This window comes from Aptenodytes patagonicus, chromosome 3 (genome assembly GCF_965638725.1).
Source record: "Aptenodytes patagonicus chromosome 3, bAptPat1.pri.cur, whole genome shotgun sequence".
Lineage (NCBI taxonomy): Eukaryota > Metazoa > Chordata > Aves > Sphenisciformes > Spheniscidae > Aptenodytes > Aptenodytes patagonicus.
The window spans coordinates 8,286,636-8,535,670 of NC_134951.1; the positions used below are offsets into that span (position 1 = coordinate 8,286,636).

The following is a 249,035-nucleotide window of genomic DNA, read 5'->3' on the forward strand; positions in this document are numbered from 1 at the left end:
TAGAGTTCACACATTTTTCATCTTACCCACTTCTCAGTGCCCAGCCTGGATCACCAAACAGAGGAATTTATTTATTGTTAAGCTACTGAACTAAACAAGCTAATGCAGCAGATATAATTTAACAACTAAAATCATAGACATTCTATATAAGCTAGGAAATGGTTTCTCGCACATTCAATCAAAGTTGCAGCATTTGCAATCTGGTAACTTGCTGAAAATTGCTGTTAGCTCTTAATAAGACCTGGGGGAACTGAGTAATTTGCTATGTTGATTCACATGCATTAAGTAGAGGGACAATAATTCTCTTGTAATAGAAGCTGTGATTTAGCAGATAAGAGCAGAATCAAGTAGGTAGACGAGTCTGAACCTGCACATCAGTTTTATATCCTCATCTTTCATGGCCACTTTGGATGCTCAATACCTTTTACTGTGAAATCACATTCATTTAGACCCTGCATATGTGTCTCAGTGCCTGCCTTTAAGCACTGGAGTTTGATGATTTTTAATTTTGCTTGGCATCATTTCACTGCAGCGGTGGTTTCCATGTTTTGGACCTCTGGTTGTCCAGGATGGTTTCTGGGGGGTGTTGTCATGACGCACAGCGCAGAGCAACAGCTTTTTATTCCCCGTGGGCTGTGGATAATCCACATTTATGCACCTGAGAGCAGGCTTTTCTCTCGACCGGCTGCTATTCTGCAAGCTGCTCAGGAGCCATCTACTACATGGGCCACAGTGCATTTCCACGAGCGGCAGTGCTGGAGGATTTTCTATTTGGACATGCCTGCCAGGGAACCACTGGAGAAGGATGGCAAAGATGGTAACTCAGAGGCAGAAAGTGCTGTTACAGCAGGCACACGAACACGAAATGTGGAAAAGCTCTTGGGGGTTGCACAGACCCTGGCGGTGCCACCAGCGGGGACCAGCCGAGTTCGGCAGTGAGTGAAAGGAACCATGTCGGTGCACGGTCAAAGCCACGCTAACAGATGTGCTGCTTCCTGCAGCCAAAAAGTCAGACACCTTGGGCCAATTTCCTCTTTTTTCTTTATTTTTTTTAAATAAAGGAGGCAAAACACAGTCACTTGTGATCAGCTTGACATGACAGCCCAGGAAACAGAGTGCTTGCCCTTTCCCATCTTTCTAGCCCTGATAGTCAAACGTGGAAATGGATTTCCAGAGTGGTACCTTGTTTCCTTGGCCATGAGCAAGCAACGTACCATAGGCTCCCTCTTGGAAATAAGGAAGAAGAGCTCCAGCCATGAGTTACATTATCCAAAGAATGTAGTGAATTTGGGCAGGGCTACACAACCCATAACTTCTCCAGGGCTTGTACAGCATACTGGTCCTATTTGGTAGCCTTTCACACGCTGGCAGAGCTCATTACAGACCTCCTTGTCTAGTATGTCCCCAAAGCCACCAACAGGCTGCCAGAGGAGCACAGTTAGATATGGCTACTGCATGTGGTATACATTAGCAAATAGGGTGTTTTGGATCCAGCTAGAACCCCTGTGGCTCCTTAATATTGAATTTGCTGTGGCGAGAGCAAAAAACAGATGGTTTTATTCATCATGCAGTCTGTCTTCTGCAGTAGAGCCTTTAACAGCTCAAGCAGAAACGCTGGATCTTTCAGGCACCTGAGGGAATTGTCAAACCCCAGATCCAGCCCTTATCACTCACCCTGCTCACTTCCTATGTGCTACAGCCCATTAACACCACTCCTCTCCAGACCTCAGCACGTTCAGCTCCATAGCGGCAATGAGCTACACAGCCAGCTCCACCACTTTCCCTTATTGCACCACCATCTGCTAAATGCCTCACCTAAAAGATTATGCAATTCAAAAGCCAAAAATAACTTATTTCCCTGCTCTTTAGGGTTTTACGGTTGGCTGATGCAGAGCAAAGCCTGGGACCGAGGGACAGAGTGCAGATTAAACTGAATTTAGGCAACAATTATTCCTTTCCTCTGCAGAAGAGCCACACAGGGAGGGACTATATTTTCTCACCTTTGTCTGGCTTGCACTCTCATTCCAAGGGAGGAGAGAGAATGTATGGGTGCCTCAGCAGACCTCGGGAAGCAAGTTGTTATTTTTTTCATTTCAATCACAGTTCATACAACCCTGGAGTGAATGAGCTGCTACCTGAGGGGTCACAGCCTCCATGCAGCCATGTGTTTTCAGCTGCTTGGCCAAATGTCTTCTTGCTTCTAAAATATTTGCAAGTGTTCTCAGAGTGAGAAAAGGGACTTTTAAAAAATCATTGCAAGATGTGAACCGCCGGTTCAACAGCGTCTACAGAACTGTCTTCTTAGCAGCTCTCAAACGCTAAAGGAGACATGGGCAGCCTCCAAGGAAATCCTTGGCTGAGGACATTCAATAGAAGATGATTCCTCTTTCAGAACTGAACTGAAACCTCAGGAGAAGGTGGAGCAGCTGAAAAGACATTTTTCTCTAGCAAAATCTCTCGCAATTTCCTTTTATTTTTTTTTCAGTCCCTTCTGGGCTGAAAATACAATGCTCTAAATTCCATAATGGAATAGAAATTACCCAAGTTGTTCCCCTTTGAACAGCTTTGAAGCTAATAATACTCTCTGATACACTTCACATCAGTAACACAGAAGCATTTCATATGGGGTTTTGTTTTCTTTACTCCTCACTTCACTGGCACCCAACCAATGAAAAATCATGCAGGAAAACATGGGAAACACTAACAGGAAAATGGAAGCAAAACCCTCAAATCAAACACATCAGTAATAATTCAAAATAAAGGCAACATTTAAAAAAAACTAACTGGATTTCAGGACATTCTTCAAACATGATTGTACTGTTTCTTAATACTGGTAATTCTTCAGACAGCTTCAGGAGGATTTAATAGGAAATTACCTTCCTGAAGAGCATGTGTTCATATGACATGTAAGACAGTTGCTTGTAACAAATATCCATCTTAGAACTCCTGGCACATTTAGCTTATTTAAGGGCATCTGAATTCAGCTGGGGGAATGAGATGTGGCTCCAATGTTATTTTACTAATGATTTACTATGAGTTTGCTCAGGTTGCTTAGATACTTAGAAACTGGGAACCACATACACAGAGACACCCACCTCCACAGATGCCCTCAAACCCTGAGGCCAAGATAGAAAAGGACCTTCTACATAGTGCATTTTTTGCATGCCCTAAACTTTTCCATATGTGGCTGCATACAAGTTAGTTGTCATCTAAGAACTGTTAGCTAGAAACTAGAATAACAGCCACAAAAATAGTGTTGAAAAAGCCCTTAAGGGTTTTGCACGCCACTAAAACACATGAAGCACAAGAGCCACCAGCTGTGTTTGGAAACAAAAGCTTGCTGCTACTCTGGCCATCCCAGACAGGTGGTCCAGTGGTTTGCAATAAGATGAGTCTTAAAAGCTCTGAAGAGCTGCAGTTGCACAGCTAGCAAGTCAGAGGACCCCAGACCCTGTCCATCCACAGCCTGCTACCAAGTTGCTTTAAAACTGCAGAGGCTGTCAATCAGAAGCTTGAGGGTTATAAGTGACCTCAAGGTGACTGGAAGCAACATGTCACCAAGATTAACAAGACAGCAGGTACATTGATATTGGCCTCCGACATGTTGAATTGTCTATACAAAGGAGGGCTCCAGCCTGCCCTCAGTCCCTGACTTCTCCATTGGCCTCACTGCCTACGAGATGGCTTGCGTTCAGGCTCAAGTATGGCATATGCTGACTGCAGAGAAATAAGGACGCTGGAGGAGAGTACCCTGAGCTTGAACCCAAACCCCCAGCAGGGCAATGGCTTACAAAGCCAGGTCTGGTCTTGTCTGAGAGACCACCTGGAGCCTCCATGCTGCATGTAACCACTCCTTCTCTGCCCTGCTCCCTGCCTTATGTGCAAGCATTGCCACCACCAAGTTCTTCTCCAAAAACGGAAGAGCAGCAACATCCAGCAGCAACATCCAGCATGGAAAACTGGGTATTCACCCAATAATCCCCAGTGACTACCCAATTTCTACCTGAACTTGCAGTCAGAATAACAAGTTTGTCCAAAATACTTTCTTCCCCTTCACACCCAAACACCATTTTTAAAAGGTCTAGGAAGGCAATGGTGGATGAAAAGCTGGACATGAGCCAGCAATGTGCGCTCGCAGCCCAGAAGGCCAGTCGTATCCTGAGCTGCATCCAAAGCAGCGTGGCCAGCAGGTCGAGGGAGGGGATTCTGCCCCTCTACTCTGCTCTGCTGAGACCCCACCTGCAGTCCTGCGTCCAGCTCTGGAGCCCTCAGCAGAAGACAGACACGGACCTGTTGGAGTGTGTCCAGAGGAGGGCCACGAAAATGATCAGGGGGATGGAACACCTCTCCTCTGAAGAAAGGCTGAGAGTTGGGGTTGTTCAACCTAGAGAAGAGAAGGCTTCAGGGAGACCTTCTTGCAGCCTCTCAGTACTTAAAGGGGGCTTCTAAAAAAGATGGGGACAAACTTTTTGACAGGGCCTGTTGCGACAAGACAAGGGGGAATGGCTTTAAACTAAAGGGGGGTAGATTGAGACTAGATCTAAGGAAGACAGTTTTTAGGCTGAGGGTGGTGAAGCACTGGCACAGGTTGCCCCGAGAGGTGGTGGATGCCCCATCCCTGGAAACATTCCAGGTCAGGTTGGACGGGGCTGTGAGCAACCTGCTCTAGTTGCAGATGTCCCTGCCCACGGCAGGGGGGTTGGACTAGATGACCTTTAGAGGTCCCTTCCAACCCAAACTATTCTATGATTCTATGAATGCTACTAGCTGGACACTTTAGAAAGCAAATGAAATAAAATGGGACACTGAATTGTTTCAATAAAGGAGGCGATTCCAGCTTGCCTTTTGCTTGGGACCACTTCAACCCTTCAGTTTGTTTTTATCCTGAACACTTGTCCTCAAAGACAGCAGAGAGACCAGCCCTTCCCCAGGGGTTTCATCCAAACCAGAGCCTGGCAGCGTTCCTCCTCCAGATCGGCAGCCCTCCTACACGATGCCTTGAGAAACAGCTGCTTTTTCACAGGCCAACTCATGTCATGACCCTTCCCATATACATTTGTGCTCTTTGCTAAAAATACCACGGTCCCTTTCAACTCACGTGCCCTACTGGGGGAAGGAGCACCATGCACCAGCCCCCATGCTGTAGCAGGGGGTGCTGGCCAAGCCAAGAGGACAGCACAGTATGTGCTTTGATGGCCAGCAGCTCTGGGCTGGATGAAGGAGAAAGGCAGTTCTCCCCCTTGGCTCTTCTTCCCTTCCTTCATGCTACTACGTTGCTTTAATCCACTCCTCCTGGCACTATTTGTAACCATGATGCCAAGTCCTGAGGTTTTTTTCCCAGTGTTTCAAAGGACATTGCCAGTTCCACTCTTTGAAGAGCACCAGGAGGATACGGGGTGACAACCGCAGCTCCTGCAATGGGGGCAACTCTGCAATTTCCTTGCAAATTTACAAACCTGTGATTACTTGAAAACTTTCAAACAGACCTACAGCTGCAAAGGGGCAAGGCTGCCGTTTCTTCTCTCCTCGTTCCGCCACTCTTCTCCTCAGTCCTGGGGATCTCTTCAGGCTCCGTAAGACCTAGTGTAAGTGATAAGGTTTCCAGTACAGGGTCTGGGAAGGGTGGGAGCTTTGAAAGAGACTTCAAAAAGTCTACAAGTTAGACGTGGAGTCGCATGACTTAGTCATAAGAAATACTGAGCCTTTCTGGAGGGTCCCTCACCACCAGCCTGTAATAGTGGGAAGAAGGAGCATCATCTACCTGGCACAGACTCAGTGTCATGCTGGAGGGGCTGTAAGTGTCGTCCACCTTCCGACCTCTCACCAGGGCCTCTCACCACAGCAGACGTGGCTCTGCTGTCTGCTTCCTTCGCTGCAGCTGCAGCTGGCATGGCCTGCCCCTCGAGAGCTGTTCCCAGAGACAGAAAAATAATTAATGAAGAGAGAAAGCATCCCCTGAACTGGAAAACCTGACTAGAATCATCAAAGCTGGCTCCTTTGTTGGGTCCGGAGGTGGGTGTAACGTGCTGTGGGTATAACGTGTTTGGTAAAGCACCAATGCAAACACCAAGGGCCTTGAATTCATAGGCTTTGGGAGGACAGCTGGGGTTTTCTCAAGCTTCCTCAGTGGGTGCTGGTGTTTGGAAAGCAGCTGGTTACAGGAGCACTGGCACCCAGACTGGACATGGTGCCCACACATCTGCAAAAATGTGGGACATCAAAGATGGTGCATGTAGGGGGTGGCTACTTGTCCACCCCTTGGAGAAGGAATGACAGCCAAGTTAGCCTGGTCCCGGGTGGGTTAAAGAACAGATCAGCTCCTTACAGGAGCAGAGGGAATTAGGAAAACTTCTGAGAGAGAAAAGCAATAAACCCCAGTGAAACAGGCTGAGTTGCAGGCCTTTTAAAGACTGACTCAGCCAGCGTCTAGCAATTCTGGGTAAGACTCCATGCTATAAAGAGTTCCTAAGTGGAGGTGCTGAGTGATTGCTTTATTGTTTCTTACAAACCTTGCTGTGAAATCCCTGTAAATATGTTTATGAGCTTGTTGGGGCGGCTTCCCCGCTGCTGACTGTACTGTAAATAAACATGCATGCCTTTGATTCACGGAAGTTCATCTTCTGGACTCCATTATGGTCCCTGGCTCTGCTTCCAGTTCAGATGTGGGGCCCCTCCTGCCCCGGCTCACAAGGAGCATGACATTTCTGCTCTCCAGTGAATAACTAGAAGAATCAGTGCACATGTTTAGGATTACACATCCCCATATGGCAGCCTCGTTTGCCTCCCCTTCCCTTCTACTTCCCCCCAGAAGAGCTCTGTGAACCCCACCACCTCTGAAAAAGCAGCCTGTGGAAAGGCCACCAGGTCTGGAGACAGCTTGCATGTGCTGTCCTCCTTCCTCCCATGTGGCAAGGACATTTGGACATGACCCTCTGAGCTTGGGTGGGCAACGCAAGATTTGGGGGATGCATGTTGCCTGCATCCAAGGCAGATGTTTGCAAGCATGTGGTGCATCTACATTTGAGGGCAACCTCAAGAAATTGTATGTATTTTGGCTTCCACCCTGCAGTTTGCTCGGAGCAACCCATGCCACAGCAGTGTGACCGAGGCCAGCTGACGAGGCCAGCTGACAAGTCTGCCGCCCCATGCTGTCTGCCCTGTGCTCCTGCACAGCCAACCTGTCTCTGTACCATCACAGCCTTGTGTTCAAAGCAAGTTGAATTTGCTGCTGTTTGACCCTAAAAAACAGGATTTTGTGATGCCGGCAATGTTCAGGCACTGCTGAATGAGTGGCCAAGACATCTGTGCAAAGGGGGTTCAACACAGGGAGGGACAAGTCCTCTGCAGCCATCCCAGTGCAAGCTGTTCAGCTCTCAGGGAAGAATTCTCCAAATCCCAACACAAACCTGAAGACAGATAATTTTTACACATACTTGCGAGTTTCCTGCCATTCCAGTGTGTCTGTATAAACAAATGGTCCCAGCACACTGGACATACCCGTGAACTTCAGTGAAACCTCCACTGAGGCATCCTCCTGTCTCTAACCAAACCAGCCCCCAGCCAGGACTTCTTCAATATCAGATGGTGTGGCACTAAACCTGGATTCCTAACTACAATATAAAAAACCCCAAACCTTAAGCTGAAGAAAACATCTCAGAAATGCAACAGCAGCAAAGGGAGATTTTATCAGTTTCTCTGCTTCCACCCACTCCCCTATTATGGAGTTAAAATATGGGGTTGGTCCAGGAAACAATATACATCAAAATAAAAGAACCAGGATATTTGCCTATCAGCATAAACCAAACGAGAGACACACCAAACATCACAAAGAATCCTGAAAGCAAGGAAACATCTTGTGCACTCAGCAAGTAAAAGCTCCTATTTTGTGTAATGCCTTGCAGCCCAACTGTGATCTGAAATGTTTGAAGCATAACTTAATAAATTGTCATAGGCATAAACAGGAGAGCAGGGAGATATTTCTTAGCTGGCTTTTGAAATTAAACAGATTCAGTGCTGCAGGACAACAGCTCCAGAGGACGAAACACTGAACAGAAGTTTCTCGCAGGGAAAAAAAAGGACTTGCTTCTAAGCAAGGACCTTGAGGAGGTTTAGTATTATAAAAGGCTGAAGCCAAGTAGGGGTGAAAGGTTTAAGCTGATATGCACCTGCGTATCAGCATGCCTGTGTCTGAGCATCTGTGGCAACGAGTTTGTGTACACAGAGAAGTGGGTCTTAAACAAACAGCAGACAGTGACCCTGTAATTAGGGCACTGGGCCAGGACTCTGTAGGCTAGCTCAGGTCAGGGCATATTTCAGCACATTATTTTCTATAACACCTAGGCACTGAATTTCCACACATGCCAGTGGGGAATCGGGTGTTGGTTTTCAAGTAGGAATGTGGGTCTCCAGCTTTTTGAGTCCTCCCAGGCATTTGGATCCTTTGTATTCAGCCTGTGGGTCTCCCTTCCCTATCTACAGGACAGGAATAATAGTCCCCCAGTTCTCCTGCCTGCCTTGACTATTTAGGTTGCTAGTGTCACTAGGTGGAGATTGTCTCCCACTACAGGGTCCTATTCAGACCACGCAGTAGTAGAATAAACTGAGGACCCAGGAGCATTGTGCCAGTGACCCCCATAGCTGCCAGACCCCTTCTTTGCCCAGGCAAGGAGAAAACTAATCAGGATACCAGCCTGGCACCAATAGCAGCTGGATCTCATTTGGACCACCTACACATTGCAAGGATAAGGAAACTGTCTCCAATTATTTTCCAAAAAACAGTCAGAAGAAACCTATCAACAGATCTCCCTAATTTCTGCCTCTGCAAAAATGTCTATTTTCTTCCTCCTTTTTTTTTTAATCTCCATTTTTCATTCGTGGTTTTCAACTAAACATCAAGCATAATCGAGTCAGATGAGTGATGAAGAGGAGAGGTCTGCTGCTTGATGATTTAGTTTAATGGTTTGACCTTGGGGTCTCAGACTGGAATCTACAACACAAAAAGTTCCCATCTATTCCCAGCTGTTTGTGAAGACCTCCAGGGAGGAACAGAGCAGGAGGAGAACTCCCAAGAAAACGGAAAAGCTGATAGGGCATTTCTGAGATATGTTTGCAGAGACATCCTGGGAAACCAGCAGGATTTGTCCAGTCTGGCAATTTGCAGTGCCAATGAACATTTTTCCAAAGCAGGCATCCAGAGTATTTTTCCTGATATGTTCACTTCTTACATCTCTGGCTCAGCCTGCCTCCAAACACTCATATTTTTTGGAGAAACTAGATCCTGCTCTGAACTCTCTGGTGTAGTCCCATCCTTAATTTTAACTCCTAGTTATCTGGACTTTGCAACTTTAGGGAAAGGGAAATTAAGAGGATTTCCCTTTCCCAGCATGTGGATGTCAATTGATCCCAGAAACAATTCAGATTTACTGCTCCCATTTGATGGCTCATGGGAAAGGAATTGGCTTCATAGCAGTAAGTCAAAGACGGGAAGACACAGTTGCCTGAGCAATGTGACTGATGGCCACAGACAGAAATACTTTCCTCACTGTTTTGCAGGTCAATTGCTGCACCTTAGACCTTAAACAAACATATGGTGACTGACCTTCGGATGCTGATCTGGAGCCTCGCCTTTCATCTCTCTCCACTGTTCAAGTTTTCCTCTCTCTATTCTCATCCAAGCCATTGCAAATATTCCTCTTTTCTTTTTGTCCTCCCCTTGCTTTGGCTCAGCCAGGCCTGAAGACTCAAGACAGGAATCATTCAGCGTAATTCTACACCCTGTGTTATGCAGATAGTCAAGTGAATCACCTAGTGGCCCCTTCTGGCTTGAAAATCTCTTCAGGTTAAATCTGTAACGGTAATGCTAATGTAGACATTTTGCAGATGCTTATTTCAGGATATGCATGTTTGCAATTTGCTTTGTTTGGTATCTAGGAATAATTCAGTTCCCAAACCAGCACTGACAGCCACATTTGTTCATTTATTGGCAATAGCTTAATTCAGTTTAAAACAAACTTAGCAATTCTTGTCCATTTTATTTTAATATGTATTACTTATTCATGCAGGCCCTAGAAATGGGAGCTTTGGACAAGCACATTGCATTCTTAGCATGTCTGAACATTAGCTTTTAAATAAGTTGGTTAAAGCATATTAGCTAGTAAGGAAATTTTTAGTTCTTCTCCCCTAGTCTACAGGACTTGAGTCTCAAGAGAAGCCAGACCAGTACTGCTAACCAATATGAAATTTACCTCAAAAAACAATAAATCAGATAGCTCTTCCAACTATGCAAGACATTTTGTCATGATGTTAAGCTCTTGCAAATGTTATCTGTTCCAGAAGACGGTCATCCAGAATCAGATCTAAAATAGTCTGGGTTTGAGTGCCCATTCTCAGCTCAACAGGATTACGTGCCTTGCAGGATTTGCTCTGATTGCAAAAATTAAGCTTTAAGTAGGTTATGAATTTACGTGATTCACAGCTCCTTTAAGTGGAGGTGATTCGTCTCCCTTCTGCCAAAAACATCTCCAAAAGATCCGGTGCCAGGCCATCCTCATAACTGAACACAAAATCAACCCCAAAAAAGAGGGAGCAGGGAAGGAGAGAGACATAAATGTCCAGTTAATCCAAACACTGCTTTATCCCTCAATCCAGATGCTTAAAAGATTTAACAAGGGGAGAGCTGCCATGTAGCCTGCACATATGTGCTAGAGAATGGTTAATGTGCCCTAAAGTTTGATAATCTGAATAAAAATGGATTTGAGAAGTTGATTTGGATTAACTTGATCTGCTTTTTAGTGAAAAGATTTGGAATCCTAAACAAGCAGCTTAGCCATGATTAACTCATTTAAACACTTTCACAGCTAAATGTATTCCCAATGCCCCAAACTGTAGGAGCTTTACCCGTTGGGTATTAAGCTGAACCTCATCTGGGGGTTCTCCTGCCCTTCTCCATGTCTGCTCATTCAGCAGATGGCTCCTCATCATATGACCTCTTTCCCTCGTTTCACTGTGAGGGGCTGAAGAAATCAAGATGTGGGAATTTCTCCCCATCCATTCCCATCTGGTTGTGATTTCCTCCCCCTATTGTCTGGTGGTAAAAAAATGTGATCCGAGTCACACTCAATTTGCCAGGTCGCTGAAGAAGCCCAAGGATGGAAAGTCAGCCATGAAGCTGCTGTCTTAGACTGACATGCAAGTCCTTCAAGGGGAAGGGGGGCCTGGGTCCACCTCTCTGGTTAGAGACTACCCAGTAATAAGAACTAGTTCTTGAATTATATTTGAACACCCTGAGCAGTTCTGCTGCTTTCTCCTTGCATCTGGAGCTGTCAGGACTCATTGTCTATGCCTACACATGTAAACTAAACGAAACAGGGACATGGGCCCAAAAAGTGTCACGCAACCATCCACACTGTTATATTATTTGCATCCCCCTTGGCACTGGTCTGACCTAGGCCAACTTGCAGTGCACGGGCACAACTTACAGGTTAGCACAGGGCCCCATAGGCAATTTGGGTGCAGCCATCCCAATTTGGGGATTAGAGGGATTAATATAAGCATAAATTGCACAAATTGGCCTCAGAGCCAAAGACGGCTCCTCACCCATTTTATTTGCTAGTATAGATGGATGCTAATGGCAAACTAAGAATACAACAAGATGGTTCAGGAGTTCCTTGATGTGACAGAGATGCTGAGGAGGGGGCAGTGGTGTTGGTGAGGGGCAGTCAGTGCTGCTGGGAAGCCAGGGAAAGGTGGCTTTGCCACAAAGAAAGGATCTGCCTGCAGAAAACTCATTTTACACCATAGGTTGCAGTTCATGCCTGTTGTTTTGGGATAAGGAACAAGGCTATTTGCTCACAGGTAACGCAGAAGAGGCTAACACTGAGAGCTGAGAAGTCCTGCAAAGGTGAAATATTTTCTGTCCATTAGATAAAATGAGCTATGAATTTCCAGTGCCAGAGCTCATCAGAAGTAGTGTTTCCCATAACTTTTTTTTTTTCCCATAAAAGACTGATTTTTTTAATCTCCACAGGAATGTTCTGGGGTTTTGTTTTGTCTTGTTTTGTTTCTTTCCCAAAGGAGAGGGAAGATCTGTTTTCAGGACTAAAAGCACCTGGAAATAAAATGCGTGATTTATACTAGACCTTAAAAATTTATGCTTTGGCTCTTTGCATTTCTTGAGGCTTACTGGTGAAAACTGGCATTTTATGTCCAGACGCAGCCTATTACTGGGCAGATGTCTAACCTTAAACTGCTTCTCTGCGCAGACACACAAGCTGTGCTTTCTCATCCAGACACTTTTGCTTTAATTCTTTTTTGGCTTTACTGCTTTTTTTACAGCTTTTCCTCATTTTTTTTAAATTAAAAAAAAAATCATTTTTTAAAATCAAATGCATAAAATATGAACCAAAACAAAGTCTTGTGAAGAGAGCATAGTCTGAGCCTCTCCGGCAGGATTAAGCTGCCCTTAGCACTAAATGGCAAAGTCTTGCTCCAACAGCTCAGACAAGACAAAGTACGGAGAAAACCAAATCTAATTAGAAATGTAGCTTCGTTTACTCAAAATGAATCATGTCATTTATGTAGAAACTCCATGTTGCTACACCAGCCTGATGATTCAGTGCAACAACTATTGCTAAAATATTAATGTAAATGCAGCATTTGTCAAAGGCATTGGATTCACTGTCATCTGGGGTAACAGGCTACCAAATGTGATGCAAAGGGGGTCAAGAGCTGCAGAGAGAAGTAGGTTCCTACTCTGAACATTTAACTCTGCTGCAGTCCTCAGGATCCACCAGGGCTGTCTCTGAACCACCTCCATCCAAAGTTGTCCAGAGCCTCAAATTTCCCTCACTGGCCCTAAGCAAAACCACTGAGACATTACATTGCCTTCCAGTACTTGGATCGGGGGCAAACCAGACCTTCAAGTCTCTGAAGCACATAGGTCCAAGAGAGACATTCCCCTACTTACTCATGTTGCCACCATGAAGCACATGGGAAACACATTGTTCCAGATCCCACAGGCCAAAGGGACCAAAGTACTGGGTTACAAGGATGGGAAAAGTCATGAGTGTCCCCTAATAGCTGGTACTATCCATGTTCTTGTGTCAGCTACATTGTGCCACTGTTTCTGCTATACTGAAAGCTCAGTTTACGAACATAGATGCGTAAGAAGAAAAGAATATTACACCCCACTAGTTTAGGATATGAACCTGGGACGTGGGATGAGGGGTATCTGGTTATCAAAGCTATGAGAGAATAAGCATGGATATATGGGCAGAAGACCTTTCATGGAGAAGACCTAGAGACACTTGCCCTAGAGGACCCTACAGTACTCAGGATCTCCCTTCTGTGTGGATAGACTCACAACCAAGCCAAGTGAGAACTGGAAAAATGTTCCTATATCAAGGGTGAATACTTTAACTGCTAACGTCTTCTTGGATGGACTTGAGCCAAAGCTGCACATGTCCTTTCACAGAGCCTGGCTACAAAATCAGCCCTGATGGCCAATAGCCTTATTGCTGCAGGCCTCAGGATGTAGTCATGGGCAGCATCAAGGTTGAGGTAACTTGCCTCCTGTATTCCTCAATGACACTGTGTGGCAACTGAGCAGAGGATCTTGATGGTGCCCAGAAAAGTCCTCAGAGAACAATCAATCTATTCTGCCTTAGATACCTATTGCAAGATGAGCTGAATCACCTTCCAGAGGTTCTGACTTCTATATGTTGACGTAGCCAGCAAAGACTAACTCACACTTAAACATTTTATTCTCGGCCTTATAACTTAGGGCAGATGGGTCCCACCCTTAGGTGCGCCATGTCTAATAATTAGACATTTTCTTCACAATACTCTGCTGAGCTTGGATAAATATCCAAATATCCAATACTTGGATAAAATATCCAAAGACCATAGTGCCTATTGTTCTCCAAAAATACACACCTTTGTCCTGACACCTCCAAGACGCCCAGATCCCCAACTCTCGCCTGAAACCCAGCAACAGCTTTAACCATGCATTCCCTTATTTTATCAGTGGAACCTGAGTCAGTATATTTTCTGAGCTTACCTACCACATTGGGCCTTCTATAAAACCCGGCCCAAGGCACTAGCTAATATTACCTAGTACCTGCATACCTATCCACAAGATGGGTGGTTTGTTTTCAAAGCCTCATTCTGCTTGCTTGGGAGTGATATCTCAGTTGTCCACATCTCTTAGGCCACCTCATACAGTGGTCTCACGACAGTGGGTTGTGTCTAGTAGTGCCTTGTGTTTGTTCTTATGTGAAAGGAGGTTGTAGCGAGGTGGGTGTTGGTCTCTTCTCCCAAGTAACAAGCGATAGGATGAGAGGAAATGGCCTCAAGTTGTGCCAGGCGAGGTTTAGATTGGATGTAAGGAAAAATTTCTTCCCTGAAAGTGTTGTTAAGCATTGGACCAGACTGCCCAGGGAAGTGGTTGTGTCCCCATCCCTGGAGGTATTTAAAAGACGTGTAGATGTGGTGCTTAGGGACATGGTTTAGTGGTGGACTTGGCAGTGTTACATTTATGGTTGGACTCGATGATCTTAAAGGTCTTTTCCAGCCTAAATGATTCCATGATTCTATGATTCTGTGGTTGGCACACACATGCACGTAGCATGGTGCAACAGGGAAAGCACCACAGCAACTAGCTGCTTTTGAGTCTGAGGCCTTGCTAGATGGTGCCACAGTCTGCCCCACACCAAATATGGGGCAGGCCAATCCTCGGAGTATATAAATTGTGTTTTGAACATGAAGTCCTAGAGCAAGTAAGAGATGAGGAGGCAATGTTGCAGATGGATATTGTATTGGAGACCTAGACTTCTACTCAGGGCTGTGAATTTACCTAGGTTATATAAGTTAGCTAAGAGTTAGGCATTGCAATGCCTAAAGCATGTTGTGGGCACATCTTCTAGACCCTTCACAAGAAAGGAATGGGAAAAACAATGAAAACTTTCCAACGCTCTGCTTCAAGCCAAAGCTTAATCTTGACGCACTCTGACTGAATAGTTATAGAGTGAGAGTAACTCTGTGGTAAATTATTTTCCCTGTACCAGCTCAATTTCAAGGTTATTATTCAGAGCACTTCACTTCTTTCAGCCTAAGCAAAAGCACTGATCTCTTTACTAGTGCCCATGATTCCTTAGTTCTGTTTTTACGCTTCTGCCTTTAAAAGATTTTTTTATCCCCAAAGCTCAAGATGAGCATTATAAATTGCTTGCTGCACACAAGGAAATGAGCACTAAGTTGTGTACATGGCTTTGCCTTTGGAAAAGCTGGAACAGAGTTTATGAGAAAACTCTCAGGAAACCAGCCTACTTAATGATGACCATGCCATGTTTTTCTGGTTGTGATTAACACCGGAGAGCTGACATCGCTTAGCTCAAATGGTGTTTTCGGCACAGACCTGGGAAGGATCCAAAGCTTCTTTTTGTTAATTTGTCAGAGTGGATTAATTTTTCAGCAGCCCATTACCGGAATGCAGCCTGCCCAGCTTCAAGCTTCGTTGTGAGAAGCCAGTGATTCTGAGCTGACAGCAGTCGTGGACAGAGCCCAGATGTGGTACAGAGCTGCAGGAACGTACCAATGACATCTGGAGATCAGCTTGCTGCTCGCGAGTGAGACTTGGAGGACATGTTTCAGCCAGAGCCTATCTACTTCCACAACCAAGCAATCAGTTCCCAAACGAATCACAACTGCTGGGTCTCGAATAATATCTGTCCTTGCCTTGCAGCTCTAATGGGACACCAGGAAAGAGAACATACAGCATAGCTGTTATTTCAAGCACTGCATACCAACCCTGAAATATTCCACTAAACAGTCTCCTGTTTAGCACTGTCTCTTTCACTTAACACCAGTAAGAACATCTGATCAGGATCAAGTCCCAGGAACTAGAGGTGACCAAGAAGAATCCAAACTTTGCATTATTGAGATAATGAAGGACAAAGGTATCAAAATAAATGTTTGTTATCTCCAGCTACCCAAAGGTTGCTATAGTCAGAGACCACTATCCTCCCGTTTGTACGCACTGGTGGGGTGCTAGTCACATCCCTGCTTCCTGCCTCCTGTCTGCAAAGCCACAAGTGAGTCTAACAGACCCGTACTGTCATTCTGTACGTGAGGTATCTGAGAAAACGAGGTCTGCTACAGACATAGAGCTGGGTTTCTCCTTAGCAAAACCAGAACATTATACTTTTCACTGCTGCAGGTTCAGTGATTGCCATGGAGTTTTAGCTGATTTCATTGATGCATTTATTGGCTACTTTCTCTCTTGTACAACCTAAATCAGCATAACTCTACTGAAGTCAGTGCTATTGCATCTTATAATAGACCGATGCAGAAGCTTCTCTATAGTTCATTTGTTTTTAATTACCGAATCAATTGCAAGAACCTTCTTCACCTCTTATGTACATATTCACAAAACAGATGAAACATCAACAACTAAAAATCATGTAATGTATAAAACCAGCATGAAGTGAAAATCAGACCCTTTTCCATCTGTTCTCCTGTTGTTCTTTATTCAAAAGAAAGATCTACTGCATACGCATCTGCTTTACCTGAATGAAGAAGCACTTGCATACATCAGCATATATGTTGGGAGTGTTAAGCTTGAAATTCATGAGCAAATGGCAATGACAATTGAATGAACAATGACAAAAGAGTCACTGGGAAGACTGAAATGTTAAACATGGGGGCAGATGGCTAGACCAGCAGCTAAGTCCTGATTTAGGTATACTTTTTTTCTATAAATGCAGGGTCACATTCTCAAAAGCTGCAGCTTTATGTGGCCAAAAACTGCCCCTTACAAACCTCAGCAGTCTTTGTGAGAAGAGAGTTGTTGTTCGATGCTGCCCCAAAGGATGCTGAGGCACATAGTCCTGCTCCACCAGAACTGCTCTACCCAAAATAACTGTTGCTCTTGAATTTTGGTGCTAAACTCTTTCTTGCTAAACTTTGCAGCCTTCCAATGCTGAATACAAAATTTTTAAGTACAGTTTATATAAAAATGCAAAAATTCTATAAGATTCTTTGAGGTGGATCCCCATAAACTAAAATTAATATATTATTGTCATTGAAGGCACAGTCCCCATTTTCCAAAGGAGTGCCTAATCATTAGGATAAAGGTCTGAGTGCGTTCATTTGTGTGTGCTTCTGTGTACGTACGTATACATATACACGCATCTCTTAATGTGCTTCCAGTTTTCCGGCTGAAGTTTTCCTTTCTGCATGGGATAACAAAGTACCCTCTGGGCCAGAAACCAAGATCTTGAAAATTTTTCTTAGTTTTGTGAATGAAAGGCTCAAGCAGTTATAGGAAGAGCTGGGTTGTGTTCTTCAGACCCCTACAGCTTCAATATTAATTTATCACCTCAGCTCTCACTCAGAAAAGGAAGAGCAAATGCCAGGCTGTGGGCACTAGCAAAGGCTGGCCTGCATCTGAGATGCTGAACTCTTCAGTGCTAGAAATATTCGTATGTAAAAAGACAGAAGGAGTAACTTCTATAGAGGTGATCAAGGTAAGGACTTTGGAGATGAAAGGCACCAAAAACTTCCTTAATTCTCAGGGACATCTTTCTAACATAAGTCACAAAATAATTCATAGGCTGCAAAATCATGGACACTCATTAGTTTCAAGGCACAGTGCGTAGTTGCACTGTGCACTGTGTCATGTTTATAAAGCATCTTTGCCACAGGCCCAATGATGGCTCAAAATACACATCACCATTAAGCTCTTTTGCCTTTGCAGTTATAAGTCAACAAAGGACAATGTACCCTTTGAAACAGAATGAATACACTGATAGAAGGTCAACAAAGAAATTATTTTTATTGCTATGGCTATCCTATGAATAAAAGCAAAGATAAAATATGACACTAGAACCACATGGCATATGGAATTGAGGCTGAAAGATGAAAAAATTCACAACCAAGGAAACCTTGCCTTCAGAAGTTTGCAATTATAAATCACGTTGCAAAGGCTTCTCTCTCAGAAGAGATAGTTGGTTCTGAGACAAATGACTAAAGCAATATTTAGTGTCCTGCATTGAGCTAATCAGTGCAAGCCTTTTCCTCAGACCTTGAGTTCATCAATATTTCATACATACAAATGGAAGCTCTACCAGCTTTCTAAACTGGTTTTGCCCTAAGTAGTTTTATTTTACACAAGAGTGCACCTGTCCTTCTGTTTATCCCATAGGGTCAGCAACAGATTCAGATCTCTGCACAGAAATGTCATTCTTCCACATCATCAACATGTTCAGGAAATAGCTCACACACACAAGGGGAATTTGGTTAGAGACTTCTTGAAATGTCTTCAGATTTCTTCCTATATGAGCACTAGACAACGCTTTTCCACCTAAACAAAATTGGGAAAAACATCTCCTTGATGAAATATATAAAGGCCATGTTTAGATGACCCAAAAGGGACCTATCTTAAGCCTCATGATTGCTCCACTCCACTGACTTTAAACTAAGTATCTCACTACCTCCTTGTATCTAGACATTCTTGTACCCTGGACATCTAAAGGAGTGTTGTGATACGACACACACCTCTTTGGATGGTGGTCGAGCACTGTACACAATACTATTGCATGGTAACCATGTTATTAATGATGATACCGTTCACTGAGGGACTTGAAGGTGGATGTCACCCTTCATTCTGGCTTTTTCTTAGTGTCTGAGCGCCTGATCCCAACAGCCTGGAGGGCTTTTGCAGAGGTTGGTGGGAAGGGGATGCATCCTTACTAACAAACTACCTCTGCCAGATCATGAATCTTCACAGGAGAAGAATTGCTGGAGAGGCCTCAACCTCTGAGTGATGGCTGAGAAAGCGCCACACACACATCAGCTTCTCCCCCTCCCTCCTTCCCCTCTCTCCCTCTTCTCTCAGCCCCAAGACATGCTTTGAATACAAAATGTCTTTTTTTCCCCTCAGAGCTACATGAATGCTAGCTGCAAACCCTGGCAAGCACTCGCCAGACTGACAAGACCCAGGTCCCATCAAGAGCCCCCAGTGAACACACCAACATGATGTCAAGAAGGTGAAACCAGGACTTTCAGCTCCTCAACCTCTTAAGTAAAAGGAAAATCTCCAGCGACTACTTCTACAGTAAGCCAGTTTCCTTTAATTGGGCCAGCTAGCTACTGCTCAGGGGCAAAAGTGTCACCCCATGGGCAGAACCACCAGCTAGAAGAGGGTGTTGAATAGCTCTGTGCCATTGCTGGGTTGCTCTGCTACCAGTATGTGGGCCATAGCACGCCCCTGCATGGAGCTGAAGGCAGTGTATTGCCTGTGGGAGAGGGTCTCAGTGCCATTCATCATATGGTTAGCAGGAGCTGTTCGGACCGTCTAATATCATTTCTGTACCACATATGTCAAGGCCTTCTCTGAATTTCCATCTGATCTAGAATGAAGTATGCCATTCAGAAACCTCCTACTCTGATTAAAAAATTCCCCAGTCACATAGAAACCATCCGTGCTAATTTCTTCCAATCCCAAATTATTGCTGTTATTGAAAAAGTCTGTTTAGACTTTAAAGTCCTGGCTTTAGCTTCAGCTTCATTGACTTTTGGTTAGTAGAATTAGCCTAGAAGTTTTCAGCAAAAAATTTCTTTGTTTAAAAACAAAAAGGCAGATTTGTGGGAAAGGGTGAGTTGTGATGGGGTTTCTCAACTCATCCCTGTTAGGCAATTTTAGATTGAAACATTCCAGATTACCAGTCAAAAACTATGGTTTTTTCTGGCACTTTAACAACTTGATATAAACTAGAAATGGTCCAAATCAAAATGGCACATTCAGAAATTATTTACTCCTTCATCCTTTCACTGGAAGAGGTCTGCGTGGGTGTATGAGACATAAACATTGACTGCTGTCACTGCTGCTTTTGCTTTTGAGTGGCAATTTCCAATAAGGAAGTAAATATAATTAGTTCACATTCAAATGGCACTTTTCTATCATGGAAAACTGAGTATATTTTATAGCCAGTGTATAAATATGCCTGTGGTAAATCGCTTCCCATAGTGAACTGAATTGGCCATACAGCACCAGCCACGCTAAGCTGTTTACAAGAAGAAATGAGATATCTCTTTTGTGGAAGAAACAGACAACTTATTCCGCACGAGAAAAAGTTTTCACTGTTGAAAGTGGGTCATGTTCTGTAAATAAAACTTTTAAGGCTTGGGCTTTCATCCAAAAGGACCACGTAGCCTACTGGAGACTGTGTCATGACTTACATCCTCCAGACAAACCAGCCTCCAGAAGGACTACAGCTGGGAGGGATTTTGGAAAGCCTTGAGGCTGGGGAGAGGGACCGAGGGAGTGGGGTGCTTGCAGTCAAGGGACTCTGTTTCCCAAACCTCTTGTTCCTGACGCCTTCTTCTCTCCTCTCCTCTCCTCTCCATCAGGAACCCCAGATGATGACCACATCTACGTCCCCCCAGCCTTCCCATGCTGCTGCCTGTCCCATGACTGCAGTCAGCCCTTTTCCTCCTATGCAGGTCCCCCCATGCAGGGAAAGTCGGGATCCTGCCACCAGGGAGGAGGCAGAGCTGGAGGTGGGAAGGCAATCTCAGAGGGAGCAGGAGGTTTTCTCTCCTGGATGTCCCCCACGTGTGGGGCAGGAAGGGACATAGGGTGAGTAGACAGATGTGTTTGGGGCAGGAGGGAGTCACCAAGGAGCAGTAGCCCATTCCCTGGTGGACCCCAGCGCTCAGCAAGTGAGCTGGGAAGAGGCTCAGTTTCACCAGCCTCATCCCTTCTTGTGCTGGTGGTGTTTGTCTTCCCCTGGTCCACAAGGCAATCTGCTAAGGGATCCAGCATCACCGGTACTGTAAACCCTGACATAGATCCAGATAGCGAAGCCTGCTGACATGCTGCTGTAGAGGAAGCATCAGGGGAGTCTCAAAAGTATGCCAAGATTGTGGGTGGCACCTTTCAGGGTCTTGTCAGACAGCATTCAACCTTCCCTCCCAGGAAAAGCATCCTCTGGAAGTGCTGTCTGGTGAGCTCCTTAGTCTTCAGGCTGCTCATTAGCAATCACTTTTTCTTGTTTTTTAGTCAGTTCTCAGAAGCAAACTTCTCATTGCCAGATCACTTCCAGTTTCAGAAGAAAAATCCTGCACTGGTTTTGGATGCAAAGTCACCGGTTCTGACTCACATTGGTTTGCTTGACCCCTCTTGAACTTTTTCTCTTAAATTGTCCTTTTAAAAGATGCCAGAAATACACAGATGCTTTACTGATACTGTAATCACATTGGAACTTGGACACCTAGGGCAGCTATGGGCTGAAACAGCAACACTCACAGATACTGTTGGGTCTGTTACTTTGGAGCAGTGCAGTGCGATTTCCAGAAAGGAAAGAAATTCATACAAAGAACAGTTCAGAAAAAGCATTGGATACCTCTGAGCTCTGCTGTTCCTGGGTGGTCTAGAGGCTCCAAAAACGCAGGAGCTAGAGAAAGGAGGACTACTTCTATCCCTTCTAGACAATTTGTTTAAACAAAAGTCCCCTTACACCAAGAATGAGGCAAGGACCATTCCACATAAAAGGGGATTTTAAAGACCTTTGCAAGAAATGTACAAATTACTGGCTTTTTAAAAGCCAAAGGATGTTTTTCAAGCATGGCACCGCATCCCTAGAAAAGCGCTGTGGCGAGCTTGTGTTTCACTCACGATACAGAATAACATCAGACTCCAAACACAACCAGAAAATAAACAAGTCAAGTCAGTGCCCTGCCAGAAACTGTAAAGAAAGATGCCTTTTCACTTAGATGTCCCATTTCAGGGTTTTTTAATGCCACTTTCCATCACATCATTACAGCTTATATTTCTTCATGAAGTCATAATAGAATGGGAAAGGTGTTTTCTCATAGCTCAAAGAAAGAAATTTGACTTTGTTCCCATCTGCTGTCACTATTTGTCCTCAGAAAGTGTTTGCTACAAAAACATAAGCCGCTTATGCAGGAGAAATGATTGAAGTTTTCAGGAGGTGCCAAAGTGGCAATGTCTGCATTTGGCAAAGGATGCAAAGCCTTTGCAGAAATAGGTCCCCCTCAAGACTGCATTTGCCCTGTTCAAGTTCAGCCTCAACATAAGGATTTGCTTTCCTTCACAGTCACCCAGCTTTGCTCAGAACAATGTCCTTCAACAGGAAAAAATTCCAAAACCAGGTTTTGATTTTTCCCTTCCAGCCCCCAATCCATGTGTTGTTCAATAGGAAAATGGCAGATGAACTAATGAAAGCCAAGATGCATTCCAGTGCCATGAGAAATGTGGAGTTTCCTCAGCAGTTAGTGGAAAACAGGTAGCACAGGTCCCCAGCCAGCTAGGGGAAATAGAGGGGGAGAGATCAGCCACAGGGCTGTGGTCTGCCACAATTTACAGTCCTGGCCATAGCTGGGCAATCTAAGAGGGGAAACAGGAGGAGAACTCGAAGAGATTACTCAGCAAGGAAGGGATGTAGGAGGGACTGGGACATCTCAAAGAAAAACGTTTCCAAAGAATGATGGATTGGGCATTATCACAACGTCATACCCGCCCCCTTCATTCATCAGAAGTCCCTCTAGAAAGATAGCTGATAAGAAAACATGACACATTCTTTGGAGAACTCACTTTTTAAATTAATTTCTTTAAATTGAAAAAAAAAAATCCCCAACTGAATATTTTTTAGACACTCTCTTATTGTAGAATGGAAAAACATAAAACATGCTTGAGTTTGCTTAGGTCTTGGGAGGGGATGCTGAGGCTTTAGTTTTACCAATTTATTTTGTCATTGGTATGGAAGGGAAAAAGAGAAAGCAGGTGAAACAAAACATAAAATCAGGTAGTAATTTTCTTGAATTAAAAATGCATCCATATTTTGAAATGTTTTTTGGATGATTCTGACAGTACTGAGTGGTTTGGGAAGCAACCATGTGTTTACAAACATACAAGTGCACTGTGAAGCCATCACTGACACATGCATGTAGATGGGTAACTTACCACCAGTTTATTCCCACACCCCAAATCAATGACTTCTCTGGCACTGAAAAATCAGATTGTCCCTCAGGAACTGGTCCCAGAAGAGCAGGCCAGCAAGTCTTGCCATTTTTTACAGGTTGTAGTAACAGTGATGGAAATCACAGATGCCTGGCCATGCTCATGGTCTTGACCATAGTGCCCCAGTACTGTGTCAACAGCCTTTTGCCAGCAGAGGGTGGCTCCATTCCCTTGGTTCTTGTTGAAGCTTCAGCACTAGGGAACCTTGTTTGGTGAGGACAGGCCTGGCAGCAGGAGTCCCCTGTCCCCTATCCCCAACCTGCCAAGGGCTCTGATCAGAGGTTTGGTGTGGAGCACGTTGGTCCAGCACCTCCTCTTCTTCTGGGGACCTTCCTGAGCTGCCCACTTGTGTGCAGACAGAGGGAAAAGAGAATCAGTGTTGACATCCATCAAATAGGCCTCTGAAGCGGTGCTGGCCGTATTTCCAGGCATTTGACTGAGGAAGGTATCTTATACCTCCACTCAGCAAGCAGACACCTCCCAAGGGAAATCATGGGCCAGTTGCACTCTTCTAGCCTTGAGGACAAAACCAAGTCCACCCATCCTTCTGGAGAGGCCCACATGGGAACTGGTAGGCTTTCATGATATCAGCAAGTGTCCACCAGAGTGCATTTCCCAGAGCATCCATCGCATGTGCATCTCTGAGCAGCTTTCAGGTGGTCATGGTTCAGCCAGCACATAACTCCCAGTGACGTTGCACCAGCGACCCAGGGCTCCCTGATGCAATACTCCAAATGGTGACAATTATACCACTGTTGCTGGAACAGGTCCATTCAGTGGTGGGTAACTGAAAATCCCCGAAGCAACTGATTTGCTTGCATACTACTAAACCACCACATCCACTCAGAGTGAGGGAGCACCTTCAGACCAGGGCTGTAGCAAATGCACACTTACTGCAACATAAAGGTGAACTGCAGTGTAATGAACCAAAACCATTGCTGTCTTTTTGGTGAATTATGCTTAACTGTGACAGTCCTTGAGAAAACCACAGAAACAGACTAATAGACAAAGAGAAAAGAGAGGAAATTACGTGAAGGGGCAAGCTGCACCAATTCTAATGAGTGGACAAGGAAAGGCAAGCAACACTGAGATTTTGGGGGGGGGGTATCTAAGGACACTAGAAGCTCAGATCGGATTATTAAAACTTCACTATGATGGAGACCTTAGTAATGATTGCGAGCAGAAGGATTTCTGGGCCAGTCTAAAATGATTAATTGCTCATGATGCCTCCAGAAACTCAAGAGAGCCCATGCAGCACAAGAGGAAATTCAGATTCCCCACAGCACCATGAGCATATGCTTTACATCCTGACAGTACAACGGCTAAGCAAGCTTGCTTTATTTGTGTAGCCCCTGGGGTGCTGGGAAAGATGGCAGGCAAGGGGTTAATGGTGGCACTGCGGTTTCTGGAAGGGAAAGGCACGCCTCATTAACTGGCTGGAATTCATCGAGCATATGAACACCAGGGTGGACATGGGAAAGGCAGCAAACTCCGTATTACCGAGATTTTCAGGGTACATTGAACACAGGTCTGCAAAAGAGGTCAGTGCCGATGGACCAGATGATAGCAGGAGGTGAAAACGGCCCTGAGTAGTCAAGGGCGAGGGGGAGCGAGTAGGAGAGCATAGCGGGTATCTAACCGGAACATCTTACCTCTCTGCAGTTTCTCCATACACATCTGTGACTTCTGTAACCAGCCCCATCTGTCCCACCAGAGAAGAGGATAACGAATGTGCAGCTGACTCTTCAAAAGTCTGACCCATCATTTCCACGTGTTCAGCTTCTCCCAGGAGAAGGACCCTTAATTTCCCAACCCATCACATTCATTTACAAAGCTAACATGGTACAAGTTATCAAACCGTAATTGAATGACTCTGTGGTTACTGATCAAAGTATCCTGTAATTTGTAGAAGTGTGAAAGTGTCCAGGTATGTAGCACAGGCACTTCACTTCCCGAGCTCACCTGCCACTAGCCTGCAGCCCAGCAGACAGCAGTCAGCAACAGCAATGTTCTCTCCTTTAAATGCAGTATCATGTGGTTCCCCTTATTACCAACTGGCCAAGCAACTCGGAGTCCGGGATTGTTCTGTTTCCTCTGTTATAAAATTATAAAAGCAAACTGAGGCATAAAGAATAGATTCACATGGAAAATGACCTCAGCATCTTTTTATCCAAAAAGTCATTGATTAGGAAATTTATTCATGAAACAGGAAAAGTTGATTTCAACTCCTTTATCTGTCTTGGGGAATTTGTATAGTGTTATTCTGGAAACAATATCTCACTTTAATGTAAAAAATTAAATGAGCATGGAAGTAAGAGAGCAGAGCTCTACGAGTATTTAAATGCTTCATACGACACGGTGAGTACAACACAAAAGACTGAAACCAGACAAGTTCAAAGCTTTGTGTGCTTAAGATACTCTTTTGTGGGGTGAGAAATACGGATTTGACCCCTCCCGCAGTGAATCCAGCTCTTCTATAATCCAGGTGAGTGGTTTTGCTCCATTGGTTTATAGAGTTAAAGGCAAACCACCAACTCCTGCCCCACGAATCCTGACTGTGTTTTTTTCCCCCAGACAAACTATTCAGCACTTTTGGGACAAATCCAGAAATAGTTACAGAATGACTTAAAGTCGTTCACTTACAGTAGCTCAAAGGATTTTATTTTTTCTTTAAGTCAAAGCCTTTTTAGAAATGCATGGCTCTGAGACAAAAGGAGCTAGACGGCACATAAAAGTATTGCATGTGCTGTGAAGACGGTGAGTCTACTTTTGTTACATCTTGTTACCTAGGGCAAGGCTGAGCTGGGCTTGTCTGCTCAACTCCGAAAAGCAACGTGCGCAACCCGCTCCTTTCTCTTCCAAGCTTCGGCTGGAAGATTTACAGCAGCACTAGCAATGCTAAGGGGGGGTTGTTCACCCATTTGTAACTGGGGTTCAGATGCGATTTACATTTGAAGCAGATATTTTAATCCTTCAGTTGCACATGAGGTACACTCAGACATATCACATACATAAATCCATTCATTTATAGCATTTTTATAATCAGTTCTGCAGTCTATCTCCCAGGACACAGGACTCTAAATCTGAAAATTTGCTGTGCCTTAATCACCAAGGTTGAGGGACTGTATCTTGCTATAGGGGAAAACACACGGCCAACAAAACTGATCCCACTGACCTCATCCTGTCATTTTGCTCCTCGACATCCCTCAGCAGAGCGCATTCAACATTCCAGCTAAAGCACAGCACCTGGCAATGCATCCAGGGTTCGGGACCTGCCTCCTGCTTTATTTCTAAATATCAGCTGCAAAATTACATCCCAGGTCAATAGTGAGCCTTTCCATTTGAACCTTCATGGGCCCAGGAACAGGAGTCGCCCTGCAGTACTAGTATTGCCTTCCCAGGTGAAGCCACCTCTCGCTGGCTGGCCTCATCTCTGACATTACCAGTACCACCAGTTGCAGTTACTCAACTTCGCTCTCACTCTGTAAGAGCCAGGAGAAGCAGTTGTGGGCACTTCAAATGCAGCTTTCCTCAGCCAGAGGAGTCCCACAGTGACCCCAAAGAGCGCCAAGAAGGCCCTTGGTGTCAGGGGGCTGTCCCACCATGCAGCTGTTTGGCACAGCACATGAACAGCCCCACTCTAATGTCCTCAGTCATCTTGTGGGCAGGTCCACCCATGTTCATCTCTCCTTGAGGCTAAGGGAAAGCTTGGGCATTTAGAGCTTTTGGTCATTATTTGCTTTGCTGGTATTTTGTGAACTTTAAAGACATAAGCATATCTAAGTGACAGAGGAGCAGATCCCAAAGCCATGTGGGCTAAAGCAGTGTCGTGCAGACTTGAAAAACACCAAGTTTTATGGCTGAAGTGATCTGAACCGGTGCTTGGGAGTGACTGACTAATAAGCACCTAGATAGCGAGTAGGGTGGTCATATCCCATTGAACACTCCATGGGACAACTGAAGGAGCACTAAAATATATTTCACCTTTTTTCCATGTATTTTTTGGTTTATTTCACATTTGCTTCTGGCCCAGGTATGATTTGGGCCTGGGGGACAGACTCAAAGCATCATGAAATCACTGGGACTCTTTCCATTGATGCAGGTGGGCTTTGGTATGGTCCCTGGAGAATCAACACATTGCTCAGCTGCTCCTGCCCATGTGCGCCACAGAAGTGGACTGATGGGCTACAGCCAAAGGAAGAAGTGCCTCCAGGTTCCTGCATGCAGAAGACGTCAGCTTTGATTTCCTGCAGAGGTGTGCTGCTCTTCCAAAGCATCTCCGTTGAGCAACACCTATGCCAAAAGTGAGGGTGCAAATTCAAATGTATTGAAGCAAACCAGAGTTTATTTAGCATTTATTACCCATTCTGTTGTCATATGTGGCTGCTTCTGTCTCCATTTTCCTCTGGTAAACATAGACCTTTTATTTTTTTAATTTTTTTTAATAAAATATATAAAACATTGTGCATTGCTATCCATAGGAAAACTGTAGTTTAACAACAAAAAAAAGAATAAGGCACATTCCTGTGCAGCATCTTCAAATATATATATATATATATTTAAAACAAAACAAAAAGAAAACCCTTTTCAACCTCTTTGAGGTTGTTAACTTCTCACCAGTCACTGACACATCTCTTATATTACCATAATTTCACTGTTGGAGGTGGGTTGGGTTGTGTTTGACAGGGGCCAGCAGGGAGAACAGACTCAAAAAAATAATAGGATTTTATCCCTGAGGTGTCAGTAAAAAAAAAAAAATGTTCCCATTGAAAAGGAAGATGAAAAGACAGCCATAAATAACTGAATACACTATGGCAAACATCCAAGCACCGAGATGATTTCACAATGGAAGAATCCCCCTCCCCCCCATCCCCCAGTTCTTAACAAGTCATATTTGCTGTTGGGTTTTAATTAGGTTAATCTCATGGCTTCTGAAGTCACAAGACAATCGATCAGGACACACCTCCCCCTCCCTTCCCAAATCATCTTTCCAGATTTGTCATTTTGTTCACAATTCTCCCACAGTCCTCAGGAAAGAGAAACCAAAAAATCCTAAATGAACAGCAAAACCTGGACAATTTCTCTCCCCAGCCAAGAGGGGAGCACTCATACTGCAGCATGCCAAATTCCATGTCCCACATGGGAGGACTATAATTGTCACCTTCCTGCCTGCTACTAAGAAGTGAAGTTGGCAGCCACCTCTGTTGTAACCAGAAAGCGTCCGTGAAGAGGGGTGATAGCAATATGTCAGGGAGAAGGAGACGGGGAAAGCTTTCTTGCTGTCCATGCACACTGCTCCAGGTAGCACACCTGAAAGGAAAAGGGGAGACACCCACATAATATTCCTTCCCTCCCTCTCCTCTATCATGTGTGCAGGAGCCCCAGGGTGCAGGGCAGGACGGTTGGACTCCCCATCGCTTAGTAGTAACGGTTGAGGCTCCTGGTCCCTGGGATGTCCGGCTGGCCGTTCATCCAGATCTCCCGGATGATGCGCTCACGCTCCTCCAGCCGCTGAGCTCGCTCCAGCTCCTCGGCCGAAGTGAAGACGTTCATGTTCAAAGTCCTCTCGAACCTGCGGTGCCTGCGGGCAGACAGGTCCGAAGTGGTGTCTGAATCATCATCGCTGTCGCTGCTGTCGCTGTCGCTCTCCCGCTCCCGAGGAGGTTTTTTCGCAGAGGAGCGTTTGCAGTCAGTTCGGCAGGACACCCTTAGCACCAGGGCCAGCAGGGTCAAGACGAGTCCAATGCACACTCCGGAGACAAAATACAGAGCAGCCCGCTCGGGGTTTTCTGAAAGGGGAAAGAAAATGATTCTCGAGAACAACCCTTAAAAGAACAAAATACACACAACTCCTCTGTGCACATACCAGCCACGCTCTCCGGAGGGGCAGTTTCTAATGGTTGCTTTTACTTCCAAGCCCTCCTTTGCCTCCTCTCCCCAAGGAAATCAGGAAGGGGAATTTAAACGGTGGATTTGCTGCCAAGGCATTTGCCCACACGCAGAATGTGGGTTCGCTGCAGTTGTGTCTTGGAGTTGTCTGGAAGGGGAAGGAGCAGCCTGCAGAATTAAATGCTAATTCTAGTAGCTGCATGAGCAGGGTTGACACCAGGGTGATGCACACCCAGCAGCAGCTAAGTGCATCTCTCTGTCGCATCCATTATCATCATACGAGGAATAAAGATGACTTACAAAGCTCTCTGTGCTGTGGCCCAGCTGAAACGGGAAGCCTTGCAGCATGGAAGAATGCATATTATTTATTCATAGGTTTCATTTGCTTATCTAAGGCAAGTGTGCTGGCTTTCCGCCCAGACCACCAAAATGTATACCTGTGCTACACAAGCATAGCTGGAGTCAGTGCACTAACAGGATGAATCCTGCATAGCCACATTTCAGAGGTGATATAACAAGACTCCAAAGGATCCACAATGCCTTTTAAACTAGGTCATCTTGTTTATTTACTACCTTTTTTTTTTTTTTGGTTCATGGGACTACTTAGAAGTGTAATTATGATAAATGTTGTTACTGCAGTTCCCCTGGGCTGAATCATCTCGGCATATTCCAGGTTTAGAGGTACACTGAATGGGTGAAGGTGAACCGAGCAGAAGTGTCAAGGCCAGCTCTACTCCGCTGTGTCTGCTGGGAGTCCTGAGTTCCAGGATGGAGTCAGTTCCTCAGATGAGTCTTATTCCCTTGAATCCAGTGATGGAGCTGTAACAGTTCCCATCAGCTGAGAGCCTGACATTCAGCCCCGAAAGATCTCTGTAACAAAAAGGCTACACTCTACCTTCACTTCCCGCCACTGTGCTTTTAGAAACTGCCCTCTCCAGCTGACGCTTTTCCTTAAAGCAAAATTTGCAGAAGATTAACTGGAAACCATTTGGAGATATTCAAAACTCAACAGGACAAGACCCTGCTTTAGGGGTCTTTCAAAGCTGGATCTAAATTTGAAGTTAGCCATGTTCTGAGTAGGGGGCTGGACCAGGTGACCCCTGGAGGCCTATTCCAGCCTAAATTATTCTCTGATTCTGTGGTCAGAGCCCAAACACTGACTTGTGCACTCTTCAAGGCAACACATAGTTCAATGCCTGGAGATGCTTGTGGAACAGTTACAGAGACGAAACACCTTTGTGCTCTTCACTTCTCTCCCAAACGAATCTCAAAGGTGACTGACAAGCCAAGGTGGAGGAAGATGTCATGATAGTCTGAAAATTGGCTAATAAAACATGAGACTGTTGCTCGAGTGGTTGGTGCGGATGGCATGGGGAAAAAAACAGGCTGAAGAGAGACTACCAAAAAAGAGAAAACTGCAGCAGATGCATTCAACAAGTCCAAAAAAAGAAAGAGAGAAATGCAGCAGTAGTTGGAAAGTCAAGTGAGACCAAAGCCAGAGGTTTTAAGCTAAGATATTTTGACAAGAGTGAGACAGCAAAAATCCAAAGGTAAAAGAGAAGATACCAGAGCAGGCATGAAGGATGTGCCAATGGCTCTTGTAGCAGTCTGGCTGAGTGAAATTCTGGCTCCAATGAAACTAATGGCAACTCTGAACTCAAGGGGCTGAACTCAAATTAAAACTGCAGCCCTGTTGGTGCAGTAGCAAAGCTGCAGCCCATCTGGTAATGTGTGAACAGTAAAGAAGTGGCCTAAATTTCAGAGATTTGAAAACCTCAGGAAAAGTAGAATCACCACCCGATAGCACTTTTACCTCCGTGTGCAATATAACTCAGGACAGTAATTGTATAACTCCCTTTGTAAGTGGGCCTAAGGAGGGCTCTGAGGACACCCAGAGTGTGGGAATGTGAGAAGAACAAACGAGCAGGACTGATCTGTTTGCATTGGAAGACACTTGGTCCAGTCTGCCTCCGCTCCGCCTGGCTGACAGGATGCCAGGCACACTTTCCTGAGCACCATGTTCCTGCACACACATGGGCTTGATTTGGTTGCATTAGTTCCACTGCTCACTCTTTTAAAGCAACTCATTAAAAAAACATAGATTGGAGCCTGAGAGGCAGACACATGTGGTTTTTCTTCCCCCGTTTTTGTCCATGTCCTGCTTTTCCTTTCTCCTTCACATTCCTTTTTCCATGCTACTGCATCCAGCTCATGAGCAAGCTGCACCTCGATTGCTACTTAAGCAACCATTTTTCATCCCCTGCTTGTGCTTGTATGTATAGCCCTTCATGCAGTGCAATGGCTGTAATTGAATCTTTGGGCTCCAGTGGCATTTATAAGCTCCTACAGCTACTCTGTCAACATCTGAGACACTGTCTGGACTTCCTTACTGAGCTGTAACCCTACATTCAACTGCAATCGTAGCATTTATCATACGTACAATCCACTCGCACAGCAACATCTCTATTTTTCATAGCAGAAAGAGCAACTTAAGCTGAAAACCACAGGCTCTGCTTTTTCTCAGTTGAAGTAGCCAAGTCAGCAATAGCCTAGATTTGGGGGTTTGTCAGTTGATTAGTGATTTTGAGATCCTCTCCCACTGCATGTTCTACCTGCAAAGACCAAAAAGGGGCATCCTCTTCAGCAAATGGCTGCTCAGCATCTTCCAAAAACTCAAAGGTGGTTCAGATTCATCATACCAACACTGAAGCTCCTCAAAACACTCATTATATTTGAAAAAAGCTCTTCAGAAGTGTATGGACATCAGTAGCAGGAGTTAACATAATTTTGATATGCATTTGTCTGTGTGTGTACACCCATTAACACATGGATTTTGACCAGCGTAGCTTTTTCTTCCACTTCTGTGGATGACAGCTCAGAGCTATGTTTTCCTCCTAAACTTCTAGCAGGACCCAGTTGCTGTCAATCTCTTTAGCTGGGGTTACCTTTCCCCTTCCTGGTATTTCTCTTTCTGGACTGAAAGCATTGATGAAAACGTCACTGATTCAAGCCTGAATTTAATCCATGCAGACAAAAGATATATGCTCTTTATAACCCTCTATACAAAAGCCACCATTTTCAAGGCACTCAAACTGGCCAAAAATTAGAAACACATTTTATTTTGTTTTTCCAGCCAAACCAGCAGCAATTACAGAGCCTGTTTCCTGAGGGCTAACAATCTGCTGGGAGCATCAGCCCAGACTGCCATTAATTCCCCAGGAAATGCCCCAGGCCAAGGTTGTTATTGCTATTATAATAAATTGTTTCAATAAATAAAAAACAATCTAGGCATTAACGCTGCTGGCTTCCTGTGATGGCTTCATGCATTCAGAAACCCTAGTGGGGAGGAAAATTTCAGAGGGCCCCAGTAAAAGGTTCAGCATTAAGCATGGCCAGACAAACAGTAGGAGCAATATCTTCTAGGGAATTTACAGTTAGCCCCACAGGCTGCTGAAATCCCCTGGTAGAACAGAGAAAGCTCTCCAGGAGCCCCTTATTAATAAGGCTCAGGCCAAGCAGTCTAAAAGTTGGAATGATGTCCCCCGGGTTGTTTTTTGGAAGCCCCTTGTTAATAACTTGGCAGCAAATCTTTGCTTGTGGAAGAAGAATAAAACAGGGATTTGTGGAGGTTTCCCTCCAACTACTTCAGCCTGAATGCAACGACAAAACTGGAGTAAGTCCCCTGTCCAAAAGGAGGCACTGAAAGTTCTCTGATACAATTTGAATGTTTAATATTTATATAACCATCAGGGACAGTTTTGGTCTTGCTAGTGGACTGTGACTGCAAAGACAGTTCCAGCTGTCACTGAGACTGCTGAAGTCTTTCCAAACACTCAGACCAGGTTTTGGAACAGGTCCATGACAAATAACAGGTCTGAGGTTTGTAGGCAGAGATTGCACCTAATTAAAAACCTAATCCTATAAAGAAAATCAGCTTTCAAAATAAGGGCATCTCTGAGTCTTTTGCAAGACTGAACCCTAAATAATATTTATATGTTTGATCAGCTGATAAATTCACTCCTCACTGACATTGTTCACTCTTTCTCCCTATTTCTGAAGAAACGTTGTTTTCAAGATTCTGGAAGCTGGGATAAGACTAACACCTAACTGCCTTTGATACTCCTAACCATGATGATAGCTGTAAACAGATTTGATGGTGAAAACTAAGACTCCTGCAAAGAGGCTTTGCTTCCTGCTGTGCTGTGATTTTTCACTCCCCAGTTGTCAATAGGAACGTTCCCAACTTTTATATGGGAACATCAGTCAAAAAGATGGTGGAAATGAGCACAGAGGCTTTCGCTAATATTGGCACTTCTCCCTTCTGTGCACTGCAAGACTCTACATGTGCGAGTGACGGAGCCTGCAGACTCTTCATCTGCAGCTGCCCACCCAAACCTGCCATTTTGTGCAGAAAATGTGAACACCATTGAGCGCAGAGGGGATCCCACTGATTCATGGATGCTCTCCCCAGGCTAAGGGACACCCCACTGCCAGGAGGCAGGAAAAGTAGTAGAGTGGATTGTCCTTTCAAGCACGCACTTTACCCATGAAATACCAAGTGCCTGTAGCTTCTTTTTCCTGGAGTGGGTCTGAGGGTATACACCAGCCTCTACCCCAACAGAAAAAACATCTTTATATGTTGCCCCTGCCTATTTACAATTTTCTCTTGCAAAGTCCTATTTTGAGCCAACTCATCAGCACAGGGAAGCCCTGAATATAGCACTTTCAGTCTGCAGAGTTTACCTGAGGGACGTTTTTAGTGTCATGAAACAGAGCAGCTCTTGCACTAATGTTTCTCTTTGGCACCAAGGCTGTGGTCAGGAGCGGTGGGAAGATGTGTCAACCAGCGCCATCCCTCCCTGACCACCCGATACCCTGCCCTCTCCTGAGCCACTATAATGGCTCCTCTATGGACATCAACAGCTGCTGTGGCTTAAGCTGCCTTCAGAGCCCCAAACTCAGGCAAGCACAAAACTTTCCAACTGTTCTGCTGCTCAAAATCTGCAATATGAAGAAGGATGGCTTTGCAGTGCTCTAGTTTTATGCAAATTCTATTTGTGCCCTGTGACACAGCTTGTCTTTGAACTCATAATCTAAAACCTCTCCCTATTCATGTATAACAAAATAAATCATGCCAAATCCATCCTTTCTGCTAAAAGCAGAGGGCTAAATTACGTGCAGCAGATAAAGATGGTTTAGGGCATCTGCAGTTTCAATCCATGGGGCAGCCATCAATTATTTTTGTAATAATTAACAAACTGAATATATATATCATTGAGACACAAACCCATCTAACAGCCATCGTTAAGTACACTGGAAAACACGAGCAACAAGCTCCTGAATTCATCACTGGAAACCAAAGTCGTGAGGTCTGAGTTTTACCTATTCGACATCCAGTGGATGTGAACACATCACAAGGAGACCACATAATGGGAGGGCAAGCAAATCCCACAGCAACAAGACAGTTAAAGCCATCCCTATTTATTATTTGTGCTACAGTAAAATCTAGAGGCTCCTGCCAAGACTGACACCTTGTGAAGGGGATGAATCGAGGCCTTGTGCCCTACAAAACGAATGCAGGGTCAAAGAGTTCTGCTGTGGTCAATAGAAGCAAAGTCCATGGGACATTGCCAGCAGCCCTGAATCACAGTCCCAACTGTCCCCAACTATAAATCCTACAACCTTCTGCTGCCCATTACTGTTCAGATGGGGAAAATAGTATTAACAGCATTTTATTTTATAGTAAGGTTGGGAATGCAGGTATTTTCATGTCAAAAAATGGCAGCTGTAGGTAAGAGAGATTGAAAAGTGTGATGGACAGAAGACTTCTTTAAAGTTTGCTTTTTCTAATCTTTCCTTAGAGAAGCCCATGCAAGAAAAAATATATCCTACTCAGCTATCTTGTGAAGAGCACTACTAGTTCCACTTAAGCTGCCTGCTTCTTAAAAGTGTCACAAAAAGATGGATCCTGACACCGTCATTGGACGTGTAGAAGGGCAGAACTTTGGATTCATCATTCATGGTCCTTTTAGAAGAACCCTCCACTAAATGTGCAGAAACACTCTTACTAATCTACTCAGTGATTCCAAAATGCAAAGCCCAAGTTAGTTGTTTCAAATCCAAATACTTGTCTGTAGCAGCATGGTGGTATCTCAACAAGAGCAAGAGCATGGCACCAAAACTGCATTAGTATTTAATGAATTAGCAAGACTGAATGGCACACAGACATGACAAACTAGCTCACAAATACTGTAATTTTAGTTATATAGACCTCAGTGCTCCAGAATAGCATAATTGCATTACAGTGGTGCTAGCAGACTGGCCACAGTACACAGAATTATTAACAGCATGTAGTAAAAGAGCAACACATTAATATTACTAGTAAGGTAATACTGCTTGGCAATAAGCATTGCAAGGTAATAAGGATACAAACATTTCATTAAACAAATGGAGAACACCCATAAGAAAAAAGTGACCACAAACAGTATGTTCTGCCTCAGGAGGCTAGTTACAGAGAAACCAGGGCCCTCCTTCTGGGGAAAGCAGCAGAGATTGGCCTAAAGTATGCTGAATTAGTGCATCTGGTGCTATTCAGCCAGTGCTCCTCCTTTTTTTGGGTTAGGTCCTCCAACTCTGTAGGCAATCCCTACTGCTGACAAGGTACCTCATGCAGTTGTGGGATGGGAAATATTTGCACTATATCACCTGCCTCTACTGTACTTTTTGCTACCAATGGTATTGAGCCCAAGCACTCAGTAGGGCACACAATCTTTATTTCAACTTTTAAAGTGAATCTTATTAGAAGACTGCTCCTCTGTTACTTGAAAGATACATGTGGGTGAAAGATAAACTGTGATCCAAGGAAATCTTACTCTAAACTAGATTTAAATATACAATTAAGCAGACTCTCAAGCTACTTCATCTTCACACTTCTACTGAAGATAAGCCAAATTCTCTTAAGCAGGGTAATGATCTGAGTGCTGCTTATTTTTAAAATTACAGGACAAGAAGCTTGCCTCCCTAATGAGCCAGACTTTGATCTCCAGGAAAATGGAGCATTAGGAATAATACCACATGTAAGATTACATTGTATTTAACTCCAGATGAGAGCAAATCCAGCAGAAAGCAGAGCACAATAAACCCTGTTATATACTGTCTGCTAGAGCTGCCCTGGTCAGGACTTTCAAGAGAGAATTTGCTGAGAGACAAATGAAAAATATAAACAGTTCAAAGAGGCAGATTTAGCCCTAGGTGACTGTGAAATGCAGGCTCAGTTGAGGGTCTGCAAAGAGCTTGTGAGAGCCCAGAGAGATGGCAGACGCAAGACCTACCTGTGATAAAAGCATATGCTGCTAGGATGTTGCTGAGCAGTGCCATCCCTGTGCTAACGCCCACGGGCTCCATGCTGCTGTTGAGCACCGGCGGTTGTGTCTCATCCACAGGAAGCAGGAAGGGGATGTTGTCTAGAGGGTAGAAGGTGGCCGATCTCCCTTTCTTCTTCTCTGCTTTGAAACAGAAAGGGAATGAGGAACGAGGCACATGTCCCAGCCCTACCCTGCCCTATCCCAACCAGGTCAGCATCTGCATTCAGAAATCTGGAGCCGCTCAACAGCAAGCCACCCAAATTTGCCCCTTTTTAGGGGGGCAACTAAACCTTCTCAGGTAGCTTCAGCTGAGCACATACCCTGTCTGCATCCAGGCAGCATCTTCACTTCCCCATCCCCTGTTCTTTCATGTCAACACTTAGACACACCCACCTACGCTACAGCAAATACATAATCAGGTTTCTTTTCTCTTATGTAAATCAAAGGAGCCTTTATCAACAGTGGGTTCAGCTAAGCTTGTCATAAGGACTGGAAAACACAGGCAGAGCTGGCAACCCTCTGTCGGTGTCGCACTGTAGTCATCCATCCACACCTGGCAAACAGACGTGCTTTCTCTCCAGCCTTTGCAGGGAAGGGCAGACCTGAGTTTATGACTTCCTTCAGAAGCCCGCTCGTATTGTGTTTCACCCAGACGCCATTTCCCCTTTGGAGAGGTGAGTGAACATGGGTTAATGATTTGATTTTATTTGTTGAAGACTGGGGATAAGGAGGCAGCTAATTCCAGGAGGCTCAAAGAGACCCTTTCAGACCTTATCAGCTCGCTGCTGAGTGCTCCCTGCACCTTGATCTGCAGGCAGACTCCCCCACTAGTCACAAAACACTAATTGTTTTAAACACATGAAAAAGTCGGTGCACAGGATCCAGATCCATCATCCCTGCAATTGTTTAACTGTAGCTATTACAATTTTTCAGGCTCCCTTCCCTTGGTGTCTGGTTGTGGCCAAACGCAAGCAACGCACTGTAAAATCACAGACTTGCACCTGGCTTCCACTTATCTGCAGGTATTAAATGCAGGAAACTGTCAGGTCCATCTCCAATAATGCCATCAGTGCCATGCAAGCAAAGGCACTCTGACAGCAGCCACGACGCGAGATGGTCTGTGTTCGCTGGCTGCCTGATCTGTCTCCTTTCCCTGCAAACCCAGCAGCGTGAGACGTCACGTTCAGCTTCCCACTGTGCATGCCAGGAAGCGGCTCAGCCCAGGGAAGCAGTAACAGAAATTGAGGGGTGCCAAAGAGAACAGGTAATACTGGATGGAGAGGGACTGAGTGCATGAATGTGCATGCAGCGATGCCAGCTCCTAATCTGCCTCGGAGGAGAAGCAGCGGGGATGGATGTCCAGGTGTCGCTGTAAGGGATCAGCCCCAAGGAATGCGGGCACAGTTGTATCTCTGCCACTGAATAGCTGCATGGCCTTGGGAAAGCCACATGTTACAAGCTACCAAGGTGTTAATGACTGGCCCTGAAGCAAAGTTTTTAAACATGGGTGCCTGGGTGGCAGATCCAACAGGGAAAAACATCCCAAGAACCTCTTGCTTTAGGAGAACAGAGATCACCGAAGATCAGTTGTACAAATAGAGGCACTGGGGCACAGAGGGTCAAGGGCACATTCAGCAGGAAATCAATAGCAAAGTTTTGGAAAACCTTTTCATGCAGATGTAGGCACCAACGTGCCCTCTAATCTTTATTCTCCCTGTCTGGTAAATCTACGTCTGTACAAGTGGCTGGATTTTTCTCTACCACTGTTCCTGCAAAGAAATCCATGGAAGCAGGGTAAATTTTTCATTTCTAAAAACTGAACCTAAAAACTGGATACTTCAGAGCATCTCAAGTAGCACTATGCATCTAAACTGAGGCAACTGAATCCTGCAATTAGTTGACAGATCCTAGAAAGTCATCCAGCTCTTCCCGTAGCAGACACTAAAAGCTTGATGTATTTGCTCATACACAGACATCTAAGACACCCCAGGGTCAGGAGGACATCCACGCAGAGATGGCAGGTATGAGAAGGGATGTCAGGGAAACTATCACCCTTCTAGGGCAGCATCTAGAAGCCAGGTGAACACCCCAGGTCATCTCAAATGACACATTTATATGGGGGTAAATGAATCCTGCCTGAGATGTCTACATACTGAGGTCTGGCTCTGAACTACTTAATCTAAAATCCCTTTACAATCAATCACAATGAAGAGCACCACCAGCATATAATCTCATATATACTTCATAACTATATATCTCATCGTAAAGAGGACTGCTGAGTTAGGTGGCTCCAGGTTCGTGCTACGTCTTTGAGAGTTTTCCGCAACTCTGCATTAAAGTCCAGTTAATGTGGCTGGACTGCAGCTGCACAGAGCTGGTAGGATACGAACCTGGGGCCTCTGTGCCATGCGCTCTCGCATGTCCAGTTCTGGGGTAGCGACAACCCACTTGCCCCTCGCTGTCGATACCTTCACTGGATCTCACTAGGACTGAGGTTTAAATTATACGTGCAGTGGGGGCTTCCATGTGCATGTGCTAGATCAGCCAGGAAAGGCTCAGATGGACACTTCTGTTGGGGCATCCCTTGTAAACCATGCTGTGCAATATGGTGTATTTAGGAGACAGAGTGAGGCGTAACTCCTCTCATGTGAGATGTAAGAAGAATCTTTTTTTTCACTTCTGACTTGTCCAAAGAACAGATGCAATCTAACAAGTTTTTAAATGAATACTCGTCTGCATACATTATACTCCAACAAAGAGCACCACAAAACCACAGAACTGGTTTTGACATCTGCAGGATTGTACAAGCACAGACAGGGAAGACAGAAAATGACTGGAGTTATGCAGGAGGGAAAAAAAACCCAAACAAACACAATTTCACAAGGGCCATGTGTTGCTACGCTATGCGGTTCCCTGCTCTGCCATTCATTCCAGGATCATACTAAAAGACATCCCCTTTCCTTCTTGCTAGCTTTGAAGACCTTGTCTATGCCTAACCAGCTCACCTACTACTGGTTTTCTCTTCACCACCCTTACTTAGCTGTTCCCAGTCACTCGAACTGTTTCCCTGTGACTTTACACCAAAGCTGAGCAAAATTATTTCAGCTAGCAGTAAATTTGCCCAACACCAGAGTATAAGCATAGGAGAGGTTATTCATGATACCAGGCTGACTTTAGCAAATAGTTTTAATAAAAGAAATAAAACGGGAAGGGAGATTACAGAAATGTCCAAATATTTCCTTTTGCTATTTTCAAAACATTCTTTTAGCTTTTAATTTCAAAATGACATCTTTGTTTGAAAAGTGGTGCATATTTTAAAAATGAATGAATAAACAATGTGAAAACTAAACAAAAGGTGTCATTTGTAGAAGTGAAATGTTTAGATGAATGAAAATGAGTTCAGGATTTTTTTTTCTTGCTTAAAAGAATCACCAGGATCACAAAATTTATTCTGGCCTAACTCAAAATTCTTTTCCTTGACAATTTTTCAGTAAGGTCTCCAAACTGACAAATCTGTTATTGCTGACTCTTAATTACCTGTGGATTGACTATCCAAGCTGTGGATTAACTTTGATAGGAGTGTAGACAGAGACAAGGTAGCTCTGCCCATACCCGCCCTAGAGCTGAATCTCTGGGAGCACAGGCTGGGAATTTCAGAAGTAATGTCACATACCATCTCCTGCGTGTTGGGAAACACAATGCAAAACCACCGACTAACCCAATACGTGCTCACCTGTGCTTTTCCTTTATGCATACACCATCCCTTCCTCCTACTCACCTATCCCTATAGATAGCTAAGATTTGACTTCATTCATATCTCTTGACTTTGCATTTTATGAAAATAGCATCATATTTCAAAGCTCAGTTGAAAACTTCTCTGTCCCCTGTGAGGCAGATCTACTGTCTCCACCCTGTTTTTTTTTCTTTGCCCCTATTAGAAGGGCCTGCAAAGTATTTCTGTGATGAGTTTTGACATGCATGGCCATGACTGCTATTTCAAGAAACCCGGTGTGAGTTTCACAGTTCACTTCAGTCTGTCACTCATCACGCCTTGAAGCTTCTCTTTCTGACTGTGACATGGATGGGATTTGGGACCAATATAAAAACCCAGATAAGGGGACATAGAAGGGAACAGTTACCACAACACAGTTAGGTTTGGGCCAACGTCGCAATAGTCATAGCTACCTGGGAGAGCTCTCCCTATGTTGGAAGGAGAGACATCAGAAAGGAACGCGCCGTCCCCTATAACATTGGGATCAAACACTCTTGGCCGCAGTGGAAAATGTGGCTTCTGAAAGCCTTGGTAATTGGTTGGTCTTGGCTGAGTTTCATGCAGAAGCTTCTTGGGAACTGAAAGAGAGGAGTAAGAAGAGCACAGTTGTTAGAGTGAGTTATTTCAGCTGGTCAGAACAAGAATTATCACATTATGCTATGGGCTCAGCTGATACTTAATTATACCATGTGCAGACCAAACAGACACTCATTTACCACTATGATGAATGCTCTCCAAATGCCAGCACAGAGACATTCAATGAGAGAATGCTGGAAACTATAAAGTGATTAAGATATTGTTTATTTACAATTAAGCTTTGAGACGAGACTAAGGATCAGATTCAAACATCTTATTTAGACACCCATCTTAGAAACTGAAATGCCTAGTCAGCCAGGCTTTGGCCGCAGCCCTAAGCTTCAGAGTACTCCAGCTAGACACCTCTGCTCCTACCATGACAGTAGGCTGGGCAGGATGCCCCATAACAATGGGGACTATAGGGTATGCCTGAATCACTGCCTCTCTCCAGCCATCAAGTTGCTGGCTCAGGACTGCACATCAGAAGTTTCTGTCCACTCCGGATTCACAAAACCAGCCTCTGGAGGATGCTCTTCACGTGAAATCATAAAGCTTAAATCATCCAGCACAGAAGTAAAAAAAACCACCTGTAAGAAACCCTCCCCACCCTGTGAGTTCCAAAATACACTGTTCCCCATTGGGCTTTAGGTTTTAAGTAAGCTGGGAAAGGCCCATTCTCCATTCCCACCATCCTGAGAAGGAGGGTGAAGACTCAGCTAATCCCTACTGCGCTCTGTGTTTCGTCAGCCACAGCGTTAGCAATACACAGATGAGATGATAGGTTAATATGTGACAGTTTTGTCAGGACATCTATGGTTTCTTCTTTGGACCAAAGCATGCCTTAGTAAGAAGAGTATTTTCTCCTCCTTGATGTTGCAAGGCCAGCTCTTCAGCTGTACATCCAGGTAAAGAAATCAAAGTCGGTGTATCATCTACCTCAGTGTACACCCACTGAAGGTGAATCCACACAGTAAATTCACTAATTTGCTCTGTAGGGACAAAGCAGCCTGTCATTTACAGAGCTGAACCTGTTCTCTGCCTCAGCCACAGCCAACACCTGCGGCTATTTCAGAGCAAAGTGCTTTTCCATACAAAGAGAAGAAACACATATACAGGCCGTTCTGCTCAGAAATTAGAGGAATAGAGTGATGAAAGACAAAAATAAAGAAATTAAAATTTCTGGAGGAGAAAGATGTATTTTCCCCGTCAGTGACTGTTTACTAATATATACATAAAAGCACCATTTTGTCCCTGCAGACAACCAAGACTTTAGTGTGTTAAAGACACAGACTGTTGAGAACTAGGCACAAGTTCACTAGACCCACAGAAACTCCAAAAGAAGATTTCTGGGATGCTCAGCTCTCCTTTCTCCAAGTCTGACGGCAACTGCCTCTCTCATCCCAAGCAGGCTGGCACCTCCTAGTGCCTCAGTTTCCCCACTGCTCCGCTGCCGATCATGCTCTCTCTCATCTCCACTCTTCACAGGGGTGTGAAGAAGCGTAATTAAAAATGCAAAGCACTTTGAGATCCTTGGCACAAGCATGAAGGAGGACTTGGAAAGAGTGCAACCCTGGAACAGAAAGGAAATTCCTGCCTGCCCCCTGCAGCTAATGAGCTGCCAAGCTGGAGCATGAGATTTAATCACGCCCATTAAATTTGCGTGCATAACTACAAATATTACTGGTGGGGGAAGTGATCCAACCACCTTGTTTACATTGTGTTCGACTTACTGTCTTTGCTGAGGCAAAGAAAATTGTAACTCTATTTACCGACTGACCTCCTATATTAGGCTGCCAAGATATCAGCACTGAAGTTCTCGCATTATTAGTAGAGTCATGCTAGGTCAGGAAACAGACATAAAAACCCCACAGCTTCAGAATATCAAAGAGTTAGCACAGCAGTTCTAGTGAAACCTGAACTGGCAACTGTCCTCTGATGGGAAGGCAGCAAAAGAAACACATCCCCCGTTAGGAACTAGACAGAAGCAAGAGGCATACCTGTGCCAGAGAAATATCAGAAAGTCTGGGGAGGAGGTGGGTAGAAGAGAGATCATCCTGCAAACCACACAGTCAGGGAGAACTGCAATTCTGGGTGCCTAATTTAAGCAACCAAAGGGACCTGACATTCGGAGGGCATAGGGCTCAGCACCCTCCAAAAATAAAGACCTCTTCTGCTGTATCTCAGGCTGAGGACCTAAAAGGCATTTGAAAGACACAAGTCAGTTTTCCCTTACACACTTTTCATCCAAACTGCATCCCAGTAACCTGTTGATATGCACCCAATGAAGAAAATTAAGCAAAAGGAACATAGAGACTAATTTTTAGCTGATTTTTTGCTAGTCTTTCAGAGTCTGTTTCAGACTGACTCTTCTTAATAAACATCTCCTTTCACCTCCCAGTATTCATGGCCATCCCTGGGGCAGAACACAGGCTGGGTGGAGCTGCATCTTTCTTTGAAAAGGTGACACCAACAGACACTTAAACCATTGAGCCAAGTGGGGGAAAGAAACACTATCTTTTCCTAAGCACTATGAATGCTACCTGTGGGACTGGAAGAGGAGTCAGGGCAAAGCAAAACATTGCTAAGTCAGTCAGCAACTGGTCAACAGCATCCCAAGGAAGAGTGGAGATGGAGGGAAATATTCATAGAGACTATCTATTGTCACAGCACCTTAATGGGATAGGGTTCTGCTGTTATCCCTTTGGGATGGCTGGGGAAGGAAGATGACTGCCAAATAGGCATTTGGTACTTAAAAATGCAGGTGGCTATGAAGAGAGATTCCCAAAAGCAGGTGTGTGATTAACATCCATGATTAGTATGCACTTTGGTACTTTCAAAAATCCTAAGCGGTGCTTGTCTTCATTTCAGCAACTAAACCCCTTTAAAACTCTGGAAGCAATTTAGTACAACACAGGATGTCTACAGCACATGAACCTTGGACTTTTCCATTTCAAGGGACCATTTTTCTCTGTGGACTCCATAAACATCTTGAGGACATGTGGTGGGTTGACCCTGGCTGGACGCCAGGTGCCCCCCAAAGCCGCTCTGTCACTCCCCTCCTCAGCTGGACAGGGGAGAGAAAATATGACAAAAGGCTCGTGGGTCGAGGTAAGGACAGGGAGAGATCACTCACCAATTACCGTCACGGGCAAAACAGACTGGGAAGATTAATTTAATTTATTACCAATCAAATCAGAGTAGGATAATGAGAAGTAGAACCAAACCTTAAAACACCTTCCCGCCACCCCTCCCTTCTTCCCGGGCTTAACTTTACTCCCGAGTTCTCTACCTCCTCCCTCCCAGCGGTGCAGGGGGACGGGGAATGGGGGTTGCGGTCAGTTCATCACATGTTGTTTCTGCCGCTCCTTCCTCCTCAAGGGGAGGACTCCTCACACTCTTCCCCTGCTCCAGAGTGGGGTCCCTCCCACAGGAGACAGTCCTCCACAAAATTGTCCAACGTGAGTCCTTCCCATGGGCTACAGTTCTTCATGAACTGCTCCAGCGTGGGTCCCTTCCACGGGGTGCAGTCCTTCAGGAACAGACTGCTCCAGCGTGGGTCCCCCACGGGGTCACAAGTCCTGCCAGCAAACCTGCTCCAGCATGGGCTCCTCTCTCCACGGGTCCACAGGTCCTGTCAGGAGCCTGCTCCAGCATGGGCTTTCCATGGGGTCACAGCCTCCTTCAGGCACCCACCTGCTCCGGCGTGGGGTCCTCCATCAGCTGCAGGTGGATATCTGCTCCACCATGGACCTCCATGGGCTGTAGGGGGACAGCCTGCCTCACCATGGTCTTCACCACGGGCCGCAGGGGAATCTCTGCTCCAGTGGCTGGAGCACCTCCTCCTCCTCCTTCTTCACTGACCTTGGTGTCTGCAGAGTTGTTCCTCTCACATACTCTCACTCCTCTCTCCGGCTGCAGTTGCTGTTGTGCAGCAACTTTTTCCCCTTTTTAAATATGTTATCCCAGAGGCGCTACCACCGTTGCTGACTGGCTCGGCCTCAGCCAGCAGCGGGTCCATCTTGGAGCCGGCTGGCATTGGCTCTGTTGGACATGGGGGGAAGCTTCTAGCAGCTTCTCACAGAAGCCACCCCTGTAGCCCCTCTGCTACCAAAACCTTGCCACGCAAACCCAATACAGGACATTTTGCCAGGAACGGCCTATCTTGGCAAAGAGTGACGGCACACAGCAAGTCTGTTCTTTTTCTAGTTTATACAACGCTAAACCAATACACAGCTTAGACAGATAGCTTGATTTAGAAAGACAGTAAAATGGAAAGGCTTTCTCAAGTGCAAAACACCTCAAAATTTCCAGTTAGCTTCTGTGTGGCAGCCAACTCCACAAGAAAGATTAAACATTTGGTTCCTTTGAAATACCCTCTTTAAATTCTCCAGAGGGAGTGCATCTGACACAAAGCATGGCATGAACTGAAGCAAGGTGTGAAGAAAAGTTATTTATGATTAAAACCACCAGAAATAAAGTACCTGGGATTTTAGTCTTATCTCAGCATTAAGCACAGAAATCCTGGCAGAGAAGGGTTGAGACTTGGCCTGCTCCATTCAGTCAAGTGGAGAAGTTAAAGCACGTCAGTCAGCAGAACAAGTGATATATGTGGACAAGCGGGGAAGATATAGGGCCCTCAATCAAAGCGTTAATACACCTTATCATCAGGAGCCCTGCACCTTAAAATGCACAAGAGAAATGAGCTGGGATCATCTGGAAGAGAGGAGATGAGTTGCTCTGGGCATCTCTGGGGACCTTCGGTCTCTCAGGGGGTAGCAGTCAGCATTGAGATGTGGGTATTTGTCCAAATGGTAAAATTCTCTGGTAACTTGGGCCGGGCAGCTGAGCAGTGCAGGCAGAGGTGTAACTTTCAGGATGGCAAGCCATGCTCTGTCACCCACCTTGGGGTCCAATTCAGTCATCACCGCATGGACCTCACGTGAGCCAGGACTCGATCTGGAGAGCGAAGTGTCACCTTCGCTGTGACACCCCATGAAGGCACCTGCAGAGGCAGTTCTAGGTTACAAACCTGCAAAGGAGCTCTTGGATCAGCAGGTTCGTTCCTCTGCCATTACAGACTTTCAAGTCTTTACATAATCTCTGCGTGCTGGCAGTCCCAGCTGCCAGCTCCCACTGCTCATATGTCTGAATCAACATCATGCTAGCAATAATTTATACCAGTTCCCAACCCAAGACCTGCATTACCCATTTGCAATGAATTAATGGTATCAATCCCACAACAAAACCTCACCACCACTGCCTGCCAGCTTCCCCCCTGCAGGAACAGGGGCAAGGGAAAATCAAAGCTGGAGTGTGCTCTCACTGGCAGAGCAGACCCATCAGATTCGGGTACGAGCAACCGGCAGGACAGTGTGAAAAGGCACATGCTGGTGCTGCTGACAGTGTCCTTATTTGTACTTGGTGGAGACTCCTTCTGCTGGGGTTTTCACACAAGCACTCTCTTGTGTGGCCAGAAAACTGAGGGCTGATGAAAAGAAAAAGTTACTGTGCCTACAAGCAGCAAGATTCTGAATTACAGTGCAAAGAGATGGAAAAGGCCTCTTTGTCCATTGAGATCACTTGCTGTATGTTTTCTGCTGTTTTGACCTATCTAGTTTTAAACACTCCAGTTCTGGAGGTTTAGCTAATTGTCACAAGAGATTAATTTGCAGATGAATATTGCTCTTTCTGAGGAATTCTATTTCAATATGCTGCTGAGTGTTTCAATTTAAGCACATATATTATTCCCCTAATCAAAACATTTGACTGTTATAGCCCCCAAATTCTACAGATGGGGAATTGACTCAGGGACAGAGTTTTGAAAGTGTTTAAATACCAAAATGATTTGTCCAATCTCACAGAGGGAGTCTGTGCCAAAGAAAGGAAATGAATTCAGGTTCCCTTTATCTCAGCCTCGCACTCAAACCATCTCTTCTCTTTGCTAATTTGATCATTTGCTGTTTCCTGATGCTTGCTCAGTCCTAAACATGCTTAAAGACTTCCACTCCCAGGACCCAGTTATGCCCTGACCTCCATCTTCACTGTATATACAGATCAGTCAACTGGAGGGGAGATCAATGAAAGCTCAGTCTTAAAAACATACAGACAGGGGGTTTGTCATTCTCCAGTCCTCTGCTATATATTCGCTTGTGCATTTCCAGCCTAAAAGGTTTACTCTGAAAGCTTGGTATGATTAAAGCAGATCTGCAGGACCTTCAGCAAATGCTCCTGTGAATGCTCGAAGCAGAGTGCAATTTGAACAAAACATGACTCCCTTACCATTGAAAATTACAGCCAAGACTTTTATCTGGGCAGGTTGGGGCCAGGAACTGTTGATGCTCAACATACTTTTTAAACAAAAAAAAAATCCTACTGTGAGTAAACACCCAATATAAACTACTGCAGGTTTTTAGAGGTAGCAGCTCGGAAGGATTTTTGTTTGAGAGTTGAAAATGCACAGCATCCAGCCAGAAATGGGATCATTCATGTTTCTGAACTACTACAAGAAAGCAATTCCTTAGTACATATGTAAGGTATATGGCTCTCTCAGATTGCAGAATTAAAGTGTTTTATGTGCTGTAAAACCTAAATTCACTAAGCAGTCAGTCAACAATATCTATTAAAATAATGGATTTTGGCTGCATCAGACCACAAAATATCACAATATAATCACAGAGCAAGAAGGAAAAGTCCCATACATAAGAAGACTCTACACCTGGTGACAACAGTAACACCACTGTGTAGAAACATGGGGGTGCAGATGCCAATTTGATTAACAAAAGTAAATTGAGGCACAGCCTACCCCCTTGGCTTTTTTCCAAGTGTCTCAGACGTGGCCAGGGAGCAAGCTGAAACCTTTTCCAGCTGCCTGTGCCCCCGCCTAGCTCAGTGCTGGATGTGTCCCTTTCAAGTGACTAAAACCCCATTTGCATTACACGGCAAGAGGTTTTGCCTCTTCTCATGATCCCGTGTGTCATATCAGACATCCAAAGTCTACCTTCAATTCCTACCCTCCCACCGGGCATTCCCCTTCATCTGACAGGAGCCATTGCTATTCAGTCAGATATAGGTATAATCACTTGATAGGAGACCATCAGATCCTACAGCTCTCAGACGTCTCCATGAGCAGCTAGATGGCCTGGGCATCCCCACGTGAAAGGCTGAGTGCACTGGACATCATCCATGCCTTGGCTGCAAAGCCATATTGTACCTCTGGGCATCCTGTATCACATTTAGAGTAAAAGTATAGTACAGTTTACATAGAACGTGTAAAGTGTCCCAGGAGACAGCGGGAGACGTGAAAGGACTTTGTGCAACAGAACATAAGCCTGAAAGCTGGGATTTGATCAACAGGCTCCCATGTAAAACCTTCACTCTCACAAAAAATACAGAGCAGAGGCTTAATGAACACAAGTGGTCAAGACAGCTTTCCATCTCCTTCAGTCATTTTAAAAAGGGAATTTTTTTCACCCAGCATCGATGTAGTCTGCAGTCCTGAAACTGAATGCAAAACCCAAGAGAAAGGGAGTTACTCAGCCTGCTGCAGGCGTGTTTTCCGTGCGCAGTGGTTCCAAACCACCGATAACAAGGAAGTGACTCATGCCAATTACAGTAAGTCCACTTCCAAGCACCACTTCAAGTGAGACTGTCTGGGAAAATAGCCCTGTCATAACCAAAGCCACCTACACCTCCCCGAGCCCACAGCCTGCACCAGGGCCCTCCTCCCCTGCCCCTCCCTTCAGATGCTGCCCAAAGCAGAAATCTGTCTCTTCTGCTGGTGATTTTTGGGCTGGTGGGAAATGGTACAAACTGGCATGCCTGACACAACGCATACAAACTTTTGGAGCACTCTGCCAAGACTACTCCTGAGGCAGCCCAGATGCTTTGCCCTTTACTGCATCTTCTGACAGCAGCTAACTACAGAAAGATTGTGCAATAAGAATATAAATATAACACAGACAACCTTTTATCTTGCTTGGCCTCCACAGAAAAGGAGATGTTCATCCTTTTCTCACGCAGCTGCAATCAGAGATATGACTTCAGAAGTGGAAGCGATTCCAGTCCAGAAACAAAGCCCACACAACAAAAATTAGCTCAGTCTCACCATCCTCCCAGTGAAATCTCCCGCAGGTACATGGCTCTGTGATGAGAGAGGCTTTAGGAGATGAAGGTACCATGGTGCACCTCCAACTGAGACTCCACAGGGCAAAGACGGACACAAACACTGCTCCCTACCAACCTTTCCCCCTCTTGCACAGGGCTACAGAACACCTTCCCCTGCTTTGTCCTGTCCAGAAATGCAATAATCTTATTAAAAGATCCAGTTCACCTAATCTGGGCACTCAACCTATGCATGCCCTGTAGGTACCTAATGAAGAAGTCCTCCTTAAATAATCTATGTTCCTAAGCTTCATGTATCGTCAACAGTGAAAGGTGGGTGCCTTTGAAAGCCTCCAGGGGAGATTCTGTCTACTTAAATTTAGGAGCCTAATTAGGGATAATTAATGAATCATAATGTTACCTTTGTATTTATTCTCCTGAGTGTATCTGAGTTAAAATCTTATGAACTGTTTCATATCTTTTACTCAGATATTTTTCTTCTATCTTGAACTTTTCAAATCAGGAGTTGAAGCTACAAACACCTTAATTTCTATCCAATGATGCATGTGCTTAATCTATCCACAGGCAGTTTTCCTCCTGCTTTCATAGCCATGAAAGTCAGTTGTTCTTCTTTCATCAACTTAAATGTAATAACAGAATACGAAGCATCTATTGCCAGCAGCTCATAAATCTCCTGCTTGATGTGGCTTTTGGTCTCCAAAGTGGAAAGCATCGCATGCACCAGTCTGCTCCCTACATGTTCTATTTGGAAAGAAAAATGGATCAAAAGGAAGAAAGCCTTGTAAGAGATACCTGCAGATACGAAGAGTTACTTTCATCTGTTAGATTTCTACCTGCTCCCAAAGTCAGAAGAGTTCTGCATTTTCACAAGATAACGTATCTTTAGGAGGATGAGACTCGAGCTGAGGCTTGTCCAAATTCCATCATGCTCAGCTATACCCCCCCATGGGACCTTCTGCCAGCCAGAGCTGCAGGACCTCTCTAGCAGTCCGGCTGCATCAAATCTCCACCAGGCCCAGAGGAGGCTATGACAGTAACTTGATACACCTGAGCAGCAGTAGTATATTTTAGGGAATTGAGATGGGTCTGGATAAAACCATTAATATCACCTCCAGGTGCTACTGCTAGAAGCATGGGTAACTACCAGCCAGGTCGCTGCAGGAACAGAAACCTGACTCGGCACTCACATATGGAATGAGTTCAGCCCTGCAGAATTGAGCAATTTTATAGAATCATAGAATAGTTTGGGTTGGAAGGCACCTCTAAAGGTCATCTAGTCCAACCCCCCTGCCGTGGGCAGGGACATCTGCAACTAGAGCAGGTTGCTCAGAGCCCCGTCCAACCTGACCTGGAATGTTTCCAGGGATGGGGCATCCACCACCTCTCGGGGAAACCTGTGCCAGTGCTTCACCACCCTCAGCGTAAAAAATGTCTTCCTTAGATCTGGTCTAAATCTACCCCCTTTTAGTTTAAAGCCATTCCCCCTTGTCCTGTCGCAACAGGCCCTGCTAAAAAGTTTGCCGCCATCTTTTTTACAAGCCCCCTTTAAGTACTGAGAGGCTGAAAGAAGGTCTCCCCAAAGCCTTCTCTTCTCCAGGCTGAACAACCCCAACTCTCTCAGCCTTTCCTCACAGGAGAGGTGTTCCATCTCCTTGATCATTTTCATGGCCCTCCTCTGGACCCACTCCAACAGGTCCGTGTCTGTCTTCTGCTGAGGGCTCCAGAGCTGGATGCAGTACTGCAGGTGGGGTCTCAGCAGAGCAGAGGAGAGGGGCAGAATCCCCTCCCTCGACCTGCTGGCCACGCTGCTTTGGATGCAGCCCAGGATACGATTGGCCTTCTGGGCTGCGAGCGCACATTGCTGGCTCACGTCCAGCTTTTCATCCACCAGTACCCCCAAGTCCTTCTCGGCAGGGCTGCTCTCAATCCCTTCATCCCCCAGCCTGTATTGCTCCCGGGGGTTGCCCTGACCCAGGTGCAGGACCTTGCACTTGGCCTTGTGAAACCTCATGAGGTTCACACGGGCCCACTTTTGGAGCTTGTTTTGGATGGCATCCTGTCCCTCAGGCATGTCGACCACACCACTCAGCTTGGTGTCGTCTGCAAACTTGCTGAGGGTGCCCTCGATCCCACTGTCTATGTCATTGATGAAGATATTAAACAGTACTGGTCCCAATACGGACCCCTGCGCGATGCCACTCGTCACCAATCTCCATCTGGACATTGAGCCGTTGACCACTACCCTCTGGATGTGACCATCTAACCAATTCCTCACCCACCTGACAGTCCACCCATCAAATCCATATCTCTCCAGTTTAGAGAGAAGCATGTTGTGGGGGACCGTGTGCTTTTGATTCTGCCCCTCTGCCCTGCTCTGGTGAGACCCCACCTGCAGCACTGCGTCCAGCTCTGGAGCCCTCAGCTGAAGAAAGACATGGACCTGCTGGAGCGGGTCCAGAAGAGGGTCATGAAAATGATCAAGGGGATGGAACACCTCTCCTCTGAAGAAAGGCTGAGAGAGTTGGGGTTGTTCAGCCTGGAGAAGAGAAGGCTTCAGGGAGACCTTATGGCAGCCTTTCAGTACTTAAAGGGGGCTTCTAAAAAAGATGGGGACAAACTTTTTGGCAGGGCCTGTGGTGACAGGACAAGGGGGAATGGCTTTAAACTAAAGGGGGGTAGATTTAGACTAGATCTAAGGAAGACATTTTTTACGCTGAGGGTGGTGAAGCACTGGCACAGGTTGCCCCGAGAGGTGGTGGATGCCCCATCCCTGGAAACATTCCAGGTCAGGTTGGACGGGGCTCTGAGCAACCTGATCTAGTTGCAGATGTCCCTGCCCACAGCCGGGGGGTTGGACTAGATGACCTTTAGAGGTCCCTTCCAAACCAAACTATTCTATGATTCTATGATTCTATGACTTATTTAGGCTATAGAGCTTGGCAGAAAGTCTTTTGTGCAGCTTATCTTTTTTTCAGGAAAATTTGTGACACAACATGTGGCTCCCAGGAGGATGCTGACGGAGCAGTAAGTATTATGTGTTCAAGTGTGGCTGATCCCGAGCCAGGGCATTGCTCACGCGAACTTCTTGCCAGCAAAGGAGGAGAGCTTCTGTGCTCAGGATGCCACAGCTGGTAACAGCTCTATGAGTTACCAGGCATCAGCTGAGTCACAGCAACCAATTCTGTAAAACTTGGGGCAAAAGATACTCCCTTAAATTTTAGTGAAAGCTATACAAGCACTGTCAGTGAAAGAGGCCCTTGGAGGTCTTCGCTGTTACATATCCAAAGGCAGTGGCTGGGTGAGTATTATGTATCACCGTGAGACACTTAAATGATAGTCAAGGCAAGGATATCCAAGATAAAGTAAGGAGAAAGGGATGGAGTAAAGGGCCAGAGGCCCTGAAACACTCTGGAGCTGATGGAAAGCCATGAAAACCTCCACCAGGGACAGGAGAGGGATGGCAGGGAAGCAGGAGCCCAGGCAGGAAAGGAAGGTACCAGGGATAGTAAGAACATCCACAGCTACACTGCACTGCCCAAATATTTGAATAAAGAGTAAGAAGCCTCATGCTTCAGCATCTGAGCCAACAACTAGCCTGATATGATCCAACCATTATATTCTAAGAGTTAGGAGAGTTAGGAATATAATTTATCCTCTGAGACTACTGACCAAGATGGAAATTTAGGGGATTTCCTGTGCCCACCTCTGAAGCAACATCACCCATCCTGTAGTTCATAGACCACTGGTGACCTGTAAGGCATCAGAAAAGTGATCCAGAAAAAAACTAATTCAAAGAAAAACCAAAACCAGCATATCCCTGGATGTTCTCCCATAGTTTGTCTCAGTGTCTGCTGGCAGGGACAGCCAGGAGATGCTTCCCGTCTGCTCTCCTTGTCCAGTTAAAAATGTTTGTAATTACAGCAGTAAAACTATGTTCTGTAAAAAAATATTTTCCTTTTACCTAAGTGCTATTTATCCGACAGTGCATGCTAGTTCTTTATCAGTTCATCAGCTTTTCCTCTTGGTAATCAAACAGCAGAGAACTAGACAAGGGGCTAGGTTTTTTTTCCAAAAAGATAGTGGTGCCTCGATAACACGGGTTGAGGAATGTCGTCAGAAAGCAGCTGGTAACCTCTGCCATTAAAGGCAACGACTTTGTCTGGTCGCATGCTTGACTTATTGTGGCAGTTCCCAGGAGCCCATGAGATGCCCAAGCTGAAAACCCTGCACAAGGAAAGGTTATCAATAGCTTTGGAATAAAGACTAGAAGTGAACAAAACCGTATAAGGTAGCTACAGTGCTACATGCCCTTCAGATGTATACAGATAAACACAGATTAATATTTACTGAACAAAAATACAGAGCTTGATGCAGGGATCATTGCCTCCTGTTGTTCAGGACTATGAGAAGCCAGGCTACATTAACAAACTTGAAATCCAAGGATCTATGAACAAAGTGGCAAAACTGTTTTTAATATAAATCCTTCTATTCTTATGGTCATAACCTGTGAGACATCCTCCTTTGGGGCTGAGACTTCCTGAGCACAGTGGAAAGTTTGAGGAAAAACCCTATAGATGTTTTTGAATTATGAGAGTATTAAACCTCCCCTGTTTTTTTAAAGAAGTACATTTAACTGGCAGAACATCTCTAACACACAGCATCAGCTTTAAATTATCTGGCTTGTAGACCATGAAAAGTTCTTTGCATGGTTTATGTATTATTTTTTTTTCTGGTAGAAAAACACATAGCATGCATCATCTTGCTTTCATGCATATCCTGAGGGAGCAGTAAGGACTGCGAGCTCAAGTGTTACTACCATTGCTACTGCGAGTAACTGCCAGTTTTGTGGAAATTATAGTCACTTTCCTGATGCCACATAAAAGCAGATACACACCATGGAAAACAATGCCAGGGTTTTGTTTTAGCCCAGCGAGGATGTTACTGAGCACCTACCCTATGCTCTTATGCAACCTGCCCTGCAGCTACTTCCACCAGCGCAGTCTGCGAGCACAGGGAAAAAACTGTGGGAATACGCAGTGCTGGATGTTTGTGGCAGCTTTCCAGTACTTAATAACGATTTTTTTAAGAGAACATGAGTTTTTTAAAGCTAAATGTTTGTTTCTATTAGGCTTCATGAAATGTTCAGCAAGGACAATATTTCATGCACACTAGTCTGCTCTTTTCCACCCTTCATACATGTAATTAAGATTCATTTATATGTATGTCCCTATCTCAAATGATACCTGGATTCACACCACCTAATTGAAGGAACTTTACTGGGATGGGAGGTGGCTAATTCATCCCCCCATCGATTATACAGATAGGCTGACTAATCTCTCAGTTTAACCACTTCAGTTAAATACTTCCATTAGTGCAAGTAAAGCTTTGCAAGACTGAGCTGCAAGTATGCAAGTTATATATATATATATATATATATATATATATATATATATATAGGTGTAGGACATTGCTGGGCAGAAGGCTTACCTCATTTATTCCAATGTTAATGGGGCTAAACGATCCTGAATCAAATCCCACCCACCAATTAGTGCAGAAATTATTCCAGGACTACTTGGGACTCCCTTGAGACCTCTCTAACAGACTAGCAGGTCTCTGACACACCCCAGCTACTCGTAATGCTTGATTCACTGGAAAATCTTCACCACGTTGCCACCCCAGCCAAGCCCCGGCTCAGTCATTCTGGGATGGTCAGCAACGCTCCCTTTCTAGTGGCCTTTGCCAAGCATGTTCCAGTTTCTGCCTGTTTGGGCAGCAAGGCCCATGAACTGCCATCTCTCCTACTTCACCTTTCAAAATGACTGAATTCAACCAGTGAAAAAGTGTAAATGGAGATGTATCTTAATCTGCCATGTGTTTAAAAGTGTTTCTTATTACATATTCCCTAGGAAATGCAGATTGCGAACTCACAGCCAAGGAACTCACTTCATGCTGTAGCACCTCTATTTTTAGGCTTCCTTTTTGGGACTCTTAGAAAAAAAATTTTTAAAACTTTAACACATACCTTTGCTACTAGTAACTTGAACCCAGTGCAGATCCTTTATCTGGCATGCACCCAATTTAAGCTGCCACTTCTTTCAAGTGGAATATAATGCTCCGTATCGCAGTATTTGTTCCCTCTACTGGCTATCTTGAGCCCACTACCCCTGATATCTTATCATCAGATGAAAGGATTAATCCAACACAAAGAGGCTGTGAACATCTTTTGAACAAGTAAACCTTTAACAAACAAATTCCTAGGAGGTGGTATAGACAGGGATGGTTTACGGGACCCCGTAAACAGCAAAGAAACTCATAAATACAGTCCTTCAAAGTATTTCTGTCCCATGCTGGGATGACCCCTGTTCATACCAACGGAGGGACTGCCCATATCTGTAAAGACACATGCTGCAGAATTTGCTCGACTCACATATAAAAGTGGCTGGTCCTCCAAAGGAAAATGAATCCTTATCAGTGCAACTGCACGGGATAAAATCTACCTCATAACCTGCTTGGGTTATAGTGACAAGATGGTATTAATTGCAGTTCCAATAACGTTACTTAAAATCTAAAGTAATCCACCTTAATTACCTTAACTCATAACTGCATGGGATCATAACAGTTAGAGGAGAAAAATAGTTGTTAACTTGTTGACTGCCAGATGCAGACTGCTGATAGGAGATATATCAGATATTAAAGTATTAAAACTGACCTCAGCCTGGCAGGAGAAGGCTGTGATTCATGCCCATGACTCTTAGGCACAGTGGGAGTACAAACAAATAATTGAACAAAGATCAAAGCATTAGCTGTTTCAGTGGAATAAAGCAGGAGATTAATCTCTCATTCACTCCCAGGTAAACCTCTTTCCTAACTTTCTCCCAGTTCAGCAGGAACATCAGCAAGTCCAGTGTAGAAATCTGTTACATCGCCACCTTGTTTACAACTCTACCATCCCATTAAAATTATTGTTACAGTGGAGGATGAGAAATGGCCTCCTATTCTGCTCAGTCAGAGCTTTCTACCTTTGAGTTGCTTCAGACTTCTCTCTGGGAAAAATAAAGAACCTATCTGAAAAATCTGTATTTAAAAAAAAAACTTGCATGAAAGCTATTTTCTTCACCCTTGAGCAAATAATTCACTTCCAGTTATGTTCCAGGTAATGGAAAGTCTATGACAAATAGAGTTCAAAGTAAGACACATTGTGAAAGAGGCACACTCTAATTAAAAAGGCAGTATGTAGAAGAAATGCCATCTTTGTGCTTGTAAAACAGTCGGTGCAAAGAGCTGCCTGCACAATTTCCCAAGAGCAGTACAGGCTTTGGAGGCACCTAAGTACGGATTTGCAGCTAAGTTTCACGACACTGGAAATCAAAACCTATCATCAGTCTAGTCTCCATATAGCTGGCTGATAAAAGGAGTAAAACAGCTACGACGTAATTTAAACTCGGGTATCTAATGAAACGTGTGAGCGGTAACTCTGATATATCACTCATAAACAGCTTCCCAGACTCTTTCAAGGGGAATCACAGCAGTTTGCAAAGCAGGGTCTTTCATCAGCCCTCACGCAGCTTGTACCACCCTGCAAATCTACTGTCACAGGACTGAAAGGACAGAGGTGAGATGAATGGTCAGACTGGCTCTTCCTGGCCCCAGAGTCTGAGACGCAGCCTGCCTGCTTCCCTGCAGGCCAAGCAGGCAGTGAAGGGGTTGGTGCTCTCTGCTGTGCACGAAGACGATGTCTACCCTAGATTTCGTATTTCCACGGATCATCTTCAGAGGCAGGGGCCTGATGTCATCTGAGCATGTTTTGTTTTGTTTACCTTCTTCTGAAAGGTCAGAGACTAAATATACAATATCCACAGCTATCTGCAGGCAACAAGCACCTGGCCACAGAGGAAGAGGGAGGCTGTGATCTGGAAAGGAACCCACGTGTAGGAGGCATGACCCTAGCCTCCTCAGCAGACCCTGACCTTCAAGCAAAGGGTGCCTGAAGTGATGACGAAACCCGGGAAGGAAAATGTGTGTGGTCCTTCTAGCGTTCTGCTTAGACCTGTGAAGATTTTGTGATAGATAAAATAAAGATCATCTGATCTTTGGAACCATTACAAAGACACAAGAAGCATTAGCCTCCACTCTTACACATCCTGGAAGAAGTAAACTGTGGTTGCTGTGATGCAAGGAAATTAAACACACCATTCACCTGGTACAGTCTGACAACCTTCATGCAGTTAAACTCTCTTAGCATTCAAAACAGGGTGGCTCCTTTCAAAATGCCTGCTGGGAATAGCGTGTGGCCCATGCTAACTTCTAAGCCATGTCAGGACTATGCAACACCAAATATTATTTCTGCAACCTCGCAGGATGGTCCATTGAGTTCCACTGTCAGGAGCTCCTGGGCTTTGGCACTATTTTGTTCATCAGTACAGACATACTCAGTCAAGTCCAGAGGTCAAACATAGAAGACTAAGCAGCTGTCCTAGCTTGGGAGGTCAGCACTGCTCCTCAGGGCTCAAAGCATCTGGGACATGAAATCACAGGTCTGTAGCAGCACAACAGACATGGCACCCGATGACCTGGAGACGTGTCAGGCCAAGAAAAGAGCTGGATCTGCTGCCTGTCTGCAGCAAAGGAAGCTGGGTAGCCCTGTGGGACGGTACCCAGACACAGGGCCATGACACTTATTCAGCTCAGGGACGTTATCAGCTGTGTTACACAAATGGACAGCCCTTTAGAAACACTGAATGCTGAAATGCTCCACAGGCAAAGAAGACGGCTGAAAAAATTTGCCTGGCCTCCCCTGAACTGTCCCTGCACACATGTTCCAGCCATGCCTGTAACAAAAAAACTGATTTATACAGAGGTACCTGCCTCCGACGGACCATCTGTGCTGCACCATCTGCCCTCCTGGAGCAGCACACATCCCCTCGACTTGTTGGAGCTACATGAAGAGCAGCGCTCAGCCTCCACCGAGAATGAAAAGAGACTGAACTCAGCTGGCCCAAGCTGAACACTCTTATCAAACTACTTCATTAGCACAGCGTAGAGCTGCTACTGCCCAGAAACAGGAAGGAAACATATTACCATATCTTTCCCTAATGCTCCTCCTTTCCCTTTAAACACAAAGAACAAAAAGGTCATGTTAGAGAGTCCAGCAGGCTCATGTGATTGTAAAAGGATATTATACTGGGCACCTCATCCATCAAAGAGACCAGCAGGGTTTAAGGCAGAGATGGTGGGATGAAATAGTCTCCTGGGCCAAATTCAAGCCATAAATGTTGCTCCTTTTTATGTCAAAGGGAAGTCTTTGACTTTTAATCTTTCCATATTTCAATTAAATGATGCAAATGACAGGGAGCTAAAATAGATGATAGATGCACAGCTAACCTCCCCCATGTTTTTGGGTTCCTAAGATTTCTCTCTTAAATACCATTACAACCACTCTGTAAAATTACAGTGGAACTTATTCTTAAGCCGTGCTTGTATCAATCATTTGATTTAATGAGCTATCCAAAGAGTGTTTCCCATCGGTGCTTTTCTCCAGTCATGGCTGTGCTAGAACCAACTGCAGAGATAAAAGATAACTTCCTATGTAGAAACTCTCATCCCCCATCCATTCCCATCTAGGCAAGGCTTTAGAGCCACGTTTGTACACAATTAATCATGATTGCATTTTTGCAAAAATGTGATCGTATAGTCTGATATTAAATCTCCTTTTCCCTCTCAATTTGACTGACTAAAAACAAAAGTCCAGTTTCTGATGGAGCTTCCTCAGACCACTACCTCCAGCTGTTTAAAGAAGAACATCTGTTACAGACATGTCTTGTATTTATTTTCTTGTTCTTCTATTGGTATTTATCAGGGTTTTTTCCAGCAAGGAAGACCCTGATTGCACTATCAGGAAAACCAACAGAAGAAATAGTCCTAGAGAAATAAGTCCACATCAACGTTGAGCATGTGGAGCCAGAGACACAGCTCTGACAAGCTGATCACCCACAGACAGGACGAACTGAATCTCCCCACTTCCACAACAGTCAGAGATTTACAAGCATTCCCGCTCTCTTGAGACAGAAGCCTTCCAGCCAACCTAAATACAGGTATTTTCCTTCCCTGGGTGACAAGCTTACCAGGGCTGTGCTCCCAAGTCTGGCTCCAACTCTGGAGAGCACAAACTCCTCCTAGAAATAATTATTAATGGAAGTCTTGTCCCGAGACACCTTGACATAGAGCTCAGTATGAGGTCGTACACTGGCTTCTGCTAGTGCTGGCACATGCATACAGATGGACACAAGCCACCATGAAAGAGGGACTGTCAGGAGGGGGATTAAAAGCTGGCTGTGCAACTAGTCCTGAACCCAACCTTCTTCTACCTCCTTTGTTCTGTGCTCCAGCTTTAACACTAATTGCAGCAAAGAGCCGCAAAAATGCTGCTGATAAATATGGAGCTTAATCAAACAAAGCACTCATAATTATTTGATTAAGAATCATTTTCTTTTTACAAATATAGAGAAAATTCAAAACAGTTGTGCCCTTCTGCATTCATAGTGTGGAAGTAACCACTGTGGAATGTGAACGGAGTTAGCTGAGGTTTCTGACTGCCAGGCCAGCATGAGCCAGACCATGTCCTGGCCTCTCGGGAGGAATGTTTGGACTCAGGAATTGCTCTTTTCCCTGAGTGGACACAACCAATCAGCTGGCCATATAACAGGCATCAACAGATTGGGATTCAAGCACTGCACAGATGTCAGTAAAAAATTATGCAGAAAAGGCAAAAGATGATGTCTGAGTGGTGAATTATGTGAAATGAATGTGCTACCCTTGTTCCAGTAGTCAGTAGGAAAAGTCATAATTACAAAAAACACTAATGGGAAGACTTGTTGGCTGTCACAGTTTACATGTCGAAGGCATAATGAATGATAACTCTACCCTGGGACAGCATGACTCATATCCAGAGGTGGTCCTTCCAAAAACAAGCTCATGACAGGCAGGTGATCTGTGCAGGAAGCTTACATGGCCAAGCCTGCACCATTTCTGCAGATAACCGGAGCACATCCACCCCAGGCTACAGGGCTGTCAGCGCCACCACCCTCATCAGTCCCCACTTGTAAGCCAAATGCTGAAGGCAATAAATTGTTTAGAGACCGGTCCTATGTGTCTGCCTGCAACAGAACTGAAGAGTATAGCAGAGGATATAACCCAGGGACCACAAAAAACAAAGTAAATTTGATTTGCATATTAGATTCAAATATTCCAGTGCCATACAAGCATTACCATCAAATCTGATTGAATGAAAGCGATCCTTTGTCAAGGAAAAAACATTTTCTTTTAAAGTCTTCAAACAGCCTTGGTCTATAGTTGACAATTACCATCTGTTTCTCCTCAAAAATGAACCCAACCACAACGTTTCCCAAGCAGCACAGTACATTAAGTACATGGGCATGTTCAGCCCAGCCACCAGGCCTTAGGGGTGCACGGGGCTCACGCCACAAACACTGCCAGCTCTCAGAGCAAACACAACACAAGGGGAGACGGGGTTAGAGCTGGCACCCAGCCTGTCTGGGTGCTCCAAACTGCGTGGCTGGATATCTGGTCAAAGCCCTGGGTGCACTGCAGGGAGCTTTTGTCATGAGTTTAGAAGAAGGTTTGAACATCAGATTTCTAGTGTGACTCACTAATTGCTGCATCAGTGCAGGCTTCACCTGGGTGACGTGCATTCCCCCCAGGATGGAACTCCACAGCATCCTACAGAGCTCAGTTGCATGGTCCTCCCAGAACTGAGCTCCCTAGTCTGCTGGCACTGCTGCTGTAGGTCCACGAGCTATACTTCTCCTTGCAAACTAAGGAGGCCCAGGGCATTGGTCCAAGCACTAGCAAATGATCATTTGTACTCTTTAAATGTTCACATAGTCCTCAACAGAAACTTGGCCCATGTCAACTAGCGCTCTCCCCAGTCATGGCTGGCCATAGCCTGGATCATTGCCCTCAGGCAGTTGGGATCCGTGTGACTGCCCTGTTTTGAAGGAAAAACATCTGGCTAGATGCAAGTCCTGCTGTGCCACTTGCCCCCAAGACCAGAGAGGCTTTGGCATGTTTTATTTCCCAGCACAGGTGCAGCCCCTGTGCTCTGAGCAGTGCCCTTTCATCACCATTCATTAACACCTAACTCAAGAAGTTTTGGTAAGGAGTAAGGCCCCCAGCGCACATGCTCATACCTTCCTATTTGCACAAGAGAGAGCAAGCCAGAGTCTGAGCTGATTTAAATTGTCCTGAGAAATGTGGCTGGGAATCCTGTGCTGTAGAGAGAAGCCAGCTGGAAAGTAAGGCTTTCCACTCCACGCTCTGCATACACAGCCAAAAATCACATGTGGGTAGCGTTGCCAAAAACCAAACACCTTCTCCTGTCCTGCCTCAAGTTCTGTGTGAAAACAAATGACCACCTTCATGGTTGGAAAACTCATATTTCAAGGTAGAATTTTGTGCTTCAGGAAAAAATATCCCTAAGTGAAAGAGCAGCATTAGCTTCTGGCACTGCTGAAGAGAAGCCCAAGGAGAGATCTACTGGCAAATAGTCAGAGAAGAAGCACAGCAAATCCTGGCCATATGAACAACACACTATGTCGTTTTAGGCAAGTCACTAGATCAATCTGAGGCAACTGCAAAATAGAGTTGAGTGTCACAGAGTAATAGGGCTGAAAATGACTTTGCAGGGTCATCTAGTCTACCCTTCTGGTCCCGTAGCAGGATCCAATCTAGCTTACTTTTAAAGACCCCCGATGATGTAGACCCCACGATTACCATTCAGACTTTTCCAGAACTTCCTGTTTTTCACCACTATAATATTTTTTTGAATATAGAACTCAAATTTCCTTTGCTACAATTTATGTTCTTATCCTCTCCAGCAAGGCGGTTAAGAAGAGGCAGTCCTCCCCATCTCTGCCACAGCCTTTACGTATCTGAAAACTACTAACCTACTCTCTTCCCAGACTTTTCTTTTTAGGCTAAATGACTTTAAATTAGGATTCATATTACAATTGTACCCAAAGGCAAAAACAAGGCTGAGGTCCTCCCTGGAACCACACAAATGTAGTTTAAGAGTGGCCCTGCTCCAAAATGCTTATAATTGACACAGTAAGGAAAATGAAAATGAAAGTAAAATGGTCAAAGAAAGAGATTATTCCTATTTTAAAGGTAGGAACTTGGTACAGATAGACACGTTTAGTCTTTTCAGGAACTCCCATAGTTGCAAAGGAGTTTACAAAGGGCTTAGTACCTAACAAAATTATTGCATTTGAAAATGTGGTTATTTCTCCTTCTACTGAGCTGCTAGATAAACTATTTTGAAATACAACCTGAAGATGTATGAATGTTTGTGACAGAGCTGGGAAACACAAACCAGATCCTCCAAGTCCCCCTCCAAAGCCCTAATCTCAAAACCATTCTTCCTTGTAGGGGAAGCAGTGATGATTAATGATATTTTTCAAAGCTCTCCGAAGATCATATTTTTTCTACAGGAGCTTGAGACAAAATGATCATTACTTGCCTGAAACACTTACATGCACCCTCCCTTGCAGGGCAAACCATAACAATGAATACAAGATTCTACACATCAAATTTACTGTACATGCAAATTTCCTTCAGACAGAACCATTATTAATTGCCTGAATGGTCAAATTTAGGATTTTCTAAAAATACCTTCTGAGTTTGTATGTGCATTCCTTATCATCCATATGCTTCAGTGAGCAATCACTCACCATTTTAATTCATTCCTTTTGACATTAGCACACACATAAATTCCCTGCTTGTTGCAATTTTATGCTTTAGCAACATTTTTCATGCCCTGCACTGCCATAGTTTCAAATTTAAAATAACTCACACAGTAGAGGCGAGCATGGTTCCAGCATATCCACAGAATATCAGACAGCTTATGCCAATCTGGAGGACTACAATATCAGGAAATTAGCGGACCCTGAATATATTGTAATAAATGCAAAGTTAATGCCAATGAACTAAAAAAACCCCAGGGAACAGAACGCCTCTAAATAAATGTAAATACTGCGAGTTTGATTTTGTGTCGGGGTAGGAAGTTGCATGTGAGGATGGAGTTAGACAAACAATTTGATGAAAAAATCTGGTCCTAAAAGAACCTCAGGGGAAGCAATAAATCTTGAATTGTTCAGATATAAAACATATCCTCCAACTGGAAAATCTGTTTGGGGGCAGTTAGCCATAGAGCGCGCTTGGGTTGATGACCTCAGTCTGTTCGTGCCCACGTAACTATGGCAGCAAGCTGTCACTCAGCACAGCAGCGGGGCAGGAGTCAAGTCAAATTGTACCTAAAGGATGGAGGAGCTGTAGTGCGTTGGGAGCAGCAGCACTGGAAAAGCACACCGAGGTCACAGTGGATAAAGAATACACAGTGCAATGCTCTGACCGTGGCACGTTACTTGAAGACATAAAAGGGAGGAGTATTTTAGGGACAGGGCATGTTACCTCTCCTACGTGGCATGGGTGAGACTGAAACTGGAACATCATGTATAATTCAGGCAGTCCATTTGTTTTAACTTGAAAAAAGATGAAAGAAGGAGCAGAGATGAGGCAGTGGTGTGATTTAAGACCTGAGAAAAGGCTTTATGCTGGAAAATGGAAAGAACATGATGTTTAGTGTATCAACATGGAGCCTGTGAAAGATGACTGGATTTGATGTATTAAGAGAAAGAAACTACCAGCTTCCAGTGAACACTTCAGTCTAGCAGAGGGAGTCATAACAAGAACCACTAGCTAGACACATCCCAGATTAGAGACACAGTGCAAGTCTTGAACAGTCAGGATCACTAAACATTACTATCACTGCCACCGGTGACTTGTCCTTCTTATGGGTTCTCCAAATCAGGCCTGAACCCCAAGATGGGATGTGTTTATTGTACTGAGCTTAGTATAAAAGCAGCTGGATAAGATGTAATAACATATATTAGATCATGTTGGATGATCCCATGTTCCCTTCTGGCTTTTAAACTCTATGAATGAACCTATGACCTGCAGCACTGGCTGCACTGGAGATGATATTTAAATGTATGTGTAATGAGTTTCCCATTATGCTAAAACATGCATCTTCAACTCTGTTTCTAAGAACACTTAACCTCATGTTTTTCCAAACATGGCCTATACTCCTATACTATCAGCTCCTGCATTGCTATTACTATTTATTTGCTCACTAAGGTAGTGTTTCCTGTGATCTCAGCACCACCAGACTCCTTTCTTTTCTGCCAAAATTGTCTGGTCCCCTCCCAGCTCTTCCCCACGTACTCCTGCAGCTAACACTCTTCCTTCTCCTGTTTCCCCTAACTGGTGTGCCTCTTGCTGTCCCACCCCGCTGTCGCTAAGGAATCCCCCAAATTAGACATCACTTCTTAAATTCTCTGTCTTGCTTGGGGCCAGTGCTCCAGGAGCCAGCTTTCTCCCAGTATACAGACACATGCCCCTTCCCTAGTTTTTAATCCTCTCTCTCTTCCCATCCCAGACCCTGCATTGCCAGCACAGACAATTTAAGGCACTTTGCACCATTTGTGCTGTATCCGTGTCTATGTGTACAGTATTACCTGAGGATGACTGTATGGTAAGGGGGCTTAGCTCAAAACTCTTTAATTGTGGTTCAAACAGAAACGCCTAATTTAAAACTAGATTGGGCCAAAGCTAAAGGCTGAGATTTTCAGCATGCACACAGAAAGAAAGGCCCATGTCTAATTCCTATAGATATCTTGTAAATGCTTGTAAGTATATTGCAGACCAGTTGTGCACCAACACACAGATTAACCAGGCAACACCCAAGCATGGCCTGTCTTCGCTCTCAGTGGCTGATGACATATCTCCACGTACGCTTTCACCGCGTTCCCTTTAAGACTGAGCCAAAACTGTCCCTATGCGAGGGACAATTCAAAGAGTAAAAAGTTAGTTTCCTTTCCTTTATAATTTGAAAGTGGCAGGAGCACGAGAGCTATACGCACCATCTCAGCATTTGCCCCGTTTTCCAACATCCTATATGCTACCTGCTGTAAAGTCCCGAGCAACCCCGTCTGCCCTCATAGCTGATCCAGCTTTGAGCAGGAGGTAGGACTAGAGCCCTTCAGAGCTCCCTTCCAACCTGAATTACCCCATGCCCTATGATCCTATGATCCTATTTCATTGCCTATCTGTGATGGAGTTCTGCCTGGAGCCCCTTGCAAGAATCATGATTTATTTTACCTGGTTTGGCTCTGGGTATGTTACTGCTCTCAACACCATAGATGACACGCTTGGGGGAAAAAAAAGTAAATGAGAAAAAAGGCAGGCAGGTCCACCTGACCATAAATAGTATATTAAGCAGGCAGTAGTCTTTTACACATAATCCTCTCTCTAAGACTGGCTAATAAGATCCTTTAACCTAAATAAACGCATTTTGCATGTGCTTATTTCATGTTGATGCTCTTTTCTCATAGTCCTGACTCCTGCAGCCTAGTTACAACCTTTCTGCACTTGCATTTGACCCATGGACACAACATGTAAGTTAGTGTGTCTTACCCCGCCGCCTTTGAAAATCAGCACGCAGCCCTGCAGATGCCAAGCCCCTCTTTGCCTACTGCCTTGTTATTTTCCTTCACTCTCGCTTGCACTTGCGAAGCGAATCGTTAATGGCAATCACATGCGCACAGGGTGTCACACCCCAACACATGCCTGTCTGTGATTTATCACCCTCCACTTCCTGGCACACAAGGCAGCCCAACATCTGGTTGTGACTAGTGCCCCATTTTGGTTTGAGGTTCCTTTTCTCCCATGGCATCTGAAAGCACTGAGAAGCAAAAACGATACAGGGGCCAAACTAGCCCACGCTGCGCTGGAGTAGGGCTTGAGTCGTGCCATAAAAGCAAGCGGGAACAACTTTCAGCAACGTGCATCTACAAAACACAGTCTGTTTAATTCCTGTTTACAGTGTTATATGACCACACACACCCCTATGTCCTGCTGACACTCAAGATGTGGTTTGCAAACCATTCAGAAGTGGCTTGTTCAAGAAAATTCATTTTTATCACCTTCACCTTTAACAATTTGAGGAGCTTCCCAGTCTGCTTTCACAGCACGCAAATGGCTTGAAAAACAGTAACTTACGTAATGGTGGGTTAGATCAGATTGCCAACTCTCACTGTCCAACTCAGGCATCCTAATTATCATGAAATCTAAATTCAAGATGACTATGAGCAATTCAGAGAACTGCCAAAGGCTCAGAGCTTGGCTCGTAACACTGTCAACAGAGGAAAATAATCACTGATTCTATGCTGGAAACCTGTAAAAGGCAGACCCCATAACTGCCAATCAATTAGAAGTGTGAAAAAAATCAACCCTTAATAAACATCACCGAGCTGGTAAATCTTGAGGGTGGACCAATTCCTGCTGGAGCTATTAAGGACATTTCAGAAGGTTTGTCTATAGGCAATGGACTTGAGAGACCCGTCTGTGAACTTTTAGAAGTATCCTGTGCAAAAAAACAAATATCCCAGTACACTTCTACTCTGTTCCATTATGTAATTACCATGGGAGTTTATGTGCCTTGATAAAGGTGCTGGTGTGACATAGCAGGTCCTGGTACATAGGGCCATTTCAGGACTGTTATGTACACAATGTCAGAAGAAAAACAGTATCACCACTAGTCTGAAGACCTGAAATGGCCTTTCAAGGCATTTCACAGACAATGCTGAGAGCTCCAGTACAATGAATGATAGCCTGGGAAGAAGAGGCCAGTGGCTAAGGTTACCATTAATGCACCTGAACTCCGAACAGAAACCACTCTTCTGATGAAATATTTCCCACTGAGGAATCCTTTATAGCTCAGGGTGGGTAATTCTTTATTTCGCATTTTGGTTTTGCATGCTTTTCCAGACTGTCTTCCTGACCCAAGAGAGACACTTAAGAACAACAAGCCTTAAATCTGCAAAAAAGAATTGCAGAGACATGTGTTGTATAAAATAAACTGAAAACCAGTCTCGAGACATGTTAACAGGAGTCCAAATCACAGAATCACAGAATGGTTTGGATTGGAAGGGACCTTCAAAGATCATCTAGTCCAACCCTCCTGCCATGGGCAGGGACACCTTCCACTAGACCATGTTGCTCAAAGCCCCATCCAACCTGGCCTTGAACACTTCCAGGGATGGGGCATCCACAGCTTCTCTGGGCAACCTGTGCCAGTGCTTCACCACCCTCATCATAGAAAATTTCTTCCTTAGATCTAAACTAAACCTACCCTCTTTCAGTTTAAAACTGTTGCCACTTGTCTTGTCACTACAGGTCCTGCTAAAAAGTCTCTCTCCATCTCTCTTACAACCTGTCTTTAAGTAGTGAAAGCCCTCAATAAGGTCTCCCCGAGGCCTTCTCTTCTCCAGGCTGAACAACCCCAACTCTCTCAGCCTTTCTTCACAGGAGAGGTGTTCCATTTTCGTGACCCTCCTCTGGACCTGCTCCAACAGGTCCGTGCCTTTCTTCTGCTGAGGGCTCCCGAGCTGGACGCAGGACTGCAGGTGGGGTCTCAGCAGAGCAGAGTAGAGGGGCAGGATCCCCTCCCTCGACCTGCTGGCCACACTTCTTTTGATGCAGCCCAGGATACGGTTGGCTTTCTGGGCTACAAGCACACGTTCCTGGCTCATGTCCAATTTTTCATCCACCAGTATCCCCAAGTCCTTCTCCACAGGGCTCTTCTCAATCCATTCATTCCCCAGCCTATACTGATACTGGGGATTGCCCAGGTGCAGGACCTTGCACTTGGCCTTGTTAAACCTCATGAGATTCGCACAGGCCCACTCCTCAAGGCTGTCAAGGTCCCTCTGGATGGAATCCCTTCTCTCAAGCATATCAACTGCACCACTCAGTTTGGTGTCATCTGCAAACTTGCTGACACAAATGGGGCACAACATCAAACATGGCTGGTGTGGGAGTATGTGCTGACCAACAGATTTTAGCATCAAGAAATGCTTCTGCTAATCAGCTTTTATATCATTCAACATGCTAAATATTACCTCCAATAACAGAAGGAAGAGAAACTTTGGTTGAGACTAAGCATACAGGCAGAGACAATCACCTTCCCAAGGCGATTCAGCCCATCCTACAATAGGTGTCCTGGATTCTTGGACTGACCTATTCTTTGAAAGCATCCATCTCTCTCCATCACCTGGAAAAGCAAGATTTCACCAAACAGCTAAGCCAAATTAAGACTCTACTGTTGCCAAGAAGGGGAGGTTTTAGTTTCTCTCCCTTCTTCCCTGCTTTTCTTTCCTTCTGACACTGATGCCCCTTCTTTCCTTACTTTTAGCTATCCCCATACTCACACCCGTCAACTTGATCTCTCCCCCCTTGCCCAGTCAAAAGTGAGATGATTTCACTTACAAATCCAAACAGTCACTTTTTTGCTTTTTTAGTTTTCTGCCGTTTCAGTGAATTGAATGACCTGATTTATCAAACAATCGGCATGAGCAAGCAGCCAGGTTTGCCCTGCTTTGGTGGTAAAGAGCTTATAATTCAGCTCAAGTCATGTCATGAACCATATGTGTAGGCATCCTTGTACACAGTTACTCAGCTGCTCGCAGAAAAAAGTTAATGAGTCAAAAATCTAAACAACAAACTTTCTTTTCTCCTCCTCCACACCATAAGTTAGATATTAATAACACTCATGAAGAGGCTATTTTGAAGACAAACCCATGGCTTATGAAGCGCTAAGCCTCAAGCACAAAAGAACCTTTGTCCAAACAAAGTTAGACACACATGAACATCAATAAAAGTCACCTGTGTGCAAGTACTAACATCTGGACTTAAAAACAACCCTGGTGGATGCACAAGGGGAAGGAGACCTTTCAAAATAATTTAAATTGTGTATCTAAGTATTTTGTACCTTTCCTTACAATTGTAAGTGTGCTGCAGTTGCTACGTCTATGCTTATGTCGAGGCTCATTCTCTGACCCTCAGGGCAATAGGCACAGCACAGCTTGTGTCCATATGGCTAAACTTTCTCCCTCGCACCCTCCCACATAGCGTGGCTTCATTCATACGGCTTACCGGGAAGAGACGCTGTCCCACACTAGCTTCGAAACCATGCCTGGACGAGGGCTAATTAGCAGGGGACAAAGCCAGGACAAAGAGCACAGGAACAATTAAACAGTTTGGATGATGCAGGGCAGTGCTTGAGCCCAGCCCACACCTTGGACCTGCGCAGTTTACTAGTATGGATGCAGCCGGTGAGAGTAGTCAGAGGCGCGGACAAAAAGTCATGTCTCTCTATATTTAATATAAATAGAGTTTGATCAGAGGTGAGCGAAAGTCAGTATCTGCGATGCAAACACCGTAGAAAGAAAAATAATTTTTGCTTTCCTCCCAGCTAATGCAGTCGCACTATAAAACTGTCCTAACAGCATATTCCTACTTAGCACCTATTTATATGCAGTATCATATATTCTTCCTGGCTGGATCTCACTTATTATTGTTAATAAGTAATCTGACTCCTATGTTTTAATCTACAAAAATGTCATAACAAACCAGGACTTACCAATTCCACAAATCAAATCTATTTTCCAGGCAAGGCTGGCTTCCGACTGTGCAGCTATTCAGAAAGGTGTGGGAACACCAACACTCATCCTACACAGTATTCCCCTGTCCTGGGAAAGGTGCTTTGGAGAGGAAAGACTTCATGTGCATCTAGCACGAAAGTCAAAATGAAATATTCTGAAAGATGCACTGTTTGCCTTGCAGCATTAGAGTCAAATGCCGTGTGGTCTTGAGGAACAGAGCTGTGCTGCTTCTCAGAAAACGAGGAAAGAAAAATGAGCAGTAGCCTTCAGTGTGACCGCTGTGTGTTCTAGTATTTCATTTATGGTTTGACTTCACCAGAGGATTAATCTGCTGTTAATCTGAACCCTCCATATTCAGAGGCTCCACATCAGCAGTGTCCTGGAAAGAACAGTGTCTCTCAGGATCTTCTCATAATCAAACTACAGAAACATGGTTTGCTATTAGGGCAGGAACTAAACTAGCTGGAAAACTGTTTAGAGTGTAGTTATCAATTCATTTTTCACAGTGAAAGGATACATCAAGTGGGGTTTTGCAGAGGTCAGTCCTAGATCCGGTTCTAATGAAAATATTTTCATTTTCCTGGACACAGAGTACCTGGATGATGACCAGGATGCTGGAATATACATAATGTTTATTACATTTGCAGATGATACCAAGCTAGGAAGGACTGTAATAAAGGGAGAGAGAGAGAATTCAACATGATCTTGAGAAGCTGGAGATACAGGCAAGTCCAAGATACCAAAGTCAGCCAGGAACAATCCACTAGGCAAATACAAGATGAAAATCCACTTTCCACATAGCAGTCCTGCAGATCACAGGGGTCAACATCAACCAGTGATGTCAAGTGGCTGATGGACCTCAGAGCAGAAGATCTAAACTCTTTCCTTTTGCTCAACAGTAGTAAGATCTCAGCTAGAGTACTGTGCCTGGTCTGGGGCTCTTGGTTGCAAGTGAAGCGTGGACCTCCAGGAGAGAGTCCAGAGGAAAGAAAAAGAACAATCAGTAATTTAGGCAATACTGATACTGTCACCATGAACAGCAGAAGACTGAGAAGGAACCTGGGAGATATGAAAACAGGCTTCAAAAATGTAAAGGTTGCTAGACAGCAGAAAGAAATAATCTGTTTTCAATGCTTATTTGGACATATGAGAAGTAATGGGCTAAGAGAAATTGCAATAGGAAAATTTTGATTAGTCACTAGGAAAACATTTCTAATGGAAAGAAAAGCATGGAAGTGCATTGCCAGAAGAGTATCCTCTGACCGAATATCTGTCAGGAGTGGTCAGTGTCCATCCTGCTTGGTGACAGACGGGTGGACTAATGGGCTCTTGAAAGGAGCTTACAGTTGCATGACTCAAGAGTGAAGCAGTTACTTCTCCATGTGTACGAGAAGATCCTGACAAAGCCAGCCTGTGTTAGCAACTTTAAATTGCTTGCTAGCCATTGACACAGTACTATGACAAATCATTCTTGATTTCCCAGTTGCTTTCCCCAAATCTCCAGAGCCTTCCAGACTTAATCCAGCCTAATTCGGTCCCAATTGTCTGTTCGCTCATCAGACCCCCTTACCTGAATATGACAACTCAGTTTTGACCATCTCTGTTCTCCAAAGTGGCAGTGATAAGGTCTAAATTAAGTCACCAAGGCATCATGTTGCCAGCTGACCAGGAGCTCTTACCAAAACACTTTTTAACTTTATAAGGATGGCATAAAAGCATATAGGACAGGGAAGCAGGTAGAAAACTCGTATCTGTCCAGAGGGAGCTAATTAAACAGGTGAACCTTTAGATCATATGCAGGTCAGCTGCACTAGCCAAAGATCCAGCAAGCAAAGGACTGGAAGAAGCAATTTGGGTTTTCAAGTCCTTACAGACATGACAAACTGTGTACTAGAAATTTAGTCCAAATGGATTTCCTTCACACTCCCCCATGCAGCCAACCATTACCAGCAAAGAGAAAATGTTTGAAACCTATAACATGCCAGAGAAAAAAAGTGAGAACGACCAGATGCACTCTCCAAGTATTACTGGGGATTTCAGGGGTACGCATGTTCAGAGGATTGTAGGAAGTGCCTTCTCATGCCCCGAAACACACCTCAGCAGGATCAGACCTCCTAGCCCCTGAACATGAGGAAGGCAAAGCACCCAAGAGTCACCTCTGCATTATTACAAGTCCCATCCCCTCTCTTCCATAAATTATCTAGGACTCTGATTTGAAACAGAAAACTTCTCATTAGCATCTCTTACTTGTGCAACAGTTAAGTGTTTGATTCCTCTTTTCAAGCACTATAAAAGCCACCAGTCAACAGGCTGACAGGTTTCATCCTTGAAGGAAGAAGGTATTTCTATTTACCTTTTGCACTTCTGCCTTGGAACAACGCACTGTCATTTCTTTGTAACAGGATTAAATGACCCCACCACCCACCTCCACATCTTCACTATGTGTCTTTGGAGCTGCTCAACCTGTATTCCCTTTCCTTTTTTCTTGCTTTTTGTTTTCACTTATGCTTTTACTGAGGGATGTATCCTGCCTTGTCTCACTCCTGCCCAAAGCCCATCCAATGCAGTTTATAAAGTAGAGTGTGATTTGGATGGGAGCTTCCACAATGCGACGTTTCTAAATCATTATCTAAGTGTTGCAGAGTGCCAAAGCCTGAAATAACCAAGCGTTCAGCGAGTGACCAGCAGTGACTTCATTCTGGCAGTCAGCGGTGTTGTTCTAGCAGTGGATGTTGCTTGACATCTAACCCAAATAAATGCATCGTCCTGGCAAAGCAAAGAGAAAAAGAAAAGATGCAGACAAGGTAGCCTTTCTCTGCAGTCACTACAACAGATAAAGGAGAGCGCCAGAGTTGTGACCACTGGCATGAAGGATTTTGCTGGTGTTACCACATCAGCCGTAGCAAAGAAAAAGCCGTAAGGTTGGTCCCAGCTGTACAGGAGAAGGAAAACCTTGGAGCAGCAGCTCGGGCTCTGCCTGCTTTTTCTTTGCACTCATTTTATTTCTCACCCTTGGCATACCACTCAAGGCAGGATTCACAACACAGCAATCAGGCACACGAATTTCACTTCAGGGAGAAGGTAAGTGCTTAATGCTAACAAAATGAGTCACCAAAAAAAAAAAACCCACCTGATTTCCTGCCCAGGCACCTCACTAAATTTTTTCACACCTAGACTTACTTTGACATCTAAGGTTGGCATCTGCTGCGCATGCCCGGGAATGCCACCAGCTCGGCTAAGCGCCCCTGAAGGACCCATCTCCTGCAGTGGTCTCTTGCCACACTGACAGCACCGGCTTCGGTGCAAAGCCCAGCAGTCACAGCCACTCTCCATCAAAAAAAGAGCATGCAACGGCCACCTTCTGCAACCTTGTCAGCGGAACTCATGAAACAAGAGATGCACTTCCAAACCGCAGCTCAGCCTCAGGAGGGCTTAATAATTTCCACGTCCTGAACGGACCAGAGAGCCTCACTGAAGGAGTTGCCTTCTCCTCCTGGAGAAGCTCAGCAACTGCACGGCCCTGAGCCCAAAAAGCCACAGGGCAGAGCCTTGCTGTGAAGCTTCATCACCACGTGGGTGGATTTGAGTTTTGCAACCCGGGTAAGGAAGGGCTGTCCCCCTTACAGCAGCCCTGATGGTCCACACTGCCGCTCGTCTCTCAGAAGCAATGGCGACAAAAGTGTGGCCAGCCCAGCTGTCCAGGGAAAGAAGCCCACAACCATTTTGTTGCTTCAGTCATCAGCCACACAAGGCAAACACCCACTGGGTGCCTCAAGCAGGCCCTGGTCATGGAGGCAGAAAAAATGCTGGCAGCACGGTGTTTGGCTCCTGCAAGCCTTCAAGCTCGGAATGGGAGAACTGGTGCCTGGTCCTTGTTCCTGGCTGATGCACACAAGCACCTAAGTGCTCATGCAGATCATGCTTTACATCCCTCCTGGCCTCACTTCTCCAACCAGGCAGGAAAAAAGCATCTCCCAGCACCCTGTGGGGTACCGAAGGCTAACACAAAGCTTTTGAGTGACAGTAAGTGGGACCCATAAGTCGCTCTCATAGACAGGTACAGCCTTTTCCATTACAGGCACTGTGAGAGGAAATGAGTAAACACACATCCACGTTCCCTTGGACTTCAAAAAGAACCAAATCTCGATCCAACCTCTGTAATGAAGGTTGCAAACTAGAGGACTCTTCATAGCAAGAGTCAAAAAGCATCCTGAGAAAAGAGGAACTACAGCTCCTAGTGCCCTGTCATGCTCTCAGGATTGTGTCATTCTTTCGCTGGCCCCCACTACAGTGGGTTTATGGTTTTCTTGCTTTCCTTTCTGCTCTCTTTCATGGTCGCCCAGAGTTTCAGTGAAAGTTGCATTTCCCCGCTTCTCGTTCTCCCCAGCCCCTTGCATTTCTGGAAGGAAAACAGGGACAGATGGAGCTGGCTGGCCATAAAAAGCTGTTCTCACAATGAAAGCAGCGCTTTCCAATAAAACTTAAGCAGTCTGGCTGCGCTGCCTGTGCTTCGCTTCCCAGCTTTAGGGCACATCTGCAGAGATACAGCAGCCTCAGATGGGTGACATAAATAATAAAGAATCATTCTTAATAATCAAGCAACTTCAGCCTTGCCAAAAAAGTAGCCGATACACCCATTCCAGCTACTGCACACTTATAAATATGTTGATCTCTGGAGCCCCCCTCCCCCCAGAGCTGGTGACTGAACCAATCCCAGGTTTGATTTTCTCTTAGTTGACTTGTTTATTGCCAAATTCCAAAACCAAAAAAAAAAAAGCACTTTTCAAATGTGATTTATGAAGTGCCTCTAAGTAAGTGCATGCATGCACACATAAAAACAGGGGCTGTGGTTCCAGCTGCACGAGAAAAGCGGCAACAGCAACTCTCACTGCATAATAAACACTACCTGAGCAAGCCCTTTTCTTTGTCTGCGAAGGCTTGGGGCCAGATCTTCGGGGGGAGGCATAACTGCATCACTTCATTAGCTTCCTTCAGGCTGTGAAATGATGCTTTTTTTGTTTCATTTTGAAAAACTTCTCTTAAACACAGACACACACACACGAAAGGCAACTATCAGCCCTTGGTCAGTTCAAACTAGGCCATCCCTGCCTGTCCAAATAGTTTAACACCCCTAGCTTTAAGCCTTTACAAGTATCTATTCCCATCATCAAAGAGGAAGGCTGCTTAATTTTCTTTTTAAAGGGCTGAAGAAAAGGATATTAATCTTCAACCCATCTTTGGTTAACAAGAGTGCTGTGTACTCTGTCCCAGAGCAGTCATTGTCCAAGATGCTGCCACAGCTATTTGCAGAGCAGGGGCTCTTGCATCACTCTTGTAAACTCAATATGCAAGTCACTGAGAAGCAAAACAGGGTTTTCAGCAAGAACAGAGGTCATTTGCTGTAACTTGCATGCTCTGAGTGGCTAAATGTGAGCAAAGCATTTTGAGCCCCAAGACACGCTCCGTGGCAAAGCCCAGTCCAACAAAGGTGGTGTGCGCAGGGTGATGGGGACCTGCAGTCCCTGCTCAGCTCTGTAAAGGAGCTCAAAATTGCATCTCCAGAGGTCCATGCTCTGAGCTTTACCCCGACTCCTGCTCTCCTCCCCAGGCCTGTGGAAGTTCAGATATTTTTAGCTGTTTGCCATGAGTGAAGGAATGTCTTTTCCTAAGTTACCTCATTCATAAGGGCAGCTCCGCCAAGACAAACAGGTCCTAAGTGTGATTACACCGACTCCAGCCAGGGGAGAGAGCTCGTACCACATCAATGTGCATGCTCGAATCATAGGTACCTGGAATTATTAGTATTTATGGTGCGTGAAATTACATTCCCGACTTCCTCACCTGGCCACACAGATAGGAGGGGGAGGGAATTTCAGATCCTTCCTGCCCTTACGTGGCTGAGCACCTCTGAAAGTGAGTGAGCAGCCCTGAAAGCCCCAAGATGAGCGTGGGGTCATCATGGGGTGCTCCCTGAACGGGGGCCTTTTCAGGAATACATGCCAAAAGGAAAGCCAGCGGCCAACAGCAACTCAGTTTCTCATCTGGGGAAATCTGTTCTACCCGAGGCTTGCTCTGTTAATCACACACTCACTTCCATATGCCTTTACTCTCATCTCATCAGAGCCATCCCATAAGCAGACAGCAATTAACACCCTCCCAAGCAAAGGGACCAAGGGCTTGATGAATAACCCCTATATAAAACCATTGTGCTTCAAACACAAACTAATTAACTCTCAAAAACACCATCTATGTTGTAAAACCAGCATAGCATTTACCCTTCACAAGTGAGAAAGCTAAACCATGGAAGTTAATTGACTTGCCCAAGGCCACCAAGGCAAATCAGTGTCAGAGTAAACTAAAGACAGCAGAGCTGCTTCCTTGCTCTGCCCCACAACTGCCTATGTGATCCCAGGCCTGAAGGATCTATATGCTGGGGGAACAGGGCTTCTCTGCTTCATAGGGCTTTCAACAAACCCATTCAAGGTGTTCAGAGACCATTTTACCTGCAGATACCACATAAGCACTGATGGTAACTACTTGGAGGTCTGGGCTTAGGCACTTCAGCTGTGCCAGCTGGGGAAATGTAGATATGAAAAACTCTATCTATCTAACACTTTATCTATCGATATATCTAAAAAAATTCAGCAGACCCCAAGAAACATAAGAAAAGCTAGTTCAGTGCGCAGACAGAACTTTTCTTGTGTTATCCATCACTAGCAAATATATATTGAATGGAGGTGCCTGATCCATAGGGAATTAGTATACAAAGAGGTTTAAGATGGGAAAATACTGATATGCAGCTCCCCAAAGTCCTGCTTTATCCATTTTGGACACTGCCTCAGAATTCCCGAGCAGCCCTCTGCCACAACCTCAGAGCTGTTCTGTACTGCATGGGTTGTTGCACTGTAAGCACTCGCTGGCTTTTCATTAACGTAAATTGTAATATAGGTGACGACGGGCACAGAGACAATTACATCCATCCGCTCAAAGGGACATGCGTTCATCGTGGTGTGTCTCGTGCACGGCATTTATCATCCTCTCAGCAGCGACAAACTCAGGACCAACAACAACAACAACAACAAAAAGGCTTCATCCCTTTCCAGGGAGTTCTTGTCTGCAAAATCCTCCTTATGAAACACAGATGTGAACCTGCCAGTCCAGTCAGATGCAGAAAGCCCTGGTAAATGCAGGAATGAATGTTCTCGCACACAGAATTGGCAAGAAATAACGGGGAGATTCAAACAATGAAAGAAGTAAATCATTTCAATATGACAGGCTGGATTTGAGAACGATTTCAGGCCACGGACATAGGAATCAAAGACCATCATCTCCGGCAATCCCAAAGGAAAACAAACCTTTCCTTTCCCCAGAAAGCAAAGTTATAAACCAAGGTGAAACGAACTGAGACTGAGGAAGGGAATGATCCCTATTCAGCAAGGCACATTGCAATAATCAGAGTGCACACGTTACCAGAGACGTAATTTAAAGCAGAGATCAAATTCTACAAAGCAAGACAAAAAAGAAAAGTAATAGTAAAGGAATGCTATGAGCAACAGGAAACCCCAGCACTGACAGGGCCTCGCTGAACACTACACAAACCATACAGCAACAGCCACACCTGAGAGGACCTTTTATATTGCACAAATATTCAATCCCCCTGCCAGACTGCGTGCGCGATTTTTCTTTGCTTTCTATTAGCTAAGACCAAAATCCAGCATCTAATGAAAGCTCTAAGTCTCTCTAACCAGCAGGAATAAGAGAGATGCCAGCCTAATTTCCTGGATTAAGACGAAACAAGAAGAAAGTTTGGGAGGTCTGAGTCTTACCTTAGACTCCTGGCAGCAAAGTGTGGCAGCACCACATCTGCTTCCCCCATCAAAGAAAATGCCCAAGCCCGCTTTTAGGGTGATGTTGACAGCAGCTTCCTGAATTAAAAAAATCACCGTTGTTTGGAAATCCAGAGCATCCAGCTAAAATCAGCGAGGTGACAAATGGCAGCTCAGCAAAGCTCAGCCCATTGCTGGATGCCACGGACGTCGCACAGACACACCAACCCCCCCCCAGTCATTCACCGACAGATGGGAAACTCCCACTCTCAAAAACACACGTGCAGGTGGTGACAAGCCTGAAAAATGAACGAGGATGGAGAACTCCAGGCCCAAAGCAATGCTCTCTTCATCCGCCAAATGTCACATGCCTGCTCACCACCTCTGCAAAGATAGGAGATGCTGGTTGTATTAATTCTCAGCCTCCATGTCCTGTCTTTTTTTTTACCAATTTGAAATCATAACTCAATTCTCCTCTCAAACAGATTATTACTTCAATTACTTTCTTGTAAGCTTCTTTCATTTCATGTTAAAGTGTTCCCAAACTTTCTTTCTAATCAAAATAATAGCAATAAATTTAGAAAGCTTGATTTGTAGGTGAGTTAGGCCTGCAAACCAACTAGCTTTGACTCTTACAATCCCTTGGGAAATCAGGATGACATATTAGGGAAGGATACTGAGATTAAGAAAACACAAAAAATATATAGCATTGTTTGCTATTCATCCACCACCTCAAAGCCATTTTGGGGTAATGTGGCACTTACACACTTGCCTCCTTTGTGTCAACTTTCACAGCTCGGGGCATATAATTTCTTCAGTCTTCCAGTTGCTTTTCTCCCCAGAAAGATGCCAGACCTTTTTTGCAAGCTACGGGGATGATCTCACAAGTTTCTAATCACAAGCGATTCTGCTGTGGATGACTGCAAGTGATGATTCAAACTATGTGAGTCCTGTTCCAATACAAGAGTGTAAAAATGCAGCCGCTGCTGCTTGGAACGTGGCCACTGCTTAGCAGAGCAGAAACACACCGCGCGTTCCTGGGAAAAGCAAGAGGGAGTCATTTGTGTAGCATGTGAAAGGTTAGGTAAAGCTGGGGGATTTGCACAGACATAGGAGAGATGGCGATTCCAGCACCATCGGCTTGGGCATCAGTGCAATACTGACTCATGCAATGACCCCCTGCAGCCCTTCCCTAATGCCCTCTTCCTCCTTTAACCCCTACGCATCCCACTGTTGAGGAGAAAAATCCAGGACTTGACTTGCTGCAACACTAGACGCTCTAAGTATAGTGTAAAGTTGCCTTTTTTCCAGCCAGGACCATACCTAAAAACAATAGCTGTCCTCCCTCTTCAACCCAGGGGAGTCCCATACGCACCTGCAGGTTGCCATTAGCTAAGGAGAAAAACACAGGCAGTTTCACATCGTTCCTCTCCTTCCGTAGTTCTTGTTCATCTGCTATCAGTCTCCTATATTTATCACTGTGAAATCAAGTTATATATTTGAAAATATATATCAAGTGTCTGACATTTGAAAATCTATTTACAGCGCTTGTCTTCTCATTACCCCGTTTACTTTACAACCTTGATTTTATTGAAATGCCATTTTGGAATATTGATTTCACTTGAATTGCAAATAAAAATGGGCTTTCTTGAAGAAAATGAAATATATATTTCATAGTCAACAGACAGGAAAATCTCTCTGAGTTGCTCTTGCATAGAGAAATAATTGGCCCATTTAGAATCATAGAATCATAGAATCATAGAATCATTGAGGTTGGAAGAGACCTCTAAGATCATCGAGTCCAACCGTCAACCCAACACCACCAGGCCCACTAAACCATGTCCCTAAGCGCCTCATCTACACGTCTTTTAAATACCTCCAGGGATGGGGACTCCACCACTTCCCTGGGCAGCCTGTTCCAATGTTTCACCACTCTTTCAGTAAAGAAATTTTTCCTTACATCCAATCTAAACCTCCCCTGCCGCAACTTGAGGCCATTTCCTCTCGTCCTATCGCTTGTTACTTCGGAGAAAAGACCAACACCCACCTCGCTATCATCTATGATTCTATGATTCTATGATTCTATGATTCTATGATGAAAAGCTCTGCAGCAAAACTTGGCATTTAACTCTTTCTGTTCTCTACTGCATCTATCACTGTGCCACCAGCTCTGCAGCTCTCTCCATTAAGCTTTTGGTAAAAGGTGGGTGAGTGGGACTGGACCTTCTCCAGCGGACAGAGAAGATAAGTGACTGTCCTGGTTTCGGCTGGGATAGAGTTAATTTTCTTCCTAGTAGCTGGTACAGTGCTGTGTTTTGGATTTAGGGTGAGAACAATGTTGATAACACACCGATGTTTTAGTTGTTGCTAGGTAATGCTTACACTAGTCAAGGACTTTTCAGCTTCCCATGCTCTGCCGACTGAGAAGGCTGGAGGTGCACAAGAAGCTGGGAGGGGGCACAGCCAGGACAGCTGACCCCAACTGGCCAAAGGGACATTCCATACCATGGGACGTCATGCTCAGTACATAAACTGGGGGGAATTGGCCAGGGGGCAGCAATTGCTGCTCGGGGACTGGCTGGGCATCGGTCAGTGGGCAGTGAGCAATTGCATCGTGCTTCACTTGCTTTGTATATGCTATTATTGTTGTTGTTGTTGTTATATTTTATTTCAATTATTAAACTGTTCTTATCTCAACCCATGAGTTTTCTCACTTTTACTATTCCGATTCTCTCCCCCATCCCGGGGCGGGGGGGGGGGGGGGGGGGAGTGAGCGAGTGAGCGAGTAGCTGTGTGGGGCTCAGTTGCCGGCTGGGGTTAAACCATGACAGTAACATTGGCTCATTTTGCACATAAACATTTTGCCAGTAACACTTTGTCAATGAGACATGTGAAAAATCACACACCTGACATGGCTATGCAAACAGAGTACCTCATGCTGGGGCCAGGAACTCTATTTGCTGCTTAGTTTCTCCTTCCAAAAAATAGAGTTAAACAACATGAGCAAAAAAACTTTTTGGCAGAGACTAGCTATGTCTTTACTGGGAAATTTATTAACAGAGTTCAGCTGATGGAGTTGTAAATCCAGGTAAGTAAAGCAACCCTTTATTTGAGGAGGAAGAAAAAGGTATCGTTACAAAGGATATAGATTGTGTTCATTGCAGGGCTGTGAACAGTCACTAGAGATGGATCCACCTTTCTACCAGAGGGAAGCCCTAAAATTCTCTGTGCGACATGGTCCAAGCGCCTTCCCACCCCATCCGGGGGGCTTATTGTGAGTGCTAAACCCTGCGTATCACTCATTGCCCTACCACAGGGGGAAGTGTCAATGCATTCAAAGAAAAGAGCTTTGCAAGCCCTTACGGGGCTCCATACATGGAGACTCCAGCTGTGAATCTTCATACCAACTAAAAGGACCGGAGGCATGTTGAACCAAGATATACAACCAAAATAATTTCAAGTGAAGCAAAGATCTAGTGAGGTGTGAACTCCCCCTGCAAAGCTTCTCCCTGAAGGAGATAATTATCAGCCGCTGAGCTGCCGCTGATAAGGGCTGTTTCTGCAGCGTTAGCAGCTGCTCATTGCTCATTGGTTATTACTCTTCATCAGTTGGCCAGTAACACAGACAGATTTGGGGTTTCACACGGGGAGAATTACTAATTATTCAGTTATAGCAGACAGAACATGGAGTGGGAATGTACTGACCCACAGAGCACTGGAAATACCTGCAGATGGGTGCAGAAAGACCATCTCTCTACCATGGATGACAAGATCCCTCTCCAACACTGCTTTAATTAAGCAAAGCAACCAGATTGCTTTACAGACCTTTAAACCTGCAAACATGCCTTTCATACATTCTGACTGACCGTCTTCAGTTCAGCTGCAAAACAGGAGTGCCACAAGACTACGCAGCACTTCAGGCTGAGGACACAAGCATGGGTTCAAGCCCTAATCCACTGCCCATGCATGCTGGTAACCACCTAACTCTGAGAAGAGCATCTTCCTAGACCTTCTGCAATGAGCCAGTCGGGACAAGTCTTAGTCTGAAGCCACCTGTAACATGACTAGACCTGCATGCTTCTTCCCAGGAGCTGAGGGGAAAGCCTCCTTTCCTCCAGCATCGCAGCTCAGCCAATCCCAGCCCCTGCTTCCCAGCACCATACAGGAGGAGAAGACCTCCTCGGACGGGTGTCAGCCTCAGCCACGTCACAGAGCTGTTACCTGCCTCTTCCTAGCCAGAGTGCATGCCCAGACAGAGTCACGGCAGAGCGTCTGCATAGAGACAGAAGACACGCTTGGCCAAAGCTCAGCCCTCAGCAGTAACACACAAGATAAGCAGAGCAACGGTGGCTGTGTCAGCTGCTTCTCCTCCGTGTCTTGGCTCCGGGCAAGAGAGACTTAGAATCATAGAATCATAGAATCACTGAGGATGGAAAAGACCTCTAAGATCATCGAGTCCAACCGTCAACCCAACACCACCATGCCCACTAAACCATGTCCCTAAGCGCCTCATCTACACGTCTTTTAAATACCTCCAGGGATGGGGACTCCACCACTTCCCTGGGCAGCCTGGTCCAATGTTTCACCACTCTTTCAGGAAAGAAATTTTTCCTTACATCCAATCTAAACCTCCCCTGGCACAACTTGAGGCCATTTCCTCTCGTCCTATCGCTTGTTCCTTGGGAGAAGAGACCAACACACACCTCGCTACAACCTCCTTTCAGGTAGTTGTAGAGAGCGATGAGGTCTCCCCTCAGCCTCCTTTTCTCCAGGCTAAACAACCCCAGTTCCCTCAGCCGCTCCTCATAAGACTTGTGCTCCAGACCCCTCACCAGCCTCGTTGCCCTTCTCTGGACACGCTCCAGCACCTCAACGTCCTTCTTGGAGTGAGGGGCCCAAAACTGAACACAGGATTCGAGGTGTGGCCTCACCAGGGCCGAGTACAGGGGCACGATCACTTCCCTACTCCTGCTGGCCACGCTATTTCTGATACAGGCCAGGATGCCATTGGCCTTCTTGGCCGCCTGGGCACACTGCCGGCTCCTGTTCAGCCGGCTGTCGACCAGCACCCCCAGGTCCTTCTCTGCTGGGCAGCTTTCCAGCCACTCTTCCCCAAGCCTGTAGCGCTGCATGGGGTTGTTGTGGCCAAAGTGCAGGACCCGGCACTTGTCCTTGTTGAACCTCATACAGTTGGCCTGGGCCCATCGATCCAGCCTGTCCAGGTCCCTCTGCAGAGCCTTCCTACCCTCGAGCAGCACTCGATCCCCTCATCCAGATCATTGAGAAAGATATTAAACAAGACCGGCCCCAGTACTGAGCCCTGGGGAACACCGCTCGTGACCGGCCGCCAACTGGATGTAACTCCATTCACCACAACTCTCTGGGCCCGGCCGTCCAGCCAGTTTTTGACCCAGCGCAGAGTCCACCTGTCTAAGCCGTGAGCCGCCAGCTTCTTGAGGAGAATGCTGTGGGAGACAGTGTCAAAGGCCTTGCTGAAGTCCAGGTAGACCACATCCACAGCCTTTCCCTCATCCACTAGGCGGGTCACCTGGTCATAGAAGGAGATCAGGTTGGTTCTCACAGACATGCAAGAATTTTCTCTTTGGTGTCTCTGCTGAAACTAGCATGAGACCCCATTTAATGTGAGTTGTGAGGATGTACTTAATGCGGCTGCCATCTACTGCAGTGCCCAAGCAACTCACAATCTCCAAAACACTTATTTTCCCAACCTCATGGTGGAGCAAGGCACTGCTCTGAGTCTCATTTCACAAAATTCCGAGACGCTCACCCACATTGCCAGTCTATGGCAGCCCAGGGACCTGGACATGTATCACCAACAGGGCTAACACCACTGAGGAGGTACAATTGGAAAAAGCATTCCCATGAAGACTTTTGCTTAGAAAAACAAAAAAATCCATCAGAACTGTTGCAGAAAGAAACAGCCCTCGGAAGTCGTAAGTCCAAAGTTTCAGACTCAGTGGAGTCTTCTACATCTGAGAAAACGGGACAACTGGAAATATGGAAGCAACCCAAAGGTTCTACGGAGTGGTCTCCACAACTTGCTGCAAAGCTGACAAACATCTGTATTTCTTCATGCTACTCCTGTGCTTAACAATAAAAATAAATAAATAGCTAACTAAGCTGTGTCCTGAAAGAACAGCCACATCATGTGGCAAGTCCCTCAAGGTGTCAGGACTGAAACTGGGCCCTAGAGAGCCCCAAAGGGCAACAACTTCACCATTTGGGCTGAAGAACAAGCGCACCCTTTTGGTCCCACAAGCAGAGCTTATTCGTGGGGCACAGGCCTGTAGCGACAAAATGGCTTCAGCGGAGCCCACCTGTGCACAGTCAGCTCAGCACAGCTAAACTCACAGCTGTGGGGTCAACTCCCAGGGGATGGGGTGGCATGTGTTAAGATAGTATAGCCCTGTGAGACCTTATGGAATTACATCTGGCCCCTACAGCAGGTGGGCTGGAACTATCGACTCCAGCCAAATCTCCAGCTCAATGTCTTGTTAAAGTAAATCCCTACATAACAAGAGAGGCAAAGGAAGCTTCTGGGTAGGAGGGATCTCCAGATGCAAAACTTGGTGATAAGGAGTGACGTCCCACTGTTTCGAGAGCACAGATGTTACCCAATGGGCCAAACACCAACAGCAGGAGAATTCTGAACTTTCTGAAGCAGTTATTAGTGTCACCATTGAACTTACCAACAGCTACCAGAAGGACATTTAAGATACTTTTCCTCTTAAATTTACTATAAGGAACAATACCTATTGGCCAAATCTGCCTTTGAAGTGACAGCTAGGGTATATACATGAGTCTCGATCTATACACAATAGGGGGATCAGGAAACAGGTAGCCTATACTGTAGATACTTGCCTCAAAAATGCTGTCATTGCAATGTTCGTATTTGCTCCTGATCCATCTGCAGGAAACCTTCAAATCCAAAAAGTTATTAAATCCAGAAACAATAAATTATCTACAAGGAAAAGGGAGAAGAGGCAGCTCCTTTAATCTCCCAATAAAGAAGCAAAGGAAATTGCATCATGCTCAGATGGGAGACCGATGTGGCTGGCCAGACAGAGGGATCGGTGCTTTGGCATTAATGGCATCGCTTCCACCGATCCAGACAGACAGACACTAGCTATAGAGAAGCGGGCCAAGGTGAATGCCTAGATCCAACTCCCTCTTGGCCGTCCGAGAGTCTTGACGCAATTTTTGTATCTAGTTACTATTTCTCACACAAAGCACATCAAACCCCTGGCCCTAATGCATGGAGGGGAGTGAACTTTGCCACTCAGACACATTTCTTATGCAGTTCTCAAACAACATGGGGAAGGAAAGTTGTAATTCTCTTTCCCCAAGTGTAAAACCCACGAACTCTACAAAGTGAGGCTGAGCTGAAAAACTACACTTGTCTTAATTTTCAGGGCAACATAAAAAGAAATGAGAAACAGCTTTTTGACTGAGGTGGGGTTTTTTTTAGTGCTGCAATCTTTTTTTTTTCTGATCCATTATCTTGTCAGTAGCAACACAGTTTGTTTTCTGGCCCCCTGCCACAAGCTCTGTGGGTCAGATAGTGGTATTTCTTTAATGTAACAAATATGGTTGTTAACCAGAAAGAGGCAGATGTTTATCCCAAGAATGTTCCCTACATGATCCCAACCCCCCTTTCATCGAGATTACTTCTGTCTGAATTAAGTGCATTTAAAAACCTCTCTGAAGTAACTACTCCAGAGACCAACAAATAACTGTTACTTAGTGGAGAATTATATCCTCTGGCCTTTGTTCCCTCTGGCCATGCCCCTTACCATTTACACCTCCCCAAAGCAGAGTAAGTACTGCCAAATCAGAAAAGCACCATTTCAGACTTGGTCTCCCCCTCTTATTGCTGGGTAAGGGGGTTTTCTATGCATCAGCACCCCTGAAGACTTAATGTATGGAACCCCAGTACACCGTTAGCCTTGACCCAGCTGTAGTGACTCTCCAAAAAAAGGAAAGGAAGAGCAGAAATCAACAGTCGGTTTTATCAAATCATAGAATCATAGAATAGTTTGGGTTGGAAGGGACCTCTAAAAGTCATCTAGTCCAACCCCCCTGCCGTGGGCAGGGACATCTGCAACTAGAGCAGGTTGCTCAGAGCCCCATCCAACCTGACCTGGAATGTTTCCAGGGATGGGGCATCCACCACCTCTCGGGGAAACCTGTGCCAGTGCTTCACCACCCTCAGCATAAAACATTTCTTCCTTAGATCTAGTCTAAATCTACCCCCCTTTAGTTTAAAGCCATTCCCCCTTGTCCTGTCACCACAGGCCCTGCCAAAAAGTTTGTCCCCATCTTTTTTAGAAGCCCCCTTTAAGTACTGAGAGGCTGCAAGAAGGTCTCCCTGAAGCCTTCTCTTCTCTAGGCTGAACAACCCCAACTCTCTCAGCCTTTCCTCACAGGAGAGGTGTTCCATCCCCCTGGTCATTTTCGTGGCCCTCCTCTGGACCCGCTCCAACAGGTCCGTGTCTTTCTTCTGCTGAGGGCTCCAGAGCAGGACGCAGTCCTGCAGGTGGGGTCTCACCAGAGCAGAGTAGAGGGGCAGAATCCCCTCCCTTGACCTGCTGGCCACGCTGCTTTGGATGCAGCCCAGGATACGATTGGCCTTCTGGGCTGCGAGCGCATATTGCTGGCTCATGTCCAGCTTTTCGTCCACCAGTACCCCCAAGTCCTCACAGAGAACTACACGAAGGCAGATGATCTGCCCCCACCTGAGACCAAGCTCACAGCCAGTTACTACAGAGCCACTGAGAAGCAGTAACTATTGCTCATCAGAGCCCCCCAAAGCCCTGATACACCATCTGCTTTTGCTCTATCATACATCCTAACTGCAGTTTCATGCTCGCCGGAGAGCATCCTACAGCACAGACGGCCAAGGCATTGCTGCTCACTCTGTCGATACAAGATCCAGTTTAAGGGAGCAGTTCCTCACCTCACCTAAATCGGCCATTCCTAAGGATCTGCTGGAAAACAGATCCCTGGAGAAGCAGAACAGACATTAACAGCAGTAACAGGGAGCTCCAAATTTCTATAGGAACCTCAGCACCTACCTATCAGCCTGAATGACTTGGCATGGCAGAGGTTAACTCAAAGGCCCACAGAAGGAGGAGGAAACATTTTAACTTAGAGGCAGGAATATTTATTAGCTAAAAGAAAAGCCTCCCTCTCCATTGGGATCTGCCTTGGTAAACACAGAAGACACAAATCAACCTAATCGCCTTGCCAACCCCTCACCCCACATCCAGCCAGTGTGTGGAGCTGGTCCCCTTTGCTCTCTCCGGCAGGACTCTGCAGCTTTCCTTCTCTGAAGTTTGCTTACATTACTGGCTCCCTTTGCTGACATTGGCAGCTTGCTCAAGCCTTTGCAAAACTATTTTTTCTTGGATATACTTAATCTATCTTATTTTTATCCCATCTGTGAGAAAAAACGGCCACAGCGCAAACCAATCTGCTTAGCAACGCTGCCAGCTACGTGGATCCCATGACCTCCTAGCTAGGTTGCGGCATGTTTTCTGTTTATCTGGTGCTGCTCTTGTGCGCTCACCCATGTCCTATCCCTAATGCAGCATGCATTTGCAAGTTCTCTTAAAGGCCTCTTTCAAGGTGAATTAACTGAGTCTCATGCATACTATATTGCTGAGTGTGGACTTCCAGACCTTTCTTTTTCCATATAAAGTTTTAAATAGGTTTAAACTGAAAATCTTACTGAGGGATGTCACGTGTTCTCCACACATGGGTCCTGTAAATGGAGTTGGATGCACTCCCTGAGAGAATCTACCACAGCTCAGGGTGTCCCAAACAAGGATACATGGACCACTAATATTAAAAAAAAAAAAAAAAAATCCATGGCCCAGTTTGCGCAACAATAAAAAATCATTTTCATTTATACATACTTAAAAAATTGGCTAAACTTTGAATATTTACCGCTTTATTTTCCCCAGTTTCTCTGCTGGCTTACTGGCAAGCACAGAAATGTTATGGGTCATCTTCATTTGTTTGCAGACTGCCTCAGATCTACAGATGAAGGAGTGCTACTCCAGACGATGCTACTGGGGGGTGCCCTCCTTGGCTGCCAAGGAGGTGAGAGTCTTCTCAAGATACCATGAACTATAAATCCGCAGCGCCTATTCAGCCCCCTGCTAGTAGCACAGCACAGTCCTTAATGCTGAATTAATTCAAAAGAACCGGAGTACATGGAGTTCTTGGGGAGAAGGATATAATTACTGGATTTTAAGTTCTCCTGGAAAAATGTAAAAGTGCTATTTTTTTTGAGTTAATGGCTTTTCCTGCTGCTCATTCTGGCTGGAGGCATTCTCCTGTCTTTCCTGACTAGCATTTATCTGTTCCTTTCTGAAATGCAGGAGATAAAGGAGATACCTCCTGTGAGATTGGGTGGGGAAGGAGTCGTGGTCCACAGGTGAAGCACAGAAACATGAAAGATCTGGAATGCTCATTTTCCTAAGGATTTCACTTAATCAAATTATCACCAAACTGCAAGCCATTTCTAACCACTAATCACCCACTGCCTGGAAACTATTTTGAACAAATGGAAACGTACAAAATCTGGTTGATGAAAGCCTTGAAATGTAGATCCTGGGAAGTTTGTGAACTCTAACAACTGTGGAGAAGCAAAACCACAGTTTCTTTTTGTAACTTTGATCCTATTCTAGGGGCAATACACAGGCACATGTAACAGATCTTTCCTCCCCTCTGTTTTCCTGCTAAGGATGCCATTTAAACTCTTTGGAAACAGCACCATAGCTACTCCATGCTGTCTATCCTCCAGAATACATCAGATGTTCTTTAAATAAATGCATGCTAGAATTCTTCTACAATGCCTCCTGGTAAACAGCAGCCGTAATGAGCCTAAGTTCAGACTGAAAAGGCCAAAAAAGCTGAACTAAAGTCAAACAGAAGAATTTGGTATCATCCTACAGTACCAGACTCTACACAGTGATATAACAGATTAAATACTTAGAAGAAGGAGCGAGGGATCACAGATGTTCCCCTACAAAAACTGCAGCCTGCCTTAACACTGACTTGTCTTTGTCCTTTGAACCTTATAAGAAAGACTTGTCAATATATATTGCACCACGGCAGCGCAGCAGCTGAATCAACTACCCCGCCATGGACAAGGGGGAAACAACCCCACAGATACCCTCCAGCAGTCCATGCCTCCTCCTGAGGAGTTCTGAGCAAGTTTACTTCATACTTCTCTAAGTCACATGGTTCAATGGAAACAACAAGGTAGAACTAATTAACTTAAAAGCCGTAGAGATTTTATGTTTTTTCTTATACTATGAGTTTTTAATCTGCAGGTCCTTATGGCCCAAAGTGATTTTGCAGATTGAAATATCAGGTTGTTTTCTGTAGACCAAAGTTCAAACCCTGATGGAGGTTCACATTTTCCCTGTAGTAATCTAGTCCCTACAGTCCCCATCACAAAATTTCTGCTCAAAAGCAAGTCGCCAAGCTTGGAAATTCAGTGAAAGAGAGGAGGGAAGAGACAATGTGGGTCTTCAGCTGCCTACCTTGCAGCCAGCTTTTAAAACTATAATTGCCCAGAAATAAAATGTATGCAAACTCAGAAGATAAACAGGACAAAAACCACAACACAGGCAAACTGCATCCATTCATCAATAAAGCAAGAGCAAATATTGATGAAATGGGAGATTTTTGTTTCTGAGCCCCAGTTTGGAATCTGCTTTGTCTTCCAGGGTCAACAAAACCTCTGGTTTCAAACTTTTGCATATATGCTTTGAGAATTTGCATGCTGTGAGGTCTCACCATGGATAGCGTGTCTTTTCTCAAGCAACATGTACAACAGAAAGTCATAGGGATTTTTTCCAACCTTCCCTCATTAATAAGACACAGCAGTCACTTAGAGCTTTTCGTTTTTCCAGCATGTTGCAAGCAAGAAGGAATGACACCTCTGACAGGTGGCTTTGAGGTAGCATTCCCCTTTTGCAATTGGATAAGATGACCTTCTATCATCATGAATGGTGGACTGGTGGAGAACACAGGCTTCTTAGCTCCTCCAGCTGTACTTAGTCTCCCCCTCAGATCCATAGTGGTCCTGAGTGCTGCAGGGCCACATGAGGCCCCAAAGAGCCACTGCAATAGGGCTATAATTTAGGGTGCTGGCTTCAAAATGCGCTGTGTGAAATAACTCTAGGCTGTCCAGGAGACATGGAAAGGCAAGTTAGGAAGTTTTATGTCCACCTCTCGAGGTTGCTTCTCTCAATCTTTGCCTGCATTCCTGTATTTCCCAGAAAATAACTTTATTCCTTCCTCCCCAATTCAGGTTGTCTTTTGCTGTTTTCTGTACGCTTTCACTTCATCTCTGAGCTGATTCAAACTCTGTGACCTCTGCCATGAGAGGAAAGAATCAAAGGTCAAGAAAGCTCTTATGCTATTTCTGTAGTAGTGAATTAAACCATTCAGGACACAAGCATGGGTGCTGGAACTTGACCCTCTATGCTATTACACAGCTATCTCACATGCTTTTACTCTAAGCCAACTGGTACCCTCCCAGATAATTCCCAGGCAAGGCTCAGGAACCAGCATGCACCAAGTGCATGGGAAAGATGAACCACTGGAGCAATCAGTGCCTGCAGACACAGGTGCCTCAACCTTCCTAATATTTCCCTCCATCATCCATTGTGGCCATCAGACACCAGCACTTCACTCTAAGCATCTGTCTTAGGGGGATAGGTGACAACTCACAGCTTGGTGTCCATCTTCCCACAAATGTTTGCAAAACATACCCGCTCACTTCAGAGTAGGGAACTTATTTGTCTGATTCCGGAATCCACTTGTACTACTTTGACTCACCATTTACATTTGCTTTAAGGATATTTTATATACTCAGGAGGGGGCAAAACCAGCTCAGTGTATGTGAGAATTATCATAGAATCATAGAATCATGGAATCACTGAGGTTGGAAAAGACCTCTAAGATCATCGAGTCCAACCGTCAACCCAACACCACCATGTCCACTAAACCATGTCCCTAAGTGCCTCATCTACTCGTCTTTTAAATACCTCCAGGGATGGGGACTCCACCACTTCCCTGGGCAGCCTGTTCCAATGTTTCACCACTCTTTCAGGAAAGAAATTTTTCCTTACATCCAATCTAAACCTCCCCTGGAGCAACTTGAGGCCATTTCCTCTTGTCCTATCGCTTGTTACTTCGGAGAAAAGACCAACACCCACCTCGCTACAACCTCCTTTCAGGTAGTAGAGAGAGATGAGGTCTCCCCTCAGCCTCCTTTTTTCCAGGCTGAACAACCCCAGTTCCCTCAGCCACTCCTCATAAGACTTGTTCTCCAGACCCCTCACCAGCCTCGTTGCCCTTCTCTGGACACGCTCCAGCACCTCAACGTCCTTCTTGTAGTGAGGGGCCCAAAACTGAACACAGTATTCGAGGTGCGGCCTCACCAGTCCCACTAAACCTCCACCTTTCCTTTAACTGCTATTACCACACACAATAGGAACAGCAAGTGTTCCAGAGCAGAAACCCTACCGGTTCAGGGCAAATGGGTGCAGAGCCTTTAACGTTGTTGCAATGCCGGGGAAATGAACAAATTTGCCCCCTGGGTTGAAGCTAAAGGAACTAAATGCTTGAGCCCTGCCTAAAATCACATGGGTCTGCTTGGCTCGTCTGATGCTGTTCCACGGTGATTCACAAGCACTTCTCTGCCTTGCTTTCTGCTCTGTTGTGTGATGCTTGGCAGTGAGCTGCACAGTTAAAGCTGTGCAGAGAGCAAACTAGGGGCCTGGATGGATACTTTTTTTTTTCTTGCAAGCAAGCTCCTGCCTCATAGAGACAACTCTAGAAAATTACAGAACGGGCAAGGTCTGGACAGAACCAGCGAGTATTTAGAGTTGTTGAAAAATAAAGTCAGATTTCATGGCGTGATAGCAATGTGATCCCCTTCCTAACATGCATAATTTCTCTTAGTAACTACAATAGGCAGTGCCTTTCATACTGCTTTGCAAATACCGATTAAGGCCAACAATACTTCTCCAGATTGTAGTCTGTCCTTTGCACCTGCAAAAGCTGAGCTATGGAAGGTTGACTTCAGGCCACATTTAATAAAAGCCTTACCTTGGTGTCACAACAAACCTGTAGACATCCCGCCCAGCAGCGTGACCCAGAGCACCTGTCTTAAGTGTTCAGGCATCCAACATGGTCAAAACGAGAGCACTGAATTTCTGAGGAGTGACTCAGAACCTGTAAGCATACATGTATGGTCCAGGGAGACAGAGTGTCTGTGCAGGGCAATTAGGCGTTTCCGCGTGCTGAGTGAGAAACTGCTGAGAGCCAGCCAGTTGGAAACAGCAAGCCCAGAGATATATCTGAATAGGCACCTACCTCCTGGCTTGGTCCTCTCAGAAGCTGGTTGACATGGCCAAGAAGCCCTTCCTAAATAGCTGGAAGTTCTCACTAGAGGTGCACGAGATGTTCACCACCTGACACAGCATCCACTTGAAGGAGAGGTGATGCAGACCCATGCAGGAAGGCGCAAGCAGAAGATGGAGGTTGACTTTACTGTCACGGTGCCCGTGGTGTACTCCTTCCTCTCTGGGGAGGGTTTCTGCTGCCAGTGCTGCTGTCACTACGTGCAACCCTTGCTTTAAAGCAGTTGGTCAGGAAGATGCAGCTTGCCTGGCAGGTTTGCCTAGCCAGGGCTTCTTCAAGTACAGAAACAAAAAGGAAGGAATTCCCAATTTTCCATCTGTTTGCTTTTTAAAAAGACTCAATAGTGAAAGCTATTTAGACTCTGGCTGACCAAATCTCATACCCAGAGCTTCCATACAGGCCAATGGTTGCAGGTTTTGGACAGAGAAGAGAGGTGACAATCTTTGAGACAGAAAACTCAAGAGGAGACAGGAACCCTCCTTGCACGCTCGGTGCTGTTCAAGCCTCCTTAGCCTCCTTAGCTGGCTGAAGAGCATCCTTCTCACTTCTGAATTGCAGCAGAGAACAGAAAACACTTACAGACTTCTTCAAGAAAAGAAAAAAGGAAACAAGGAGGATCGTCACCAGCAATTGATGACTCCCTGCTTCCAGCTCCTGCTTGTGGAGGAGAGATAAGGGATCTTCCCTGCACTTTGGGCAGATCTTTACCCTTTCTTTCCTGTGCACACCTGGTACCTGGCACCACACACTGCGGTGACATTCATGGCATCATTGCTCTCAGGAGAGCTTTTTGTACTTGCTCTGTAATCAGATCCAAATTTGCTAAATATATTAATCTGATTGTAACCATTGTATCAAGTGGAGGAAAAGAAATAAGAAATTTAAGTTTACAGTCTGCTGACTATTCCAAAAACCAGAGGATGGTAAATAGAAGCAACAAAACAGGAGTCAGAGGAATTTGAGTCTTTCATGGTCCCTGATGTAGTAAATCAGCACCGCAGTTTTAACGCAGCCAAACGTAGTGTAAAGCAATATGTCTGAGGGAAAGGACTGAACTTGAAAGCACATATTTAAATGTGACATTCATGCACTACACTAGCCAGGAAAAGGAGGCTGATTTCATTAAAGAAAAATAAATCTCTGAAGACAGTCCATGTAGGCATTAATAAAGAAGGAGGAAAAAAAAGGAATCCAAGCATAATTTGCATAATTTTAGGCTATGTCAGAGGGGAATCACAGTGACTAGTAAAATAAAAGGAGCACAGGATGTTTATTATTAAGCTAGTGAAATTAAGTCCAGCTGGGAAACTCCAGAAGAGTATCTTACAGGTAGTGTGTCAGGTACCACTGAGGATGAAATATGGGTTTCACCTGTTGTTATCTCTGTCCTTAGTACAGTGACTGATGACCAAGAAGCAAACTCAGATTTAATTAGCAAGCTCTCTGTGTATATTTAAGTTAAGGTAGTGCCTGCATATTTAAATTATGGTAACTTCAGATGTTCTCAGCTTTCCACTGCACCAGTCCCTGTAGAAACAACGCCCACTTCAAAGTAAGACGGTCGAAGAGGAGAGAGCAGGGAGTGGTGGTCTTTCTATTACCAACGGTCAGTGGAGGAGGAGAACATTGAAATATCATGGTCACAGGGGAAATCAGAGGGACAGATCCGGTTTTTTTCATAACCACAGAAAGCATCTGAGAACACTCTCCAAACTGCAGGCACAAAAATGTGCTTGCTCTGGTGAAAACCAGCTGCTGCTGGTGTGGAAGGGGACAGACTGCTCTGTGCTCCTCAGGGTAAGAACAAACTCTGGCCAAGGACATTGGAGGACAACTCCTTGTTTTTAGCAACACTGCAGCTCTGCAATGCTGCAAATGGCCTGGGGTGCATTCAGAGAGACTCAACCCCAGTAAACTGCTGGGAACTTGCATCAGGAAGATGAGGTCCAAGCACCTTGTGCTGGGATTCCCACCAGCGGCTCTGCAGAAATCAGGTATCTCAGGATGAACACCCCAACGCTGACCTTCCTCAGAGGCCAAGTTTATTCTCAGTGGGGAGAGAAAACCTTTCACAGTTACCAGATTAAGCTGATCAAGAACTAACAAGAACTGGAGAAGCAACAGGAGTGGCCTCCTCCACTCTGCCTCCAGAGAAAAATCTGGCTTTTATTACAAAATTCCAGCCTCGAGCTTCCTCCCACAGGATAGACCAAGGAGGCCCAGACTTGTATGAATTAACCAAAAATAACACTTCCAGGGAGGGAGAGGATGACTGAGGGGATTGCTGATGGGATACAGAGGCCTCTCACCTCCTTCTCACCAGTTCAACTCCAGAAGAAGTCAGGAGTAAGGAGGAAAAGCCTCTCGCTTCAAGCTGTTCGGTGCCCTTAGCCGATTTACTGGGAAGCAAGCAACTCTGCCACAACCACCAACATGTCAGGCAGCCCCAAGCAGCAGACAGAAGAGCAAAAATTGTCCTTCCAGCCTCAGCATTAATCCATTTTAAACAGCTGTGAGTTGCATGGCGGCAAGGCTCAGACTGATAGCGAGCTTCAGTCTCCAGCAGCAAATAAGTTTAAAAATACCCAAAGCAAACAGGATACCATTTGAGAGGGAAGGAGGCATGCACCTTGTTTGCTGTGTTTGGCCAGCAGCAGGGGTATCATCTGGTCAATCCTGACCATCTCTGCTATGCATCCTCATTGCTATGGCAATGTCCCATAAACAGAGCAGGGATCAACAGCTCCCTGGAGCAAGGAGGCAAGGACTGTCCTCAGGTAGCGGCACTGCATTAGAAGAAGGAAAACAAGAGATTTGTGCAGGTGAGCTGAAGACTCACTAGAGCATGTAAATGTTACCTTAATTTGTGCATCAGCACTTAAATACCACAAGAACTGGAGCTGGAGCTACACAAGAGCAAAGTGGATGCACACAGTGTGTCTGATTCAGCCTGGGGAGACAGTCGGGACCAAGCTGGGAAGCACCCACAAACGTTAGTGGGCCAAGGCTACCCCAAATGCCGCTGCTATTCCCCGGGTGAACCCCGGCAGAAACTGAAGCAGATGGTCGGCAACATGCTGCCGGGCAGCAGCAGAGCAACCTTGGAGCAACTTCAGGCAGGACAGGGAGCACCACATCAAGCTGAAGCACTGAAGCAGGGAAAAGCAGCTCAGAGCAAAGGACCACCAGAGCCATAAGAAGCCACCACTGACAAGAGGTCTCTCCTGGAGATCTCAGTCACCACCATGGGGCTGCGGAGCAGCAGAAGGTCTGGCTCAGGGACTAGAAGTAGCACAGACTTGCTCCTCTAAGCTGTTAACAAAGTGAGGCTTGTTCACCTTGCCCTTGTGCAAGACGGAGAAAGGGGGAAGGGCAGCACGCGCTCTCTCCACCTTCTTGCAGAGAGTCTTCACAACCTGAGGCCTCCTACAATACTGGTTACCCCACTGCAGTGAAATGGCCACAAAGAGAGGCTTTACTCAAGGTAGTACTTTGATGATGTAATTTAAGACAACAGGATTAAACTGAAACAGACAATTTATGTTGTGCAACAGGAAATATTTCCAGACAGTAAAGTCTGTTGGGCTCCAGAGCGTTTTCCCAAGGTAAGCAGCAGAACTGGAATCTCCATCCCTTGACTCATCTGTCAAGGGTACATGAGCACTGAAACTGTGGTGTGGAGAACACACTCTCACAAGGAGAGGGACGGGACAGGGACCCTGGTTTGCTTTTACAGCAGTACTATGTAAAAGCAGGGACCCAACATTTATTCTTACATGGAACAAGGTTCCATTAACAGAACAAAAAGCTGAGGTTTAGGGCAAGCAAGAAAGCCAAAAAAGCCAGAAAGGTCTTGGTGGTACTCAAGACCCTTCAGTTCCCATCATGATCTCACTCTGAGTGGGTTTCTCTTGTCTTGCTTTCTCCTTTGCAACTTGCAGAAAAAAGCAGATATGAAGGGACTGATTCTTATCTGCGTTCAACTGCTGTAAATCGGGAATAACATCACTGAAATCAGTGGAGTAATGTCAGCTTAAAATGAAGTAGGTTCACACTTAAATCTGAAATAATTAAGGATGAAATTATGTTCATCTCCCACTATAGCACCCATAGGTGAAGTTTTAGGATAGTTTAGAAACAGACTACCCAAAACTGCATTTGAGACAGAGGCTCATCTCTCAACACCTATAGATAAGGATGGATTTCTGAAAGGCTTCATGTCCTATCCACCCTTCAAGCACCCCAAATCAGCACCTGAAGCACAGTTAGCCCCCCCAGTCACCTTGCACAGGCAATGATTCAGCTGACCTCAGAGGTGTCTGTTGGACTTGTGCAAAAATGTCAGTCTGTCACTCCATTTCCTTTCATATTAAGAAATACAGAGCACAGTTCCAAGTAAGTACTGTTTCTTCAGCTCCTTAGAGGTGCTGGGAGTGACTCCTGCTACAGCTTCTCTCCTCCCTCTGTTACATGAGCTCATTAGCCTCTTGGCTACGTCTCTGCTAGTAAACTAAACCGTGCCAGAGCCCATTCTTCAGCCCTGAAGCCAACTGGCACGGCCTGACGCCTACATATTATTAAACTCTCTTACACTCTGAAACAAGGTGGCTGCATCCAAGCTGCCTTTCTGGAGTGTCCTGGCCCATCCTAACTCCCACCAACACCCAGAAGTTGTCTCAGACCAGCCCGTGTGTATCACCAGTGTGGCAGCACAGACCATCAAGACCAGCTCACTAGTACAGGTATAAGCCAGCTGTGAGGAACACTGAAAGTGAAGAATACTTTTTGAAAAATCAGTAAGGAGTAGCACAGCACTCAGAAAGAGTCTGGTAGATGGGAAGACCCAAAGAAGTATTTCCTACTCAGCTCAATTTAAAAAAAAAATGTGGCTTTCATACAGGGACTGTGAAACAAACTTTGAGCTTTTACCTAGAAACTGACTGCAGGCAAAGCTGTCAGCAACGTCTCCTGGGTCCCCCGTTGCTTATGGCAGCAAGACAAGGGATGCCAAGGCTGGACAGGGAGCTTGAACTTTCCCCAGCCACGGGAGGTGATGTGCCTCGGCTGGAGGCTGGGGCGAAGGGTGTGCCCAAAGCCCCCTTCCTACGTTCCCCATCTTGTACCTTCTTCCAAAGCATTCCCTATGGGAAGGGGGGACAGAGAGGACTCTACTGCAAAACTAACATAAAAAGAGGGAGAGCTGAGGGAGCAACACGAATCGAGCAATGACTTGGAGGTAAACACACTGTACACAAAGCCTTAGGATCATTTTTCCCAGGGCCAACTCCAAGGCTTTTCCCCCACACACACTTATAATTAGCTGGTAAATACTGTACGTATAATTGACCTTTCTAAATGCTGCTGAGTAGCTGGAGGTCTTGGGAACTAATCCTGCCTGTGAAGACCCTGGGGTTGTGCAGCGCTGACTCTATCTGCCAGTGTATAATGCTCTGCAAGCGCTTTTTTCCCTCACTTACTGACACATTGAAATTTACTGCCCTGTGTCAGTGAGTTCAAAAAAGCCTTTTAACTCTGAAAGCTCCGGGACCCGGCTTCAGCACATGCTTCAGGATTTCTCTATCAGTTTGTTATGCCTTGTTTGTCCAAGAAACAGTCAAGACTGAACGAGTCAGGAATGACAGAAATAGTACATGAAGTCACAGTTGCTCCACTTTAAAGCACAAACATTTGTGTCATTTTCCTACCAAATAAATAAATATATGTGCGTTTAGCAAGCAAATAAGGAAATGTCAGAGGAAAGGCATTACAGGCAGGTTTTTACAGATGCCAGCTGATTTGTGCCTGCTTCTCCAAGCGAGTGTAATAGAGATTCCCACAAGTATCAGTTCTTTCTGGTCAGAAAAGCAATCACCAGGACCGTACACACCCACAAACCCCTTGAACGCTACAGCAAGCAAGCCTTAGGAAAAAACCTGTAAACACTAGACTGAAGCTGAAAGACAAACACGTAAGTGAAAATGCTGAGCACCCCCTGCTCTTTCCCTCACCTCTGTTCACTGCCTTCCCGGCTTCTGTACAGCCTCACGCTGGTTTCTCTCTCCCTTAAATAGCTCTTTTTTCCATGTCATATCGAGCCACGAGCATCTGCAAAACAGCATCAATGCCAGCCCTCGCGGATGCTGACCTCTCCTATGGAGTGAGACCCACACCGGGCTCCCACACGACCGGCACTCCCCGGCTGAGCTCCCTTCCCCGTCCCTCCCGCACGCCGCAGGACCGCACCACAGCCGCTCGCCCACCCACCACCTAAACACGCAGCACCGGCATCCCGCAGCCGCCTCGCTCCCGACCACCTGCATGGACGGGACCATGGCCGTCGGCGACGAAGTTTGCAAGAGAGAAGGACGTTTTTGCTCTCACCGCCTTAGGTTCACAGCAGCCTGGGAAGTACAGCCGAGCTGCTCGGAGAGAAGAAAGTTGTTTTACCGTTCGGTTCTTCAGCGTTGCCGGCAGCGGGCTGGGACCCGAGCCACTGGGGACGGTGAGAGCAGGAATGCGGAGTGACAGGCGTGAGCGTGAGGTATGCCCCTGCCCTCTCACATCCTCCCCAAAAGCCGACAGTCAGGAGGGCGGACGCCTTGTGCGTCTGCGGGAGGAGAGGAGAGCGGAGCGGAGCGCGGGAGCGAGTGTCGAGGAGGGCAGCAACAGGAAATGACACAGAAACTTCACCAGGCTCCAATCCAAACTTGGCCCCTGACATGAAATAAAGGAGAGGCAATCTGGGGCGGGGGGGGGGGGGGGGGGTGGAGAAGAGAAATTTTTCCCCCTCATTAGCCAGCCTAAAAATCTGCTCACTGGAAAAAAAAACAGCACTGTGACAAGTTTTATTAGAGCAAGGAATGAATGAGGGGGGCGAAGGGGGGGGGATTCCCATCAGAGTTTATTTATTTGAGCAGGAGTGGTGCGATGATGTTAGACACTGAGAGCAAAATGCCGTTTTCAGCAGCTTTCTGGCTTTTCTAAACTCCTCGAATGCTCTAGCTTGTGCCTGAGGGCAGCAGGCAGGAAGCAACGCCCCCCTTGCACCCCGTGGGTCAGCTGCTGCCTGCGAGAGCCCAGCTAATACTGCCTGGGGTTGTAGGCAGTCGCTCCAAAACACAGCACTGCCCGCAGCTCCCGGTGCGTGGGGATGGCGGAGGAGATGGGCCAGAGCTGCCAGGGTCCTGTGCCCAGCCTGGTGAGGAGCACACGGCTCCACACACCTTGGGGACAAGGCAGGCGGCAGCCCAAACGCTGGCAAGGCATGACAATGGCATGACCCACAGCAGTAGAAAAATCACGCTGGGCGTGTGGTCAAACCTTTGCCTTGATGGATGCAAGACACTGCCTTAATTGAACAAAGCTGGATGGACGTCTTCCAGCAAGGCAAATCCTCTGAATGCCTCTCTACATGCTGGATACAACGGCTATTGAACTGGGTGGCAGTTTTTAAAGCATCCTTTAGACCTAACACCTGGTATGCCCGTGTCCTTGCAGGCAGCCCAGACCTAGCTTGACTTTAGGCTCTCTGCAAATCCCACCTGCCTTTGCAGTGGGCAGTGCCATAAACCCTTTGGTAGGAGCCCATGGCACTTTCTAAGGGGTCCTCTTGTCTTCCCGATTTGGGACCCACACCACTGCTGTAGGGTGGATGAGATGTCCACACAACAGGTCACTATAGACTGAGGAGCAGGTCAAATGGAAACTTTTCACTTGGAAGTAGGTGAAACATCCCTCATCCCACTCAAAGATGTCCCACCAGATACAGTAAGCTCTAGGGACAATTGGAACCCAGGTCTAAGCTCAGATTCAACTCTTTCCTGGAAAGAAAATACAAACATAGTCATTCTGGCCACAAATTTGAAAGTGGTGGGAGATTTTTTTTCCTTAAAATTGAGCTTTCTCAGGGTAAAGATGGCCTTACTGAGACCTCTCCACTCCCCAATCAGTTTAATAGGAATATAATATTCCTATTAAAATAAGAATTTTAAAATATTCCTATTTAATAGGGATATCTTGAAGCCAGGTGAGATCACTTGTTTGATCATTTCAATCACCTGGTCTGATTGCCTGCATAGCTGAAGCCAGAGAGTGGTGTCCCAAACCAACACCAGAACTGCTATGAATTATGGCACATCTTTCAAGGAGACGTCCCACCCTGAATCAGAGACTTTCCGTGAAGGACAATCTACCCCAGATAAGTTATTTCAGTGGCTATCACCCTGTCAAGAAGAAAGGCTGCCTTTCTAATCTGTATTTGTCTGGCCTCGCTCTCCACCCTCAACCCTGGCCATCACTCATCAATCCACTCCCGGAAGCTACAGATCAGGCATGGGCAGAGAAGGGCTGCAGCCCACCAAGGTACAGCCCAACCTCAGTTTACCCTCAGCGGAGCAGGAATATTTCAAGCCCAGGCATAGCTGGGGTTCCTCCAGTATTTTGGTTGAAAGTACCCAGGCCATGCAGCTCCAAGTGGAAACTGTAGCCTGCTGTTCCCTCAGCAGGTAGGCTCGACCTTACAAAACCACAGACAAGTTATCTTGTAACCTTGTCCTGAATAAATAAAATTAGCTGAGCTTTTTTAGTCTCTCACAGTAAGGCGGATTTTACAGACAGACCACAAATTGTGCCTGTGACTCTTTCAGGATCCATTTCCATTGCATTAAAGTCCTTTTTGAAATGTGCCTACCAGAACTGGATGTGGTATTACAGTAATGATCTCACCTATGCTGTAAATTTTTAACACACTTAAACTGGTATCCAGTTGCTCCATCAGAAGCTTCTCTCTCTTTGCTGTGCCTTTGTGGATGTGGTAGCATGTTAACAAGCTGAATTAGGGATTTATTGTTATAGTATCGTTTTACTCCAAACTTCAACCTTAAATACAAAACACTTTAAGATTTGGCATTTATACAATGTTCAACATATGCTTTGATCCAAACAAGGGCTTTGACCTGCCTAATCTTTGGTGTATTTTTTTCACTGTTGTGAATGACTTGAGCACAATCTTAAAGTATCGGTTGTCACTCCCTTAACAAGAGGTTATTTTCAATTAATCAAAGACATATAAACAGAGCCTTGTATTGAGCTCAAATAAGCTCAGAATAGTTATGCCCTTAAAACAGATGTCTAAGGCTGTGTCTCCTTTCAGATCAGAGCTGGTGTACTGTCAAGAAGAGGTCTTGCAGATCTGTTTGCTCAACCAGCTCAAAAAACTACTATCAGCTCCAAACCCTGACATACTCTAGTGTGGCCCATTGAAGCCAGTGAATGGGGCAGCCCATGATGCAGATTAGGGGATCCAGGCCAAAATCAGATTTGAAAGGTCTTTATGGATTAGAGAGAACAGCGGAAGGGAATTAGATAGCACCATACTATTTCAAAGTAAGTATAACTCTGTATCAAGCCCAGCATACTATACCTGTTTCCCCATGGTTCTGATCCCGACAAGGTAAAATAATAAAAACAGAAGGTGAAGAGACTGTAAGAGGCTGTTGGTGCACCTTGTAATGAACTGAACAGGGTCACGGCTGGTCTTTGGCCCTGGGGCCAGCAGGCACAGTCCAGCCCCACGCATGTTAGAGGCTAAACGCCCTTAATCTCCAAAAGAGAACGGCCCTATCCAGACTGCTTGTTGGGAACAAGCTCTGGCCGATGCTAAAGTTCAAGCCATGCCAGAGAGCTGCCACTGGACTGGGATAAACAGGGACCGCAATGAAATTTAACATCATGGATAAAAGTTTTCCAATGGCAGGGCCCTGGCGCTATTTAATTAACTTAACCAATTAACTAAAATATAGGTAGTCTCAGAATTACAAGTTATCCGAAAGCCCCACAAGACTTTTTCTTCATCCCAAAGCCTTCGATAAATACAAGCTTGCCCCTGTGAGTCTCAGACTTTTCTACACAGCTTTAACATCCTTATTTCTTGCACTTTGGACACTGATTTTTGTCCGTAAGCTGTCCAAGGCAAGGAGCACATCTACCCCTAGAGCTTTGCCCTTGCAGTTCAAAGCGCAAGTGCAGCTCCTTAAACATATGGGGTAGGATGTATTTCCACTCAGTTTAGCCATCTCAAAGGTAGATGTGAACTAAACACCTGTGCTGTCTCTCTGTAGTTAATAAAGAGAGCCTGGCACTTGTGGAGGATAATTTGTCTTATCCAAACATAGTTTAAGACAGGTGAGATGAATCACCACCGGAGCTGCCCCTCCTGCTCCAGGGATTATGGAGGGACCCTAGCTAATTCTTTCAATCTCTGCACCTAATTTTTCAGTGCCTAACATGGGGGCTGAAAGCAAGATATGTGTTTGCCTGGCATAACAGAGCACAGACTATTTCATATCTATAAAATAATCATAGAATCATTAAGGTTGGAAGAGACCTCTAAGATCATCGAGTCCAACCGTCGACCCAACACCACCATGTCCACTAAACCATGTCCCTAAGCGCCTCATCTACACCTCTTTTAAATACCTCCAGGGATGGGGACTCAACCACTTCCCTGGGCAGCCTGGTCCAATGTTTAACCACTCTTTCAGGAAAGACATTTTTCCTCACGTCCAATCTAAACCTCCCCTGGCGCAACTTGAGGCCATTTCCTCTCGTCCTATCGCTTGTCCCTTGGGAGAAGAGACCGACACCCACCTCGCTACAACCTCCTTTCAGGTAGTTGTAGAGAGCGATGAGGTCTCCCCTCAGCCTCCTTTTCTCCAGGCTAAACAGTCCCAGTTCCCTCAGCCGCTCCTCATAAGACTTGTTCTCCAGACCCCTCACCAGCCTCGTTGCCCTTCTCTCGACACGCTCCAGCACCTCGACGTCCTTCTTGTAGTGAGGGGCCCAAAACTGAACACAGTATTCGAGGTGCGGCCTCACCAGGGCCGAGTACAGGGGCACGATCACTTCCCTGCTCCTGCTGGCCACACTATTTCTGATACAGGCCAGGATGCCATTGGCCTTCTTGGCCGCCTGGGCACACTGCCGGCTCACGTTCAGCCGACTGTCAACCAGCACCCCCAGGTCCTTTTCCACCGGGCAGCTTTCCAGCCACTCTTCCCCAAGCCTGTAGCGCTGCATGGGGTTGTTGTGGCTGAAGTGCAGGACCCGGCACTTGGCCTTGTTGAACCTCATACAGTTGGCCTCGGCCCATCGATCCAGCCTGTCCAGGTCCCTCTGCAGAGCCTTCCTACCCTCGAGCAGATCAACACTCCCGCCCAACTTGGTGTCGTCTGCAAACTTACTGAGGGTGCCCTCGATCCCCTCGTCCAGATCATTGAGAAAGATATTGAACAAGACCGGCCCCAGTACTGAGCCCTGGGGAACACCGCTCGTGACCGGCCGCCAACTGGATGTAACTCCATTCACCACAACTCTCTGGGCCCTGCCGTCCAGCCAGTTTTTCACCCAGCACAGAGTACACCTGTCTAAGCAGTGAGCCACCAAAAATAAATATGATAATAGTGTCGTCATGCCTTTTGATGCCAGAAACAAGTTATCTTGTGTAGCCTCTGAACAAGGTAGACTCTGATTAGGCCATTAGGTTTCACGCAGTTACCACTGGAGCCGGGTAAGTTGTGCGGCACTAAAGTGTATCTTTTCAGCAGGGCATCCACTCTGGGTTGCAAAGTGTCAAGAGAGGGGAGAAACCACTGTGTCTTTCATGAGTTCATTATCCTGAGAGTAATAAACGAGTTTTCTATGTGAATTAGTCTGGGTAGCTTCCTGTACTTGGTTTTGTTGTACATTTATGCATATAATTAAATATCTCTTTGCTGGGTGCCATTTTCTCTGTCTAAAAATATTTACTCAGTATAATCAGTCAGCTTTCAAATTTCTGATAAACTAAGCTCACTCACAAATAGCACCTGCAGCAACACCTGGAAAAGGTATGGGCAACATGTTTGAGAGTAGTGATTTTGCAATTAGCTTCCTTGACAATGAACATCACATTTCTATTTTTACCTAAAAATAAGACTAGCAGCAGGGAAAAGGCATGTCTTGAAAGGACAGGTTTTGCCTGTTTATTTGTGAGGATGTGCAACATACAATCCCTTTCTGATAGTCATTTACCTGTGAGGTGTTTAGTTCTACAAGGTTTAGTTGTCCTATCCAGACAAGCAACTAATGAGATTCTAGAGAGAAATAACAGACTTCTGCATTTGGGTGCAATATAAAGGGAATGAATAAGGGCTTTGTTTTACTTGTTTGTCTTTGCTTGTCTTGCCTTTTTTTTTTTTTTTTAATGAGAACTGTCCAGAGCTCAGTTTGAAATCCAGTGGCATCATGGTCCACGGTGGAAACCACTGGGACCTGTGGATGAATGACCCACACTACCCTGGATAGGGCTAGAAGAGGGGAACCAATCTTTTTTATCCTATTGGTAGATCTATAACTAAAACCACAACACTAACAATGTGCCAAAACATTGTTTTTATCATCTATACTCTCACCTTGTTTTATCATTCAGGGAAAACTACTTCTATTTGAAGACTATTTTAAACCACTTACAGAAGCAGGATTAAGGTCTGGTGATTTCAAGCAGAAGGAGCAGCTTGCACACAATTTTTTTGTTCAATACCATGCATTTCATACTAGAATGTCTGAATCCCATAAGCAAAACTATAATGCCACAGAGATGAAGCCTCTTCTGGCTTTTGCTGTTTCATAGAGATCACTGCAGTTTTCACATGTTAACATTGGATTACTTGCTTTTTTATAAAAAATATTCCTACACCTTTCCAGGCATGCCTGCTCCTTCCCATATTATTTTTGGTATTTATGAAGCCAGCTACACAGTCTTCACAGGCAGATGACCTTTAAAAATGAATGAAGATCTGTAACATTTACATCCTACGTATTTTACAGCAGGAGAAAAGCTGGTTTCAGCTTCTCCACTCTCCCTGCCCCTCCCCACCAAACAAATAAGAATTGTTTCTCTCAAGTCCGTCCCTCTCCAGAAAAATCTACCTACAAATGGCTTTCACATAACTCAGCAGACTAGTTTAGTCCTCAGATGGATTTATCATTAACCACATAAGCACATGTTGTCCATTCTGTTCAACCTAATGAATGTGCTATAAATAAAATATCTCTAAAAGCAAGTTTCACCATACTTATCCAAGCTGTTGCTGCAAGTCCTTGTAACTCCCAAACCCACTTATGTTAGAAACATTAATCACTTGATTATAATTCAAAGCATCAGCTCTCTACAGCTGAAACTCCCTAGCACTTGACTTTGGCTAGACCTCTAACCTCAACTTATCACTTTCAGGCATACTCCACATTTTCTTCTCCAATCTGTCACTAATGTAGAAAAGACATGGGAAGTCACTTTTGAAAGGTACTTTTAACCTAGGAGTGTCTCATTAAAAGGAGAACTTAGTATGGAAACTCTAAAACAAAAGCTTTCCCATTTTACTTGGCATAGCAATCTGAAAATACCAGAGGTGCATTTCACCACAACCCATGTCATTTAAAACCCAAGCGATGTAAAGAAAAAGGAAATTCTTTAAATAAGACACCACGAGTGTAATTCCTACCCATCCCACAAACATTTTACATGATCATAGGATTATCTGTAGAGCTTTGTATTCTCTATCTTGAAAGAAGGAAGCAGAATCAAGCCATCTATTAATTCTGACTTGCCTGCTCATTCATTAAGAGCGTACATGGAGAGTCTGGGTTGTTTTCTACATATTTCAGCTGACAATATCGAGATCATACTCCGTTTTGACCACAGTTTTTAAAAGACCAGAGAAACAAAAGATTAATTGTAGGAAATTATTTTTAAAAATCATATGCTTTAGTCTGGAAATAGAAAGACAAAGATAAAACTCCCAAAAGGAAAGCCACAGCTAATGAGAGCCTGAGAGGAAATGATCACACATTCTCAGTTCTTCTGATGGATGTTCTTCTAGCCTTATTAATCAGAAGTTTGTGATGTCGATAAATCACTGAAGTATGATAACAGATGAAGGTGAGTTTAGACGTAAAATGATCCATGGTGAAGGATTACAATAAAGGAGGAAAAGGAGGGGGAGCCAAATACAGTTTTATAAACTGCATCCTCAGCTTGTGAGGACTTGTAGCTAATAAATGTCATTCCTTTTCTACATTATCTAGGAGATTAAGAATGTTTCTCAATGTATAACTGCTGGGAAGCCTTCGTAGCACCTTCTCCAGTTACTTCAGGAGGTTTACATTACATCAATTGCTTTATTTTTCCATCAATTATGATTTCATTTACAAAGAGGAAACTTAAAAGTACCTTTCTTCTTTTAACCTCTTTTGGAGGAAGTAGGCTCCAGCAACAGAAAAGGAGAATCCAGGCAAAACACTGATGTTTTTGACCTTCCAAGGTTTGTCAGATTCTGCTTTGAGATTCCAGCAAGTTTTCTAGTATGAACTTATCCTGCCTGAATGATCCTGTGTCACAGAGGTGTCAGCAAGGTCTCTACGCCTCCAGTTAGTCTATATACAGAGCTGTTGGTTTCTATATTCAGCAAAACCACCCAGCTATCAATCTACACATATCAGTTTGCAATTTTCAAGGAAAGCATTTCCCAGAGCACTTCAGAAGTAAATGCATGCATTTGAGATGCTATTACTAATTAATCAGTTCCATTCTCTGCCTTCTACTAGTGGTTTTTATGCGGCAGAAGACAGCCCTGGTCATCCGAAGCAAACCAAAGCCATGCTTATATGCTGCAAATTCAAAACGGAAGGTTATTAAAAGGAGGCAGTTTGCCAATAAGGCAAAATTTGCCTTAAGCAGTGAAAGCCAGAGGCATACCAGACACCTAGGAGAGAAAGGACAGAAGTGCACTGGATGCCTTTGAGGATGCTTTCAACTGAAATACAAATTTGGGTGCTTCCCGTGTAGGTTTTAATCAGTTTTGCCACAACATGGAGAGCTCTCCAAGCTGATGCCCTACCAAACTGGCAATGCTACCTCATGCTGCAGGACACCACTTGGTAGGCAAATGCACCAGCTTGGTCCAGATGCAGCAAAGCTATGCAAGGGACATTGCTTCTTGAACTGATAAGCCTTACCGACAGAGCACATTAGCTTGGATGCGCTGTGGGTATTGTCTTGCTCCGTGTGGAGCTAGCCCAAACACCTCCATACAATACTGTATTCTGCAGTAATATAAATTGGGGATTACAGTTGAGTTTCAGTATAGTCCTCAGAGCTTCCCTTGCTGGGACTATAGCTGAGGTGTCTCTGGCACCATCTACCCAAACGCTTCCAATCCTAGGTTGCAGCAGCTAACAGGAAGATAGATCAGCTGCGGAGTCAAAGGGACAGCCTTTGAAGAGATGAGATATTCCTATAGAAAATAAGGACAACTTATCCCTGTAACGACTGTGTGGTACTCCATGGAATAGTGGAGATGGCATTTCTGTTATTTCTGTACTTGCCAAGGTTTCTATATGTAGCTATGTTTAAAGGGAACTACTGAAAACACACATGAATGGACATTAAATTACAGCATTTTCTTCCAGGCTTTCTAAGCCATCATGAGCAAGAACAGGAGACAAGTACAAGTTAACATAAATTCTAAGCTGAGATGCGTAATTTTACCCATATAGAAACTGAAAGAGTGGAAAAGAGGGAAAATTAAGAACAAAAGACAACAAGGAAAAAAAAAGAGGGAAAAAAAAAAAGAAAGCCCTAGAAATAAGCTCTAGCATCTGAGAAAAAGAAAGCAGAATAGCTGGTGTCCAGTGTTGCAATCTGAGGTCTGCTATGAATGGATGCACAAATCTGTGGCATGGAAATGAATCAGAATTACTGTCCCAGGGAACAGACTCCACTGGAGCAGTCTAACTCATCTCAGGGGGATATTTGAGACTTACAGATCTGATTCTTGCCATATGATTCTTACCAGATGTCTGGCTATAGACAATTGATCACTAGCAGACTATCTTAAGAAAGTCTTCAGCTGAGACACACCACTTCCACCCTGAGAGCACTTAATTCTTAAAATGCAAAGAAGTGAGCGCTTGCAATCAGCACAGGAATAACCTTAAATAATACCTTCATGCTACAAAGCCTCTGCTCTTGAAATATGGAGGCAGCTCAAAGAAATAAAGGGGTATCCAGGCTCTCTTTCCATTGCTCTTGAATGAAGTATGGTATAGATTTCTAGCTCTGGATTCAGGCCTGGAAGCACATCTGGAAGTGTCTATCCTTGCATACATTAGATTTGTGCTACAGTCAAGAAATCATGACTGCCACAAATATCATGGATGATGAAGAAGATTTCTGGCCTGAAACTAAATATTATTGTTTATTATGTTACATTGAGATTGACTCCTTAAAAGCTGCTGATACCACAGCCATGAACTGTCAGCTGCAGAGCCTCAGACTGCCATAGTTCCTGTGAAGTCAACTGTTTGAAAATCCACCCCTGAGATAAGATATCAAAATCTTCTCAAACCACATGGTTCTTCTGCATTTGGCACAACAGCAAAAAATTACACATATCAACCAGGACTCACCTCACTGCAATACTCAACCAGTATCTCTTACCTGCAAGAGGGAAGGAATTGCAGGACGAGAAAAGGGAGAGTCTTTGGCAACACACTACAAGACAAAAGAATAAACACAGCCCTTCTCAGCAAGCTCACCTGGCACCGTAGATGTGGATAAAACACTGCTGGCTTCCAGCGCCAGTGTTGTGATGATCATGAAGAAGCCCCCTCCTTCCTGGCATGGCATTTGTTGAATAGCTTTAGACCTTTAAAGTTGGAGGTGAAGCTACCTCTGGTCACAGGAACAGCCACGTCTCCAGCAGCAGCACTGCTGCTAGGAAGCCTTACATAAATATACTGCTATTTCTGAATAATGCCTTTCAGGTTGGGCTGGCTAGATGAATACAACTATGGGACAGATATGGACATGGAGATATCGTGAGACAAGAAACTCAGCCAGCTGAGAATATCACTGCACGTCAAACCTCTCCTCCACCATCTAGTCCAGCTTCCTGAAGAAGTCTGAAATTAATTCTGTGCCCTGATCCTCACCTTTGTCGTCTGGACCCAGGACACCTCCAAGACATACTAAAGGTCCAGAAAAAGACAATGGTAAGCAACTATGATCCTCTGGCTTGATGGAAAGAGAAATAAGGGTCTCATCAAAATGGTGGAATGAATTCCTTTAGGAACTGCAGACTACTTTAAATCACATCCCCGTTCACTAAAAGTTCATGGTGCAATTCTTTAGCATCTCCTATGGGAAATAAAATCCATAAGAGGATACACATTTCACAAAAATCAAACCGCCTTAAAATCCTATCAAAATAATATGCTGCACTTCAAACACTCCTCCCCAGAGGGGAGGCTGTGAAAACAATAGTTGAAAGATGTATAATCATTTTGCTTAATGCACTACTGGAAGATGTTCAAATGCTCATCTGATGAGTGCAGGAATAGAACACAAAATAAAATAGTTCAGGCCAGGTCAGGTGATCTTCCCAAAGATTCCTCCTATCCGTTTTCTGAAGAAGCGCAAAACCCAAGAGATTCTGAATGCAAACTGCTACTCAGAAAGGAGTACGATACAATAATAAAAATCAACAGTCACGTTTAGAATAATATTAAAAATTAAAAGCCCTTAGTGAAATCCAGTGGCTGCTTGTATGTATGCCCCCGGTTCACTGCAACACAATGCTTTTCTGTAACTCCTGGAAGACTTTAGAAGGCGGTAAATAAGTTGATGCTCTTCACACACTACATATATTAAAAAGGGGTAAATAGTCCTACCATCACATTAAAAAGGGGTAAATAAGCCTCTCATCATAGGCTTGTCTGCTTCACATCAATCCCAGCAAAAACACAGAACAGCTATGATGGGACTCAACAACTAAATAAATAATGTCCATCAACAATGGTTAATGGAAAAGGGGTCTTGGGAAATTAATCCAGTCTCAGATTTTGATAAGCCTAAAATGAGATGGGTAAAAGTAACAGGGTTGATGCTTCTGAAAAGCACCAGACTTAAATTATTGAGTAATAAACTTGACTGGTTTAAAATCAACATAGTACAGTGTAGATGTATTGGAGACCAGCTGATACCTTTCCAAATGAAATAGTAAACTGCAACTGTTCACTCAGTGAGTGATCCTGTCTTACTAGTTGCTATTTAATATTTTTACTGCTGACATGGAAGAAAAGGTTAAATTATTAAGTTTTAAGGTTAAATTAGTAAGTTTGTGAAAGTCTGGGGAAGTGGTATAGAATGAAGAGGATAATAAACCAAAGCAATGCAGAAAGCAATCCAGTAAACTGCACACAAGCCAACAGTATGAATTTCAGTACAGACATATGGAATGTCCTGATGTAAGTTCTCCACTATAAAAAGTGGAGATCTTGCTTCTCAGACATGAGAAAGGAGGCCAGAAGCAAATTGGAAAAAGCCTAGCAAGTTATAGAATCAAATTGGTTTAATATGGACTACCAGTCTGACATCTTCAGCAGTGTAACGCATATACTAGAGATGTAATATCAAGTAGAAGAAGCAAAGAAAAGTATATATCATCCCAATTTGGCATTGGTGCAACTGCTGCTGATATTCCGAGCCTATTTCAGAGGCTGCAGACACTAAGAAATGGGAAAGAATTCAGGGAAAAGTCACAAGAATGAACGAAGAATTGGGAAACTTCATTCTGGAGAAAGGCATGAGAAGATATACCTCTTTAATTTTACAAAGAAAAGGCCGAGAGGTTTCTTAATCACAGACTATAAGTATTTAAAGAGAGACTAAAAATTAGCCAACGAGGTTTCTTCAGCCTTAAGAGTAAAAGTTCTAGCAATGGCCGGTAGCTAGAAGTTGAATCTAGACATTCAGAACAGAAATAAATCCAGTTTCTTTGACAATTTTGCAAGGGTTGTGGGATACTCACAGTCACTGGGAATCTTCAAATCAACTTTTTTAAAGTTTCACTCCAGTTCAAACAGCAATTAATTGAGGGAGGGCTTATGGCCTCTTGGTCTCAGTAACCTATCAATTGACAGGGCTACAAATGCTTCTGTGGGAGGCTATTTTACAACCTAATAAATGTCATCTTTGGGAAAACCTTCATGAGACCCTGCTTTTTTCTTTAACATACTACTAATGGAACACACTGAGTAACTGATTCTCTTGTTTTCTGTTCTCATCAAAGGACAATTAAAATAATGATCTTTCAGCAGTAATAGATAATAACACCTTTTCTAATACTTGTAAAGAATGATCAGAGAATGAATCAAGCAATTAATTCTTAGTTCTTAGTCATTCCTCCTACTCAAGTCCCAAACCAACGTTCACTTAAGCACAGGAATATGTGAGGAATGTTTCCTTCAGCCAAGCACTGGAGAAGGAGAAGAAGAAAATTTGGCATTTGTGACCCTCAGACTGCCATATTTGATGGTATCTCTACCCAAACCAGAAGACTCCACAGAGGAAACTGAGATTCTTGCAGGGGCTGAAGTGCTTAACGCTCGCTCGCTCTCTCCATCTTCACCTGCTTTTTGGCTATGGCTTGTCCCTTTTGTCACTCATGCTTTAATATACCTCCTAATCTCAATCCTGCTATTCAGTGTCTAAACACTGTGCATGTTTCCTTAAGACCACAAAGAAGCAACCCCATTGTGTAAATGAAACCCATTAAGACATTCCCTGCCCCAGGGAGTTCACAACACAGAATATAAACCAGCCTTGTCGAACTGGTGGCCTGCAAACTGAACCCAGCACAGACAATCCCACGGTATTTCTTCCTGAGCCTTGCAGAAGACACGCACGGTGGTGCAGCACTCCTGGGGCAGCACGGCAATGTCTAATGGATGAATAACTTCTGCTGGGCCTTACAGCTAGTGATGGACAGTGCCAAAAAATGCATTGCGAAATGATAGAAAAATTGCTCTGCTTTTCCTGTAACTCTCTCCCTGCACCTCCTTCCAGATATGGGATGGGGTTACCTGTTCAGCTCCTTTTGCCCAGATGTGTGCAGCAAGGCAAGCTGCATTGTCCCATCCCTTTTCCCAGCCAGCACCATGCCCTTCTCCCCTCAGTAGGACTGCTGAACACCCACGATCAAAGTCAAGAGGTGACAGATGACCCAGGCGACTGAATTTCCACTCTCAAAGCAATGATGATAGTCCCCAAAGGACAGTCTTGAAGTGCAGCTTTCACTGAGTAAATCCCAGCCCTCTGGAAACAGGCTGGGGAACAGTAAAATTAGTAAGGAAACAGAGACCCTACAACCCCCTGTTGCTTCACCAGCCCTGTGTCTGAAATGTTTAATAGTATCAAGATACTTGCTAGAATCACAGTACATGTTCAAATACCAGTACAATGAAACAGCACGTTTATGGGGTCAGCCAGGAGGCTCTGGTGTGGAGACTCCAGTGTGGACAGAGTTGGACAAACATTAGATAAATAAGTGGGAGAGGCTGAATCATAGTGGAAAACAAAAGAGCTTACGTTTGCTCTAAATGGTGGACCTCATGGACCTAGATTTCAAAGTGAAGCATCTACAGACAGGTGCAATCACTAGGACTCCAGGTAGGGCCCCCAGACTGAACTTTTTGGCACCATTTTCTGTGATTCTGATTTATCCAAAATTTGCCAGATCAAAAGTTGTTAGCATTAGTGCTTTGGAAAGCATGATCTCTCCCAAGATGAGCACCATCCCAGCACTGAGCTTACATCATAGCCAACCCTCCTCCAAATCATTAATAAGGATCTTAAGCAAAAACAGTTTAACATTGTTCCCTACTGCTCCCCTGAGGTATCTCCCACCAAGTGTTGGCATTTATTCATCACTATGTGTTTCTGGTCCCTCCAGCCTGTTTTCAGTCTGTTTTATAATCTTCATCTCCAGTCAATCTAAATTAATTTTTCAGCTCAGTCTTCATGAAACAATACATTAATTGCCTCAGTACATGAACAGACATCTTATTTACACAGATTAAATGACCACATTCTTTTCATCTACTTGGTCTGAAGTTGGATCAAAGTAAGTGATTAAGTTACGTCTGGATTTGCTTCTTACAAATCTATGCGTGTGTCATTCATGTTCCTTTTCAATGGTAAAGTTAACTTGTGTAGAGGGTCTGCATACTTCCTACATGCCACTAAAGGAATTGAATTAATAACTAAAGTGTGCTCTGAGTCACACAGAAAACTCAATAAACTCTTCTTCACCAGGCATGAGGTTTGCTTTAACTGCTTACAGATTTACTTTGTTTAGTATTTTCTCCATTTTTCTGTTACGACAAAATTCACCCCTTTCTTTTTCCATCATTTACATTCTGTTTTGGCAACTGTCTTGAGGGTTAGCTAAGATACACATGGCTCCATGTGAATGCATGGCACAGCAAATTCTTCTTCTTTCCTTATTTAGACTGTTTTACTAGAGATGGAAGCCAAAGTTATTGGATAGTTACTAGCTCTTTTAATGGCTGCTGTTTATTCGTAAAGATCAATACAACGTATTTTCCTCTGTCCTCTAGTTCTTGTTTGATTCTTCTGTTTTTCAGAGATGGCTTATGTGAGCCAGCTCCTTGACTAATTGCAATAAAAACATAGCAGGCAGATCTGGTTTCCCAAGTTTTATTTCTAAGATTTTCCTGTTTCCCATATCCCTGAAACTCGTCTCACAGAGGTCGTATTCTGCCCCATTCCCAGCATATTCAGTTAATGTTAGTGTCAGGAGGCAGCACAGAGATTCGGTAAATCCAGCAGTACTGACCTCAAGTTCTCATTCTGTGGGGCTTCCTAATGCTGTTAGACAGTTTGAGGTCTAAAATGGGATGAAAGGAGACAAGGCGAGGTAAACATGTCACTTCCACTCACAGCTCTGTTTATGGATGTTTCCCAACTTGGTGAAAGCCAGCTAACCCACAGGAACAGCAGTAAGGTATTTTGGCACGTGAAAAAGTTAGTGCCTAGAGCCACTCTTTGCAGAGATCAGAACTCTTTTTTCCACCACATATAATGGGGGTCACCCCAGTAATAAGAACAGAATTCTGGATCAGTTTAATGTCTGAATCATCAATTTTTTGTGATTAAAGGTGGGGATCAGGGTCATGAAGAAAGAGCTCTTCATTTCTTTGTGTCATTCCACTGAACATAAATGTGAATTTCCATCAGCAGAAATTAAATAGCTGTTTCAACAGAGTTCTTGAAGTTTAGAGACACACACACACACAAAAAGCCAAACATCTGAGCAGGAAAATGATGTAAATTGAAGAAAATTAAGCGGCCTTTACAAGGGGCCCTACCCTTTTAAAGCAGACAGACTGCTCCAAAGAGTGATGAAGAGAACAGCTTGTTCCAGCTGCCCTGTGACTCAGACTGGCATAAATGTAATAACTGGCCAGGGCAGTTCTGGGACAGCAAAGTGGGAGGAAAATAAAGGCCAAGTACTGCCTTGGTTCAGAAGATGCGAAACTTCCAAGTAACTGAACACCAAGCTATTGAACATCTCTGGCTCCCTACTACGTCCCACCAGGCAACAGATCTACTATGCACATATGCAAGAGAAGCACAAGCACATGGATAAGGGTAGACAAGTATGAGCCTAACGGTCACAACTGTATCTGAAATACTTATATCTGACAACCTCATCACTTACTTGGGTTCTGAAAAGAGAACTGAGTACATCCGAAGATATGGCAAAGAAAGATCTTCAAAATGACCAGTCCTTTAGGGAGCTTCAGGCTTGGGCTGTGGATCATAAGAGAGGATCTCAAAGAGACACAGTTGTGAAGTCCAGCAGTGATTGTTTGATGAGACAAGAAAAGCAAGACAAAAAAGATCAAAATGGACTAGGTAAGTTTCTTGATATCAGCATCTTTAGTCTTTTGCTATCACAATGTGACATTGAATTATTTACCTCTGTTGTCTTGACTAAGACCTATTGAAATGAGAAACAGCACATCTCAGGCAATTTGTTAAAATCACTTCAAGTCTCTGAGTGATCGTAATGGTCACCGACTGAGGGTGGAGTGCAGCAAGGTGAATGGTACAATGAACGGCAGATGACAAACATCCACCTTTCAGATGAACTTCTATCTGTGCGTTTCCATGGACTCTCTCACTACACCTCATCACGTCCTACTCTTTATCTTACTTACATTCATCACTGTCCTGGAAAGTATCCTCACTTTTTTTTTTTTAAATAGAGAGCTGAAACAGAGAGGGAATAAATGATTTGTCTAAGGTCACCCAGGTCTGCCCGGTTCTCCAGCACTGATGCAGGCAGAGACCTCCATCACTTGCACTTTTGGAGCTGCAGACAAATCTTGTGGCTGGTTGCTCCTTAAGGAAGTGCTCAGAGCTCTGCTGCTCCCTCCCCTTATGACAGCCACTACATCACCAGACATTGCAAAACCTGTCACGAGGAGGCAGAACAGTTAAGGACATAAGAACCAGCGTCAGACCTTGTGAAGGTGCTTCAGGTTTGGTGTTTGTGCTCTAGGAGCTGCCAAATTTAAAGACACAAGAAGATTTTTGCAGAAGTATTCACAGAGACAGCCTGTCTCCACAAGTCTATCAATAATGCTCAAATGTCAACACTTCCAGACTAGGATCTTAAGATGCCCTCACCTGCTATAGGGTTGCTAATGGCCATTATCCCTGTTTCATAAATGGGGAAAGTCAGGCATACAACAATAAAACAATTCTTCTGCAGTAAATCACAGATCAGAGTTGGAATAAAAAAAAATTAAATCCTGGCTCAAGTATTATCTACAAAGTGATCGAACTACTCCTCTCAGAGTTTTCCCTTCCGTTCCCTCTCCATCAGCCCCACCTTCCTCCGATTGCCAATCATTTCTCCCTTTGCTATTGTCAGTTCCCTTCCTATAGTCTTTCCCACTGTCCCTCTCCCAGCAACGATCCCTTCCTCCCAGTTCTGCAGCTTTGCCTCAGGTCTTTCCCTAAATTTCATTGCATCAGGCCATCTCTCTTGGACCAGAACTGCTTCTCAGGAGGGAACATGCAGCTGTTGGTGGCTGGAAAGTAGCCAGCAGACTCCCCGTTCCCCCTAGCTATGCTGCAGGAGGATGCTGAGTGACAATGTCAGCAGAGAGAGCAGTGAGAGGCCTTGGCTGCCTGTTCAATACCCTGGAAGCAGCCCCCAGTCACTGGAAAAGGGATCTGAAGGAGAAAGGTTGCTCCCCCTGGCCTCACCCAAATGGTATTTCGTCCAGCATGAAGGAGATGTTGACAGAAGTGTCTGTGTGTCACCGCAGATGAGAGATTCTTGGCCAGTGGGGATGTGCCTCCACCAGTCACCTCCACTCCAGCAGACAGGTAGACAACTATCTGAGGCTCCTGCTCACCCATAGCCAGAGGTTGAACACACAGTATTTCAGTCTGCTCATAAAAAGGGCTGTCAGGTTGAGCAGAGGGAGGGCACAGGCAGGACAGCCAGCTCCCTTGTGTTATGTGGAAGGAACGAGGATGAGGAGCACGTTTATTTATGGCACTGCTGCTCTGATTTGAGCACACAGGGGTTTGAAACTGTACAGTTTTCACGTTAATTTATTTTAAACTCCGGAGGAAGCGTTGGACTTACTACTTGCGAGCATATCACTGACCTGCTCCTTTGGTCTACTAATCTATGACATCCTCCTCCAGTGCATCTCTCCCAGGATGTACTTCATTAGCTAAACCTAACTAGACACAATTTGCTCTCAGGACACACAATGGTCAAATGATGGGACTAGTAAGGTATGCAACCGCAGGGAAATGGGTTTGAGCAGAGCATAGGTACTCTCCAAGCCTGCATTCCCAAGCAATGCATCTCCAAGTGATGAAATGCAATGCTATCAAATATCATGACAGAAAGCAATGAATAAATAAAACATGAGGGTGCCTCTTAAAAATAAATGTTGCTCCGTGATCTTTTTCCCAGGAGAATGAAGCTTCCAGTGTGCTAGCTCTCTCTGCGTGTGGTATCACATACTACATGGTCTGTTCCCTATAAGCTCTCAACATATGCTACAAATCTGCCTCTGCAGTACAAGTATTCTAAATCAGATGCTTATGCCTTCTTCTGATCTTTTGCAGTCACACATACATACATCAGATTTTGCCACAGGCTATCTATCATTTCTCCCTTTCCAGCATCTGAAACGCATGACCCACAATTTGGTTTTATGTATGTTTTACTGCAGTTTCCACATAATCACACAGGCAACTTTAATTCTCACGTTATGAGGCCAAGCACAAACACGTCACACTGGACACAGGTTGCAGTTCTAATCCTTGTCTTTCGGAAGTGTCATGACTGTATCTCTGATCACCGACAGGCTGTATTTCTCACAACTGATGGAAATATCTGAATCAAATTCCACTGCAAGCAAAGCCTTACCCTTCATGTTCAGTTGTTTGCCTGCATCATTTTACACCTCCCACCCCAAAGTAATACCAAAAGTCATTAGGCAATTGCTGCCCTCTGCCTCCGAGCTCTCCTCATTTCAGCTGTGGATTAAGCACAGTGGTGGTGCATGAGGTGGGCATTTTCCATCACTGTAGCGCAGCCAGCTCTGCAAAGGCATGCATCACCCTGTAACGACCCATGGCATGCTGCGTGCTTGCGTTGCACTGGGCCAGGGTTGGGGATGAATAAACAGATTCTCTGCATATAATATTTTAGGCAAAAAGACCAACTTCTAACGGAGGTCAGAATATGGTGATGAAGTAGGTACAGATCTCCTGCGGGCATTAAGGGGAAGCAGCTCCATCCACTGCAGACCCATCCTGTCTCAAAGCTGTGATTTGCCCCTCTCATTCCTCCCTCTCATCTCCTTCTATTCATTCACCTGGAATTTACCATGCCTGGCCCCTTCTCCATCCCATACTGCAAGTGGCAGACACAGCTGGTCAGCATCACCCACCTTCCAGCTGCCTCTGTTTAAGGCCACAAAAAGGAAAAGAGGCTGTGGGTCACCCCAGCCCTGGCTTACTGCAACCACCTACCAGCTGTACAACCCCTCCTGCCTCAAGGACTGACATAATTTGGCACAGCGCTCACCAGAATGGTGCTGTCTGTACACACGCATGTTTAACACCTCACCAAGTGATCCTGATTCAAGCAGGGCTCACCCACCGTCATCTGACATCATATTACATGTGCCTCATCCTCTCTGATGGCACATTTCTGTTTATGGTAAGGGAACATGACTCTTCCAGGAGGGCATATCCCAGGCACAGGGAGATTCCTAGCGGGGATATGCCCTCGCTGGTTGGCTGCAAGAAGACGGAGGATTTTTTAGCTCTCTGGAAAGGGACTAGCTGGGAAGCGGTGACAGGGAAATGGTCTTGTAAAGTACCCACCCTGTGCATGGAGCAGATGGCACAGAGGCATCGGAGGAGCCCTGTAAACAACCAGTTAAGCTTTAGCCACAAGCTGTTTCAGCTGCTTCAAATATAGCCTGTATAACCTTCCAGCTGGGGCTGGAAAACATCAGGTCTGCTCTGCCTGCGGGGCTTTGTGAATTTGTATATTCTGAACTATTGCCAGGCGTAACTTTGGTGCTGGAGAGATCAATGCTGCACCCTGTGCAGCGCATCAGTAAGGCACAGACTTATCCATGGAGGAGGGAAGCTGGGGAAATTCCCTCCCACTCAAAACTATTTCTTGGCTCTTTACATTAGTTATCAGCCCTTGGGAATATATTTTCCTCTCTCCGTACTTTTCTGTGGTCTGCATTATCATTTGCTAAATATTAGCACGTGCTATTTATCATGAGGTCCACAACCCTTGTTCGCTCCAGGGAGTTTGTGACTAAGTCACAGCAATAAATTTTCTGATATTCTATAGGCTTTATAGCACTAAGAGGCGCACAGCTGAAATTTTTATCTCAGAGCCTTCAACCCCTAATCTCACAGTGAAACCTTAGTCACCAAAGGCAGGGAGGATGCACACGAACGCAGGTTGTTAGCGGATTCAGAGTCAGGCTCCAAGTCTGCTTACTAATAATGATGATTACTTTGGCTCCACTGGTTTTATAACATGTTTGAAAGGTTCAGGGAAACCACATTATCTGCAGCTCCCTTTCAACAGCATGTCTGGTTCATAAGAGCTGCCAGGCAAGCAAAGGAAACAGGGTGTGTTTGTGGACTGGGAATCAGTTATAATAACATCATAGTGACCAAAATGAACGCCATGGTCTACAATTACTGCTGTTCCTCTGTGTTTATTGCAGAACAGAATCGTCTGAGACCTGACTGAAAACCTGTTGACTCCACTGAAAGATTTTGCAGCAGGTCCTAGGACCCGCTTGGACATCATCCCTTACTGACCTGCTTTGCCCAGCGTGTTCAGGGAGTTTGGCCTTTCTCCCTGCAACAGCTGTTGTCTAAGAAGGGATTCAACCTTGACTAGAAAGGTTACTCCAACACCTCCTAATTTCTGAACCCCAAAGCCCCTTTCAGACTCATTCTTGGTTAATGACTAGAAATGCTCCAGCTTCTCCTGACTACAGGATATGATCCCAAGCACCTTCAAAGCAAAGCAGAGTTCAGACTGAACTGGGAACTTTAAATAAAGAGTATTAGGGGTTTTTTTAATTAAAGAAATAAATTACATGTTACTTGAATGTACATGTCCAAAAGAAACACTGCTCTGAGGAGTCTGTATTTTTCAAAGTTATTAAATTAGGCCAGCTTGGTTTCCACCACCAATCTAAATAACGGTGGATGTTGCCCAACAACTTCTTTTTCCTTCCAAACAGGCTGAGAAATCACAGGCAAAGTCATTAGTATCAGAGAGGAGACATCCTCCTGCCCTGAATGTACCGGATAGCGATACATGGAGCAGCTGCTGCTCTCTGAGAAGGGGAGCCCAGGAAAAGGACAAGAGAAGACTTGTTGAGCGGCTGAGTGGCCGTGTCCCACGTGCAGAGGGAACAATTGGCATTAGCAGGTTTTTCTTTGCGACCTTATGGCAACAAAAACAAGAGGAAGAACTGGACAAAAATATTTGAGAACAGCCTATGAGCAAAAATGGGGTGGCTTCCCCTGCAGCGGCAGGGCATAGCCCTCTCCTCTGTCCCTCTCTTGCTCTCCCACTATCACGGGAGCCAAGGCAGAAAACGCTCCCAAGTTCAGGGTTCGCTGGCCATTCTCTGGCCAATGCAAGACTCACTCTCCATCACACAAGGGCTGGACTGTCTCAACACTTCCCCTGTAAGAGATTGTTTTGCAGCCCTGTAGCCCTTTCTGGCAGGAAAGCTGTCCTGATCTGGAGCAGGGATGTTTCTAAGTATGCCAAGCTCCTGAATGCAGTAGCCTGTTATCCCAGAAAGACTGAAGAATAAACAAAGAGGGACTGGAAGAATAATGATCAATAAACCTCCTTGATCTGAAGGTCAAATCCAGGGCATATTTATATTAATAAACTAAAGGGCTTAAGCACTGGCTTGCAATTGTACGCATGTTGTAACTAACAAAATTCCCAGAGATATTTTGGCCTGTGCCCACCCAAACAGCACCCTGGCATGGTCCAGGGGACAGCACGGCCAGGGGACTTTTCACTGCAGACAGTCTGGGTATAAAGAGTTTGTCTCTTCAAATGAAAGCCATGCTGTGCCACTTGCCCTTAGGGCCAGAGAATGTTTTTACTGCACAAGTGTAGCCCACGTGGACTCTCTCCTAAACACAGTTAAATATCCCAACTGGTGCAGAGCAGCGGCCGCTGTGATGCAAAAGGGATGCCTGGCAGGTTGTAGCTGCCTCCTCGATGTATCCAGACTCATCCCCTGCCCTCTCTGCTGCCTGGGAGACACAAAGGAGGCAGAAGATGCCGGGGGATGCAAGTCAAGGGGATTACCCCTGGCACAGGGATTTCCTACTGGCAGGCACCAAACCAACACCAGTAGCTCCCAGGATGCCTCCATGGTGCAGGGACAGTGAAGTGGCCAAGCCATGGCATGCTGCAACACATCTGCTGGCAGATGGTGCCAACGGGCTCAGAGCCAGCTGGAAGGGACTCTAACTAGGCTGTGCTGGCTTCTGCCAAGATCAGGGCTGGGTAGTCCCCAGGGAGCCTCCCAGGCTGTGGGGTCTAGCTGGAAGCTACATGCACTAAATGCTTTGCTTCGCTGGAGAGAAGAGAGTTTCCCTGTGTTACTGGGGGTGTTCACTCCACCAGAGGGTCCCTGGTCCTTTCTCCAGGTGACACAGGTTGTCCAAGCAAGCAGCTTCTTGTCGAGCCAGAACATGTCCTCCAAATCAGGCAGGACCTCCCATGCTTGAATAAGGCTGTTGGGGTAACACACCTCCAGGCATGTGAGGGCCATGCTGTGGTCAGCTGTGCCCTGGCAGCGCACGGTGCACACAGGACAGCCGGGCAGTCAGAAGGCAGGAGGGTTATGGAGGTGCTCACAGCTCCGCTGGTGTCACTGCAGCTGCTTTTGTGTGGACAAACATCCCACAGAGCTGGTGTGCAAAATATGGTCCTGCCAGAGCACTCTGCTTTACTACAGTGCATATATATCACCAGGAGCTTTTGACTGCAGAAAGTTGTTATTCTTGGGTTGGTACAAAGCATTTCTGGTTGCAAATTATCATGTTTTCCATGTTATAGACTCTAGCCCTAACCCCAAACCCTTGCTTCTGAGCTGGGTAAGTTTCCACTGAAATAAAAAGAATGGGAAAGTTTTTCTTTTATCACTAACTGGGAAAAGGAAATGCCCTTCAGAAGGACATGGATTCCTTTGATGTCTCAAAATAGAGAAGAGGCTCTTTGCTCTTCTGTGCCATAAGAAGGATAATACTGCCATGTCCATTTTGGGGATCTGTTTTCAAAGATGGCTAAAAACAAGAAATAAATAGCAACACTAGCCTTCTCTCTCTTGCATTCTTGCTGTCCTCCACAGGGACAGCTGCCAGAGCAATGAAACTATATTAGGACCACTGCATCCCTTAGAAAAAGATAAACCCCTTCCAGGGTTTCATCTTTGCACAGTGACAAGAAGGGGGGGAGTCAGCATTGGATTCAGACACCCGCATTTAGGTGTCTGCAATGTAAATGTCCACATGGGTATTAGGTTTGTGAGCTCCCATTATTATCAGCACTGATCTGGTCTTTACAGTCTGAGAATAATTCAGCTGGTCAAATACCCAGTTAATGATCCAGTTAAACATGAGTGTCCAGTGCTTTTGAAAGGCCCTAGGCTGAAAAATCAAAGACAGGGTGTGCAAATATTAGGCAGGACCTATAAATAAAACAAATTGTCTACAATATCATCATGTGTGTATACAAGGGCAACTCAGCTCTAGGTATCTAGTCAGTACAAAACCAAGTTTCCTTGGCTCACTGGCTACAGCAGGAGCTTTGATATCTCATTGACTTCTAGACAGCTACGTTCAGTATCAGTATCAAAACCTGAATCCCATCCTGCAAAACTGGGTACAAGCCCACTGAAGAATAAGAACCCTTCAGAAGAGACATTACTTCCCGAAAGCAGATATTATTGAACTATATACCTAATTTTTGTCTTTTCTGGTAATAAGATGTGAAACTGTCAAAGACTAGTAAGTTTAAAAAGAAAAAGATTTGAAGCAATTTAGTAAACTTATAATCAACAAGGTGCTAGAACTTCATTTAAACTTCGTGAGGTTTGAAGACTCAGAAAAGCAATGACAAATAGTTGTTGAAAATATGTAATTTTGTAGAAAACACCCTCAAGATAAGAATTATCTGACCTAACTTAGATGTCAACAATGCAAATATTCACACTTGGTCTAGTTACCATGGGTTCCTTTAAAAACAAAAGAGAGAAATAAGCACTTGTAAGGTACCTGAGATATCTACTTGAAAATGAGATGAACTGCAACCTAGAAATGCCTATTTCTTTTCATATACTGACTACAAAGGGAGGCCAGCATATCTAGTCCATATGTAGCTGATTATACTGTAGACGGCTACATCTGGTCAGCATTAGACCGTGTTTAATAACATACCTATTTGCAACGGCATTCCTATTCAGATCAATATGTCTATGCACTTAGTACTCCATCCCTCTATTTACACTCAAGATTGCATCCACTGCTAGTCCAAACCTTCAGTCTTGAACTTCAAAAGCATCTGTAGGCTGGACCCAGCTATACTGAGATCTACGACTCGCTCAGTAAGGTCCCTCAGGAAAACACAACTCACCAAGCCAGGACAAGACACCTGAGATGCAGTTAGAGACATGGCGTTCCCTCCAAGAAGTCTGCAGAGGAGTGCTTACAGAGAAACAGAGAGGAATCATTACAAGTCCCTTCACTTAGGAAAATATTTTTGCCCTAACCAACATGTCAGTGCTAATGATGAAATACATTTCCTTGAATAAAACCTATCTGCTCAAGACTTCAGGAAACACATTTACAAAGAGCCATCATGCCAAAAAGTAAAGCAGTTCGTATGATCCTGAATTCAAGAGCGAGCCAGCCTCACATATGTGAAGGGCTGGTGAACCTTTTTGCCGTCTGGGACAGGTAAATCATTTCTTGCCCCAGTCTAGCTTGAAAGTCAAAAAGCCTGGCTCAGCCGTGAGTGTGTCGGCATCCCAGGGTATGGGGCGCAGTTTCTTGGCCAGCTGCAAAAGGAAGGTAAGTCAGTCATCCAGATCTATAAAGCAGCAACTTGTACTGTTATTAGAAGCCTGCCTCCCCATCTGGAAATTAAATGCAAACATATGCATAAGCCTAAGTGTTGCTTAAGAGAAAATCACTACCCTGACAATGCTGAATGGGAACAGGAAGGAAAGAAAAACAAAAAATACAAACCAATATCTGTGCCTTCCGTTTCATTTTCTTTACTGTCAGAGGCACCCTCATTTTTAATTAAGCACAACTTAGGGGACTAAGAATGATGAGGTGAGGAAGGAAATAAAATCCATTTGTTTGTTAATACTGTAATATGCTAAGAACCATCTGACAGAAAATTTACATTACACACGTTCCAACTCCAATTTACTGGGTGACTCAATCCCCTCAGAAGAGAGCCACAACACAGCACTGACATCCTATACTTCATTCTTCACCAATACCCAAGGCATCTGCAGAAGGTTTTGATAATCTCTAATAGCACAGAGGAGAAAATTTGCCTTTCTTACTTGTGGGAATCGGGTACAGCTTTCACACAGCAGAATTCAGACCCTTTGATAAATATACAGCACGTTAAAAAATGTGTGTTAGTATGTAATCCTAGGATAAATCCTGGATGGTTTGGTTTTTTCACTGAAAAAACATAGGGGAGAAGAGAATTTAATATTAGTTATTTTTAATAGAAGTAAGAATTATAACAATACTTCAGAAGAATCAAAAAAATGAAAGAGAAATGTGAGATAGTCATTGAATTCATGACTGAGTGAATTATCGTGACAACAATGGATATGTCAGGCAGGAGCTTAACACCTGATCTTTCCAAAGCTTCCTGTCAATAAAGTTCAACAGCAACTGTAGGCACTGAAAGCAGAGACTCATCACATCTGTGTGATCATGTCTGCACTAGATGCATAAACTGAAAGCCCAAGGGAGGCGGTGAGGCTGCTGTTCTCTCATGCCAGATGCTGAGCAAACAGCCCTAGGACCTGCAGCCTAACCACACAAGGCAGGAGGAAGTCAAATGACTGCCCAGTACCAAAGAGCTGGTGACAAATCAGGGTTAAGAAGAAAGCCTCTTGGCCTTAGGCCAGCGCCCATCCACTGGGCCGTGCTAACTACCACGCCTGCCCAAAAATAAAGAGACAGCACTTGTTGATAAGGAGGAGGGGGAAGAAATGTGGTAGGGTTTTGCCCTTTTATGAGCTGATCTATTTTCTTTCTAATTTTTCATGTACCCTTGTAAAAAAGGCATTTCTTGTCTATTCCAAGAGGTGTTTTTTTCTTCTGAAGGAAATACTACAAGAATTTCATCAAAGCTTGAAGCAAATAAATATGATCTAGGGACTAGATAGTGCAAGTCACATCTACAAACTAGTCCCTGATACATACCTCCCAGGTCACTGTGAGCTATGAGCATCCAGACTGAGGCAACTTTTGGCCAGCTAGGGAACAGGCCTGTGGGACTCCAGATGGACCTGCGTACCAGGTATCTTCCTCTCCCTGAGGCTCTAGCTTGGACTGCAATGGAGTGACACCCATTCAAAAAAGAGACCTCCAAGTCTCTGACCTCACTCCTTCGCTCCTTCCCCTGAAGGCACGGACACCAAGGGTCCCCCTACTTGGATTAAGCAGCCTCCAGAGTCTTTGCAGGCAGCTGTGAGATGGCTTTTAAAGATAAGAGATAGCCCAGGGTGGCCTCATGGGTTAGGAATTTAGTTAAATATCTTCTAAAGGGATTTAGTAGGATTTGCTTCATTGTTTATATTATGCAGTATCAGTCATCCTTAAGGCCCCAGGCCTTTGTATGAGTAAGGCTGGGAACACAACCAGCCAGCAAGGGATGATAATACTGTCCCCCATGATCTTGTTTTCCCCATGCAGAAATGCTTCTCTATTCTGACATTCAGAAATTGCTACTGTCCTTGGCTCAGTTCACCTAAATGAGGGAAAATAAGTGAAATACTGAGCAGCAGGATACTTGGGACTGAACCTCCAGAGAGAGAGACAGCTTTTCTTCCCGGGTAGTGGTGCTGGTGCTGCACGATGCCGAAAAAACAGCCATTGCTAATATACGGCAAAGAAATTGTAAGTCCCCACTGGCCCCCAGGGGAAGAATAATCATAAGCCTGCTCAGTGTTTGTTAAAAGTTATAGGTAATTATGGAAAAGAGCAACAAAAAGACAATTGAGTGACTGGACAGGTTGATTTATGAGGAAAGATTAAAGGAGCTGAACATGAATGGCTTAGCTAAACAATGACTAAAACAGGACATGAAAAGTAGCCACTGTCAACAGTATTTGAAGTGTCTGTCTGAAGGTGCATTAACTGTTTGTGTGCATACACTTTGAATAAATGGAGGTCATGGAATGGAGGTAGAAAAAGTAGATGCCAGTTGAATGTTTAGGAAAGTTTCTTGAAGAACAAGACTGCTGGGGTGTAACTCCCATGGCAATCTCCTCTCCACTGTAATTGAAGGTGGGGTGCCCCCCAAAAGGTCATCTGCGCTGAGCAGACATTACCTAAGGAACTTTTTGGAGGCCTCTACTCTTAAATGCCTCACTGGCATCCCCATCTCTAAGCACAGGTGCAGGGATGACCAGACACCAAGAGTGTAAAAGTCCATTCCAAGACCTCCATACAGCCAGAAGATAAAATATCCATGACTTGGGCCTCAGAGATCAAACAGAAATGCAAGAAAATGTTTTAAGTTGGGGAAAAGAGTGGTTCTCTGGACTTCTCTCGTTCCACTGAAAGATGAAATGGGGCTGGGCATGTTCCTGGGTAGTGGGAAGACACGGAAATGTCAGCCTCGGCACCCTACCATCACTTTGCCTCTCCCAGCCGAGCACTTGGACTGGAACAAGAGAAACGCTCTTTAGCGACACATGGCTGAAGAGACCCAGGCTGGCCATCATTCAGCTGTTATAAATCACATAAGTCATGTAAGTCGTATAAGGCAAAGCATCCTCCTTCCTGCCTCGTTCAAGCAGGGCAGGGGGGTGTTAACGGCTGCCTGCTACGGAGCTCCCTCCCTCGTTGTTTTGGCCGTGGAGAGCCACAGCTCAGGTTCGAAACAGGAAAAAAAATAGAAGTTATCTTGCCACATCCTGCTGCTTTCTTTTCATCTCATGTAAGAAAGGATTAGGCAGGAGATACTGCATGGTGAAAAGCCCACCTGGAGAACAAAGCATGGATCTACTTGTCTAACAAAGTCACCACAGAATATACACTGATAAGCTACTAGGTAGGGAGGAGGCATGCACAGGTAAGGCATTATGTTGCTAGATCTTAGGTTCAGCTCCTATGACACAAACCCTTGTGTAAATGTTGTCTCCATGCATAAAATTAGACTAATACTTTCTCCAAGAGTCTGCCTGGCCCTGCCTATGTAACCACTGTATTACTCATAGCAGGGACTGCTTCTTAATAAGTGAGTGCATTGCACAACGGCACAGTCCTTGCTGAGGCCTGTAGGCATGGCAACATTGTGTAAATCATTAGTGCACTTCGCAGCAATTAAATACACATTTGATGCCCATGTACCTTTCATCAATGGGCTACAGGCACCCCTGAGTGGCTGTTACTGTTATTCTATTTCAGCAGCAGCTCACAAACCCCAGTTGTACCAAGGGACACCATCACGGAGGTCGCATATATTTGCACGTTTGGTGGCTTTCACAAAATTGCTATTTATTTCCCCTCTCCGTCCCACTCTTCCCGTTCTCTTTTCATGGTCAGGAACAAGGATTTTCCAAATCCCAGAGAATTTTCTGTTTGCTTCACATTAAAGTGGAGAAAGAGAAGAGAGGGCAGCTAGAAAACAGCAGGGCAGTGGTACATGCACAGCAGAGAAATGTGCACGTGCTTGCAGAAAGACACCAGCTGTGAATCCTTCTATAAACAGTGCAAGGGAATGGCATTGTCTTGGTACATTTTCAAAGAGGAAAGGCAAATACATATGTGATCCATGCAAATATATCTTAATTGGTCATGGTGTCAAACTCTCCCTTTAAATTTAATCTAATGAGTGTTTCACTGAGCTGTCAGCAATCTCCAGTAGCCTCCAGGCACTAATGAGTTAGCATCAAGGTGTCAATGCTTTTGGCGTTAACCTCAATTAGGAGGAGTTAGGGTGATCACTGAATGAGGGGTCAGCCATTCATTGCTGAGACATTCCTCTGGCTATAGCCTGCAGTCTCCTGAATGAAAGGGGCTGGCAGACTGGCTGCCTACTGCCTTCTCAGTAAAAAAGACTCATACGTGGCAACATTACTGTTAATTACTATATTTGAAACCTGTGCAGGTCTGGACAGGCACGGAGAATCAACAGTAACCCTATTTAATGAGGTTATTCAATGAGGTTCCCAGGTAAAAGAGTAGCCTGTGACAATAAAATGGTGAATATCTACCACTTATTCATGGCCAGAACTTTTAAAAGAACACCGTTAAGGGAGTCAGTACGACAAAGAAAAAAAAGGCTGGACAGCAGGATTATGCTTACAGAAAAAAAATCACCGTATAGATAACCCATGTAACTTTAATTCTGCTCCATTTATCTCTCTCCAGACTTCCTGAAAGATTCCCTTTAGATAAATTACATTCAGATGTCATCTTGCACAATCAGTCTCAGGTAGATCTGCTTTTCTGGGGTGAAATCATGGATGGATCACAACTGCTTTCAAGGCTGTGTCCTCCTTATTCAAGCGGGGAGGTCTCAGGACAGCCAGGCAGACCCCCAGATCCACCCCCAGCCTGAAATCAGTTCTCCAGTTTGTAGATTGCTGTTCAACCCCAAGGGCATGTGCATATTTATGCCAGAGGAAATCAGTCAATGAGCAAATCTGTTTAGAAACCTCAAAGGTTTGCCAGCCACCATAAAATCTTGGTTACGTTACAGTTTAGCATTACAGTTATTACAATAGAAACTCTGGGTCCCTTCTAAAACATTTCTTAAATTTCTAAATTTCTAAAATATGTGGATAATACCAGAATGAAAAAAGTCCCACCTGCCTCCTTCCCATCCTTGCCATCACCCACTCCACCATGACAGTCCGACCATTCTTCCCTGCATCCAGCCATGACTGTAACTCCAGCAGCCCCTAGCCAGGAGCAGCACGGACCCTGAGCAAAATGACCTGCAGCAGCCCCTTACACTCAACGTGAACGTCGCAGCAAACCCCTGATGCACTCCCCTGTGACTTTTAGACCGTGGTCCTTATCAACTAAAACAAAACCAAAAAAAATAGAGATAAAAGGAATAAAGGCCTCAGGTGCACACACCTTGTGAACAGTGGGGGTCAGGGGTTGCAGAGTACTTTAGCTAACTCTTTATGAGATTCTTCTTTTTTTCCATAGTAGAAGCTCTATATGTTTCCCAGTAATGGCAGAGATGGAGGACCACAGCAGCAGGCTTGCAAACCTTGCCTAATTGTAAGGCGGCACTTGTCTTACAGCTCATTCTGCTTAGGATCATCGTAAAAGTTGTCCTTTGAACTCCCTCTCTGCTTCCTCCAGCCCATTCTCCTTCCTCCCCATCCCCAAGGCAATGATTTTTATCTCCAGGTCTCCATTTCTTCTCTGCAAGAATCAAAGGGCTTTCAAGCCTTTCCCTTGAGGTGACAGCATTACCTGCTCCTCCTCTACCTGAAATGCAGAGCTCTGCTTCCTCAGAATATTTATTTGCCCTAATCTATGTCAGACACAGGCTCGTTCTGCCCTGGTAATGAAGAGTTGCTGTGTCTGGGCCAGCCAGGCCAGACGTGTTCGGACTCTTCTGGATGTGTGATTCAAAACAAGCTACAGTGAGTTGTACAGTAAGCAAAGAGCAACAGGAGCAGCATAATGATTACCTAATTTACCAAGCTCCATCTTAAAACTAATCAGGCTGTTTGTGCCTTTTCTAATTACCAGCTAAATTTGTTCCTGGCCATGTCACTCACATTTCACATTGTTGTGTGATCACTAACGTTAAACCTAAACAGTTCTTTGTCTCTATAGCATACTCCTCCTTGATGTAAGATGGCAGAGTTGCTATAGTCTCTGTTATTAGCAGGTACCTCCAAGCCCATTAGTAAAGCGTGTACACCACTCACTTTAGCATGGGTCAGCAAAAGAGATGGCATCTTGCCTTTGCCCTCAGGTAATCCATGATCTCCCACAGATCTGTGCCATGAATCCGAATTATGAGTCTTGCTGACTGAGGGGTTTCCTTCTCTGCTTCTCTCTAAGATCCAGGAAACTGCATCCACAAAAAATTGTTAAGACATAACCAAAGAAGACAAAGTCACAGCCTCAGAAGTTGGAAAATGTCAGCCTTAAGTTTTGTGCTTACCCATCGTGGTGCAGTCTTTAGTTACACTGCCACATGATGTTTTAACAGGTTCTGTGAAGTATGAGTATTTCTGAAAGTGAGGTCTAAGTTTCTGAAAGGAGGAACAAGCTCCTTGGTTTTCCTTCCCCTGGATGGAAATGTGTAAAAGGCTGAAAGGAGGTTTAACAAGTCCATTCGCTTGCAGGAATAGGCAACAGATGGTACATCACCACTGAAAATCTACTCTGCCCCCTCTCCCATACCAGTCCCTGAGTGTCTACAACAAATCTGACCTGGAGAACAAAAGACCAAAAGAATAAAAACCTGAAAGCCAGTCAAAGAAGACAGCAAAGGTATTGACCCCATCCTAGCTCCTAGAAACATCAAGAGAATTTATAAAGGTGAAATGTAGAAAGTGGACCTCAATCCCATGCAAATCCAATTAACAGGAAAATCATTCTCCAAACCCAAGTCTGGAGACTGATATAACCCTGAGCTGGAGTGCAAGACACCGAGCTGCTATTTGAGAACTTTTTCAGCACTAACACTCCTGTCTGGCTACAGGTAATTTCTCAAGGTTCAGAGGAAGAAATCCCCCTTAAGAACTTAAATAAGCATCACATTCATCTCTAGTGTGGATAAATCTATGATAATTGGAGATCCAGTCAAACAGTGGGAGTGGAAACCAATAAATGTAAGGAGAAAACACTGCTATTATCATTATCATGTAGCAGTGATAATTTTCATCAAAAGGAGCATTTGCGTAAGAACATGGTGGTTGAAAGCCATCTAACCAGGTGCAGATATCTGCATTGTAGAGGTCCTACACGTAGATAACAATATCTCAGCTAAGCACCAGAAGCTCCCTTTATAGGCAGTACAGGAGAACTGTTGCTTCAAATATGCACTTCATCTCTTTCAGGCACCTACTTTAGGATGAGATGATTTGTGCCTCAAAAGCAGCTGTTTCTCTCCATTACTTGTAAAAGGAATTTTTCTCAGATGGGAATGTCTACACTATAAATCTCTATGGCTTATGTGTCCACGCTTGGTCAGATGAATCCCACTTCATGAATTTTTCATTATTGCAGTCATTACGTGAGGACTGGATAGCTTTTTAAAAAATACACTATAGCTTGAAGAGGAGCATAGGATTGATACAAAAATTACTGGACAAACTTCTGTTATCTTAGGAAAATAAGACAGAGGATTTGAACAGATGTCCCAAACCACCTCTGAACCCAGTGTCTTGACATTGAAAGTAGCCACATACCGGAATTATATTATATCATTATTCTGTTCTTTATTTATTTGGTAGGTCAAACTATGTGGCCATGAGTTTTAAATCTACATGTTTGTGAGTTCTGCTTTACAGTATGACACAAGAATCACAGTTAAAGAGACATTATCAAACATTATACATTCAGATTAACGTCCCTAGAGCTAGGTTGCCGAAAATGTTTACTTGTTTGTAAACATCAATTTTAATTCAACTTTTGAAGAAAGGAAGTCTGCATTATACATTCTGTGTCTCTCTTTCTCTAGCAAGTCCCTGTCTGCATCGCTGTGTTTCAAAAGGTTCTAAAAGGCTTTTGTTTTTTTCTTGGAATCTGGAATTTCTCCTTTTCTGTTTTTTGCAGATTTTGGACATTGCTTTTCATAGCAACAAAAAGCATTTTTGCAGTGATAAAAATACATTTTCTACATTCATGAATTCATAAATTTTAAGAGCAAAAGGGACCATTACATTCATCCAGCCTCAGGCGTTGATAGATTTACTGCACAGGAGCTAATGGACTAGAGCACAGACCCTTTGAGATGACAGGAGAGAATTTGTGCAGCTCTTCAGCCTCATCACCATCATGAGGGCAACCACTTCAGCGCTCTCTTGTCTAACACAGACCCTGCCTGTAGTCCAACTTGACAGAATATTTATTTAAACACAACATTTTGGAGAAAGCCAGACTGCTTTCCCAAATACCCAGAGAAAGCAAAGGTCAGCACACCCCCATCACCCCAGAGCATCTCTACCACCTCTCATTGACCCCATTTGGTCTCCCAGCAGCATCAGACACCACAAAACGGTAGCTGCTGTCCCTGCGCTCATGCTTTATCCTTGACCTGCCAGGTTCTCCCATCAGGATGTGAAGCGCTTGGCCTCTGGGACTCAGCTTATTGCCTCATAAAGCAGGATGGCAAGATTATTAATGTGGCAGAACTGCAGGATTTTCCAAGCAATTTATGAGTTACCATGGCAGTTCATTAGCTCTCAGCCAAATGACTCCTTTCCATCGAGCATGAATCAAGCAGGAGGTACACACACATCTAAACACACGATGGATACTCACATCAAAAATACATCCAAGGCCGTATTTCCTCCATTTTGTCCAACGTATGTCTAACAAAGGCACTAAAAATCACCAGTTATCAGGATCGATAGCCAACCCACTGAAACACACCTAGACACAAAGAAATTCACAATCCCCATCTTTTTTTTTTCCCCCCCTCATCAGGCCATTTCTGACCAATGCCTGTATTTAAAGAATAGCAGGTACTTAGCAGAGGGTTTGCATTTACAGCCTCCATTGACTGCACAGGGAGGCAGGTCTGGCGGTCGGGACAGTAGGCACTCTGGATTGCTCCTTTCTCTTGACTTTCAGTGCTAAGAATAAGGTTTCTCTTTACACACAGACAAGCCCCTCATCCCCACTCAGGGAAGTATTTGAGAAAATATTTAACTTTCATGGTATTTATGCATGGGTCTTAAAATAAAGCACACACTTAAACACTTCCTTGAATCCAAGTGGCAATATGCGCGTGAAAAAAAAATTCAACGTAATGTTTTAATACATTGCTGAGTTAAGCCTTCAGTAGAGGCCAAAAAAACAAGTCTAACATACTAGAGAGGAAAGAGATCTAGAGAATTAAAGGGAGTCTTTGAAGGTAATAAGTGGACAATTAAGAAAATGGAAAAGGTCAGGAATATAGTAGCTTTTATCAGTAAGTACAAAACCACAGCAGTAATGACACTAGCAAGCTACCCGCAGATATTACAAATACAACGCTTTATACCAAAGAAAGACAGAGAGACAGGGAGATAGAAGACCGGGGTGAGGCAGGGAGAGAAACAGAAAGAAAGGGAGAAAGACTTCTATTAAGTCTTCGTTGCGCTATTTTTCTCAGTTGCACTAATAATTTCTTATTTGCTGTTATCCTCTAAGAGTTTCAGGGTATTTTAAAGAAAAGGCAGAGCTAAAATTTTTATATCTGCCTTTAATCACAGCTGCCACACTCAGAAAACAACCCCACCATGCGTTATGCGGTTTCCCAGAATTAACTTGCCTTCTCCTTTTTAAAAAAAATAACTAATGTATTTATTAATGCAGTAAAGGGACCTACATACTGGAAAATCCCACCTTCCGCACCGTCCCCTTAGCTAAATCTGGCTTTGGGCCAAAATTTAGTATTTCAGCTCCTGCCAAGGTTTGGGTTTGGAATGTTTTTACATTGGAGGATTTTTCATCTGTTTCCTTGGCTGGGCTAACGGGACCCTAACGCACACAAGAGATCTCTATCGCGTCGGGCTGCCGGTTACTCGCTTGTTTCAATCATCTTGTACATACGTGGTAACTTGTAGCATTTCCCTCTCAGCTAAGCGATGCCAATAGGCGTCTAACACAAGGTGCAAAGCGATATGACTGCTGACTTGAGACACTCCCACTGGCTGGAGCAATTACAACAAATTATTCAAAAAAATACAGCTGGGCAAAAAGTTAGAGGACACCTTTACTTAAAACCAGATTCATCAACAAAATCGTGCATGTCTGGCAGGAATTCTCATGTCCAATAAAACATGGAGGCTGGAGGAATGAACCTCCAAGAAATTTGGCTTAAAGAAAGCAAAGCTGTTGCCTCATCCATTGACCTCTTGGAGATCCGGGATAGGGCTCATCTCCTGCTGTCAAGTCAGAGAAGAACAGTCTGTATGTACTGACCTGAGAGACTCTTGTAGATGTTCTCCTGCCAGGGTTGGGAGATGTCACCTCACTAGCTGTTCAGTAGTCATTGCTCTACACAGCCAACACTAGCATTAATGCCTGTCACAAAGTCCACCTCAGCAAAAGGGCCATGATTTCTGGTAACAACACATGAGTTTTCAATTAATATTACCTTTTGTCACCTCATAAATTACTCCCTCAACAGATTTTTTTTCATGAATTGCTATCAGCAGAAGACATATTTTTCTCTTTCCAGCCCTCCCCATGCTTTAGCACCAAAAGCAGATTCCAGCTGCCCTGTCCCCATAATTACTGAAGTTTCTCACATCGGAAATGTCTGCGTGAAGGCCCCCCTACCCACGCTGCCACGTCCACCAGTATGCTTGCTCTCACCACCTCTTCTGAAGCAGCACAGTGGGTCGGTAACAGTGATCAAGGACACATCGCAGTTTTTGTCACAGGTGAGACCAGTGACCTGGTCCAAACTGCAGAACCATGGCAGGACACTTCTGCCACACCCTGGCAGCGGGGGAGTGACAGAGAAGAGCAGACTGACTGTACTGCTTGATCTCAGAGGAGACCAAGTCACCCATTTGAAGCAGCAATGAGAAAGGCTGAACTGATGCTCAGGGAAACCCATTTTGTACACCCATCACGTTTCTCAAGCTATGCCAGGGTTACCCTGCGTCTTTCACTGCTCTCCAGTGAATGTCAGCAAAGCCGCATCCTGCGCTCCAGGGATCAAGTGCGTCCGACTACAGGAGGCGGGGAACAGGGATATGTATCTAGATACAGGTCACAGGAAAGCGCACCCAAACCAAAAGGGACAACAGTCACTTTTACCAGTCAAAGCCTGTCCCCTTTCACTCCCACGGGTTTTGTGAAAGTAGGAGAACACCATACCAGGAGCAATAATGCATGCAGCTGTATGGAAACCTGAAACAGATATCCAACAGGAGGTTTTCTACACTGCAATTGTTCTCTAAATCATAAGAACATCAAATTGCTTGGTTTTATAATTTCTTTTAAAAGAATGCCAGGATTTACTTCTGTCCAGCACAAGCACATGGGACTGGAATTTGATTTCTTGTTTATTTGGTTTTCGTATTTTGAAGGATTTTGCTGTTTGAGGGAAGAAATATGTGTCTGATGATCACAAAATCCAGCTCAGAGACATGTCTGAGATCATGGTTTTGAGAAGGAGCCATGGCCACCTTCAAAGGATGAGGCAGGTTTCACCCACTAAAAAGCAAAACATGTTATTTTGTGCTCTCAGGCGTGACTCATTTCCTGATGTAGTTAGGCTATGACTAGGAAAGTTATGGTCAGATTAAGAGATCATTAATGCCTTTTGTAGTGGACTTTGGGACCAGGACCACAACGCCAGAATAAGGCTGCGGAGGCCTTTGAAGGAGATATCCTCTTGGAAAAACATCATGGGGCTCTGTTTGGTTTGTCCCTGGATTTTTGAGTTATGAAGCTCCTGTTTCACTGCATTTCTTTGGTTTCCATCAAATCCCCATGAGGATAAGCTTCTCTCCAGTCTCTTTACAAGAAAAGTGATATGACATCACCACCTTCCTGGTTAGAAAATTCACAAGGCTTTGCATGGATAGCCTTGCTACTTCTTGTTACATCATTTCAAACAAAAACAAAGAAACCAAGAGAAAAAAAATTCGACCTTCCTGCCACGCCTGCCAAATGAAACAACAGCCAGACAGGAGCTCAGAGCCTGATGCTCCTGCATTTCTCTCTCTGCTCTTCAAGGTGCTGTACATCAGCCACGCTACAGCAACTATACAAAACACCATAGTGGCTCCATCTCAAATACCATCTATCAGATTCAGCATGCCTCAGTTACGCATAGAGATTGACCCATAGACCTGTTGTCTGAGGACACAGCCAGCATCTCCTCTTCTACATGCTCAGTCATCTACTCAGCAGATTCAAAATAGCACCAGAATTTCCTCTCCCAGGTGGATGTAGAAAGGAATGGATAGAGAGTCTGAACTGATCCTAGCAACAACTATAAGCAAAACCCTCAAGCAAATATTTTCAAATATATCACCTACAAATGACCAAAATGTCATCGCTGGAAGAAGACAGACCTGATGTTGTTTTCATACCACAGAGCTCAGAGAGGAACATTTTTTTCTCTGCTGCAAAATAAGATGACTAGTCAAGTAGGAGTACAGTGTCTGCTCAACACTATGACTTAAGCTCCCAACTGAGAGCTCCGACTGTTTATTTTTTTTCAAATAACAATATTTTGTTAGAAAAATGTTGCGATGTTCACCTGAAGATTTTGGGAGTGATTTTCTACTAATGCCGTGGATGAGTATGGATTGGTGATTGTCTTATTCTACTTACAAAATGAAATACAGAACAAAGTAATAAGGATCCTACTGATAACCACAACTTTGCTGCAGTCAAATGAAACAGCAGGATGCTAACATTCAGGATGTAAGCATCCACTGAGTAGATTGATTTCACCACCAGATTTTCCTGCCTTGCAGAGGCAGTGTTGAATGGGTTAACAAAATATCATTTCCATGTTTTCTGCTTTTTCTATCAAGCCAATGAGTAGAAAAAGAGACAGAATTAAATCACTCAGGTGATCCACAGAGCTTTCCCTCATTGACCAAATAAGAATCACCATAAGCCAACTGGAAGTTCAACAACTTTTTATGTACAAGTCTTGTCGTTCTTCACACACCACTGTTCATCAAACACATACCCCAATGAGAGTTAAAGTAAGAGAATTTCGTGGCTCACCACAGGTGTAGATGACATTAAGATGCTTCCGGATGCCGGGGTAACAAGGATCTCCAAATTCATAGGTGCTGGCATATATGCTGCAGCTTCTTTTCCCATGACAGCGCTTGATCATGAGTTGGAGAGCAGTAGCCGACTGACACTCTAAAAGAGAAAAAGGATACCTGTTGGTGAATATTTGTCCATTCACATCAGAAATTGCCTAAAAAAATTTACCAGATGCAGACTGTGAGAGCACATACCTATGAGCTTTCCATGAGTATTTAAACATCTTTTTGTTTACATGGGAAGGTGTATTTGACTCTCAAACACCTCTAATAAATTGTAAATTCATGAAAGGAAATTACCAAAAAGAACAGTGAAGAATCAGAAATCCCTATACTTCTGTAGAACGAAGGCTGCAAATAAAAGATGGCTTGTTTTCAAAGGGAAAAGGCTATCCATAATAAAAATAATTCCTTCTCACCTGGCATTTATTCTATAAATGTCTGAAAGGTCTCTAAGACAGGTACCAGTATCTTCACTTTAATAGATGGAGAAACAGTCATGGAAAAGTAAAAAGACTAACAACAGCAAATCAGTGCAGAACATGGAATAAGATCTTAGGAGTCTCAATCCAATGTATTTATCCAGAAACACTACAAGCTTCCCCATAAACTAAGAGGCTGTCATAGGAACAGAAAATACGTTAATACTACAGTTATAGTATTCACAGGGAGTTCCTGTAGATTTATTTAGCTGTCTAATAATGCAATTGATCATAGTAACATGCAGAGTTATTAGCAAATTCCCACCTCATGGGTGTAAGGGAGATGGACATTGTGATCATGTTCGGGAAAGGGTAAAACTCTGATTTTATTTGGTTGTGTTGATTTTTTCCAGGTTTTTCTTGTTTCATTTTGAGAGGAAAAGATAGGGAGAGTTTGGGTAGGCCTTTTTAGCCTTTGTTATGTCCAGGAGAGTTGTCTCAAGTCACCACCTCTGGCCCCCTTCTGCAGACAGAGGTGATCAGTGTCCCTGTCTGCTCGTAGAAGATGTGTTGTATTTCTAAGAAGTCTAATGAGGGTTACTATGAGGTCAAATAATTATAATGTTACCATCTACCATCTAAGTAGAAATATTCCATTAAGTGTGTTTATTCCATGCAAGTAGAAATGTTTGTCATATCAGGAATTTAGAATATGGAAAGCTCCAAAAGTAAATATTTTCCCAAGTATTATTTTCTATCACATGGTTTGTGCCCGTTTTCTCAGCTAAGGTGAAAATGATTTGTACAGGCAAGCTCTCAAACTTTTACATGCTAGACTGATAGTTTGCTTTCACTGTCCAGCCAGGGCCAAGCACAAGGGGAAGTTGACAAGAAGACATTTCTTCAACATTAAGCTGTTGCTAAAAGCAACAGGAAAGCTACAGAGAAAGGAATACAAACCTCTTTTGGTCACTAATCAGGAGGCAGGGAAAGGGAAAATGAACCCCAAAACGTACTGAATGCCAGAACCAGCACAACAACAAAAGCCATGAGAGACACGGGAAAGCCACAGAAAACTAAGCCTGGAGGACAACATGTCTTTTTTCTCAAATCAAAGGCAGCATTTTATTTTACATGCTACAAATGACAAAAGAACAGAGCCCCACGTGAGCATTTTCATACTGACCACCCAAACTTCCTTAGGGGATTTTTGATCCAACGAGTGTCAGAGGTTCCAGTGGAAACATCTGGCATGCAGCAATCCTGCTTTATTGCCTTTTTGTCAAATGTCCAGTTAGAGAAACTCATCAAATCTAAGCACTGCACAGGATTTCACGGAGGGCGCCTATTCTTTTTATTTGTTATTGTTCTCATGCAAAACAGACAGCATCCAACAGCTGTCTGCACAGAGGCCTTGCCCCCTGGCACAGGAGCACACTACCTCCGTGGGAGGGTGGGGAATTACCCATTACTGGTCCTGTGAGAGCCACAACAAGTCTTTTGCAAACGTGGTCACCAGAGGTGGTCAGCCTTCGGGACGCTCCTCGTGTGGGAATGAGCGGTAACAAACTACAGACTCTGTCCTTCACCTTAACAAACTGGACTGACTCCTCAGGTGCCAGATCTGTAGATTCAGCACATTGAAAACGCTTCTAGGACTTTTATGTGTCATATACCCTCACACTAACATCACCAGGTTTTGTAGCCATCATCAGGTGTGTCTTGGTATTGACGACCTCCTTCCTCCCACGCAGTTCTGAGCAGGCTACGGTCTCCATCCATACTGACTTTAGCAGCAGCATCCGCGCTAGGAAACCAAACAGGGTTCGAACCCAGGCACACCGTTATCCCCCTCGTTTAAGTGCTACCCTGTTCCTTAGAATGATTTTGCCAACTAGCATTACCCCAAACAGGTAATACAGGCTGAGATATAACAGGGCTAGTCCTAAACGTCAATTTGCAGAAGGCAGACCCAGATATTTTGGATGGAAAGTAGAGGAGCAGGAGTTTGTGGTAGAGGGTTAAGTTGCACGGACATGAGGTCAGCCAGCCACAGAGCCAGGCAGCAGGCTCTTTCTCACTGTATTCAGTACAGAGTGGCTGATGTGTACACGGTAGGTGAGCACAATCCTGATGCTACCTTTATCAGGTAGTAGCTGCATTTTTTTTTCCCCAGGAGAGGACAGCCTTGCCCATGCTACCCACTGAAAACAACATGCCATACTGCCTACAGGCAGCTGTGGGACCTTGCTCTAGCCCCTTCACCAGCTCCACTACCAATGCAGATGTAGCTTGAGTTATAAGAGCCTCTTCTATGTAGCTCCATCTGCCAGAGCAGGTCCTAACACTGCAATCCATACTTGTATTTTAACAGTGCCCAGGTCCAGCCTACACTGGCTACATGTTCACTGGTAAATGAAAACTTACGGTGGCCCATTCCGGGGCCCTGAGGCCAACTGTGGTGGAACAACCTACATCCATGCTATTAAACACTCTTACCCTCCAAAACAGAGTGGTGATACCCAGTCCCTGTCCTATAACCAACCTCAAACCATCTTCTGGAATGTCTAGGAGAGTGTGAGCTGGGCCAAGGCAACGACCCATGCCATGGACCATGCTACAGTTTAACAGTACAGAAGATCTATTTCCAGTACCTGTTGCCCAGGCCCTGGTACTGCCAGTTTACCAGCATACACGTAGCCCTAGATACCCAGCTTCTTCGGGCACAAACCAGGCCTCCATATTCACAAATATCAGTAGTGAAATCCTCAACTATCCAATTGCCAGGCTGCTCCAGCTCAACCTGCACTAGCCAAAATGAGCAGAAAAGCAGAAGAGACTCAGTATGCTCCAATTACAGGCGGGGATGAAATCCCCTAGCATAGAAAGTAAGGCACCGAGATTTTAAAAACCTCTTTTACATGGACTTTTTGCAAACCTTAATATTGAAAATATATCCAGGAAAAAAGTCACCCGTTGGGACTGCAGCACATAAACCATACAATAATTTAGCTGGAAGCAATAGCTGGAGCCTATCCAGTCCAATCTCCTGCTCAAAGCACAGCCAGCTTTGATGTTACATCAGGTTGCTCAGAAATTTGCCCAGGCAAGTTTTGAAAATCTCCGTAGATAAATATTCCCCAAACTCCTTGGGCACCTGTTCCAGGGCTAAACCACTCTCCAGGTGAAGAATTTCTTCCTTGTATCTAATCAGATTTCCATTGCTGCAACTTGCGTTCATTGCTTTTGGTGTTTGTTTGGGTTTTTTCTGTGCGTTTCCAAGAACAGTCTTCTGTAGAACCACCTATTAGATAGCAGAAAACAGCAGTAAGATCCCACCCTGAGCTTTCTCCTCTTGAGACTGAACAAACCCAAGTCCCTCAGCATTTCCCCATATGCTGTGTGCTCCAGCCCCCTGACCAGCTTGGTGGCCCTTCACTGGACTTGCTCCAGTTTTTCAACGTATCTCTTTATCTGGGGAGCCCCAAACTGGACACAACACAGCATTGTGGAGGTTTCTTGTAGTACTCCATTTCCTTGGCTCTTGTAGCAAACAACCACAATTTAGGCAAGTCTTTACTGTTGCCACTGACCTCCAAACCCTAATGAGCACCAAAATCTGGTGAATGCAGGAGTGGCAGAAAGTCATCTGAGGTACCCACGTTACAAGATCCAGCTAAACTCTACTGACAACACCAGGCTCCCACATGGTAAATCCAAATACTCTTCTCATTTTCCCCATGGTAAGGCCTAAGCCATTCTCTTGGAAACAGTCATATTCTTCCAGTCCTGAAAAAAATAAATGGACTCTATGGACAAAATTTGACAAAGTATTCACTTCAAAGACTTCCTTTTGGTCACAACAGTGAATTTTCCCTGTTTTTCTCTCCACACAATTTCTAAGCACAAATGCCTTGTGCGTTCCTGTAAATGCCAGGGCAAGCAGCCAGCAGTACTTTGAGGGAGGACTACACCGATACTGGAATTAGCTTGGTCTCCCCTCTTGGTTTTTTTGATCTGTCAACATGTTCGTCCTCCACATAACACATTGAACTGAAAAATGTAAAAGCAGCAATCAAAATCTCCAAATGGGCCCATCTCCCTTATACACTTCAAAGGATTTGTGATAAGGAGGTCATTTAGCTGGATGTCAAAATGTCATATTCAAGCATCTTTATTCCTTCACTAACTGGCACTGAAGATGTCAATAATACATCTGAGACATGGCTGAGTGATAGATGAGGATACAGCACCCTCATAAATCACAGTCACCACCATGTCATTCAGAGCTCTAGAAGTGACAACATGGTATTTTCTTTCACCCCCATGTCTCAGGAGTATAAAAACACTCAACATCACTCCTGTTGGCTGTTATGAAGCGCGTGTAGGTAATTTAACTTCCAAATGTGAAAAAGTCCTTAGGGAGCTGGGTTGAAGTGAGATCTCCAAGTATATTAGTACCTCTTCAGGAGGTGATTCCAGGTCAGAAGTCTTCACCTCCAGGTGCCCATTCCCGCAGCTCAGAGAGGCAAGAAAAGAGAAGCTCTCTTATCCATAAATCATGCAGTTAGCCTCTCAAAAAGATGCAGGGAAGCCAAGCCCAGCAATGTGGTAGAGCAGAGTTGGGCTATGGTTCTCTTCAGCTGGCCAAATTCACATTTTCCAGGTCTTCAGAAGTGGGAGATTAGACATGGCACTCTTATTGCACCAGATGGCATGCTCATTCAGGGCAACATCTCCTTTCTTTTGCTGCTTGTTTGCTTGCTAAATGCAAACTGCAGATGTTATATGAAACACCACCATCACCATCAGTGACAAACAAGTGACCCCATGTGTCAGAGATATGGGAAGGACACTCACAAATACCAACACCATATCACTAAGTCTGAGGTAAGTACTGCTAAGCAGAGCCAGACCCCTGCCAAGAACCTTTTAAAGCCCACAAAGCTCAAATCCCACAGCAGAGCAATAAAAACCGCTTTAAGACCTCACAGATGATAGAGAGCCCACTTACACAGGTTGGGTCAGAGTTACCCTCGGCTTTCATTAGTCTTGGATTGCTTCGGTACGCTGCCAAAGAGCAAATGAGAATCCTGGCTACGGTGAAACTTTCACATGTGAAAGTATTTAAAGATATCAGCTGTGCTTTTGCAATACGGTATTTTAAACTAAAGTTTGGGTTTAGGGGAGAGTGGGATCAGTTCGCTTTATCCTCTTTGCTCCTGGCCCCACTTTCTAGAAGTTGCACATCCCTCCAGCCTTGCTCCTGGTACAAGGGGAACTCCCTTTCGCAGGATCACCCCACAAATGCAGACTGCTGGCTAGTTTCATTTCACAACTCTTAGTCTAAGCCCTCAGTAGGTAATTCATCTTACCAGTTGCATTTAGTATGATAATACTCCCTGAACTGCTATCTTTATCAGCCCATCCTCTGACAGGGTAAAAACCCAAATCAGATGGCAACAAAGCCACGCTGGAGGATTTTACCAGCTGCAGCTTGCAGACAGCATTGGCTTTAAAACTGGAATCAGTCTCAGTGATGTAATGTCCATACCATCAAACTCACCACAATGAATGGGTTTTAGTCAGTTTAAGGCTGCTTCCCAGCATGACTATTTCTTTATTACCTCTTCCTGGTGAAAAAAAGAAATTGGAGCCAATGCCTATTAATCACATCCGTTCCTTTGGTTACTCACTGTTACTTGTTTTTCTCCAATAAGGGTGACACATCCAAATCTGAAATCCAAGCCATATGGTGCTGCTTTTGATTGCAAAACCTATCTGGGTTTGAAAGAATGTTTCCAAACAGTTTAATTTTTGTATTACGGTAACTCTTAGATGCTCTGATGGAGATCAGAGCCTCTTCCAAGGCAGCAGTCATCACAGATGGATCCACAAACAGATTTAGACACCTAGTTTTTAGATGGGTGACTAATCCCACAATGAAGTTGGGCATATGCCAGATGCTCAAGAACATCTGTGCATCTATTAACCTCATGATCAGACTCACCTGCCACATCCACGTTGAGCCTGCAAAGGCAGGTTCCAGCACAGATGAGGCAAGCTGTCCAGAGCAAGCAGGACCATGTACACCTGAATGTGTGAACATGTTAGCATGCTGTAAGGCTGTCAGGTAGTGGTTTTCCACAGGCTGTCCATGGATCTGGAAAGGCAGCAGGGCATGGAGCACATCCCAATATCAACATGTGTGCACTTAAAGAAAAATAGAGCCTGAGAGGAAATCTCCACCCACTTGTCAGAGGATGCACTCTCTGAGTCTGTGAATTTAGCAAAAAAAATTGGAGCACTCATCTACTTTTTCAACCAACAAGGTATAAGACCTTGAAGTATCAAAAGGACCAAACGATTGGCTGTAATTAAAGGCTTCAGAAAGAGAATCACTGCCTAAAATACTATTTCCAGCAGCGCATGTGAGGTAAGTGATTAGGAACTGGAACAGGACTGGTGGTGCCTGATCAAGAGACAAATTCTGTGGCACACTTTGGCTCACTGTAAAGACATTAGGAGCAGAAATACATCTGGAATTAAAACAGTCAGCAGAGCCACAGCTTTCCTTGCTATCTGTAGAGGAGCAGGTGAAAGGAATGAACTAAGATAAATATTCCCTTGAGGGAAGTAATTTACAAAACAAGTGACAGCTCTAGGAGGAAAATCCTCCCAAGCAGAGGACAGGATTTTTCTCCGAAACATGCAGCATGATTTCTTGCTACAGAATGAAACAGGAAAAGTTACTTACTGAGAGCTATGAAACAGGGAGGACAGAATGAAAGATGGAAGATGCAGAAGTCAATTAACTAAGAGGAGGGAAATTTAGTTCCTGTGAAGAAAGCTGACAGATGTCTGAATCAGTGCTGTGGTTACCTACTCATCTGCCAAAAGAGAAAGCAAACTTCGATGGAATGGCAAAAAGGACGTAAGCAGGAAGAAAGTAACTCCAGTCTTGCAGGTGAGGCAGCTGCCTAAATTCCTTCACATTTTACCTAGGAGTGACTCAAAACCTCCCCATTCTGCAAGAGAATCTCTATCATAAACAGAAGGGAATGAAGTTCTCCTGCTCTTGGACAGTTTCTCATTTATTTTAAAGATGCTCCATTAGCTGTGGTTGATACGAAGTTCATAAAGCAACAGTTGCTGGAGGTGTCTGAGCCTCTGCTTCAGCTGCTAAATTAGCCAAAATTAGCCATCCTAGCAGGCTTTGAAGGATGCCTTCATAGACCATTGATGAGCCAGTCTGCACCATGTGCAGTCTATCAAATCCCAGGCATTTTCAGCTTAGCCCATGCCCATTAAGTTTTATGTTCTCTTTAAAAGCCAGTGCAGAAGACAGTTAATAGATGGGCTTTGTCCACTTTCTCTCTACAGTAAGCAGCCTGGGAAGGTAATTTGTTTATCAGCGTCACACGGTTTCAGATGGGGGCAACATAAATACACTGGATTTCTCTTCCTTGCCGTGGCACACAAGCCTCTATAGAGGACACAAGAAGTGAGTTGGGTTTAGAACCACAGGGAGTGTGGAAGACAAGAGGGAGAAAACCAAACTACAGATACTTAGCCCTTGAGACCAACCAATGTGAAGACCAACCAATGAAAACAAAATACTACCCTTAAACAAGAAAAGATGCAGAAGCAGATGTGTAAAGAGGAAAGCTCAGGAGCAGAGACAATTAAAAGGCTGCTGGTTTGGAAGCCAGAACAGAATGGGCCTCAGAAAACCTGCACAGTCAATCTGTTCCAAGCACAAGAAAACCCTCTTCAAGTAGGGAAATAAAAGAAATTAATTTGTTAGAAAAGATTGTTAAAAGCACTTCTGAGCTGTAAGCGTGGGCTCAGGAGAATTTTTGCTTGATAAGCCACTGGGCTGTGGAAAAGGGTTTGCAGTCAGGACTGGTGGGGAAGTATCACTGGGGCTTTGGCCGACATATTAGCTCTGGTTTCCCAGGTCCCTGCTCCCTGGCTGTGGTACGAGCACTATCTGATGCTGTGCAGAACAGAGTCAAAGAAATGCTCCAACGTCTCACGGTCAACGCTGAGGCCAGGAAGAGTCTACCTCCCCCACAACAGCATCAGTCCCAGCATGCTGTTTCTTCTTCTGTGAGCTTTTATGTTTGAGGGACTTTCTATTTGGTTTTTGCTTTGGCAGTGCCGGGTACTCTGGTGTCATGTTGAGCTGGGTTTCTGATATAAATTGCTATCATCATTATTACAAATAGCAGCAGGGAACTTCACATTGGTGCAGCTGGATATAGCATCTATGTCTTGCACAATGTCACTGAAAACAGCTGGCTAAAAAAGAAATCTACATCCAAACATTAGAAGGATCTGCAGAGGCAGCCAGCTTTACATTAAAAAGTATGTTTTAATGAAAGAGAGAGAAAAATTACTCACCACACACTTCATAAAACTTTGGAAACTTCAGCAGTAGGCCAGAAAAGAGAAAATTATCTTAAAAGAAACTAATCACATCTAGAGACTGTAACTGAAGGATCGATTGCGGGTTTAATTACAAATGCTATAGTTACATTTAGAAACATTTGGTGTAATGTGAACTCAAATCATCTTATCACCTTTGTATCTGGAACCAGAACTCATATAAAACATGTGAGGCTCCAGTTTTGCAGAGACTGACTCAGAGTGTGCAAAGTTGAGCAAATTAATAACATTTTGCAGGTTTGGGGGCTAAAGTGAGAATCCGAGGACAGCTTCAAACTTGGCTCCAAGAAGTCTCAGAGAACAAAGCAGTTTTGTTCTGGCAATGACAGTAAAATTTTATTATTTAGTTTGCAGCAGAGAAGAGTTGATTGTGGGCTGTAAGGCATTCAAAATAAAAAGCAAAGAAGCTGACAGCTTTTGCTTCGCTCAGTAGAAGTTAGGGATGGTGCATTCAATGCATCTACTGCTCTGTGAAGTCCCTGAGTTCATTTGTCCTTCCTATTCATTACAGCCCAACAAAAGTATTTTCCTGAACATGGGTATAGCTCAACAAGTGCCTAGGCCTAGGCTGAAGCAAGGTCTGAACTTCAGAAGCTGTGGGACTGGCCCACTTTTTTTAAAAGACTACCCAGCTGACACAATCTGCAAGTCACTTCTTGCCCTTGGTTCCTAAAATAAAGCATGGCGTGCTTGCAAACTCACAGGTTTCACATTACCTTTGTTTCTCAAGCTCAGCGTTCACCATCGTGGTAGTTTTGTAATATTCTTGAGTGACATCTGAATTATTTTAAGAGGAACTTTATCAGTTCTGAACAAGTTACACTGGTTTTCATTCAGAGTAACTCCATGGAAATAAATGGAGATGCTATAGATTTAAATCTCTTAAATTCTGCCCTCTTATTGTTAGGATTATATTCTGGATTTGCTTTTAACTGATCATTGGGCAATGGGCATCTTCTATAAGATCAGCTACTAAAGAAGTTGATACAACTGATACAAATATCCGCTTTACTTCCTCAAATATACCAATAGCATCACAGAGCCTGCTAGTGTTATTTAAATTACTACTTTCAGAATTTGTATTTACAACCACTGCATGGGGTCATACTCCACTGTAAACAACTTTTTAAAACCGAGTTGAACCTTGGCTTTGAGAAAGATCTTGCCCAGAAGCAAATTTGAATGGATTTTTTCTTTTTTTTTTTTAAATAGCAATTGTGTGAATATAAAAACAACTTCATATAAATCATTTTTTATGACTCTATAGAATCCAACAATAGTGTGAGTTTTCTAGATCCAGCTGTAAAATGATTTTAATTACCTCCTAGTGTTTTGAGACAAAAAGTGAAACACACGAAGTATCCAAAATTAAAAAACAACTTTCTGAAAGCAGGCTTTGTCCCACTTTAACTTAGGGTTCTAAATGGGAATTTCATTTCAATTTAAATTTAATAAGGTATTATATGTGAATTAAACAGCAACTGATATTTATTTAGCCTTCAAACTTGGATACTTGTGGGTTTTATTACATACAAACAGATTGGCCTCTAAAAACATGTTCTTAATCATGAGCTATACACATAATAAAGTAGTTTCTGCACTGAATGTAAATCAACTGTACATAGAGTCGCACCTACAGGCAGGCGTGCTCTGGAAGCCTGGTGTGCGCATTAGAGAGGAAAGACCCGGTCTGACTCCCTCCCACGCCTGTGCTCATCCCACAGACCCAGCCTTGCAGCCGTTTTAAAGGCCGTCATCTCCCGTACGGCGAAATCAGGATGTAGCACTTCAGCCACAAGCACCCGGATCCGCTGAAGGACAGCCGTGCTACGTGGCATTATCCGATCAGCACAGATTTCAGTGGATACCCCATCTCCTCCTGCCGCCCCGGTCCCCCACTGCCTCCCCCATCAGTGCCAGGGGTTACTACCCCTCATCGCTCCAGCTCCACAGTTTGGAGGCCTTTTACTTTTAAGTATTTCACTTAAGACCAAGATTAGAACACAGCCACAAACTTGTACTCATGGAAACACAGGGTGGAAAATGGTCACGGATGGTGAAGCGGAAGAGAGCCAGAAATGCACAGCTGGAGGTGCAGCAGTCTCTTACAACCAGCTCTTGTGTTGGCAGGGACAGAACACGTACCATGGAATAAAATGGATTTTTTTTCACTGCATGTATTTCACACTTATTCACATGCTAGGTCTGATCACAGATAAACAAACTAGAAGGGTCCATTATTTATATGGTGTAATAAATATTTATATGAGGGACTGTGAAGGCTCTGGTTCAAGTCATATATACATCTGCATTAAGAGGAGGAAATCAAAACAAACTGGGTTGGATCACCTTCTGTCACTGCATTAAAATGAAAAATACCAGGGAATGAGCACCTAAAGCACAGGCTCCTTTGCTGAACTCATTCCTCCACTCTTTTGCTATCAGATCCAATGAGTTAGAGAGCACCACTGACCACCTGAGTTTCCTCAGGGCTTTGTAAACACATCCATTTTCCCCCTACAAAGGCACAGGAGAGCACTAATATGTTAAGTGACAAGGACACTTCACATCTCAGCAGACTGCTCAGCTTAAGCCACACACCACGACCCAAAGCTGAGCATTGGAGACAGAGTTCCCACGATCTTGTGCTGACTCTGAAACCAAGCCCAGATTCCTTCTACCCAGATGAGGAGCGAAATTGCTGTGGGCTCTTTATATTCATGATGGAGAGAGACAGGGTCCTTGAGAAGGAGACCTGGATCCTGATGTTAGAGGTCAGCTGAACATGTCCATCTCATTCCCTGTGGTTCAGGAGGGTAGCTACTGCAAAAATGTACATGTGAACATCAGGTGCACTGAATATGATCAAGGATATCACTCCACTAAACGATGAAAAGAGTAATTGTTTTACATTCAAGTTCTTCCTCCTCAGTCTCCTAATTAGACCACTACCTTGCACTCAGATACAAGTAGGAAAAGGCCATTTTTCAAATTGGCTTCTCTTGGTATAAACAAGTCACTCAGAGCTGCAGGCAGGGGCAGCTGTAAACAGCATGATAAAGGGGCAAAGGGCTCACTGGGCTGAGGGATATTAATGGTTTGCTGCTTGCAAATAACCCTTTCCCCAGAGACCTCCCTATGCTCTGTGTATTGTCTCTGCACATGCTGGCAGCAAAGTGGAGGCTTTATTAAAAGAGTTACAAATAAGGTCAAATTCCTTTAGGAGCTTTTCAAAGTTCCCAAGGCATTCAAGGAAGGGTCCAGCTGTTTGCAGGGGTTTCCCATTACGGTCAGAGACACAAGTTTCAGCGTGTTTCCAGTTAAAAGGGGATCCTGGCAGATTTTAACATGACAGGGGTAGGATGGAGTTCTTCACAATAACTTTCCCTTCACAGATGCTAAGCGCATTTGTGTAGACGTTAGACAGAGAGAAAGCATGCGTCTGGCATGGCATGGTGTATGAAGTCTGACTTGGGAATCTTACATCACCCAAAAGCAGCAGAATGATGGCTGGGTTATGCAGGTGTTAAAGGGCTGCAACGTCACGATACCTCAGATCCCTCCACCTGAGCACCTAACGTACCTCATGTCTCTGCAGAATCCAAGAAACTCACCATTAGTGGACTTTATCTCCTCAACACTCCTACAGGAGTACAAGATCTTGTTTTTCAAGGCAGAAACAACACAAATTAAATTATTTGTTCCCTTACCTTATGGCAGAGTCAGAAATATATACAATGCTCTATTAGGCCACTCCTCCTCCCTATCTTAGACCTCAGTTCTTTAAAAGCCTTATCTGTAGAAGCTGTAGATTTCTAAATTCAACCCAAATGTGCATTTTGTTCACAGAAAAAATGGAATAAAATCTTCTGAACTGTTTTTCACTAGGAGAGGAAGAAAAGATACCCTTCCCCACCTTTGGGGCAAGTATGAGTTCTTCACTCATCAAGTAACTCACGCTGCCTGGATAAAAATAATCACTGCAAACTTGTCCAGGACCTACTTCCCAGGAAGAGGCCCTTTGCCAAGGCTCAGACTTGACACAAATCATCAGTCCCGTGAAATTCAAACAGAAAAAATCTTCCACGTGCAGAACATAGCTGGGTTCTGCCTTACAGGAACTGGATGCTGCCGCAAAGTCTGAGTCATACGGTCATATTTGTAAGATCAGCTCGTTGTGAATGTCTGGGATCAAAGGCTGTCACGGAGCAGCCCTCCCCGTATCACAGGGCTGTGGAAACGTGCAGGGAAACGTTCTCTAGCTAGAGAGAGCTTTGATTTATAAGCCGTGATGTTTTCACCTGCTCCTGAAGGAACAGAGTTGCCTGCTGGGCTAGGCAGGCCCATGGCAGGAATACAGTTTCTGGCGCAGGTTGGGGGACTCTGCGCACCGCTCCCACGATTGCTAGTGGCAGCTGGGAGCACAAACCCCTCACTTCAGTGCTGTAAATGACAGAGGACTACTATTTCTTGCAGCGTGCCATGGGGAAGCACGGTGTGAATATACTTTTTGCTGATTTGGGTTGCAGATGGATCCTACAGCGGTTTCTCCTGTGGGGCCAAGAGAAGAGTGATAACCACAGCCACAACTCACCTTCCCTCTCCTGCATCACTAGAGCTCTGTCCCGTTGGGTCAGCTCGAACAAATAGATGAAAGGAAGGTCACGATAAGCAGAGACTGCCTGTAGCACTGGCAGCGTCACGCCGAGGTGATCAGCGAGCTGTTGCTGAACACACTAGCAGACCTGGACAAACTATCTCAAATATAGCTGGGATTTGAGGGATGGAGCATGGTTAGTTGAAAGATCACCTGCTCACTCACATTTTTTTTAGTTAAGCTCACACACACACGCCCTCCACTCAGGATTTCAGCATGCAGGGGAACATCAGCATCAACAGCTATACTCTCTGTCTTTCACCCTACACACATAGTGCCCAAATGCCTGGGAAAACCTGGGGAAGGCATTGCTCCATGGTGAGTGCCTCACCTCTCATCCCCAGCCCTGCAGGGCACGCAGCCAGCCACTGTTCCAGAGACATTTCCCACCCTCCCTTTGCTGTTACACAGGCAGGACATACCTACCCGCTCAGCACCCCAGCAGCATTAGGCTGACTTAACAGATACTTGAGACCCCAGCAACTCCAAACATGCAGATATTTGCTCCTGTCCAACAACTCAGTCATTTTTAGCATCAGTTCACAGCTAAAAACCTTGCACTGGATTTCAGTGTAAAGCTACCTCGGCATTCCCACCACTAGCTTGGCATAACATTGTCTTGTACTGAGCCTGCTCTTGTAACTAGTTTCATTTAAGGGCTGACACTGGAGGAAGGCCCTGCCTTGTCCCAGCAGCAGACTGCATGCTCTAGGATCCGATACCTTATTTCCTTGGGCAAACATCCCAATCTGTAGAGATCACAAGGCCAGTTTGAAAACAACAGGGCATACAAGCGCTATAGATGGTATGGCACGTGCAGCCCTGCTGTCACACCTCACTGCTTGTTCTTTTAGCTACAGCTTTGCTCTCCCAGCTCCATTGCCTCACATCCCATTTTCTAGTGCCACATACCCTGCTCTCAGCCAGCACAAGTTTTGGGGCTTTGCATCTGGGCAAAGAGTAAAACTTCACCCTTTGTGGCTTCACATATAGTTTTGCTTCACGCTGACATTCAAAAGCAGTTCCGGTGCTAGTACCTTGTCACCAGTACATGCCTGTTTCTGCTGTCTCAGCAAGGACAAAGGAGCGGTGTGCTCAGGTATATGCTAGAAACCCATCGAGTTTCGCTGACTCGGCAAGTTATCACCCAGCAGCCGAACCACCACAGCAACCAGCATACACACTCTTAGCCCATCCCAAATACTACATGAAAGAGGTCTAGGCTAACCTGTTACACATATCTGTTTTGGCTTCTGCACCCTGGCAACTGGGGGACAACAGGAGCACATCCAGGGACATGGGTCACCTCAGGAGACGGGAGGTAACTTGTTAAAGTACGGTGACTCTCCTGCCATGCATCTGAACCATGGGACTGGGTAGGAGACCCTGAACTACTCAGCCGTGCTGCAAGTGCTCAGATTTTCACAGCTACTCAACTAAGGCACTCACCACGCTGCACAAATAACCTGACCGACCTGATTCCACCTGTGGTTTCCTACTGACACCCATGATCTGTGTATCATATTTCCAAGCAGTCACTTCACGTGCTTCCATTTGAATAGCATTTAACTCCTTAAGGGCACTGGATCAGCAGCTGTGAAGCCAAAGATCTCTAGATACAGCTGAACAGATACCAGCACAGGCAACAGCAGCAGCCCACGCTTCATTGTACCGCCCCCTCTGAAGCCTTTCCCCCTCTGGAGGCAATTCCTTTGGGAAACCAGTTAATTCCCTCTCACCTCTGAAGAGAAGGGTGATGAGGAATACTGACCACAGGATTTTGCACTGCGGACAGTTGCTCTCTCTGCCACAGCCTAAAATATTCAAAGTCATTTCACATTGGCTCAAGAACAGACAGTTCTAGTGAATGTTTTTAAATTTATTGATCTTTGACACACGAATGTAAGAGACTATGACAGCCTGAAAGTAAAGAAGCTACTTCAAGGTACTATAAGTCAACCATAACATGATGTAACTTAACAACTTGCTTTTTGAATTTTCACCCCTTGCTTCAACTTCAGTAAAAGTTTAAATGCAATGTCAAGGCTTGACTTGGCCACAGATGGTCCATGACATCCACCAATAACATGCTCCTCCATATTAGAGGAGATAGTGTAGTAGATAGATTAGAGGAGATAGTGTAGATAGTGAGATAGAGATTCAGTGTATGAACCACCAGGAGGACAGAAAATTGAACAAGAAATTCAAGGAGTACCTTCAAGCATATGATCTGATGAATCTGCTAAAAGTCTGCAGCTTGGTAACTTGGCTAGGGCATCTAGCTGAACCTCAGTTCGGTGCTCATGATGAAGCTCACCACTGGTTAACAAAGTACCATGCATCAGGAGCACTACCGTGGCAGGTGGCATGTCCCAGTCCTGCTTCTCCTAATCAGGATCTGTGCCAGCTCTACCATGATGACAGTAAATGAAATCACCCTGCCCAGATCAGTGTGCTCTGTCAAGCCGTTCCCCTGCTTACCAATCATGGGCATCCCTAGGTTTTGGTATGGGCACTCCAGGCTGCCTCCTTGTGTCCTTCCAAAGATAGCAGAGTAAATGGCTATCACCATGCTCTTCTTACAGCTTAGCCTCAGCTTGTCATCTTCACAGGCTACTTTACTCTTGTATTCATCTGGAAGGAAACAAACACTTAATTACTCAGCTGATCCAGAGGCAGGCACTCAGCATGAAGGGAGCCCTCTCACCTCCCCATGGTGTGAGCTTGTCAGAGGCAGCAGCGATTCTGGGCGTACGCCCAGAGGTGCACATCAGCTGCCAGCACAATCCCAGCCTCACAACTGTATTTGCTAGAGTAGCATTGATCATTTGCATTATGCATTCTCTCTCTGGCATTATCAGCACATTTAATGAACATAGCACATGTCAGCTCTGGTAAATAGCCAATAATTTTATTTTGCAGACAAATAAGTGAGGCATGGCAACTGAGTGATTTCCACACGGTTAGAAGCCTGTGGCAGGGGAAGGTAAAAGCTGATCTTTAGGCACCTGTCTCATCCACAGATCAGCCCTTTATGTGCCAAGCATTTATTCTACATCACAGCAGCTCAAATGCAAACATAATTGTGCTCAATAGCTTTTTTTCACAGCAGCTCTCCCTTGGCAGATTCAATAGGAGCTATACTAGATTTGTTAATGATGGAAGCTGCTCTTGCCTGTTGCAAATACAAATATGCAAAGCTGCTCCCCAAATCCTTCTTGAAACGGTCAGTCCAAGAATGCAAAATACACTCTTGCTTTTGTAAGGCTGGTGCACACTGAACAGTCATTCAGTTTACATCTGTCAAGGAGACTGGGCAATTATTTCATAAGGAATCACATGTCATTCCCTTCTCGTTACTGTTATTATTTGTATTATGGGAACCTCTAGAGGTCCCAACCTAGAACAGGCCCTCCCCATGTATGTCTGCCGCACACCACAAAAAACAAACACTATTTTGAAGAGCTGAGTCTTTACAACTAGACATCTACAAGTGTGAAAGAAAGAGACTAAGAAAACTGAAGTGGCATGTCTACAGTCACCCCAGCCAACCCAGAGCACAGACAGGAATACCACTTCAACCTCCCCAGCCTCTGTAGAGTGACCTTCCACTTGATTATGTTATTTACCGTTAGAAATGTAGCCACAACAGCATCCAAATTGCTTAATGGGAAGGGTCCCTGACCCATGGTAACCTCCCAAGCGTGATCAGTTATTTCATCTGAAATGTTCTTAGTTGTACCAGGGCAAAATTGTGCCATAGAGCACACTAACAACCAAACAGTGTAGATAATCATCAGCCAGTGCCTGGGGCTGCCCCTGGCCCTGTATCATTTACTAGCATAGACATGACTTTTGTCTCTCCCTGTCATTGGTTCTCTATGCCTAATATCACACACACACACACACACATATATGAGAACTTATGCAAAGTTCATATGCATCAAACTACTCAGTAACTGAGAACACTAGCTAATAATTACTTTACAGTTTAATACTTAAGTCTTTACACCATGGCAGCTAGCACTTAATGTGACATTTTTTACTTTATTGTAACTATAGGTTCAAGAATCATTTTTTCTTATTGGACATGGAGAGGTATTTTCCACCGAAGTTGAATCATAGAAGAATTTAGGTTGGAAGACTCCTCAGGAGGTCATCTGGTTTAACTCATGCTCAAACCAGGGCTAATTTCTACATTAGATGATTAGATTTTTTTAGAAGAAACTGCATGTAGAAAACACATATTATACCAAAACAGGCACATGCTAATTTAAAAGAAACATCTGAGAACAAACAACTCTTCATGCTCAACTTGGAAATTTCTATGCAAAGCCAAAAAATAGCCCCCACAAAATAGCCTATTACCTGGTGATCAGAGCATCCACCTGGAATGTGAAAACCCTGGTCCAAACCCTCACAGTCCGGCTTAGAATCTTAACCCTAGACACTATTCCAGTACGTAATCTTCCTTCTCACTCTGCAGCCTTTTTACAAAAATCTCTGAAAGATCCTAGTTTTTATCCCACAGCAGGGAAACTTCTAAAATATTTATTGAATGGGAAAACACTTTCTCATCCATCCCTGTAGATGAAGACAGAATTAAGACCTAACTCATTCATGGGAGAATCTGTGTGAAGAACACACATCCTTCAGCAATACCTATAGGGATAAACCCATGACCAGCTGAGTGTGTAAAACAGTGACAGAAATCAGGAATAGAAGCTCTTTTCAACATCAGAGTATGCAGGGAGAGAGGAACCTCATACAGCTGTGAAGAATCAATGGTCATTCTACCTATGTAGGCATTTCATCCGCAATCCCATGAAGGCATCTGAAAATTACACTGAACATACTAAGGGTTATCATCTTCACCTATAATTGTCTCCCATAGGATTTTTGTTTCTTCTGTGAGGGAAATGGGATCAAAGCTTTAACCCGGCTATACCGTGTAAAGCTTAACAGAGTACAATAGAACTTTATAGACTTAATAGGCTTTTTTTTCCTTAGGAAAAAAAACATGGATTCAGGCTAAAAGCACAAAGGCACAAAACTCTGCAATAGGAGAAGCTATACATAGTTAATGTTAAACCAACATAATGGAAAAGGAGAGTACTTGTGACTGGCTGAAGTGGTTGAAATATGAAATAGTTGATTAACTTTAGAAAAAGATCAATTTTGAAGTCTCTAATGAGTGAGTGTCAGGGTCCTCTGTGAAGGTCTTATTTCTTACAAGGCACTAACTCAATTTCCTCTTCTGATTTGGTTATTATTAGCTACATCTCCCAATTAACACATATAACTGATTGCTTAACCACGTCCTGTGGACCCATTTAAGGTCCTTAGAAAATTTATTAAATTCTGTTGACCACTCAAAGTCAGGGCTTGTCATTTAGAAACTTGACTGGGATTTAAACACGGTGAGTATTGCATTTAGCCCAGAAGACACTGGGATGCACAGACATTCACATCTCTTGATGTTGTTGAAAGCCAGTCCAGCAGTCATGCAGTCATGAGACAGTCAACAACAAAACTCCGCCTCTCATGTTCACCGTTCTTACCCTTGTAGCCGCTCTGGGAAGTCGTGTTCAGAGCTTATGGGGGAAACTGCCTGATGGATGGCTCAAGGTATTAGACCGGGGAGGTGAATCTGAGTAGACACTCCTTGGGAACCAGTGCAGTTTATGGGTGATGTGCTCCTGGCACACTGCAGTGTGGAGTAAGAGGGCTGTGCCACCTGAAACAGATGCCACCTCACGGTCACTAAATTCTTCCCTAGGAAACACCTATTGGAGCCACCAGTTCCCAAGGCTCTGGCTGAGTCCAAACTGGTTAGGGCTGCTGTCCCCTGGGCTGGTACAGATAGAAGACACCGATTTCTTAAAAGGAAGAAAAAAAGAAGGAAAAAGAAAGGATTAAATATACAGTGGTATTTCAGACTCCCAAAGGTTCCCTTGGGCTTGATCACTGGAGAACAGATACTCTCGGTGCTTCTGGGCAACCTGATAGAAATCTGGATAAACAAACAGATAGAAAGCGATGTTACAGAGGACACAAGTCCTTGAAAGTATTTTCTGCTTCATAGCATTGCCACCTCCATCTTAGCCAGGATGAACCAAAGCCAGCTGTCTTTCATCCAGACACTGATGGCTCCCAGGCATTGGACGATGGTAAGGACTGTGATTGATATAAAAAAAATACAGAGCTAAGCAGCATCCATATATTTATTGGTACTTCAACTCATAATAGCCTTATATAAATATTGAAAAGAACCAAGGCAGCGTAAGTGACATAAAAGAGCTGGGACTGGGCATGAATCTGCATTTTTCTCTCTCACTCTCCCAAGAAGAACTGGCCTCCTACAGATCAGTCACAATCTGGTCCTAAGCCTACTATAACTGTTACAGTCTGGATATAATTCAGTCCAAATGCAAACATTTGTATTAGTGGGTTTCATGTTTCACCCCGAAAAATTAAACATGCTTAAAGGGCCTAGGAAAGGTGGCAGTGATATTCAGCAAATGGCTTACTCAACTCTAATCCCCCATGCAGTCATTTGTAGGGCAACAGAGATTTACCGTGATTAAGATATTTGCTAAGGATAATATCCCTTTTATTACTGCCTGTTTTCAGAGACACTGGCTTCAGTATAACTCAGTAGAGAGAAACCAAGGAGGGAACAGCTGCAGGCTTTTCTAGACACGTTTTTAAAGGTCATTATATGACATGATTATAACATAGCTAGAACAATTAAGGGAAAACAATTATAAATGTTTCTAATGGCAAAATTGGCGCTCTCAAACAGTAAAGGGAACAAGAAGACCCTTTGTACTGGGTTTGCATGGCAAGGTTTTGGTAGCAGAGGGGCTACAGGGGTGGCTTCTGTGAGAAGCTGCTAGAAGCTTCCCCCATGTCCGACAGAGCCAATGCCAGCCGGCTCCAAGACAGACCCGCCGCTGGCCAAGGCCAAGCCAGTCAGCGACGGTGGTAGCGCCTCTGGGATAACATATTTAAGAAGGGGGAAAAAAACCCTGCACAATTACAGCTGAGAGAAAGGAGTGAGAGTATGTGAGAGGAACAACTCTGCAGACACCAAGGTCAGTGAAGAAGGAGGAGGAGGAGGAGGTGCTCCAGCCACTGGAGCTGAGATTCCCCTGCAGCCCATGGTGAAGACCATGGTGAGGCAGGCTGTCCCCCTGCAGCCCATGGAGGTCCACGGTGGAGCAGATATCCACCTGCAGCCCGTGGAGGACCCCATGCCGGAGCAGGTGGATGCCCGAAGGAGGCTGTGACCCTGTAGGAAGCCCACAGGTTTGCTGGCAGGACTTGTGACCCCACTGGGGACCCACGCTGGAGCAGTCTGTTCCTGAAGGACCGCACCCCATGGAAAGGACCCACGCTGGAGCAGTTCGTGAGAACTGCAGCCCATGGGAAGGACTCACGTTGGACAATTTTGTGGAGGACTGTCTCCTGTGGGAGGGACACCACGCTGGAGCAGGGGAAGAGTGTGAGGAGTCCTCCCCTTGAGGAGGAAGGAGAAGCAGAAACAACGTGTGATGAACTGACCGCAACCCCCATTCCCCGTCCCCCTGCACCGCTGGGGGGGAGGAGGTAGAGAACTCGGGAGTAAAGTTAAGCCCGGGAAGAAGGGAGGGGTGGCGGGAAGGTGTTTTAAGGTTTGGTTCTACTTCTCATTATCCTACTCTGATTTGATTGGTAATAAATTAAATTAATCTTCCCCAAGTTGAGTCTGTTTTGCCCGTGACGGTAATTGGTGAGTGATCTCTCCCTGTCCTTTCCTCGACCCACGAGCCTTTTGTTATATTTTCTCTCCCCTGTCCAGCTGAGGAGGGGAGTGACAGAGCGGCTTTGGGGGGCACCTGGCGTCCAGCCAGGGTCAACCCACCACACCCTTTGTAATTACACGATGTGTACAAGAATATTAAAGTATTGACCTGTAGTAAATACATTTACCCAGTGTCTTAAGATCATTTTCACCTATGGTCCACGACAATTTTCTGAATAATCATGATTGGGAAGCTCAAAATAAATGTCAATTGGCTCAATCTCTGCAAGACCTTAGAGATAAAAGCTCCTAAAAAGATTTTGTGTCTAACAAAGTGATGGAATGCATTAATGCCAGAGGTCCACCTTGCCTAAAATTACATTTTTTAACAGAACTTGTGGAAAAATTTATGAAATTTTGCTAATTAAAATATGCATGCTTCACATAATCAGTGCATAATAGTTGACCCTATTTTCCAGGTCAAAGAGCTGGAAATACATGTAAAGAAAAATCTGTCTTCCTCACAAAATCCTAAAGGATTTAAATCTTAGAATTGGGGATCTGAGCAAAGAAAGAGATTTTGTAGGAAACAGAGATGGTTTTGCCCACTTCCTTATCAGGTCAGGATAGTTTCCCATAGAAGACTATCTTATCTAGTTTATAACTGTTAAATTAATGAGTCTGCACCCAAGATGCCACTTTAGAACCGAACGGCAATCCACGTTAGCCAATAATATTTCTTTAGCCCAATTTTTGCCTTGCTTACCTTCATCATAGCTTTGTTAGCTGTTCCACTGCATACCACCCAAAACAAAGAACATTTCTTGCCTTGAAATCCATAACTCTTCTTTATATCCAGCCATTCCACCAACACCTATTTTCCTTTAATGGATAAATGAATGTGTTTAACTATTGGGTGGTGGTAGTGTTGGTCTGTGAAAAAGGGCATAGGGACAATTCACTCTCTCACCCAGCCACTCTCTCCAGAAGAACTGCCTTAATGTCAGATACATCTCCAATGCTCTGTGTCACTCTTCCTACCTACAACTCTTACTGCACCTATCAGATACGGATTGGCTGCAATGTCGAACAGCTGAGATGCACAGTGGGCCAGATGGTTCAAGTGGAATATACAACCTTTTAGTCACAAGTTAAAATTCAACAAACTTTTATGGACACTGGAAGTCATGACCAAATAATAAAGATGATGATCTCACATGTGGTGAGATTTTGCTCATTTCAGCACATGTCTAGGCTGAACGCTTACATTGCAAAAGTCACCACATAGCAGTTTTTTGTGTCAGCCTAAAAAGAAAAGCCAAAATAAGGGTTAACCATGGAAATATGAACTCTTTACTATGGATGTAGTCACTCCAGACCACAATTCACAGAGTCACAGAGGACAGAAGGCACCTCTGGAGACTGTCTAGGCCAACCCCCATGTTCATACCAGAGTCAACTAGAGCAGCAGGTTGCTGAGGGCCGTGTCCGTTCAAGTTTTTAACACCTCCAAGGATTGAGATTCCACAACTTGCTTGGGCAACTTGTTCCAGAGGTCCTGTTAATCATGTGAGAGATTAGTATAGTGAGTACCTGTTAGTATCTCTTCTGGGGGAATTAGGAAGATGAGTCTCCAAGACAGAAAACCTATTAAACACTACGACAGACACTTCTAAGCAGCATCCTTGAAGAAGAGTGCCTGTGCAACAGGACTGCCCATGAACAGCTCATCTTGGAGATACCCATCCAGTACCCTTCCTTGTAACCTGTGACCCTTGTTTTTATATACTTTTATTTTCCCCCATAATCAGCTAATTCCCAGGACCTTCTGTAAGATATAGAGAATTTCTTTGAGTGCATCTAGATCTAAGTCCATCCTCCCAAACTTAAAATAGATAAGTACATCTCAAAGCAGACATAGCAAAGGTGCCTTGGATAGCTTTCACTGACTCCTACACTCTTCTGTGAAGAAGGTAATTGGACTAAAATTATATTTTCCATTCGGTGCTCCCCTTCAAAGCTTTTCCTCACAGTTCTACTCCTGTGTTCGTATATTTACTTACTTTTCATTTCAAGCAAGCATTTGTTATCTGAGTTTTGTGTCCCCTTTTACACTTTGGAAGATATAAGCAGATTCTGGCCTCCAAGTCCCTGAATGCAAATAAGTCAACATAGATCAGAAATTCCTCACCGTGGCAAATGCCTACTCTTTAGACCAGTGCACATTGCTAAGGCTCCTTGCTTTTTGTTTTCTTCCAACTTCCTTTCACTTACAACAGGCACCTCATATCCTGAGTTCCAGAGCTTCCTCCTCATCCGCGTGAACCTGCTACTAATGAGAACTTTCCGTTCAACTCAGGATTTGAATAAATCCATATCAATAAAGTCAGCATTCCCTTAGGCAGGATTGGGTGGAGGAAACCTTCCCAGGACGCCAAAGGTCGCCAGAGTCCTCAAGTACAGCCTTTCCTCTGACTCCCCCACAAGCAATTAAGCTGTGGGCTACCTGGTCATTCCCTCATTTCAACAGCCAGGATCTAAAAAGGATCGTCCCCTTTAATTTGGAGCATAAAAAAGTGAGAATGTCACAAATTCATACATTTGCACAGAAATATCTTTTAACATTATTTCAGTTCAATTTTCCTTTGAGAAACTTTTTGTGAAGATGCTGTAATTTAACTTATAAAAAATGAAGTTTGCTACCCTCGATGGCATGGAGTGCACCTCTTACTTCTGCAGAAGCTAATCTGAAACTCTGAAAGATACACCTCGGATGACAGTCCAGAGTTATATCAAATATGCAGTTTGCCAACTTCAGAAGTACCCTGAAAACTCAAGAGTGCCAAGTTTTGGAGGTCTGAAACCATTTCGACATGCAAACGACCTTGTCAGATTCCTTTAAAATTATGCTCCTGATGCATCCATCCAGTTTGCAATGTTTAAAAGGCGCCTTTCCCCACTGTCACTTTCATTAGTCTGAAGTAGTTGTCTTTTTATATATTCTGCTGTGAAAAGGCTGGCAGTGCTGCAAATTAACTGCTACATTTCATTTCCAAATTAGAGTTCAGATGCACTTAGTTGCACTTTCCTGTTGGACAAACAGAGGTATACGGTCATCTAAGGAGGAAAAAGGGAACAATATAGCAATATATATGCTAGACTGTGAGATGAGAGTTAAATAAAACACTTGGGAGCCCGGGACAAATTTCATTCTCATCCTACTTCTTCCATTAATGAATTTGGGCTGATTTTCTGAAGCAGCTGTGTCTTACTGGTGTTCTGCTGCCTGAGCCTCTGCCTCACCATTTATTAGTCCTCCTTCCAAGGACCTGAGAACCTGCTGGCTAAATTTCAGTGAAATTTGTCGGAAACGTTGAGATGACAAATGTAGCTAAGTCCCTATAAGTTTTATAGGAACTGGTAGCCAATTACTGAAGAGAGCCAAATCAGAGCCAAAGCTGGTTGCAGTTGTTGCACTGTCCCACCAGCCAACCAGCATGGATGTAATACCCGGCCGATGAGCATGGATATAAATCTGGACTAGCTACACCATAGGAGGCAACATAGGAAGCATGGTGAAAACCTTTGTTACCGCAATGAAAAGATGGGAGGGATGCACTAAGGAAAAAGTTGCTGGAATATGTAAGGAAAAAGACTTTATTAGTACCACTGCTCACGGCACTTTTGTTCTTCTCTTCCAGTGATGGTGTAAATCCAGAGTAACGCTGCTTAAAGTTATTATTAAAATAGCTGAAAGGGAGAATTTAGTCTTATATCATTAAAACGGTCTTCTCCAAAGGTTAAAATAATGGCAATAATAATTCTGACACAGGAACATTAAAAGGATATCTGATTGATATTTTTACATATAATCCATGGGGTTGCCTAGAGCATAAAATATGGGAAAATGAGGCCTACTAGATTAAAAGCTAGTTCACTACTGTCCTAAATAATTAAACACACAGTATTCCCCCAGTGGCTTTGCCTGAGAAGAAAAAATGTAGCTGGGAGAAATACAGTTATCAAATCTCCCAAATTCATCACAGATGCTTTAGAAGTCCCAGTTCCCAGAGACTTGATTAGGTGACAACCTCCAGTGCCTTTTAAGTAGTCAGAAAGATAAGTGTGTAACCAACAAGAGCTTGATGCACTATTAGTGTGATGAAAAGCTGAAAATATCAGGAGATACCTGTTTTAAAAATGTATAATTAATTTGAAAACCAAATGTAGGACTGATATAGAAAAAATATTGAAGAAATCCACAGTATTGGAAAGAGTTCATTACCATGCCTCTACCCCAGAGAAGATTTACTCTTCTCTGCTTTTTTTTCCAAGAGACATTTATTTGAGGAGAGCAACTGTTCTATATTTTCTGTCTTGAATAAGTCCATATACAGGACCCCCTGCAGAAGTACTGCATAAATTTACCTCCCTGTTCTGTGACACCTACACGCATGGTTTAAACTGTGGATTCAATATAACAGATCCAAACTCTCACAAAAGTAAACCTTTGCAGCATCTCAATTTGGTTTATAAGCATATTGTTTCTGGGACATGCTTTTCTTCTCTCAGTTCTTCACCAGTATGCCAGAAAATCTTGAAGTCCATTGTTCAGAGCTGGCAAATCTCTACCGTAGTAGGACCGTGTTGAGATTTAGATTTATGGGTTTCATTTTTAAAAAACTGGTTTCCTTGTGTTTATTCTGGTTAATTGCCCCAAGGACACCCCCTTATTCTTCTGGGGAGAAGGCTCCCAGATCACTGTCTCTGGCAGCAGTCAAAGCTATTCATGACACCTGAAGCACCATCCACAATGCAGCCTCCATTATCAGCACAGAAAGGTATCACAGGTGCCCACAGCACCTAAGGATGGGCTGGATCTCCTGAAGTATGTGAGGGCAAAGGCTCCCAGTTCCTTCTGGCAATGCTATTGACTCACCTGTCCCAGCACAGAAAGGTATCACAGGTGCCCACAGCACCTAAGGATGGGCTGGATCTCCTGAAGTACGTGAGGGCAAAGGCTCCCAGTTCCTTCTGGCAATGCTATTGACTCACCTGTCCCAGCACAGAAAGACTGCGGTGTATCCCTTCCTTGTCCTTCACTGAAAATTCTTGGCTTAAAAGGGTGTTTTTACCCTTGCTTTTTCCCTAGGACCCCACAGAAAATTTAAATGCCAATGGACAAAGGGGATCTATAAAAGTCACAGCTCTATGATTTATGTAATTTAGGCAGATTTCAGAACTTGTCTTTTTTAGTGGTTCACATCTGATCCAGCAAAGGGAATCTTTCCACCTACATCAGTAGGAAGCACCTTGGTCTTCACTGGCTTCTTATTATGTCAATCAGGGCTGACTGATGAGGTTCGAAAGAAAACTGGGATTTTTTTTTTTTTTTTTTTTTTTTAACTCTCCCGTGTTGGCAGAGATTTCCTTCTCCTTGGGGGCAGGGGCTGACAATAATCTCTGCATTTGCTGACAATGAAATCACGCGTTCCTCTTAATCCCACTCCTGACAGCCAAGTGATTAGTGTGTTACAGAGATAGGGCTATTTGACAGCGCCAGAAAATCTCTGTGCGTCAATGGCTTAAAACAATATTAATCGTTAGCATTAAAGTTTCTCTGACCCCAATCACAGGCTGATGGATCTGTCCTCTGTTATTTATAGCGTTTCTTTATTTACACCTTTTCATCACCGCAGCGTTTGCTGCCTGAGGTTTTATTGCCCTTATAAATTTCCACTCCCTGCACCACCTTAACAGTTTTGAAATAATACAGATAAGCAAGAGCAAACTGATGAATGCAGGAGGTAAAAGGCTTATTCTGCTCCCTTGGTGGCTGGGCCAGAAGGATGTCCCCATTTAACAGCCTTCACTCCATCGTGCTGCTTTGGAAAGCCTGGCCCACCAAAAAGCAGTGCAGCAAAAAATACAGTGAACTTCTCCTGCCATCAATAAACCTGTCTTACAAAGGAGATAAATGCTTTTCTGAAAGGGCTGATAACTACTGAATTACCAGTCTATCCCAGCACTAAAATCAATCACCAGCGTTAAAGGGACCAGGAATACATTTAGGTCCCTCTTTGCTCTCACCTGAAATGTCTACAAAAATTCTGTTCTTGTCATAGCCCTCCACTCTTGCTCACAGCATTTTGCAAATTCTGCCTAGGGAGTGAAAGCCTTCAGGATGTGTGATGAGACCAGGCTTTTCATGCCACGTTCACTGAATTTAACAGAAAAGGTGTAATCCTCAGCCCAGCAAAGTCAATGGCAAAGCCCACAACAGATTCAATATTGAAGGAATGGATTGTAGGGAAATTAAAAGGTGAACAAGATGCCTTCACTGCAAGCCTAGGTGGTCCTGCCAAAATGTCATTTTCATACTTTTCAGCCAGTCCAACTGAAATCTGATGAGCAGACCTGATCAATTCCCCAAGAGATGTAAGGCAGCTTCACATTCACCAGCAACTGGGAACCGCCAACACAGAGGATGACTCTTCGCAATTCTTTGATAGCTGGAAAAGCTCTGCCACAAGTAATGGTATTCTGCTGTTTGTACAGGTTTTGAAGTACCACTGACAAAAAAAAATCACACATCCTCAGCAAAAGGAAGACACTCCTGGGACACAGCATGGCAGCTCCACCACAATATGATAGAGGGTGCAAACTTGAAGATGACATTTTTATCAGAAGATGATTTAATTGGAATTCATTCCTAATTGATTTTAAAATTCAGTTGCTTTCTAATTAAAATTGCCTCGGGCTGTTAAGAAAAATAAAGTTATCTGAGTAATATTTTGGCAAGGACATCAGGATGGGCATTCCCATGTTTGAAAAAAAAGTCATTGACATTTCACAAGAATTAACTGGGCCTCTTAGATTAGCATTAAATCTATGGTGGAGAGAATGACTGCCTGCTCTCTTCAAAACATGTGTCCAGGTCGATTCTCAGCACAAAAGTTTTCCCATAAATCAAAGCTACAGGTTCTGAACTAGAACAAAGTGACCTCCCCCACCCTCTTTCCTCCCCCTACCCCCCACACAAACTTTTGGCACTTCACCCTTTGCCAACAAATGCAAGTTTCCTTCCCAGATGCATTTCTCAGAGCCTTGATGTGCCTTTCACAAATATGTTTTTGTATTGTTACAGAGGGATTTGAGCTGCAGTTGGAGCCCAGGTCACAATCCAGGCTTTCTGAAACTTCAGAGGTTTTAGGCTTATGTTTGTGAATAGAAGGGAGAGCAGCAAAGTTTGGATTTATACTTTGTTACATCGCTGGGATGATTAATACAGGGAGGCTGCACACCCACCAGCCTCCAATTATCACATCCAGCTGTTCCACACAGCATTTTAAAATTAAATAAAAATAATAATCATAAAAAAACCCCAACCACTGTATGGAGATTATCTCTCCCAGAATCCTTGAAGTCTTAAGCTAAAGTACCAACTGCCCGATAGGAAAGAGGGAAAGTATCACTATAGCATTACAGGAGGCTGCAGCTCAGCTATTCAGAGCTGAGAAGGGGACGGTGCATCCAGGACAGCGTGGCAATGGCAGAGGAGGAGACAAGAGAAGGGCACTATGTGGGGGACTCATGGGGGAAGCCACATAAGCAAGGTAGGAGCCCTCTCCTTTCTCAACAGCACTGCCAGCGAATGGCGGCTCAGACAACACATCTCATCCTAAGTAATCCCTCTGCAGAGACAGGCAAGCACTTACGTCCCCGTTTTGTTCAGGGGCATTGGCACTTTTGAAATAACAAAGCCAAAAAAATAACCAAACAACCAAAAAGCCACCGTGGGCAAACAGATGCTGTGCAGGGGCAGCTCGATCCCTGCTTGTACAATGCCCAGAGCGGCAACCAACCCCGGGAAAATCAGCTGCAATGGTATTCCTGGGGTGCAGATAGGTGAAGTTATTTCTTCAGCATGACTCGGGCAGCCCCACCGATCCTGTTCTCAGCCAGGATTAGACCACACAACCCCTCCGGAAAGTCTGGCACGCAGAGCAAATATTTCCTAGCTTACAGTAACACACGATCTTACACGGTTCTCTGTCTCTGAAGTGAGGGGGATGAACAAACACCGAATTGTTTGAATAATATTGGTGAATCCAGATTTCAGTTAGAGGGAATTCATGTTAGACCAATTAAATAGTATGTCAATTCCCTCTAATTATATGTTCCTGCAGCCTACCCACTAATTATACTTAATGGGTCTAAATCAAATCAGCATGTTACCTGAGAAATAATTGGATTTATGTGCAATTGTTTAATGATCCTGAAAGGCACCCCAGAGACTGAAGTCCTCTGTGTGTTCAGGGCTTGATCCTAGGCTCCAGTGTGCTTTCGGTGTGGATCTCAGGCTACATTGGCCCTGATAAATTAAATGTGCCAGTTCTCTGGCACTGAAGCCAACTGGCATGGGACAGCCCACAGCCATTCTCATCAACTTTTTTAGCCTCTAAAACAGGGTGGCTGTATCCAAACTTCCCGCTGGAAACCATCCCCTGACAGTGCTAAATGCCAGGCTGCAACTATACTAGCAGAGAACAACTCCAGGTTTCACTGCTATGGCAACATGTTCCAACCTTGACCTGCAGGGACCCTCTGCGGGCTCTCTATTGAGGCTCTCGATAGCAGGATGATTTGCAGAGGCACCTCCAAGTTGAGAAGCACAAGTCAGAGCTGTGCTCTGCTGAGACCTGTACTGTGCTTTTGAACATCTTCCCAAAGGTTGGTGCATATTGGAAACTAAGGCCCACATGCTATGGGAAAAGAAAATAAAAGCTAAGCCTCTATACACTTTGATGAACCTTGGCCCTCAAATCACATAGCAGCAATAAATAAGTCTCACTTCCCCCAAACTGAGACAGAATAGAGCGTTTTATTGATTATTTCTGATCTCCTTAAACATTCTGTACCTTAAAAGTATACACACACATAGTGTATTTATTTATTTACAGGCACAGATAATACTCAGGATTGCCAAACATCTGACATTTAAAAGCAGTCCCATGCACATATCTGAGTCCTGTACACACAGGATGAGTGTCCACTGGACCCCAGATCCATCCATTGGATCAGAGGGGACCATGATTAGCACAAGACTTTCCCAAAGCACACAAGCCATTGAATTTCTCACTGCTTCTAGTTAAGCAAGCAGTTCTCTGAAATATTTCTTTGAATTTCTAGAGGAGGTGAACCACAACACTTCAGCACCAAACCTCTGCACAAGTCTTCCCAGCTTCCAGGGAAAGCAGTCTCAGAGCAGTTAGTACAGCTCCGATTGACCTGCTTCCTGGAGCCCCATCATTTGGAAAATCTGGGGCTTTCAGTTTCAGCACGATTTACTGTCCTCCATCTCCTTGAAATTCTGCCCATGAGAAACCAAAATAGCACCTTGCCTTGTGAGTGAACCCCATACAGCCAGTGAGCATCGAAACCACTAGATTTCAAACGCAATGTAATGTCAGAGAGGCATAACTGCAGTGACAGCGGCTGGAGGGGATGACTGCACCATCTAGTTATTCTTCAGCAAAGATACAAGGAAATGCCACTAACTTCAGTTTTGCTTTCTTTCAAGGAAGTCTTTCTTTTTAGATAACTACCTCTATTCAGGGGCCTTTTGAGGCTCCAGCATGACTCAGAGTGGGAGGGCTGGGGCATCCTGATTTTATGTTAAAGATGTCCTGTCCAAACTTTGCAGGCCACTTCCTAAAGCACTTCTCATACCTGTATACAGGAAAACTCACACTCATTCTACTTCGGTAGGCACTTAACCAAGGCACCTACTTCAGTAGCATGGTCACATCAGGGTCCTCAATAGGCAAAGGAAAGAAATAAATGTCTCTAGAGGACAATTCAGACCTTAAATGGCTTCTTATTAAAGTACTTCTGTCATGTCTACTGTTAAGAAAGTCAAATTCAAGAACAGAAACATAGCCTAGAAAATTGCATTTGTCTTTTGAAAAAGTTATGGATCAAACCACGCACCAGGCAGTGAGCTCTGGAAAAGGACTCTCTGGTGCTCTTTGGTTACAGTTACATGTGCTCAGACTTTCTGGAGCAGATCAACACTTCATAGGACCACAGCTTTTGGGGTCAACTCTTAAACATGAAGGCCTTGCACTGGATTCAGTTACAGCTCATAAACAATACTCAAATACTCAATAACCCAAAAAGCCCACCAAAATTTCTGATGGTCCTGTATTTTTCATTCTGTGGATCCATTTCTTCAGTCCCCTCATTAACCTTCTCCCTACAGCAGGGTGAAAAGGCTTACTGAATCGTTACTGAACTCACACAAGCACTAGATTCTGTTTCTGAGACTCAAAATTAACACCTTGAATCATCAAGGAAAGGTTGACCATGTCCTGTGTCTCTGTGCAAGGCTAATACTCACATATTTCAAACCTTATTATTAATCCAGCGGGTTCTGATTAAAAGTTTGCCCAGTGACTAAGAAACAATAAGTTGTGTCAGGTTACCTTGCTTCACCCTACAAAATTGGAGCTGCCTGAAAAATGTCTTGGGGAAATATTTTCAAGCAACTTCCCCTGCTCTTTTTCAGAAAAATCACTTACCCAGCACACATGCAAACTCCTTCTTTGCTAGCATATCTGTAATTAGCAAAGAATGCCAAGCCATAAATATTTATGCACAGATGGGATCCTGAAGTACCTTCAGAAGTTCAGCACAGGCCTCAGTAGTCAGATTTCTCAAGCGAGCTTTGATACAAAACCTGCAGGTTCAGGAGGACTTGTCAGAACACCCTGCTAATCACCCCTCTCTCAGGGATGCATTTCTCACCCAACAAGGGATGTTACAATCACTCGCGAAAACCCCACAAAAAATGCAGGTGCTTCATTACCTATTTTTCATTTGAATTCCTCACAGATCTTGCCAGATCCCTTCACTTCATTTGCACAGGTCTCTGCGTGCTGGGGCGAAAAGTCGTCTTCTGTGCAGCTGACAGAGTCTGAATATTTCTGCTTTTGTTTCAAACCTTTTCTGAAATCAGGTATGGTTTTCTTCCCTGTGAAAAATTTTTTTTATTTCTTCCCCAAGAATTTTGCTGATGTGATGCTGGAACCATGTTAGTTATGTCATTTGAAAAGCTTGGGATTAGGCTGGTCTGAAATGCCATGTCCAGACTATTAATTCTAACAGGGTCAGGGCCTGTTCTTTGGCTGAAATCAGTTGGCACAGTTTGGCCACCATCAAACCCTATCCACCTCCCAACTAATGTGTCTGCTTCCAAAGTGCTGATGGAGAACGGTGCCCAGGCTGCGCTAACTCCCCCGGTGGGGCCAGGAATTGGCCAAGAGGGTGCTGGTTGTCCTGGGCCAAAGCTGCACCAGGCTCACTCCTCCACAGCACGCATGATTGCACTCCCAGTACCCAGGCACCGGCCCCATTTAATTTAAACACAGCTAATGAGATCACACAAAACACAGGTTAACATTTCCCAGCCTGATCTGGGAGCAATTAAAAGCTGGCTCATGGCATGGCATGGGCAGGTGAGCTTCCCGTTGCAGCACCATCTTCAGGGCCTGCCTTAGGCACCCAGGTCTGAAGTCTTTGCCCACACAAAGAGCTCCCGCTCCCTCTGGAGGGGCAGGCGGAGAGGGGACAAGTCCCACTAGCCCACCGGGACAGGAGGGCGGCTGCAGATGGGAGCAGGAGCAGCCCACCCACTGCCAACAGCGTGAGCTCAGCATTGGCAAAGGCTTTCTCTGGCACATGCGAAAACAATCTGCAACTGGGGCTGCCAGCAAGGAGGAAAGAGCTGGAGCAGCAGCATCCCAGCAAGGAAGCAAGTGAGGGGGAGAGGGGAAATGCTCCATACCCAGGGGGTTATGTTACACCGAAAATAAAGGTGGAAGGGAACAAAAAGTCCTAGGAGGCCTCTCTGGAGAGTATTAAGTATGAAAACGCTTTGGTCTCGCCAGAGCAAACAGATTCGATAGCGAGATACTTACTTGGCCTGCACTTGTACCACACAATGAGGTATTTGCCGGTTCCAGGGCACGGATCTGCGCCAAACAGCCGACTATTGACGAGAAACTGGCAGCTCCGCCTGTCCTGGCATTCGTCCAGCATCTTCTGCAGCCGGGGATGCACACGAGAAACAGAGAAACAAAAGCACTTCAGTATCTCCACCAAAAGGATCGTCAAATGGAGACAACCTGGAGAACGGCAAGGCCATCCTTGCCTCCTCAACCGGCCCCGGCACGAGGCAGGCCATGGTGCTTAATGCAGTGGGTATCACAGGAGCTGTGGACTAGGAGAGGACTAAGCCTTGCACTGTTTTAAGGAGCATGATTTCTTTCCCTTTCATGCATGCAAAAGGAGGGATTTGCACTGGGACAGTCACAGAGATTTTGAAACATTTGCATGCAATTTAATCGTAGTATAAGGCAGTACTGTCCCAGGAAAAGCAGCTTTGAGGACATGGATCAGCCTTGACAGTTAAAAGCAGGGACCCAAACTCTGCCACCACCATTCTGCTTTAGATTTCTCTGGAGATGCACAATTTCAACCACAGCTTTCAAGAGAGCTCTTGTCTCAGTTATATAAAAGCTTTGGCAATTGCTGGTATTCCAATAATTAGTAGTTGTGGTGGGAACACCGTTATACAGCCAACTTAGTTTTTAATAGGGCTCATTCCTCTTCCCCCATGACTATCGCGCTCCTTTTAGCTAAACTCAGCAAGGGCCTGTGAGTCGAAGGGTCCTCCCACCGCTGGCATTTTGGGTCCTATCTCCTTTTCTGCACTGCTTTTCCTCTAGCACTCACTCCCCACTTCCCCATTCATAACACTCACAAAAACTCCATCTCAGAATCCACAGGGGCAAGACATTCTGTCTCCTGCTAGAAAATAGTTCATTAAGGAAGATTAATGATTTCTTTTAACCCTATGATCCTCTAAAGCAGTAGTGGGGGGAAAGAATATTATTAAGTGGGGCAGTAATTAAGTTTTAAATTCAGCTGGATGGCTTTGGTGGTATTTATGTACTCCTGTAGAGTCCCTAAAGCGCTAAAATTACCATAATGTTTGCCTGACACACATGAACCTGTCAGAGCATTTTGAGACCACAGAGCGAGGTAATCCACCAGCCTCGCTAAGTCCCTGCGATACAGAGCTGTAAATTCCAGTCCCAAAACAATTAATTTTCACTTGCAAGGCGGCTCTGGAAAATCCTTTCTCAGAAATTCCCCTAGACTCCTCCGGTCTCTTTTGTCTTCTCCCTCTTCCCTTTTCTTACACCCACCTCGATATTTGGGCTTTCCCACAATCTTATCCCTGTGCCGTTAACATAAAGGCTGTTCCTTCTCTACCACGTGCCACCCAAACCAATTTTCTCTCTGCCTCAGTGACTACTCTCTATTTTTTAGTTCTCCCTGAATGTAATATATATAATCTTTAGCATTATAACTCTGAATGTCACCCTCTGAACAACAGGAACAACAGCTGCTCCAGTTTCAAGTGCAATTTGAAACTGCCTCATTTGCGGTTGCTCATAACTTCCTAAAGCTTTCACCTTTTGGGCTGACACATGCAAGAATTCGTGCCTGCCTCAAGTCTGACCTTTATTTTAAAGTTCAAACCAAGATAATTCAGGCCTTTTCTAGCGAGCAGAGGACATATGCTGTTGTTTTCCACTTACAAAGGTAATAAAATGCAGGCATCTCATTTCAAAATACAGGGCTTAGGATGGAAAGGCTGAAAGGTGAATGCTGAAGGAGGTGCCTGGGAGCGTTAGCCCCAACTTGACCGTCATGTTAAAATGCATAGAAACAGCATATTCTCTCCTCTAGGCTCATAAGGGTTGACTGCTCACTCAGCATGTGAAATTTAATTTAATGCAAAATCCAATGAGTTGCAAAGGAATTTAAGCGAGGCCACTACGCAGATACCTCTTTTGATCTCAAAAGGCGAAGAACAACTGGAACAATTCTTGAGTGCTTCACATACGGAGAGAAATCCTCTCCAAATCACTGCGGACCTGAAAGGATCTGCTGGTACTGGACAGCCACACTGGACGGCTGTGTTTACACCCAAGCAGTGCCAAGAATATGGAGCAAAGGGAAAGAAGCAGCACCCCGAACGCTTTCTTTCCCACGAGGGAAGCTTTCTCCCCTCAAAGGCAGCAGACTGGGGTTTTTGGTCAATAAACCTGTTCATAGCAGATAGGTGGGATTTTCAAAAGCCTTCAGCACTGCGTAATAGGTGGTATTAAAACCAGTGGGAAAACCACCCTGCGTTTCAGCAGAGACTGCGTTAGGCCAAGAAGCCTCTTTGAAAACCTCAGCTTCGATGCCTAAGCAGCACTTGTTCATCTGTCCTGAGGCTCAGCACCAGGAGCGAAGGCAATTACTCACCAACCTCAGAGAACGATGAACACGGGCAGCCTTCACATATTGCCACTTTGTCTTGCTCTGCTCTAATTTTTGGCATCTCTTGCTTACTCCATATATTCCACACAAGTAAAACCTCCTGAGTTTACTTCCTGCAGTATGCAAGGTAACATAGAGCCCTAGGGAGACATCTGTACCTAAATTAAGGAGCAAAAGTCATCTATGCCATTGTGAGACCATAGAAAAAGGGAAGTGTTCTTGAGGCTGAATATGCCTTTTACTAATTGGTTTTAGTGTTTAGCTACAGTTTCAACTTAATTTGATAACAGCCATGACTCTGAGAAGTTATTTCATGGGGGAAGAGAAATCAATATTTCCTTTTCATTCACGTAATTCTAATGTGCCTCCCCCTGAAGGGCAATGATTTTCCTGAAAATATAAAAAATCATTAAGATTTCTGATTTCTTGCAGACTGTTTAAGTAAAGTCTTAGGCATAATGGAATATATCCATAAAGAGTAAAATAAAAAAATACGTTCAATGCTCAGTGAAATATATCAGGAAAAATGCAAAGAAAATTAGCAATGGTTGACTGTGCCATGTTCTTCATTAAAAATAAAGAACAAAGATGTTACACCAGCCCTAATGTTAACTTAAATACTTGTACATACAATTTTTACCTATCCTTGCATACACAGAAATCTTCTCCCCCGGACTGCTTTCATCAGTATGTGCTATATACCAGTATCTTAAACACTGTGCAACACAGTGACTCTACAGAACATGCGTGACGAGATGATCCACTACAGGTACACTTCCCCTGCAGGTCCAGTGCATCTGGTGTTTACAGGGGCCCTTACAAACCAAGACCTTGGCTTTCTGGTCTTACTTTCAAAAATTATACTTCTAGGCAGTATCAGGGCTCTGGCAGATGTCAGATGTCTGACAGATGATCAGCTAGATTGACACCCGGAAGGCTGTGAGTTTACTTGGTAGTGAGGGAATGTCCTGAGCTCACATGGCTTTTGCTTAATGGCCAAAAAATTAAGGCAATTTGTTCTACGTTTGCCTTGTTTTTCTGGTTGTCACTGTCAGCTGTAAAGGTGGGAAAACACAACCACAAAACCAAACAAAAAGAGGCCCACAAACAATCTGAACTTGCACAGACATAGTAGTAGACACGCAGAATCATCCCTCACCGGGATATATAATCAGCTGTTTATGTCATTGTCATCTGGTAGACCCCTGACTAATGCAAAATAAAGTCGCATTGGATAGGTTATATTATAAAAATCACTCCAACTGAAGAAGGTGGAGGAGGAATTCCTGTCTGGCATGAAAGGGGAGGGAAGACACATTAATTGCATTGTGCCATTTTATAATTGCATTCCAGTGGTAAATCAAGCCTGAGGGCTGACAGCCAGTGCTCAGGAGGGAAGTTGTGGCTGTTTAAACCCATCCCATTCTCTGGTTCATGATTGAGCTAAGAAGCTGCAAGATTTAGAGGAGATAAGAGAGCAAGAAATGTGAATTCAAGTAAAACAAACACTAATCTAACCCCTGTGATTTATGCCCTGGATTAATCTCACTGCGGTGACCTGGGTCTTAGAGCAAGGGCAGCCTCAAGCTCAAAACCATGTCTTTCTAGTGGGCATTGCAGATGAAACACATTTCTCGTGCTCATTTTGTTGTGCTCATTAACTAAGTAATTGCTTGTGCTCATTAGATAACAACCTTTTAAATCTGGAACTGGATGCGAGCTCTGCAAGAAGGCTGTCCTCAGCCATTCCCAAGGGTGCACTCATTTTTATTCTGTCTCTTCAAATCACTCTTCAAGAAGCACTTCCCCTGCACGCTTAAAATAAACCACAACTGAGCTTAACACCCAAGGCAATTAAACTTATCTCAGTTCTCAGTCCCTTGTAGTAGTTCATAAACTCAACACACTTTGGGTGAAACTTTGGACCCATAGAAGCCAATAGTGAAACTCAATGGGAACTAGGATTTTGCCACAGGGCTGCTCTCTGTACAGCCTCCATCATCAAAGGAACATAAGTATGACTGCAGGGCATGTCAGTCAGGCATGAAATTACACGGAGGAACCCCACTAAATAATTGCCCAAATTGTATGTTGCTGAGGAGAATAACTCAGAGAGCAAACTGCATGAATGGATCAGAGCTGTGCGCAGTCAAATGAAGATGGGCAGAGATTTGTACTAAGAATTTTACACAAGAAGATACCAGTAATTTAAAAAATATGATTAAGCATTTTTAGGTCAAATTCAGTCCAGGTATAGCCATTATGGTGGAGTTACACCAACACTTATATTGGTGCACCTCCATGAGTTTTGCAACGGGAAGAAGTAAATACAACAAACAAGACAGCATGAATTCTCCCTACAAAGCCACGCAGCACAATGCATTCATAATGGCTTCATGTCACATTTCATTTGAATTTTCATACTCTTTTATATACCCCTGAATGTTGGTATTGCTTTAAAACACACTGCAAACTTAGTACTTTTAAGTTGCAAACTTATTTACAGGTCGTTTTTCCAATTATCTGAAGATTACACGTTCATTTCTATTCATTCGCACAAATTACTGAAGTCCATGGAGTAAGAGGATTTTCCAAGGATCAGCAACAGGGAAGGAAAGAGTACGTGAGGAAGCGAAATCCTTGTTGATGAGATACAGGCTACCTGCCTATGGCTTCATCAAGCAACCTTCCCAGCCTGCTCCACTAGAAAGTAATTCAGCTTTGCCCAAATTACCGCATTCAATCTGTGCATCACATAGAGAAGAGATCAGAGGCCCTGAATCCTGACCACTGATCTATGGCAGGTTTTAGTACCCTACTAGCTATCTCTTATCACTCTCCCATGGACCTTGCAGTACTCACAGCAGAGTCAGCAGGAGGGAACTATGCCCACACGTTTGGTGACTCACGTTAACACACCAGACTGTGAAATAAAGAGGTGGAAACTGAGCACACATTCCCTTTCACCAGCTCCGCTACAGGAGTAGTAACTGCCAACAGGGCAGTAGGGCAGGCAGCAGTGCGGCTGGGATGTTAAAACACAACAGCAAGATTCACCAGAGCTCCTCTGGCAGAGCCTTGAAAGAGCCCAGAGACAGCGATTCACAAAGAGCAGGATCATGCTCAGCAAATAGAAGGACCCGATAAAAGCTGCATTACCAATATCACCTAATTAACCATTACCTACATTTCCTAACAATGGGAAACTTAATCTGTATGCGGGGTCAGCTTCAAAGGGAGAGGAGGTCTAAGCTGAAGAAATACAAAAGGATGCATAACCAAAAGTCATGGGATTAAAGAAAGGGAAAGCTGAAAACACAAAGTGGAAAAAAATCATTGAGAGCAAACCATTACACTGTCAAGCAGGGTCTTAGTGGCAATGATGGAAGCCCCATGACTTGGAAAGTTTAAATTTAGAGTAAACAAAGCATTAGGAGGCTTACACCCTGCAGAGCAGTCCTGCCTCATCAGGGAAACAGGCTGCACCAGCCACCTCTGCCTCCAGTGTCCCTTCTTCTGCAGTACGTAATCACACTGCTCTGATGAGCTATTTCAGTCAAGCCAAAGATTTCAAAGATATGGCAATTTAGAGATTATCTATGACCTCTGCATCAAGCGGTTCTTCTACTTGCAAATAATTAGCTGGGTGACCTGCTTGCCAGAGAGTTATATTTCAGCCTGGGCAAGATTCATGAATGAAGCTGCACTGGTTCTGTGATTTTCAAGAGCAACTTCGGCACTGGAGTAACCTCTTCTGGACCCTGAACTCACTGCTCACCATCCTCTGCAAAGTAATTAATATAGTCTGACGAAGAGTTGCCTGAACTGCTCTTTAATTCACTGACATTTCTGAGACTGAAACTTTCCTTGTTCAAACTATCTGTAAGCTGTGGAGATCTTCTAATGTGCAATATGACAGTGGTTTCTCCTCCCAGTGGTACTGATGACCATTATTCTTCCTTTCTATCATTTTCCTCCCTCTTTCCCCCTGACCACCATCATCTTATAGACATTCAGAGTCATAAGAAAGGACCATTTCTCTAAGTTTATTTCTCTAAGTGCCAATACAGTGGGACCCTAATTCCTGTTGAGGCCACGTAGAGCTGTTACATCAGTGGGACCGTACAATATCCTGTGACCGGGCATGGCAGTAGCCGCTGTCCTTGGCCTACCAAGAAAGCTAGAGCAGCTGAATAATTTTCTTCTACTTTGTGTTTTACTCTCCCACACTGTTAATCCAGAATACTTGGGGAAAAGAAAACCCTCTTCAGAAACTATAAGACACACCCACCTTTCAGCCCCATCATTTTGTGATCAACAACTGGCCCTTACTTTGAGAGTCATGCAGCTACTGGAAAGTTTATCTCATCTTTCTGCCGCCAAAGAGGTCAGCTCCCCTTTGCTGTCTATCACAGAAACCTTCCTGGTAGGTTCAAATAAAAAAGAGGGAATCCTGTGGTTAGCATGCAAGGAATCTGCTGCCCTTTGTATGGCTGCCTCATGCTGCTGGAGCGACAGCGAGTCAGTGGCAGCAAAGGTGTCCTGTATCTCACTTAAAGGACAAAAGGAAATACCACATCAGCAGCACTAGTGATTCTTGTCACCAATGACTGGTTGTCCCGGAGAGTGTTGAAAGAGACCCAGACCGCAGGCCATGCCTACACTGCCTCCCCAAACTGGCTAATCTTTCTAACAAGACGCATGACTCCACAGCACCATCTAAGCATAGCTCGTCTTGGGGAAACAAATCACACAGTAAAACATTGCCCTCTGAAGTGCAGCTTCCTGCTGATTTCAGTACATGCATCTATTAGGACAGAAGTTAGCCTACAATGCCTTTGATAAATATCTGGGAGCAGAAACACCACGGATAAGTGCCTCTCCAGGGCTTTTTATTTTCCTTCTAAATAAGCTTTGCTCCAGGGCTTTCTATTTTCCTTCTAAATAAGCCGTGGTTTTACTTTTCTGTCAATTTACCGAAATGAGAATATTGCAGGTAATCTGCTGTAAAGTGTAATCTAGTTTTCTGGTAAAAAGCAATAATTTTAGGCCAACCATTAAACATTCTTCCATACAGACCTTGGGTTGTTTATTGCTGAAAACAAGTGACATCAGGAATACTGATCCAGAAATGAGTGGCTGCAGAAAGCTTTATAAACAAGCCACTCCAAACCTCCTCCTCTTCAGCTGAGCAGCTTCCTTCAAATATAAACATGCCTCCACGTATTTTTGCAGGCACAAGTTGTGTATTGTGAGCTTGGCTAGGAGTGACTAACTTTTACTAAAGGGATTCACTTATTAGTAGGCACTTATCATTAGGCAATGCAGAACACTTAACACTCCTATTTCTCCTTTGTCCTCTGTGCCGACGTTTATGTGTTGATATGAACAAACATACACTGCTGCTGTATCTGTTTATCAGCTTCCTTATTTCCCCGGAGGCAAGATCTCATGAGGTGTCCCCATGGCAGGGAAATGCAAATGTATGCAGTAGTGTGAGAGGTGAGAGAACCACAGCATAAGGGAGAGACTAAAGCAGATGAGGATGGTCCCTGGCAGACCTCCTTGGAGTAAAAGGTGTCTCCCCCTGCTGTGCAGCAATGTAATTCAGCTTCTTCTCCATACTCTCACACTAAGAAAATCAGACATTGTGCGGATTAAAAATGGGCTTGACCAACCCTATCTGGGTGACATGAGATTACAGAGCGAGAGAAAAACTCCACTGTGAAAGCACAGTGCGCCGACCTACCAAAAATTTTCAAGCTCTCAAAATTATTAGGTTGCATGCTCAGACCAACTGCACCTGCACAATTGCTCCAAAGAAGTAAAGGTACGTGGGAGTTACAGGTCATCACAATGACACCAATGCATACAGGACTACGTTAACGCAGCTCTACGCCTTCAGAACCCAAGCTAACACCTCTGCATGATCCTGCTCTGGTGATATAGACCTTCTAGTGGGCACACAACTCATCTCTCTGCATAAATTATGCAGCGTGGATAAATACCCTGTTACATATTGCCAACCGTTTTCAGTGGCATGACTTCAATGTGCCTGAGGGTGGTGTGAAGGACTGCAACAGGTTGCCCAGAGCGGTGGTAGATGCCCCATCCCTGGAAACATTCAAGGTCAGGTTGGACGGGGCTCTGGGCAACTTGATCTAGTTGAAGATGTCCCTGCTTATTGCAGGGGGGGTGGACTAGATGACCTTTAGAGGTCCCTTCCAACCCAAACTATTCTATGGTAAATGACCCTTAATATTCAAGAACTTACTTCTTTGGGTGAAAGATGAATAGACTTTGGTCCTAGCAGCTGTTCTTCCTAACCTACAAGCAAGAAAAGAGATGGTTCAGCAACCATAAAGCTCCTCCTCACAGACCTCCTCTGCCAAGGCAGGACAGTTTGCACTGCATGGGTCCCTTTTACCAGAGCCACCAAGGCTCCAGATGTTCCTCTTCTCTGTCCCTCATCCAGCCCTCCTGGCTGGGATGAGGACACTGCTCTCTTTTACTTCCCGGTTGGGAATACCCTCTGCAGGATGCCACAAGGAAAGTACAGAAGAGCCAATACCAGAGCAGACTGTTAATTAACAGCACTAGTGCCCCAAATTAGCTTCTATTATTAAAGAATGAGTGGGAACTTTCTACACTTCTATCTTTGAAATAACTCAAAGATGCTTCACGAATACAGCACAAATCTCTCTTTCCTTCCTGCCACAGATCTCATGTGACTTGTGCTAACTCTGGGCTCCCCTGTTAAACTGAGCGGAGTCGGGGGAGCAGGGGGAGCTGTTTAAAAAGCAAATGATGTCTGGCTTTCAACACAACTTTATTTTGTTGTTCTGATCTCTCCATATTCATGTGACTTGATCTAAAAGTTAACAAGAGACCAACCACATCAGAACTGAAATCCCAGTCTGAATGTCCAAATTCTTTGTGTGTTTGGAAATCTCCCACTGAATATGACATCACAGTGTTAGAATAACAGAAATGTGTAGTTTGGGGTCACTGCCTTAATGTCTTGGACACGCTCTCCCAAGTGGTCTGCATTTCATTTCAAACAAAAACAAGTGACTAAAGCAAGGGATCCTGGCAACCAACCATAGAAGGCTGGATTATTAGTGGTTTTCTCAGTGTAATCAACCCTTTCTTTTCCCTTTTTAACATAGAAACAATGTCTGAACTGGACATTACCAGAGGAGAGAGCTTCTAAATGGGAATTAACTGTTACTCACAGGTAGTGTTTGCAGGGAACAGTATTAATAACTGCCCCTTACACTCCTCCAGGCCGCTCTCCAGAGAAGCAGCAAATTTATACAGTCATGGGTTTGATTAGACACAGTGATTTTATATACTTAATTTTGAAGGGTTTGGTTTGGCTGACTTTTTAAATTACTGACAATCAGGATACACCCACAATTGGTCCTGCCTATAGCAGCCATATACCTGAGCTTCAAAACCACAAAAACGCAGGCAATTTTCTTGTCTACAGCTTTCCAATTTCCCTACGTGCATGCATTTCCTACCAGCGAGCTGCAGGCAGCTTGCCATTCAGCTTGTGGAGTTTCTGGCTTACCCTTCAGAGAGGCCTCACCCCCTCCAGGATTGAGAAAGAAGACAAGATTCATCTCTGTCATTCGGACTGATCCTACCCTGGCCAAGCACGGCACATTGAGGTATTAAAGCCAGATTTGGGGGCACGAAAGAGGCACCGTGGATCTTCTCCAAAGAGACTCAGGAACTTGCCCAAGGTCCCTCAAGAAATCTGTGGTGGAACAGAGAATGTCAGCTACTTCCCTAGCACATCTGCATCCCCAAAAATGGGTGAATAGGAATGTTCTGGTCTCAGTCATGCAACAAACTTACTGTACAAGAGATCTGCTGCAAGACTGCCTACAGGGAACACAACTCTCACTCTGATAAATAGGGGAGCTGTAATTACAAGTACTGTAAGTGTTGGAGGCAAAGCTAATGGGTAACAGCTCTGAGGACATAAGGAGCTAAGCCAGGCAGGTAAGGATTTCTTTTAAATCCCTCCTGCACATAAAATCACAGCATGGAAAGCCAAAGGTAAGATCTTCCCTGTTCTCAAGTTCTTCCAGATGCCTTAAGTGGGCCACTCACCTGCAAGGGATGAGGCTAAGCACATAGCTATCAATCAATCACGCTGGTAAATGAAGTGTTTCAAGTAAATTTTGCAGTAAATCAGTAAAAGAAAGAAGGGAAGGCTAGCCTCTGCCGAGGTCTTCCATCCATGTTCTCCCACCCTAAACAACACAACTGCCTCTTGTCTGTCGTATTACGAACTTTCATTATCATATCTGGGAAGACCTTCCACTGATAATGATCATGTCCTCCCACACTATAACTCAGTCATTTGTTGTGCAGTGTTACGAGGGCAACTGCACATCTGTCAGCTTAAGGGTTACACTACAGGCAAACACCAACCCTGTGCAATTTCTTGAGAATTTACCGCTGACATTTGGAAGCCAAAGCACTTGTATCAACTTAAAAAAATTGCTGTAAATTCCTCTTAAAAACCCTGGATGCAAGAGTGAGAAGTGATGTGGGAAACTCTGGCCTTTAGCCAAATCATAAAAGAAATTATTCACTAGCCCTGTAGGTTCATTAATCTAGTTCTGCTATAAATTTTTATTATGAGTTATTATTGATTCATAGCCATAAACACACTGGATACTTGAGATCTTTGCCCAAAAGTTTTCACAGTCCCAAATCCTGCGCTTGGAAAGACTTGTGCTTACTTTAACATCCAGGAGCAGACCCCATTCATCAACAACATCAGCCAACTCATGTTTCTAATTTTAGTTGTTCCTACTGACAGGTGAGTAACACTGGCACCTTCCAAATAATCCTTTGATTTGCTGACGTCACATGTGCTCTTGGGAGGATACATAAAGCCAACATCCCCTACACAAATGGACAGAGCTGATTAACTACTGATGCTTGGGAAATTACAAGCTTAAGTGATGTATGATCACTTACAGTGGCCTAAGAGCCAAATGAGTCAGAAGAAGTAAAGCCAAGGGTTCTCTCTGGGTTTCAAGTTACCAAAGTAAAAGCCTCTTGAAATAGGATCAGTTCTGAAGTAAAAAGAATGCCACCACAACTTCTGAATGTGTTGAAAAAGCTAACCATTGGGAAGGAAAACTATAAAAAAAAATCTTCGAACCCAGTCAAACACAATGTAGTCTTGCAATGTAATTCTGTTTCAACCACATTCCTGAACTGTTATTGACTAGAGTTGCAGCAAAATTAAGAAATTCATCAGCGAAATCTAATTCAGTCCCATCTAAACTACAAAGATGAATTACCCACTAAGCTGTACGAGATGTCAGTGCTCCCACGCTGGGTAGCGCTGCTTAATAGAGGTCTATGCAGCACCAGCACAGACAGCTGCTGCCTGGTCAAGGAAAGATGAAGTTCAAAATTAACAGATCCAGTTTAACATGCAATACCTGAAGGGAAGTGCCAACTGAACAGGCAACATCTTCTTTAATTAAAGTTGCATAGGAGTGGGGATAGCGAGAAGGACACATCTGATGACTTGGTACAATACGGCCATAAAAGGAAGACTGGATGCTGATGGTGGTTCTGTGAGGACATCTCAGGGAGACATATTCTCCATCGCAGGCATGGTCAGTGTAATTCTTTAGTACTTGTGATATGTAACCTGCAAAAAACATGACAAAAACCATTACCAGTGAAAGGTAGTTAATATTTAACAAACACACAGCTAACAAGCAATGAGGGATGCAGATTTTATTACTCATCTCACACACGTCCAAAGGAGAGAGACAATGACGTGAGGGGGGAGGCTTGGTGATTTGGCCTTCAGTCGTGTTATATATCCTTAGTGGAAGCAATATTCAGATGCTCCAAACTCTTAGTCCAATCATACCACTTATTTACATTGGCATAGCTATCAAGTTTACAGGAAATGCAGCTGAGCCAGACTCATCATTTAGACCACATCTAGATATCGCGTGCAATACAAGACAGACATCAATAAACTGGAGTGAGTTTAACAGAGGGCCAAGACTTTTTGGAGCTGGAGCACTTGCCCTGTAAGAAGGGGCTTGTTCAGCCTGGAGAACAGACAGCTTTGGGGGAAACTAATAGCATCCTGCCAGTATCTACAGGGAGGTTATCAAGGAGATAGAGCCAGGCTCTTCACAGTAGTGCACGGTAGAAGAATGAGAGATAACAGGCACAAGATGAAACAAGAGTTTCAGAGCAGGTATATGGAGCAACTTTTTCTCTGTGTGGGCAGTCAAGCAGTGGAGCAGATTGCCCGGGGAAGTTGTGCAGTCTACACCCTTGGAGGTTTTCAAGACCTTACTGGATAAAGCCTGGAGCAACCTCATCTGACCTTCTAGTTGACCCTGTTTTGAGCAGGTGGTTAGACTAGAGAACTGAAGTCCCTTCCAATCTCACTTTTCCTGTGAACTTATGATCATGGGCAAGAAAGGCCCAGACACAAGAGCCACTAAGGGGAAAGCTGGGGTTACAGTTGGTTGTATGAGGTCCTATTCCATCATGGCACACCAATCACATCTTTGATCTCCCTTCACAATATACCATTTTAATTCTTCTGGTTGCACCTTCTGTTCTAGGCCTTTGACACAATTCTGCAAAGTTTCAACCTTTTTAAAAGGAAAACAGTATGCAGAACCAAATCTCTCCTTGTTTGTTAGAGGATGACGTTATCCACACTAATAAAGCTGTTAACAAGAATAAAGCATGGGGACAAAGCCTCATTAAAGTTACACTGCGTAAGGGGGCTGATTGCAGTCAGGTTGCCATGGCAACTGCCAAACAAATCCTGACTTTGCCACACTCAAGCCTGAGGGGAAACCACTGCGGTGCTGATATGGAGACATCTGTGCAGGGAACTGTATAGCATGTCCAATGTCAGCGTCAGCCATGGTCCCATTCAACCCTGCAGACTTCCTCTCCGTAACGAGTTTGGAAGTCCCCTTCCCACTACTGGCCACCAACACAAATCTACCAGTAGCAATCCCACAATGCCCTGTCCTTGTCTTCCTCTACCTCATTTCTTAAGAAATGGTAGACACTTTTCTTAAGAGGTAGAGTAGAGAGAAAAGTCAAAACCATTACGAGAAACAAGTAATCCCTGGACAAATTCCTAAAAGGGAACCTGAGGTATATCTTAGACTTGTTTTTAAAAAATGGCTAAAATGTGACTATTCTCTTGGTGGCCCATAATCATAGAATAATTTAGGCTGGTACCTCTGAAAGTCATCTAGTCAAACCTTCTGCTCAAAGCAGGACCAACTTAGACCAGGTTTCCCAGGGCTTTGTCCAGTTTTGAATATCTCCAAGGATGGGGCCTCCGCAACCTCTCTGGGCAACCTGTGCCAATGCTTAACAACTTTTACTGTGAAAAATTTTTTCATTACATGCAATTGGAATTTCCCATGTTATGACTTTTGTTTGTTCCCTCTGGTTCTTTCAGTGTGCATTTCAGAGAAAAGACTGGTTCCATTTCCTCTATACCTTTAGGTAGTGTAAAACAGTAATTAGATCCCACTCTCCTTATTCTTTACTTCTAGATTAACAGACCAGCTCCCTCAGTCCCTTATTATTTATCATATGTTCCAATACCCTTGCCTTCTTGGCAGCCAAAGGGACTCTCTCCAGATTCTCAACATCTTTGCCATACTGAGGGGCCAGCTTGCTATGCAGTTACCCTTCATTGCTGCAAGGTGCACTGCTTCCTCACGTTCATCATCCTGTCTTCCAAGACATGATAACGCACATAGGGAAGCACAATTCATGTGGATTGAGAGAATTCACGTGGCTTGCTCAGAATCATTTCAACGTCAACTCTAGCTATCCTTGTAGACACATCTGTAGGGTATATTTACTCCACTAAGTTAAACACTCTCAAAGCCTTTTCTCTGTCCCTAAGGCCATATCCAGCAACTTGCTCTTACTCTCCAAAATAGTATGGACTCATCCAGGGCTTTTATTGGAAATAGTTCTTCTTCCATACCGACACTGAAACCTAGCTAGTTGCGTGAAAGAATATTGGTCCGAACAAATTTCAAGGTGCCTAAAACAACTATAATCATTGTTCTTAGAGATAACCAACACACAGTAATTTAGCTTCAGCATTGGAGCTGCCACTATGAGGGCTGGATTCTCTGATTTCTCTAAATTTTAGTCTGTAGTTCTTATTTAGCAGTTCTGTTGCTGCAGTGCCTCAAAGTGTGTGCCAAATAGATATTTACTCAAATCAACATATTAATTTCCAAGTCCCCAGGGCAGCATTTGCTTATGAGAAAAAGGCTGAGACACAGCCCCAATAATTAGAGTAAGTGACAGGACTGCATCAGATCAGGGAACAGCACTGTTTAATTTAGTGCCTTTATCTCGCTTGTTCAAGGAAGCACTCTGGGGATAAAGTGAACTACTGGAGTGCATCTCCTTTCCCAGTCAGTAGAATACATGCTCTGTGTGATGCTGTATACCTAGTCCTGGAGTTAGATTAGCTCTTCTCCCTCAAAAGTGAGGCAACCATACCAGACGGGCATCAGGAAAAGGAAACTACAAAAAACATTAAACCCCACTTCCCATGCTGTTGCTCCAGTGCATTAGGACATTTCCCTGAGGCTGACCTATTAGGGAGCCAGAGAAATACAACTAAAGTGCAGTCAAGACTCTACTGGCTCCTCTGAATATTCAATTATTCTGTCAGAACAGCCATCCTAGAGCATACCTTTCATATTACCAATTCAGGATCAGGGAAGGTTTCAACCCCTGCAATTAGTGCAGATCACTTGTTGAAACAACTCCTTCCTCTCGTCTTCCATCAGCAAACTCAAAATAACTTGAGTTCGTTTAAGCTCAAGATATTGAAGGGATTGAATGCTTTGATGGTGACTGGCTAATAATAAATAAAGCACAATGTCTGAAACATCTGGCACTGACCACTGTCAGAGAGAAGATACTGGATTAGGCATGGGCATGATCAGGAATGACATGATGTTCTTCAAAGAACAAAAGGAAGTGGCTGTAGAGAATTGATGCTGAGGTTTTTTTCATCTTTAAGTGTGCCAAATTTGCACTACATTCATTGGTAGTTCTTCTGAAAGCATTGGCCTTTCATTACTGAAAGGCTTTGAACCATTTATGGTTCAGTAACCCAAAATCTGAATTGTTTTCAGCATCCTTGCTGAATTTTCGGTAACAAGTCTCCAGTGACCTTTTGTACCACTACATGTGGTACCAGGGAGGGAACTACTGGGATGCTCTTTACTGAATGAAATGCATAAACATGTAGCCAATGGCAGGTGTTTGGGGACTTCAGTGGCACTTGTATACCAAGGTAAGAAGCACTTCATAAGTACACAAGGACTAGCTTACAGAGCTCATTGACTCTGTCCTGGCAAGCATGAAAATATCTCTTTTGGGTGGCTGCAAGAAACTATTTTAGTTTAGTAAAATGATACAGCAGATCACCGATCAGCTATTCATAGACCACAGACTATGACAGTCAAGAAACTGAGATGATAAAGGTATTATCAAATGATTTTATCACTCCTCATTGAGTATATTTCTCTGCATTATTATCTGGGATATAAGCTACAGCCTTACAAGTGTCCACTCCAAACAAAGATAAGGCAGGCTGTTTTTAAAGATGGCCAAATACATTTGCCACTCCTTTCTTCATCCTCAAATTCTGGGATGTGAAATCACCATTGTCGGATCCAGGACCTGAAGGCAAGCAATTATTTGAGGAAAACATCCCAGCTGTACTGCTACAGTCAAACCTACTCTATTTTGTCATGGTTCATCTTGGAGTGGAAGTGACATAAATTCTCATGGTTTTATCAGGAAATTTTTTGGTAGTTCACTTATTAGCCTGTCTAGGGAAGACAATGTTAGAGCAGGTGGTAATTTGAGCTTTTCTTTCTTTAAAAATATATATTTCATTTGAAAGCATGGTAAAAGCATAAAAGAAATCTAAAGCTTTAAGCCCACCAAACCTTTTCCAAATGCTATGTTTTGAAAATCTGTGATAACAAAAGCAAACTCAAAATCCTTTCGGTTTAGCACTTCTTTTTTTTTAAGGATTGTGTCGAGGACATGGAATCTTTGCTGGTGGGCATCCATACTCCCAAATTAAATCAATGTATAGGAGTCAAGTGCTAAACATCTTCTCAATTCAAAAGACTAATGTCACTACCAAAGCAGGGATTTACACTCTGAAGGCAGAATAAACAACCAAAAGTAGTGCATCACAAAAATGATAGATCATTTTTCCCTCTAACAAGAAGGAAATGTTCCTTTCAAATGCCACTTGCAATTTATTTTTCCAAAGCCCAGAGTTTGACTCCTATCAGTCATCAGCAATAACCCTCCACTACTCGCCAAACACAACGCTTAATGCTGACTGTAACTCTATCCCACCCAGCAATGTTAGTTCCCAAGAACCATTTTCACCATTGCCTCTCCAGGGAACTGTTGCTCAGTTCTCATCCAACAGCCAGTTCTAACCCTTAACACATATGCGGACTAGAGAAAAATAAGTTTCATACAGAATATCATCATTTTACAGGTACTGTAAATCTAAACAACATCCTTTACTCACTCTCACAGAGCTACAACCCTACCTTTTTGAAACCAAAGCAGCTGATTGAGTGGTTCACAAAAGCACAGATGATGTAAGAGCTTCCATCCCATCCAGATGGAGGATAAAAGTAGAGTACACAAACACTCATTCATATATCCTATTTAACCATGGTTGTCTAAAAGCAGTAAGCCCTCTTCTCCTGCTTCCATTCAGTACAGTTCTAGTTTTGCTTGACAAGGCACATAGCAACATACCAGCTTGCCAGTCATCAGAAGAGAAATTTCATCTTTCACCAGGAAACATCTCTGTGGGTGTGTCCTGGAGGAATGGACACACTCAGAATAAAACTAAGTCTTTGTACAGTTTGGATATGAGCCAAAACTTCTAACAAATTACAAGGAAACTCAAAGGATTTTAATGGTTAATGAACTACTACACATAATTCAAGCCAGAGAACTTCATTAATATCTGCATTGAGCTGTATCTAAGCTATAGCAATGTCTTCTTAAAATATCCCATTTTGAGCTTTTGTAGTTACAAATATAGAAGTATATACATATAATAGAGAAAAATCAACATCATGAAAAAAGGACATTATACTTAGAAATAAGCTATTTCCCATTATCTGAAACACATTAAGTCAGTGCAATTAACTGTGTTAGTGAATAAAACATTGTCAATCATGTTCCTGATTGACACAGATTCTTTTATGTTTTAATCCTCTTATTTTCCAGATCTATGTTGTTTTTTCAATATCTCCTGTTATTTTCTTCTAGTTTACCCAGCTTCCTTGCAGATGTTTTTGAGACTGCAAATGTGAAACAGAACTTTCTTCCAGGAGAGGCCTTAATCAGATACTCTTCTGGAGCTCAGACTATGCCTAGACCAGACTGTTTTTCAGATAGGCTATAGACTGAAGAATTTCAGCTTATTCTTTATACACAGAACACCGATACTCATAACATCTCACAGAAACAGTGCTAAGCCAGTGGAATAGAATAACACGCCACGAGGATAGGCAAACAGGGCTGAAACGTGACCCCAGGCAAGGCTTGAAGCCAGAGCAAGTAACTCAATGAATGCATTTCATACCAGGCATTACTGATAATCCTGTGGTTGCAGTAGTAAAAGCAGCTCTCTCAAATCACAGAGCAGCCTAGTACAGACAAGTAGGGTTTGTTTTGCTTCATTACTAATACTGGAGATTAAAACTTGCTATTGCAAACCTTCTACAGAGAGATTTGCTTTCACTTCAGCTACTCCCCAACTCTTTCACCTTTCAGATACCATACAGCACTGGAAAAACTTGAACATCTTGTAAGCATGCTTGGGAAAATATTTTTATTTTAAGTAAGTCAACAGTTCCTCGCCCACTATCTGATCTTCTGTACCGCAGTTGCGGCTCCAAACAGTGTCCAGTGTTAACTTAGAAAAATGGCTTTGAAACGAGAGTGAATTTAGAACTGCAGCTGAGCGCCAGCATTTCAGGGCTAAACAAGGTAACATTTTGTAAATGCTGAATAGGTCTCCCTGGGTTGGCATAAGGATGAGAAGGTAGTGGAAATTAGATTGGTGAAGGCTAGGGGTGACAGCAATGAAAGCATGGTGGTTTTCAACTCTGCAGGCTTGACTCTAACTCAGATACTAGTGAGCATTATTGCTAATTATTCCATTAAAATTCCTAATTGTAAGCTCCTACAGAATTTAATAAAACACTACAGACTCTTCCACAGACTGTTGGAATAACTCTGGAGAATTTAATAAGCAACTCCAACTGCAAGTATTTTGGGTCTAGAACTTTAAAGAATTGCTCTAAAAATTCAATACAAAAAATCTTTTTTGCTATTTGAACATCACCTTAGATGTTTTTCTTTGAATGTCCCATAAGTCTATGGTTTCTTGAGAACTTACTTTTTTCTAAAATAAGTTTTTAAAGCCCTTATAGCTATGGAGATTACTTTTTTTTTTCCTGATCTTTTACATTTTGAAAAGGCAAATGAACAGAGTTAAATTTTTTTTTTTTTTTAAGCTTATCTTTCTAGAATCAGGGAAATTTAGCCTGGAAGGGCCTGCTGCAGGTCATCTAGTCCAAACTGCTACTCAGAGTAGGGCCAATATCAAAGTGAGATCAAGCTGCTCAGCACTTTGTTCAGCCCTGAGCAAGGACTGCCAAGGACAGGGATTCCCCAGCCTCTGAAACACCCATGCCAGTGTTTCACCACCCTTCTGATTAAAATTTTTTCCAAATAAGTGCTCAGAATTTCCCCTGTCACAACTCGTGTCTGTTGCCTCTTGCCTTTTTATTTTGCACATCTGAGAGAAGTCTGGCTTTGGTTTATGTATAACCATTTTTAGGAAGCAGAAGGAAGCATGTGGATACCCCCTCAGCCTTCTCTTCTCCAGCCTCCCTTCCTATGCCATACGCTCCAGCTCCAAACCATCCTACAGGCCCTCCACTGGACTCCTTCCAGTTTTTCAGCGTTTCTCTTATAAACTTGTACCAGTATCATGGCCTGTAATTCAAGGGGTTGACCACCAATTCCTCTAGATTTAAGGAATTTTTTAAAAACTCGTTTCACTAGTTGTATAGTTGCAGGCAGGCAGCCACGATGTTGAAGGAAATTTGATGGTACAAATTGGCTGGAAGGAGCTGCACCAGGACTTTGCCAACTCGCAACCCTCTCTCCAGCTGTTTATTTCTGCTCCCATATTTCAAATCAAAGCCCCTTCCATTGATCTGGGTGCACATGCGTGTATGGGGGTCAGTGCCAGCAACCAGAGTCAGATCACAGGTCAGAGGGCCTGTGTGTGTGTCCTGCCAGCAACCGGAGCAAGCAAGGGTGTGCGTATGCATGTCGGTGCGTGATCACTAGTGAATAGCAAGCTGGACTAGCTTGGCATGTAGAATAAGAGCTTTGGGAGCCAGGTATGAAAGCGGCCACAAGTCTGGGCCAGATACTGGAGAGACCAGCCAGCCTGTGAGTTGGCTACGGCTACAGGACAGACCAGGAGGTCCAGGTCAGCTACGGGAAGACTGGGGGTCAGGGAGTCAACTGAGAGACCCATCTGCATGCACATGTCTGTGTGTGAGGTGACTGGAGATGAGAGGACCATGAGCCACCTATTGCGTGGACTGTCTAAGCCCAGTTACTGGGGCATCCACATTGTATGCACACATGGCATATTTTCTACTAACAGGCTTTCGTCCTGATCAATCAGGGAGGGGAAGAGGATGAGGCCACTGGTGCTGTTTGTGTTTGCATGAATGCTGAGTGTTTCTGCCTGTGTTGATCTGCGTAGCCAGACACATGCACATCTCTCTATTGGGAACAGATGCTCAGCATCACTACTGCCTGGACCTGGGAACACAGGGCTGTCGCTTCCTTGCCTCTGTCAGGCTACCAGATTTGCCAACTCATAACACTTCCCACTAAAAATTCCATGTGTGTGTGTGTACATGTGTGTATATATGTAATATATTTATATGCAGACATACACACACACACACACATTAAAACAACTTTGCAGAATATTTTACCTAGCTTAAGTTGCAGGAGAAGCCTGAACATCACTATAACTGTGGAGTTCATTTTCTGCAGCACTAAATTTCTTAGAACGCTTTGTTAAAATAGTGTTATAGCATTACAAATATTAATACATTATATAATCAATATGTTAGTGTTACAGCATTATAAATATTAATAGACATTGTCTTACTTTAATTGTAAAAAGTATAACTTAGTATGCATTAGTATGTATTATGTGTCAATTATATAAAGTATATTGCACATAGTACAATCATATTTATAAAATATCTCTTATAGCACCACCGAAAGATAATTACCAGGTCGCCTTGGGAAGCCTTATGGCGTTTGTTCAGTACTCAGAGAATGAGAGCTGTAATTTTGAGAGAGATTTAGTGTATACTTCTTACAGCCCAAGAAGGTCAATGCCACACACTATAGACAAGCTAGGCACTATTTCATTCTAGAGATACAGCTGGAGTAAGTGTTAAGGTCATCACTTTATAGCTGAAGGAACTACCAGGGTGACACTTCCTAAGCAGCTTCAATTGGCTCTTTCTCCTTGGCTCTCAGCCAAGACCTTTCCAAAACACAGTCATCACACAGATAAATCGCAGCACTGCTCACTGTGGCCTTGCTATTGCATTCTAAGCAGTGATAAAGAGCTCACACCACCAGGGGACATGTAGCTCTTCTAAATTAAGTTATAACAGGTTTATTTTATTGAAAGGACAGTTTTCTCTAGATGGCTTATATACAAGAGCCAAACTACAGCAAAACTACAGTGATATAATTAGGCTGCCATAACGATACCCATATAATTTTCCATAGTAAACGTAGTCACACAGGGACACGCATAACTACCAATTCACCTTTGCTGGTGTCCTCACGTAGACAAGTTTCACCGGTGTTCATTTTGACTTCCAGTTCCACAATGAAATCCTTTTGATCCCACCCCTTCCTGTGACAAATCTTATGGAAAACAAATTTGATCTTGGAAATCAATATTACAAATCTAACATGCAAATGGAAAGACCCTAGCTAAGAAAAAACAATCCCAAAGCTTGGTGTCTTCCAGCAGCCACAAGCAGCACTGCCTGCAGCGAAGTTTAAGAGCTCAAACAGGATCTGTCCCCACACTCAGCCTGCTCCCAGGGCATGCTGATGCTCAACCTTTCCTACAAGCATCACTGGGTCTTATGGCAAGAGACTGACAGCCCTTCTGCACCTTCTGGCCTAGTCACTAAAATTGCTGAAATCAAATTTGTGCCATTTCTCAAGGGCCAGGGACCAACTTATTCATGTGTTGCTAAAACGATTAACCAACGCGATATTCTTATGTAGCAGGGAAAGAAGTCAAGAGCTGGATCCATGCACCTCCCTCAGGACATACTCTGAGCTCACTGAATGTCTCACTACTCATTCAAGAGGCCAAGAACATTTTATGGTGATCAACATCTTAGTCCACCTCCAACTGACCCATGAGTAGAATAGAATAGAATAGAATAGAATAGAATAGAATAGAATAGAATAGAATAGAATAGAATAGAATAGAATTTGCACTTCCATGGCTTGTGCGGTCAATCTGCAAACAATCACTGTCACACTTTCTCCACACCCAGGGGAGAAGCACCCTGTAAGTCTCTGCAAGGCACCTCTTTATCTCCATCAAATCCCTTCTTGAGCCCTCTTTAGCCGTATCACCCACAGAGGAGTCAATGCTGGTGAGCACAGTGCCCAACAGCAGTCTTCTGGTGCACCCTCATGCCCAGTGAATGCACCTTTTGTTTTTTCCTCTAGTATTTTGAAAGCGCGGGGTTTACCAGTTCACCACATACCAAAGAAAATTCAGTCCCAAATCTTCTCTGGAAATAGGAAATATTGGGCATCTGTCATGAAAGCAGCTGCTATATATCAGGTATCGGTGCCTAAAAGCAACCCGGCCTTTCCCCACAGCTTTACTGGGAGTGACAGGGAAGTACCCTGTTACCACCCAAATTAAAAGAAGGCTTTTGCACAGCGTATCACACTGGGACAAAGAAAACAGTTATTTGACCACACAAGTGGCAGACAAGACCTTATGCGTACTGACCAATTCTTTAAGCAATTCAAGAACTAAGCCATGACAATCTGACAAGGGCTAAGAAACACCAACACTAAATAAACAGGTTTCTGCCCATTCGGGAGAACTTATTCTGACAAGACTATGAGTACAGAGAGATGGCAACTTTGTTTAGACTAGGGCAAATTGCAGGAGTGAAGGCAAAAGTGCATAACCCTACGGGAGCTGCTGCTAAAGCCATCACAAGCAGATGTGAGTGCTTTGCACACAGTGCCAGAAGCCAGCTCTGGGGCTCTCAGAGTGACCTACACATCCCTGAAAAAAGTAGATTTCAACTGGCAGGTCAAAATGTTGAACAATTCCTGTGATCCCAGAGAGCAAATCTGAAATCCTATTACCTTGCATGAAATAATACAGCATGACTTACATGTACAAATGCCTTCTTGGCAGCAAAGAATTCTCCTACAGGAAAATACCTCCAGTCAGGTTGTAGTCTCTCTCACTGGTTTTAACAAGCACTTCAACGCTCCAATGGTCATTTTTATTAGAAACTTTTTTTGTATTGCAAACTGAAATTCAAGGCCTCCCTCATTTGACGTTGTGTAATAAGGGTAGGGGATAGGCAATTTTCATGCTCAAGTAGGTCAAATCTGGATTTGACTCTGGATTGCTTTGCCACCTAGCAATTTTTCCACTGAAGAAGCAGGAAATTTTTTGGGACAATGGCAAATTGCTCTCTGCGGTGGGAAGGGCAGCTACTGCTCACAGACATACGGTGTGAGCTCTGCTGAGACACTGTGGAGAATCCACACTTGTGGTTCCCCTCTGGACTAGAGACCTTGTGCTTAATTCTCCCAGAACTCACCTCCCAAGAAAATTCAAAAATTAGGCAAAAGCCTGCTTCCAACACCAAGATTTTAACATCTCCCTTTTCCTTCTGCTTTAAATTCCGTATTTTATTTATTTATTCTTATTCAGGGTAGATTTGACAAATGTAATGAAAGCAACAGCTCTGGAATGAACCTGCATCCTTTTCCCCAGGATCTACAATAAGAACTATGATGCTGCCCTCTGCATGACCTTCGCCTGTGAAATGCATATTTCTCCTTGCTTTGGCCGGGCCTTGGCAGCTTTATGAACCCCAAGAGAGGAAAGGAAATGAGGAGAGACTGAGACAAGATAGAAAAGGCTAAACAGTGCAAGGAAGAAACAGAGTAGGGGAAAAAGAAGGAAATTAAAAAGGGAAAACAAAAGGAGACACAGAGCAGAGTAGACATATTAAAAAAAAATCCTCTTTCTCATTTGTTAATTAGAAGTGTGGTCCCAGGAGCTTATCCTGCCAGCAAGAATCAGCTGGAAGCATCGTGGTGGCTGGGTCACTTGAGCAAAGGTAGGGAAATGGGGGAAACAGAAAGAAAGCAGCCTTAAAATACTAAAAAGGAGGAAAAAGAAAGATTTTGAGCAAGAATATCAATTCATAAGTGACCTCTCTTTATGTTCCCACATGGTTGAGCTCAAAATTATACCTGCTTGCAGAAAGGACTGTGTTACCCAGAGATAAAAATTATCCAGGACAAAAGGGAGCTCAGACTGGCTGCAAAAAGAGAAGAAAATAAGAAGATAAAAAAGTAGGTTTGCATGAGTCTCCCTTAATTTCTGATATACCCTGTCTCTGATGACTTGGCTACAAACTTCAAAAATATTGCCTTAACAGAACGTGCAGTGTGTTGCATATGCAACAACTAGGCAAAACTGCCAGATCAGCATCTTCTGTTTAAGCCATTGACTTCAGCCAAGAGGGAATTTATTATTCACCAGTAACTGGACAACTTAAAGCAACGATAAATGTTGTCAGGGTAGCAGGAATGACGATTTCACAGGTTAACTGGTTTTTTTTAGTTTGATATAAACAATACTAACAAGAGACAGGCATCCTGAGCATTGCCAGTTCGAGCTGTCAGGCTGCCCAACCAGGTAGAAGCTAACTAACCTCAACTTCCCACATGGTCCTCCTGGAGAAGGCATTGCAGGAATGGACAGGAAATTAGCACTTGGGAGTAAAGGCAGGATGGTCTCTGTACCTTGGGCTGAAGATCAAGCACTAATGCAGGGGCTTCCTTTCTGCCTGCTAAACAAGTTATACTTTCCTGGTGCTCAAGTGAAAAACCTCGTCTGTCTCAAAACATCTCACCAATTTAACTGTAGTTTTATTTTTCCTGAAGAATCATGTCACTCGATCACGGAACTTGTGGTATTCTTGTTGGGGCTTTAAAAATTACTGGCTGAATTAGTTTATCCCAGTTTAGGCTTCATTATCAAGACCTATTAGATCCCTGTCCTCAGCTTTTTTCTTTTTTGCATGGGTGGGAAGGTAGCTTTGTTTCCTAGCTAGGCAAAGCCATAGCGTGGAGGAAAACTTAAGCTTAGAAGACTGCCCCTTAGAGCCCACCATGCATGGGGTTTAGCTACCATTTGAACTCTCTCTGTACAGTCAGTAGAAAGAAGAAAGCACTGTCAGGTGTGAAACATTTTATTCTAAAGTAGGTGTCTAACTGAGAACAGGAGTAGAGGTCAGACAAACCATGTCTGACACTGGTTCACCCCTCTCTGCTGACTGTAAGGGGACCCCATCTAACTAGCTCAAACATATTTTCATTATAGACATCAAAAGAAAGATGAGCTGAACTGCTCATTGTGTATCATAGCATTGAGCAATGGCTTCATGACCTTCTTCTGATAAGGGTTTCCCAAGGCGGAGCTCACCTCGGGTAAGAAAGGTCAGTACAGTGGCAACTCACTGCCCTGATCCCTCTGGGATCCCACAGATGAATGAGGGTTTATGTTACAGCAATGCAGTGGTTGCTAGTGCTAGAACATGGTCTTTAGAGAGACTGGTGTTCTTCAGCTTCTGCTATTCCTGAAGTCTTGCTGCCACCGTAACTTTTGTCTTTAGTATCCAACCTCAAAGCAATTCCTACATAAAACAAAAGAAAGACTGCATTATGTAGTTGGTATAGAGGTTTAACCATACTGGTTTAGCTTCTCAGAACCAAAAGGCCATCCACAGACAGCTTCTACCTCTTTGCTGGTGCCATCAAGAAAGCTCAGCCGCAGGGCCAGAGAAGAGTTCCCAGCACACTTCATCTGGCATCACCCCTGCACCTCAGTTTCCCAAATATTAGCTGAAGAAGGTCCCATTTCTATACCCATGGGCAGGCCAGGAAAAAATAAGGACCTGTGAATGGGAAGTAACATAAATCCCAGAAAGACTGGGGATAAAAAGAGATATAAACGCATACTGATTTTTAATCAGGAGCACTCAGTAGCATTTCAGGACATGACAAAGGGGATGAAAGGATACACAAAGAGAGGGAACTGCTTAGTCTGGAATATAAGTTAATAATAATAATGAAGACATCTGACTAACAGAGAAAAGACAGAACAGCCCCTTTCTACCACATCACCGCAATCATCTCTAAAGGCAATAAGTGAAAACACAAAAGGTATTCTTCCACAGGGTCCCTTTTCTCGCCCACCTCTCACTGAGGCCATTTCCCATATTTGCAGCTTCTTTCAAGGACAGAAATAATATTTGGCTTCCTTGGCAACGAAGAACAAAGAGACAATAGAAATCCGACAATGGAATTTATTAAGCCACATACTACACTAACCCCTTGTATAGGGACAGCAATCAGGGAGAGCAGAATGGCCCCAGCATAACAGCAGTTAGAAAAGCTTTTTAGCTAAAAGCTATTTGCACTGCTTTGACACAGAGCAGTTGTTTTGACTAATAGGCTAGAGAAGGGGATTTCTTTTGCAGAGTAACACTTTGAAGGGCTCTTTGCCTCACAGCTGTAACAGCAACTACATCCACAGCACACGTTTTCCTCCTACCTATTGTACTACATACCAAAACACATCACAGGCTAAAACAGTTTCAGGGTTGGCTGCTGCTAAACTCAGTGAGAATTGTGCTCATATATGGACAGCTTTACAGCTAAAGGCTGTGATTAAACTACAAGACCTGGGAGCACTTCCCAGTCCCTGGATCTGAGTGCACATCCCAGCGGTATCCCAACCCCATACTGGAACCAGACACACCGTCCCTCCCCAGAAAAGGTGATTTTTTTATTATTTTTTTTTTAATCTTCAGACAACTTAGATTGATGAATATCCCCTCCTACATTATCCTGTTTTGGGACAGGACAGGGAACTGCACCCAGTTATTCTACTGTTGAGTCTAACGTTATGCTTTTCTATTACATTAAGGAACACTTCTGAACCTGTGTATGTCATCTGCATATTTTGCAGATGATACAGAACTGGAAGGAGCAGTTGATAGACCAGATGGTTGTTCCATCATTGAGAGGAACCTTGACAACCTGGAGAAATGAGCAAACAGGAATCTCATTAATTTTAACTAAAGGGAAATGCCAAGTCCTGCTCATGGGGAGGAGTATCCCCATGCATCGTTACAGGCTGAGGACCAACAGGCTAGAAAGCAGCTTTGTAGAAAAGGACCAGGGGGTCCTGGTGGATGCCACGTTGACCATGAGCCCATAATATGCCCTCACAGCAAAGGCAGCCCTTGGTAGGAGTATCACCAGCAGGTCAAGAGAGGTAAGCCTACCCGTCAGCACTGGTGAAACCCATCTAGAGTGTTGTGTCCAGTTCTGGATTCCCCAGTACAAGAGAGACATGGACATGCAAATCCAGCAAAGGGCCACAAAGAAGATCAAGGGACTGGAGTATCTGTCATATGAGGAGAGGCTGAGAGAGCTGGGACTGATTAGCCTGGAGAAGAGAAGGTGCAGGGGGATCTTGTCAATGTATATAAATAACTGATGTGGGGGGAGTAAAGAAGACAAAGCCAGACTCTTCTCAATGATATCCCATGAATGGACAAGAGGCAATGGGCACAAACTGAAATACAGGAAATGCCATTTAAACATATATGTATAACTGTGAGGGTGGTCAAACACTAGAATGGGTTACCCAGAGAGGTTGTGGAGTCTCCAACCTTGCAGATATTCAAAATCCAACTAGACACGGCACTGAGCAACCTGCTGTAGGTGACCCTGCTCTAAGCAGATAGGTTGGACTAGACGATCTCAAGTCATAGAATCGTAGTATATCTCAAGTTGGAAGGGACCCATAAGGATCATCAAGTCCAACTCCCGCTCCTCGCAGGACTACCTGAAACTAAACCATATGACTAAGAGCATCGTCCAGATGCTCCTTGATCTGACAGGCTTGGTGCCATGACCACTTCCCTGGGGAGCCTGTTCCAGTGACCGACCACCCTCTCAGTGAAGAACCTTTTCTTAATGTCCAGTCTGAACTTCCCCTGACGCAGCTTCATTCCATTTCCTTGTGTCCTGTCGCTGGTCACCACAGGGAGGAGATCAGACCCTCCCCCTCCACTGCACCCCTTGAGGAAGGTGGCGACTGCGATGAGGTCACCCCTCAGCCTTCTCTTCTCCAAGCTGAACAGACCAAGTGACCTCAGCTCCTCCTCGTAAGTCTTGCCCTCTTGCATGAGGGCAAGAAAGACATGGCCTTTCACCATCTTGGTCACCCTCCTCTGGACACACTCTAATGGTTTGATGTCCTTCTTATAATGAGGCACCCACAACTGCACACAGTACCTGAGGTGGGGCCGCACCAGTGCAGTGTAGAGTGGGACAGTCACCTCCCTCGACTGGCTAGCTATGCTAGTCTCTTCCAACCTCAGCCATTCTGTGATATCAAATCACTTCTCAGGATGCATTGACAAGCCTTGGTCTCCTCTAAAGCACCCTGGAAAAAATCTCTATTCAAATTTGGAGTTCCATTTCTCATGACCCCAGGTAGCATTTCAGCATAATCTCAGCTCTGTTCACATAAAGATTCCTTTTAGTTAGACTCGGACTGTGCTGCAACAGAGTTCAGGGAAGTAAGAAATGGCTTTCCCAGGAACATCTCCTGGACAAGCAGCATCACTGACCTTTATAAACAACATTATCATTCAAGCAAACTGCTGCTCCAGACAATGGAAATGGCACTCTGTGTCTGTTGAGTAAGTGCTGTAACAAGATCACCTTTCAGGATTTGTTTAGTCCTCACATCTATGTTTATTAATTAGATTTACTCTGATGCAAACATGGAGAGTGCTACAGGAACACAGTTTTAGATAATGAAATTTGAAAAATTTGTTATGAATTTTACATAATGACTTAGTGTCCAGATTTTACACAACCAAGAGCATTCCCTTGTAGCCTGCTTGATTACTTCTGAAGTTTGTTCTCTGAATCTCAACAAATGCCTTCCCAGATTATCACAAGCAATCTCTCGGCAAAGAGGAGAAAGTCACCTGGCAGGTGAAGAGATGATGAGACACAGTCTCTGAAAGCCAGCTATTGCTCCCACCAGAAACACCACCCTCCACAGAGAGAGTTGCTTTCCATGCCCAGGAGAAAAGGCCATGCCAGGGATGCTACAGAAAATGTAGTGGCAGACGCAAGCCGTCTCAACCTCTGTTTTTCCCCCAAGACAGTGCCAAAACGAAGGACAACCTACTTGTGAGCACATGCTGTGCCGGCAGCAAGCTCAGCACTTTGAGGTCTATCCTCACGCACTGTCCAGCAAAAGGGCTCCATAGGTGAGTGACATGCTCAGGCTCCCCTTAGAGCTAGTGAAGAGAAGCAGGCATTTCTGTAATGTCTTATGTTGAAGCACACATCCAAACCAGGTCTGAAGTGTCACACACTGAAAGTACTGCAGAGTGTACTGCAGGGTGAACAGCAGAAAGATCGCCTCGTACTGAGAAGTTTGGTGATAAGTCACAGATAAAAGTCAACGTAAATAAATGTAAGGTAACACATGATAGAGGTTTTGGAGTAGTAACAGTTCTGTGAAAATATAAAAATCAATATTCACTAATAACCAGGAGGAAAAAAAAAAATACTAGGAATTGTTAGGAAGGAATAGAAAGCAATCCAGAAACCACCATGGTGTCACTGTATAACCATTCAAGGACTCATATCCAGAAGACTGTCTGCATTCCTGGGTCCTCCTCCCATCTCCCTCCCCACTCAGAAATCATGCAGTGAACTTAGAGACGGTTCAGAGAAAGGTGTTAAGTTGCAACTAGCCCTCTTCTACCTGGAAAACAGACAACTGAGAGGTGCAACAGACCACACAGAAACTGGAAGGGAGGTAAAGGGATTGAAAGTGTTGTTTCTTTCAATAAAAAAAAGCTTGGTGTAGGGGCATCAAATGAGGTAAACAAAAGGAGGCATTTCCTTACCTTCTGCGAAGCTGAGCTGCGGCACTTACTGCCACTGCCCTTCTGCAGGTCTCAAACATTTACATGGAGTAAAAACACCACAACATCAATGAATGGAAGAAAAGTCCATCGATAACCAGTGAACTCACACACAACTCTTGATTTAAGAAGTCCTTGAGCTGTGAGGGTGATCGAACACTAGAACAGGTTGCCCAGAGTGGTTACGGGTGGCCCTTTGGTTCAAGCCGGTACAGCTGCTCTTGCATGATGTTTACAGTGCCTATATCTCTGCAGTGCCTATACAGGGATCCATGAATGAGTATCTCAGATACAGAAATCTGCATGGTAGACTGAGAAGTTAGGACAGAGTACTAAGCCTTACTTTGTATTGGGTTTTGCTCTCAAGCCACCCAATCTATTAGAAAATAAAAGAGCATCAATAATATTATTTGAATTCTCTGGAAATAAGCTATAGCGTCTCAGTCAACATGTTAGTACAGCAGAAAAGTCAGTGGGCTATTCTTATCAGCAGATAAAGAAACAGTGGAAGGGAGCATGTCTGTCAAAGTCACATGAAGATTGGCCTTTGCAGAGAGCATAGCCTTCAGCATTGGGTGGCATGTTCATTAACTGAGTCTATCACTCTGCTTACAGTATCTGTCCCTGTTTCCATAGCCTGGAGCTGTGGTGCTGAGGTGGATTGTATTAAGCAGGGTCAAAGACAAAGGAGGGAGAAAAGTGAAACAGGAGAACGCTGGAGAGCACGGAGATGAAAGACACACAGGAAGGCATTGGATTAATGGACAAGCATTTCTGTTGTGATCAGCTAATGCACAGAGATTAGCATGCAAGGTATTTTCTGAAAAAAAAAAGTCCTGTCAGCCACAAAGTGATGTACAAAAGACAAAACAGCCAAATGTCTAGGAAGCTGTAACTCCATCTTCCCTTCACTGTCTCTCGCCCCCGAGGTGGGAGGGGGCTAAGCCAGGAGAAAGGTCAGGGGATAAAAACAACAGTGGGGAATTGGCAGAATGCCTCAGGTTCTGCGGAGCAGAACTGTCCCTCCCAGAGGATAAACCAAGGGCACAAAGCTTGGGTTTCCACACCCTGCACCTTACCAAGGAGAGAAACTTCTTGGATACAATTTCAGTGTAGACATTACTTTCCCTGCATCGAGAAAAAACAGAACTGTTACATCTTGGTTAAGCAGTGGGAAACACCACCAAAACCTTCCTACATATTGTTTGTAAAGGCATAGGGGTCAAGCAGAATTATTCTCCAAAGAAAAACAGAGCATTTAGGTGGGATGGAAACCTTCCTCAGGACTGGAAAGGGTAGGACAGTAAGGAATAATTGCCAAAAACAAACTAATTCCAAAGAGCAGCTTTTGGAGCTTAGTGACTCTAAGATCTCATGAGACTGAAATAATTCCTCCCAGCACTTCTTGTTCCCCATAGGAAAAGACAAAAATGGGAGGCTCCTGGGATACTTAACTCAGCAGATCCATCTGGGACCAACAGCTAAAAGAGACTGATCTGCTACTTAGACCCTCATATAGAGCTCATTGATCCAGGGATTTCCAAAATCAACAGTAATTTGAAGAGTCTTCCGACAACCTGTCCAACCCCAGGCAGAAGGGCCAGTTGAAAGAATTTTTACATCTGTTTCTTTCTGTCAAGGCACTAGACCTAACAACAGTGCAATGGAATTATACTTCGTTCATGCTTGACCCAGTCTGGGTATCAAGATGTTTTTCAGATGAGTTAGAGGGGGACAAGATCATTAATATTTGCATACGAGTGGCTCTCAGCAGTCTCAGCATAGCTCATGCGCAGACAGGACACACGGCTGTCATCAGGTTCTCATGGTCACACCAGTCCCTCACCCAGTTCTCAAGCAAAATCGCAAGGGAAGACTGAAGGGCAGAGTCTTCCCAAAGAGTGCTGGAGGTAGGTGATCCACAGCAACCCTTCCAAAGGTAGAAGGAAGGCTTGTGCTGGCTGGAACTTTTTGAAGTGCTTCACTAATTTGCCCATCGCTGAAAAGAGTAATATTGACTCTTTTTCCACCGGAACCATTGTGAATCAAGGGAAAGAAAGATGGACTAGGCATTCACAAAATCCCCACTCTTTACATAGAGTGGGCTTGATTGTATTGATATTTTAGATCCCTGAGCTCCTGATGTGAGTTGGGGGAAATCTCATTGAAGCAGCTGGCTTCAGAGGGACAAAAGCAACAACAGGATACAGCAGTGGTCTTCGTCCCAGTAACTACCACATGCAATCTTGCAAACACAGCAAAAAACTTCCGTGTTCCACATCTGCCGTGTTCAAGGAAGAACAGCTACCTATATGATTAAAATGGCACCCTGAGGAGTGTCTCTTCTAACAAAACCAATGCCCCAAAACTTCGACCAACCAGTTTGCTCAAAACAGTATAGCTGTCTTTTTGCTCACTTTACCCTAAATTCAAGCCAGAAGCTGGGAGATGTTTATAACTCAAACCCAGTTTGATGTTTTCAGGTGACCTTGAGCTTTAAAAAAAACCACAAAAATCCCCATATATCAGCACCATGCCACACTCCTCAAAATCCCCTCCAAAAAAGTTTCAGTCAGCTGGCAAAACATTCATACATCTGAAAATTGGTGTTCTCCAGAGTAAATACAGGAAATGGGAATCTACCCAGTTCTAATGTGGGTGATACGAAGTTTACCCACTCTCCCTTCCCTACCTTGAATACTAAACAATTTTACCACTATAATACCCATACAACATCCTCACTCAAATGCAAACTCCCACACCACTGAGCAGATGAGAGCGTATCTGCTCTATCCTGTTCACACCTGACTGGCCACCAACCCCTACAGAAGCAGATCTAAGCCGAGACAGACTATTTGTGTAAGGCTGTATCAGGTAGGCATCCACCTGATATTAGGGCATTTAAATTAACATCAAATCTAACTACCAACATTTGCATGTCTTTAAAGTAAACAGTGAGAAACTGGCAGCTCCCAAGGATAATTTGTCGGCTGTCCTAGATCCTTTTAAGACGACATTGTGTAATCTCTGTTCTTGGTGATACTCAAAACTCAGCTGAACCTGAGCAACTTCAAAACTGTTGTGGTCCTAACTTTGTTCCAGCCCCAGGAAAGCACTTAGAGATACTTTAAGCATGTGCTGAAATCCTCACTTCAGCGGCCAAGGGACTGATGACTCCTCTCTACCCAGCACTCATGAAAATCCCAGTAAAACAGAGATGATGAAAAACTGGAAAGAGTTCACCAAGAGGACCACCAAGATGATTAGAGGACTGGCGCACATAACATATAAGGCTGATGAAAGTATGTTCGTTTAGCCTGGGAGAGATTAAGGGGAGGACCTGATTGCAGTATTACACTTCCTAATGGGGTTGGTTATTGAGAAGAAAGCTAGATCCTTCCCAGAAGTGCACAGAGAGAGGACAAGAAGCAAAGGTCATGAGTTGCAACTAGGGAAAACCCAACCAAACTTAACAAAACAATTTTTCACCACCAGAGAGGTTAAGTCCTGGAACAGGTTGCCCAGAAAGCCTGTGGAAGCTCCATCCTCAGGATATTGTCAGGCTCGATTGGGCAAGGTCACAAGCACCCTAACACAACTTTGAGGTCCACCTTGCTTTAAGCAGGGGCTTGAACTAGAAGACGTCCAATGGCCCCTTCCACCCTAAATCCATTTATGATTCTGTGATTGAGTTCCAGTCCCTTGGTGTCCCTTGAAAGTGTTTAATTTTCTAGTACAGGCATAGCCACATAGTACACCTGCTATCCACAGGACAGGTATGATTTCCTGAGTCAGGGACCTGTTCCTTTACCTTCTCTTCCCCCAGCCAATTTTAATCAAAGTTTCTCTTGCCAAAAGAGAGAATGTTTTATTAAATGTGTTTTGAATAATTTGGAGAATTAAAGCTTGTAATACTAGACTAATTTCTCCCTCCTACACAATGTAACATTCTATCTCCTGCTCATCTTCAGGCAGCTCATAAGACTTTCATAATTATCATCGTCTGCTCTGTTGAACTGCTGAGAATTAGTTTTAATCTATAATCCTTAAAATTGTATTTCATATTGCACCTTGCACTTCTTTGAGGAAGGAGGCATATAGCACATTACATTGGAACCGGCTCAGTGGCAACAATAGGTGCTTTTGTACCGGGTAATGGCATGTTGCCTGGGAATGGGCCACAACAACAAATTGATATGACAGGCTTTGCCTGCTGTGGAAGTATTAAATCTCAGCTGATAGTGGAACTACCACCTTTCTCTGAAAAGCACCGTGATTTGAGCTATGCTGTCCCTTAACCATAAAACTTAAATGACCCACGGACACAAGGAGAGACTGGTGTAAGTCCCATTCAGCCTGGAGGCTGGGGAAGGGCATTTCCTAGACAGCTCCTAAAATTAAGCATAACAATATGCAGCTCTCCCAGTCCCTGAGACAAGTGGGTCTCTGGAGCAGCAAAGTACAGAGGATTGTATTCAGAAACACGGGTCCTCTCAAGAAGCCTTTGTTTGCACATCAGTACATTGAAGTCAATTCCCTCATTAAAGCTAATGCCAGGACTCCCTCACTTTAGGGCAGTCAACCTCTACCAATGCACACTTTGCAGAAGATTAAGGGCTAGTAGATTTAGCTAGAGTAGCAAAAGCCAGCAATCTAGAAAGTCCTCAAGGATAACAAAGCCAGTTTTACTTGGGTCCCTCTCTTTTCACTCAGCTGAGCTATTTGGATTAGTTCAGGCTCTGGACACATCCTGATGCCCACACTTGGTCACCCCACATGAGGCAGCTTGGCAACAAGGGCGGCAGTGGCAATCCCAGCCTCGAAATTACTGCCTTTTCTTCTGCGAGCAGGTCGGGGGAATGGGTCCTTCAGCCATGGCCCGGAGGACCCACTAGCACCAGACAGTTTGCAGTCTAGGACTTAATGCTCACTTCAGGTTAAGGAGAGGCGCCTTTTAGGCATTAGTATAGCATCTCTAAAAACAGCACTGCAGACCTGATCAGGCCACAGCAAATGCCTTCAGGGTCATCCACCTAATTTTAGCCAATTTACTGAGCTATGTAGGAGTACCACCACCCCAGGACCCCTCTGCCATCCATGGAGATGGAGGGGCACTTCAGCAGGGCAATTCAGCCAGCCTGGGATACAAATCAGCCTCGAGGTGCCTGGGTCCCTCCACGGATCACAGGGTGTGCCCAGGCCACATACATTCCTAACACAGACATCGCTTTTACATATAGGAATACAGCAGGTTACTTCCCTTAGTGCTGCTTAAACCTTTGACAGATGTGAATCCCTCTAAAGATAAGAAACAACATCTTGTTAGTGTCTGAATAACAGCTTTACAGATCTGAGCTGTGACTGTTTTAAATCCTGCCCAAGTATTCTTAAGCAGCTGCCATTGATCTAGGACCTAGCTAGGGACAAGCCACCATGTCACTGCTCCTCGGAGCTGTATGTGCTGAACTGGGGTGAGGGGTAGCTCATGGAGGAGGAGAAGCAATTACCAAACAAATCTGTCACAAGGCATGAGGAATCCCAAAGCATGGATGAAGCCTCAGAAGGATGATATCAGACCCTTGACACTTCACCAGAAGTGCACAGTGAAAAGGAGATTGATCCATTTTGGGATTTTAAAAAGAAAAAAAGAAAAAAAAAAGAAAAAAAGAATACCAGTAACACTGTCAAAACACACGTTCAAGGTTCATTTATCTCCTACCTCTTTGTCTTTAATCCTTTTTTCAGGAGAGAAGTCATCCAAGCTAATTAGTCCAAAGGTTTATGAAGGAAACAAGTAAAAGAGACAGGAGAAAAAGACTATACCTTAAATACATAGAGATAACAAGGGAAGTTTCACTTAGCATTAGACCATAAATTTCACCAAACCATCCTCTCTTCGTTTTATTGCTGAGACTAGCAAGTTCCCTGGAGTTCTTGGTTACAATGGGAACAAAGTAATTAGCACATGGACTGCCTTTAATTAGCATATCTATTCAAAGAAAGATGCTCACCTACCAAGTTGTCATGATAAATAATTGCCCTTTGTGGCAGAGAAAGGAGACGATAACAGCGGAGGAAGAGTGGGCAGTACCTGTACCACTCACTGCAGAGTCTTTCACCCAGACCTTTCCCAGGATGAAAACTGGAACAGCAAACAGAGACGAGAACTAGGAGGTAAAGCAGGGATGTGAGAAGACAGGGGAAACTGACCCATTTGTTTGCAAAAAAAAAGCCGTAAGTTTCATCAGCAATGAGCAGACTGACTACCCACTATAGGCAAAGGACAGGAACATCTGATTTTCTCTCTAATATCTCTCTCCCCTCCCCATGAAGACGAAAGGGGATTCATAGCTGAGATTTCCACCTTTTTTAACTCCCATATATGCCTGAGACATGCAGCCTATGAATTACAATTCAGACAGGCTAACTCAGTGCCCTAACTAGTGGGTCATCTAAGGTCAAGAGCACAAGGAGCTGATCTGGGCAGTCAGGCTCTGGTTCCTTGCACAGACAACACGGAGAAGTGGAACCCATCACTCAGATCATCAGAAGCAAGTGCCAAATGTATCAGCTGTGGCAACTTCTCTCCACTGGCTAAATTAGGCAGCAATGACAGGTGATCCCAGTGTACCCCCTCATATCCACCACTGTCAGTCAACAAAACATAAAAGGCAGTGGGAGCTGTTTCAGAGAAAGGCTTCTCCCAGAAAATGACCAGCTTGCATGAGAGGCAAGAAATGAGGTGGTTTATATCGATAATGGAGGGGAGACTTGTGTCTGGAGCATTAGAGCTTCCAGTTTGTTTTGCACATTAATAACCCCATCCACATGTTAATGGGTTTGTGGCTTCAGAGATTCACTATCCGTGTATTATATCACACTGCAGATACAACATTTACAGGCTTTAGGAAAATTCACCCTAACAACAGCACTGGTCTTTTTGGAAGCCCTCACCAATAAGGGAGCCTCACAAAGACTCTTAGGAAGGGGAATTTGCAGGGGATTAGGATTAAGCCAGTTTCAGTTACTGAAAAGTGAACTTCTGCCCAGGGAATTAAGGCTGGGATAGCTAATTATTTGGCTTTCTTTCGCTCATATCATTCACTACCAAACTTCAGAGCATTCTACAGAGACAGAAGTAAGAAGCCAGACCTTCTGCAGGCAACAGGGCCACACACTGCTTGAATGAGTGTAACATGGGTGGAAAACAAAAACCCTCTGGGAGTGTCCCCATGCAGCCATCTAGGCAGGAATCCGAGGGGCAGGGAATAGTTCAGGGTCACTCCCAGGGCAAGAACATTTTGAAGCTGAGAGAGAAATGAAGACTGACCTTCAACACTTGCGTGCGAAAATCTGCACAGGGTTCCTTGAACATGGTCATCAAAGAGCCCACTGGAGCACAAGAGAGACTGTCCCAGTTTCGCTTGGGACACAGCTCACTCCACACCATATCACACATATTGCTTTTATGTTAAGTGAAATGCGATGACTGCAACCTTAAATGAATATGCCACGAATGGGCCACTGCCTAATGGATAAAGCACTAGACTGGGCTTCTGGGGCTCCAGCCAAGTCACTGAACTGCTTTGTGGTGTCCTGGAAGTCTTCTTCATTTCCTGTCATACACATTACTTCCCATTCTGTCCTCTCCCTTTATGCCCCAGATTTTGTCCCTGAAAGTCTCTCAGTCACCAGGTGCTCCTACAGTCCCTATCTTGCCCCCAGTATTAGAGTACCAGTACCTCATCACCAACATTAATAATTTTTGAATCCACTCTCTGCTGCTGTTGCTTTTACAGTCTATAGGACAAAGAACGCAACTACATGAAGACCAACGTTTAGATACCGAAAACTATTGGGCAGGTTTTGGAGAATACATGAGCTAGGGGAGTCACCCAGAGAAATCCAGTCTCTCACTATCCATCCACTCTTTGCAGGAAGGCCGTGCCAGGCATTGCCTTCTTAGCAAAGGCTTTATGGCCAGGGAAAAAATAAATTCCTAGTTCAATCCCCAAGTCCAACAAAGAAGTCTCTTGGTTTCAACAAACTTCCCCTGCTTTTCTGTGCTGGTACAGCTACCCACTGTTTGTCTTTGACTTGCTCACTTGCACGACTTTCTTTCAAAACCCCAAAGATGGTCTCTTCTGCTGTAGGTACAGTGAAAAGGGCCTATTTAATTTAAATTAACCTCAGAGAAATTCATTGCGCTCTTGTAAAACAGCTTATCATCACAAAGTGAAAGCTTAACCCAGAAAGGTTTCTAACCTCATAAACCACAAGCTTCTAACAAGGGAAGATTCAAGAGACTTTTATAATCCAGCTCTTTGCAAAAGCAGCCACTGGAGTACATCAGGCCCCTTGAGTCCCCACGGGAGAACAAAACCACAGCAGAGCAGTTCGAGGATCTAAAACTTAACAGAGCTATTCATTTCCAGAGCCTTATAAATACTAATTGCTGGACTAAAGGGACATTCAAAGATTGAGCAAGTGTTAAGTTCAAGACCTGTTGTCATTCCTGACACTGGACACTATCTCAGTCAGGACCTAGTGCTATTAGGTCATTTAGGTCTCAATCCAGGCAAATATTTTATGTATTTGACCTTCAACTCAGGCAAGATACATGGAAGTATTAACCTGCTTTTAAAAACTAAGCATGCATTCATTCATGTGTCTCAGTAGACCAGGGCCTTGGTCTGTGCAGACCTGCAGTGGTCTGCGGCACTAAATTACCATCGCTGCCATGCTAAGCAAGGTGAACACTGCTGCTTCTACTACCCAAAGAGGGGTCCGTGCAGGTGTATCTGCTACCTGTGTCAGTGCAAGAATGGCCATGCATGACACCAGCATTTTAATTCCATGAAAGCAAAACTAACCACCACCACCACACAAAGGTCTAACCTAAGAGCCTCCTCAGTACTAATTCTACAAATCATTTTCTAACAAAAAAATTTAGGAGCTCAGCCCCAAAACCTGCTCTTCGGCAAAAAAAATGCCACCCCTTTATTACAAGATTGGCAAAGTTTTCCATAGCCAAATATAACTGCACTGCAGCATCTTCTTCCATGCAATTTTCACACTAACATCATCCGACTGATGGCAATCACAGTCCCACACATGCCAGGATACCTCTGGTGTCCCATCTTCCCTCTCTGCCTTCCACAGTGAAGAGTTCAAGGCTACCCAGGGAGACTGTGGAACTGGACCAAGAAGGAGAAAAAAGGGAAAAAGACAGTAGGATTTTATCAGATAAACCCACAAACCATCTTAGGCACAGCCCAACAGGGAATGTACATCTCATGATTAGACTTACAGCATGAGGTTGTTTCAGTCTTGTGCTAATTAGAAGTGTATTCAAAACTGGGGTATGAAATAGGATAAACACCAGACAGCTAATACGCTGATTATTCATTTCCATGTATGAAGAAGAGGAAACCCAGCACAGCTGTCTTGCATATCATACCACACGGGTAAAATCTCCCTGACTGAATCTCAGCAGTCCCCCCCCATACTGGCCTCCTCCAGCATTTATTCCCACCTCCGGGCTCTCTGTTTTGTCTAGCAGAGAGCAGGTGAGGTTGGCTGTGTGGTCTCATAAAGCAGAGTAATCTTTAGCCCAAACTTGCCTGCTTGATCCTTCTGCCTAACAAAAAGAAACAATTCAGCTTTCAGCCTTGTTTACATGGGTGCTTAAAAGCATCTCGGCTCAAACAACAGCAGCTCAAGTCTCCCTCGCAAGCAGGGTGAAAGGTGTGCTGCCCTAACTGCTACAAAACCTGGGCTCTGGCGCAATCTAACTGGGGAGCCATTCACATGCAGCAGTTCAGCCATTCTCTTGTTTCACCATAGCCTTCCACGCAGGCTCAATGGCAGTCACAGCATAGGGCACACGCAAAATGTGGGGATACTTTATACCGCAGGCCTGCCTACCTGCCTGGCTATGGGCTGAAAGACCTAGAACACATTTAAAAAGAAAAAAGCTCTTTCAGTAGGTAAGGAGCCAAAAAAACCCTGCAATAATTCCATACTTCCAAACTTGCTTTCATTCTGATTTAGTTCTGATGGGGTTGTTTCCCAACTCCCAAAACAGGACTCTAGAGCATCTACAACCTTAGGACAGATAAATGAGCTGATATGGAAGTCCCTGGGCTGTCCTATATGGAACCGGTACTTAACCATGAATTCCCTGCCTCAGGCAACTGCTGTAACCACTGCTCTCTTATGGTGGAGATCAGCTAACATCTCATTCACCAAAGGAATATACCACAGGATGGAAGAACTTCAACTGGGGACATTCAAAGAGAAATGGACTCTATAGACTGGGTCTTCAGGGACTTGAATGTGGGTCTTCCAGCCCCCCGGTGAGTACAGAAAGGGTACTCTAGAAAAAGGAGGAGTGAAGGGAAAGAGTTGGTGTCTCTGATTACGAAAAATGCCTAAGGATCTTCAAAGCCAAATACCTCAAAACATTTCATAACATACAGTTGTGTTTTCTGTCCAGCCCCATCAAAGAGGTCTCAATACCCCAAATCCCCCATGTTTCCCTTGAAATACCATCCTTAACTTATGTGAGCAACTGTTTTCTATACATCAGATTAAGTCAAGATAATTATCTGAAGAACAGTGAATAAATACCTGCTTAGATTAATACTGTTCTTTTCCTCATACACAGAGGCCATGGTAGCCCAATGTGAATGACCCCGTCTATCGCTAGCAGGTTGTTTCACATTTAGTGAAGACTCAACCATGGGTGACTAAGTGGCTTATTCAAAATGGGGATGGCATTGATTTGTAGGCGGAGGCAAGATCAGACAACTCCATTAGTATTCCCCCCGCCTGGCTGCACTGATTCCCAACCAAAAGGGAAGGAGGATTTTCTCCATGTTTTTTTCACCCCCCTGTCACAACAACAGTTTTAACTAGACTTCAAGTCATGTTTGGACGCAAAACAGATGTCACTTCCTCCTTGCATACCCCTGAAGGAATTTGGTGCTGTTTTCATGTGTGCTGTCTCCCAGGATCCTGGGGATATCCAATTTCCCATTCAAACGCAGGCAATAGAAAAAGCTGAAAGGCAGATTTTTGTGGATTTCTCTTCTGTCCCATGCCCAAACCTGTAACATGAATGAGGCTTTTGGTAGCTTTGTCCTTCCTTTTTAATAACTACTTCATTTACCACTTACAAAAGCCAGTCTTCTTTCCTCGTTGCAACCTCCTAATAAGATTCCCCCCACATCACTGAAGCCCAATTGTGCTCAGAGGCTGGGTTATTCAGGAAACAAGAAAGTTTGGATTACACAGCTATTCCTGCTGGCATTCAAAGCCACTGCACCCCTCCCCACGCAGCTCAGATCTTCCACGGGGAGAGATCTTCCAGCCAGGGCCACTTCCAGAGTGGTGGGACAGGCTGAACAGCTTTCCCTCCCTGCCCAGTTTACATCTTTTACATCTGTGGTGGGAAAGAGAAAAGGTCATAAGATAAATTCTGCCAAGCCAATATAACCCTTTTCTGTTGGCATATCCCTGCTGTCACGTTGAATTGTACAGCTGCCAAACATTCTGTGGAGGTGCAGAGTCCCCTTGTATCGCAGTCAGGCCTGGGGTGCTTCCATAGCGAAAAGGGGTCTGCTGCATACATGGTCTCTGATATACCACCATCTGAGAACTTCACTGTAATTCTGGAATTTCATCTCACCACATGCCACGTTGCATAGGAAATGACATGGTAATCACACCTTTCATGTGAGCTAATCAACAGCAGCAACAAGGGGTTGAGGCTGCTCTAAACAACTTTTAAAAGACTCATAAATCCCTGTCCCCCCTAGATCTTTGATATGCTAAGCATGTCATCCTGGCACAAGTCCTTCTTTGCAAGCAGTTTTCACATGAAGCTAGAAAACCACAGCATTGCTGAATCCTTCTGGATCCATCTGCCCCCCCCCCCCAACCACTTTGGCAATAAACCAGTATCACTGAGTACACCCAAGAAGCAAAAGTCCCTTAACCTGCCCACTCACTGATCCCACCGCACAGCTGCCAATGGGCACTTCAGCCTGGGCACTTCAGCCCCAGCGTCTGAGGAACCTGGAGCAGGCCTGTTTCTTTGAAAAATGGTGTCTTTCCCCTTCTGTTCCAGGTTCCCTCTCAAGCCACAGAGTCACTTTAGCTGTTTTGAGTACCAGCTGAAAACCTGCACTTTTTTTTTTTAAGTGCCTCTCCCCCACTTTTTTTTTTTCTTAAGGAAAGTGGCCTCCTTTTTCCCCATCCAGATGCATTAGATAAACAAAATGGAGGGAGTAATTACCTCTGTAAGTACAGGGTCTAATTCAGTCCTATCTGGCTCAGAGCAGACAATAGAGGCAAAGGAAGAGAGGAAGAGGAGAGACACAGAGAGATGAAACCACTTACTGAGTCACATTGCAATTCAGTGAAAGTACCAGGGAACAGAAGCCCAGCCCTGTGCCCTACTGACACTGCTCTACTCATCTAACCATTAGACCATGAAATCACCCTTTTTACACGGCTGAGAAAAGTTTGAGGGCTCTAAGCAGCAATAACACTGTGGGAATAATCCATTGGACTATCCTAATTACAAACTTTGTCTTGGGCTTCTTACTGCAACAGCATAGCTGTGCTGGGTCACAGTGTTTCTGACACTGTGTCACACATGGACGTTAGTAATAACAAGCTCACTTCAACCCACTTCCATCAGCTTTGATGTGTTCTTACCCAAAAATTAATCAGGGGGAGGAGAGCAGCATTTGGCTGCTCAGCATTTTGGCTGCTTTGAATCTGGCTGCTCAGTGCAACCCTGACAGCTTTACTGTAAACATGGCAAATGTTTTGGAATGACAGGCAGGACTTAGCAGTCGTTTCCTTGGTCTAGGACTGTTTGATTTCCATTTATCACATTCACGCAAAGCAAGGTGTGTAGACAATAGAGGGCAGGGAGACAACTTCAAAGCAAATTCCTCTTTGCAACAGAGTATGGGGTTCCCTCAGAACGGAGCTGTTCCACTTGTCAGGCCAATTAGCGGCAGCTCTGCCACTTTGGTGGGAGAAGTAGGGGAGAGGGTCTGGTGGGGAGAGGAATGAAACCCCTGCATGATTCATTGAATCACCCCTGAAATATCCCGGGAAAATCTGCACGCAGAAACATCTCCTATTTCCCGCAGGCATAGTCAGCCCACGTAAGGAAGCTGCCAAGAAACACTAGGTGCATAGAAAGCCCAGTTCTTCACCCCGCATTGATAAGCAGAGAGGGACCTGCATGCTCATCTAGAATTTGCCATGGGAAAACAGGGAGAAAGGCAATGCACTTCAACCGCTTTTTCCAGGCCCCCAAGCCTTTGATAGTCCTCCCCAATAATAAACAATGTGGACCAGTGATTCACAAGAAGCCAAGCACTAGCACACTAAAGTAGAAGGGGCAAAGCAAACCACCCTTTTGCCAACCATGAAAACAGCAGAAGTAAAAGCTGGTCCTTGCAAGCATTTGCACCATGGGACTAGGGACAGCAGCTATTAGGACCTCTGACTCTCCAGACACCTGCTCAATGCTTTTCTGTGGCATTGAGTTGTTTCTTAAGCAGTCTGGCTCTGTGAATAAGTAACACTACCAGGGGACATTTCCTCCCCAGGCTGCCCTTAGTTCATGAGAGAAGGGCCAGAGGAACCACTCTTCCTTCCAGGAAGGACAAGCACATGAGAGCTGATGGCTACATAAAGCTAACCCAAGCCCTCAGCTCCTGAAGAGAACATCTTAGTGGTTGTTAATATTATATCAATGTCTGTGTGCACACTGTTACACAAGGGCAGCCTTGGTACTGTGCTTGAGGCTAAATTTGAGGCTGTCCACAGAACTTCACCCTCTGCAATGGCAGTACCAGAGGAGCTGGTGCTGTTCAAGGCAGCCCCAAGAGCATCGTAAATTTTAGATCATGCTCAAGGCCATGCTTATCTCACAACTTTTCCACTTTTGCCCATCTATCCCTGTTGCCTTTGCCATAATGCCATATGACTGATACTGTCTGGAGACCTTCCTGAAAAGGAGTTGTCACTGCCTCCTGCAAGAGCTGCTGAGATCTGTAGTCACCGTAATTTCAGCACATCCACCACAGAAACGTATACCCCAGGTGCTATACCATGCAGTCACCCAGCTTGGGTATATATGGGCCAAACCAGTGACTCCGTCATCTTCAGCTGATCCAGATGATTTCCTACCCTCTTTGGGCTTCACACATCTCGTCATACGAGAAGAAAGGATGCCCTGATAACCCGTTTTTCTTGTACACCCTCAAAAATAATAACTGGTGGCAGGTCCCCTTCTTTTGCCCTGAGACAACTGGCACGGCCTGGCCTTGACTATATGGTTAATCCCTTGTAGCCTCCAAACTGGTACTGCTGGACCCCACATACCCATTCCTAACTCCAGAAATTGCACACAAACTGTTTAGGAAAGTGCCAGGGGACCGGTCTGACATTACAACAGACTATCAAAACACCCTGGCACTATGGTCATGATTCATGATTTCTGCTATAAATCACAAGGAAAAGAAGCCAGGGAGAGGATATAGCCCATACCAAAACCATGGCACAGCAGGAACCTCTCAGGCACACTCTTCAGTCGCTACTGTACTTCATGCAGAGCCTAAAAGTGACAGGAGCATATAATTCCCAAAAATCTATGAAGAGTAATGAAATCCAGGGAGAGTTACAGCTTACAAAGACAGAACTCAACATTTCAAAGCATCACCTGCATGCTAAAGCATTCCCACATGTCAGAAAATAACATTAAAAACCAGTGATACTGGCACTCACAAAAGCAGGTCTCTGTTTCTTTGTCTGAAGGGACATCTTGATTTCTGTATTACTCGCCTTCAGAAAAAGGGCTCTGAGCATTTCCAACAGCATGAAGCTGTGTGTTAATTTGATTTTACACCCTAGATGGACTATTATTGGGGTAGATGTTTGGTCTAAACTCATAAAAAACAAATTCAGGGCTCCAGCTGGGTATATGTGAACATTTCTGCCTACCCAAGCGACAGTTATTTTTCAGGCTGAAGTGCCATCTTTTATAATCTTCACTATTGATTTTAGTGTTGGTTAAAAAAACTCCTAAAAGACTTAAAAATTCTGTGTGACCAAAGGCCCCTACCTGTCTTAGATTATTAAAAATGAAAGAAATGAAAAAACGCAACTGTGTACCTCACTATTGATTTTTCTCTTATCACTTTTCTTCCCAAATTAAGAAAAGGCTTTTTGAGCAAAAGTTTTTGTGTGTTTTTTTCTTTGGAAATTCTCATCTTATTTGGAATTTTCAGGTTAAAAACTGGAAAAAAAAAAAGATCTCATAGAAAAAAGAACTTGCAGAACTTGATTTCATTTTTATTGAAGATAAAAACTGTGAGTGTTACTTGGTGTTATGTTTTAAAGTGAGGTGTTTTTCCTCCACCACAATAATAATTGACACTTTTGACTAGCCATTTGCTAAATAGCTTTGAACTATTTGGTAGCTTCTTAAGGCCGAGATGAAGTCATGGTCCCTTGTGTGCCTTGCTGTGCTGGAGCCACATGGCATTCCAGTTTTATCAGATAAATCAAGAAGCAAAATTTTTCATTAATCCGTTTGCAAAGAAGTCCAGCACTGAATAGGCTGAATTTCTCCCCATCAAACAGCCCAGAATCCGCTATACTGCAATACATGTACAGCCAGCTCTCCCTCAGGAAGGGGAGCACTTTCCAGGCAAACCCCGGCTTTCCCAAACACCGCAGGAGAGCACGTCCAGGCCAACCAGGGAGGGAGGAGAAGCAGCCGGGGCAGGGGAAACAGCGGGGCGCAAGGGCTCTGCTGCTGACGGATCAGGGTTTTCACCTCTTTCAGGACTTTCTTTTGAAAGCTGTCAGAGCCAAAAGAGAGCAGGCTATTCAAGTTCCAAATGCATAGGGTCCCTTTGGTACAAATTTTCTTAATCAGTAAAGACCAAATCCTAGCCTCATATCCATGTGTGCAACCCAATTACTGAGATTTCAAAGCCAAGCAGTGCTATTAAGCCTGTTTAGCCAGACCTCCACCATAACACAGGTCTTAGGTGTTCACACGACAGACCTTTCACTAAAGCTCAATAACTTCAAAAAGAAGTATTCACTGAGTAAACCCCTGCATTTTGGATTGAAAAGCTCCGAGCAAGCAAAAAGCAAGCAAAAATCTGTGGCATATCTTCATAAGCTACACTAATAATTAATTGCCCTCCTTGTTAATGCTCATGTCTTGTTTCCAGCAAGCACTGCTCACAACTGGATACAGGCCCAGGCTCTCTCTAGCTGAGGTAAATGAACATATTTTTCTCCTCTCAGTTCCTTTCACTACGCTTCTGGAATACAAAATTAGATTCACTGATGGTAATTGAACTGTCGACAGGTCTTCCCAGCCAGGGACATAGAATTAGTGTTGCTAACCTTCATAATGTAAATTACAAACTCAACAGTAATTAGTGTTTTTCTTGGAGCTCCATCTCCTGGAGACAGATGATTATGGGAGAATCCCTACTTTACTTACTTTAAAAGTACTTTTTAAACACTGTGGAAAAATCCAGAAGTGCCTTGAGTACCCCTAACAGATGTATAGGTACAACCAAAGACAGATTGAATTAACTCTAACTTTACTTGTTTCTCATTAAAATTAATGATTATTGTTATAGAAGATGTCATGATTTGCAACTGTTGAATGTTCAGAGGAAGAGAGACTGCTGAGTTATCTCTGAGACAAATAAAGGCTGAGAACATCAAAAGAAACCAAAAAGTCCTTCTCCTGGGGCTGAGAGGAAAACAGGTGACCACAAGTTTTTTGAGGTTTGGGCAGTCACCACCAGCAGAAATGGTGCAGGCACCAAGGGAGCTCACGTTGGCTGTGCCGGTAACTTTGGGAGATCGAGTATGAACTCTCATCCCTGGAAAAGTCCAAAGTTTTCTTTGCCAACGGAAATCTTCTCTGGCCAAGAAGACCTACAAAGATGCCTATACACAATATCAAGTGAGACACAGAAAAATCAGCATGCTCCTAATCTGAACACATCAAGGTAGATGCACCTCCTGCAGTAGTCCTGATTTAAAAAAAAAAAACAAGTGTTGGCCCAGGACATGCAAGTCCTACACAGCAACTGAGAAATGGTGACTACTGTAAACTATTGCTACTACTACTTAGTGATGATCCATTAATTGAAGATGACTTCTGTTATTCTATTATTTTAATTTATTATTTGAATCGAACTAGTAAGTTTAACTGAAGACAACAGAGATCTAATTGAAGTTTCCATGCAGGCTGGTCCTTGTATATTCTGAAAAGCAAGACAAACATCTTTTACAACAACACAGAGCGACCTCCTTGATTTAATAAAAGGCAGCACCACACTAATCTGCAAGAGCACACAGGATGTTCAGCTTTCACATTCCCCACATGTTTTTCTTCTTCTGAATCTGCACTGTCAATGTTTGTCTCCAAGTTAAATTTGCCTTAAGGGTACTGTAACAGTCCCTGGGTTCTCGCACTGCACAGGGTTAAGTCAGGCTAATTCAATCCGTCTCCCACTGAGCTCAGACAAACAAGCCCACATATCCCTCCCAAGGCAGGGGAGAACCCACAACTCTAAGAATGACTCCATAGTATTAGTAGCAGTCGAGACCCTCTTCCGTCAAGAAAATGACATTTTCTAGTATCTGCAATAACCATGGAAGGTATTTTCTCTGGGAATTCAGCCTCCCTTGCTCAGTCAGAGAAAGATCTTAGTTCACAAATAGCAAATTTCTGCTTTATTTCTGACTATTCAATGAAAATTTCTATTCACTCAAGGCCCAGTAAGCAGATTACTGGGTGCTCTTTTACTGGAGTTAGTGCTCTGCAGAAGACCATTTGATAGATTAGCTCTTCCTTAGGTGTGGTCCCCAGGAGACAACTTAGGAGGTCTCCTCTGAGTAAAATGCTGCTGTTGGGCACTGTAAATGCTTACCCCCGTTTGTTTGTTTTTGCTTCCAGTGTGTGGTAGGCAGGAAGATAATCCCACAGCTGGGTTGCAGTGCATAATCTCACTATGTATTGATGTGATTTCCCCATTTACCTATGTGCTGTACAAAGTCCCACCTTGCCTGCTGAAACCTCATCATTCCCTGAAAGCCAGCAGCATTTCCCCAGTGACTCCACTCAACTGACAATCCCCTTGATAACCTTCAGTATTCAGACAGTATAGTCTAAAATATGTATCCTATAAAAGGTTTAATTGTCCTTAATTTATTGACTCTGATTTCCCTTTATCTCAAAATACAGCGCAGGGGAAAAATAACTAACTCCCACCTATGGTGCTGCTTCAGCAGTGGCATCAAATAAGAGTCTGCAATAAATCTCTAACTTACAAGTACATTTTAAAAGCTCCACTTAATCCTGTTAGAAGTTTAAAAAGAAGTTAATATTTAACTTTATAACTACATGTTTTAAAAGTTTATTCTCCTTTGGCTTTTTGTTCCAAAAGTGACTTTTGTGTGTGAAAGTTTAATAAGAAATGCTTTCAAAGAGGGGAATCCGATTTGATTTGGCTGAGCTACTGCTCTGTTCTTCTTAAAATTATAGTCCTTTAAAAAAAATCCAGATACACACCAAAATTGGACATTTCCAGAGAATCATTAAATATTTTTTGAGTCTCAGTCTCCTTTACAATGGCAATGGACACTATAAATACCTCAAAATAGACAGAGAGATAAATAAGGAATCCAGGATTACTTTTAAAAGTAGAGTAAAAAGAATATATCCTCCTCCTAGAACTGTCAGATGCTATCAACATCTGGCTACATCCGCCTGGGTTTGTAAATGGGAAATGATAGTGCAGAATGACAATCTCTAGCTGCACCTGATCAAGACGGCATTTTAAACTGTGACAGCTGAAAACACAGCAGAATTGATGGGAAAGGCAACCTTTAAAAAGGCATGTGCAGGAGCATTAGGCATCTGTTTGCTTTATTGACAGGGCAGGCTTTGTTTAAGAAGAATAGCAAGCATATTTAATCTTCATGTCAAAAGACACAGTGGCATTAAAGGGTAGAGAGTTACCTCAGGGACAAAACTACAGTCTTTAATCATCCCGACCTTCATTGTTTTGGACACCAGAGCTTGATTCAATAACTTCACCCTTGTGTTCTTACCCCCCACTTCCACTGCACTGACTTCGAAAGGTCTGGGACTCTAGCCCTCGTTTTAAAGGTGGTAATTACACAAAACTGGCAACACCAAGAGGTTCTGGTTCCAGGTCAAGTAACACCAGAGAATAAGAAGGAGATATTAATTATAGAGAGTGGATAATTGCTTCCTTAGCAGCTAATCCTCCCATTTATCCACCCAAAAGGTCAGATCCAGAAACCCAACACCCTTTCAAAGTACAGTGAATAATCTGTCCTTGTGGCCCTATGCCAGAACTCTTGGCTATGCGCTAATCTGGACTACTTAGGGGCAAAAAGCCTGTGCCAGCCATTTAAAGAAAATGTAAACACTCATCTTTCTTCCTGACCACTTGAAATAGGCACCTTAAACTGATCAGAAACAGGCACAAATGCAATTCATCACAGCCAATTTCTGTTGTGTAGCCAAGACAAGCAATACTTTGGTGTCTCATTATGCAAAGACAAGGCAAAACACGAGGGCTGCAAGTCTGTCTTCACATAAACTGGTGTGAGGCATGACTGTGTTTAAGTAAAGATCTGCTGCGTTAGGCACTAAGGCGCTCTTCTCTTTCCCCATGGGGAGAAAAGGTAGCTTTTATCAGACCTGCCAATAGCGAGCACACAACCAGCACTGCCAACACACATCATCTCTGAACAGACACACTCCCACCCTTCCAGTCGAAGCCATTTGGGGTCAGACAGCCGAGCGAATAGTCTGGCAGCAGGTCGGTAGCCTCTGACTAATCAGACCAAACAAAATAGTAAAGTTAACATTCTTTTCCTATAATGCATCCTGTTGATCAACCACCTTGGGCATATGATGTGTGCAGAAAGTCATGGTGAGGTCTTTCATTACTCTTTGAAGAACCCCTAGCACCCACCAAGTGAGCAGACGCTTGCCCCACTATCTCTGGCTTTCACCTCCAAAGCAAGTGAGCAGACACTTGCCCTGCTATCTCTGGCTCTCACCTCCAAACCATCCGCTCTATTTTATTTTGGTCAGACTATTCTTACATCCCCATACACAGGCCTTCTCACATGGCAGGCAGAGTGACAGCAAGGCAAGTGGTGGGGAAAGAGCCACGGTGCCGGGCAGCAGCTGGAAATCTGCTCTCTGCTACAGCCCCTTCCACAACTCCTGTACGCATTGTCCCCCATCCTGACTGCAGAACAAGACCACACTTCTGAATGAATATAAAATTAAACCCATCAAACTCTGTTTTAACAACTTTGAACTAGCAGAGGAAGTTCTTGCATTACAATGCTGCAGCATTTTTGATTGCAGAAGCCCTAAAGCCAGATTTCCTTTTTGGTAAGATGAGACTCCCACAGCGAAGTTTTGCTCCATTAGTTATTCCAAAGGAAAACCATCCAGAGACTTTAATTGACATGGGCTCAGGCCCAGATTCAATACAAGATTTAGCTCTGGAGTCCTCCTTAAAATCCTTACTTCCCACCAAAAATCAACCAAGAAGCCAGAAGTCTGAGCAGGAGCTAAAATCCTACTTCGTTAAGGTCCTACTTAAGTCACGGTATTTCAAAGACCATTTGGAGGAACTGACTTCTGGAGCTGTGTCTCCCTCTCTGTTGCCCATTAAGGAAGGAGCTAAATTCCAGTCCCTCTGGTAAGGAGGGATCATTACAAAGCAGGCTTTTCACACAAGCAGCCACCTCAGACCTGGGCAGAGGAAGGCATTTTGCTTTATTTCCTGTAATATCTAGACAACTCAAATAAGCCTCAATAGCTTCTTTTACAAAACTGGAGAAACAAAATAACGGGGCTCACACAAAAGAACTGAATGAATGCATCAGGCAGATGAAGGGATGCTCCCCGTGACATTTAAAAATGATATAATGTCTTTTATTTCACGTGTCATCAACTACTCTCATTTGTTTTCTTTCTTAATGGCACTTTTTGCTCCCCACACAGACAGAATCTCGATTTGTTACAGGATGACAGAAACTTTTTGCTTTTGATATTTAATATCAGCAGTTTGTTTGGCACACATAGGGAGTATTTTAAGGTCATATTTCCCAGTCATCACTGCTCTGCTTACTGATCAGAAAATGACTCTGGAGAGCTGGGAAAAGCCGGTGCCTCAGCGGCAGCTGGCAGAGATACAGCCTGTACTTCCCTCTTTAGTTATGTCTATGCTGCCTTCAAAAGAAAGAGCAGGAGAGAGACCTTTACAGCCTCAGATTTGGGCAGGATTTGATCTTCCCTTCAACACACGAAACACCATATAGTCAAATTCTGTAAAATCAAATCAAAGTCAGTTTTGAGCTACAATCTTGTGGCAAAGACTCCATTATCTGAAGAGTGCCAACTTTGTGTTTGAACTACACATTTGGGTTTTTTCCCCCTGGTTTTCAGCTTTTTAAAATTCCTTCCTCCCCCCCTGCTTGTGAGTCAGTTTCTGCCTGCGACATTCCTCAGTAAAATGCCTTTGTTTCCCTTCCTGTTAGGAAAACGCCTGCCGAACAGCGGGCACCGTCACAGCCTAGTAAGTTGGCACTTTGTTATGCTTTTCCACTCCAACAGCTCTCTGCAGCCATCAGCTGCAAAGCAACCTACAGAGGCTGCCAATTAATTTATTGGGCCATTAATCAATGTATTCTATACCAGTAACTTTCAAACAGATAAAAGCCATGCAGGACCAGAGCAGAGATGCCAGATTGCCCATGCTTGGCTGAGCATCGTAGTTTATCGTAGTTTATTTATTTATCGTAGTTTAACCCCAGCCAGCAACTAAGCCCCACACAGCCACTCACTCACTCCGCCCTGGTGGAATGGGGGAGAGAATCAGAAGAGTAAAAGTGAGAAAACTCGTGGGTTGAGATAAAGACAGTTTAATAGGTAAAGCAAAAGCCACGCGCACAAGCAAAGCAAAACAAGGAATTCATTCACTCCTTCCCATCGGCAGGCAGGTGTTCAGCCAGCTCCAGGAAAGCAGGGCTCCATCATGCGTAACGGTGACCTGGGAAGACAAACGCCATCACTCCAAACATCCCCCCCTTCCTTCTTCTTCCCCCAGCTTTATATGCTGAGCATGACATCATATGGTGTGGAATATCCCTTTGGTCAGTTGGGGTCAGCTGTCCCAGCTGTGTCCCCTCCCAACTTCTTGTGCACCCCCAGCCTACTCGCTGGTGGGGTGGGGTGAGAAGCAGAAGAGGCCTTGACTCTCTGTCATCACTGCTCAGCAGTGACAAAAACATCCCTATTATCAACACTGTTTCCAGCACAAATCAAAACACAGCCCCATACTAGCTACTATGAAGAAAATTAACTCCATCCTAGCCAAAACCAGCACATTCTCCACCCATTATTCCATACCATTTACGTCATGCTCAGGTCCCACACTATCCAATACGTCCTCATTAACCACCACCCCCCTTCCCATCCTTTGATATAATACACAGATATCATTCCCTTAGTCTATGGACCACCCCTGTGAAATGTCCGTAAAATGCCCACAAAATGTCCACTGAGTTCATTTAGTCCATGACTTTGGGCTCCATCTGTTATGGTGGTCACTTAGGACAGGAGAGGTGGTGTGTTGCATGGAGTTACTGGGCACCAAAGCCAGCTCAGGTCATGACACTGCTGCACTTGCACTGCTCCTTGTAAGGCTTCTCCTCCATTGGTTCAGGTGGTTCCTGCTATATTAATTCCTATAACTTGCAACTCAAATCATGGGTTACAACAATTTAAAGGTGTTTCCATTACAATCTCCACCCCTGGTCCCTTTGGGCCAGACCATAGGGTTTAACATTGCAATGAACTCCTCCCCTTGCCCCTACTTCGGCTTGGACTTCTCCACGGACTACAGTCCCTTAGGGGAGTACCTGCTCCCAGTGGAGCCTTATCTATGAGCCACAGTCTGTCCAGGGGTACACCTGCTGCGGCATAGACTTATCCACAGCCACAGTCGCCTTGAGGTGCACCTGTTCCAGCGTGGCCTTATCCATGGCCACAATGCCTTCAGAGATATACCTGCTCCAGCTTGGCCTTACCCACAGCCACAGTCCCTTCAGGAGTGAACCTGCTTCAACAGGGCCTTACCCATGGCTGCAGTCCCTCCAGGGGTGTACCTGCTCTGTCGTGGGTTTATCCATGGCCACATGCTTTGAGGTGCTCTAGCATGACCTCATGCACAGCCACAGATGCTTCAAGGTGTACCTGCTGCAGCATGGACTTATCCACAGCTGCAGATGCTTTGAGGCATACCTTCTCCCATGTGGACTTATCCTTGGGCCACAGTCCCTTCAGAGCTATACCTGCTGCAGCACAGACATAACCACGCCCACAGATGCTTTGAGATATACCTGCTCTGGTGTGGACTTATCCATGGCCACACTCTTTGGGGTGTCCTGCTCCTGTGTGGACTCATCCACAGGTCACAGTCCCGTCGACTCGAGTTCACGCTGGAGTTCCAGCCTGTCCAGTACAGCAGCACACAAACAGCAGGGATGCCCTGGCCATCTGCCAGCCCAGGCACATGGCCATTGCTGTTATCAAAATGTTCCCAGGCACAGCAGAGAAAGATGATCAGCAGTACAGCAGTGCAGCAAGCAGCGAAAGCAAAAAGCAGCCACTAACGAGCACTAGACTCTCATATACAGTAAGGCAAGCAAGCCCCGTGGCAAGCACAGGAGCCTGCCAATTAAAAGCTAAACAGCAATAACAGCTATAAATTCGATCTAGCACATTCCAATCAAATCTATCGTTATCTCAAACCCTTCGAGCCCCATGTTGGGTGCCACTAACCAGGTGGCCTTTGCTTCTCCTCTGTGTAAGGGCAGAAAGGGAGGGAAGAGGTTGGAAAGTGGCTGGGAGGGCTCCGACAGACGTATGGTGGTACATTAAAATCGGATGGCTGAAACTGTTATCATGCCTCCTCTCCTTTGATGGAAACACCCAATTCACACAGAAATTGGCTCCTGAACTGCCAGTTCTTACTTTAGTTAGTTGAAGAGGTGCCCAGCCTTTGGCTAGGGCAAATCACACAGGCCCCTCATCTCAAACAGCTTTATTTACAACATGAGCACAAACCAGATGCAGGACAGTACATGGAAGCCATATCTGATTCCCAGTATCCATGTTTCTGTCATGTATATACTTGTGACAGAGGCATTTGTGTTCATATGATATGATGCTTGGACAAGCATCCATCACGTAACAGGGGACCCACAGAGTCCCTCTGAAAGACTGCAAGAGGGAGCAGGTCACCATAACAATTCAGATGGCCAGAAGCTAGTCCCTGCCCACACGTTGGGGGGACTCAGGAAGGAGGACGCCTAGGAGCAAAGAAGGTGAATTTTTCTGGCAGAGACCTCCAGCGCTGGAAATTCAGACACCTCTACTCTAAATGACTCCTCCTGACTGCGGGTCCCCAGACACAGTAAGTTTGCATCTCACTTCCAGCCCAACCATCAGGGCTGGCAAAACCTTATGTCGAGTCATTGGGGTATCTGTAGCACAGAGGTGGCAATGAAGTGTGGAAACCCTCCTCTCCGCAGGTGCCAGCAGCACCCTGCGCCACGCTCAAGCTGCGAGGGTGCGGGGATATGTACAGCGGTGCCCCGCTTCAGGCATAATTTCAAGCACATGCTGGTAACAACCACCACCCTCCAACACATCCCATCCCTTCTGTGTGGAAAGCAGAGCGCTGAACAGCATCATCCCTGGACCGCCAATATAACACTTATGGAGGCTAACTCCAGTTAATGTTTATGTGGTGTTTTAACCTGCCCACTTGCTTCCCAGGCTTTTATTACCAGCCCAATCTGAATTTCCACTGTTCATTGACACAAATGTTACCGGAGAGAGGAGCATTGAATGTCTCCAAGCACATTTACCCTCCACCTCACAAGGTACAGGGGTGGGTCCTGTATAAACAGGTTTTTTTGTTTGAGGGCGCCTGACAAAGCAGAGCCTGACCTTTCCCCTTCAGGGGAACAGCAGGCTTCAATCAAACCTTGTTGAGGGTTGGGGCTATTTTCCCCTCTCACGGGTCAGGGTGATGCTTGAACTCTCCTTGCCTCAGCTCCCCCACCCACCCCATCAATCTCCCCACTGCCCTGCCCAACAGCTGGGGCCACTGTGATTTATAACGGCCTCTCCCCGCAGCTGTGTCTCCTCTGGGACTTTCCCTGCCACTGCTAAGTGCCTCCGCTTGCTGGACTGCCTGGCAGTGGGGTCCCCTTCCAGCAGCAGAACCTAGACCCTTTGCAGGAGGAGGAGGACGCTTGCCAGATTAATGCTTTCACATTAAATTCTACTTCCAGCACATGCTGCACTCTTAGGAAGACATTAGGTTGGAAGTGGCTGAGTTGTATGTATCATTTCAAAGTGCTGCAGTGTTTAAGGCATTTAGGGGTAAAAAAAGTGTTGATTTTGACTCATGATAGTGTAAATCGGACTCAAGGTGGGGGCTAAGAAACTAAAGCCCATATTACTCTATGGGGATGGTAAAGGATCCTAGGAGAATGGTCCAGCTATGTTTAACCTGAGCTACTCTCAGGTTGTATACAGTTCATTATCACTGCAGCATCGCTGCTGTCAGATCTATGTTATTGTACAACACTTGCTGAAGATCCAGCCCGTGGAGCTTTCATAATACTAAACACACTAAACTACTATGAAAAAGTTCCTCCTTTCTCTTCTGCCAGGGAAAACAATGCACTGACTGGTTGCATCCCAGTTACAAGCACATTTTTCAATAAGGCTTCTTATCGTAAATACACTTTTCATTATTTCATTTCACAGCCAGATGAAGTCTGGCTACTATTCTGGACACTGCTTTGAAGACTAAGAGCTTTTATCAGACTGTTCCAAGCTTGGGCACTCATCAGTAGAGCTGCTGCAATGGCCCAGAGCCCAGGACAAGCCTTTGCCTGCACTGGATGCTCACTAAAAGAAAATAGCACCAGGGTGCTGCCAGATAAGGTGGCCAGAGTGTGCAATTGGATTTCCTTGGCTCTTGTTTTAGGCAATACAGCCAAGCTTGGCAAACCCTGCTTGTTGTTTGTTTCCTGAAAAAATATTGGTGTGGGTAGGTGAGAGAGGTAAGGAATGAGTGCTTGTGTTGAACACAGAGCAAAGTGGAAAGGAGGAGGACCATATCCAATTTCTTCCCACTTACCTTTGGGGTATCTCTTGGGCCACAACCCTGCAGAGAGACTCGGGATGGGAAGTGCCTCAGTGTGTGCTCATGCATCAGCGTGTGCTGGTGCCAAGCACACTAAAAATGAATGGAAATTAAAGGAGCCGGGTGGGTCCCTGTGAAAGCAGACTGGTGACACTATCTCCATTGGGCCAAGCCAAAACAGAAGTGTTCCTATCTCAGAGCTCACTCTTGAAAACTTGGAATTATTTTTTTCCTATTTTTTTTTAGCCCCAAAACCGCTATTTCTTGCCTACTTCAGTAGGGATGAAAGGACTGATCCCAGAAAATGACAGGTTGAGCCCAAACAAAGCGTTATGCAGAAAGAGCCTACAATCTCAGCCCAAAAAACAAGTATCAGGATTTCTGAATGTTAAGTCTTACATATTTGTGGATAAGGGGACACCATAAACACAGCCTTCCCTACAGAACAAAGATATTTAAATTATCAGCCCCTTCCAAAAGAATGAGATGTCAGGATTATTTCTTGCTGAGCCACTGATCATACAAGCACAGCAACATACTGCCAGTGCCTCATTAACTTTTGCTGGAGGCCTGTCTCTTACTGCCCAAAACTGGCCAAAAAAGCCAAAAAAAGACAGGACGCCCAGATGAATCCCACAGGCTCTCAACTGAGACATCACATAAACAGGTTTTTAGCTCAGAGAAATCACATGCCGCCTCTTGCTACAGCTTTTGTTCTTCAAAGCTACTATTGGCTCTCCTTCCTTCCAAATTAGTGGAACCACTATGCCAGGCCATCTGGCACATCAAAATTTATCTTCAGATTTCATTATCCAACCCACTGACCCCAGTGGTTCCTCCCACTGACTAATGAGATTAGCCCATCACCTTCTAATTGCAGCATTTATACCTAGTCTGTTTTACAACACCCAAGAAAACAAATCCCCAGGTTGTTTCAGAGTAAATGAATGTCATTCTGCTCTTAGAACAAGCACAGCATTTATAGGAATAGGAAATGGCACATACATCAGAACAATTAATGAATGTCCTTAGGCTGGAAAGTGAAAAATAGAAAATACAAACACAAACGCACTAATCTCAAAGCACTGAGGCCAGTCTCCTCGCTCCTTGGGCTTGTTTAGCTCTATCAGAGCAGTACGAGCATTGCATTCTTCATAGCATTCTTCATAGTAAGGGAGCAACTGCAAGGCTAGCAATCCACTACACAGACATTACTTGTAAGGACACTAACAGAGGGTGGTATTCCAGTTCCATACCTCACCACCCTAATAGGAATTTTCCTGCAAAAAGTGTCTTAAAAGACAGAAAGGAGGAGTTACAGAATCACCTTATATCCGTTGCATATCAGCAAAGCACCAAGAACTAAAAAAGGCGCAGGAGATGGGCTGGAAGTCAGGATGTCAGCTTTACTGTTCTCCACTTTAGTGATTTTGAGCAGGATCCATCTAGTCTAAGCTAGCTGTCTGGACCTTCTTTGGGTCAATGGAGAGGAACCAGCAATCATGGGATGCCACTGATCTCTAGATGTAGATGTAATGGAAGTCAGATGATGCATCCCTTAGAAGTCCAAAGGAACAGCTTAGGTGAGATGAAGGTGTCTTTGGTACAGTTAAGGAAAACGGAATCCCATTGCTGATGGCACAATCTGTGCCTCAGTTTCTCCATCTGCAAAATAATGCTGTTGGTATTTATTCTCCATGGTAAAATGCCTGTACAGCCATGAATGATCAATGCTATGTAACTGTGAATTACTCTTGATAGATCTATTGAGTGTGCTTGAACATGTTACTTGGAGACCTGCTGGAAATTCAGAACTAGAGGGAGAAGAGGGAGGAAACATTATGGCTTTCAAGTAAAGCTAGAAAATTTAGAGTTATCGCAAACAAAAAGCACCTGGCCTGTCTTGCCTTGGAGGCAAACTAAGCCTCCAAGGTGTTTACCTGTAGCCTTACCTTACTACTACAGGTTTTAAAGTTTCCAGGGCAGTCCTAAAAGCCTCATTAGAAACACCAATAATGATTTATCACTGAAGCACATGAACAAGCCATCAGAGTGAGAATAAAACAGCCTTCACCAGAGCACTCAAAACACACCAAGCTTTGCTCGTGCCTGGGCATCAGGAGGGTTGGATGCTCCCCTCATGTGGCCAGGCACGACTCAGATGGAGAACAGCCTGGAAGAGTAAATTTCCACCTCTGCCCACCAATTTCCTGCATACTCAATCTCTGTCTAAATACACCATCAGATGGACATTTCCTTACCTCTCCCCAGCATGTTTTTGTGATAAGTGTGCCTTCCACATGCCTAATGTCTAAGAAAACTTCTTACCCTCAATGCGCATCCCACGGGGGCTGGAGCACAGCTGGGCTCTGTTATCACAGGAGCCAGGCACCATTTACATGACAGCTTCTCTACAATGCAAATCAGGCTCATTGTCACCAATGGAAAAAGCCCTAAATGAAAAGTTATTGCCCCTTGATAGCCACTCCTTCAAGATCAGAAAAGGGTATTGACCTCACCCTCGCCCCACCACCACCAGGCCAAGTGTTCAGGGAAAAGCCTGATCTCCCTCCACATCCATCAGCACTGCCATTAAGCCAATGACACAGGGCTGGGATGGAGGCAGCTCTGACCTCCTCCAGAAAACTACGCTAGGAAATGGACCAGAAAGGCCCTGAAACAAGGGATCAATCATCTAGCCAGCCTCCCTCCCCATCCAGCATTTTGTAGCTTGGCCCGCTTTGGCCAGCAGACGCAGAACTGCAGCTCTGTACTAATCCCCCAACATTGACAAAGCTGAGATGATATTTAAAAGGCAATTCTGCATCCAACAGGCATGGATACCAGGGTAACATCCTACTCAGGATACTAACAGTATCCTGCAGCCCTCACTAACCCCACAGCAGAAAAGTAGTTTTCGACCAGCAGAACACTTTTGCACAAAGGGACAGGTCTGTATTTAAAGACAGTTCTGAAATCTCTTATGATCAAGGTGGGTCAGGCCGATTTGGCCCTTTGTAAAACATGTAAAGCTTGGACCAAGCGAATTTTGATACTGCACTAGGGAGCAGAGGAGGCTCAGCTAGACCGCAGCCCCAGTGGTGAAGCAAGCAGTAGAAGTGTTTCATTCTCTATCACCTCTGCAAGAGAGGCAGGGGGACACTGGAGGAGGCAATATCAGAGCCCTCCATTGTCAGGCCAAGCTGGCAAAGAAAATGCTCCCACCAGGCGCAGCTGCACCTTTACCTTTCTCCAGGTCTGCTGCCCAGCTTAGGTAGGCAGCCACCATTGGTCTTACAGACTAGCAGCTTGCTGAAGCAGTGTCTCACCAAAAGCATTTGCTGGCAAACTTCACAGATGTGGGTAAACCCTCTGTATGCTCCTTTTGGACTTACTCCAATGCTTTGGACTGCTGAAGTGCAAATAAAGGCATCCTTTCCAGGAGTAACTTCATCTAACTAGTCACAGAGAGGATCAAGTAAAAACACTGATTTGAAAGCAGCAGATAGATGGGACTATCTATCTAACCATCTGCTCAGAGTTATCTATCTGATAAGGTAGACCTTTCTGCATCAGAAAGTCTTCAGAGAGGCAGCACTATTAATGGGGCAGTACATATACCCTTCAACTCCAAAACTATTTAGAAGTGATCACAATCCAGGTAACTACGGGATCTGGGCTCCAAAAAACTAGCAAGGAAGCAAGCTACAGTAAAAGACACATGGAGACACTCAGGAAACATGTAATCAAAAGGGACAGGCGGGGAAACAGAGGCTGAGTCCCACAGACCCCAGGCTCCTGTGGTGAGCTTCGGCACTGTGTAGGCAGGGACACACGGGAGGTCTGTGACAGACTCTTTTCTCACAGGCTCCCCTCACACTTGAACCAGGCTTGGGGCTTCAGCCCTAGTCTTCAGGAGACCCAAGGGTTGTGCATCCAATTGGCTTGACAATATTTTATTTCACTGAATGTGATTTCTTTCCCACACATCTCATTCTCCCCCGTGCATATAAAGGATGGAAGCCTCTGAAAAAGCACTGAGAGAAGTTCAGGGTGGGCATTAGTTATTATTTTTGACAGCACTAAAACAACATATGAAAAGGGTTTCTTTTTTGCTTTCTATTTTTTCCCCCCCCTGAGAAACAGAAGACAATGTCCCATCCAATGCCTGCCTGATAGAGCAACAGAGGCTGGCTCTGTCACAGCACTGCACAAGTTGTGCTTTTGGGGGAGTATTGTTTTTATTTCAGGAGAAAAAAAGGAAATGAGCAATCCCAGAAGGAAAGGGTCTGAATGCTTGCTCAGGCTGCACCATGAAGAAAAGAGATTGCCATTGTCAAAGGGTGTTTCATTGTTCTGGTCTTTCTGAGAAACCTTAAAATATCCAGAAATGTAACAAGAACAGAAAACAGATCTGTTTCTTCGGCTCCCTATTTGCAGCCTGGCTGGTGAGAGAAAGACTATGGGTTAGCAGTGTTAATTACCCTGGTTAACCCTTGTTCTGGCTAATGACATTTACTTAAAAAGCCACTTCATATCCATCAGGAGTAGGCATAAAGAGAAGGCAACTCTCCCTCATGTGAATAGCCCCACTGCTTTAAATTTAATTACTCACACAAGTCAGGACTCCTCACCACTTAAGCATTCAGCTCCAGGCTAATCAATAGCAACAAATTACTATGATAACTGGCCAGGCTCATTCTTTCATTGGTGCCACTTTCAAACACTGTCCACAGTCTGTCCTCCCTACCAGATTGCTTCAAGCATGAACTTCCAGCCAGGAGCCAAGCTCCAGGCAGTACCTCCAAGATCAGTCAGAGAAGTAGGGCATAGGAGAGATGCAAAGGCACAAGGATTTCCTTAAGGATCAGAAAATGACTCAACCCAGGAAGCTGTGGGATTTGCCCCTCTTAGCATCCTTAGCGTGGCTCCATCTCATGGGAGCAGCTGGAATCAGCCAGGGCTGTACCTCTAATCTCCCAGAGCTGAGGGACCTCAGAAAGCAGAAAAATTGCAGATAATACAAATAGATAGATAGATAGATAGATAGATAGATAGATAGATAGATAGAGTGGGTCCTAAAAGCAGAACATGAGGATGCAAAGGGAAGCAAGCAAACAACAGACAAGAGCAGCACGTACAACACCAGCACTGAGCTAGGGCCAACACGGGCATGCACATGAGCATCTCCAGAAGCAGCACCGTCACAGCTCAGCACCGCTCCTGAGCCACAACATCTCCCCGAGAGCGTGCTGCAGGCACAGTCATGCTGCTCTCTTGCTGGCACCGGTGTGCACCGAGCCAGCTCAAGGCTCTTGGTCCCAACTGCTTGATAAAGCAGCTTGGACAGTCTACGTGCAACTCATCAAGAGCCGATAACCATCACCAAGGACAGACAGAACCAACACAGGTGAAAAGGTTTGTCTTTCTTTTCCCCAACAGAAAGTGCTTCCTGTGTCCAGACATTGGAAAGGTTGGTGTAAGTATTGGTCCAGACTTTCTGATCTGTAGAAGACAGTAGTGCTGAGAGGCAGAAAAGGATCGTCTTCTGTCTCACAGGTCAAACCAGTGAAGAGCAGCCCTTAATCTCCAATACCCTGCAACAGGCATCTTAATCAGTCTTGTACTCCAATGACTTAAATCAAGGGAAACATTTAAAAATCACGTTATCATTCATATTGTGATATCACGCTGGCCAATCAACTTCCTTTTCGCCCCCAGCAGGCTTTTCTTGAGCAGAAATAATCACCACCAGCTCCACCACACAGATGTATAAGCGATGGGAAAATGGAGAGGAGGCTAGAGTGAACAAAAGGCACTTCAGGCCTGCTGGGGTCAGAATGCGTATCTGTATGGACTCTTCACTAATCCAGCTCTGTTTCTAATGAGATTGGTTCCCATTACAGCAAAAGGAGGTCCATGGCTTAATTTGCCAAGGGGACCATTGTCATGCAGCTTAGGGAAGCAAAATAATCTTATCAGTTTGAACTTGAACCCTGCCCTCCAATTATACGGACAATGTTTAAGAAAAGAGAGATAAAGAAAAAGTGATTTTCATGTATCCAGCAAGAAAAATGGATTGTCTAACACCAAGCGTTCAGCTTCCTGCAGCTGCTGACAGACCTTTACACTCCAGCCACTGGCTATACCATTGCCAAAATGCACTAACTACTATCTGCGCAGCTAAGTCTGAAGAAAATCCAAGCCAAATGGCACCAACTGCATTTACAGTGCAACTTACTGGTATAGCAGAGCCTCCACTCTCGTAGTATAGCCCAAGTGAAAGCCTGGGGCTGTCAGCTAAAGGCAAGCAAACCCAAAGTGCAGGAAGAATCAGAAAATTTTTTCACCCCTTCTTGCTGAACCTCTGTCTCTGCCTCCCTATCCAATCCATCAGCTCCCCTTGGCTGCTATAGAGACTATTCTCTTCTGGGAGTTTTGCGTCCCACACAACACAGCTAAAACAAAGAACATTTTGGCAAATAACAGCCAGGCTTCATCTATTCTTTTTTCTATACAATTCATTCCATCAAAGTTGTTTAGCTGAACAAAAACCAGTGTTATCCTTTATTGTGAGGCTAATAATAAACATGTGAGCACAGCGTGGATCACAGATGTGTGCACTTCATCATCAGCTGTGGAGCCACTACCCTGCTCAACTCACTTTTATAAAGCTTTAACCTCTTTGAGCTGGAATTCAGCTTGAGCACATAGACCAGGAAGCAAACAGTGTTAACACAACAGAAGCAGCCCCTGTACAAAAGATACATGAAGAGACGGACGTGCTTTGGAAACAGTCAGATCAACAACCTCAGTTTCCAAGGGGTTACCCACACAACAAAAATCTAGAGAGAAACTAAACTGGACAAATCCCAGGGGCTCTATTTTTAGTCATATCACCTGCATGTTATTTGTGCCTTTGAATAGACATGTTTACATTTTTTTTCTCCTGTGAAGAGACAGAAACAAACAAACAAAAATTTGGAGGGGGAATGTCTTCAAAACTCATTTTTAAGGATCTCTTGGAATATGTTCCAAGGACTGACCCCAAATTTGTAACCCAATTTTAAGTACTCTTATCTCATCCCAAATAAAGTAACCCTCAAAGCTTGACTGCTCTAAGAAAAAAAACTATGCAAAACCAGACCCTTCTTACAACCGCACTTTATGGGCTCAGATCATATCTACCAACTGAAAGCTTGCTATCATATCCACCTCTAGCTCGTATTACACATAAAATACAGATGTAATATTGCCCTTTCCTTAGTGGACTGGGTCTGGCTGCGATGGAGTTAATTTTCTTCATAGCAGCTCGTATAGTGCTGTGCTTTGGATCTGTGACCAAAACAGTACTGATAACATATTAATGTTTTAGCTATTGCTGAACAGTGTTGGCACAGCATCAACGCTTTCTCCGTTTCACACTCTGCCCCCTCAGTGAATAGATTGGAGGGTGCACAAGAGGTTGGGAGGGGACACGAGCAGGCAGACGACCTCAACTAACCAAAGAGATATTCCATGCCATATAAAGTCACGTTCAACAATAAAACAGAGTAGAGTGGGGCTTAGGTAAGTCAGCCATCTTTTGCTTGGGAACTGGCTGGGCATCAGGCTACCTGTGGGAGGTGGTAAGTGATTGCCTTTGCATCACTTATTTTGTTTTCTTTCTTTTTTCTTCCACGTCTCCTTCAATAGTTATAAAACTATTTTTATCTCGACCCATGGGTTTTCTTGCTTTTACTCTTCCTTTCTTCTTCCCCCATCCCACTGAGGGTAGGAAAAGGAGGCGAGCAAGTGGCTGTGTGGTGCTTAGCTGCCTACCAGGATTAACCCAAAACACTTAGTTACATGCACTTGACTTTGCAACTGTAATGCTCATTTTAACCTGTGCAGTCCATTTGCATATGTGCATTACAGTATTGGAGAAGGAATTGTGTATCGAGTAACACATATTTCTTCCTGGCTATCACAGCTTGAGAGGATGGGTAAGGGGCTGCTCTTGGAGAAAAAGGTAGATACTTAACAACCTCTGAAATATTGGGCAGTTACAGCTCCTGATGCTAATCTCTCCGCCTTGGATGCTCATCTGTGCAATGCAGGTAACACTCCAGACTCTCCTTCCAGAAGGGTAAGGAAATCTCTGTTTGTAGGGCACTCACAACAAGCAGAAGAGGGTTTAAATAGCTCATGGTAAATAAGGCCCTAGGGCCATAATGAACCAGAATGATAAAGAAAATCATTGTGAGGCAGCTGTCCTGCGCACTGGACAACACAGGAGTCCCAAGGAGGTGGAAAAAAAGTAGTATGTGCTTGTTAAAGAGTAACTCATAACTTAGAAACCCAAAGGGCTGGATTCAAGTAATTAAAATTAAGATAATTTTAACATTTCTTAACTTCCAAATGTTTGATTTGCAACCTTAATGCTGTTCTTTGAATGTTCCACACAAAAGCTAAACTTTTTTCAAAACCAAAGTGCAGAATTTTGTCCTGTAGCATCTTATGGGTATCGCCAGGGCCACAGCAGCACTGCACTCACAGGCGCCACACAGACCACAGAGGTAAGAGATTTCCCAGACTGGGGCCCAAAATCTAACATAATCCAGCTACAGCAGCTCAAGTTACCACCTATCAGTCTAATTGCACTAAGTGTCTGCACTCTTGGCCCAACACAGCTTCGAGGGAAAACATGTGAGCCAAAAGCCTTTGCAAAATACAGCAAACATAGGAAATTAATGCCAGGAAGAGCACCTGCCATAGAGCAACCTTAATATCAATGCAGAGGAACAAACAATAAAAGATCACAGCTGAGCCCACAGGTCCTAGGCACAGGATGCAGGTCACCCCAGCCCAGAGAGTGATACAAAAATCACAGAGAAAAAATCAGCAGAAAATCCCTCCACTGCTGTGTTTGCTTTTATATTTACTTGTTGGAGTAAAAGCCCATTTTCAACCCTTGAGGCTAATACAACACATGTCGATAATATCATAGCAGCAAAACCACAGGCATCTGATAGCAGATGAAAATAAAACAACACAATCACATAGGGGGTCTCAGAGTAGGTGGTCTGAATGGTCCCTTTTCGACAAGCAGCACCAGCAGTTACCTAATCTATTGAGGGTTTAGTATAACTTACCTGAAGACAGCCCTCTCTCATACTCTGACGATTCTGGTGCTTTTATGGGCTGCTGGAGGAGTGACAAGTGTCTCTGCTGGCAACTAGTGTGTTGATAGCACGTCAAAAGATGACACACAAGAGTATATAGTGAAGTTCTTTGATTGTAGGTGGCTGATAAAATTTCTTGTACCCCTCTAGGCCTTCTTCTGTTAATGTAACATTAAAAAAAGGGAATATTTCTAAAAAAGAGAATCTCTTCTTCCACACCAGTGAGGCACAGCACTGGCAAGGTTGTTAATGATGTGGGATACTTTGTCAGCAGGTGGATGTGACCTCCTCTGCCCACCACAACTGAAGTGCTTGGACAACATCTACTGCAAATTCTTCTGCAGTTTGCTACACCCATCTGTTAATTCAACTACACTTCTGAAACCTGACCACTTGGAGAGTTTGCCCAAACTGCAGGTCCCACACATGCTGCTCCATCTTCATGCAAGGATCCAGATGGATCCAAGAGTGATTATTGTACAGAAAACCTTATTATCCAAAGGAGCCCCATCAACACTGATACCACAGCACCTACCAGCTCTATTCAAGAGCACATGGCATATTTGAAGAGACCCAGCCAAGATTTATTTTACTGTGCAACTCAGAACTGCCAAACCATCATTGTCTCTCTGACATGAAAAGACATGCACTAGGTTTCAGACAGCCAAGCATTAAGCATCCCCGAAAAAGCAGACATACATACTTTAATTACTACGAATGAGCTCATATCCTCAGCTAGTGAGCTGAGCCAGGCATACTTGGATCAGCCCAGACCCAGACTGAGAGACACACAACTCTCCATCTTTCCTCAGGCAAAAGGAGAAGCTAGGTTAATAATAATAATAATAACAACAACAACAACAGGTAACCCAAGCAGTTTTCTTTAAAATGTTCACAATTACATCTTCTATATCAGATTTAATCAGTAAGAAGATGAGTTGGGATTAACTTCTGTGCTTCTGTGCATCCTGGCAAGTCAGCAAAGTTGCCTCACAGCTGAGCAGAATTTGGCCCTTGCCTGTTTCTTGGAAAAAGCACAAAAATCCCAGACAACAGCAGTACAGGATCAGTGAGACACAGCACTGGCAAGGACATAAGGAACCTTGTAGCACTGCACCAAACCAACCTGACCAAAAGTCCTCTGAACTACTTTGAGCAGCGCATTGGGTCTGTTCCTGCAGGCAGCCACATACCTTTCAAGGGACAGAAACAGACTGAATCTGTGAAGGTCTTGGGTATCTGGATAAAAAGGAATGACAAGAGCACAAAAAAAACTACAGGTAGTTGCTTCAAATGGTCCCCCACAGGGACTAGGATTGCTGTCTTGGAACAGAAAGCAGAAAGTTCAATCTATACATGCACAAACACGCCAAGCACAAGCAGCCTCATGTCTCAAATAAGACATGTAAACAGTCCTGGTGTTGGCCACCTAAATCACTGCACACCCACCTAAACGCAGCATAGTCCAATTTTCAGTTCTGAACACCAAGCACTTCAGGAGATCAGGCCATGTTTAAATTAGCATCAATAAAAGGATCAGCAAAAGTGCCAAGTGTAAATACATAGTTTTTCTCCCCCTGCAGAGACTAAGCTTATTCTGCCTCCCCCAGCTTAGATTATGATTTTAGCATCTAAGTATCTCAGCTGAGAAAAATTCCCTCTATTTGTTTTTTAATTGACCAATTAAATGTATTTTATTATATAATCTGCTCCCAGAGAGTCTTAAATCAGGAAACAAGTTTTACCTGAGAACATAAACAGTTGCTTTCTTTAACTCTGCAGCATTTGTATCCCTAACAACACACAGACATAGGAATAATGCTGCAAGGACATTTTCCTCAAATAGACTGTGGATCTGGTACTGATAACCTGGGATACTTTGAAGTGACTAAAATTACCAGTGGATTTTTTTTTTTTTAAATAATACTAATTAAATAAAATGTTCCTGGTACTGACAAAAGTTTGCATCAGTGGATCAGTTTCTGGGCCACAGCAATTAGTAGATACTATATAAACATTGCCAATCATCATACAGACGTTGGGATCCCTTGGGTCTCTTGGCTCTCGCTGCGAGCTCTGATGGCTAAAACAGTGGATTTCCACATGACGTGAGCCAGATGCATACATATGGCTCTTGAGCTTGAAGTCATTGCCTGCATGAGGTTTCACACGGACCCCTCGTGAGACATCCTGGCACCCACAGCAACCCTATCCATCCCTCCCCGACGGTGCCTCCTTTCCCTGGCACCACAAATACAGACCCACAGCTGGTTTTTCGCAGCAGTAAGAGCAGCGCCTCTGGTCACAGCCCAGGACCACAAACAGACAGAATTGGAAACACGTGTTTCTCTTCCTGAAGCTCAGTTTGGTCCCCTCAGCGGCCAGTAAAAGTAAACTCTCAACATTTTAAGAGTCAGCAAGCGCTGAGTCCTCCCTCACAGCATTATCATCACAACTGTTGGGAAATCCATGGTGTTTTCTGGAGCAGGCCTCAGGACAGGAGTGCACAGACACTTGCATCTTTGCTTAACGTGCTATATTGATGCCCACAAAGCTGCATCCCTGCTGACAAACCAGAACAACTCTCTAAGGCATCAAAATAGCCCCAGCTTCTGTGCTGCTGCTTCTCCTCCTCCTCCCCAACAGCAGCAGAACTGGCACTTGATATACCCCCATTGATTTCCTCCTCCAACACCTCTCAGCTCTCTGAGGTCTTTAAACTGCTGCCCACTGACAGACGGAGATATGTGACACAAAACCGAATGCAGCTCCCCCTTGCGAGAATCACTCAGCCATGGCTGTCAGAACCAGCCATCCTCCTTCAGTTCCCCAGACCCCTCCCCTACAGCTCACCATGCAGCCACATCTCCAGAGCATTACCAGAAGAGGCCAACAGTGGTTTTCAACTGGCTTTGATGAGGTTTTGGATTTTGTCACCTCTGCAAAGGAGAATTTCTCTACCCCAGCACAGACCTCCCTCAGTAAGCCAAACTGCAGCCCACACAGCTGTGATGGATGGGTTTGGCACATATGACCTCCAGCTGAAGAGGAAAACATCGCCTGGGGCAAGGACATCTTCAAGAAGCAGCCTGAGGTCCGTCCAACCTCATCACTCACAGCCCTTCACCAAGAGAAGGTACGGAGGTGGCCTGAGTTTGGCCCAGTCTTTAAACGACATCTAAAGCATGTCTGTTTGCCCCTGGGGTCAAAAGCACAAACCTCATTACTGAGTTACGTCACCACACTGGAAAAGAAATTGTATCTGCTTTTCTCTTGAAAATCCCCCTTTTGCAGCCTGCAGCTTTCAACGCATGGAAATCCTGGACCCCCCTTGACACCATCAACCCATTCAGGGCTCCAAAACCAATATCAAAGTCTGACTAAAGCCATTCAGAAGCTGTTAGTGTGTAGATTATGGTGATAATTTGGTGAACGGACTTGTCAAACAAATTGCCTTTATTATGGACTGATTAAATGCAATCAAGGAGAAGTGCCTTTTCCCTCCCAACTCCAGCCCTCATCAGCTCAAACAAACACACTGGGCCAATTAGCAGGGAGGTGGCAAAAGCAGCTTTCACTTGAAACCTGCCATTCTTGGGGGGGGAAACAACAACAAAAAATCTTTGTGCTTTCAAAGCCAGGAAGAGCCTCCAGGGAGAGCTCCCGAAAGCTACCCAGGGCTCACCTGCAGGGTTGTGATGGGAGTTATCAGTATTCATTTGGCTCGATGCCAGATCAGCTCCCTTAAGCAAAGTGCTGCTCACATCCAGCTTGTGCCAAATATAATGCAAAGAACATAAATATTAAAGCAGGCCCAGGGGGAGGAACAATACTGGGGCTGTTATTCCTACAGCTTTATGTCCTGCAGCTGGGTTCTCCTGTGTCAGAAAAGGCATGAGCTCCCATCAAAGCTATTTCCATGCCTAGAAACCGAAGTTTTTGGCTTAGGTCCCTGCAGTGGATTCTCTGATGTCTGCAAATGGTTGAGTTCACAGCACAGCCTTTTCTGTACTGCAGCAGTTGTGAAGGGGTCTGTCTCCACTAACATGAAACTCGCAGCAATTGCATAGCTCTGACGCCACTACCTTTCTGTCCAACATGCCTGAAATTAGCTAATGAATGGGAAAGTTACTGAAGAGAATTGGAGCATGGCATCATAATCACATAAGCCTAATTCCCTGCAGGTATGCAGCTGGAAATTAAATGGTCACCTTGGCTGGCAGTGGGCGGAGCAGAATTTGACATGTGTTTGCATGATTTAGCTTCAGAGACAGGAACCCCATGGCTGGAGCTAGAGACAGCACACGGGATCTGAGCAATAGCTGTTGACTAAGCTTTCGACTAAGCTTTCAACTCCTGCATTTCAAGTTAGCACCAAAGATTAATCTTGGCCTCATTTTCATTAACCCAGCACCTCTAAGGAGGAAGCTCTGTGCACTGCACATGGATCACTACTTCCCAGAGCCTACACAGAGGAGCTATGGCATAGCTTCCTCTGGCAGCGCAAGCCATTGCTTTGTCTTGGACTCCCACCGCAAATAGAAGAGGGCTAAAACAAAGGTGAAGTTTTATCAACCGGCAGGGATTTCGGAGAGTTCATTGCTGGGACTGAGATTAGGATTAAGGGTTTATAGTTAAAGCACAGAGACTCAAAAGACCAGTCTCTTACCCCACACCTCATCACAGTCTTCAAGTGTCACCTTGAACATAAGGGGTATGTGACACATCATGACACTAGGTCCTGAGCCTTCAAACAGTCCTGAGCACAAGAACTGATCACAGAATGAGATTAGATCAAGAGCCCGTACTACAAGCAGCCACAGAGAAAAAGTCCAGGCCTTCTTAAGAAGTGGCTGCAAAGTGCCTGATAACTCCACTCTCTCCCCAAGGACCTGCTTCCTACCCCCACACCCTCCTGCAAACATCAATGTTTAAAGAACTATTAAAGAAAACAACTTCAAAACTCTTCACATAGTTCAAATACTTCACTTAAAAAGAATTTTAATTCTTACATCTCAGATTGCACCAGTCCCCAGCAGGACATGCACTCATCATGTTCACGTTGTGGCGTTTGAGCTGTTCAAACAGGAGGGATGGAGCCACAATGTGAGACCATGTGCTCAGAGGCCTGGAAGCAGAGACGATAGAGATCCCCACCAGCTCTACCTGTGCTTTCCCATGACCGACTCAGTTCACCACACCTCTGGGCACCTTCTCAGGGTCCCTTCCCATGACCTATGTAAAAAAGAAATCTTCCTGCAGCCAAGAGACACCTTGAAGACTCAGCCAGTGGGAGAGTATTGGGAGCAGTGGGACGTGGGTGGGTGTGCAATTCTTGGTAAGTCTTTCAGCCAGTCCTACTGCATAGCTGCAGTGTGTGAGTCAGATCAGTGCTGCTTGTGATCTGCTTAGAGCTCAAAACTGGCCGTCCCTAAGTTGTTTGTTCCAGGACTGGAGCTATGCACTGTGTCTGGCCCATGACAAAAACGCCATGACCTATTACTAGCAGCAGCACCTCCCTGACAGCGCTGAGTCGAACCAAGCAGAGAAGCCAGAGAAGCTTTGTTGCTAAACAAGATCTACAGGATTGAGTTTAAAAAAACATTCTTCTCCAAAGAGCATCAGCTGCTGTCTCTGGACAGTACTGCTATTTGCAACCTGGAAAAGCCCTTACATCCCAATGAGCTGTGTCACCTCCCTGCAGCATGTGGGCAGCAGTTGAACTGCTGCAGAAACCTCTCATGGCATCACAGCACGCCTTGCATTCCTCAGCAGCAATCATCGATACAAATCCATTCATCTCCTCGGGATGCAGAAAATTCATGTTTCGGATGCACCACCTCTAGATGGAATGGCATATGGTGAGGTTATAAGGGTTCCCTAAAGACGTTCACCTGCTCAATTCCAGCCATGCTGGCAAAGAATCCAGAACACCCCAAAGTATAGAAAAAGTATATAAGTGGCCAGAAACAATTATGGTCAAATAATGCTAAAAGGCTACCCACCCTCCATTCTTCATACCAGCTGACAATTCATATATAGGGATAACAGTGACAAACAAGGTGCTCCATCAGGTAGGAAGAGTTATCTGAGCCACTACTCCTTCATAGAGGCACATGGTGTGTGCCTTCAAGTATTGGAGGGAGACCAATGGGGACTTTGCAAAATGTATTGCGGAAGCGTAAGGTGTGATTTGGGAAATACTGTACCTTCTCCTATCCCCTTGCATCTTGTGGCTATCCAGGTCCTGACCTTACAAAACTGTTTTCAAGCTGCTACACACTGGGTGCAGCCCTTTCCTGCAGCAAACCATGTTTCCTGTCCCACAAGGTACAGTCAGTCCAACAAGACAGGGGACATTTGCCAAGCCTGCTATCAGAAAACATAGCTTGGATCTGGCGGAAGATTTCAACAGTTGTGGAAACTCGCGGGAGGTTGTGCTGTTGGGATTACAGACCCTGCTTCAGAGTACAGCCTCACCATGCATGTACGCAGAGTTTTAAGCCACCCCTCTCCTCCCAAAGTGTGACAGTACAGTTGGATGTTGCAGAAAATATGATTTTGTTATCAGCAACCCTTCTTACCCATTTTTTTAAAAGGACAGCATCTGCCCGCCCACTGCCAGCATCACCAAAGCCTATTGAATTTGCTTCCATTGCTCTGGCTATGTTGCACACACACAGTGTGAAGTACCCTTGCTCTGGGACACTTTTGCATATTTTAATGCTTATCAATTTGGCCTGGCTAGGATGAACTTTATTTATATTTTAGAAGGACCAATACTTTCCCCATAACAGCTTTAGCTCCTGACATGCCGACTCCATGCACCCCTTCTGCATTAACTTGCTTGCAAGGAGGAGCACAGAGAAAGCTCAATGCAAAAAAAAGCAGGAGATAAAAACACACTAGAAAGAGGGAAGTGCCTCAGTCCTTTCCATTCAGAGGCAGATCTGCCTTGAATGGCAGCCCCCAGGACTGATCTGTCTCCAAAGGAGACTGAATCACAAGCAAGTCAGTCCCCTTCAATTCGCATTAAGACTTGAAGCTACTGTATATTTTCTACCCCCCTCCACCACAAGCTCCTCCTTTCTAACACAAATCTCTCACAGCACGCAGGCACATGCACTCCCAGAAAGTGAGTAGCAGTGTTGTGATGTGTTGAAACCAGAGTCTGGTGAGGTTCAGCTCTTGCTAATGGCACTTTTTCATCAGCAAACTATAATTGGCAGCTCTTATCCACTACAAGAGTTTTGCAACACACACCTAAAGAATATGCCAGACTAGTTCTTCACACTAAGACCAAAATTAGAACCAATATCCCAAAAGCAAAGTGACCCTCACTAGCCACTCCCGAGCAAACTAATCAATCCTGCTCAACCGTAAAATGAGATCTATTACATTTTCTCTGACCCATAAGTACATCCACAAAGAACAGAAGCAGAAAGGTAATTTTAAAATGACTGACGCAGCTGTACATAGTTATAAAACTTATATGGGACTCCATACCTTCAATGTGCTGTGTATTTACCTGCTGTGCACAACTCAAAACAAGTGCTATGAACATTTTTAGATTCAGAAATGATTTAGAAATGAGACATTTCTTCTTCTGGCTTAAGCAAACATAGGCTTAGAATATAATTCATTCTGTGCATGTAACATCTCCTTTATCTCAGCTCAGGGGGCTTTTGCAACAATCAGGAGCTGTATATTAAAAGGAGGGGAATCTGGCCCCTCACAAAGTAACTGGGTCTTGCTATGTTAGCTTTAATTTATGTCCGAGACCTTCCCAGTCACCTAACCTAGCTCTTTTCACTCCTCAGAGAAACACAGCACAAAACCTGCTACAAACTTAGACAAGTTAACACCATTCCCTTCCTTGTTCCCAAAGTTACTCAGACTAACTCTGCTGAAACAGTTTTGCTAAGGGTTGTTGAGAAAGGCTTTTAACAAACTCAAAATCCTCTTACGGAAGATTCTTTTCATCAGCTTATTTTAAAAAGATTAAAATTACTCCCCGTGTAACTATCCCAGATCTGCTCCCATCCACTTTCCCTGAGCTGCTCCTGAGCACTGTTGTAAGAGCTCCCATCCATAAGCAGCCGTCCAGCATACGAAAGGATCGGCACTTCTCCCCTACCTGAGAAGTCTGCAGAAGTCTTAGCAAAGTTGCTGAAAGCTGTCAAGCACATGAGTCCTATGAGGAAGGTGGAGGTGGGAGACACATCTGGGCAGCACATCCTTGAGTATCCTCACAGCTTGTTTTCTTCCAGAGAAAAGGAAAGCGCTTTCTGCCCCAGTCCAGGACTCCTCATTGCCCGGAGGACAGTGTTAGTCCCATTGCTTGGAAGGATCACAGCCAGCAGCAGGGAAGGAAAAGCACTCAGCACACACTCACACACACACACACACATCCCTGGGAGTGAATGAATCCCGGCTGAGTGAGGCTGACGAATGAGACAGACCTACCTGAGCCTTGGCGGAGGTCCCAGGGTCCTAAAAGCCATCGCTTCGCCCAAATTTGCTGCAGACTATTACTATGCAGCTGTCCAGCAGCAGCACTGCAAGCTGTTAGGAGGAAGGGGGGGGGGGATGCCCTGGGGGGCTGGTTTGGAGAAGCCCGGTTGCTGTTGGTTTAGATGCCCAGGGATCTTTTCTCTCCGGTGCAGACAGACAGACAGAAGGATGGGCAGTATTTTCAAAGGAGGGAGCCCAAAACAAAATGCCTGAATTCACACGGATTTTCGGAGTGACATGTATTTGTAGATGCTGCTGAAATCAGTGTGAGCAGTGATGTCCTGCCAGACTGGGAACAGGACAATTCTTCAGGTGTGTCCACTGTTGAGAGTGATCCTACAATGGAGGAGACTTTGCACATGCCCAGGGATAAAACCCTCCCTGATCTCACTGCAGGACTGGGACTGGTGTCAGTCCACATATTCAAAATCCTCCTTCCTTTTGACAGCAGCCAGCCATGCCAGGCTCTCTCTATCCCACTGGACCCCCCTCCCCTCCAGCAAACTCAACAGAGGATTTTCATGCAGATCCTAACCTGTGGTGTTCAGACCCAGGAGACCTGTCTCCTTCCATAGCAATTACTTTAACCTCCAACTAGCATGGCCTCAGCTGCTAACTCAAGCACTGCTCACCCTGCAGAGTTAAAAGAAGGCTCCAGCACACCTGGAAGTACATCCAGTACTTGATCCTGCCTGATATTCATCCATATCCTGGCAGCATCAAGCCAGCCAGGCTAACTTGGAAAAGCTGAGCTGAGCTCTGGGGACACAGAGGAGGACTGGACTGGCGGACCCTGCTCTCCCTGGGTACAGGAAGGAGATCCCGGGCTTCAGTCATCAGCGTTAGCTGCAGCTCAGGCATAGGTTTGCATATAAATAATGGACATAACCAACATATCTAGGCTAGAGCAGAGGCTGAGTGTCAGTGCAGAGAGCGGGGGATAGTCTTCAGAGGCAAAGCCAACACCAGCCATTTAGCAGCCTGCGTATACATGTACACAAACCTATGGGGCAGCACTGTGTGGGGCTGCCAGGGAAGGGGAGATGGAGCCAGGCACACGCACAGCTGCTGAACAAAGCTGCAGCTTCTATCCAGCAAAAATAACCTGAGTGGGAACATTCAAGGAAAACCACAACTGTTTTTTACTCCTTTGTCCTGTTCATCCACATGGAATTAAGCGAAACTTTCCAAAACATTCACCTTAGAGCTGAAAACAAGTGTAAGAGACTTCAGCCCAAAGGGCTCTGGTTTTTTTTCAGAGCTGAGTGCACTTGTAAAGAGTTTCTTATGCTGAAATTTCTAACAATGTTTCAGCTGTTCTCAGATGAAAATGAGACTGGCTGTCAGATTATATGTGAAAGACATTTTCAAGAGTGCTGCCATGAATACCACAGTCATTGTTTCCACCAGAAATCTGTCCTGGGATGATCTGTGTGCTAGAAGCAGACCTCAAGGGGAGTTGTAAGTCCTGTGGCCCCGTTTGCTTTCTGTCCATACTGCCACTTGCTCAAGTTCCAGTCAGCCTCACTGAAGATGAGGGTAGCGTGGGAAATCTTGAGTCTGAGCTTGAATCCTGTCCATGCCCCATCCACCCAGACCACGTGAACAAGAGGCTGGTCTGGTCTGAATTGCACCTAAGCAACCCTCCTTCCCACAAACAGCTCTTCACACACTGAGGATCTACAGTGAAGGTGCAGATCAGTCACCTCTCAAGGACAGTGGTGGCTCTGGGTTGACCTGACAGCACAGACATACCCTGAGGTCCAGCAGGCTCTGTACAATCCAGTCCCAGATCCTGCTCTCTGCAGACAATCCTGCCACCTTACCTTTTTGCAGAGGGCTGGCTAAGCAAGATCAAAGACCAGGAACTTCTATGAGCTGCCTTACTCTTTATTTCACCTAAGACTTTAATCTCACATGCCAGACCTCTCTGACCCATAGTTTCCAGGGTTGACCTAAGTTTTAAAGAGAAAAGATCAGGACATTTGGCTCCTAGCATCTATGTATAATTCTTGTCTCACCTAGTTCTGCTGCCCTTGCCAAGAGGAAGATTCACCACTATTGCCTTATAGGCATGAGATAACCATACCCGTTACCAGATTATCAGTCAAAGCTCCTTATCAGCAGAACAAAGAAACAATAGGGCCCCTGGAAATTTATCAGCGCTCTGGAAAAGGGAAGGACTATTTGCTGAAAAGAGCCCACCCTGTTAGCAGGTGTTGATTTTACTGATTAAAGGGCAATTAGGTTTGGTTGACTCAGTATATGGGGAAAAAAACAACTCTGGTGACAAAGTGTTTAAGGCTAAACATGGGAAGTGTGCTTGAGCCACCCTTTAGGTTATTGTTAAGTCAAACCAGAGGGGAGGAAGTCTACATCAGTGTCATGCGAGGGCTTTGTTTTTAAGCAAGTTTGTAAAGATGCCTTCCAAAAGGAAAGCAGAAAGCAGCTCTTGCTAAAAAAAAAAAAAAAAAAAAGAGAGAGAGAGAGAAAAAAAGGATATATCGGCCTTTGAGAAACAGACAATTCAGTTAAAGCCCGTCTCCATAATGCCCTTATTCCTTAGGGCATGTGGGAACATCAGCTGGGTGTTTCAAACGGGAAGAGGCCACCTGTCCCAACTGCAGCACAGACAAAGGATGGTCTCTCTGTCACGGACAGTCTCATGGGGTAAACATGAATCAAGGGGACACCAATATGGATCTTTATTTTTAGGAGTAACAGCCCTTGAAAGCCAGCCATGCCTTCAAATATGTCTCCTGGGGATAGGTAATAATGCATATGATGATACACAATCTCTTGGATCCCTTGTCCCCAAAGCCACCCAGAAGCAACAATAGGCCAGTACTGATGCAGTTCAGCATTACATCTTAGCTTGGAGGAATGATTATTTGGTCTCTTTCTCTCCACAGAGTGATTATGGAGAACAACCGCTTTTTTTTTAGATACAGCATTTGGGTATATTTAAAAACATTTCTTCCCTCTAGAAGACACAGAGCCTTGTGTCTAAGCTGGGTTTTAATAGCTTCCTGATCATGGCAAAAAGTGCATGGAGTCTCTGTGCCCAGCTTAAGAAGTGAAGAAGTCCATAGCACCTAGTTACATACACAGAGCCTAGGCCTGAGATCAGCACCTCTCAGCTTCCCCTGCAGTAACCAGTGCTGTAGCCACTCAGCACTGAGACGCACGCACACAAACCATTCCCACCTCCTGGGGTACTTCTCCAGCCAGAGCTAAACCATGAGTTAGGCACCTGAATCCCACAGTGCCTTTAGTCCAGGATGCTTAACAACTGTACCTCACTCCTCCTTTTTGACTATGATACTTAAGTGCATTGTTCTTTCTCCTCCCATACTCCTCTCTCTTGCAGATCCTCTCCTTCTCCTGCTACACATAAAATTGTAATATCCGAAACACACATGCAAATTGCCAAAGTGCTTTAAAAGCAGTTAAGTACTGGGGAAACTGAGGCACTGAGAAGTGAAGCAATTTGTCATCCACTTTTGTCACACCAACATCACCCAGTTTATAAATGGTAATCAGGAATGGATGCAGTTAGGATGATTTCCAGTCATCAAGCAGGATTTTGCTTCCTTCTAGGGCCGATTTTTGGTAACGCTTTCCTATTTCTCACTGACCTTGCACCACTAACCTCCACCTTGCTGACTAAATCATCAACAGCTTGAAGAAGGGCTGGTCAGTAGAAGAGCCAGACCAGGATTAGCTTTCAGCTAGAGAACCATATGCATACACAGTCACAAGCAGGTTTATTTGTACAAATGTGCTAGGACTAGTCTTGCTTTCTGAACCCTAGTAACATTACTTACTTCTTACTGTGTTTTCCGTAAGGTCTCAAAGCACTCACCAAAAGACCACTGTTGCATCTTGCCATTTCACACATGGATAAGGCACAGTCATATGTTTGAGGTCACTACTTTTTCAAGGTCAGCCAGGGGAAACTGTCAGAGATGAGAAAAGATTAAATACTTTTAAAGTCCAGGTAGAGCTCTTTCCACTTGGCCACATTGCCTCCTTGTAAATTAATGACAAAGTATATGTGCATTTATACCTATAGAAATACATCTAAACTGGGTGGACAGAGCCTCAAATATAAAATAGCAAAGCTTCCCAGCATAGAACAGATCTTTATTCTTTTTTTTTTCTTATCTTTCCCATAAGAGGGTCTTATGGAAACAGATGGGGTTACTCATGGAAGTAAGCGCTGTTTGCTTTCATCAATTTGAACGCACTGGACTTCACATAATGCAGTTTTGCAATACAACACCAAGTATCTCACAAGTAAAATCCTCCCCTGTCTCCATATTCAATGTTAAACAACAGCTGTGCAGAATATTCAAACTGATAAGCCTTTGAAGTTTTCACATTTTGTGTCACTCAATCACCCCAGTTTACAAAACAAATATAAAACCTGGGGGACTTTGCTCCATACTGGGACAGGTTTGGAGTGGGGGTGTTGCTTTAACATAATTCTGTGTAGAGCAAAGGCCCCAAGTGATGCACTTATCTCACTGAAACAGTGGGAAATGTTGTACAGAGTGATGGAAAATCCTCCAATGCACAAAAATGTCAAAAATAAAATATTTGGAGTCTACAAAGTGATCCACAACAAAGCTGAAAACTTTCTCCTCATGTCTGCACCAAGTAATTGATATTGAAACCTCTCTCAGCTGGCATTCTCCTTAGTATAGTGATGCCATGTTCTATGTTAGAGGGTACTGTACAGTCTGGTGCTTTATCTGGGACCAGCATATCCGATTGGGTTTAGTTGGTGCCTTGTGTACAGGATGTTCTTGGGTTAATCACTGTACTAGAACTACAGGGATTCGGAGTCATCTTCATACTTCACCTTTGTACTCCACTGCGAGTAGAATCATAGAATCATAGAATCATTGAGGTTGGAAAAGACCTTTAAGATCATCGAGTCCAACCGTCGACCCAACACCACCATGTCCACTAAACCATGTCCCTAAGTGCCTCATCTACTCGTCTTTTAAATACCTCCAGGGATGGGGACTCAGCCACTTCCCTGGGCAGCCTGGTCCAATGTTTCACCACTCTTTCAGGAAAGAAATTTTTCCTTACATCCAATCTAAACCTCCCCTGCCGCAACTTGAGGCCATTTCCTCTCGTCCTATCGCTTGTTACTTGGGAGAAGAGACCAACACCCACCTCGCTACAACCTCCTTTCAGGTAGTTGTAGAGAGCGATGAGGTCTCCCCTCAGCCTCCTTTTCTCCAGGCTAAAGAGTAACATAAGGATTTCAAGAGACAAGGATTTCAAGGATCAGAGTTCCTCAGCTGTGAATTGGATCCTTCCTTTTCCCTGTGTTTCATCTGTCCTGCCTGTTTGGATATTGCTCCCTGAGATTTTTTTACTATGTGGGCATACAGCACCCAGCTGAG

The 249,035-nt window shown here is 44.4% G+C and overlaps 1 protein-coding gene across 4 annotated transcripts; it reads right to left on the reverse strand.

Moving 5' to 3' along the window:
* Positions 1-27,940: 27,940 nt before the first annotated feature.
* EVA1A (eva-1 homolog A, regulator of programmed cell death) lies at positions 27,941-243,335 on the reverse strand. 4 transcript variants are annotated; one of them, XM_076332671.1, is made up of 8 exons: positions 243,236-243,335; positions 181,545-181,759; positions 169,650-169,773; positions 152,364-152,516; positions 136,306-136,449; positions 40,477-40,641; positions 36,259-36,432; positions 27,941-28,827 (listed from the first exon to the last, which is right to left on the reverse strand). In XM_076332671.1, exons 1-8 carry the CDS (start codon positions 243,333-243,335, stop codon positions 28,457-28,459), a joined length of 1,446 nt encoding a protein of 481 aa, XP_076188786.1. In that variant the 3' UTR covers positions 27,941-28,456. The 4 variants fall into 4 exon arrangements, with proteins under 4 accessions (XP_076188786.1, XP_076188789.1, XP_076188788.1 ...); XM_076332674.1 differs by lacking the exons at positions 136,306-136,449; positions 152,364-152,516; positions 169,650-169,773; positions 181,545-181,759; positions 243,236-243,335 and adding an exon at positions 108,166-108,189; XM_076332673.1 differs by lacking the exons at positions 136,306-136,449; positions 152,364-152,516; positions 169,650-169,773; positions 181,545-181,759; positions 243,236-243,335 and adding an exon at positions 98,079-98,289 and having other exon boundaries at positions 36,259-36,429.
* Between the last annotated feature and the right edge of the window lie 5,700 nt (positions 243,336-249,035).

Bases quoted from the DNA above. Each gene is read 5' to 3' on its own strand.
- EVA1A (XM_076332671.1), bottom strand. From the start codon at position 243,335: ATGTGCTGCCCAGATGTGTCTCCCACCTCCACCTTCCTCATAGGACTC. The intron at 181,760-243,235 runs GTAGGGGAGAAG...TGTTTTTTGCAG, and splicing joins GACTTCTGCAGACTTCTCAG to GTTACATATCACAAGTACTA. The intron at 169,774-181,544 runs GTATTGCATGTT...CCCCGGCTGCAG, and splicing joins CAGTTGGCACTTCCCTTCAG to AAGATGCTGGACGAATGCCA.